Here is a 288,358-nt window from a genome sequence, read left to right on the forward strand (position 1 = left end):
CTTTGGTTTTTGTGCCTCGTCAGTAATGAGATACTCAGAGTACGTTTATAATAGCTAACCCATGGTCTTATTGGTATAATAGGTCTAAAAAAAAAGGTAATCCTTAGCATTGTATGGAGTTTTACCATAAACACACTTCTATTCCCTGACATTCTATTCCTTGACATTTTTTCTACTTTTGCAAAATACATTTTCTTTTGTGCAACTTCGTTTTCAGTCCTCCTTTGTAAAGCGAGTGGGAATAACAATGACATCACTCTAAGCATACACAAAAAATAATATTCAAATCGTGTGTGTGAAATAAGAGAACAATAATCCAGAACAAACAGGGACTTTGAGGAGACCTCGCCCAGACAGGTGTGTCTGCTGAGGCGATGAAGGACTGCATTATCCGGGTTCCGTTGTTACCTCCAACACTGCTTTTCTTTTTTTTTTTGCATTTTATCTAAGGCAGCTCATTATATGCTGGTGGAGTGTCTGTACAGTTTCCTGTTTGAGAACTGTAACAAGCAAGCCAGCTGTAACTATCAAGCAGAGGAATGGGCAGATATCTAAACTGTTCAGCTGATATCCATATCTTTGTGTGGATTCTATTCGTTGCACTCGGAGCTGGCCGGGCAGAGGATCATTTGCACCCCTTTGACAAGTACATCATCATCCGCCTGTAACCTTAGCTTGGAGAGACGATGCAGGCTTTGTTCTCCGCCAGGCTCACTTGGGGATGTTTGGCAGTGTGCTGATAGATATGATTATCCTTAATGTCAGTGCATAACACCATCCCTGATAACAGATTCTCTCAGTAGAATCCACCCTGCTTATCTCGCTGCTATGTTGTTAGGCTGTGGCTGCCTTTCAGTGTGGGGAGATGCAATGCAGGCATTTTTTTTTTTTTTTTTTTTGCAGGCTTTTGAGATTTGGTTCAGTGTTTAATTTAAAATTTTATTATTTTTTTTATGAATGCATTTTTTTCCTTTGAAGCAACAAGTCTGAATTATTTAGGCTTTGATGACATCTGCAATGAGACTGATACAAAAAATATCTTATTTCAAAGCAAGATGGACAGGAAATTCAGTGTGTAAAAACACACAATTATATTGTCCCTTGCACAAAGCTACCCTAATAAGTCTGCAGTTTACTGACCAATAACGATCGCAGCAGTTAATTTATCAGGTGATGAAGTTACAGAGTTTCAAAACTCATCCTATAACCTGTGTGCTACTTATGAAGAAAGAATATTTCTGCCTGATTAAATTGCATTTTTATTTGCTGTGCTGATAGTGAGCATTCAAGAGTGTCAATGCTTTTTGTTCTACATCCCAGTCAAAACTCTTTCCCCACTTTGACACATTCCCTTTTTGTTTTGCTTATATATTTCCTTGGAAGCTGATTAAAGATTTCTTTAGTTTGCAGCTGTGTTAGCAGGAGGTAGTAGACAACCTCACCTGACACTTGTTATGTGGTGGATGGGGTGGGTGTTGACATTGTAGTGGTGGTAAAGGGGACAAGGGGGAAGCCTGAGGGTGAGCAGAGGATCCTGTTCAGCTCCACTCAGCAGCCCAGTGATGAGCCTGCAGGAGGGGACTGTGTCTACAGATTAGAGCCAGGAGATGAGACAGGGGCCTGGAAGGGGTTGAGGGGTGGGGTGGTGGGGTGGTGCAGACCTGGGAATGCCAGCTGCCAGACAGTTCACCATGTGCAACACATGTCTCTCAGCACCTACTGTTCCACTATGCAAAGCCCCCTTCACCATTAAGATGACAGAACAGTTCATATCCTGTGCCGGGATGATAGATATGTCATATCTCTGAAAACCCTGTTTGTCTTCCACAGGTGTATGAGCTCTTTTTTTCTCCCAGCAGACAGCGCACATGGCACCTTTCGACACTCTTTCCCCGATAGTGATTTGGCATGCAGACAGTATCAAAGGGGAGATCTTTCCCATGCAATTATGGCAGAAAATAAAGGTGATGAGGTGTGTCGCACAAAAGAAAGCAAAGGATCAAAAGGGCTGGAATGAAAGCTGATTACAATAAAGAGAGAAGCTTCCACCCACTGAATGCCATGATGTGAGTTGGTAAATAAGCAAAAAATGAGATGAAATGCTTTTATCTGTTTATGATCTGATGACTTAAATAAGCAACACTGTGCAGTAGTTTATAAAACATACATATATAAACCATAACACTTCAAATGAATATAGAAATTTAGAAAATTATCAACAGGGGCTGCAGCTAACAACTATTTTCACTTGATCTTCCATACACCTGCAAAACTAATTACCTTCTCAGCTTGGTTAGTGCTAATTAGCAAATGTTAGCACTAAACGAAGGTGGTCAACAGGTGGTGAACATTACCTGCTACACATCAGCACTGTAGCATTGTGATTGGTAGTTGTTAGCTTGCTAACTTTAGCAAAAGCAAAAGTACTTGTGCACCTAAGTACAGCCTCTCAGAGCTGCTAGTGTGGGTGTAGACTCTTAATCTCTTTACTTGATAAATGAAAAATGATTAATTATCAGAAAAGTTGTAGATTTGTTTTCTGAATATTTTAGCAATCATAACAAGAAGTATCTCTCTCTCTTGAGTACTGTATGCTGAAAGAGAAAACATAACTCAACATCAAGAAACCTAAGTTTGCTGACAGCATTAAAGTCAGGGAGACAAATTACACTAATTTGTTGCATTTTGTGAACAAGACATGACTCTAACTAGAACAGCTATTTTGTTGTGGCTATTTGTGAACACTGACGAAATGGATGGAATCTGAAGCGATGGCGGGTAATTTTTCCAAGCTGTCAGAAATAGTGGGTAATTGGTAATGAGTGGCCTCTCACAAAGCCGATTCTGTATTTTCCTTTTTTTTTTTATTGCTAATAATGCATGATTGTTCTCTGTAATCTGCAGCACCATTTCTCTTTCATCTCAACGATGAGATAAAAAAAAAAAGGAGATTTGCTGGTCAGGCAGCCCCATGCCATGCTTAGACGGCTCAACTCTCTCAAAGGGATTTATCCACTGTTGTTATGACTAATACTCTGTGGATTACAAGTTAGCGAGAGGTCACCTATCGCTTCTATTTCCTAAAAGCGAGACCCAAAAATTTACTACATGTCAAAGTGATGAATGACAGGGTGTAGTCTGCATGCTACTCCAGATAATTTGCCAAAGTCTGACTTGAAAGCTTCCTCCTTTGAACTGAACTCAGACTTGTCACTTTCTCTAATTTAGAGTCGAAATCTGCAGCTGCTGAAATAATGAATTAGGTTGATGGACAGAATTATAACAGGCTGGCTACCCGGCCATCCAGTGACACCCCGCTGCTCCCAAACGCTGCCAGTGATTTAGTACCTCACCCAGGCAAGATGAGGGGAATTGAATTTATTCACAGGAAGGTGGTGGCTAGCACTGACTCATAGCCTTTATGCAGTGGAGCATATCCTAATTCATCAACAAGCATGTCCTCCCTAAAAGGGCAAAGGAAGTTTATAGACAGCAAATAATTACTTATTTATGAGTCAAGACTCAGAGATCCTATACCCCTGTTAGGTTGTAACAAACCCAAAAAAGATAAATAATTTGAGTCCATGCTGCATTATAGTCAATCTTGTATATGATTTATATCTAAATTAGCTGTTTTTAAGGATTTATAAATTCTCACATTGGTGTCACGGTGGAGTTTCTGGCCTCTAGTAACCTGCTCAGCCCCCCTTAAGTCCTTAAAGGGTTGATAGGTTTTGGACTGATGCTTAGCAACAGCATTCCTGTGCCTTAAGTAGCAGTAAGCCCCTCACTGCACCCTTTGATGTGGCTGTCAAGGCAGATTTATTTCCTCTTAACACATTGTCTTCTTGTCCACACACATAAAGGGATGAAAGAGAGTGATGTTTACACTTTTTTTAAGTTGTAATTAAATTGTGTTGCTCATGATTTTTCAGGTGATGTGAGACATACATATTGGTGGATCATAGGGGGAGGTCTGACAAAGCAGCTTAATTTGATTTTACCAGCTGGCATTTGAAATCTGATGTCAGACTCTTTTAAGGCCAACGTGGTGTCTGCTGTTCATGATGACCACAGAAACTGAATTATAGGCAATGTTTATTTTTTTCTCCAAAATTAACCATAGAAAAAAATATATATATTCACTTTCAGTCACTGCTGGCTCAGCATTGTGCAGACTTTTTGCTTTCAGCAGAACACTCGGCTGTAAAGTCCTGTGATGTTAATAATAACTGCATGTTAATAACTGTGCGTATCATGTCACCTCAAAATCTGCGAGTTTACTGGTGTCCTCAGTTCTGTATTTACCATAACTTTCAGATTACTCACTGGCTACCTGCTAGCTAACACATGTCTTTAGTAGAACCCCAGTACAATGCTACTAATATCTCTCACTGTGTGTAATGCTTCTTGTAAAGCAACACTTGATGTCTCCTTGGCCTACCTCCATGCTGCTCATCTCCAGCTAGCTCTGACTCTGTGTGTTCTCATTGCTCTCACATGGGAATCGGGCAGCTGCAGAAGTGCTTGTTCTTTGTGTTTTGTCAGACAGCCCACTCTGTCCTCGGCCACATGTCTGTGAAAGAGATGTCCGATCTTGGCAAAGCCCCAGGAGTTTCCCTGAAGGGACAAGATAGAATCAAACTACCGTCCTCGTGTTTGACCGTGGGCTAAAAGTGAGTCATGCCAGTTTCAATATATATATTGAAACTGGCTCTACTTCCTACTTCCGACCCCCCATAAGAAGAATACTTCCAAAGTCAATTACAGTTTGCCTTTTCCATTTCTTTTGACCTTTTAGGGTCAATTAGATCCCAGACCTCTTGCAAACAAACTAAACAAACTATGAGTAAAATTCCAGTAACAGAAATCAAAATAGCCTTACTTGGGATTTGGGAGCTGTGTAAAAAGTACTGTCAACAACTATCACAGCAATTTAAGAAGACAAACTGTGTGATCCTTTCTCATAAAAATACATGTTTGAGGGTGTTATCATCATCCTGACAACAATCATGAATTAATCCCCTTCATAATTTCAACAAAGAATTTTTTCCACAATTTATTTGATGTTGTTTCAACCGTATTTTGTGTTCTCTGAAGTGACATTACTGGTTTGAGGGACTTCTCGGGGGGAAATCCTGAATGATTCAGAGGGCCTGCTGGATAGGGGCCTTGAGACATGCCAGACACAGATATTTATTGAGTCAGAGCTGTTGCTGAGCCTGTGGCCCTTACTATCAGCTTATTAATCTGCGTTAACGAGTCCTACAGTACATGTCTAAACAAAACACGTGTCTAGTGTTTCGTGCATCCTCATTTTTTTCTACCTCTGAATCATAGTTTGTGGTTCAGGTCATCAGATACAGTTTGTCATTCACATTGTCTACTCCTGCTCCCAGGAGACATTTCAAGTTTTAAACACCATCACATATTTTACTGACAGGCAATCTTTTCCCAAATCCAACGCCTTGATATATCACTGTGAGAACTTCTCTTTCTGCAGAAAAATGGTTTCTTCATTTTCTCTGATAATAACTTTGATTGCTGAGTTGAGAAAGTTGAGCCTGGCCTGCAGAATTTCAGTGAAATGTGACGATGTGCTTCATGCATGAGAAATGTGAGAAATGCATCTTTTTATTATGATGTGAAGAAAGCAAAATAAAGGCAAGGCTGAGGGATAATACTAAAGTAACAGCTCAGACAACTGACAAGAAACAAGTGACATTTCATTGTTTCTTGCTTCAAGGTACCGCGTGGAGTTTTCTTGGAAACAAACACTACTTATGTTTACATCTAGTGCTTCTCAGCAGAACGCATTGATTCCTGTGTTGAATGCATTTCTGTGTTCAGACAGCTTTTTTGAAAATAAACCTGCATGGTTTACATCCGTATTTGCGAGCTGGCAGTCTTTTTCTTATCTACATTTTGTTTGTACATCACTACATTTCATTGGTGCTTTCTTTTTTTTACCATTACCAACTGTCCATCCGTGCAATAGGTTGAAGCCCTTAGCAGAAATGTGTAGCATGTCAACTACAGTCACATGTTTATAAATGTACATTTGTGTTTGTAGAGCACAAGATACAAAAAAGGACTTTGGCAACCACTTGTCTAATAGTTTAATAATAAATATCTTAAACTTGCTGTAACTGATACTTTGGATTCTTTGGCCACAGTTGCCTATTTTTATACATCCAGCAGACATGGAGCAAAGTGGGTTATTTGGAGTCATTTGTCTGACCACCTGACCAATGTGACTCCAATATTCAATTCAATTTTACTCTGTTGTTGATCTCCACCAAGTCCCGAGGGAAATATTTGGCTCTTCTATGGCCAAGTGCTCCATTGTGATCACCAGCTAGGCGCTAACTTTGTCTGTCTGATACTGGGCAGGTAGCATCGTAGAGGGTTTTTAAATGCTGATGCTACTGAAACAATACAAAAATGCCATGAAGAGCTGAGGCAGGAGTCAGGTGATGAGTCCCTGTGCATTTGTTACTATGGACAACCCCTTTCATATACACAAAGTCGTATGATCCATTTTTAATATAAATATATGGATTTTCATAGGTTTAATATTAGTAATATACTCAGTAATACTGCTTAGTACATTACTAAAGTACAGTAATAAGCCCTGCATTGCAAAGTCAAGAAAATAGAATTAGTGAATCTTTCCTCATTCAGATTTTGTTTATGTTTTTCACTGAAATTCTTTCACGTTTGCCAGTTCTTATACAGTAGCTTCATTCTAAAAAACTGTTTCCTGTGGCTCCACCCACTGAGGTTTCACTCTGCAGAGAGTACAGCTCTGGCTCTGAGAAATGTTTGTTTAGCTAAATCTTCAATCTGTGATGATTCACTGCTTAATCTCCAAAGGCAGCAGCAGAAGACCGTCTTGTATCTTTCAGTATGATGTTTTGGTAAACAACATGCCGCAGCTCAGCAGGACTGTCTTCACAGTGGGGCTTCGTTGTAGACCTCAACATAATCAAAGCTCTTGTTTGGAGATGTGAACGCCTAGTTTTCAGTTTGGACATCCCCGGTAATTTCTCACCACTAACAAAGCTGCCTGCTGCCTTCTGTTCTGAGTGGAGCCTGAGATTTAGATCTAAAGGCCTTATTTGAAAGTGCTGGTCATGCATGCAAACAAGGGGGTGCTATGAAACCATGCCCTTTGTCTGACACACAATAGCATTTCAGCCACTGGGGAACAGCTTGGATCTCCATAGAACTGGCATTACTTTCATGTCAAGTGACACTGAAGGCAATAGAGTGACCAACTTCTCAAAAAGCCTCCACACATTCAGCTCTTAGGCTCTCCCTTTCTCTCCTCTGGTCTTTCAGAATTGCTGTATTGGGACATTATTTCATACGCTTTTAAAGTGGTGCCAAGCTATTCTCACAGCAGTAGCTTTGATCAAGACTATGATTTGTAGAGTATATGCTAACGGCTAGGACTTGACTGGTAGAGCTCACCCTGGTAGATGGCTACAGTGATCACATGTCTTTAACACAAGGCAAACAAAAGGAGAACATTGTTTTATCTCCTGTATATTTACATGACAAAGCTCCAGGACCTAAGAAACTACTGCCTTTATGCTTTTACTTTTATAACAAATACGGTACATTAATAACATTATAGCATGCCTTAAGGAAAGCAATTTGTTCTGACACATCAGCCAAAACATGTTGGTTTTATTGTTTTGGTATTATAACCATGACTTAGACTTCTCATCGTTCCCATACAGGAGAGTATTCAATTCAATTCAATCTTGCTCCACACTCAGAAAAGCAATAATAAGACTGCAAATGACTATTATTTATTAATCTGTTCATTACTATTTCTATTAATCCACTGTTGTTTTCATGTGGCCTTCCTGGCCAAATGTTAAAAGGCTCTTATAAATAAAATAAAACTGTAAAACTTTTCACTGTCCACAATTGAAAACATTCCATAATCAAACATCGGATTATGGAGCTTTTGATTAGTTTTCAATGTTTTAGTAAGGAAAAGGGTTTTTTTCCTCAATATTTTCCTATATGAACAGTGCCTCCACCTAATCAGTGATCTGCTGCTGAGGAGGAACACAGGAAACATTACAAAGACAGAAACAGACAAACAGAAAAGACAGACAGGGGAAAAAAAATCCAGAAAAAAACTCAACTGTGGGGTTTGTGGTGGGAGGGGTCATGTTGTTTGATCAGCAGACAAGGGGGAGGTTGCAAAGCCCTTGATGCTGATAGTGGGCAGCGGTTTAAACCCCTGGAGTGATTGACACTTCTGCCACTCCGCTGTGGGCCGAGTTGGGTTGGGGGGGTTACACACAGAGAGGCCTGTTCCTGGCTTTACATTTGCATCCTTTGCCCATGGGTGGTTGTGTTAATAATGTGGCAACTGGGAAGATTAATTGTGGACAAGCAGCAGGATTACGAGGGTCTTTGTGGGAGCAAAGGGAGCACTGGGTGGGAAAGGCCTGTGATCTGTGAGGCTGAGAGGAAATTAGTCAGGGCAGACTGGAGCTGCCTTTTAACAGCGTACCTAAGGAAATGAAAGCCTTGTGCAAAGAGGATATTGAAATAAGTAGCCAGAAAATTGTTGACATTCTTGAGAGGCCTGTATCGTTAATATTCATTGTGTTAATGTGAACGCGCAAAGGAGCAAAAACACTGTGAAGAGTAAAAATATTCCTTTAGTCCACTTAAGGACTTACTAAAAAAGACACTGCACTAACTGAGTCAAACATGTTATATGTATTTTCTTAGATTAGAAAATACAATGTGGCTCCTCTCTACAAAATTGGTCTCAGTCTCTGTCTAGTAGCCAATTAAGAAAAATAGCAACACAACAAAGGAGGCTTCAGTCCCCTACAGCTGTGTCTCCTTTACTATTGAAGAAAGAAGTGAAGGAGCAGGGCAGGAGTCTCATGCCACCTGTTGGATTATCCACACATAGCAGCACAAACTTCAGACTTGCTTCCTGACCCTCTACTGACCTTTTCCTCACCACAGTTTGTAAAAACAAAAAAAAAACATGATTTAATTTATGCTAATTTAATGCTGTGGGTGCAATATTACATAATCGACAGTCCAAAGAGAGTTTCTTATCTAATAGCTTTTAAGGGGCCCAAAGTATTTTAGCAGTATCAAGATAACTGTGTGCTGTTTGAGAAGCACAGTTCCTGTAATGGTGAACAGCACGGCCTCAGCTTCAAAGAGCCTTAAACGTCAATTTTCACACACAAGAGAATTCTCACTTTGTACCTTGCTTGCCTTCATCGATGTTTGGCTGCTATGCTCGTGGCTTTCCCATCAGTAATCATTTAAAAAAAAAAATAGGTAAGCATCTGGACATTTAGGGCTCTTAATTAAAATACTGGTGTTCTTCCAGTGTAAGAGAAATCATGAAAAATGGCCTGTCATGGCGAGTTTCTAAAACCAGATGACAAAGCTGGACAACTGGGTGTGGAGGGTTTCCAAACAGAACCGCTAGGCTTAATAGTTGTTAATTAAATTTAATTGTTCAAAGCAAAATTGTGATGCTCAAAAGGCACGGCTTAAACGCTCAGTAATTTATCAGTAATTTAAAGGCAGATTGCTATTGCGTCCTTACTCTTGATTAATTTCAGACATATCGACCAATCTCAAGTGAGGAAAATGATCTACAGCTTAATTTCTTTCACTCCTGCTGCACTCATTTGGGGAAACAGCTTACACCGAAACAATTGTGCCATTTATTAACAATATGCTTGGCGGAGGGCCATGCAAATTCAAGATGTGCTGTTGCAATGTAAGCTAGTCCACCTATGAGCATTACCAGACTTCCAGCATCACTCGCCAGTATCTGGAAAGATATACAGTCGCAAATGTGTGTGTGACATGATGTGCTTTGAAATAAATTCCTAGTCCGCCGAGCCTTTGTGATTTGCGGTCTCAGAGCAGAGCATCTGAGATGTAGTCTTGTATTTCAAGTATGTTTTTAGTTGTGCCAAGATGTTGCAGCACTCATTATTTTCCTCGGATTTCTGAAGCACCATCGTTTATCAAGGAGATTTATTGGCAGATGGACCACCAGATGTTTTGAGTATCTTTTGCAGAAAAAGAGAGAGCATGTTTGAAAAGTTCGAAATGTCTACAGCACTGTTGTGCTGCATTTTTATTTTTTAAGGAGAAACATGTGCAGTAGATTAGATCCAAATACACATTGTGTTACTCAGATACTTTGGGCTAATTAAGCTAAATCCAAAAACTTCAGTTGATGTTCCACACGTCTGGTCTCCAGTGTTCATGAGAGTTTACATTCTCCATGCTTTCTGTCAAGAAAAGCTGAGCTGCTTTCTTTAAAACAAAGCAAAAATGAAAACATTTCCTTTTTGTTTTACAGGGTCATTTCACCCAAATTATAAAAACAAACTCTGCTGTTTTGATTTCTTCTGTCCCCCACCATAAGGAGACAAGTGGCCTTTCTTGGAGACTGTCCTCCCAAAAAGAACGACAGCATCAGTAGATTCAGAAATGAATCACTTACTAAGTGACATTGCCCTATGGCAGCCGTACTAATTTTGCGACCAAAAGAAGTCAGGTGACCTTATTAGGGACAAAGTCCTCATAGGGACAAGGTTAAGGTGGATGGATGAGTCGACAAAACATTGGACTGTAACTCAAGAGACCACTGGTTGTTTCATGTTTCCTATTGACAGTCAACTACAAGTGGATATTGTACTGCAAGATCGTACAATTTTCCACAAAACAAATACATTGTCAGTTAAAATTTTTCTGATACATTCAACAACATTTTTCCAACTTTCCAAATACATTAATTAACAACATTTCCTAATTAAATTAATGGAAAATGGCTGAATACCACAGGGGATTAGAAAGAAATACAATTATTTTCATAGTGTATCTTTTGACATTTTGCTGAGAGAGGGTAATCAACCGAGTCATGGGGGTTACAGCTTACTGACTGCTAACATCATACATTATGCAAATGTAGCTCCTCAAATTAACCTTAAAGTCAGCTCTTTGAAATGATCATAATTTTTTCCATTTCAGTACATTTCCATTAGGGCACACATGACAGCTATTTAAGAAGCGAGAAGTTAAATAGTGCTGTTACCACAGTAATAGGCTTGAGACTAGTTGTAAAAATAGTCATTCATGGGAATAAGTGAATGCATATTATATTAATAGACCTCTGAAGTGATGAATCACTTCAAATGAGTTGGGAAAACTGTCTTAGTGCTTTTTACTATTACATTAAAGTTAACATCTGACCCCTGGGTCTGCTCACAAATCGCAGCTACTTGATGTAGCACTGACCACGACCTCAGTGATGAGATTATAAAGCTACTGGACGGAAACTAGAAGAGAACAGATGTACAATATCACTTGACTTAGTTTTTTTTTTTTTTTGCCTGTTACTCTGTGAGGTTGATTAGATTTTTCAGTGACTGATTCAAGTTTGAGCGAGAATAATGCATCACTGTTTGAAGGAGGCAGCGCAGGGATTTAGTCATTTAAGAAGGAAAACAGAAACAGTTGTTTGTGTCTGGCGATACTGAAATAACCTTGGGAGTGGAGATAAGAAGCCACAGGGCCACTTTTGTTGTCACTAACAAAATGTGACATTTGGGTATTAGAGCTGTTTCAAGTCAGCGTACATAAGAAATTTGTGTTTGAACAACTGGCTCTTTCCATCTCATGCCTCGTGATCAAGCAGGAACAGGTTTGGCCCGGTGCTTATAGTGGATGTATCCATAAATTATCATCGGAGAGCTTGCTGCTGTTATTGTACAGCTTCACCCTCTTCGCATTGAGTTTCAGCTCATGTTCCACTCCTCTCTCCCCTCATATCTCAGCTGCGACTTTGTCATGCAGCCAAGCACGTAATATGCTCTGAGCTCTGTATCATGTCCAATTATAATTAGCTTTGTCAGGCCTGAGCCCTACAACCCTCATGCAGATAATATGATAATATGTCTTCATAACCAAGTGACCTTACATGTGCAATATTTCTCTCCTTCTTAAGATTGCGTGTCAATAAAGTAATGGAGTCTGGGAGGCAGTGGCAGGGGAAGATTTAGATGATTGGGCTCTCAGGTGCAGTGATGTATAACCGTTATTATTCTACCTGTCTGAGTTGTATACACAGCTGGGTGCAGCATGGCGGTGGCCAGGGAGAGAACCGGGCTTTCAAGTGAGGCCTTTGTTAATAAGCCTTTAATCCTTTGTTAAAGCCTGCCACTGAGGGACACTTTCTCATTTTCACTCTGCACATAGAGATTTTGAGTTGAAATAAAGAGTTGTACTATGAGAGCACTGCAGTGCCATGGATGTTAGATTAATAATATTAATCCCACATATTATTTTGGATGTCAATATGTGTGATATCTGCTGCAGAAAAGTGAGTTTTTACTCAATCAAGTAGTCGATCAACTGAAAATTATTGGACAGTGTCTGATTCCCTGAGCAGCCACAGAGTTTTTAATGTCATACTGGTGAGCGTGTCTTTGTCACGAGTAATTTGCGCTGAGGATTTGGCTCAGCTCATGGGCATAGACGTGTGCAGCCATGCAAATGTGTTGCTCTTCAGGTTGTAGCAGAGGTCAGCTTAAACACCAAACACATTGACATATATGTAATAGCTGTGAGATTCCCATGCACTGTTGCATCTCGCCCTGGTGTTCTCACCCCGTGGTTGATAGAAACAATTGGACAAGAGAGGCTCTTTTGGAGAAAGACGGCAGTGAATTCCTGACAGGCCGAGGTTTCACTAACACTGACGCAACGTAATGAGGGAGCCAGAGGTGAGGCCCATCTCAGCACGTCTGTGTGGATTTCCCTGAGTGATTGATGTGTTCCAGTCAAATGAAGCGGTGGGCTGAGTGATATGACACTTGTCTCGCTGTGACACACGTGTTCGCGGCTAACGCTTATTGGTGTTGATGGGCCCCACTCCACTCAGCCAGCCAGGCACAGTTATTTTGATCCCTTGTTCTTTTATTTCTGTCCCCCCTCTTCCCTGTTTTCTGTCTCCTTGCCACATCAAATCAGAGTTTAGAGATGGAGGCAGGACCCTCAGGTACTAGCTTATTAAGCATCAGGAGCTGAGACAAGATGAAAGTAATAATGGGGACCAGACAGCCGGGTGGGCACCTTACATCTCAGGTAGGAAGTGACATTTGGGATTTTTCTGGTGAAAGGAACTCATGGCAGAGCTTATATGGCTTCAAAATGCATAAGTGCCTCTGTTGTCAAATAGAAGTTAGTCCTCTTTTTTTTTTTTTTTTTTTTTAAACAGTAATGGGTTTTAGTATATTTGGCTACAGAAACTTAACATGCTGCATATATATGCATATATGCAATTCTTTGTCCAAAAGCCTCAGCTTTACTTTCTGTTCTGTTCTAACAAAATTAAATTAAGATGGTGACAATGCTAAACATTATACCTGCCTAACAACAACATGCTGTCATTGTCATTCTGAGGATGTTAGGATGCTGAAGTTAGCATTTAGCTCAAAGCATCGCTGTGCCTTAGTACACTCTTATAGAGCTGCTAGAGATGGAGACTCTTAGTCTTGTGACTTTCTAAATGACTTGATGTCTGTTGAGGAAATGGCTGTCAATCCATTTTTTTGTAGTTTAATTCATCAACTGACTGATCATTTCACTCTTCTTTAAAATGACAACTAGTATCAGTTTTACATGAATGCAATCCACTATAGTCACGTTGATAACTTTCAGATCTTTATAATGGTTCCTAATGCTTCGACAAGTTAAACATCCAATAAACGTTACCATCCAATAGAGCTTTATCAGTTAATTGATTTATTGTATAAATCTGTACAAGAACTGGTGTGGAAACGAGTTTAAAGGTATCTTTCCAGGCTGTTATCTTGCTGTCGGCACTCAAAACATTTCCCACATCAGATGCCCTTTCTTTCATTTCAGCACTCATGAATCAGGCGCTGATACACTCTTATGGTCTAATGACTAATAATTGGATTAAAGTGATTCCAGATTGATCACTGCCTAATTCTAAAATTGCTCTTCCTTTAGTGAGAGCTGCTGTGTAAAGTCTGGGAACCTTCAAGTCTTTTTTTTATTTTGCTTTAAATGCCTGGTAGATGTGGGCGACAGTTCCAGTGGTCACAAGATGGTCGCCATCAAACACTATCCGCTTCTGGTCTCTGTGACAGCTCTCATTATTGGAGGCCACCGAATAGTTACCAACTGATAAAAGCATATCACACTGCGGAGGAAATTGAATTCTGGAGGACATAAATTCAGACTGGGAGAGATCATAGTCAGAAGCTAATTTAAGGAAGATTAAATTAATTTCAATGACATCCATTCTATCTTGACGAAGTCAGTACATAACATAATGTAGCTCTGTTGCCTTGAGATAAGAGGATAGTCATTTTAGACTGGGCACAGCAGTAGCTGAGGATCAAGCCCTAATCCCATTGCAGCAACCTTTTTTTACAGAACATCATGGAGGATACAGAGTGTCTGACAACCATTATTCAGTAAGGGGATTTTAAAAGTCTTTCAGTTTAGTGTGATAATTTAATTGACTGCTGACCCAAAGCCTCAGGACACAACTTGCCTTCATACTGAGCCAGCTCAGTTTTCATGTTCACAGTCATATTTCTTATTTTCTATTTAGTCTCATATCCAAACTAGATAGCAATTTATTATTTTTCAAGAACTCGAGTCATGATATCTCTCTAGCTGCCACGTTAACTGTTCATTGCATTATTTTCACCTCCTCTTTTGTAATGAAAGAGAATATACATGAGTTGTGAGACACAGCCCATATTAGCCTCTGTTCCACCCGTTTTCTTTCTGTTTTTCTAAAACAAACAAACAAAAAGAAGTTTTCTTCCCATATTCTAAGATGAATTGGCTTCCACTATAGCCATTGCCATTTAAAGATGAAGCCTTTGTGAATCTAACAAACATAAACAACAATTTTTAATGCTTTATTCACAGACAAAGAAAAGTACACAATCTGTTGAGCTAGTGACATTTAACCCATGACTGTCCAGGGCTTATGGGAAATGGTGTTCTGGCTGCCATCCCTATCGAGACATGTAGAATGAACCACATAACATGTTGTTGAGTAAGGTTTTGTTCTAAGGCTGAATTTGTAGTTATTTGTGTTGTCAGTAGGATTTTTAATGTTTCTGGACTTCGGTTTCCCAGCTTTGGTTTTCTTTAAAGTTTCGTGTTACTGAACAGTTCTTTGTGGGCTCATCACTATTAGCAGCTCCTTTGACATTGCATGAAATAATTTGTTCAATGTCAGCATATGTAGTAGTTGAACTTTACTATGATACTGAGGGAAATGTGCAAAAGATTATCTTTATGCTGAAGAAATTGTTATCGCAAAACCTCAAACATAATCTTTCCCATTCTGGTACTGAATTTTGTTTACAATACAAAATCTATACAACGTCACTGTTTGCAGCATCTAGTTTGCCTTCATCCCTCCACTGTGCGAGTCCTTGTGGTTGAGCTGTCTAAATGGCTAATGAATCACAGATGAACATAGACACAAATTAATCTCCCAGAAGTCCCTGGGTAATATGGCAGCCATTTAAAACTTTAATCAATAATCCTGAAGTTGAAAGCGTGCAGGCGCTGCACTTGTTTGGTCACAATAAACAGAAAGCAGACTGCAGCCTCCTTTAAATTATGGTGACAAGCACAGTCACGCTAAATCACTGGAAGTGAAAAATAAATGTCTGCATAACTTTATCAGCTGTGCCTTCGTGTTTCCTTTGGGAGCGGAAGGATATCAGCAAAAACACTAGTGGAAATGAATGATTTATGATCTAAACTAACACTCCAGTCCGCTCATATTGGTTGTTTTCGGTAATCTATGATGAAATATGTACTGTATATAAATATTGAGGCCAAAGTAACATTTCATTAAGTTTTACATGACTTAGTGACATCTAAATGTCAGTTTGCATTTTAAATTGTCTTGACATATTCTACTGTATGTAAACACTGTTTATTCAACTTGAATGAATTCGCCACCATTATGTAACCGCAATAGTTCCATTATATTTTCGTTAATCAAAACTGTGAACAAATTGTTTCATTATTCAAACAATTTTATGGAGAAATTACGTATTTCAACTGAGTAAAAAATAGTGTTTACTATAAAATAAACTAAAAATCTATGAAAATGCAATTTATCATTGTAGAGGGTAAAATATCCCAAACAAATGAAATCTGCAAACTGTTATAACCATTGCTGATTGTTCTGTTTCGCTCGGTGAAAGAGAAGAGCCAACAGAGATAGCAGATCGGTAGCTTCAATACAAAGTGTCACATCCTTTGGCAGTTTCATCCTTTGGCACAATAATGATCCTGAAAGGCTAAAAGCTCATTGCAGTGAAAAAAACATTTATTAAATTCACTGTGAGTTCTTCCTCCTGACACATTGGCAGGGCTTGTTCAAGTATCTTTGTTGTTTCTTCCATGAGGTAATGGATAATACATCTTCTGTGTATGACTTTATTATGTGCCACATTTCATAATCAGGGTTTTATTACAGTGTAAGATTACTACATGCACAAAAGGCAAACTGTTTTTATTTACTCTGGTGTAGCATCATACTGCATGCAGACACACACATATATATATGTATATAGTCCCCGAATTGCTTCCATTCCTTCAAGCTAATACCATTTCAATTGCCTGCAGACACCAATGAATGTCAGACAAGTGTGCTCTTTTCTTCTCTTATACTGACACAATAGCATTTTATTAACCTCCTCCTCATCTTCTTGTTCTCATGAATTTGGCCATGATCCTCCTCTCCACCTCAGAAAGATGATGTGTGGATGCAGGATTTGCATTTCCCTCATCTGTCTCTTCCTCCCACTATCCCTTTCCTGCTCTCCATCTTTCAGAACTGTAACCTACAGTCGCCAGCTGTGCAGGGAGCCCCAGAGTGTATTTACAGCGAACTGCACTTTATCACACACAGCCGCACAGCTGCCAACTTTACTCGTTCCGTACTCCAGCCTCTTTGCCTCTGGCCATGTTTTTTCTTTTTTTCTTTGCTGGTGAGATCCTGCACCACTGCTGCATTCTTCTTTCTCCCCAGCTGCTGCCCTGCTGGAGAAGGTGGGGTGAACTGTTAATGGCCTGTAGAGTACAAACAGCGGTGCCCACCACTGCCACTGGGCAGGCTTACAGCACACCTCCCGGTAAAAACACAAAACTAAAACAAACGCCACCATTCAGAGTTTTGCGGGGTAAATAAATCATGTTGTGCAGGGTTTAACAGTGCTCTTTTTGTCTTCTAACTTTCTGCAAAAGCAATGATGCATCAATTGTTGCTGCTTCTCTCTGCTGGCCTCTTGTTGATATTTGGATACAGAATTAAAATATCTCCCCTATGTTTGGCCTGGCAACAGCATAAATCTGTCCAGAGACTGCAGGGGGTCTGGTGATGAGCTGCCTCCTTCCCTGCCGACCTCTTGTCCCCAGGCGGACAGAGTGGAATTCATTCCCCCCTCTCTCTTATAGTCCCCAGTGTCCTCACAGCCTATCAGGACAGAGAGATCTCCACCCCCTCCCCCCTCTTAACATATCAGGGGCCGTACATCTTCCACTGGCGCAGAGCTTTATGCAAGGTGACAGCTCCTCACACTTCAGTGTTCGGATCACCTCAAGTATCTCAGATATCGGAAAAAATGAGCACACTTCCCACCGCGGTGACCAAATGTAGATTGACTGAGGGTATCCGCAGGCCGCGGCGCCCCTATCCTCCTGTCCTGACAGAACAGGCCTGCTGGTAACTCTCTACATAAGAGAGAGCAGAGTCTGGAGACACATCAGAGGGGAAAGCTGGCTGCAGACAGAAGGGGGGGTGGTGGTGGTGGTGGAGAGGAGTGAACACTTTGAAGCCATTGGAGGTGATGTCAAGTTTGCTTAGACTCAAGGATGGTGTTTGAATATGCTGGCCACTAATATGGCACCAGTATCTCTGTCCTCATCTCTGTTTTCTGTCACTATGTACAATCTGGGCTCGTCTCCTCGGCTCCTGACAATGTCCTTTCACATCATGTTATTGCACACTCTGAGCTGCAGTCAGCAAGCCGTCACTCAGCTTCTTTGTCTGAAAGTCAGGCCCATTTTTGCAGTTAATGCACTCGCTGCCTGTATAAAAGTGACTGGAATACGTTTTCTGCTTTCCCGTCAGGAAATCATTGGCAGCGTAACTGGAATATCACTCACCGCTCAGCTTATTTACACCAGGATGTAGCTACGTTCTCCACAGTCTGACAAGTGGTATTTTTTGCGCACAGATTTAAGACAAGGGCCTAACCTGCTGCTCAGGAGGTCTCTTATGAGAATCCAGTCCCCATTTTTTTCAAATATCTATAATGTATATGTCAGCGCTATACATCCATATAATTTTCCTGCCCTTGGCAAAAACGCACTCCTCCACCAATTTTTCCTTAGCATGTAAATATATTTTCATTCCCGCTGGGTTTGTTGTTTTTGGTGTGTTGGTGTAAGGTCAGCTCACCCTGAAACCTTGCTGGAGAGAAACCTAAAAATAACAAAGCAGTTTAGATTTCCTCCAATTGCAAAGTTTATGTTAAAGTCACGGCTCAGCAGTATACTCTGCTCAGCCAGTGATCCCTTTAAAGAGTGCTCAGTCTGCCTGTCTAGACATTGTCTCGAGGCATAACCATATTCTGAAGGTCAGACTTGAAAAATTGTTCATATCCTGTCTTTTTGAAATGTTTTTTTTTTTTGTTCATTTATAGCAGTTTGACAGAGAGATGTATTTATTTAAAAAAAAAATTTCAATTTAAAACAGATTAGTTTTTGCTCATAAAGAGTGCCATCATCATACTGTACAATGCATGTATCACATCAAAAGCAAAACAGGACAAAAGCCATGGTTTAGCAGAAAGGTCAGACCATTTTTGAGTTTATTCAGCTGGTTGTTCGCAGAGGATAAAATCAGCCATCACTTTATGGCCACAGAGCAATCAGACACAGCCCTCCAGTGTCTTCAGCTGACTCTTCTGCCCCTGTCAAGTCCTCCTTCAATCTGGAAGTCTGAGCAGTCGCGTGGAGGTTGACATGATTGCCTTTAAGCAGCCCCTCTTAGCCAGTGACACACAGCTGCAGCCAGGCACCTCTTCTGACAGTAAGAGCACCATGATGGATTGCCTTGCCAAAACTGCTGATCAAAGGAGGTCGAAGTTCAGATGTGTGTCTGGCTGCACTAGGCATGTGCAATCACCAGAGATGGCTTTTCCTGTCCAAACACCCGAGCGTAAGGCTGAATTTTAGATTTTGCTGATAGCTGCCTGATTGAGCTGCACAGTAATAATGTCATCAATTATTGGGAATTTATCAGACGTAAGCTTTTAATGCTTTCTCTCTCTCTCTCTCTCTCTCTCTCTCTCTCTATATATATATATATATATATATATATATATATATATATATATATATATGTGTGTGTGTGTGTGTGTGTGTGTGTCAAGAATATTTGAATTTATTGATCCAGACAGTTCAACTGAGCCTCAGAACCATAATAAAATACAAACTTCCTACTGGCCAGTATTGCAGCACATACTGCTTACTCTTTGACCAGTATTCATACACACATTAATACACATAAAATGCCATCTTTGGGCTGCAGAAGCGTTGTGCTGAAAAGAGCAGACATTTAAACGTTTCTGACATGTGTCGTACTACCATTGAGACACTGCCACTGATGTAGGTGGAGCTGACAGCATCCCAGCCATTGAAGATGGCTCTGGGACATACCAAGTTTGGTATGTGTCAGCTCTCATTGTTGTCAGGATACATCATAAGTGAAGTCGGAATATGTAAACAGCCTCATTAAAAAGGGAATATATATGAAGCGTTTTGGAGGAGTGATGGGAAAATGTTTTATAAGTTTGCCCTCGCTCTCCTGACATCTACAACAATACAAAGGATACTGTAGAAAAAAATAGAAAATATTCTCCAATATGCATGAGTCATGTAAAGCAGACTGTATTTACTCCTGATATATTTGATTGACAGAGTTAGCTGGGTTATGCTAGAAAAGAACTGGTTCCTGTGATGTGTTGTCCAAGCATGTAGGAAGGCAAAAATGTTTATTGTTGTTCCAAATGGTCACACTCAAAGGCAGAGTAAAAAGCCTGTCACAATATCGGTGAGATTTGGGGATAATGGTGCACATTTTCAGCCACTTTCTCCCGGAAGGTATTCGTGATGTTGCTCTCAGTTGCTCGTTCGGAAAGTGCCAGAAATAGCTGTGTAACAAAAAAAAAAAAAAAAAAAAAAAAAAAAAGACAGGTAGAGAGAAAAGATCAATCCCTGGCTCCCTTCTTACGTCAGCACAGCTGGTCAGTCACTGCCTGAAGTAGGTGTGAATGTCGGACTTGGAAAGTTAGAGAAATTGTTGGACACAGCCCCCCCCCCCCCCCCCCCACTCAAATCTGATGTGGGACAGTTATGGGTGGAGCTGTTCAAGCATCCAACAAGCATTTCTGATGAAGCATGCTGGTGCCTTAACTATAAATAAGTGCAGATACAAGTGTGTCTGAATGATCAACAGATAATACACTTAATAAGAGCAATTTCACAATTTGGGTCTTGATTCGGGAGGAAATGAAGCAGAGTGAAGCTTCCCTATCTAAAGATCCTGGATTGAGTGGGAGACTTTTGCAGTTGAGGTGACTAAAGAGTCTTATTTTTGGGCCAGACTCACATTAGTGACATTTATCACTGAGAGGGAAGATGGTATAATTAGCTTGTCACTCTACTTTAGGCTGAGCTGGTGCTCTTTGTGAAGAAGAATGGACTGCAAGCCCATAGAGCTGACAGCCAGTCGATACTGTGGCAATTAATGTCATAAATAATTCTAAAGCCAATTATATTAAAATGGACCTCACCCTCTAAAACAGCACTTTATTTCCTATCATTTTATGATGTGTTCGATATCAAACAGCAGGAGCAGATTTTCCTCTTTATTTCTACATATGGCCGGCATATGGCGAAGTCATAATGTGAGACATAAAAATCAGAAGGGCCATGCAGTAGATTTATTTGTTGATTTAGTTTGCTTTTGACTTATGAATGTCTTCCTTATTGCTGAAGCATCACCCGCGATAAAAAGCAAATACAAAGTGTAAAACCACTTTTAATCAAAATTATACTGCCTCCATGTTGCTGGCTGTATAAAATGGCTACAGCTCATAAAGAATGTGAGTAATTTAATGGCAGTAGTGGTTAAATATATCAAATGCTCCTTCTGGCCTTGGGAGGGTCAAGCCCAGTGTGATATATAGAGAAGACTGTGATGGCTGAAGGTCGTGTCAGCTTCTTCTGCATAATGCATGAATCCTGTAACTCTCTCTGACTCCAATCTTCTGAACCTGAACCTTGGGATGAAAATTTTACTAAGTAAATCAGCGAGCATGCTGGCATTTCTATTAACCTCCAGTGTGGCGCTGACACACAACGTGAATCACAGTAAATAATATCTTGCAAATTGTAAATCATGTTTACAACTTAGGCTGAGAAGTGATGTTATGGGATAGTGCCATCTGTTTGCTGTTTGTTGCTGCTAATTTCTTCGCACAGAGGCAAAAGAGAAGGTGTTTTGAATACAGGGAAAATCAGATTGCTGATGTTGAATTATATTTACTTTAAGCATTTATTTCTTAAAACAACCAACAAAAATTCAAAACTTTTGCCTTTGACACCTGCCGATGGTATTTTATTTCATGCTATATTAAGGCAGATATATTCTATGATTACACAGGTTAGATTTAGTTTTTGATGATTGGTATTTCCCACTTCAAACATGAAAATAGCCAAGAGCTTTGATTTATGCGTGCATGGAGTGAAACAAAAGAAAAGGAAATGTTGACCTTTACAGGGAACATAAAGGGTCAGTGCGGCAACTGTGCCTTACAGGCAAATTGCCTCCCAGTGCCAGTGATCTATCCATACAACAGGGATGAAATTCTTATCTTTTCATGTGTGTGTGTGTTTGTGTCTTTTTTTGTTGTCGTTTATTTTGTTTTGTTTTATGTTTTGGTTTCTAGAAATGTGGGAACGCACCGTGTTTCTCTGTAGTGACAGAAATGTTAACAGTAAAGTTTTCCTCAATTTTAATCACATTCAGAGAAATATTCAAGTGATGGTGCCGAGAATCTTTGTTTTAAACACTGTGTGCAAGTCTACCAGCTCTCCTGCCCTTTATTTCTGTATCAAAGGCTAATGCAAAATGTATATGGCCCTTGGCACAAAGGATGGTGGTGCAGCTCGGTACAGGAAGATCTGTGTGCTAAAAGCTTGAAACATCTGTGTAAACACATGGCCTTCTTCCAACCATGTAGACAATGTTCTCATAGCCTTAAGATAGATGTCCAAGGCAATATACCTTGCCCTGGGGCCATGCTGGAATGGCTTTGAACATCTGAAAAACCTTGAGCTTCAAGCAATATCCACTTTCAATATTCCAGCTTGATGGTATAGAAGAATTCAACCTATGGCTTTTATTTGACTCTTTGTTGTTCTAAGCATTTGGATCAATCTTACCACTATTGAGTGGAAAGGTGTTTTTGAAATAAAAATACAGAAGTTTTAATGATGCAGTTATATCTTATGTTTTGGGTTTTTTTTTGTTTTTTTGCCAGATTATTTTCAAATTTAAAGGATTTTTATATAATAGGGTTTGGAAAAGCAGGGCAAACAGAACAAAAAAGAGAGGGCCTTCTGCCTTTGTTGTTGTTCTTTAATTCTGTTAATAGCCCAAGGTAAAGATTTATCTGCTCTTGTCAATTTACCTCAGCCTCAATATAAAGCACCAAGGTCACTTTTTCCTTGCCTGGCCCACAGGATTAAATTGTCATGTCCCTCTAATAGGCAGCACAGGGAATCATTAGTCCAGCTCAGCTGCCTGACTGATAGGCATTTCAGTCCAATCATGGGAGTGTGCCGCCACAGGCCAGCCAGTATTGACACTGTGTCAGGACTGAGAGGGGACGCCTTAATCAGCCAGGACACTCTCAACATTGATTTGACAAGCTGCCGTAATGACCCCCTTGTTTTGGTAAAGGATCACTGTTTATCCAGACTGGCATTGATGCACTTGGAGTGTTGTATTGTCATGGAAACTATTATCACCAGCCAAGTCTGTGCAGCTGGACAAGAGTTGTCTTTAAAGGGGGACCATGGGTTTTGTGTGTATGTGTGTGTGCATGTGTATTTTACTCTTTTTACTTACTCGTACAGACTCTGTCTTTTCTAGATTAATGGCTATGTTCTATTTTCTATGGGGACTTAATGCTGATGTTTCAGTAGTGAGGGATAAGGTATCTAATGTGACAGCTAGTGAAAGACAGTGAAGGCAGAGGAGTCTGCTTTGCTTTATTGTTTTGCATGTTTCGTGGGTTCTCCTTGAAATTGAAGACCTGTGATGAGACCCTCTCCCTTTCCAATCAGGACCCCAGTGCTGTGTGTCTGGCTAGCTAGTCAACACTTAAGGTCATTATGATTAGTTTGACCAAGACGTCAGCTAGGCCAGTGGTTTCCAGTCTTTTTTGTTGAACATGATCCCACAGCCTTTAGACTGGCCTAAAGGCTCTTCATCATACCCCTTCAATAGATTGGAAAGGCTTTCATGGAACTTTACCGCAGGAGAATCGCTGCTGCTGTGCTAAATCTCTTGTAGTTTCAGAAGCTGGTGTTGCAGCTGTTTATCCATCGCCTCTGGTTATCTGGTTCAAGTTGATAGCTTGCTAACTAGTTTCTGTGCACTCTCAATCGCAGGACTTGGTGTTAAAGCATTACAATTGACTCTGACGATGGGGAACTGGAGGGTCACTGGTTATTATGACTACAATTTTACTGAAGATTATCATATCAGATTTTAATTCTATTTATCCTATTTTCCTCACAAACACAGATATGTGGGTATGTATTTGTTTTACTGTATGTAATCATAGTTTTTTTCCCCCAGTTTCTGACACCAACCATATCTCCCACTTATTGAAAAGAACAGACACATGTCAACAAACTATTGGCAGAATGGCCACAAATGCACCACCGCTACCTGCAGTAACATTAAAAGAAAATCCAACCTTAACACTAATAGCATCGCTTCAGCTAATTGTAAAGGAGCTATACACTGTTTGTTTGCATCTGGTTTCACTTGGTAACTGCTACAAATGCGTAACAGGGCAAAAGAAGCTACTTTAGGATGTTTATCTGGTTCAACGTTAGTGCTAGCGATAAGTACTTTGAAATAATAAGTGAACACTCTGAAGTTGATATAGGAGGTATTTTTCTTGCTCTTCTGTTTCTGCCCATATTGTGTGAATCCAGTATTAGCAATATCTTATACCCCACACCCCAACTCCATAAGTACCCTCTGGGGTACAATGTCCCTCTGTTTGGAATCTGTATATCCCTGCTTAATTATTGAGACAACTGCCATCGTAATTTGACAGAGCACATTTCTAATTACGCTCTTTAAATCACAGCGTATTTAAGTCCATGAAAGCTTTACAGCTTTCCTTACAGCTAATATATACTGTAATCAGTGTTTTGGGTTTTTTTTTTGGTTTGTTTTTGGTGCTACATGTGTATGTTAAGAAGAGGTGACACTGTGGCTGGCAGGAGGATCAGGGAAATGAGCGGCCTCTCTGCGAGGTGTTAGACTATAAATATTATTGGCATGCTGACAATCTCCCACAGAGCCATGGTGTGTAAAATCGTTAACAAGCAACATGATGGACCCTCTCCATCCCCAAGGTGAGAATGTGGAGGGTGTTTTTATCAGCCATTATCCTGAGGGTGCAACGAGGTGTCCCATGTCACATGATATGTGTGGTTATCAGAAAGTGCCTTGTATCATCATCACAGAAGAAGACTTCATACAGTATATAGTCCCTCTCTGATAAACAAATGTGTAAATTGTGGCCTAGAGCTTCTGTATTATTGTTTTCTGTGTGCCGTGTGTCCATTCAGCAACAGTAACTTCCTAGATAAGTCTCAGAAAATAGAAGACATAACATACTGTAGAACACAATACATCAGCTTTTAATTTGTGAAAATACAAAATGAAATCATGTACAATTTATGTACAAGCCTATTTGTACAAGACAATAAACTGTATTTATTATTGGGTATAATGACATAATGTCAGAAATATCAACTTAGCACTGTCATTGTATCCACAAGTCAGTGTGCTAAAAAAAAAATGCACAAAATAATACAAACTAGACTGCAATGCCGAATGTCTCTCAACCCAACAGGTACTGGCAAACAAGAATATCTGTCAAACAAGAACACACTAGAAAGAAATATTTTACATTAAGCTTTACAGATTTCTTTGAGGAGTACATCAAAATGAACTGCTATCAGGCTCTGCTATTGATGATGGATCATTCAAAAATAGTTTTAAGACTTTTCAAATTATTTACTACAGTTCTGTTTAATCTCCAGGGAATTACAGCCTCATAGTAAGAAATTCAAAGACTAGTTTTTTTAAGAATGGTCTCCAAGCTGGCAAGATGGAAAACAAAGAGGAAAGTACATTTCTCAGTCTCACAGCAAAGTTAAATTTTGCTTAAATCCAGCTAAACTAGAAGCCTCTTTTCGCAGCAGTGGGTCTTCTGGAGTCCTCCGTTGGCTTCAGCACTGCCTGGCACATTACTGGCACTGAGGGGATGGATGGCTTGGATGTTCTCTGTGCCAGTAAAAATGTCACAACCTTTCTCTTTTTACATCCAACATGAATCCTCAGCTATACAGTGACGCAACCTCAGTAGATTAAGGATTTTATGGATTTCTTGTGTTTTTATTATTATATTTATTAATATATATTTTTTTTAAACTTTTCTTCTCCTTCATTGATTCTGAAGTAAAGTGACAACAGTGCCAATATAGCTATGATTTATTATTCAGATAAGATTAATAACCATTCTTAGCTCTGTATTCTGGCCTCATGTGCTCACTAACTGAAACAAATCATTGATGCTTTATCACGTGTATAAATTGTTTGTTTTATGGATATTTCAGATATGTAATTGATCACCAAGATGGTTTACCAACAGAACAAATTCAGAACATATAAATAACCAAAAGCACTTTTTATGATAGAGCTGTTTTTTTTAAAGCATGAACATGTCTGATTATGGCATTAAGATTGGTCATGGAGTACATACAAGCGCTTAATGGCCTCCAAGACAATCCTGTGTCAGGCAGTGCTTACAGCCAAAGGAGGACTTAAAGATGCCCACTTCATGCGATATGTGGCTTTCATATTCAGTTCACCTACAGACTTATAATATGGCGCCATGCTATGTCATAGTATTTGACTTTGCTGTCTATGGTGTCTTAAATAAATGAATAACTGTCACTGTATTAGAAACTGTGCAAGATTTTTGGTTATATGATAATATTGCCAACAAAACAGCTCCATCATATTTGGCTATTAACATTAAAAAAAGAAAAGAAAAAACACTGTCCCTAACGTTTTACCCCTGTAGCAACTTTCTTTTTCTTAAAAGCTTTACTCAGTAAGATTTAGGGGATTTTGGACATTGCAACCAAACGGTGACATGAAAACATTTATAACAATTGACTCAAAAAGGCAAGATAAGACAAATATAAATGAATAGAGATAAGGCTGGAGCCAAATGCCATTTACACATGGACACTGGCCATCGTAACTGTCACAAATGTTGTGAATTAGCTCCAAATGGCAAAGGAATCACTGAGAGTCAGTCACTAGCAATGCCATTGTGGTGGGATCGCAGCTGGATGTAAAATACACATTTTAACATACTGTACAGAATAACTCTGCAACACTGGGTAAAGTAAATGCAGTAGTAGTAGTTGTTCATTGACAGCTAAAAAGGCAACTTTTACAATTGCAAAATTGGATCCAGTAATATCTCCCTCTTTTAATAGTAGTAGTCATTTTTACATTGGTTGTTTCCTTCAAGTGACCCACATTCCCCAAAATGGAACAAAAAAGTCATGGAGTCTGGTCACCACTACAGATTAGCTGTGCAAACTAATAGTTGAGTGACTGCGATACTTGACTATGATTGTCCTTATGTATATTTCATGTATGACTGCTTGTACAATAAGATTTCTGCAGCAGTGGATGAGGAAAGCAGTTTGTGTTCATCTCATCTAATGTCAACTGATGATTTATGTTTGCAGATGAGAAGATGTCCCGAATCCCAGTCTGACACCTACATGACAAGTCCTCTGGTAGTCCAAACGTCCAGGTGTCAGCGTGGATCCATAGCTCAGCACTCGTCTTCTGCTTCTCTGATGGGTGGAATCAAGCTGCTTGTGGATTTACATTGACTGACTTGGTTGACGGCGAGAGTATTCACAGGCTTGATCTGTATGGTCCTCAGGTGGGTATTCTCTGGTTCATCTGTAAACCATGTCTTTTCTGAGAAAGAGCCAAAATCAAATAGAGACAAAGAGGAGGGACATCAGACAGTTAATGCTACATGGACGTTAATTCAGTTTTGTTGTGTTTTGTTTTCAGTTGTGTTTTAAGTGCACACAGAACATTGGGAGGACAAGAAATTGTCGTGTCAATTGATAGTGTGTAAGAAATTCTGACATGATGAAATCAAGATCCAAGTTGAACTTTAAATAGCAGGTACATATCACTCAGTGTCCCATTGTCCCAGTTTTCACCTCTGTCATGTCACTCGTCAAAAGGTTTCTCATATATACCATACTGCCATTGAAGCATGCTGTTTTGTTGGGTCATCAGTCATGCAAGTCACCACTTAAACAAAATCTGTTCTCATACTTCACTGTAATAAATTAGAAGTTAATACTTTTAATTTAACAATTCATACATAAGGTTTTTTAAAAATCTTTTTGAGGGGCTTCAGGCTTTTGGCTTGATGCAACTTTCTTTTCTTATTGAAAGAAATTGATAGTCTGGCATAGTATATCAGTGGTGATTCATCCACTTGGCAATGTCTGTGGTCATGCATTTTCATCAACATGACTCAAGGCTGTGTTGCTATAGCACATTAACACATATGCCAGTAGCTACATGTTGCCAATAATAAAACATCAAACATGACTTCTGACAGAATAAAGTGAAGTAGCATCAAACCAGTCAGTTGCAACCACACAGTCAAACCTACAGTGAGAAGTATTGCACAGGTCATAACCATGCGCTCCTGATGCAGTCATTTGGAAACACCATACTACTTGGCTTTCATTCAGAGGGCAAAATGTCAGCAAGGACATGACCGTGTTCAATGCATTATTTAACATCATGCATAATCATTCACTTCCATACCTTGGCCCACTCTATTCATCCTTGTTGCACTTTGGAAAAAGAAAGTAGTACACTAAATGTAAGCTAAATGGGAAACACTGATATGACCATTAATAACAGAAACAGCACAGCATGATGATCAGAGGCATAAAAACAGCAGATGCTCTCATTACACATGGATGTAGAGTAGGTTAAACAGAAGGGTGCGACCAAATAACAACAAAAAATAAAGAAAAACAGAATATGGATCATGTCAGAAAATCTTTAAGTGCCATTACTATGCATCTAGCCAATGTAGCATGTGTGAAGCAGCCAGACTGTATCCATGCCTATTGCCAAAACAGCTGGGGGGATGATGTTGTCCATGTTTCAGATGTAATTCAGAACCCAATGAGCAGCATGCAGCTAACATTACAAAATGTGTTGTATAATGTACTTTGGTATCAGCACAAAACAAGAGCTCTCAGCAACTTCATGTCGAACATAAATGTAGTTCTCTAAAATATGCAATGTAAATGAGTTTGTGCAGCTGAACATGTTTTTTTTAGCACAGATTACTAACCATAGAAAGCTTGTAGTGTTCATTCAGCAGCTGTGAAAATGTGCTCATTCATTTTTGTGAATGAACAATCTATATTTAAGTGTGAATATTTTCTCATAGAAAGAGTAGTATATTAGAAAGTAATTGGAGAACGCATACCTCTGCCAGTTCTGCAAAATCCTCTAAATGTGCTAATAACAGAACATCTTTAGATCTTTGTAAACTGAAATACACACAATGACAGACAGTAATGCTTAGTAACTCAAACCTACATCCTGTCTGGGAATACTATATATGAAGGGTGGATTAGAAGTGCCCTGAGATTCTGGATACACTGAATATTGTTAAGGTGTCTTGGACACACCTTTTCAGTGTCCCATGGCACACTTGGATTGTGCCTGTGGACTGGCAGATGGCGGGGATGGTTCTCCTTTTAGAGTAAGAGGCCCTGACAGTGTGCTCCAGTTACTGTGGTATCACATGATGGATTCCATCCTGGTCATGAAACAATAGAGAAGCTCTTTACATTCGCAGAAGTACGGGAGTGGCCATGGGATCTTGCTTATCTGGTCTGCATGTATTGTGTGAACTTGTGAAGGTTTATGACTGTTTCCCTTGTAGTGGTATGTGAATGTACTGCATGAGGAGCATTATTTGTTTTTGTTGTCCTCATGGAAATAATTTATAGGTGCAGCTGAGAAGTTTAGGGAATCCAATTTGTCTGAATCTCTGCCTTTCTGCAGATGATGTAGTTCTGTTTGCTTTACTGACCCATGACCTTCAGCAAACACCGGGGTAGTTTGTGGCAGTTACTTGATGTCAAAAACAATCTAATTACTAGTAGCCAAACATTCACTAAAATGCCTTGAAAAAGAGTTTAACAAATATAAAATAACACTGAGATGTGATATTCACATGGAAAGACAGTATAATTATAATGGTGGTGTAACTTTATTAATAACTGTAACATTTTCTGCTTGCAAATATCTTGTCATAATACTTCATGGAGGCAAATAACATTTAATAAGTGAAAGTATAGCATTTGAATGTTAATGGAAATCAAAAGGCATTAAGAGGACATGATGTTCAGTATTTCAAAGACATGACAAAATATGAACTTTTAAGACATGTCATTTAAAGTGCAGTTCAAGTACAAGAAGGTTCAGCTTTAATTTAAACCAAAGAAACATGTTCCAACAAAGCAAAACTTGGAATGCTGTAAGGTGGAAAGACCTGGTGACCATCATCACAGAAGTGAGAGCTGTTAACACAACAAAGTACAGTATAAGGAAAAGTAAAACATTTGAAATGTTTGCCCGATTCCTACTCTGTTCTATTATATATTGTTGTGGGCCATGTCACACATAAAAAAATATGCTTTCTTTTGCTTTTAGGGCCCTTCCTTCCTTCAGTCAAGATGGCATCATCTCAAACTGGAAGAGTTCTAATCACTTGTTGAAGTTGGCCCTTTGTGTGCAGGTAAGAGGACTACAGTGAATTCAACAATGAAAATTTAAATGACGATGATGGGGAAGACAGTGAAATAGGTGAACCTTACGTTTTTAGAGTAAAGTCTATAAAACCAGGATCAAAACAAGGGCAGAAATCAAAAATGTGTCCTAAAATGAAAATCAAGAAAAATTCTGTTAAATCATGAGCAACATTACCCCTGTACTCAAGAATAACAGAATTATTCACAACCCCCAAAAGTCTACTGTAATTCTTGGCATAAAAATTTTAAAAGAATCGAAAATTCACAACCACAGGAACAACAAATTGATGGAAAGAAACTCCAAGAAAAACCTCAGTGCATGGAGGCCCCCAGGAAAGACAGAAGCCCTTTGTGGTTGGTTACTTTGCCCTATGCCACTGGATGGTCTTGCTCAAGGAGTAACTGTTCTGTACTGCATGATGTTATTCAATGCAAACTAAGACATAAAAGTAACACATACATACACATTCAGACAAGCATACACACATCACCAGCCAGACATGTTACAGTCTGTCTGGACCTTGCAAAAGGACAGACAGGACAACACTGTTGGCAGGCACTGTTTACGGATATAGAAAGTCAGAGAGCTTTAGAGGGGCACATACTTTTGTTTGTCTCGTGAGTCCCTGCTTTTGGTGCGGTTGGTGCGGTTGGTGGTCGGGATAGAGTGGACAGAGGAGCTCTTTTTGCTGGAGGAATGGGACGAATGGGAAGAGTGGGAGAGGCTCGTTCGAGACTGGCCAGCGTTGTGGTCAAACTGCATCAGGCAGAATATCAGGTCTGAGGGCACCAGCTCAAACGCATATGGTGGATTGGTTATGACATACCTAGAGGAGAGAGGGAACAGATGGGAGCCCAGTTCTAAATTTAGAGTAGGTAGAAGTGATTTTTTTTGACATAGACTTATTTTATGGATCCCAGTTCTGAGCATGTAAATTCAAGGACTCACCGTTTGGTACATTGGCTTTGTGTGTGTGTTATATGTGCATCTCGTAACCGATAGATACCGAAGCACAACATGTTGTATGTTTTCAGGGCTTTACAAAACAGGTCACCATAACAACCACCATCCTGCAAGACAGAGACAAAAGTGCAGTTCACAGTGTGTAATTTAACAAATCCAACACTCACGTATATGTTAAAAATATTAAAAATAAATCATAATAATTATTTACTTGGACTAAATATAGCTCCAGCATTAAAAATTAGTCCTGAACTTATCAGTGTTTATCTGCTGCAGGTGATGATGGTGATGGAAGATTTCTGTTATGAGCAAATTCTCCACCAAAACTGCAAAATTTCGCAGTGCAGTTAATTAAATGCAGTGGAATCAGTGCAATCAGTGTATTCACTCACAGGGACCTTTCAGGGAATAATGTAGAGCTGGGGAGTAGAGAAAGCTTCCTTTGGTTGGCTGTGTTGCACCATTCAGCTTTATTTAATCCTCCTCTGACTGAGTATTAACTGCTCCTCAAGAGCATGTTTTTTAGGTAGTTATAAGTGGTTTTGAATAAGTTGTGTTAACGTATTTTCCTGTTAGCAACTGAGCTAATGAGCTACAATATGCAAGATAGCTTGGCTTAGTTTTTTGCCTCTTCAGTGGCCATTTATTGAAAAAAATGATCCTGAGAACAAAATGCCGGGGAGAAGTAACCCTTCACCTAACATTGTGTAGCACGCCCTTTTGAGGCAATCAATACAAGCTCTATGTGTAGCTCTAAATGAGACTTCAACACTTCTCAACTGATAGTCTGGCCCTGTGTTCTTGAGCAAACTGCTCCAGTTCTCTGAGGTTTGATGGACGCTTTCGTCCAACTGTGAGATTCTGCTTTTTTGATGTTCAGTTGGATTAAGATCAGGATTCATAGAAGGCCACTTCAGAACTGTCCAATGTTTTCTTTTCATCAATTCTTCTGTGCCTTTAGATGCATGTTTTGGGTCATTATCCAGCTGGAGGAGCCATTGCCTCGATAATCTTCTGATTTCATTGTGCCCTGCATAGATTCAAGGCACCCTGTGCCTGCCAGAAGCAACAAAGCAACCCCATTACATGTTTTGGCCTTCTCCGTGTTTTACTGTATGGATGATCTTCTTTTCTTTGAAAGCTTAATTTTTTCTTCTGTGAACAAAGAGCTGATGTGACTTATCAAAAAGCTCTAGATTTGTTTCATCTGTCTGAAGGATATTCTCTCAGAAGCACTGTGGCTTGTCAACATGCATTTCAGCAAACGCCGGTTGGGCTTTTTAATGTTTCTCTTCCAAAAGCTGTGTTTTCCTGGGTCTTCTTCTGACTGTAAGACCATGATACCCATGAGACTAACAGACAGACAACAGGCTGCTTGAAATATCACTGCAATCACCACTTCTAAGTGCCAATAATATGGTCCAGGCCATTTTAGAAAATCTTTGTAGAATAAGCAAGAATTCACAGCTTCTTTGTTTTGTTCTTTGGCAAATCAAAAGCATGCACAGGTATGCATGATAAACAAGCTTATTTTGTTTTTTTATGTCTTAAATTGGATGACATTATAAATGGCTGCAGGCTACTTTCACTTGAAACTGAAAGTCTTTGCAGGTCATTAATGAAATGTAATATTTTTGTTTTTGTTCACTAGATGTACTTATCTGGTGATGACTGAACTGGATTACAACTCTGAATTTCATTGTCATAGAACTCACCTACTGTTGGGCATAAAATCCCTGCTACTTATCTGAACTCTGAATCACAGCCGTCCCTGTTAGTCTGAAGCCTTTCACTAAAGTCAGATCCCACAATACAAGCAGACAAAGATGTGCTTAGCCCTTAGGTGACAAGATGAGTTACTTACCCCAAGATCAGCAAAGGGCCCGTCGTACAAGGCCAGCTGTGCCACACGACACCTGTCCCTATTCGCCAGGGTCTGTGGTGTGCTGTAGCCACCCCGTAATGCATTCTCCTCTGCCAGAAGCCCCTCCAGCTCCGGGGTCGCCCCGCCTGTTACCAGCGTCCGGATCAAGGTGAGGATATTATCATTGAAGTATGTCTGAAGGAATGAAGGTAGAGGGGGAGTAAATCCTTAGGCAAATGCCACCAAAGTCATAACTGAAGCTTCTCAAAGTGCCAGTCAGGCAACTCTTCTCTGTCACGTCACAATGCTCTATACACTGAGCAAAACGACAGGAGAATCTAATTACTGCAGGTTACTCTCACTACCATTGGGAGAGACACAGGAAGTCAGTGTACACATTCGTGCTTACTATACCATTACATTTTGAGGCCTTACTAAAGTAGGACTTTTTTTGGCCGATTTTGACGCCTTACTATACTAAGACCATTTTTATGACATTTTGAGGCCAAAAAAAAATCGGACTTTTTTTGGCCAATTTTGACGACTTACTATACTATGACCACTTTTATGACATTTTGAGACCCAAAAAAAATCGGACTTTGATGCCTTACTATACTATGATGTTTTTTATGACATTTTTAGGTCAAAAAAAATTTAGACTTTTTTTGGCCGATTTTGACGCCTTACTATACTATGACGTTTTTTATGACATTTTGAGGTAAAAAATTTTTTTGACTTTTTTTGGCCAATTTTGACGCCTTACTATACTATGAAGTTTTTTATAACAAAAAAAAGTCCAAGAAAAATTTTGACTTTTTTTGGCCGATTTTGACGCCTTACTATACTATGACGTTTTTTATGACATTTTGAGGTCAAAAAAAATTTTGACTTTTTTTGCCCGATTTTGACGCCTTACTATACTATGATGTTTTTTATGACATTTTGAGGCCAAAAAAAATTTTGACTTTTTTTGGCCGATTTTGACGCCTTACTATACTATGACGTTTTTTATGACTTTTGGAGGTCAAAAAAATTTTTGACTTTTTTTGCCCGAAAAAAACGCCATACTATACTATGACGTTTTTTATGACTTTTGGAGGTCAAAAAAATTTTTGACTTTTTTTGTCCGATTTTGACGCCTTACTATACTATGACGTTTTTTATGACTTTTTGAGGTCGAAAAAAATTTTGACTTTTTTTGCCCGAAAAAAACGCCATACTATACTATGACGTTTTTTATGACTTTTTGAGGTCGAAAAAAATTTTGACTTTTTTTGCCCGAAAAAAACGCCATACTATACTATGACGTTTTTTATGACATTTTGAGGTCGAAAAATTTTTTGACTTTTTTTGCCCGAAAAAAACGCCTTACTATACTATGACGTTTTTTATGACATTTTGAGGTAGAAAAAATTTTTGACTTTTTTTGCCCGAAAAAAACGCCATACTATACTATGACGTTTTTTATGACATTTTGAGGCCGAAAAAAATTGTGACTTTTTTTGCCCGAAAAAAACGCCTTACTATACTGTGACGTTTTTTATGACATTTTGAGGTCGAAAAAGTTTTTGACTTTTTTTGCCCGAAAAAAACGCCTTGCTATACTGTGACGTTTTTTCTGACGTTTTGAGGTCGAAAATTTTTTTGACTTTTTTTGCCCGAAAAAAACGCCTTACTATACTATGACGTTTTTTATGACATTTTGAGGTAAAAAAAAATTTTGACTTTTTTTGCCCGATTTTGACGCCTTACTATACTATGATGTTTTTTATGACATTTTGAGGCCGAAAAAAAATTTGACTTTTTTTGGCCGATTTTGACGCCTTACTATACTATGACGTTTTTTCTGACATTTTAAGGTCGAAAAATTTTTTGACTTTTTTTGTCCGATTTTGACGTCTTACTATACTATGACGTTTTTTATGACATTTTGAGGTCGAAAAATTTTGTGACTTTTTTTGCCCGAAAAAAACGCCATACTATACTATGACGTTTTTTATGACATTTTGAGGTCGAAAAAATTTTTGACTTTTTTTGCCCGAAAAAAACGCCATATTATACTATGACGTTTTTTATGACTTTTGGAGGTCGAAAAAATTTTTGACTTTTTTTGGCCGATTTTGACGCCTTACTATACTATGACGTTTTTTTTTAGGACTTTTGGAGGTCGAAAAAATTTTTGACTTTTTTTGCCCGAAAAAAACGCCATACTATACTATGACGTTTTTTATGACTTTTGGAGGTCAAAAAAATTTTTGACTTTTTTTGTCCGATTTTGACGCCTTACTATACTATGACGTTTTTTATGACATTTTGAGGTAGAAAAATTTTTTGACTTTTTTTGCCCGAAAAAAACGCCTTACTATACTATGACGTTTTTTATGACATTTTGAGGTCGAAAAAATTTTTGATTTTTTTTGCCCGAAAAAAACGCCATACTATACTATGATGTTTTTTATGACTTTTGGAGGTCGAAAAAATTTTTGACTTTTTTTGCCCGAAAAAAACGCCTTACTATACTATGACGTTTTTTATGACTTTTGGAGGTCAAAAAAATTTTTGACTTTTTTTGTCCGATTTTGATGCCTTACTATACTATGACGTTTTTTATGACATTTTGAGGTCGAAAAATTTTGTGACTTTTTTTGCCCCAAAAAAACGCCATACTATACTATGACGTTTTTTATGACTTTTGGAGGTCAAAAAAATTTTTGACTTTTTTTGTCCGATTTTGATGCCTTACTATACTATGACGTTTTTTATGACATTTTGAGGTCGAAAATTTTTTTGACTTTTTTTGCCCAAAAAAAACGCAATACTATACTATGACGTTTTTTATTACTTTTGGAGGTCGAAAAATTTTGACTTTTTTTGTCCGATTTTGTCGCCTTACTATACTATGACCTTTTTTATGACTTTTGGAGGTCAAAAAAAATTTTGACTTTTTTTATCCGATTTTGATGCCTTACTATACTATGACGTTTTTTATGACATTTTGAGGTCGAAAAATTTTTTGACTTTTTTTGCCCAAAAAAAAAGCCATACTATACTATGACGTTTTTTTATGACTTTTGGAGGTCGAAAAAATTTTTGACTTTTTTTGCCCGAAAAAAACGCCTTACTATACTATGACGTTTTTTATGACATTTTGAGGTCGAAAAATGTTTTGACTTTTTTTGCCCAAAAAAAACGCCTTACTATACTATGACGTTTTTTATGACATTTTGAGGTCGAAAAATTTTTTGACTTTTTTTGTCCGATTTTGACGCCTTACTATACTATGACGTTTTTTATGACATTTTGAGGTCGAAAAATTTTTTGACTTTTTTTGCCCAAAAAAAACGCCATACTATACTATGACGTTTTTTATGACTTTTGGAGGTCAAAAAAAATTTTGACTTTTTTTGTCCGATTTTGATGTCTTACTATACTATGACGTTTTTTATGACATTTTGAGGTCGAAAATTTTTTTGACTTTTTTTGCCCAAAAAAAACGCCATACTATACTATGACGTTTTTTATGACATTTTGAGGTCGGAAAATTTTTTGACTTTTTTTGCCCGAAAAAAACGGCATACTATACTATGACGTTTTTTATGACATTTTGAGGTCGAAAAATTTTGTGACTTTTTTTGCCCGAAAAAAATGCCATACTATACTATGACGTTTTTTATGACTTTTGGAGGTCGAAAAAATTTTTGACTTTTTTTGCCCGAAAAAAACGCCTTACTATACTATGACGTTTTTTATGACTTTTTGAAGACGAAAATTTTTTTGACTTTTTTTGCCCGAAAAAAACGCCATACTATACTATGACGTTTTTTTATGACATTTTGAGGTCGAAAAATTTTTTGACTTTTTTTGTCCGATTTTGACGCCTTACTATACTATGACGTTTTTTATGACATTTTGAGGTCGAAAAAATTTTTGACTTTTTTTGCCCGAAAAAAACGCCATACTATACTATGACGTTTTTTATGACATTTTGAGGTCGAAAAAATTTTGACTTTTTTTGTCCGATTTTGACGCCTTACTATACTATGACGTTTTTTATGACATTTTGAGGTCGAAAAAATTTTTGACTTTTTTTGTCCGATTTTGACGCCTTACTATACTATGACGTTTTTTATGACTTTTGGAGGTCGAAAAAAATTTTGACTTTTTTTGTCCGATTTTGATGCCTTACTATACTATGACGTTTTTTATGACATTTTGAGGTCGAAAAATTTTTTGACTTTTTTTGCCCAAAAAAAACGCCATACTATACTATGACGTTTTTTATGACTTTTTGAGGTCGAAAAATTTTTTGACTTTTTTTGTCCGATTTTGACGCCTTACTATACTATGACGTTTTTTATGACTTTTGGAGGTCAAAAAAAATTTTGACATTTTTTGTCCGATTTTGATGCCTTACTATACTATGATGTTTTTTATGACATTTTGAGGTCGAAAAAATTTTTGACTTTTTTTGCCCGAAAAAAACGCCTTACTATACTATGACGTTTTTTATGACTTTTGGAGGTCAAAAAAAATTTTGACTTTTTTTGTCCGATTTTGATGCCTTACTATACTGACGTTTTTTATGACATTTTGAGGTCGAAAATTTTTTGACTTTTTTTGCCCGAAAAAAACGCCATACTATACTATGACGTTTTTTATGACATTTTGAGGTCGAAAAATTTTTTGACTTTTTTTGCCCAAAAAAAACGCCATACTATACTATGACGTTTTTTATGACATTTTGAGGTCGAAAAAATTTTTGACTTTTTTTGCCCGAAAAAAACGCCATACTATACTATGACGTTTTTTATGACTTTTGGAGGTCGAAAAATTTTTTGACTTTTTTTGCCCAAAAAAAACGCCATACTATACTATGACGTTTTTTATGACTTTTTGAGGTCGAAAAATTTTTTGACTTTTTTTGTCCGATTTTGAAGTCTTACTATACTGACGTTTTTTATGACATTTTGAGGTCGAAAATTTTTTGACTTTTTTTGCCCGAAAAAAACGCCATACTATACTATGACGTTTTTTATGACATTTTGAGGTCGAAAAATTTTTTGACTTTTTTTGCCCAAAAAAAACGGCATACTATACTATGACGTTTTTTATGACATTTTGAGGTCGAAAAAATTTTTGACTTTTTTTGTCCGATTTTGACGCCTTACTATACTATGATGTTTTTTATGACATTTTGAGGTCGAAAAAATTTTTGACTTTTTTTGCCTGAAAAAAACGCCATACTATACTATGACGTTTTTTATGACATTTTGAGGTCGAAAAATTTTTTGACTTTTTTTGTCCGATTTTGACGCCTTACTATACTATGACGTTTTTTATGACTTTTGGAGGTCAAAAAAAATTTTGACATTTTTTGTCCGATTTTGATGCCTTACTATACTATGATGTTTTTTATGACATTTTGAGGTCGAAAAAATTTTTGACTTTTTTTGCCCGAAAAAAACGCCTTACTATACTATGACGTTTTTTATGACTTTTGGAGGTCAAAAAAAATTTTGACTTTTTTTGTCCGATTTTGATGCCTTACTATACTGACGTTTTTTATGACATTTTGAGGTCGAAAATTTTTTGACTTTTTTTGCCCGAAAAAAACGCCATACTATACTATGATGTTTTTTATGACATTTTGAGGTCGAAAAATTTTTTGACTTTTTTTGCCCAAAAAAAACGCCATACTATACTATGACGTTTTTTATGACTTTTGGAGGTCGAAAAATTTTTTGACTTTTTTTGCCCGAAAAAAACGCCATACTATACTATGACGTTTTTTATGACATTTTGAGGTCGGAAAATTTTTTGACTTTTTTTGCCCGAAAAAAACGGCATACTATACTATGACGTTTTTTATGACATTTTGAGGTCGAAAAATTTTGTGACTTTTTTTGCCCGAAAAAAACGCCATACTATACTATGACGTTTTTTATGACTTTTGGAGTTCGAAAAAAATTTTGACTTTTTTTGTCCGATTTTGACGTCTTACTATACTATGACGTTTTTTATGACATTTTGAGGTCGAAAAATTTTTTGACTTTTTTTGTCCGATTTTGACGCCTTACTATACTATGACGTTTTTTATGACTTTTGGAGGTCAAAAAAAATTTTGACTTTTTTTGTCCGATTTTGATGTCTTACTATACTATGACGTTTTTTATGACATTTTGAGGTCGAAAAATTTTTTGACTTTTTTTGTCCGATTTTGACGCCTTACTATACTATGACGTTTTTTATGACATTTTGAGGTCGAAAAAATTTTTGACTTTTTTTGCCCGAAAAAAACGCCATACTATACTATGACGTTTTTTATGACATTTTGAGGTCGAAAATTTTTTTGACTTTTTTTGCCCGAAAAAAACGCCATACTATACTATGACGTTTTTTATGACATTTTGAGGTCGAAAAATTTTGTGACTTTTTTTGCCCGAAAAAAACGCCATACTATACTATGACGTTTTTTATGACATTTTGAGGTCGAAAAATTTTGTGACTTTTTTTGCCCGAAAAAAACGCCATACTATACTATGACGTTTTTTATGACTTTTGGAGGTCGGAAAAATTTTTGACTTTTTTTGTCCGATTTTGACGCCTTACTATACTATGACGTTTTTTATGACTTTTGGAGTTCGAAAAAAATTTTGACTTTTTTTGTCCGATTTTGACGTCTTACTATACTATGACGTTTTTTATGACATTTTGAGGTCGAAAAATTTTTTGACTTTTTTTGTCCGATTTTGACGCCTTACTATACTATGACGTTTTTTATGACTTTTGGAGGTCAAAAAAAATTTTGACTTTTTTTGTCCGATTTTGATGTCTTACTATACTATGACGTTTTTTATGACATTTTGAGGTCGAAAAATTTTTTGACTTTTTTTGTCCGATTTTGACGTCTTACTATACTATGACGTTTTTTATGACTTTTGGAGGTCGAAAAATTTTTTGACTTTTTTTGCCCGAAAAAAACGCCATACTATACTATGACGTTTTTTATGACGTTTTGAGGTCGAAAAAATTTTTGACTTTTTTTGCCCGATTTTGACGCCTTACTATACTATGACGTTTTTTATGACTTTTGGAGGTCGAAAAAAATTTTGACTTTTTTTGTCCGATTTTGACGCCTTACTGTACTATGACGTTTTTTATGACTTTTGGAGGTCGAAAAATTTTTTGACTTTTTTTGCCCAAAAAAAACGCCATACTATACTATGACGTTTTTTATGACGTTTTGAGGTCGAAAAAATTTTTGACTTTTTTTGTCCGATTTTGACGCCTTACTATACTATGATGTTTTTTATGACATTTTGAGGTCGAAAAAATTTTTGACTTTTTTTGCCCGAAAAAAACGCCTTACTATACTATGACGTTTTTTATGACTTTTGGAGGTCAAAAAAAATTTTGACTTTTTTTGTCCGATTTTGACGCCTTACTATACTATGACGTTTTTTATGACATTTTGAGGTCGAAAAAATTTTTGACTTTTTTTTGTCCGATTTTGACGCCTTACTATACTATGACGTTTTTTATGACATTTTGAGGTCGAAAAATTTTTTGACTTTTTTTGCCCGAAAAAAACGCCATACTATACTATGACGTTTTTTATGACTTTTGGAGGTCGAAAAAATTTTTGACTTTTTTTGCCCAAAAAAAACGCCATACTATACTATGACGTTTTTTATGACATTTTGAGGTCGAAAATTTTTTTGACTTTTTTTGCCCGAAAAAAACACCATACTATACTATGACGTTTTTTATGACATTTTGAGGTCGAAAAAATTTTTGACTTTTTTTTGTCCGATTTTGACGCCTTACTATACTATGACGTTTTTTATGACATTTTGAGGTCGAAAAAATTTTTGACTTTTTTTGCCCGAAAAAAACGCCATACTATACTATGATGTTTTTTATGACTTTTGGAGGTCAAAAAAAATTTTGACTTTTTTTGTCCGATTTTGACGCCTTACTATACTATGATGTTTTTTATGACATTTTGAGGTCGAAAAAATTTTTGACTTTTTTTGCCTGAAAAAAACGCCATACTATACTATGACGTTTTTTATGACATTTTGAGGTCGAAAAAATTTTTGACTTTTTTTGTCCGATTTTGACGTCTTACTGTACTATGACGTTTTTTATGACTTTTGGAGGTCGAAAAATTTTTTGACTTTTTTTGCCCAAAAAAAACGCCATACTATACTATGACGTTTTTTATGACGTTTTGAGGTCGAAAAAATTTTTGACTTTTTTTGTCCGATTTTGACGCCTTACTATACTATGATGTTTTTTATGACATTTTGAGGTCGAAAAAATTTTTGACTTTTTTTGCCCGAAAAAAACGCCTTACTATACTATGACGTTTTTTATGACTTTTGGAGGTCAAAAAAAATTTTGACTTTTTTTGTCCGATTTTGACGCCTTACTATACTATGATGTTTTTTATGACATTTTGAGGTCGAAAAAATTTTTGACTTTTTTTGCCTGAAAAAAACGCCATACTATACTATGACGTTTTTTATGACATTTTGAGGTCGAAAAAATTTTTGACTTTTTTTGTCCGATTTTGACGCCTTACTATACTATGACGTTTTTTATGACTTTTGGAGGTCGAAAAAAATTTTGACTTTTTTTGTCCGATTTTGACGCCTTACTGTACTATGACGTTTTTTATGACTTTTGGAGGTCGAAAAATTTTTTGACTTTTTTTGCCCAAAAAAAACGCCATACTATACTATGACGTTTTTTATGACTTTTTGAGGTCGAAAAATTTTTTGACTTTTTTTGCCCAAAAAAAACGCCATACTATACTATGACGTTTTTTATGACATTTTGAGGTCGAAAAAATTTTTGACTTTTTTTGCCCGAAAAAAACGCCATACTATACTATGATGTTTTTTATGACTTTTGGAGGTCGAAAAAATTTTTGACTTTTTTTGCCCGAATAAAACGCCTTACTATACTATGACGTTTTTTATGACTTTTGGAGGTCAAAAAAAATTTTGACTTTTTTTGCCCGAAAAAAACGCCATACTATACTATGACGTTTTTTATGAGTTTTGGAGGTCGAAAAAATTTTTGACTTTTTTTGCCCAAAAAAAACGCCATACTATACTATGACGTTTTTTATGACATTTTGAGGTCGAAAATTTTTTTGACTTTTTTTGCCCAAAAAAAACGCCATACTATACTATGACGTTTTTTATGACTTTTGGAGGTCGAAAAAATTTTTGACTTTTTTTGCCCAAAAAAAACGCCATACTATACTATGACGTTTTTTATGACTTTTGGAGGTCGAAAAATTTTTTGACTTTTTTTGCCCGAAAAAAACGCCATACTATACTATGACGTTTTTTATGACTTTTGGAGGTCGAAAAATTTTTTGACTTTTTTTGTCCGATTTTGACGTCTTACTATACTATGACGTTTTTTATGACTTTTGGAGGTCGAAAAATTTTTTGACTTTTTTTGCCCGAAAAAAACGCCATACTATACTATGACGTTTTTTATGACGTTTTGAGGTCGAAAAAATTTTTGACTTTTTTTGTCCGATTTTGACGCCTTACTATACTATGATGTTTTTTATGACATTTTGAGGTCGAAAAAATTTTTGACTTTTTTTGCCCGAAAAAAACGCCTTACTATACTATGACGTTTTTTATGACTTTTGGAGGTCAAAAAAAATTTTGACTTTTTTTGTCCGATTTTGACGCCTTACTATACTATGATGTTTTTTATGACATTTTGAGGTCGAAAAAATTTTTGACTTTTTTTTGCCCGAAAAAAACGCCATACTATACTATGACGTTTTTTATGACATTTTGAGGTCGAAAAAATTTTTGACTTTTTTTGTCCGATTTTGACGCCTTACTATACTATGACGTTTTTTATGACTTTTGGAGGTCGAAAAAAATTTTGACTTTTTTTGTCCGATTTTGACGCCTTACTGTACTATGACGTTTTTTATGACTTTTGGAGGTCGAAAAATTTTTTGACTTTTTTTGCCCAAAAAAAACGCCATACTATACTATGACGTTTTTTATGACTTTTTGAGGTCGAAAAATTTTTTGACTTTTTTTGCCCAAAAAAAACGCCATACTATACTATGACGTTTTTTATGACATTTTGAGGTCGAAAAAATTTTTGACTTTTTTTGCCCGAAAAAAACGCCATACTATACTATGATGTTTTTTATGACTTTTGGAGGTCGAAAAAATTTTTGACTTTTTTTGCCCGAATAAAACGCCTTACTATACTATGACGTTTTTTATGACTTTTGGAGGTCAAAAAAAATTTTGACTTTTTTTGCCCGAAAAAAACGCCATACTATACTATGACGTTTTTTATGAGTTTTGGAGGTCGAAAAAATTTTTGACTTTTTTTGCCCAAAAAAAACGCCATACTATACTATGACGTTTTTTATGACATTTTGAGGTCGAAAATTTTTTTGACTTTTTTTGCCCAAAAAAAACGCCATACTATACTATGACGTTTTTTATGACTTTTGGAGGTCGAAAAAATTTTTGACTTTTTTTGCCCAAAAAAAACGCCATACTATACTATGACGTTTTTTATGACTTTTGGAGGTCGAAAAATTTTTTGACTTTTTTTGCCCGAAAAAAACGCCATACTATACTATGACGTTTTTTATGACTTTTGGAGGTCGAAAAATTTTTTGACTTTTTTTGTCCGATTTTGACGTCTTACTATACTATGACGTTTTTTATGACTTTTGGAGGTCGAAAAATTTTTTGACTTTTTTTGCCCGAAAAAAACGCCATACTATACTATGACGTTTTTTATGACGTTTTGAGGTCGAAAAAATTTTTGACTTTTTTTGTCCGATTTTGACGCCTTACTATACTATGATGTTTTTTATGACATTTTGAGGTCGAAAAAATTTTTGACTTTTTTTGTCCGATTTTGACGCCTTACTATACTATGACGTTTTTTATGACTTTTGGAGGTCGAAAAAAATTTTGACTTTTTTTGTCCGATTTTGACGCCTTACTGTACTATGACGTTTTTTATGACTTTTGGAGGTCGAAAAATTTTTTGACTTTTTTTGCCCAAAAAAAACGCCATACTATACTATGACGTTTTTTATGACATTTTGAGGTCGAAAAAATTTTTGACTTTTTTTGTCCGATTTTGACGCCTTACTATACTATGACGTTTTTTATGACATTTTGAGGTCGAAAAATTTTTTGACTTTTTTTGTCCGATTTTGACGTCTTACTATACTATGACGTTTTTTATGACTTTTGGAGGTCGAAAAATTTTTTGACTTTTTTTGCCCAAAAAAAACGCCATACTATACTATGACGTTTTTTATGACGTTTTGAGGTCGAAAAAATTTTTGACTTTTTTTGTCCGATTTTGACGCCTTACTATACTATGATGTTTTTTATGACATTTTGAGGTCGAAAAAATTTTTGACTTTTTTTGCCCGAAAAAAACGCCTTACTATACTATGACGTTTTTTATGACTTTTGGAGGTCGAAAAATTTTTTGACTTTTTTTGTCCGATTTTGACGTCTTACTATACTATGACGTTTTTTATGACTTTTGGAGGTCGAAAAATTTTTTGACTTTTTTTGCCCAAAAAAAACGCCATACTATACTATGACGTTTTTTATGACGTTTTGAGGTCGAAAAAATTTTTGACTTTTTTTGTCCGATTTTGACGCCTTACTATACTATGATGTTTTTTATGACATTTTGAGGTCGAAAAAATTTTTGACTTTTTTTGCCCGAAAAAAACGCCTTACTATACTATGACGTTTTTTATGACTTTTGGAGGTCAAAAAAAATTTTGACTTTTTTTGTCCGATTTTGACGCCTTACTATACTATGATGTTTTTTATGACATTTTGAGGTCGAAAAAATTTTTGACTTTTTTTGCCCGAAAAAAACGCCATACTATACTATGACGTTTTTTATGACATTTTGAGGTCGAAAAAATTTTTGACTTTTTTTGTCCGATTTTGACGCCTTACTATACTATGACGTTTTTTATGACTTTTGGAGGTCGAAAAAAATTTTGACTTTTTTTGTCCGATTTTGACGCCTTACTGTACTATGACGTTTTTTATGACTTTTGGAGGTCGAAAAATTTTTTGACATTTTTTGCCCAAAAAAAACGCCATACTATACTATGACGTTTTTTATGACTTTTTGAGGTCGAAAAATTTTTTGACTTTTTTTGCCCAAAAAAAACGCCATACTATACTATGACGTTTTTTATGACATTTTGAGGTCGAAAAAATTTTTGACTTTTTTTGCCCGAAAAAAACGCCATACTATACTATGATGTTTTTTATGACTTTTGGAGGTCGAAAAAATTTTTGACTTTTTTTGCCCAAAAAAAACGCCATACTATACTATGACGTTTTTTATGACATTTTGAGGTCGAAAATTTTTTTGACTTTTTTTGCCCAAAAAAAACGCCATACTATACTATGACGTTTTTTATGACTTTTGGAGGTCGAAAAAATTTTTGACTTTTTTTGCCCAAAAAAAAACGCCATACTATACTATGACGTTTTTTATGACTTTTGGAGGTCGAAAAATTTTTTGACTTTTTTTGCCCAAAAAAAACGCCATACTATACTATGACGTTTTTTATGACTTTTGGAGGTCGAAAAATTTTTTGACTTTTTTTGCCCAAAAAAAACGCCATACTATACTATGACGTTTTTTATGACTTTTGGAGTTCGAAAAAAATTTTGACTTTTTTTGTCCGATTTTGACGTCTTACTATACTATGACGTTTTTTATGACATTTTGAGGTCGAAAAATTTTTTGACTTTTTTTGTCCGATTTTGACGCCTTACTATACTATGACGTTTTTTATGACTTTTGGAGGTCAAAAAAAATTTTGACTTTTTTTGTCCGATTTTGATGTCTTACTATACTATGACGTTTTTTATGACATTTTGAGGTCGAAAAATTTTTTGACTTTTTTTGTCCGATTTTGACGCCTTACTATACTATGACGTTTTTTATGACATTTTGAGGTCGAAAAAATTTTTGACTTTTTTTGCCCGAAAAAAACGCCATACTATACTATGACGTTTTTTATGACATTTTGAGGTCGAAAATTTTTTTGACTTTTTTTGCCCGAAAAAAACGCCATACTATACTATGACGTTTTTTATGACATTTTGAGGTCGAAAAATTTTGTGACTTTTTTTGCCCGAAAAAAACGCCATACTATACTATGACGTTTTTTATGACATTTTGAGGTCGAAAAATTTTGTGACTTTTTTTGCCCGAAAAAAACGCCATACTATACTATGACGTTTTTTATGACTTTTGGAGGTCGGAAAAATTTTTGACTTTTTTTGTCCGATTTTGACGCCTTACTATACTATGACGTTTTTTATGACTTTTGGAGTTCGAAAAAAATTTTGACTTTTTTTGTCCGATTTTGACGTCTTACTATACTATGACGTTTTTTATGACATTTTGAGGTCGAAAAATTTTTTGACTTTTTTTGTCCGATTTTGACGCCTTACTATACTATGACGTTTTTTATGACTTTTGGAGGTCAAAAAAAATTTTGACTTTTTTTGTCCGATTTTGATGTCTTACTATACTATGACGTTTTTTATGACATTTTGAGGTCGAAAAATTTTTTGACTTTTTTTGTCCGATTTTGACGTCTTACTATACTATGACGTTTTTTATGACTTTTGGAGGTCGAAAAATTTTTTGACTTTTTTTGTCCGATTTTGACGCCTTACTATACTATGACGTTTTTTATGACTTTTGGAGGTCAAAAAAAATTTTGACTTTTTTTGTCCGATTTTGATGTCTTACTATACTATGACGTTTTTTATGACATTTTGAGGTCGAAAAATTTTTTGACTTTTTTTGTCCGATTTTGACGTCTTACTATACTATGACGTTTTTTATGACTTTTGGAGGTCGAAAAATTTTTTGACTTTTTTTGCCCAAAAAAAACGCCATACTATACTATGACGTTTTTTATGACTTTTTGAGGTCGAAAAATTTTTTGACTTTTTTTGCCCCAAAAAAACGCCATACTATACTATGACGTTTTTTATGACTTTTTGAGGTCGAAAAAATTTTTGACTTTTTTTGCCCGAAAAAAACGCCATACTATACTATGATGTTTTTTATGACTTTTGGAGGTCGAAAAAATTTTTGACTTTTTTTGCCCGAAAAAAAACGCCTTACTATACTATGACGTTTTTTATGACTTTTGGAGGTCGAAAAATTTTTTGACTTTTTTTGCCCGAAAAAAACGCCATACTATACTATGACGTTTTTTATGACGTTTTGAGGTCGAAAAAATTTTTGACTTTTTTTGCCCGATTTTGACGCCTTACTATACTATGACGTTTTTTATGACTTTTGGAGGTCGAAAAAAATTTTGACTTTTTTTGTCCGATTTTGACGCCTTACTGTACTATGACGTTTTTTATGACTTTTGGAGGTCGAAAAATTTTTTGACTTTTTTTGCCCAAAAAAAACGCCATACTATACTATGACGTTTTTTATGACTTTTTGAGGTCGAAAAATTTTTTGACTTTTTTTGCCCAAAAAAAACGCCATACTATACTATGACGTTTTTTATGACATTTTGAGGTAGAAAAAATTTTTGACTTTTTTTGCCCGAAAAAAACGCCATACTATAATATGATGTTTTTTATGACTTTTGGAGGTCGAAAAAATTTTTGACTTTTTTTGCCCAAAAAAAAACGCCATACTATACTATGACGTTTTTTATGACATTTTGAGGTCGAAAATTTTTTTGACTTTTTTTGCCCAAAAAAAACGCCATACTATACTATGACGTTTTTTATGACTTTTGGAGGTCGAAAAAATTTTTGACTTTTTTTGCCCAAAAAAAAACGCCATACTATACTATGACGTTTTTTATGACTTTTGGAGGTCGAAAAATTTTTTGACTTTTTTTGCCCAAAAAAAACGCCATACTATACTATGACGTTTTTTATGACTTTTGGAGGTCGAAAAATTTTTTGACTTTTTTTGCCCAAAAAAAAACGCCATACTATACTACGACGTTTTTTATGACGTTTTGAGGTCGAAAAAATTTTTGACTTTTTTTGTCCGATTTTGACGCCTTACTATACTATGATGTTTTTTATGACATTTTGAGGTCGAAAAAATTTTTGACTTTTTTTGCCCGAAAAAAACGCCTTACTATACTATGACGTTTTTTATGACTTTTGGAGGTCAAAAAAATTTTTGACTTTTTTTGTCCGATTTTGACGCCTTACTATACTATGACGTTTTTTATGACATTTTGAGGTCGAAAAAATTTTTGACTTTTTTTTGTCCGATTTTGACGCCTTACTATACTATGACGTTTTTTATGACATTTTGAGGTCGAAAAATTTTTTGACTTTTTTTGCCCGAAAAAAACGCCATACTATACTATGACGTTTTTTATGACTTTTGGAGGTCGAAAAAATTTTTGACTTTTTTTGCCCAAAAAAAACGCCATACTATACTATGACGTTTTTTATGACATTTTGAGGTCGAAAATTTTTTTGACTTTTTTTGCCCGAAAAAAACACCATACTATACTATGACGTTTTTTATGACATTTTGAGGTCGAAAAAATTTTTGACTTTTTTTTGTCCGATTTTGACGCCTTACTATACTATGACGTTTTTTATGACATTTTGAGGTCGAAAAAATTTTTGACTTTTTTTGCCCGAAAAAAACGCCATACTATACTATGATGTTTTTTATGACTTTTGGAGGTCAAAAAAAATTTTGACTTTTTTTGTCCGATTTTGACGCCTTACTATACTATGATGTTTTTTATGACATTTTGAGGTCGAAAAAATTTTTGACTTTTTTTGCCTGAAAAAAACGCCATACTATACTATGACGTTTTTTATGACATTTTGAGGTCGAAAAAATTTTTGACTTTTTTTGTCCGATTTTGACGTCTTACTGTACTATGACGTTTTTTATGACTTTTGGAGGTCGAAAAATTTTTTGACTTTTTTTGCCCAAAAAAAACGCCATACTATACTATGACGTTTTTTATGACGTTTTGAGGTCGAAAAAATTTTTGACTTTTTTTGTCCGATTTTGACGCCTTACTATACTATGATGTTTTTTATGACATTTTGAGGTCGAAAAAATTTTTGACTTTTTTTGCCCGAAAAAAACGCCTTACTATACTATGACGTTTTTTATGACTTTTGGAGGTCAAAAAAAATTTTGACTTTTTTTGTCCGATTTTGACGCCTTACTATACTATGATGTTTTTTATGACATTTTGAGGTCGAAAAAATTTTTGACTTTTTTTGCCTGAAAAAAACGCCATACTATACTATGACGTTTTTTATGACATTTTGAGGTCGAAAAATTTTTTGACTTTTTTTGTCCGATTTTGACGCCTTACTATACTATGACGTTTTTTATGACTTTTGGAGGTCGAAAAAAATTTTGACTTTTTTTGTCCGATTTTGACGCCTTACTGTACTATGACGTTTTTTATGACTTTTGGAGGTCGAAAAATTTTTTGACTTTTTTTGCCCAAAAAAAACGCCATACTATACTATGACGTTTTTTATGACTTTTTGAGGTCGAAAAATTTTTTGACTTTTTTTGCCCAAAAAAAACGCCATACTATACTATGACGTTTTTTATGACATTTTGAGGTCGAAAAAATTTTTGACTTTTTTTGCCCGAAAAAAACGCCATACTATACTATGATGTTTTTTATGACTTTTGGAGGTCGAAAAAATTTTTGACTTTTTTTGCCCGAATAAAACGCCTTACTATACTATGACGTTTTTTATGACTTTTGGAGGTCAAAAAAAATTTTGACTTTTTTTGCCCGAAAAAAACGCCATACTATACTATGACGTTTTTTATGAGTTTTGGAGGTCGAAAAAATTTTTGACTTTTTTTGCCCAAAAAAAACGCCATACTATACTATGACGTTTTTTATGACATTTTGAGGTCGAAAATTTTTTTGACTTTTTTTGCCCAAAAAAAACGCCATACTATACTATGACGTTTTTTATGACTTTTGGAGGTCGAAAAAATTTTTGACTTTTTTTGCCCAAAAAAAACGCCATACTATACTATGACGTTTTTTTATGACTTTTGGAGGTCGAAAAATTTTTTGACTTTTTTTGCCCGAAAAAAACGCCATACTATACTATGACGTTTTTTATGACTTTTGGAGGTCGAAAAATTTTTTGACTTTTTTTGTCCGATTTTGACGTCTTACTATACTATGACGTTTTTTATGACTTTTGGAGGTCGAAAAATTTTTTGACTTTTTTTGCCCGAAAAAAACGCCATACTATACTATGACGTTTTTTATGACGTTTTGAGGTCGAAAAAATTTTTGACTTTTTTTGTCCGATTTTGACGCCTTACTATACTATGATGTTTTTTATGACATTTTGAGGTCGAAAAAATTTTTGACTTTTTTTGCCCGAAAAAAACGCCTTACTATACTATGACGTTTTTTATGACTTTTGGAGGTCAAAAAAAATTTTGACTTTTTTTGTCCGATTTTGACGCCTTACTATACTATGATGTTTTTTATGACATTTTGAGGTCGAAAAAATTTTTGACTTTTTTTGCCCGAAAAAAACGCCATACTATACTATGACGTTTTTTATGACTTTTGGAGGTCGAAAAATTTTTTGACTTTTTTTGTCCGATTTTGACGTCTTACTATACTATGACGTTTTTTATGACGTTTTGAGGTCGAAAAAATTTTTGACTTTTTTTGTCCGATTTTGACGCCTTACTATACTATGATGTTTTTTATGACATTTTGAGGTCGAAAAAATTTTTGACTTTTTTTGCCCGAAAAAAACGCCTTACTATACTATGACGTTTTTTATGACTTTTGGAGGTCAAAAAAAATTTTGACTTTTTTTGTCCGATTTTGACGCCTTACTATACTATGATGTTTTTTATGACATTTTGAGGTCGAAAAAATTTTTGACTTTTTTTGCCCGAAAAAAACGCCATACTATACTATGACGTTTTTTATGAGTTTTGGAGGTCGAAAAAATTTTTGACTTTTTTTGCCCAAAAAAAACGCCATACTATACTATGACGTTTTTTATGACATTTTGAGGTCGAAAATTTTTTTGACTTTTTTTGCCCAAAAAAAACGCCATACTATACTATGACGTTTTTTATGACTTTTTGAGGTCGAAAAATTTTTTGACTTTTTTTGCCCAAAAAAAACGCCATACTATACTATGACGTTTTTTATGACATTTTGAGGTCGAAAATTTTTTTGACTTTTTTTGCCCGAAAAAAACGCCATACTATACTATGACGTTTTTTATGACATTTTGAGGTCGAAAAAATTTTTGACTTTTTTTGCCCGAAAAAAACGCCATACTATACTATGATGTTTTTTATGACTTTTGGAGGTCGAAAAAATTTTTGACTTTTTTTGTCCGATTTTGAAGCCTTACTATACTATGACGTTTTTTATGACATTTTGAGGTCGAAAAATTTTGTGACTTTTTTTGCCCGAAAAAAACGCCATACTATACTATGACGTTTTTTATGACCTTTGGAGGTCAAAAAAAATTTTGACTTTTTTTGTCCGATTTTGAAGCCATACTATACTATGACGTTTTTTATGACATTTTGAGGTCGAAAAAATTTTTGACTTTTTTTGCCCGAAAAAAACGCCATACTATACTATGATGTTTTTTATGACTTTTGGAGGTCGAAAAAATTTTTGACTTTTTTTGCCCAAAAAAAACGCCATACTATACTATGACGTTTTTTATGACATTTTGAGGTCGAAAATTTTTTTGACTTTTTTTGCCCAAAAAAAACGCCATACTATACTATGACGTTTTTTATGACTTTTGGAGGTCGAAAAAATTTTTGACTTTTTTTGCCCAAAAAAAACGCCATACTATACTATGACGTTTTTTATGACTTTTGGAGGTCGAAAAATTTTTTGACTTTTTTTGCCCAAAAAAAACACCATACTATACTATGACGTTTTTCATGACTTTTGGAGGTCGAAAAATTTTTTGACTTTTTTTGCCCAAAAAAAACGCCATACTATACTATGACGTTTTTTATGACGTTTTGAGGTCGAAAAAATTTTTGACTTTTTTTGTCCGATTTTGACGCCTTACTATACTATGATGTTTTTTATGACATTTTGAGGTCGAAAAAATTTTTGACTTTTTTTGCCCGAAAAAAACGCCTTACTATACTATGACGTTTTTTATGACTTTTGGAGGTCGAAAAAAATTTTGACTTTTTTTGTCCGATTTTGACGCCTTACTATACTATGATGTTTTTTATGACATTTTGAGGTCGAAAAAATTTTTGACTTTTTTTGCCCGAAAAAAACGCCTTACTATACTATGACGTTTTTTATGACTTTTGGAGGTCAAAAAAAATTTTGACTTTTTTTGTCCGATTTTGACGCCTTACTATACTATGATGTTTTTTATGACATTTTGAGGTCGAAAAAATTTTTGACTTTTTTTGCCCGAAAAAAACGCCATACTATACTATGACGTTTTTTATGACATTTTGAGGTCGAAAAAATTTTTGACTTTTTTTGTCCGATTTTGACGCCTTACTATACTATGACGTTTTTTATGACTTTTGGAGGTCGAAAAAAATTTTGACTTTTTTTGTCCGATTTTGACGCCTTACTGTACTATGACGTTTTTTATGACTTTTGGAGGTCGAAAAATTTTTTGACTTTTTTTGCCCAAAAAAAACGCCATACTATACTATGACGTTTTTTATGACTTTTTGAGGTCGAAAAATTTTTTGACTTTTTTTGCCCAAAAAAAACGCCATACTATACTATGACGTTTTTTATGACATTTTGAGGTCGAAAAAATTTTTGACTTTTTTTGCCCGAAAAAAACGCCATACTATACTATGATGTTTTTTATGACTTTTGGAGGTCGAAAAAATTTTTGACTTTTTTTGCCCAAAAAACAACGCCATACTATACTATGACGTTTTTTATGACATTTTGAGGTCGAAAATTTTTTTGACTTTTTTTGCCCAAAAAAAACGCCATACTATACTATGACGTTTTTTATGACTTTTGGAGGTCGAAAAATTTTTTGACTTTTTTTGCCCAAAAAAAACGCCATACTATACTATGACGTTTTTCATGACTTTTGGAGGTCGAAAAATTTTTTGACTTTTTTTGCCCAAAAAAAACGCCATACTATACTATGACGTTTTTTATGACGTTTTGAGGTCGAAAAAATTTTTGACTTTTTTTGTCCGATTTTGACGCCTTACTATACTATGATGTTTTTTATGACATTTTGAGGTCGAAAAAATTTTTGACTTTTTTTGCCCGAAAAAAACGCCTTACTATACTATGACGTTTTTTATGACTTTTGGAGGTCAAAAAAAATTTTGACTTTTTTTGTCCGATTTTGACGCCTTACTATACTATGATGTTTTTTATGACATTTTGAGGTCGAAAAAATTTTTGACTTTTTTTGCCCGAAAAAAACGCCTTACTATACTATGACATTTTTTATGACATTTTGAGATTGAAAAAATTTTTGACTTTTTTTTGTCCGATTTTGACGCCTTACTATACTATGACGTTTTTTATGACATTTTGAGGTCGAAAAATTTTTTGACTTTTTTTGCCCGAAAAAAACGCTATACTATACTATGACGTTTTTTATGACTTTTGGAGGTCGAAAAAATTTTTGACTTTTTTTGCCCAAAAAAAACGCCATACTATACTATGACGTTTTTTATGACTTTTTGAGGTCGAAAAATTTTTTGACTTTTTTTGTCCGATTTTGACGCCTTACTATACTATGACGTTTTTTATGACATTTTGAGGTCGAAAAATTTTGTGACTTTTTTTGCCCGAAAAAAACGCCATACTATACTATGACGTTTTTTATGACATTTTGAGGTCGAAAAATTTTTTGACTTTTTTTGCCCGAAAAAAACGCCATACTATACTATGACGTTTTTTATGACTTTTGGAGGTCGAAAAAATTTTTGACTTTTTTTGCCCGAAAAAAACGCCTTACTATACTATGACGTTTTTTATGACTTTTGGAGGTCAAAAAAAATTTTGACTTTTTTTGTCCGATTTTGATGCCTTACTATACTATGACGTTTTTTATGACATTTTGAGGTCGAAAAATTTTTTGACTTTTTTTGCCCAAAAAAAACGCCATACTATACTATGACGTTTTTTATGACTTTTGGAGGTCGAAAAAATTTTTGACTTTTTTGCCCGAAAAAAACGCCTTACTATACTATGACGTTTTTTATGACTTTTTGAGGTCGAAAAATTTTGTGACTTTTTTTGTCCGATTTTGACGCCTTACTATACTATGACATTTTTTATGACTTTTGGAGGTCGAAAAAATTTTTGACTTTTTTTGTCCGATTTTGACGCCTTAATATACTATGACGTTTTTTATGACATTTTGAGGTCGAAAAATTTTTTGACTTTTTTTGCCCGAAAAAAACGCCATACTATACTATGACGTTTTTTATGACTTTTTGAGGTCGAAAAATTTTTTGACTTTTTTTGTCCGATTTTGACGCCTTACTATACTATGACGTTTTTTATGACATTTTGAGGTCGAAAAATTTTGTGACTTTTTTTGCCCGAAAAAAACGCCATACTATACTATGACGTTTTTTATGACATTTTGAGGTCGAAAAATTTTTTGACTTTTTTTGCCCGAAAAAAACGCCATACTATACTATGACGTTTTTTATGACTTTTGGAGGTCGAAAAAATTTTTGACTTTTTTTGCCCGAAAAAAACGCCTTACTATACTATGACGTTTTTTATGACTTTTGGAGGTCAAAAAAATTTTTGACTTTTTTTGTCCGATTTTGACGCCTTACTATACTGTGACGTTTTTTATGACATTTTGAGGTCGAAAAATTTTTTGACTTTTTTTGCCCAAAAAAAACGCCATACTATACTATGACGTTTTTTATGACATTTTGAGGTCGAAAAATTTTGTGACTTTTTTTGCCCGAAAAAAACGCCATACTATACTATGACGTTTTTTATGACATTTTGAAGACGAAAATTTTTTTGACTTTTTTTGCCCGAAAAAAACGCCATACTATACTACGACGTTTTTTTATGACATTTGGAGGTCAAAAAAAAATTTGACTTTTTTTGTCCGATTTTGATGCCTTACTATACTATGACGTTTTTTATGACATTTTGAGGTCGAAAAATTTTTTGACTTTTTTTGCCCAAAAAAAGCCATACTATACTATGACGTTTTTTATGACTTTTGGAGGTCGAAAAAATGTTTGACTTTTTTGCCCGAAAAAAAGGCCTTACTATACTATGACGTTTTTTATGACTTTTTGAGGTCGAAAAATTTTGGGACTTTTTTTGTCCAATTTTGACGCCTTACTATACTATGACATTTTTTATGACTTTTGGAGGTCGAAAAAATTTTTGACTTTTTTTGTCCGATTTTGACGCCTTACTATACTATGACGTTTTTTATGACATTTTGAGGTCGAAAAATTTTTTGACTTTTTTTGCCCGAAAAAAACGCCATACTATACTATGACGTTTTTTATGACATTTTGAGGTCGAAAAAATTTTTGACTTTTTTTGTCCGATTTTGACGCCTTACTATACTATGACGTTTTTTATGACTTTTTGAGGTCGAAAAAATTTTTGACTTTTTTTGCCCGAAAAAAAACGCCTTACTATACTATGACGTTTTTTATGACATTTTGAAGACGAAAATTTTTTTGACTTTTTTTGCCCGAAAAAAACGCCATACTATACTATGACGTTTTTTTATGACATTTTGAGGTCGAAAAAATTTTTGACTTTTTTTGTCCGATTTTGACGCCTTACTATACTATGATGTTTTTTATGACATTTTGAGGTCGAAAAAATTTTTGACTTTTTTTGTCCGATTTTGATGCCTTACTATACTATGACGTTTTTTATGACATTTTGAGGTCGAAAAATTTTTTGACTTTTTTTGCCCAAAAAAAACACCATACTATACTATGACGTTTTTTATGACTTTTTGAGGTCGAAAAAAATTTTGACTTTTTTTTGTCCGATTTTGACGTCTTACTATACTGACGTTTTTTATGACATTTTGAGGTCGAAAATTTTTTGACTTTTTTTGCCCGAAAAAAACGCCATACTATACTATGACGTTTTTTATGACATTTTGAGGTCGAAAAATTTTGTGACTTTTTTTGCCCGAAAAAAACGCCATACTATACTATGACGTTTTTTATGACATTTTGAGGTCGAAAAATTTTTGACTTTTTTTGCCCAAAAAAAACTCCATACTATACTATGACGTTTTTTATGACTTTTGGAGATCGAAAAATTTTTTGACTTTTTTTGCCCGAAAAAAAAACGCCTTACTATACTATGACGTTTTTATGACATTTTGAAGACGAAATTTTTTTTGACTTTTTTTGCCCGAAAAAAACGCCATACTATACTATGACGTTTTTTATGACATTTTGAGGTCAAATTTGTTTGACTTTTTTTGCCCGAAAAAAACGCCATACTATACTATGGCGTTTTTTATGACTTTTGGAGGTCGAAAAAAATTTTTGACTTTTTTTGTCCGATTTTGAAGCCTTACTATACTATGACGTTTTTTATGACATTTTGAGGTCGAAAAATTTTGTGACTTTTTTTGCCCAAAAAAAACGCCATACTATACTATGACGTTTTTTATGACTTTTGGAGGTCAAAAAAAAATTTGACTTTTTTTGTCCGATTTTGATGCCTTACTATACTATGACGTTTTTTATGACATTTTGAGGTCGAAAATTTTTTTGACTTTTTTTGCCCAAAAAAAACGCCATACTATACTATGACGTTTTTTATGACTTTTGGAGGTCGAAAAAATGTTTGACTTTTTTGCCCGAAAAAAACGCCTTACTATACTATGACGTTTTTTATGACTTTTTGAGGTCGAAAAATTTTGTGACTTTTTTTGTCCGATTTTGACGCCTTACTATACTATGACATTTTTTATGACTTTTGGAGGTCGAAAAAATTTTTGACTTTTTTTGTCCGATTTTGACGCCTTACTATACTATGACGTTTTTTATGACATTTTGAGGTCGAAAAATTTTTTGACTTTTTTTGCCCGAAAAAAACGCCATACTATACTATGACGTTTTTTATGACATTTTGAGGTTGAAAAATTTTTTGACTTTTTTTGCCCGAAAAAAACGCCATACTATACTATGACGTTTTTTATGACATTTTGAGGTCGAAAAAATTTTTGACTTTTTTTGTCCGATTTTGACGCCTTACTATACTATGACGTTTTTTATGACATTTTGAGGTCGAAAAAATTTTTGACTTTTTTTGCCCGAAAAAAACGCCATACTATACTATGACGTTTTTTATGACTTTTTGAGGTCGAAAAATTTTTTGACTTTTTTTGTCCGATTTTGATGCCTTACTATACTATGACGTTTTTTATGACATTTTGAGGTCGAAAAATTTTGTGACTTTTTTTGCCCGAAAAAAACGCCATACTATACTATGACGTTTTTTATGACATTTTGAGGTCGAAAATTTTTTTGACTTTTTTTGCCCGAAAAAAACGCCATACTATACTATGACGTTTTTTATGACTTTTGGAGGTCGAAAAAATTTTTGACTTTTTTTGCCCGAAAAAAACGCCTTACTATACTATGACGTTTTTTATGACTTTTGGAGGTCAAAAAAAATTTTGACTTTTTTTGTCCGATTTTGACGCCTTACTATACTGTGACGTTTTTTATGACATTTTGAGTTCGAAAAATTTTTTGACTTTTTTTGCCCAAAAAAAACGCCATACTATACTATGACGTTTTTTATGACATTTTGAGGTCGAAAAATTTTGTGACTTTTTTTGCCCAAAAAAAACGCCATACTATACTATGACGTTTTTTATGACTTTTGGAGGTCAAAAAAAAATTTGACTTTTTTTGTCCGATTTTGATGCCTTACTATACTATGACGTTTTTTATGACATTTTGAGGTCGAAAAATTTTTTGACTTTTTTTGCCCGAAAAAAACGCCATACTATACTATGACGTTTTTTATGACTTTTGGAGGTCGGAAAAATATTTGACTTTTTTGCCCGAAAAAAACGCCTTACTATACTATGACGTTTTTTATGACTTTTTGAGGTCGAAAAATTTTGGGACTTTTTTTGTCCAATTTTGACGCCTTACTATACTATGACATTTTTTATGACTTTTGGAGGTCGAAAAAATTTTTGACTTTTTTTGTCCGATTTTGACGCCTTACTATACTATGACGTTTTTTATGACATTTTGAGGTCGAAAAATTTTTTGACTTTTTTTGCCCGAAAAAAACGCCATACTATACTATGACGTTTTTTATGACATTTTGAGGTCGAAAAAATTTTTGACTTTTTTTGTCCGATTTTGACGCCTTACTATACTATGACGTTTTTTATGACATTTTGAGGTCGAAAAAATTTTTGACTTTTTTTGCCCGAAAAAAACGCCATACTATACTATGACGTTTTTTATGACTTTTTGAGGTCGAAAAATTTTTTGACTTTTTTTGTCCGATTTTGATGCCTTACTATACTGACGTTTTTTATGACATTTTGAGGTCGAAAAATTTTGTGACTTTTTTTGCCCGAAAAAAACGCCATACTATACTATGACGTTTTTTATGACATTTTGAGGTCGAAAAATTTTGTGACTTTTTTTGCCCGAAAAAAACGCCATACTATACTATGACGTTTTTTATGACTTTTGGAGGTCGAAAAAATTTTTGACTTTTTTTGCCCGAAAAAAACGCCTTACTATACTATGACGTTTTTTATGACTTTTGGAGGTCAAAAAAAATTTTGACGTTTTTTGTCCGATTTTGACGCCTTACTATACTGTGACGTTTTTTATGACATTTTGAGGTCGAAAAATTTTTTGACTTTTTTTGCCCAAAAAAGACGCCATACTATACTATGACGTTTTTTATGACATTTTGAGGTCGAAAAATTTTGTGACTTTTTTTGCCCGAAAAAAACGCCATACTATACTATGACGTTTTTTATGACATTTTGAGGTCGAAAAATTTTTGACTTTTTTTGCCCAAAAAAAACTCCATACTATACTATGACGTTTTTTATGACTTTTGGAGATCGAAAAATTTTTTGACTTTTTTTGCCCGAAAAAAAAACGCCTTACTATACTATGACGTTTTTATGACATTTTGAAGACGAAATTTTTTTTGACTTTTTTTGCCCGAAAAAAACGCCATACTATACTATGACGTTTTTTATGACATTTTGAGGTCAAATTTGTTTGACTTTTTTTGCCCGAAAAAAACGCCATACTATACTATGACGTTTTTTATGACATTTTGAGGTCGAAAAATTTTGTGACTTTTTTTTCCCAAAAAAAACGCCATACTATACTATGACGTTTTTTATGACATTTTGAGGTCGAAAAATTTTTTGACTTTTTTTGCCCGAAAAAAACGCCATACTATACTATGACGTTTTTTATGACATTTTGAGGTCGAAAAATTTTTTGACTTTTTTTGCCCGAAAAAAACGCCATACTATACTATGACGTTTTTTATGACATTTTGAGGTCGAAAAAATTTTTGACTTTTTTTGCCCGAAAAAAACGCCATACTATACTATGACGTTTTTTTATGACTTTTTGAGGTCGAAAAAAATTTTGACTTTTTTTGTCCGATTTTCACGCCTTACTATACTATGACGTTTTTTATGACATTTTGAGGTCGAAAAAATTTTTGACTTTTTTTGCCCGAAAAAAACGCCTTACTATACTATGACGTTTTTTATGACATTTTGAGGTCGAAAAATTTTTTGACTTTTTTTTTGCCCGAAAAAAACGCCATACTATACTATGACGTTTTTTATGACATTTTGAGGTCGAAAAAATTTTTGACTTTTTTTGTCCGATTTTTACGCCTTACTATGACGTTTTTTTATGACTTTTGGAGGTCAAAAAAAAATTTGACTTTTTTTGTCCGATTTTGAGGCCTTACTATACTATGACGTTTTTTATGACATTTTGAGGTCGAAAAATTTTTTGACTTTTTTTGCCCAAAAAAAAACGCCATACTATACTATGACGTTTTTTATGACTTTTGGAGGTCGAAAAAATGTTTGACTTTTTTGCCCGAAAAAAACGCCTTACTATACTATGACGTTTTTTATGACATTTTGAAGACGAAAATTTTTTTGACTTTTTTTGCCCGAAAAAAAACGCCATACTATACTATGACGTTTTTTATGACTTTTTGAGGTCGAAAAATTTTGTGACTTTTTTTGTCCGATTTTGACGCCTTACTATACTATGACGTTTTTTATGACTTTTGGAGGTCGAAAAATTTTTTGACTTTTTTTGTCCGATTTTGACGCCTTACTATACTATGACGTTTTTTATGACATTTTGAGGTCGAAAAATTTTTTGACTTTTTTTGCCCAAAAAAAACGCCATACTATACTATGACGTTTTTTATGACATTTTGAGGTCGAAAAATTTTGTGACTTTTTTTGCCCGAAAAAAACGCCATACTATACTATGACGTTTTTTATGACATTTTGAGGTCGAAAATTTTTTTGACTTTTTTTGCCCGAAAAAAACGCCATACTATACTATGACGTTTTTTATGACATTTTGAGGTCGGAAAATTTTTTGACTTTTTTTGCCCGAAAAAAACGGCATACTATACTATGACGTTTTTTATGACATTTTGAGGTCGAAAAATTTTGTGACTTTTTTTGCCCGAAAAAAACGCCATACTATACTATGACGTTTTTTATGACATTTTGAGGTCGAAAAAATTTTTGACTTTTTTTGTCCAAAAAAAACGCCATACTATACTATGACGTTTTTTATGACATTTTGAGGTCGAAAAAATTTTTGACTTTTTTTGTCCGATTTTGACGCCTTACTATACTATGACGTTTTTTATGACATTTTGAGGTCGAAAAAATTTTTGACTTTTTTTGCCCGAAAAAAACGCCATACTATACTATGACGTTTTTTATGACATTTTGAGGTCGAAAAAATTTTTGACTTTTTTTGCCCGAAAAAAACGCCTTACTATACTATGACGTTTTTTATGACATTTTGAGGTCGAAAAATTTTTTGACTTTTTTTTTGCCCGAAAAAAACGCCATACTATACTATGACGTTTTTTATGACATTTTGAGGTCGAAAAAATTTTTGACTTTTTTTGACCGATTTTTCCGCCTTACTATGACGTTTTTTTATGACTTTTGGAGGTCAAAAAAAATTTTGACTTTTTTTGTCCGATTTTGATGCCTTACTATACTATGACGTTTTTTATGACATTTTGAGGTCGAAAAATTTTTTGACTTTTTTTGCCCAAAAAAAACGCCATACTATACTATGACGTTTTTTATGACTTTTGGAGGTCGAAAAAATGTTTGACTTTTTTGCCCGAAAAAAACGCCTTACTATACTATGACGTTTTTTATGACATTTTGAAGACGAAAATTTTTTTGACTTTTTTTGCCCGAAAAAAAAACGCCATACTATACTATGACGTTTTTTATGACTTTTTGAGGTCGAAAAATTTTGTGACTTTTTTTGTCCGATTTTGACGCCTTACTATACTATGACATTTTTTATGACTTTTGGAGGTCGAAAAAATTTTTGACTTTTTTTGCCCGAAAAAAACGGCATACTATACTATGACGTTTTTTATGACATTTTGAGGTCGAAAAAATTTTTGACTTTTTTTGTCCGATTTTGACGCCTTACTATACTATGACGTTTTTTATGACATTTTGAAGACGAAAATTTTTTTGACTTTTTTTTCCCGAAAAAAACGGCATACTATACTATGACGTTTTTTTATGACATTTTGAGGTCGAAAAAATTTTTGACTTTTTTTGTCCGATTTTGACGCCTTACTATACTATGACGTTTTTTATGACTTTTGGAGGCCAAAAAATTTTTTGACTTTTTTTGTCCGATTTTGATGCCTTACTATACTATGACGTTTTTTATGACATTTTGAGGTCGAAAAAATTTTTGACTTTTTTTGTCCGATTTTGACGCCTTACTATACTATGACGTTTTTTATGACTTTTGGAGGCCAAAAAATTTTTTGACTTTTTTTGTCCGATTTTGATGCCTTACTATACTATGACGTTTTTTATGACATTTTGAGGTCGAAAAATTTTTGACTTTTTTTGCCCGAAAAAAACGCCATACTATACTATGACGTTTTTTATGACATTTTGAAGACGAAAATTTTTTTGACTTTTTTTGCCCGAAAAAACGCCTTACTATACTATGACGTTTTTTATGACATTTTGAGGTCAAAAAAAATTTTGACTTTTTTTGTCCGATTTTGATGCCTTACTATACTATGACGTTTTTTATGACATTTTGAGGTCGAAAAATTTTTTGACTTTTTTTGTCCGATTTTGACGTCTTACTATACTATGACGTTTTTTATGACATTTTGAGGTCGAAAAATTTTTTGACTTTTTTTGTCCGATTTTGACGTCTTACTATACTATGACGTTTTTTATGACATTTTGAGGTCGAAAAATTTTTTGACTTTTTTTGCCCGAAAAAAACGCCATACTATACTATGACGTTTTTAATGACCTTTTGAGATCGAAAATTTTTTTGACTTTTTTTGCCCGAAAAAAACGCCATACTATACTATGACGTTTTTTATGACATTTTGAGGTCGAAATATTTTTTGACTTTTTTTGCCCGAAAAAAACGCCATACTATACTATGACGTTTTTTATGACTTTTGGAGATCGAAAAATTTTTTGACTTTTTTTGCCCGAAAAAAAAACGCCTTACTATACTATGACGTTTTTATGACATTTTGAAGACGAAATTTTTTTTGACTTTTTTTGCCCGAAAAAAACGCCATACTATACTATGACGTTTTTTATGACATTTTGAGGTCAAATTTGTTTGACTTTTTTTGCCCGCAAAAAACGCCATACTATACTATGGCGTTTTTTATGACTTTTGGAGGTCGAAAAAAATTTTGACTTTTTTTGCCCGAAAAAAACGCCTTACTATACTATGATGTTTTTTATGACTTTTGGAGGTCGAAAAAATTTTTGAATTTTTTTGCCCGAAAAAAACGCCATACTATACTATGACGTTTTTTATGACTTTTTGAGGTCGAAAAAAATGTTGACATTTTTTGTCCAATTTTGATGCCTTACTATACTATGACGTTTTTTATGACTTTTGGAGGTCAAAAAAAATTTAGACTTTTTTTGTCCGAAAAAAACGCCTTACTATACTATGACGTTTTTTATGACATTTTAAGGCCGAAAATTTTTTTGACTTTTTTTGTCCGATTTTGACGCCTTACTATACTATGACGTTTTTTTATGACTTTTGGAGGTCAAAAAAATTTTTGACTTTTTTTGGCCGATTTTGACGCCTTACTATACTATGACGTTTTTTATGACATTTTGAGGTCAAAAAAAATTTTGACTTTTTTTGACCGATTTTGACGCCTTACTATTCTATGACGTTTTTTATGACAAAAAAAGTCAAAAAAATTTTTTGACTTTTTTTGGCCGATTTTGACGCCTTACTATACTATGACGTTTTTTATGACATTTTGAGGTCAAAAAAAATTCTGACTTTTTTTGGCCGATTTTGACGCCTTACTATACTATGACCTTTTTTATTACATTTTGTGGCCATACTAAAGTATGACTTTTTTTTAACAAGGGCAAATGTCTTTTCTCTGCACTGCAGTGTCTTTTCTCCCCCTGCTTTCACAGCACAGTGACAACTCCCTTGACTGCTGACAGCACTATTGACTAAGATGATGGATGAGGGCTGTCCATTAGGTAGCATTACCTTTGTCTACACAGGAGCGCACTTGAAGGCAGCTTTGTTCTAACCTCACTAAAACTGAAAGGCAGACAAATGAAGCCATCATACCTAGTACAAGTTCCAGTCTTGTCATTTATTGTGTTAACAGGAGCAGAGTGCGCCTAAATTTTTTGGGGGGCCCAAAGGTATTGTGCTATACGCCCTGATATCAAAACACAAGATATCTTGGCATATTTCAGATCGCTAACAGATACAATATGTGGCTGCACAAAAACCTCTATCATTATCACTTTATATCTACTGAACTGTCTGTAAGTTAAATTGATTCTGACTTACAGCACTCATTAAGGAATCCAGCACACTGACTGCGAAGGCTGTCCCACAGGCAAAAGGCTGAGTGAGGTATAACTCCGTGTCTGGGTCATCATCATCATCTTGGTCCAGAAACTGAACATTTGAGTCATTCACTATGGGAATAAAACATACATTTCATTAGTTATTTAAATTCTGCTTGTTTGTTTTCTCCACACTAAACCCAGATCTCATGGATTTATTTGTGGTTTGAAAAAGCATGGATCGTGTGCTTAAGCATACATCAGGCAAATACTTGATTGATGTGAAGAGGAGGACACAAAAGTACAGTGGTTGTGCACAGCAGTGAGTAGCTGCAGATATGGACTGTATTAGGAATCGGTGTTTGGCAAATTCTCCTTAATATATTAGTTCTGAATTTGGACAAAATTGTAGTTTCTTTCAATTGAGTGAAATAAAACCATGTCTGGTATTTGTATTTGGCCTTATGGCCAACTTGCCTCCACCACATTCCATATCCAGGCCATTCATGCACAATCATGACAACATGCATATTGTCGAAGCTCCTGGCCTTGATTCAAAGTCCTCCTAAGGTCAATATCAGTAACACCAATATGCCATTGTTTGTCTTGTAAATTCAAGACAGAACTTCCAATTACTTGTAGTTGCATGTCAAAACAAATGAAAGTATCTCATTGCCCCAGAACCTTCTTTGAAGATGTCTTTGAGCACAAAAACACATGCAGTAGCTGGAAGAAAGTAATGATGTAAAATTTAGTTGGAGAACTGCTACTTCTGTGAGGACAGAAATAAATGTCAGTCATATCGACAGGGCTGAGATGAAAGAAGGGCCAGAGAATGTGATCTGACAGAAGATGCTATGAAAACAGCCACAAGGACTTCTGAGGGATCAAAGGCCTTGTAATTCTTAGAAAAATAAGAAGGAAAAATTTTGCTTTGAGATAAGGGGCCAAAACAAGACAGGCAATTTCAACCAGAACCAAGGGTAAAATGTGCTCAAAGTGATGCTATGGGAATGGACTGAGCCTCTTGTGCAGCGAGAGAAATCAAAAGAAAGCTGATATGGAGGCAGCAGCAGTTACAACACTGCAGAACAGGACAGAGGCACTTCTTACCCAGCTCAGTTATCATTTGTATGCTGGTCCCACTGCTTTTATCCTGACTGAATGAAATCACAGGCAGTTTTTTGCCTGGCTTTGCTAATGGTGCTAGACAAGTGTTGAGGAAAAACAGTTACTGGAGAACGTCAACGGGGGACAAAGAAAAACATAAAAACTCAACTTTTAGTATGGTTAATCAAGCGTTGACAGGCTATAATTGCAGAAATTGTGTTTTCACATCTGTTTACAGCTACTTAACTGAAAAAACATGCAGTACAACAACAGCAGAGCTAGTTTATCAATCATATGACACAGATATACAGCATCAAGCATACCTAGTTCTGTTATGATGGGAATATTTGCTCCAGTTGTGACAGAAGTCTGCCTAACTAATCCATGGACTGGGCTGTTTTCAGGAGAAGATCTATCCATCCCTGGTGGTGTGAAGCCTAAATGGACACACACATAACATAAAGCACATGTTAATGCAATATTCAATACTTCATCAGAGGCTACAAACAGGCATATCAGCAGAACTAATACACTGGGACTATTTCATCCATTCCAAGCCACTGCTAAAGCATAAAGTTGCTGAGTGCGATGTTACCGTATTTTTGACAAGGGCCGATATTAGTCTATATATAATAGATGTGACATACTACTCAATTTGTTTGCCTTAGACTGTGTGTGCATGGAGATGGAAACCTTTTATACACACACACACACACACACACAAAGAAAAGCATGTACAGTATGGAGCCATGAAATAGAAAATAAGTGACGCAAGATTGAATTCAGATTGACTTGACATTCCTTGCTTTCCTCAGACTGACAAGTAAGCACATTAAATCAGTGATGCTGTATGTATTATACATAGGCCATGTGTTGACATCCATCACTTACTGCTGACTAAGGAAAAAATTTGAGGTCATACATGTATTAGAGGAATAATGAAATTGGCATTGGATTTTTTTTCTTTTTCTTCTCAGGTCAAAAGGTTTCTAAAAGCATTTCTCTCAGTGCCAAAGAATGACCATTACTAAAGGCCATCTCAAGCTGATTGCTTCAGTTGCTGGTTTGAAAGCTGTAATGTGCCCTATTAATAAATTATACACATTAAATATTATTTTTTTCCAAAGCAATCCCAGATATTGAAAAATAAAAATGCATGTGCCAGGTGAGGCTGTTGTGCAAGTGCTGTGCTTGTTGCCACCAATTAGGTTTGTGAAGAAAGCCGTTGTTACAGTAACCTGAGGAATAGTCAGTAGGGTTTACTGTCAAATGCAGTGACACCAGGTCAGCCAGGCAGCACCCAGTGAGGGATATTCTCTGTGCCAGGGCCCTGTCCCTTACAGGCAGTGCAGTGAACTATGATAGGGCACTCCTTACCTTGGGAATTAGCCTGCAAGACCCCAATGCTGTCGTCAAAAAGCATGGATTTGATGTTGAGTGACGCCAAGATGCATTCTTTGTCCTGCAGTGATGCATCGTCAATATTGTTCTGATTGGCTGACAGAATGACACACATGTCGCAGAGGTTGATGTTGACAGCCCTCAGATCTGCCCGACTCAACGGTGTGCCCTTTGAGAGGAAGTGAAGGAGAGAATTTGTTATCTCACCTATGTAGTTGCAGTTCTTATCTTTGAGACTTATTTCAGCCCCTTCTCCTACAAAATATATTTGTATACTACCAGTGATTTGCTTTGCCAGATATGTTCTGGAAGACATTTCACTGCTGCCTTTTTACTTCATTACTTCATTGGCAAAGTCCGGAGGTCTGACATTCTTACACTGATCAAAAGTCATATAAAGTTATACAGAGAACAAAGCACTGAACTTTTAAACCATAGATTATCGGTCTTCATAGGTTGCGTCCTGCATGTTTTTAGATTTAGACTATTGAACTGATTAAGTAAAGATTGTGGTTTTGATTAAATATTGAAATATTGATTAAATATTAAATATTGATTGAAATATTGTCCTGTCTAGTGCTGCAAGTCAGCACTGAAAAAAAAAATCTTAAATCACATCTGGATCCTACCAAGGCCAAAGCATCCCACAGGTGAGATGCTTTTAGTCTTACTGACTAAAACCATGTTCTTCCCCAGATCTTAACCAAGTGCTTTGAGTTGCTTAAACTTAACCATGAAAATGTTAGTCATGTCAGAGAAAATACACGAAATATGTTGACAATGAACATATTCAAGATACATTCAAGAGCAGTGAATAGTTTGCAGATACAATCAATTTAAATATTTCCTCATTATATTATGTTTCCTACAAAACATATTTCTTAATGCAGAAGAGTTGCATTTTAACAAAGTCTCATTTTGTCAAACCTGTTGCAGAACTATAGATAAATATTTGAAATTAGTGATTTTGCTTTACTCACTGGCAGAATAGAAACTTTTGGAAAGTTGTGCAGAGTCTCCCACTCTCGCTTCAGATACTCCAGGGAGCCAACAAACACGATGTGCTTCAGCTCATGGTAGTGAAAGTTGCTTGCTCTTAGGGGCATGACAAAGTTTCGGAGACCAATCAACGCCGATTTCACATCTCCAAAAATGCACACGACCACGTGACCACTCAGAACAGTCATGGCCGCCTCACTGCGAGTCTGAGAAGGAAAAGAAGAACAAGGGATAAAAACAAAGATGTTTATGACTGAAATGTTGCATGGACTGGCTTTTTAAACTAATGTTAATGTGCTCTTCTCTGTTGCTTGCTTGACCAGTAAAATATATCATGCAGTTTATGACTGCAGTGGACTATGAAAGTAATTTGAAAAATGGCATATGTATTAGTACAAGACATGTTCTATGTACTGGGCCCCCATATACCAAATGACAAGTCAAACACCTCATTAGAGTGTTTAAGTGCCCTGTCAACCTCTGATGGTGCTTTGTGACATGGCACATCTGTCACAGAGGAGAAGAGTGTCAGGGAAAAATGACGTGTGCAGCGTAAAAGAGAAGAACCCACCAAGATGACCTTCTCGATGTCTTTGGACGGGCACCAGTGAAACATCCCCGTGGAGTCGTATTTCTTTACATTCTCGTCCATGCTCTCAATCTGCTCGTTCCCGGGGATGAGGAGTGGGTCATGTCTAATCAAACAAAAGACAGGAGGGGGAAATGAAAGAACGTCACAAGACACTGTAAGTGTGGATTAAATTACCTAGTTCTTGGCATTTGATTAAAAAAGCTAAAATATAGAACGATAAACCTGAGAATACTGTTTGCAGGCAGACAAATTATAATATTAAGAGAAGCTTTTTTTATACAGTACCATTCAAGACAAAATTGTAGAGGTGATTTGTGTGCAAGATCACAAGTGACAACAATGAGGTGCAAAAATGAAGTTGGGATAAATACATTGAAAAAGATAAATACATTTTTAAATGTTAAAAACATTCATTAATAGGCCATCCAAATATTTACGGATCTCTATTTAAAAAAAAAAAAACAAAAAGCAGCTTTTTCTCCTTTTTCCTCTCTGTGCTCATTCCTGTCAGAGGCCATCTGCAGAAATGCCAACAACACTGTCATGTCATCAAGCAGAGTGACATCAGCAGCGGCAGCCAGGCGGAAGGAGATGGCAGCAACACACTGCGCTGACTGGCGTGAGCACAGAGATGCAATTACGCCCCCTTACTGCATACAGCTTCCGACGTTGTGTGCTGCACTGTAAAAGCTTTAACAGACCACACTTTAAATATTTCAGCAATTTGCCCAATCATATTTGCTTTCCAAAGTGAAGCGTATTAATTTTTAAACAGAGCATCAGAACTACATAAACTAATTTCACTGAGCGCAGTGGTGAGCTTCATCCAACCCAACACTGACCACTAAAGAGGTCTCCAGACATGAGTATCTGCGGTTGGATCATGCTTGTTCTGGTCAAGGTGATATGATTCCTTGACAGAGCTCCTATGGATATATTATAACTGTGTGCCCAAAAACATGATCTGACTTTCCAGCCCTCCTCAAAAATATAAAAAATATATTAATATTTGTTTAAATAAGTCCTTGGTCGCTTACAGGAATAAAACACACATATACTGCACAAAAACAAACACACACACACACACATTTACACTTTCAGGCAACTGGGGCTGAGCAATATAGCTACAATCTAAATCACAATATAAAATCACATTGATGTCTTATCTATGTAGTGAACTTTAATCTACTAGAATCATTAATTTAGACAACAGAATTTAGCAAAACGATAACAAAACACATTGTCAATACATGATAATATTCAGTTACTGCCTGATTTTAAGGTTTCCAACGTACCTAACCTGCATGTCATTTAACTGTTGGAAAACCAACACAGACAAATGGGAAACATAAAAGTCGGAACCACCACAACCAGCCAATGCGGTCGATGACGACCGGCCACAGTGGTAACTACAGAGCCGTGTGCTGCCCAGCACAATTCCCCTTGCACTAAATCAACATTGTCAGATTCAGATCGCAGTTGAAGATGTTATCTTCCGAAAACACAGACAGCAGCCTTCTGTCTCTGTCTAAAACCTTTTAAATACTTCAGGTCTTCTTCCCATAAGAAGAGCATCGCTTTAATCCGTGTGAGTACTTTAAAAGAATGCTACCTTAAGTAACACGTTAAGTATGCATGAAAGTGTCAGCTGAAACTACCATCCCTCAGGCTGCAAGAGACTGAAGCCAAAAAAGCCTGCCTTTGGGCTTACATACCCCTAGGCAAGACCTGGATGTCCTTTCAAGAATGGAAGTAGTTAGAGAAGGAAATGTCTTCTCTGCCACTTTCTACCTCTCAGACTCCAAACTGTCAAAGCAATTTTAATTTGAAAGGACACAGTTTGTGTAAATTACAGTCTGTGGTTGAAGGTATATATATATATATATATATATATATATATATATATATATATATATTTTTTTTTTTTTATGTACAAAACCTGAGAACACATGTACAGTGCAGTGGGATTAAATATCACCTAGTAAAGTCTAACACACTGAAACTCCATGTCTTTTCTCTTTATTACTACAACTAACTAAATTTTCATTATCGATTAGTTTGTAGATTATCTGTGCGATTAATCGGTTATACTACAATTATTCATCTATAAAATGTCAGAAAGTAGCAAAACTTGCCCATTACAATTTTCCAGACGTCAATAATGTCTTCAGATTTCATCTGACCAGCAGAACTAAACATATTCCATTTAGAATATTAAACACAATAAACCAGCCAACCAAACACATTTTATAAGCCTGATTAATTCCCTGTCAATAAACTAATCTATAAATGCAGCCTGCTTGTCCACGACAATCATCTTCCATAACTTCTGATTCTGTATCATCAGCCTCTGCTGGAGTCTGAAATTTTCCACTTCTAATAAGACTGAAAGCATTTAGTGGTTTTACACCTCGGCTAAATATTTCATCAGAAGTCGAATGTTTCACCACTCACTCAGTGGAGCCGCTGTCACTTCAGTTTGTCCTTGTGGAGATGACTGGTGAGGCAGAGCTCTGCCAGGATAGCTATCGCTCACTGTCAGCCTTGACGGCCTGTCACTATCCTGCACTGCCAATTGCCTCAGCAGTGCTGTAGCAGACATGACATGTATGTCACCGCACGGTCCGATGTGACCAAACTCCTTGTGACATCCCACAATTAGATGTGTCTTATGACCCATCAAGGAGCCTGTGGAAATGGTGTTAATTTCAGTGAGGTCGTCATTGCTAAGTTCCAGACAGGATGTGTTAGTTTGCTGATACATCTGGAAACAGAAACAGGACACAGTTCTGCTTCCACAGTCGATCGCTCTCCTCTTTTGCGAGGTTTGTTTCAATACACAGAGCAGAGGCGCCCTGGTGAGTGGCATTTCAGTAAGCACACTTCTAAACATTCAAAATGATCAGCACCATAATTCCACTACTTCAGTCGTAAGATGACACGTTTGACTAGACTTCACATGCCACGACCACAAAACATAAGGCCAGGTGTCTTCTAGAGGAGCGTAATGACAGCCGAGAGAGACATAAAGTCAACGCCAGACATGCATATTATGTAGATTTTCTATTTCAGCATCACTGCACTGGCTTACTGTAACGCAAGCAGCGAGGGCAGGCAAAGTCTTTGAAAATCCTTTCCTTCATGCAAACTGACAAAGGCTTGATCTTCAAAACCCACAGCCAATCTGTTGATCATTACTTATTTACAAAGGCCTTGAGGCCGCAGGTCCTGTAAAAACATATTTGATATAGTATACACCCAGATGTTTTTTTCTCCGCTTGTTGCAATGAAGTATCCCTTAGGCTACTGCAGCGAATCCCTCTCCAGTGTGTAGGCAGAAGACACGCTGGATGAAATAACACATCCACCTGTATTGTTCCATGTATTAGCATGGCAAGTAGATGGATTGATTTGGTGGATGGATATTTAGCTGATGGCTATAGCATTGGAAAAGCCTGGTTTTGATTCCCAAGAGTCTGGAAATCACCTGGAGCAATTCAACTTTGACACCACTTTGAACCAAATCAAACAAGGGCAAACGCCCACCTGAAAAAACAAAGGACATAGATCAAAGGAAAATATTATGCGTATAAACACTCCTCTTAGATATAATACAAAGTCATTTTTATAACTACTGTACATCGTTGGTCTGTGTTGTATCTCATAGTATCAAATTTGTGGATCTAATTTCTAAGTGCCAAATAAATACCAGCCAAATTAACAATGGGAAAATAAAGTCATCTGTCATCTTTTAATTTAATGTCATCTCTACAATTCCACTTTGTATACGACAGGCTACAGGACTTCCCTGTTGCCTGCCTTCTTTATAACATGGCACTTAATGACAATGACTATTACTATGATCATCCTTCTAATGGCCTCTTGTTGAATAACAGTGTTATCTCCAGTCTAAATCAATAAGCCCAGGTTTAATTTTACAGGACAAGATAAAAGCAAGGTAGCATTTGAATTCGCCTTTCATTGTGATGATACATATCATCTGTGGCCTTACGTGCTGAAAAGAACTCAGAGGGATCCGACAATAGATGAATAGCCTTGGGCTATCTATCCTTTAGAGCCTCTCTAACTGCCTGGCGCTGTCATTAGTGCCAGGCCTGTTTAAGAGCTGTAGTCTGTGGGTGTCACATGAAACCTTGTGGCGCAGAGCCCTTCTGCAAGTCTGACATGTTTTCCATGAAAACAGGGGCACAGATGTTTTCCATAATGTATACTGTAGATATTGACCAATATGGACTTTTGAGCCTCAATATTTGCGAGTTTTGAAAATCTGAAAAAAGACATAATATAGTATTTGTTTTTTTTTTAATATAAACACATAAAAAAAAACATCCATTTTCGAAAACAGACCTTAAATTTGCATTAGTCAATATTTTTATTTTAACAGTGGCTCAGCTGATTAGGCACAGTGTGAAAGGTCGAGCCCACAGTGAAGTATCACCTGTGTCAGTTACCCTCAACTTTTAGCATTTTTAGTGTCTTTGAACTCATTGTTTTGGTTTTATAGCTTGTAACTTCGGCTCGCTTTACTCTTATCAACCTGATTTCAAGCCACAGCAGGCAGCTTTTGCAGCTAACAAATTACTGTAGGTTACCTGCACAGTACCAAATGGCAGACAAAGTTAGTGGCTAGCTCGTGAACACAGTGAAGCATTTAGCTGCTGAAGTGTGTTGTGAATGTACATAAACAAAAAAAAATTAAATATACAGTTTATAAACTAAACACAAAGCAGGCATATGATCTGTGATATCCTACCTCATTATCTTGGGTGAGGAGTTCGGAGAGTTCCTCATGCCTCCATTACGTTGCTTTTTTTTGGGCGATAATGCCGACTGCTGGTCCTCTTCAACTGCAACAAAACGCAGCGGTATGAGGGAGGAAATTATCAGAGGACATGCAAACGCCACATGTCAATAACAGCAAAAGGACAACACAGCACAATCTGAGGTCAGTGAATTCAAAGAGATAATACGGTTACAGAGAGACAGAGTGGAAAGTGAGGTTGGGTGAACAAGATGGAGAGGACAGGACATTTTAACTTGTGTGCAACGCAAAACAGTCCAATGTTTGCATGACGATGACAGGATACATTAGCACATCATTTGCACTGTTGTGTATGAAGATGCAAACATGCAACTGTGCCATCATCGACCATCATGCCAATTACTAATATAGAAATATAGAAATTTTATGATTCAGATAATTTAGTACCACAGTTACCTCAAAGGGGGTTAGGATACTTTCAAATCCCTTGTTAGAACAAATTTCCTTAGACTTAGACTTGAATAGCTTTTCTGTTGGCCATGCTAATCACGCACAATCTCATTTAATTAAGGTAATAACCTTTAAATATCAAGCATCCAACAACATAAATAAGGCTCCTTTTGTGCCAGTACTGAATCCTGTCTGGATTGCTGGTCTTTCTTCATCTTGGGAGTGACGCCCTTGGCTCATATAATTAGGTTGGTCGTTGTGCCAGAGTGATTTATGTACAGCTGAGATGCCCCTTGGACATTGTCTTTATCACCACACAAAACTGCACTGAGCCCCTCATAGGGAACGAATTACAAGTTTTACCCTCGAGTAAAGTAATCAGGCAAATATTTTCACAAGCTAATATCAGAGTCGAGGAAAACAACTCTGCTCTGTGGCCGTCGCTGGTAAAATAAACACATGCAGAAAGGAAAGTGTTTTTGCTAATCACATTTTAACAGCCATTATTTAAAGTGTGAATAGCTTGGTGCAATCTTTAGATGACCGTCAAGCTGTCAACCTTTTTTTTTTCTTTGTTTTGTTTTGTTTTTTTGTTTTTAATTAAACAACAAAAATAAAAGAGCTCTCATTAAAATAAATTAATGGTCTCAAAGATCATGTTCCTCTGCAGATGAACGCAGGATTTCAAGCATTGCTAACATGTCTCAGAGTGACACCATAATGGAAAATGTTGAAGTACAGGGGGGCTTCTAGCGGAGAGGGAAGCTCCAATACACTGGCCCTTCACATCTTGCTCAGCCTGTTCAATATTTAATGTTTCACAGCTGACAGCTGCACACACTCGGTCATTAGTAAGGAATGCTACACATGCAACCACTTCAGCCTGGCAAGCACATGCTTTGGTTGTGCTGTTGTTGAGTACAGGCCTGCCAAACACGCCTGGAGGGGGGAGGGGTGTGGTTGCCCTTACACTGCCTGTGACTGAGAGTGGCATTATTGGAGTGACTGGGGTGGTATCTGTATTTCACCGGCAGGCTACGTGCCCGCTGGAGCTGCCTGGCCTCCTCTGCCACCCTTGGTTGCTGGCCCACCTGGCCCAGGTCCCTGGAGCCCATGAAGCTCAGTCTCAGAGCGGAGGGCTTGGTGGAGGGCAACAGGCTTCCCTTGCGGTTGTTTACCAATGGGACCGACACAGCAGCGACTCCGCTACGGGGCCCCCTACCGACCTCAGCTGAGTTGTGGTTCAGTTTGGCTGACTTGTATTGATAAGTTGATGACTGGATTAGGGGGCCATCGTTTGCTGCTAAATGAAGAGGAGTCAAAATCAGCAGCTGTACTATTCAAGTTATTGGGTTATTGCCTTTTTTTTTTTAAGGATCATTACACCCAAATCTGCAGCCCCTGGTGGCATCTAGCCATGTTGAGAGCTTTGGTTTTATGTGCTGAGGTTTTAAGACGGTCGTCTGACATTTCTGCCTCCATCCCACTATGATGGAGGTGAATTAAATTTCATTTGTGGTGCTCCCAATACTGAAACATTACACTCGAGAAACTCTGAAGAAATAGTCCCTGTGAAAACTGTTCAGAGATCATCTAGATTAACTAGGACATGTTGCTGTTAATTCTTTTTAAATCAGGTTTTTCTATGCTGTGAGCATCAACTGTATTAGGTGGAGGCAGAAATCTTAGCGACAGATATTTCAAAACATGAGTGCATAAAACTGAAACAATCTGCATGTCTAGATACCACAAGGGGGAAGTAAGAAAATTCTTGCTTTGTGATTTGGGTGAACTGACCCTTTAATTCTTCACGTTAATCACAAGACAGGATTTGATTTAAACTGACTTCAATAAGACCTGCAGTGTGTATGTTAATAAAACATCTTGTGACTTTTATCATAATTAAAGCACAATCACTGGTTTTGGGGGGTAATTCTTTCTGGCACAAGAATGCTAATAGCTGAATAATTGAAAAACCTCATTTTTATTAAACACCACTTAACCACTTGGTATGGCCACCAATGAAATGTTGGATTTGACATTTAATTTTATATTTATAATAAACATTAATTAATAAACATGCTTTCAGGTGTTCCAGCTATTGTTATGCCATAAGAACAAGGAGGTGACAATGTGAATTAACAACCACTAGCTGCTGTATGCGGTTTATGCCTGATGAGGGAGGAATGAATTCAGTATCCACTTGACTATTTGAAATATGAAAGCTTACAGCTCCACTGGTGTTATAATGGAGGTAAAACTGATAACATGATAAAAATAGACAAAAGGAGGCAGAAGAACATGGTCCCCTTACTCCAAAAAATGGCTGGGAGCTAAAACTGGAGAATAGAGATGATTATTTCAACAGTCAGCTGTCTAGCAGATTATCCTTCTTGCTGCAGACCTCCACTGTTCATCTGCCCCATGTCAAACATGCACAGCGCTTCTCCAGGACAACACCATTGTGGCACATTTGCTGCTTATCACAGATCCTGTTAAAGTGGATGGCCCAAAAGGTTCACACTCCTCTAATGGCTGGACGAGAACTAAGAAAATATTAGACTCACTTTTAAGTGTTACAACTGTCTGTTCATTAAAAGTAAATCCCTGTTATAAATCTTACATATATTTTCTTTTATATACACATTTTTACTTTAAACGTTTTAGTGTTTAGTGTACATTGATTTAATTCATCCACTCTCACAGTGAAGCAGTAGCACCATCTACTGCCGAGCTATAACTGACACCCAGCACAAACCACACAGAAACAATTTCCTAATGCTTTGCATATAAAATATAATGATGGAGGATGATAGACTGGACAGAGCGATGAGCAGCAAACAGTGAAATACAGCAGGTTAGAGATAGTTCAAGTGATGATAACTGAGAATGGACAAGTGGAGGGGTTAGAAACAAATTACAGAAGAGAGAATGGAAATCAAAACTTACTTGATTTGATATATCCATTATAGCTATTTTTAGCTGAGAAAAATGCAAAGACAGATGAGAGGTTACAGGGAAGAACAGGTTGCAATGAACGCAAATTATAAATGACATCTGGGAATTGAAGGCTGAGATATTTCTCTATAAGGCACTTTAAAAAAACATAGAGCTGTGCCCTGAAGACAACATGGACAAAGCAATGAGAAATAAAACACAGGTCAGTTAGGAATATGATTTTCAGTAATGTGGTCAGTAAGCTTAAACAGTGGATCATTGTCAGTGTTTGTAGATGGTCATCTGCTGAGTAAGAAGAGTCACATTTGAGGCGTTTAAGTAAACACTGATGTAGTGTTTTGTAAGGCAAAATATGTCTGGATTCCTAAGTTAAAACTAAATTTGGTAAAAATTTAAGTTAAGTTAGTTTTCTACATCAAAGTTTAGGAATAACTTTACAACAAATTATTATTTTCATCAGTGATAAATCTGTTGGTTATTTTCTTAATTCATTAATTGTTTGGTTTATAAAATGTCAGAAACCAATGAAAAATGCTTGTTACAGTTTCCTAAATCCTAAGTTGGTGTCTTTAAATAGCTTGTTTGTCAATCATCTGTTAAAAACCCCAAAAGGATTTATTTAGTATTAAAAGACAAATAAATACAGCAAATTGTCACAACTGAGAAGGCAGAGCAAGGGAATGTTTGATCTTTTTGCTTTAAAAATGACTTTAAAACAATAAATTATCAAACTGATGAATGCATTAATGTTACATATCACTGCTGGTTTAGCAGGATGACTCTATTTCGGCATAAAGCTGGTCCTCACTACAGCCCACACTGAAATATAGACATTAAAATGCGGTTTAACCATAAAAATTTAAACCAAATTTAGCCTGGTTTTAACCTGGATGTTTTGATATAAAAATCACCAGTGCTCACTCAGTGGTTCTTCCATTAACATTTAGTCAGGAGTGATGCATTTAACAAGACTTATAATTTATGACAATACTGTATGTGTTCTTGTTCTTGAGTGTATAGTATTGTGTCTATTTTTTCTCTTCTTTCCCAAAAGCTGTTTCCCACTCCTCTGCACTGCCTGACACAACCTGCACGGAAGTTTGTGTGAGTCACTTTTTGGAGCCGTGAGTCCCACACATGCTCATTAGTACCTTATTTCAACCCCTTCCTTACAATAAAGGTCATGCATTGAGCTTAAGGCAGGACAGTGACAGCAATGTTCAAACAGGGACCTTGCTGGTCCTGGCATCTGTCGCCTGCAATCGGAGGGCGCGAACAGAGTCACCGGACTAACAGGCTAGCATCTGTCCCACAACGCAAGAGGAGGAGAGGGGTGGGGGCACTCGGCTGCCTGGTGGTTAGGAACTGTCAGGCTGAGTTTCATGACAACCGGTAGCACTCCAAAAATGAAAATGCAAACATAATTTCCATGTCAGGCCGTATAAGGCCTCGCTCTGCGCATCTCCTGCACTGTGTCGACAGCAACTCCGGAGCTCTGCTCGAGCTTAGCTAGTCGGGCGATGCTCGCAGCACACAACCCTGGAAGACATGTTGAGGGGTGGAAACGCCCAGAGATGTTCAACTATACACAGCATGGTCTTTGATCAAGAGACATTTGCTAAAACTGTATGACAGACTACAATGTTTCCAGCAAATTGTATTAACACTCTGCAAACTCAGACACATTCTTCATGCCTTCTGCAATAAATCAGTACAACTTAACATGCCCTCTGGGGAATCACACTTGAATTAAGAATTCATATGCAGCCCAATTCAGTTCAGCACAATTCAGTCAATTCCAATACAATCCAGCACTGCTTTATTGTCTATTCCTCTTGCAATCCAATCCGATCCAGCTATGTTCCACTGTATTCTGTTAATCTTATTGCACAATTCAATCCATATCATAAGACTAAAAACTCGCAAAGCAAGAAACTGCAACCCAGAGCTTCTCCGGTGGCAATGAGCAGGACACTGGCATGTGTGCTGAATATGTTTTGGAGATTTTACCCCCAGTGTTTGTTCAAGCTTTTGATCTTAATTGAATAAAAATAATACATTAACCTCAATACGCAAAGCTATCCCCTCAGGTGCTTTTTTTTTTTTTTTTTAATTAATTGTCAGTGGCGTTTACACATACAAATAAATCAAATCCTATCCTGTTCACCCATTTCTGGAGGGTATGGTAGTGAAACATTTTGATTACATGGATGTTATTTGGGTTATTCTTGAAAAGATGAAGTTACCCTCACCAGTGACATCATTATAGCATTTATACACTAATCTGAGGAAATGCGTGAAAATTCTCCACCAGGATTCCCGAGTTTGAGTGTCCATCAAGAGATTTGTGGTGGGGCTACGCAGCTGTGCATTTTTTTTTTATGGCTTCAGCTTTAATTGTTAATAAATATGTTGGTGAGGTCACTGGAGGGGGAAGCACATCATTTTCAGGGGATTATTAGTTTTCACACTCTGCAAAAACTTTGCATTAGTGATTGTTGACCCAATTTAAACTACAGGTCAGTTTGAATTCACATTCTCTGACAAAGCACCAGCAAAACAGTAAACCAGCATGCTTCACAACAGCTACAAATCACCTCCAAAAGTAAGAACACGAGGGGAACAGCACCATCTGACTGAAAATCATAAAGCTACAACACTAAAGCAACATCTATATCCATGACAGTGACGACACAGCTGCTAGGGCTAGACAGCACACAAGCTAAAGACACACTGCACAGTTAACACAGTGCATGTTACAAACACTGAAGAGCACATGTCATGGCGACAACTTACAGGCACGTAAAGTGGCTGAGCAATCATTAACAGAGACAGCAGAGAGTGGGATGTCGCGTTGAGGGGAGTCCGTGTTACAACGCACATTAACCGGCATGCAAGAGCAGTCTCGCTCTGAGCGGTCGCAATCAAAACAACATGCCAGTCTCATTTTCTTGTAGGCGGGCGTCTTGGCTACAGTCATGGGTTCAGACGAGAGGAGAGGAAGAGCAGGTTAATGTTGAGGGTCGTTCTGGAGGAAGAGTAGACAAAGGCAAGACAGGGCACAGAGGAAGGCTGCTGCTGGGATGCACAACACTTTGTCTTGACAGCGTGCAAATCTTAGATTGAATTTTGGGGGGAAATAACATGAGGGCCTAAGGTCATGTGGTTTTGGAGGTACAAATATGGCATGAGTGGGGGGGCATACATTTCTTCACTCGCAAAAGAACAATAATTTGAACATGAATAATGGGCATCATTTGGGCATGTGTTATATTTCATACCATGACTCTTATTTGTCCTGGTTCCTTGTTCTGGGTATTGAAACTCAATAAAAGGTCAAAGTAAATGTGACAGAGTCTCACATAAAACAGTTTTCTGGGCTTCTAGATAAATTGGTAAGTGGTTCCAGAAAGGACAAAAACAAAAACAAGTGAAAACACTTGTGCGAAACTGTATAAAGTCCATAAATTCATTTGACAACCTCAAGTAACACATCCTGCACAACTTTGCTATTTGTTCCAAAACATCCTTGATATCAGATGTGCTGAGAGAAACTGTGCAGTCGAGTCAGTGAATTATATCATTTTGAGCTACGAGTAACATGATTTATTCCTTTTATCAAAACAGTTATAATGAAAAATGTTCCTCATCTCTCATCCTGGTGACTTTCCAGCTGTGCTCCTCTTGCAGGGATGATGTGTTTGTCAAGAGACTGTGGGGACACCTGGCGGTGATCTGGAGAATTACTAACTCAAGCAGGCATGAACCAAACTTTGAGGATGCTGCCATAAATCATTTTTAGCATTTTCCAAATAAAAGAATAAATGGGTTCAGTAGGTCATGTTAATCCTTTTGTCTCTCTGGGTCCAAAATTTCCCAAAACTGTCACTGCTGCTCATTTTTGTTGAACGTTTTCTTCAATTTGAAAGCACCGTGCACGTGACAACGGGGAGGGATCCAGGCAGCATCAACCATCGTACATGCAACATTTACAGTACAGTCAAACATTTGCTTCAATCAAGGGTAGCAGGCTGTGCTTTCAGCGGGGAAATGAATCCACGTTACTCACAATATATCACTATAAAGTGAATTTTTAAGAAAAGTGTGCCAAGTTCCCAAGCAGCAGGAAAAGAATACACATGTTAAGATTCAGTGTTAGCTGTAACGGTTAAGACAAGTCAAACTGTAGGAAACTGGAGTGAAAGAACAACAAAGTGGCACATGATGTTTTTAACGTTTAGAAACACATGATCCATCCGGGTACCTGTGGTGTTAACAGTCTCTGTGAATGCCTGTTAACATCACAAAATTATCAATGAACTGTAACAGCACATATAGCTATTATACAAAAGAAAACAGAGCAAACAACCACACAAGCAAACAGACAAAGTGCACATTTAGACTGAATTCACAGTTAACCTGCTTGATTTCTCACTTTTCTGTGTATAATAAATGGGAATTACATGGAAAAGAGAATGTGCTATAAACCCTATCCACTATTCACTAATTACTGTCCATTAGATGTAGTGGAATAAAGAAATAAAGAATCAGTTCACCCAAATCCAAAAAAAACAAAACAAAACTATTTGCATGAATAGATAAAATTGTTAAGCTGTGTTTTGTTATTTGGGCGAACTGACCCTTTAATAAGGGCAGGTATTCATGTCATACAGAGGCTGAAACATGTGGTTTCATGAGGGAAACTTAAACTGCACCTGTTTGTTTTGGCTGCGAAAATAAATCCAGTGACCTGTCTTCACGCACAAGTTACAGAGTTTCATGAGGTGAATAATTAATGCAGGAGCTAAATGATTTGGACATGTGGCTACGTAGGTCATGTAAATACACCATCACACCGCTACACATATGCTCTCTCAGTGCTGTTTCACTTCAGTCTGTGAAGGAATGTTAATGAAGTCAAACAAACTTAGAGGATGTATTTACATGTAGTCACTTACATTTCTTGCATCCACATTTCTTTATCCTTTTGGGATCAGTTATGTCATCATGGCAGGCTTTACAGTAAAACAACGCCCTACAGAAGAAAAACAAGAATCCCATGTAACAAGACTCTACATGAGTAAGCAGACGATGTCTCAGATCCTGATATAAAGTTTTTACACACATTTTATCTTCCCTATGTCTGCAACAAGTTTTGGAATGTAACTAAGTACATTTATTTAAGTACAGCACTGAGGTCTAAGTACACGTTTGAAGTACTTATTCTTTACTAGATTTTATGCTACATTATATTTACATAATGTATTGTACTTTGTACTTTGTACTTACACACTTATTTGACAGATTAAACTGCCTGACAGAGCTTTCATCAGAGTTTGGACTTTACTTTCAGACACTCTTTAATCTCAGGTCCCATTCGTTACCTCTTTACTTCTTTGGCATCGCTGGCAATGAAGAAGCCCAAGGTCCCCTCCTGCATTTTCACGTGGTTCCCAGGGTTTATCAGGGTGCTGCGAAGATTTATAGACCAAAGATGTCAGAGCGGAAAGTTATATCACAGAATTTGCAAGGCTTTGCACTTATCACTGGCACTGGCACACGCTGGCAGGATTAGTTTTCGCAACTCATTTGGCAGACTAGCCTCTGTTTATTAAATTAAGTTGATGAAAACAGAGAGGAACGACATTTCAAATGGTATAAAATGAGCCTAAGTGCATTTTGTTTAAAAAAAACGCTAAAACAAAACTTCAGCTGTGTTTAAAGAAACCAACTGCCACCTCCTCCAGTAATTAGTCAGGATGTTATCAGAAAGCATTGTGATGTCTGTGAACAAACCAATTTAGACACTAATTTAGCACATTTTGTAAAGCGCCTTGTGTTTGTAGTCAAACAGAGAAGCTGATTCAAAGTAGCTTCATCATTGAAAGCAAATACTGACAGCAAACACACCTGCGCATTAAAGTTTTTGCATCTATGAATTTTAATGACTCCCAGCAATCCACTGTGAGCATATCCACTTACCTGCTTTCCCTTTGATCAGACTTGTACTCTATAGCTATCAGTAGCAGCTTTAGCTTCACATAGCAGAGTCTGTAATAGAGAACAAAATTATAATTAGACCTCATGCATGCTAAACGTTTGTAATTTTCAGAAAATCATCTTAGGTTTGTGTCTTAGCAGCTGTTTTTCCTGTTCCCTTTTTTTTCTTAAGTCAAAATAAATGAAAAAATAAGAGAGCCTTTTCTCAAGTTAACAAAGAGCGTAACGAAATAATCATCACATGATCTTGTGATAAATAAAATGTTATTTTATCTTTATACTCTAAGACCTCCACACTGCTGTTTGCATATCTTCACCCTCCTAGTTATGACTCTTCATTTAAAAAGATGAAGTTACTGAACAGACCAATGCTAAATGCCTCAAAGCTTAAATTTCTTGAATCCAGGAAAAAAAAATGGGTAGAGGAAAGGTTAACAAAGCTGTAAGCCACACAGGACAACCTTTAATTTAACAAAGTCGATGTTTCAGTGTACTTACTCGCAAATTACAGGAAAGGACAAGCCCACAAAGGCACTGGACAGGTACTCAGTGTACATCTCATTAGCTACTCCCTCTAGGTAATACTTCTGCCACGTGTCCTCCTCAATCTATGACAAAGATTGAAAGACAAAAGACACACAAGCTTGTACCATTACAAAAATACTGGAAACAAAATAATTCAGGTTTTTTTTTTTTTTTTTTACAAGTTCATCCCCACCCACTCACCAGATGCTGTATATGGGCCTCATCTGGGATAATCATTATTATGTATTCAGACTATTTTTATGGCCAACTTTACTTCTGAACTTAATCCAGTGAGCACAGATGGATGAATCTTAGCTGTGGCTACCTTGATGAAGGACCTCATGGAGAAAAGGTTGGCCAGCATGGTGGAGAGGCCCTGAGCCAGGCAGCTCTGGGCGATGAAGCCGAGCTTCAGCTCCGCAAGGCAAATGGCATCATCCCCCTCCTTCCAGTTCCAGCTTGGGATGTTCAAAAGGTGGGCCTACGGAAAGAAAAAACACAAAACATAAAGTTATACAGTTGATTTACAGAATTGCAAACTGTAAACACTTATTCAGTTGTTTTTTTTAATCTTTCAAACCTAAATTAAATGCTAAAATAGAGCAAGAACAAACATGCAATTAATGATCCTTGCAGATGATGACGCCAATAAAAATAATATACCAACCTTATTGTGGTACTGCAACATTTGAGTGATTATTCTGATCTTTGGATGGTAGTTCTTGATAGATATAACCCTGACGCAGGACAAAAGGGACAAAATAATCTGAGAACACTTCATTCATAAACATTAAAACACCTCCAACAACTCCCAAAAAAGGCATTTTCAAACGGCACAGTTTACAGTTCAACAGCTGACTTTTAGATTTAAGAAGTTTTAAACCATAAGTTGTCTCTTTTAATGGAGGAAAACTGTTTGCTATAACTGATTCATGTTCTCTCTCTCTTGGCTCTTGATAATTTTCCAAAAGGGAAAGTGAGCACCAGGAGTTTGTTCACGCTGAGAGTCTGTCTGCTTGCTGTGAGAGCCAGCTCCGACACGCTCGCTTACACTCTTGATTTGAGTCCTGGCCAGGATCTGATATCAAACACTGGCATCACTTTCTGAGGTATGAGCATTTGGTAACACTTTATGTATCTCAGCCTATTGTATCTGGATTTACAAACACCTGTCAGAACCCCATGAGAACATGCTGTTGAAGAGTTTATCGAACAGAATTATTTTTGCTAACACGACTGAAAATAATTGGCCACAGAGTTCAAAAACAAACCAAACGAAGAAACTAAAAAACAAGAGAAAGACATAAATCTTGGATAATCTGCTTTTGTTTACCTCATGATGTTAGATGCGTCCTCAGCGTCAGGGTCAGCGCAGTATTTGTTGGCTAAGATCAGACAGGCATCAGCTGATTCAATCTAAAAATAAAACCACATCCAGAAAACACACTGAAATTAACCAAATCAAATCTCTGCAGTGTTATATGTGTATACACTTTAAAGACACCAAAAGAAGGAGAAGAAGTGTTATCTGCCATTTACCTTGACTCTGGCCAGGTCGTGTGGGTTTAGGACAGACCCTTGGTAAAACTCCACCTGGGTGAAGTGGCGCTTGAACAAGGCTTCCAGCTCAAGATTAGGGGAAATACTGACAAGAAAAAGAGAGAAACACTATTCCTAATCTACTGAAGAGATGATTATTTTATCTTGAGCAATTAAATTTGCTGTTTTTTAGGCTCACAAGTTTAAAAAAAGAGGTTTGTTTTGTACTTACTTATGGAGAAAAACAATTTCTACATTGACATCATCCCTGTCCTTGTGTAGGAAGTCTTTTAGAAAGTTGGACACACTCTCAAGTGTTATATGACCACAGACCACGATGTGCCTACAAAACGAGGTGCAGAACAAAGTCAACAACAAAACACACACAAACACAAAACGTTGTTTCATCTTCGTTTTTGTCCTGGAATCAAAAGGTAAATCTGAGATGAGAGGGGGTGCGATGGGGATGAGAGGTAATCAGTACTGATGTATACAGGTGATTGATTTGAGATCTGTGTGGGAAAAATAATTAAAACTATGTTACAGGAGAGATGTTTGATGTTCCTGTCGTGACGAGTGAGGACCGAATGAATAGGTCAGAGAGCACTGTGGATTTCAGCATCAGATTATAAAGGATCAGAGTTTACTTAGATGGAGATTATGAAATCAGCACACGGTGTATTTCCATTTCCACATATCACAGATCCTTTATGTAATGAACCCAGTTTAGACTTATTCCTATTTGTCTTTATTACATCTTTATTTTTAACTATTTAGAAAATAATTTCAGATGTTTACTCAGGTAAACATTTTGTCTGGAGGAGCTGCAATAGCAGGAAATCTGCACTGTACAGCAGTGCTTCTTCATGGCTTTAATCTACAACACATGCATCAGAATCATTGTTATGTTGCACAATTTGTTCTGCTAATTTGCAAAGAAACAGTTAAGAGAATGAAGTAATGACAACAAGTAAAGACATCAAGAAGAAGACAAAGGGAAATAGAAGAATAATGATGCTAATAATTTGATCCAAAGCTAAAATAGACATTAAAAATAATTATGCTTTAATATTTAACTGAGGGCAGTTGAAGGTAAAATTACATAGGGATCAAAATGGCATCCAGAGATTTTCTACATCTCTCAAAACTGTCCACTGTTGGTGAAATGTAGCTACAATATTAGCTGTTAGAACTGTACACAAGCTGGCCATTGGCATCAGCTCCTGCGTCTCATATAAATAAACAAGACTTGATAAATGTTCAATTCATCAAAAATCAGAAAAAAATAGACAAAATAATAAAATATAAAACCTTACAAAAGACGATACACAAAAATGACTTTAAATAGTGAGTTTTCTACAAAACTGAACAAAAGAAGCAAAGATTTGGTTTAAGAACATTTCCCAAACCAAGTCTGACTTCTTCACAACTAAGTGAACGACTGCAGGTAACAAAAGCATGCTACAAAAAGCCGTACTTTGTTTAGAGGCATCCCGATTCTCACTATCTCTAGAAACAGCTGCAGAGATTGAGACACAAGTTCACATGTCACGGACACGTGAATATGTTTAAGAAATTGTTTGTTAGTTTGTATTAGTTTTAAATTTTGGAAAATACACTTATTTGCTTTCTTGCCGTGAAGATCAGTGTCACTCTCATGTCTGTAACATTAAGTGTGGAGCTGGAGCCAGACAGCAATTAGCTTAGCAGAGATAAACAGCTGCCCAAAAACAAATGTAAAAAAATTTCAAGTTGTAGTTTTATGATAAGTTACACACAAAGCCAAGCTAAGAGTCCCCTGGCTCTAGCTCTATATTTAACACTCAGACAAACTGTTCTTTTTGGCAAGAAAGTGAATAAATGTATTTCCCAAAGTGTCAAACTCTTCCTTTAGACTCAAGATTTTATTTAGTCCTGAGGGTGTAGGTCAGACTGAAGATAAAGGCCAGGAATGTTTATAAGCAAAGCGTGGAAAATAGACAAGCATAGCAGAGCAAAGAAAAAAAAAAGTTTTTCCAGCACAGAAAAACTGAAAATTCAGAAGTATCAACATGAAGCAAGCAATGACAAACAGGACTGGATGTATGAGTTTGGTCATTTCTTCGACACTGAACTGGGGTAAGTTTGAGTTTATTATTTTGTCATGGTTTTAGTGCTGTCTACAAGGCTCTTTCTTTTAATATAATTATATCATGTACATTATTTTATTTTGAATTACTCACTGATATGAATATACATGTATACTAATATAAACTATTATTAATTGTTACCCTTTGAGAAAACATATGCACACAAGCTCATTCAATTCTGTGTCCTCGGTGTGTGTTTTGATTCATAAGGAGTTAAATCATAACTGTGTATATTTTTCCTGGATTCTGTTAAATCAGAGATAGAGTAACTACATACAGCACTGATCTGAGTTATTCCTTACATGCACTTTATTTTATGTTATTTATGCAGTTTTTTTTTGATACAGAAATGTAAGTGTAGACAGGTGTGAAGGGAGATTGGTGAAAAAAATAAGACAGTGTGAATGAGTCTGAATACTTGAATTACAAACACAAAATAGACACAGATATATGTTGACAATAAGAAGCCTAAGACTCCACAGAACATGTAGGATTTTCTCTCAGTGGGTCATGGTAAGATAAAGACTGTGATACACTTGGGGTGAGGTGACTGTTCCTGTCCTTTTCATACTAGAATAAATGTTTTTCGTGTGTGTTTATTTAACCAGGATTTTTCTGTGCCCATTAGTTATGTCCTACAGTAACCCCACACTTTACCCTCATGTGGAGAAGAGGTGGCACTTTCTAATTTTAGTCCTTTGCTCTTGGAGCGTATGCACAGCAGCTCACTGGAAAGATCTTGCAAGTTGAGCTTCAATACTGATCAAAATAACCACTGTTATAAATCAGTGCTCCAGGTAGAAAACTGGATGAATAAATAAAACCCCATTTTTGATTCTATTTGTGGTCTACATTTTTTTCTCGCAATAGCCATTCAGTGTATTTACATTCTGTATTTACCTTCCTATTCATTGAGGGACAGAGACTGCCATTCCCACCCTGGGTTTAATTTCTCTGCCAACACGTACTCTACCTACAAAGTGTGTTTGTTTGGTTGCACTGTGAACAGATACACCATGATTGGCTTTTCTCCTGTGCTAGAGAAAGATCATTATTCCATTGGAGCTTCTTATTTATGTCAGTCTTGTTATTTATTTATTTATTTATTTATTTTCCCCCACAGTTTATATCCCAGAGAGAGAATCCAACATGTGTCATCTCTAAGCATGACAGTAGAACATTTATATGACTACACTGCAAAAACATGTCTTATCAGATCATTTTTGTCTTTGCTCTCAAAGTCATATTTACTTAAAACAAATGAAAAAATCTGACAGTTTAAAATTCACTTTTTTTACAAGATGCTGACAATGGTTTCAAATGGCAAAATGTTTGAAACAAATGAATTCTTATTAAAAAAGAGGTCAAAATAATCAAAATGCACTCAGATTTTCTTTCATTTGTTTTACATAAATAAGACTTTCAGCACTTAGTAATAGACAAAAATCACTTGCTGAGATGGGGATTTTTTGCAGTGTGTAAGCAAACATTGATTCGCGATGAGCAGCGATGACAGTTTGCACACATATAAAAGCAGCAGCAATACAATAACACATACAATAGTCTACACATTAATCATGGCCAAGTTCTTCAGTCACAGTGTGACTTTAGTGCTAATTGAGATCATTACATCTCAAATGACAGTTTCATGACGTCTATTTAAGCAAAAAAAAAAATCAGAGTATGTCACCTCTTTACGAGAGGGCCACTTGAGTCACACAAAACCACACCATTAAAAGTTTGCTGTTTTTTCATTTGTTTGACTTACTTTCTGCCTCTGGTTGAGTTATAACTCCCGCCATATTTCTTCCGATTAAGGATGAGAGCAGCAATTTCTGGCACGTAGCGAGCAAACATGGCCTACATGCATGAAAAAGAAAAAGAAAAATGCATGCAGAGAAGGTTCTACTGCGGTGGAGGCAGTAGAGCCTCCTTGAATACTTACTTTCTCCCATTAACCGCACTATAGGAACCACCATATTTCTTGCGGTTTCCTATTAACTCTATGATTTCAGGGACGTAGCTCGCAAACATGGCCTAAGGAGAAGATAGAAGACAGAAGAAGAGACTAAAAAAAAGATAGGCAAAGAAGAGCAGGTCCTCTATTTTTGCTTTAAAGAAATCCGTAAAGTGTGAAAGAGGAACACTAGCGTTAATATTAATATTTATTTGTTAACAGGAAAAAAGAAGAAGAAAATAAGAAGGTTTAAATTTATTCAGATTAGTCATTATCGACTAAATGTAAATATTGAAAAAAAAAGAGAAAATGAAAAAGGAAATTATAAGGTCAATATTTACGGATACTGGAAGAAAAGCAGAGTAAAGGAGAAAAATGACAGCTGATGAGTGGTATGTCAATCTGTGACGGAAAATAAATGATAAGAATCAAGAAAAAGCCTTATGTGCCATGTTTTGCCCAACAAACACACGTCAGGTTGATTTAGATAGCACAGCTGAATGGACGGCAAACATTCACACTATCTGCTGCTTGCAGCAACAACTATTTCCGTGTTGTTTGCTTGTTTATTAACAAAAGGTGTAAGTATCCTGCTTTGGTTCATTTATAGGCTGTTACATCAGAGCTGCAATAACCATAAAGAAAATAAACTGCAAGAAAAAGCTTTAAGGTGTATTGCAAATCCTTTTGCAGTTGATCTGTAATAATAAAACATTATAACATGTTTTATGAGGGGATCTTAAACCCCAAACAGCAGTTTCCCTCTTTAAATCTCTTTAGGTTGGAAAAAAATCTCCTTTACTCTAAACTGTCTGACAGTATCATATATATATACTGTTTATCATGCTGTATGATGGTTACTATGAGTGATTTCTCCTACAATCAAAGTTCCTGGAGTTTGACTTAGTGCTGACTATTTAAAGCCTCTTTGCTGTTCTTTTGCCTTAAGTTATTCATTGGAGTCTGAAATTTTATAGATTACAAATTTATTTTGATCATCAAAAAGACTGTGAATGACATTCTTGCTTTCCAAAGAGATATAAAACAAAATGTCACTTTTATCTTCAGCTCTTTTACCATATTATAATATGTCACCATGTTGTTTAATCCACCTCTGAATAATACTTTATGATCCGGATAACAGTGTCCTCTAAATGATCTTTGGCTACTTTCTTTATCAGGTAACTTGGGTCTGTGGAAAATCCCGGAAAGGATGTTTTCCGTGAGCGGAATTTATTTCATAATCATCTTATCATTCTATAAAATGTTTATTCCTCAAAATGCCTTTAAATATCAGTGCAGAAAGTGAGATGCATTAATGTTGCTAAGTCCATAAAACCGGGCTATAATAAATCATCCTTGTATCACTGTGTTTGTTGGAATAGAGGGAGGGGAGGCAGGAGGGTGGAGCCACCTGAAACCGCAGTACTTTATAGTTAATAACAGGTGCAAAAACTCTCAGATCTTCTACATGTCATTTGAAATGAATATGTAACAAAACAAATCTTCAGCATTGTACCTGAATAAATGCTGCATTGTTGTGGACAACTCATACAGTACATGACATGCAACATTCTCTGGTGAAGTGGTGAGCCACAAAAACACCTCAGTGTAAACAACAGGTGAAGGGTGTCCTGAGTTGAGTTGACAGCGTCCCAGCGTTTGTTAACACCTGGCAGAGTGTGATGATTGGTTGCATGGAGGATTTAAAGCAGGAATAAGTAATGAGAGGGATTTTTACCAAACCACCAAGGATGAAGAAGACCATAAACAGGCGGCCCAGAGTGGTTTTTGCATAAACGTCTCCATAGCCAACCGTGGACATAGTAACCATGAGTAAGTAGACACATTCCCAGTAGGAAAGTGCCTGGGAATTTTGGAAGTTTTCCCAAGGATCCCCTGAGTTTTCCACCTGGAACAGAGATTGAGATTTATACAGCCACAAAAACAGGCAAGTACAGTACATACTATCACTGAGCAACTATTTGCCATCATCATCAGCATGGGTTCACATTAACTTACCAAATGAATGAAGCCTGCTGCAGTGAGCCATGTGCTTATGAAGATTGAGCACAGGTTCACCAGCTTTATAGAGTTGCTTTAAAAAAAAAAAGAAGAGGAAGAAAAACCAGACAACAATGTGTGAGTTATTAGTCACTGCATTAATATCAGAAAAATACACAGTCCAAGATGTCAAAACAAGATTCAACAGAAACACAGTAACATGCAACACAAAACAGTGAAGTCCCTTAAAACTGCTGCATCTACTTTGATTGACATTTGTTTCTTATTTTTATAGTTCATGCTTTGCTTGTATTGGTGTGGTTAGTCATAAAAAGACGTAGTAACATGTCGTTCTATTTAAACATGCACTTTCACAAAATTTGCAGCACTTGAATTTCCACCATTAATCTTTCTCATTACATGACAAAAGATAACACATGCATTTTGTGAGCAAAGGTTTTCTTCCCTATGAATGTAATATGTGTGAGGTTCTTTAAATATTACAGTTTAAGTCTTATTGTGGAACATGTTCTGACTTTACCTTCATCTGAGTGAACAAGCGGGGAGATTATTCTAAAGCATTTTGTTGAGCTATAAGCTTTTCCTGACATGACATCTGCGTAAAAAGATTTAATTCTAAGCAGCGAGGAGACAAACTTCTGTTTGACAAGGGTTGCTCCACATGCACTATTTCACATTACAAACAGCCACACTGACAAAAACAGAGATAAAATATCTAAACACTTACCTTGTCTTTAGTATATTCAAAAACTGTAAAATTTCTGAGAACTGTATCAACCTTAAGGCCCTTAAAAACCTCAAGCCTGTGAGAAAAAAAAAACATCATAAAGAAATTACCACACATGATCAATAAAAATTCATACATCAACAGCATTCGACTGTGGTTTTGACGAGAACACCGTACCTTTCATACTTTCATCCATATTAATCAGCTTCATCGGATTCATATTGATGAAAAAAAAAATAAACGCCAACTGATCAAGCGGTACTAAGCACTTACTGTGTCATAAAAGGGACATTTTGGAATATGTGGGGAAAAAAAGAAAAAGAAAAAAAGCTTTACATCCCATGTATCTCTTCATCAACTCATAACACTCTGTTTTAATCTCAGGAACCTCGCAATGCACCGGCATCTACCTGATACAAGTTCCATTCCTGCTGGATAAAACTCTGAACGCGGAAGAGATGAAGACCTGGATTAGAGTAAATACAGGTGGACGCTGTCACACCAAATTGAACGAGTAAACAGACGTGACGTCAAATCCTAAATTTGAGAGTATTTATTGGAAGAGAAAAAAAATGGAGCCTGCTGCCAAGAGTTCAAGGACAGCATAACACAGACAAAATCAGCCTTGACAGTACGAGCCTGAGCTCCTGTACATGATTATTAACTAACTATATCACACCATCATTTAAGATACGTATATGTTTATTCACAGCCTGATTATAACCAGTTTCTGCCACTTCTGTCCAAACAGCTCAGACAATCAAAACATAAATCATCATCGCCTACAAAAGCATCAGACGAAGCAAAATAACACATATTTTGTTGTTCGTGCTTCATCATTTGGATGCATTGCAGTAAACTACCTGCTAAAAGGAAACTCCCACCTGAGTTTAAAACCCAAATGATTCATAGATCCAGCTCATTCTACAAAAAAAAGAAAGAAAAAAAAAGCAGTATCCACTGCAGTGTCGGCGCTGCATAAACAATTAAAAGCCACCTCAGCCAAGTAAGAGCGATGAAGTCAAATCCATCTCCACATGCATTAGTCGGGCAGACAAATTTCCATGCTGGAATAGATTTGTGTGAATGCCAAATGACACAAATCAAAGATGTTACAGGCACTCATTCAGCTTAAATATATATATATATTAATAAATAATCTTTTATAAAATGACGTGGACTGCGGTGTGCCTCGCCAAAGCTCATTTTTCATTTCAAGTGAACATTTGCCAGATGGGGAGCATAATACAGAGCAAATCCTGAATCTGAACCTGCTCCAGCTGACACACACAGACAGTCCAAAGAATTCTGGACATGCCAGCATTCAGCTTTAGTGGAGATTTCCCTCGTTTTCACGTTCCTGCAGGTCTTACCCCAGTAGGAGATTACATGGAAGCATGCACCGAAGCTGTAGCAGAAGCTGTCCTGGTCCTCTTTGTCGCCGACCGGCCCGTGGCCCATCCTGACCCTGTAGCCCTTCTGGAAGAGCTCCCCGGTCGATTTCTTGCGCCTTCTTGTATTTGACACTGTCTGAGAGTGTGTGCCTCCATCAGGCCCCCTGTACACTAACATCTTGGTGGGAATCATGACTGGAAATCACTTGCAAAACCTTCCAATGTTTCACTATTCTGCATCCACCTTGTCACATCTCGTGTAGAAAAACTGTGATACTCCTCCAAAAACAAACCAAAAAAAAGGCAAAAACCAATCAGGTGCTTTCATGATATTTGCACCCAACAGGTTGGCAGCATCAGAAATAGCTCTCAGACCTTCATGGTATCCTCATGGCGATCAGGCGCGTTCAGCTTAAAGCAAACCCTTTTCCCATCAGGATATTAGAGTGTAAGCTCCTTTAGGATTCATCCAGGGAAAGGAAGAGGCCAGACAGCGAGTTTGTCCATCAGCTGGCTTCACAATGTAACCCACATCTCATCCCTATAACCCCGCTATTGCTCTTGGCAAAGCAAATTTCACTCTCTAATCTTAGACAAGAAAAAAAAACAGTGTGTATCTTCGTCTCACGTTTATTGCAGAATACAAGTCATGTGAACGACCAGCAAGGCTGTGTATGGAAAAATGAAAAGCTTTGGCAATCATTGTGTTTTTCTGTGGATTTAGTGATTCTACAATAATCCTTAAATTAATCACAGCTGATGTAATAACTGCTATTGTAGTTGACGTTAAAAGGAAATGCGCAGCATGAAAAATGTCACTGCAAAGAGAAAAAAAATGCAGCAGCTGACTGAGCTTAAGTCTACAAAGCCCATGCCGTCTGAAAAGTGAATTACAATTTAAGATATGTGTCACTTCTGTTGTCAGCAAAACCCAAAGGTTTCAATTTAAAATGAAACACTGTCAACTATTTCCTGTCAAATGTCTGCAGACCGTTGGAAGTGAATCCAAGTAAGTGTTTCAATTGAATATTTTTATTTTATATTCAATATTTCTTTGCTTCACTTTTAAGGAAATGTCAGAAATCAACAACTGTCTCCAAACTCAACTCAGCACACTAAACACAAGTAACTGTCTCAGAGATTACATCACTCATTTCAGTAAAATTCCCACAAAATTATAGACCTCAATTAAACCTTAATAAAACAAACACAATTCTATTAACCACCCTGCGACCCTCACACCTTTGGGTGTCCTGACACCCAAGTTAGGAACCAGTACTTCAGAGGATTTGCTTTTGAGGACATCTTGTTTCCGTGTACAGTTTAATACTAAAAGCCTCTTTCTGTTTTACTCTGGAGGAAAAAGCTGCAACATGTGCTCGCTGCCAACACATGAACATCTTATCTGGAAGAGTAATGCTCTGTTTGTCTCACAATATTTGATGGAGATGCACTGGATTATTTTCAGTGTCAGAGATAAATGCGCTGCTTAGGTGGCTGCTTGTATTTCACACCTGCAGCAGGTCAGAATTAGAACTAAATTCAGGCGTTGCAATAAAAACTGTTGTGGTGTTGATTAGTCGCTGTGTGTGTGTTTCTGCATGAAGACATTTTCAAAACAACATCCAAAATGTGTGTCCTGCTCACACCTGCACGCTTTGTCATGCATCAGTGAGAGTGTTAAGTTTGATAGAATATCAGCACACACTGTGTGTGTATTTGTGTCAAAATGTTCAGACAGGAGGACTGGCAGATTGGCAGATTTGGCCGATTGGCCGGGTGCCCTGTGAAATATGGAGTGTTGATCAGAGGAGGGAGTTCAACAGCTGCGAGCAGACGCTTCTGAGCTTGTTATGACCTCATCACCTGTTTAACCTCAGTTTAACTAACCATTAAAATCAGTCGCTAATCCATCACCACCAACTGGTGACCATACTGACTGAGATTATGTCTGTCAGAGAAGATGCTCCACAGGAATTTGCTCTAAAAACCACAGAAAGTCTCTGAATACATTTTTTTTTTTACCTTTGATGTTTTATTTCAATAACTCTGTAATTACTCTGTAAGTTTGGACACAAAGGGATCTTTTTATCTTTTTCACAAAATACATTCTGTACCTGTCCCTGGAAGTCATCAGAGTGCAACAGTGGTCCAACATGAACAATGTCCGGACCCTGAAACTGAAGCAGCTAAATGGAATTCAGCCGTTACTAATTTTATTACAAAAACCTGTCGTAGTACACAATTCATTTTAATATGAAAATGATTTAAACCAATATTCAGTCAATCTATGTGCATGAAAACCTGTATATGTGCTGTGCTCTTTCAGTATCAGGTGTGCGACAGGAAGCGTAATGTGTTTTCTGTGATATACAGCAAGAAGAAGAAGAACTCCCCAGTTAAAACGAGCAGTGAGAGCCAAGCATGACTGAGCAGATAACAAAAAGAGCAACACATACACCTACACAAACACCAACACCAACAACAGAACGGTAAAAGTAACAACAGAATCACATTACTGCAAGAGCAAGAGCAAGAAAATATTAAACAAACCCAGATGTGGTGAGATGGAGATGAAGTTGAAAATAAATGACTCATTTTTAAAACAGCCACTCAAAACAACCATGGAAACGAAATGACCAAGGAGCAAGAATAATAAATGAAAATGCAACTAAAGATAAAGTGATATGATGTTAAACAAATACTCAGACTAACTCAAATACCAGCTATGCTCTCGCATGTCCACTAGATGGCACCAGCAACCACCACGTCCTTCTGCTTTCATTTTTTTTTTTTCACACCACAAGTCATGCAACTGTAGTTATCAAGCTGTCATACTGACTCTAAAGTAGAGGGTGTTCATTGCTGAAAGAGGTTTGTTCCTCAGCTGACAGGAGAAGAAAAAGCAGCTATAAAAACGTGTAATGCAGCAAAGAAAAAAATGATCCCCTTTAATCCTCTAATTCCCCACAGACCTCTCCGAGTGATGAGCTTCACACATTTAGCAGATTGACTTCTATTCTAGCGCTCAAGCTCCCAACAAAGCCTATTACCTTTTTTTTTTATCCATTTGTGTAGTTTTCAATCAGAGCGTGATTTCATTTGAGTGTTACTGCAGGTGTGCTGGAGTGCCCCCTAGAGAGGTGAAGGGCATATGAAAGACATCTGCAGCACAATGTCCACTGCTCACAACACATGGCCTAAGACACGAAAGTCCACCGGAAAATACATTTCCATTTAAACCAGCTTTTAAAAATGCCAGTTTAACAGGCACGCCCTTGGCAGTCATACAATATTTGATAGTGCTGTCATGCAAACGAGCATCAGTTTGAGGAGTAAAGCTCATAAAGATTTTGAGTCACCATGCTTCAGTTTCAGTTTTCATGCTGTGCTGTAGCAGAGATTTTAATCTCCTCAGTAACAGTGAGCATCATTCGAACTTTTCATGCATGACATGCAAGGTCCCAACATAAACTTCATTTCATGACAGCATTATCAAACTTATATGGCTAATATATTAGGTGTGCCCACGTAAACGACCGCAAAATACCAACAAGTTCCCTTTTTGAAGCTTCAGTGACGTGCTGAGATTATCTGGCGAGTTCACCGACAACACTTACACACAGTAAATCCACTGGGTGGCACCAGAGGCTGCTGGGAAATACAAACTCAAGGGATCCACTGTAAAATGCTTGGTCCACTAATCGACCTGTGTGAGCAATGTGAGCATCCTTACCGAGCCAGCTCCTGTTCAGGTACACCGACACAAACACGGGAGGAACCGTGAAGAAGTCCACCACTGAGTTCACCTCCAGCCAAAACCACAGCTTGTCATTGGCAGCAATAAACTGTACAAATTAAGGATTGAAGATGAGATTGGTAGAATTCAGTTTCAGATAGGAGTGCACATCGACAACTTCAGCTTTACTTACACGGAGGCCGAAGTAGAGCAGGAAAAACACGTTGAATGCCATGTCAATCTGCAACGTGAAGTCTTTGTAGAAGTTCTGACAGGACTCGATAGGACTATTAGACAGAGACAGAAACAAAGTATGTTAATGTCCAAGGGCAAGAACTGACAGTAGGAGTGAAGAAAGGTTTGGTAAAAATGGATATAAAACAACAGTATTTCACGCACAATAAAGCGTAAAAGATGCATTCTTCTTTTCCTGAAAATGCATTTTTAAGATTCCCAAAAGAAGAGGAACAGAAGTATTAAATAAAGTGCAATAGTTGATATTTTCCAATGTTTTTTTCTGTTGAGAAACAACATGCATTTATTGTCCCACAAGCAATAACTTGTCGAGATACCTGATTAACCCTTAAATAACTGCAAAACAGTCTGCTGTATTCCGAAGTGCAGAATTACATAATGAAAAAGATGCTGTTTTCCTTCAAGGCCTGCATTTCCCATCTCATAGACAACATTTCACTTAAATATTAACATGATGGAAATGCAGAGCCAAAGCAGTAGTTTAAGGGTTAAATGCATGCAGGGTTCACGTCCTCTTTAATGAAATCAGGCAGCCAAAGCAAATGCTAGCAATGTAGTGAAGTCTCACCCTCAAAAAGCTTGTATCTGGCAGTAAGAATTCAAATAAAGAGAAATAATTAACCATGTAAATGTGAGTGTAATAGGTTAGTATGAAAGTCATGACCTGGAAGGAAAAAAAAAAAAATCTCCTCTCAAAATATAGTTCACACCTGAAATGAAAACATAGGTTTACTGTACATTCAAAACTCATCAAAGTGCTGCAGAAAACAGTTAGTTATGTTAGTGTAAGCTGTGATGTGAAATATTATGTTGTATTAATAAATCATCTGCACGAATAAAAACACAACACACGATCTTCATGATGGAAACAGTGATTGGTTAATTGCGTTAGTGCTGAAACAATTAGTGGATTCATCAATTAGTTGTTTGACATAAAATGAAAGTGCAGCAATTTCGACGTTTGATTAATTGTTTATGCTGTTTATTAAACTAAAACATTTGGTTCAATATAATGTGAGAATCTACTGTTTTTCTTCTGGTTTTGTCACTACAGGATTTTTGGAATTTGTGATTTTGTTTTACTGTTTTTTGATCTATTTAAAAAAAAGTGAATTAATTAAACAAATAAATAAATAATCTAAAGATGAACTGATAATGAAAATATTCCTTATTTTCAGCCCTAAAACAGTGGTTCCTTTGCAAGGGGTCAGGACTGTGGATGGAAAACATCCTCATTAACTGGATAGGAAAGAAGACATAAAAAATATTTCTCACACAAATTATTTTTTCATCATTTGTGTTGCTGGACTACATTTTGACTTAACTATAATGTTAGCTTTTTTTTTCCCTTGTGAATAACTGGATCATTTGACCTTTTCCGTGAGATAATAAGGTCACAAGTTAAAAAGGTTTGGGACCCACTGCTGTAAAGCTTAGCTTATTGTAAATCATGCAGATTTTTATTCCTTATGTACAGTCCCTACTTCTCTGCAGCATGTTAGCGCCAGCAACGTCACTGTCACATAGTTTGTTTTCATGCTTCTGTGTTAGTTCTCTACCTGCAGGATCTCTACACTCACATTCACAAGCTTCACTAATGCACACCACACCACTCAGCAGTTACAATCTCCCCCGTGCTGTTTAATACCACTCGGATTAAAGCAAATTGCTTTTGTTATGTAAAAAAAAAAAAAAAAAAAATCTAATATACTGCCTTTGATAAAATACTGTCCTCATGAAGTTCATAAGGTGACATTAAAATACCTCGGGGATTATTTTGAAGCGATCTGATGCACAGCACACTCGGCTGATCTTCTGGCTGATGGTCAAGAGGTCGGTGCTGTGATGAGGCACACAGCTTCACACAACCATCACATCTCATCCTGAGTATAATCAAGGCAGTATTTATATAAGACCTCACCAGCAGGCGGTATATTACTCCAGCAAGGCTGCATTATTTTAACCTTGAAGTGTAAACTGGACTTGCTGTTCTACTGCATCTGGATGTATCGAAAGATAATCAACTTTCTACAAAAAGTGGTCCGATAATGGGTTTTTGAGCTTTATAACAACAAGCTCTGGAGTGTATCTGTTCCCCGGTGAACACACTGAGCAGAAGTTCCCTTCATTAAATTGTTAAATTCAGCTTTTTTGCATCTATGTTGTTTTGTTTTTCTCAAAATAAACAACAACAAAAAAATCAAACCAATCTTCTTTTTGGCACCTCTAAAAATAGTCCTTCCATGTTCTGGATAGTTGTGCCCTCATTCAAGGTAATGACACGTCAGCCCAGCAAATCCCTGTCATAGCAGGGTGACAGACCATATCGCAGAGGCAGACCTGCAGCACTAAATAATTCCAGTACACCTTGTTTGCTACAGGTCTAAGGCTGTTATGGATCATAAACCCTCCATGTCCACAGTCCACAGTAGCTGAATCCACTTCGGATGAAAAATCACTTTAACTGGGTATGGTACAGAACTCTGTATAACATGAGTTCATGCTCTTAGTATTTTTGATACCTTAATTTGAGGAATATTATATCAACAAAAGAGTTCTACAGAGTTTTGAAGCCTCTTATAGCTCATGGCTTTCTCTACAAACTCACTATAACATTATGACTTAAGCTCAGTGCTTTTTGAAACCATTTCCAGATACAGCAGACACATGTTTACAGTTAAAAAAAAGGTTCTTTTAAATTCAATGTGAGCTCCCTGCCCAGCAGTAAAAGGCAGACACACATAGTTAGTGGTTGCTAGTGAAGGAAGTGTAGCATCTGGGTGGGAAACACAGCTAAAAGTAGTGTGAATATTAGACTTACATTCACCAGATGGACAGAAACGTGACTCTGAATGAATGATAATGTTGTTCTCCTTCATGCGGCATGTGTAAACAGGCAACTGTTTGCCTACATGTAAGCCATGCCAGTTTTATAAGGTGATAACAGGTCAATGTTTTCTTCACAGATTGCTGTGCTGCCCCCAAGTGGCAAAAGTCATTTAATGTTGGTTTAAACTGGGTAATTTGAGAATTTTGACCAAGATACCTGTTGAATGGGAAATTCCACAATGTAATAATTATTTTCTCATTGATTTGTCATGAAGAAACTATGTATGACACTATCCGCGATAAGTTAACTTTAAGACAAAACTTTAAGAAGCGCAAGATCTACTTTAACACTGATGAAACAAAGAACAGTGTGGCACTCTTCACGTTCATCTTGACTTACAAATTATATGGAACTACATGAAAGCATGGGGTGTAAAGTAAAACACAACTAAAGCAAATGTAAGTGGGTCTGCTGTGTTGGTGTCTTTCTCTGTGTCGCCTCCAGCCAGGTCAGCCTGTCCATCATATAACAGCCTCCCCAGCCCCACAGGACTAATTACAGGAAGGGCTGTATCTGTTACACTCTGCTGCCACTTAGAAGCATGCAAGAGAGCAGCTAACTGGCTGCTCTTTGGCTTTAAGTACTGGGCTTGTTGGGTTGACAGGTAATGAAAAAATACTGTCTGAATAATAAAAAGACCTGGAAAAGGCTGAATGAAAACTGGGACAAAGAGCTTGTGGGACGGATATGAAAATAAGTCACTGAACAGGTGCTGCAGCATCATTACTCATTGTGTATTTAACAATGCTCGTTCTTATGCGTGAAAAGGTTAAAGAGACAGGTCAAAGGTCATCCTTCATCAGGTGAAAAGGTATCGGGCGCTGCTACAAGCAAGTTCTGAGAACAGGAGGCCACAGATGGCATTGGTAAGGATGTAACTCTACCTGAGCTTATCCAGATAATGAAATGAGATCATGCTCACAAACCACATCAGAGCAAGCCAAGACCTCAGCTGTATGCGGTCTTATGAAATAACAAATGCTTGCCTCCAGGACCATGAGCCAGATTACATGAGTTTACAGCCCATTTTCTCATCTCTGCTTTAACATTACTCCCAGCGGGGACTCCGTTTGGGCTTGATAAAAGCTTTTATCCTGGTGTATTTTGCCCTACATCTTAATGGCACATCCTGTCCAAACACCACCAGGCTGCAGTAACAGTACACTGTCGCACATGGAGCTAAAAGGGTCTTCCGCTTCCTCTAGTTTGATGAGTGATGGTGATTGTTTTGTGCAGGAACCTTGGTCTTTCCTGCCTGTTTGAGAGTCTGATCCTTTCATTACAGAGATTAAGCAAATTTCATCTGTGAGTAAGCCCAGAGCAGTTTACCTGGAAAGGGATTGGATAAAAACAGCCAGCATGTTAGTGTTTTCAAATAGCATATATACTGCAGTGTACAGAGCACAAAGCACTCAATGTTATTAAGGCACAGCTATGGTGTATAGACTAAATGAGGATTTATGAAAGTGTACTGTAGGCTGACTGAATGGCAGAGGTTTTTGAGGCTAATCTAACTCATAAATGTCTGAAATATATGCAGTTTTTAAATGAATCATTATAATCTGAAAAAGAAAACGTTATTTTATTAGGGATTTTGACTGCAATAAGGCTTTTTAATAAAGCTACTGTAAGTTTTGAGCAAAAGGACTCAGAAGACAAGGACAGCAGGGTTTGAGACATTTCTCATTTTCATCCATCCATCTTCAAACCTGTTGTGGATGGTTCCGTTGTTATGAGGCTACATTCCTGTGATGGCAGTGTTAAAAATTTACACAGCCACATTTCAAGCTTGAGAGCCACGCAGGATAAAACAGGGTTAATCGTGATCTATAAGCCAGAGTAGCATCAGTAGTGAAATATAATTATTTGATTATTATTTGAGTTAAAAAAAAATAAACAAATACTTACTCAGAGGAATCTATGAAGTATATTACAAGGGCTCCAATGCTGAGAGCAAATACAAGAACCACCTGTGAAAAAGAAAAAAAAGGACAATTTTACTACATTTTATTTGATACTTCAAAAACTGGTGAGAGCTGGACAGTAGATGTTCACTCCTCAGATGCTCTGCACTCTGTCCTAATATTCGAAACTATTTGTGGGATGTGGAGGAGTTTACAGGAACAAATTTTCAAAACCAAGTCAATGTGCTTTACAGAACATAAAATAAGAAAATGGATCAAGGTGAAATAATGTAAAATGTTTGCAGATGACATTACAAGCAATAATTCAATAACTGCACAGAGAAACACAGAATGACAAATAAAAAAAAAGATTCTTTGAAACGATTAGCCAACTAATCCATTAGTCAGTTGGCAGATAATTTATGCAACTATTTTGATAATCCAATAATCCTTTTCCTTTTGAAGTAAAACCTCCAGTTCTAGTTCCAGCTTCTCCAATGTGAGGTGCTGCTGCTTTTCTCTGAATTGTAAAATTGCAAATTGAATATCTTTGGGTTTTGGACTGATGGTCACACAAAAAAAATACATTTGAAGAGGTGACCTCATTTATAGACTAACAATTAACTGACAAAACAATCCACAGATAAACTGATAATGAGAATAAATGTTAGTTGCAGCTCTAGATCTTTTGTTCTATAACTGATAAAGGTTTTCTCACAGGCAGCTAATGTTTAATGCCTATTAATGAGCATTGATACAGAGACCTTGATACATCTCGTCAGCATGTTATAATTGTGTTATACAAACCAAAAAGAAAGACTCACAGTTTTGAACAGCAGTGTCACAAATAGACTCATCAGTTACTGTATATTTGACAGTGTAAATAAATACACAAGAGCTCAGCTCTTCATGTAAATTGGCAGCGGAAGAGTGGGCGAGGTGACAGAATGCTTTCACAGACACAAACAAGGAAGGATACAGCTGAATCTGAAGCTTCGGTGGACACAGCGGAGCAGCATGATAATAAAAACCAGGGCATCACTTTTACTCTGTCACTCTGCCTTTCTGCAGCGGGAGGAGACGCTGCTGAATAAACCGAACCCTGGAGTAAGCTGATCGACTTTCAGAGCACACTGGGAGGCAGGGTGCGGGGTAATAAACATGAGATCCAGGGTTGTTAGTGAACAAAGCAAGAGTCGTCAGGTGACAGCTCTGACACTGATAGACCTCAGGTGAATCTTAATCACTGTCCCTAATGCCACAGGAAATCAGACTTAACTGTAAACGGTTAAATGGGGGATCAACACAGCAACAATCGGCATATCTGGAAATTTAAAGGACAAACAGAGCTCGAGGTGACCGCTCCTTCATTTCAGTCAATGTTACATGCAGGAAACAACCTGTGCTCTCACCTGACACGACGCTACTGTCACTGAGAATCACACAGTAAAACTCAAAAGCGACTGCTGTCACGTCACATTTGTCAACCCAGAGAAGAACGCTGAAGATTATCAGAAATGGAGGACAGAGGACAAAATCTCTGTTACCTAACGAGAGCGTACTTTTTACAAAGCGGGCTAAAAAGCAACTAAGCCACAACACAGTTCATGAGTTTATACGTTTCGCATTTTGTAATGCAGCTGTTACAAAACAAGTTTTCTCCCATTTGGGTTACAAAAGACCTAGATTTTTAATTCTTTAAACATAATGTTAATTGTTGTACAGTATCATTGATATTTAAAAGTCAACAAGCACAGCATCTCATTAATACCACTGCAAAATGACTGTCCTGATTTTCTCTTTTAAAAGCCAGTGCTAATGTAGACGAGGGCTTGACCCAGAGAGACATTGATGCGAACAGAAAGCGTTCTACCAGACAGCAGAACAAATGTTTTACATCCTGAAATTCACTACCGGGTTATCTGCGACCCTACCTGGCTTTCATCTATTTAGAAATGACACAATGGCTATCCTGAACAAGAAACCAATGGTCATCCATAATGAATGAGCTCAGCCTAATTCATTTCCATGATGTGAAATTGTATTGTCAGCCTGCAACCACTGATGGCTCTGTGATGACAAAAAGCACCTGCATGCATTTTTAATCGACCCTTCCTCTTTGAAAGCCAGGAAATCTCTTTATGCCTCTGACCATCCCAGTTTAGAAACTGGAAACAATGTTGGTGCAACCCTAGAAATGCTAATGCCGCCGGCAGAGGAAGATTCAGTCATGGTAGTAAATACAACACGCTAGCTGTAACAAAGAGGGGGCACTCATGACTGGGTCTGTCAACGAGGTGACAGCATACAGGGCCAGTGCTCATCATTCATCTCAGTCACAGGATAATGATGCATCACATCTGTATCTTCAGCCACCTTCAGTCATTTGCCGGCAGATGGCTCACACCCACGGTGGGGTGGGATGTGGGGTGGATGGGGTGATGATGACCGAAAGATCTGCCAAGACATACTCCAAGACCAATTTGCATTTATTTTTACCAACACACTTTTCACTTAAAGTTGACGCCAATTACAAGGTAGGAGGGAAATCACATCGCAATAAAAGAAAATGTCACATATTTTCTAAAATCTCTAGTCCCATTTGAAAGAAGAAGAGTCAAGTCTCAAGTAATCTGAAACAAGTCCAGGTTACATTTCAAGCCTGACCTCAAACTTGACATTTCACAGAAAATTCCAACTCCAGCTGAGAAATGTTGAAAACAGTGAGCTAAAACTGACTCATATGTGTATATATATAAAAAAAAAACCCAATTAAACTTCTTCTAGGTCCACTTTGACAAGAGATCATAATGTCACCAATGATCCTGTCTAGGATGTGCAGTATATCATGGCTCTGCAGAGAGCACTAGCAGGTCTCGAACATTCAGAAGTCAACCTGTAAACATCAGAGAACCCACTCATGCTCCTCTACTCTTCCTAGAGTGTGACTCATCGTTGTTGAGTGTGAATAACCAGAGAAAGAAACAGGAACTTTGCCTGGGCAGAAAAATACCTTCTACTGTCGGGAGCGAGTTCACCCTCACTGATATTTCAGATAAACATTTTTTTTTGTAGTTGGGGAAAGAGACTAATTGACATATAGCAGCAAACTAGATAGTAACAAAATGGGAACAAAGGATGTTTCTAACACAAAAATACAGAACTAAAGATGCTGCTGAGAATTTTAAAAAATGCAATACTGGTAAAAGGAAAAAAATAAAGACAATCAATAGTAGAATTTTAGTTTAGCAAATATCATCACTAGTGTGTTAAAAATACGAAGTTAAGCTAATAGTACTATAGTGTTTCAGTAAAAAAAAAGAATCAGGGTTCATTGAGATTCAGTTATGGTAGAAATATGTTTTCTGCAGTGGGGGGCTGTGCTACTCTGTGAGCTGCTACAGTATCTAAAACAGGATTCAAAAGAACCAGGGGTCAGTTTGTTCCATATTCCCTTAAAGCCTGCGGTCACCGTGGGATCAAAGCTCTCAACAGTGGGATGCCAGAGATTTGTGAGTGCAGTCAACTGATCGTCTTTGTTAAGGTAAACGTGTCCAGTCTGAGATCCATTTTCCTGTGTGTCACATCCAATTCAGGCATCTCTCACTTTAAGCGTGTGCAACTCAAAAGTTCACAAGAGCATAAGTCCCTGACCTGGTCTTTCTCTAACCCTCAGCGGATTCCCCAGGAACACACAGTGCGGCTTTCCAAAATAAAACGACTTAAGGACTATCCTGGTGAATTCCAGCCAGCCCATCTGTCTGCCCTCTTCAGATGCTACACTGATTAATAAGACACCTTGCACATTATGACAGAGGAAAAAATATAGAACTACACAGTAGAGAAAAAATGTGCCATCCTTAAGCTGAATAGAGCAATTACAGATTGTGATCTGTGATATGAATTGCAACACAAGTGAATATCCATTTTTCCTCTTGAGATTTTGTTTCTTCAGAACTTGAGAACAGGTTTTTGTTTTTTGTTTTTTTTTTTAAAGAGTAATCATAATCAGAGTAATCATTAATTCTTTGTATTTTTTTGTTATTCTTTAGATTGGCTGTGAAACAAAAGCTACAAATGACCCTATAAATTAACATTACCACAAAATAATTGAATTACATGTATTTAGATTTGATGTTGGTGTGCCTCTATTAGATTTAGAGCAGCTGTAAATGTTTGTGTTATGGACCTTGAATTGTAGGAGACACCTTGGTCATCATTGCTGTCCTCACTAACTACACTTTGTTTACAGGGCTATTGCACAGTTTATCCTTCGCCCAGGGTGATAACAGCATATTAGCATGTTTACAACAACAGCCGTAAAGGTGATGGACTGCAGCCCTGAAAAACACACAGACACTGAATGAACATTTGAGACATGTACAGTGTCGTTACTGCTGAACTCCAAGTCCTTTTCTGCTGACAAGACATGTGACAGGGCATCTTGGATGCAACGTCAGCCCCACGATCTCAAGATGCTGCTATTTTTGTTTCACAGTTTAGGACAGAAACACTGGTTGCAAAATGATAGATGATGATACCCATTGACCTCATTATGACCTTTTGATGGTCCTCAGTCCACACAGAGCATTTGGCACACATGGGTCTACACAATTATGGCTAAAATAATAATCCTGATTATACTGCTCAATGTGAGTCGATGATTGTCAATCAGAATTACTAGTCTTTGCTGATTAGGGAAAACAATTATTTAATGGTGTTTTGTGTATCAGCCTTGTGGCTATTTTGAACTACGGCAGCGCAATCTTAAAGCTACAGTAATCAATGGATCAAATAATCTATTATAATAAAGTGCTGGCAAAGAGTAACCATTTCTCTCAGAAGTTTTTAGATGGCAAACGGAAGTAAAGAAGGAAGTAAAAAGGGAACTAAATAAACTAAAATAGGAAGTGAAACAGTGAAAAAGGAAGGAAGTGGATGAAGAATTTAAGATGAAAGCAATGAACGAAGTAAAAAAGGAACTAAAGCCAATAAAGTGGTATCAACAAAGATATACTCAAAGAGGATTATTTATCTGTCTGTGACAGACATAAAAAGAATAATATCTTAAAGGCAAAATCTCTGCTCCAAATGTAAACATCAGGGTCGCCCACCATCAAAAATTAAAAACACAAGACTAGAGACCTGTTATCACTCGCAAACTGACTGACAGATCTTTTAATATATGACAGACACTCGAGGACAGCTAAATCCAAGTTATAAATTATTTCTGATGCTGATAAAGTCAAGCTCAGTCCTATCCGTAAACACACACAAAAAAAGCCCCATGCATACTTATAACCTGCTAAAAAAAAAAAAAAAACTTTTCATCAATAAGTCAACTTTTCAATTATACATGCAAAAATGTTCAATTATACATGGAAATATAGGATCTACCTGTAAATTCTGTGGTTAAAAAATGACAAACTGAGCCTTTAAGAGACAGCTGTGTCCCTGTTCAGCTCCAACCTGTATTCACTGCCTGTGTCTGCATGTGCCCCATGCTTGTGGTGACAGGCAAAAACACAACATGCATGCTAATGGGGTCTTGGATGGTGCTCCTGAAGCCTGGCACCCTCCTCAAGCATGATCTTAATATAACCTTCCCAGCATGTGTTTTATAAACAGTCTACAGCCTCATCTGCCTGAACCAGAAATTATGATTGAACGGCTTAAATCAGTGGAAAGGTGCTTTTCTGTGTTCTGTGCCACTCTGATGTTTTTGACAAGGTCACAGGCAGGAAGGACAAACACACATTCACAGTTTAAAGGTCAAAACCAAAATATCTCAAAAGGATCTTAAAAGCATCACTACTTAACCATTAATGGCACAGGACTTAATTCTGATAATCACTTTTTTTTTTCCCATAATCACTGTGTTGTGCTATATTCACCAATACATATAATTCATTTTCTTTCTTTTTTTTTTTTTTTTTTTTTTTTTTTTTTACAGATTTTCATTAAAAAAATCCCAGATTTTAAGAGTTACTTCTTTAAAGCTTCTCACAGAGAGAAATGCCCATGACATAAACAAAATCATAAAGTTTCACGCAAAACATCAATGGAGTTTAAAGCTGCACTAATCAATATTTGCATATATGAAAATTACACTTACATTGCTAGATGTGAGCCAAGGATCAGAATTATTATTCTTGTATTACTAGGTTAAACAGTTAGGTTATTGGGTTGTGTATCAGCATAGAGCCTTTGGTTTTATGGCACACAACTTTACGGCTTTGGTTTGCATTCACCTCTCATCAACCCTGTTTTTAGCTGCAGCAGGCAGCTGTTTTCTGCAGACAGTGGAAGCTTCGTGTAGAGTGCTGTATTGAGATATATGTACGCATCAGATCTAATTGAAAACCTAAATCTCAGCTTGGCAGAAAATGTGACATTACTCATCATCAGACAAGATAACAATCAGATTGCATAATGGGCTGCAGTCACTGACGACAGCAGCAGCAGAAGGATGATAAATATTACACAATCCCCAGACGTGTGTGGTGTTAGAAATTAGCTCATCCTGTGTCATTCTGATCATGCCCAAGCTGCTTTGACAATCTAGTGATTCACGGCTGAGGCAAAACTGAAGGACACGGAGCCGATTGGGTTCAACGTGTCAACCTGCTAGCTGCCGGATCAGTGACCCTGCCAGAGTTATTTCTCCACCCTCCGGACTGGTTTATCAAGGACATTTGACTGATCAGCAGCAGCAGAACAACTGAATGACTGTGCTGAAACATGGAACTAAGCCTAAAACATGAAGACATTAGGTTAATGTTTCCTTTTCTTAAATTTCGTTTTAAGTATCGAGTACCATTTTATGAAAAAACTCTTTTTTTTCCAGGTTTTTATGATTTACAGATAAATGAACAATAAGAATAAACAAATCAAACTGGAGATTATACTGTAGATCAGCTTTCCCTCCAGGAACAAACCACAAAGAAACCACAAACTCCAGTGGATGGTTCTCTCTCACATTAAACCAAACTAATCTAACATCACTTAGAGAGTAATGTAACACCTACTGGAAAATCTTCTCACCACAGTACTGGTGTGCAGTGAAGGTATCTTGAGTCATCTGAAACAGACCCTGACAGTTAGACTCTGCCTTTCAGCCTGGTGTAATTTTATTCTCTAAAAAACACAAGAGGAAGGGATAAAAGAAAAAGAGGGGGGCATATGCCAGAGAAAATATTACTTCCTTTAATTATGTTTGTGAATCAAATATGTGCAAGTGCAAATTTCTGAGTAGATTACTTTGTACCAAGAAAGCTGTATATGGGCTGTTTACCTGGCAGCTGAGAAGATAAAATCATTATCACTGTGATAACTTTCCAGAGTTATAAAATCCTCCCACGTGATTATCATTACAAACCTCTTTGTAGCGTTTAGGCATCTGATAATGCATTAAATTGACGTGTTACTATTGTTGAGGAATAATCATGATCTAATTTTTGGAATTACAGTTCGCATAACGTTTTTGGGGAACAGTAAACAATAAGTATAATGGTGCTATGGATTCAGTTACTTAGCATCTTGAGCCTATTTGTTTACATTTTGTCACCATTAAAAGTATGATAAATTAGCTATTAGCAGTCTCTGTTTGCACTGTACCCATGGAAATAAAGAAAGCTATCACTACTGGATTATCTGATACTGAAGAAAACTTAAAAACATAATGATTCCTGGGCAAGTTCTATAGTTCTAAAGGAGCGTCTTTTTTTTTTTAATTTCCAAGAGAATTTATGAATATTTATTCACAATGGACATCAGAAACAGTTACAACCTAATAAAGTCCAAGTCACAATGAATGTTCACGTCTGTGCTCAGACTGAGTTATGACTCCAAGAAGGAATAAGTTGCTGACACAAAACGCGGCAATCAAGGCCTAAAGGTTTTAAAGGATTTTTATTAGCTTCCATGGGCCGTGTGTCACACCAACTGCAGCAGTTCCAGTTACTGCCTATGTTGATGAGCGGCCCCAGATCAACAGACGAAACTACAATAACTAACTTCCCATGGGTTTTATAACACTGACAAGCACCAGTCTCTCTCACCTCATGCGCTGTCTTTGTTCCACAGCTTTCCTTTCACACCCCGCCTGCGAGGGCGTGCTCACAGTTTGGAATCCCATATAGACATTAATCTAATTAATTCAGCATTGAAGTTTACATTGCTTACATTGAAACCGGGGAGATACTAGAGGACAACATACAGTATGAATAGAATAGTACAGACCCGGTGGGTGTCTGGAGCAGCTGAATGTAATATTCAGCCGCCACAATGACTGGATCATTCAGAACATTTCCCTGGATGAGTACAGACAATGTGCAAGCAGTATAGTATCCTAAGTAGTCCTTCATCAGAAGCTTTTCTTTTGTGTCTGTGACTTTCACACTCAAGAGTATAGCCGGTGGGTTTAAGGGATTTCTCTCTCGTCTTGTCAATAAAAGCAGATTATTCCTTTGTCTTGCCGGCTTCCCGTGGAGCTGCATGCAGCTGCTTCCACATCATTAGGGATCACTATCAGCATTACAGCATTTCCAGGGGGACAGATCTGCTATTCGGTGGTAACGTCATAATTCCCAAATGTGGTTGCATTTGCCTCTACAGGGAACCAACACTGGAATTTAGCACAGCTACTAGACTACTACAGCAGTGAAAATGTATGTATACATAGCACATAACTTGTACGTTCATTTAACATGAGTTTAATGTGTCTTTCTTACCTAAAATTGGAAATGAATGTCTCATCTGACATTTAAGAGACCTTTACTAATAAAAGCCTTTGGCCCACAGCCATATCACAGCAATATTTTGATTGGATTTATTCATAAATCTACAAAACACATTCAATCCAAAGGTTACCATGCTAGATGTTTGAAACCAAGATGAAACATAATTCAATTATAAAAACATAATTCAATTATAAATAAAACAACTCTTGGATCTTTGGTGGCCTCTCACAGGAAATTCTGAGTTGTAGACTAATTGCAAACCATCTCACCCTTTGAGGGAACGGAGAGACCAGAGAGTCCAAAATGGAGGAATCTGAATGAGAGACAGTGGCCAAACAGCCTTCCTCTTTTCCTCTTCATGAACAGAATTACCCACTGCAACACTGCATGACCTGGAGGTTGTCACTTAGCTTCCAGCTCCACCTACATGTATTTCACAAGACCTTCAAATTATGCATTTTCATTTCCTACCGTTACCAGGCACTAACCCAGAAATAATTACCCATATCGAAATGCTACAAACCAACAACAACTCTAGGAACATGTCATCTTGCACCCGAGACACCTATTAAGTCCTTGTCAACTTGATATTTAATGGAAGGCTGTTTCACAGTAGGGCCCCAGTATAAAACAGGCTAGACTATTTACACACGCTCTCCTTGGTGTTACAACAATCCTCGCAGGACCTTACACCTATAAAACAAGAAGGGATGTTTGTCAGTGCAGTCAAAAACAACCTATAGGAGCCCTGATTTACCGTCCCCCTTGGCACAGATGAAAACACACCACAGCTACTCAGGTGATGTTAAGTAAAAAAAAAAAAAAACATTGTTCACTTGACTCCATCACATTACCACACACTACAAAAACAGCTGAATCTAAAAATATGTGCAACATGTTTGTGTGTTCAGATCTGTCAGTCATGACTTAAAGAAGGAGAACAAATTTTGATGAAAATTGCACTAATAAAAGAACCTTATTTTGCCTATATGAGCTGTGTGACGGAACTGATAAACAGGCCACATTAGCAGGTCAAACTACACAAATTAACTTCCTGGGTTGTGTGTTTTTTTTTTTGTGTTTTTTTTTTTGTTTTTTTTGTTTTGTTTTGTTTTTTTTTTGCTTGATATATGGTGTTAGTTTGAGTAAAAAAAAAAAAAAAAAAACACTGATGTACTCTATGGTGCTGATGTACTTTAAGGTGTAATTAAAGTCATTTCTTTTACAGGAATTTTGAATAAATTTAAGCCAAGCTAATATTACAAGGTTGAGCAACAAAGTTAAGTAATACTTATTTTTATTTTTAAAAGTATGTTACTTGTTATTATATTCTTTAACGCACATCGTCAGAGTCAGTGTCGATGACATTATAATTATTAACACCGTTCTAGCAAACAGTCTGTGGTGTTGAAAACAGCAGGTCAAAAATAACCGGTGAACTTTCCCAACAGCTGCTGTCCAAATTACAGTATGTGGCAGCTTGATGCACATTGATTTATGATTTAGTATAAATAATACCTTCTCTGGATGTGCCACGTATTCATCAAGACTGCAATTGTGAGAAATCTGGAATAAAATCAGTCATATATTTTTCTTTGTCCATGTAAAAAACATAATTCCTTTCCTGGTGCAGTGAACGCCACAGAGGAAAATGGCTGTTGTTGTCAGCAAGAAGTAGGATACTCCTGAGAATTGAGGTTTGCCTGGAGAAGAGCCTGCAGGGTGTCTACAGCCACTCACACTTCCTGATTCACTCTGTAACCCAACATCAACACAGCTCGCTCTAATCTGCGCTGCTCAGTGAACCCAGCGTGGAGTAACGGGCTCCTGCAGGTTTATACTGGGAATCAAAAAAAATGAAGGAAAAAATAAAGAAAATTCACTTTGAACATGTAGGAAGAAAAAAGGAACAGGCTCAGAGGTTTATGAGTGCATGATTAGATAAAACCAAATTATATTTAGAAAGCTATGCTCATCAGCCAGGTCTAATGAGTAAAGAACATGACTGCTGTGCTGATAAAGCATGTGTTGTTAATCCTTAACAATACATTTCTATGCACACGACAGTGGCAGCAAGGGAAAGACAGAAAAGTGGAGTAAGTCCATGAAAGCAGTGAGTCATAGAGTTCTGCTGAGGAGGCCTGACTAGTGTTGAAGGTATAATGGCTGATAAATGGAACCATTTCAGCAGGACACTCTGATCACCTTTAAACAGTTTATACAATGTTAAATCTCTGGTGAGCAACCACTTTCTGTTTGGATGAAAAATTCATGACACCGACCCAATTATTGTACAAATAAGGGCATGCGTACGTTTTGGAGTCTCAAAACAAAATATCTATCTCAACACCATGAAAGGTTACAAGAAGGTATCCTGAGTCCATTTGACTTTTACAAACAAGGCCACTAACTGAGTAACTTGAGCAAATTACTTCAACCAGTGGGTTATTCTCTACTTCCTATTTGAAAATGTCCTTTAGACATTTAGAGGCCATGACATTTTTTCAGTTCATCAGGGGCACAATATTTTGCATCAAGAGAAGTTTTCAGTTTTGGGTCATATTTACTAAGACCGAGAAGGCCTCTGTGGGAAACAAAAGCTAAAAGTGTGAAAAACAATTGGTTGCTATAATATTAATGAGCAGGTTGCTCATTAATATTATAGTGATAGTAGTGTTTAGTGGTAGGCTTTTGTTTTATCAGTAAAGGTTAAAACAATTACATGCTTCAAGCTTTAAGTCAGTAGCTTGGCGTCTAACCATTAGCCATATTGCAGAGATATTAAAGCACTTAGAAACAGGATCCTTCCCTAAAGCCTTGGCAGCCCCACAAAAGTGCACAGTTTGTGTTTCATGTTGTATAGGTTGCACTGTAACTACCCGCGGCTTGAAACCTGATCTTCTGTTTGTTTGACACTGGTCACTGTATATAGTGAGCGATCTGATCTATGAGCACTGACGACGTAAACAATGCTGCTATCCTTAAACATTTTCGGTCAGGCCAGATGGAACATCTCTCAGTGTCATGTTGTTCACTTGACTTGAAGGTCTATTTGGGATTCTCCACGCTTTTAATAACCTTTCCTTTAGCAGGATTGATCCAGAAATCTACTCCCCCTCGACCAAACCAGTCTGTTATAAATAAGAGACTTAAACTTATTCCTTATTCTACTACAGTTCGAGCCATTATTCCGATATTAAAATTCCCACAATCAAAACATGCAGTGTCGAACCCCAAATCCCAGAGTGGCTTAGCCATGATTTAAGCCATCCTGGAAGCAGCCCAGTCGCTCTCACAGTGAGGCATAAAGAGCTTAGGATGGGAGGGGATGGAAGTGTCTTCCCCCAGCCTCTCTCTGGGTCTGTCTCAGCTGAAATATGAGTTTGTGATTCACTAGCTATCTGAGTGTTGAAAACAAGAGAAAGCAGCTGACAAAAAAAAAAGATATTTATGTTTTTAAAAAAAATAACTTCTCTGATGTCTATCGATGTGCGAGAAAAAATCTTGTTGAAAGAGTCTGATTGGAGAACAAGTGGTGACTCACCTCTCTGGCAGTTCTTCAGAGAGAGGAGCGGTTCTCACTGAGAAAGAGAAACTGTGCCCTGCACTAACAATGGAAATGGAAATTCCCATCATGTGTTAAAATGTAAATCATGTTCTGTATCTGGGACGGTGGACCTACAGTGCAGCCGCATGTATTTTTAAGGATTGAGGGGATGTAGGATGCATGAGATGTAAACTCAGAGGCAGGAACATCAACAGTAGTCTGTGGCATAGAACGGTTCTGATATATTAATGCATATGACTGGATTCATATTCTGCAGTTGGAGACAATTTGATTGCAATTACGCCCACAGAGCGAGAGCTGAACTTAAAGTGAACTCTCAAAGTTATAACCCGTCATGTGAGCAGTTTGCAACAACATCTATTAACCTCCAAATATTCATTTTCTCTAAGTGGCCGTGTTAATTAATTAAAACGGAACTTGCCAAGGAAAAGCCTGTTTGATGTAAAGTGCCAGCTGCAAAAATCAAGACTTACCTCATTTACACCTCCTTTATGCCTGGCTTGTGAGAGGAAAGGAAAGGTTGTGATGAATTTTGAAGACTATGTGAACTCTAATACCGCAGCGGTTGCTGGGTCATTGTGCAGCTAATGATTTTTAATGAAATCTGGCGGGCCAAATTCGTGATGGCTGTGAAGTTCTTATCATAACACTGCTCATGAATTGGATTTTGGGGACAGGAATAATGTTATCGCAACCCTCCTCACCACTGTTTTTCCCTGCTCTCTGACTGTCTGAATGTGATGCTAGTCTACCAAACTAATTATACTACGTTGAGAGTTTGTGCCAAATGAGATCCTGCTGAAAATGTGGCGGCCAAGAGAAGTTTCAAATTAGAAACACCCCCCCTCCTTCCCGCAGTGGTGGCAATTATCACACCTGATACTTGCTTGTGTTCAAAACTAATGGTATGATTGCTGCAAGAATTTGGCCCCACGAGCACAGACTTAAGCATCATGCAACTCTCAATCTGTAGACTCTGCAGGCACAGATGGCCACAGGTCAAGACAACCTCAAATAAATGTGTCAAAGCAACACTCAGATTTGTCTGTGTGCTGCACCGAGGGCAAATATTAATGATGTTATAAATCTAGACAGACTCCAGACGCTCCAGACAGCGAACCAGTGAACAAGACCGCTTCATCCTTTGCATTGAAACTACAAGACCTGAATGAATTCAGCTTCAGACGCTCCATGCATACTGTATATATGAGATTAGTTTAGCTATTGCATTTCTTGTACAGGTTACTTTCATCTGCATCCCAACTTCACTATTCTAACATTCTCACAATGATGCTAAACACAAGAGTTGAAAGAATATACATTTTGGCATGATGATACGGTGCAAGATGAAAAGTTAATCACTGAAGTCACTGTAGTGGCAGATTTTTAAGAGTCAATTAGTCACTTTGTTTTGACTGGGGAACACAAAAGCAACAAAATAACTTCAGTCTCACATGGCATTGTTTCCCTCTGGAAGGCCCTGACAAAACAGGCCTGGCAGCTGCTGCCACCCGAAAATAGCGGCAGACTTAAAGGCGGGCAGGGAGCCATGTGACGCTGTTCACTCTGTTGCACTGGGCGCGGTGAAAGTCACACACGATCCCGCTGGCACTGGAATCCACAGGTGGCAAACACCCTCTCGTCTTTGCCACAAGGCCACAGGCGAGTTGGTAGAATATCCGTTACATATAACAACATTGACGCCCTAATCTGAAGCCAAGTGTCAACTGGGAATGTCAAGAAAAGGGCATCTACAGTAAATGCTGTCTGAATCCTTTCATGTTGAGCTGAATACTGTGGAAAATGCGTTAACAAAGCAGCACTAAGCTGAATTCTCAGTCATGTAAAGGGTAAGTGCTCCCATCACTTGTGAATGGCACTTCGTACATTTTCTGCTGCTGCAGCGCCGCGATTGCCTCCGAGAGAAGAGAGCAAGTCCCCACAAAAGTGTTGACTCTTTCTACCCTTTCGCTTTTTTCACTCTCATCAGACAAAAAGCTTTTCCATGTAGTGGTACAATTGGCGTTGCTCACCAAGCCTCTCTCAAGGGAGGAGGAGGTGAGTTTGTCCGCCTGATGAAAATGCCCTTCTGGCCCACCTATAATTTCGTTCAGAGCTTTTTTTTCCCCCTGCAGCTGCTCCCAGGTGACATCAAATCTAGACCACAGCGGTCAAGACAGAAGACGATTCCTTCACCCGGTCATCCAATAGGACTTCCTCCTCATGTTGTCTCCGGTAATCCTAGACAACTCTGAATCTGCAGCACTTGTTGTTTGACAGCTCATGATGAACTCAAAGTGAATTCTTTTGGACACTGTCTAACCTATAAATCTTTGGGATGGGAAAAAAAAACGTCATCATAGCCTCCTTCTCCTCCAGGTAAAAAATTCCAAGTCATTTTAAATAGCATAAAACTCATTTCATAAAAATAGTTCCTCAAACATATATGGCACTATCTGCTTGCTAAATGGTATCATTTCCAAGTAGCCTAGCTTATCCTGCCTGTAACAATGTATGGCCTGCAAAGACATGCAATGACTACATCAGAATCACTTAAATAAAGGGAGTGAACATCGAGCAAAAACAGTGTAGAGTTTAACCAGCAATGTTAAACAATCGCAGACAATTCATCCAAGTCTGACTTTAATCCCACTGACTCTGTTCGACTTGTGACTGAAATTGGGGTTAGGGGGAAAAGACTGCAAAATGAATAGTGCCAGAGGGCAGTTCTGTGTTTCCATTAATAGAAAACCTTTCTTTGGCCAGAATAATAGGTTTGCGACATCCCAAGCCGCCCCCCCCCCCCCCCCCCCCACCCACCCACCCACCCATGGACCTCTAGAACCAAGCTAAATGTCACTCAGCAGGGTCCCATCATTTAAGAGAAATCACATTTTCCCCAGAATACACTAACCTCAGACTTGCTCTGTCACCCTCTCCCCATGTTACAGGTTCTTGAGCATTACATTCTCAGGAAACAGGAAATAAGACGCATTACAGGAGACCTGGTGGAGTTTTTTTTTGGCACAGGTACGAGCTGCAGCCACCTGTTCAGCCCCCAAAGCGAGTTTTGTTTGTTTTGGTGAGAGCAAACAGTAAAGTGATGACATTTTTGATGAATAGGGAGGGTGGTCTTGTATGATGCAAAAGTGACTGGGGGGAGGGGAAATGCAATAATGCATAAACTGACAGATGGGATCCTTCTGTGTCCCCAATCTGGGGGGCAACCATGTCCTTACATGCAGCATGCTGCTGACCTGGAATTAGAAAAGTAAACACGAGGCCTCACCTTCTCTGTTTCATTTGAGTGCACGAAGAGTAGAGAGCTGATCTCCAGCAGATAAACCTTTACAGACTGAAAGGTCATCAGGAAGTGTCCTCCCTGCTAATCAAATAGCCCTAAAGGCAAGGTTTGATCTTTTACAATCTGCTGAGATGTGAGGCCAGCCGGGCAAATGAACATCAGCCCTCTGGGCTTTCCACGGGGCAGCCTGCACCTGTTTATCACTCAACATCCACCGTCAGAGGTAAACATACAGCTCAGTGTGCAGCTAGGACCACTGTGCAGCATGTCATATTTAGCTGAAATGTGTCATGCTGCAATTGTTGAGGCTGATACTCCTAATTTTAGTTTGAAATTACAGATTATAAGATGTGCGGGAAATTAATTTTGTGTAATGTGAAAAAAAAAGACTCTTCAGCTCAGAGAAGATCTCATAAGTCAGAGGTCTGAGGTTTGTATCTTGTACTAAAAACATTAACCAGCTTCTAACCTTTGTACCCTGCGTTTATAGAGCCAACTAAAGAGAAAGATTCAACAGAAATGTATGACTTATGGGTTTACATTTTGAGATTTGTCATCACATGGAAGGTTTTTTAAGGTTCAAGTGGTGATACCGCACATTATTTTAAAAGCAACTTAAAAACTTGTTTTCTTGATTTTACAACTTTATATTTTGTTATTTGTTGTGTTTGGTTTATTGCCTCTTTGTCTTTTCTACCTCCTGCAAAGCACTTTGTAACCAGTGCTTTGAACAGAAAAGAGCTGTATAAGTAATTGACTGTAGAGACATCAACAAATGCGGTTGACCAAGATCCATAAACCTACATCAAAATTGCAAAACACTGCAGGCTTTCTGCAGCTGAGCCTCCTCTTTGCATAATCCCTGTCTCTATTGTCTTTAAGGGTTAAGATTTATTCTCTCCCTGTCTTCATCAACATCTCTGCTTAATAATTTAAGAAGGATTGATTTGGTACAATTAATTACAGGACATTCATTTCACTTGTAGCACATGCGACTCCCTGGGTACAGAGAAGTAGCGTTAAAAACCAGTCGATCCACCCTCCACTGGCCTTTATTAATGAACACAACAAATGTAAAACGGGTAAAGAATGATATCCAGAGTGAAATGCTTTCACATTATTTCGAGAGCAAATAGGCTTCTTACAAAACTATGTTTTCAAAGAAAAAACAACATGGGTGAGGATGTGGGAATAGCAGTTCACCCTTACTTAAACACGGACAGATAGATGTATTAAAAAAAACACACACACTATTATACACATACACACACACACAGAACCACACCCAGCCTTTCATTTAAGCCATTGCATGCTCTTACTAGCCTGTAAAATTCCCTCTCAGCTGGCCTGGAAATAGGCTTTAATGTGCCCCCTAAACAGGCTGACATAGAAAACACACATCTGCCGTGTTTAGGTAAGCTGTAGTTGCCATGGTTACAGACGAGCACTCGCTAAACAGTTGTGTGTCAGGCCATCATTGAGACAGAGCACTTGAGCTGCAAACACACACACACACGTAAATGAGTTGAGGTGAGCGTTGGTGGTTCAAAGTGAAAAACAAGGAAATGCAGGATGGCAGTCGAGCTGATGTCACGCTTCTGTTAGCAATATGTTGCTGTCACCATTAAGCGTCTGTGCTAAGGACGAACTAATAGAAGATGCCGAGGGGACGACCTGAGTTCAGCCTGAGTCATCAGAGTTTCATATGACATTAGGAGGAAGATGAAGAAAATGTGCTGTTTTTTGCCCAAAATCGAGAGCAAAAAAAGTGTTTTATTCCACTCCTGGTATTAATTAGCTCTTTGCAGAAGCTTACGGCTAGACACATCATCTCCAAACAACAACAAATGCTTCACTTGACTGGGTTTTAAATGACTACATCCACCAGGAGAAGGAAAATGATTATACAAACATGGCTTTTTTTAAGCACATGACTAAACACTTGACACAAAGAGTTTATCACAGTCAGAGACCAGAAATTATTATAAATAAATCATAATTGTTTACAACAGCTACACATAAATCTAAAAGTAGAGATCTAAATGAAGACTTCTATCTTCTTATCTTTCCAACATGGTCAGTAGATCTTTTTGTCCAGTTGTCCCACAAACATGAAGTAACTGGCTCATTAATATTCCACATCAAACCATAAATACTGGAGTGTGGCTGCCTACCCAGCATTCTTGATTAACAGCCCCCACATGATGAGCCAACTGGAAATGCTGCACCACATTTAGGGGGCTGGCTGAAAGTGGGATCAAGCCCCGAGCACTGCGGCAAGCCTTGGCATGGTGCTCCCGCTCATGCCATTTCATTTTATCACTCCTCACTCTTACTACTTCCATTGCCAAGCATTTATAACCAAATCAGGTTACAGCAGGTTACAAAAAAATAAGAGACTGTTTAGGATCTCATGCATTCTTTTAATCCTGCCGTACAATATAAAGATGATAACGTGGTCAAAGAGGCCTGTGATCTCCACGTGACAATGTCAACAGACACACCAGGCGCCATGGCAACCACTTCAGTTGACCAAATGCAATTGGTAAATTGCACATGTCCCTCCGTCCCTTCTGGATCTGTTTCTCTCTGCTGTCTGAGGGCATTATGGGGTACATGACCTTAATACACTCTTTAAATCTCTCCTCTTTGTTGGCCTGACTTTGTTTTGATGTGTTTGCCCCCCTGTCTGAGAGATAAGCTTGCAAGATAAGCACTTCAAAACGGTATATTTATGTTTCTGACAAGCAGAAATAAATTCAAAGAACATTCAGGCGTGCCCGATTTGTGGCTTGTCAGATGCAAGCTCCTCCTGAGCAAGGTTTCTGGCTTGTCCTATAATAACAAATATTTTTCACAAGGCGCCCTCGCAGAAAAATATACTATGAGGGAGTCCAACCCGAGTGCTGAGCTGTCATGAGGAAGTTTGGGGATGATCGTGATCAGCTGTCACGCTCCATCTCACTGATGTTTTAACCAACGGCCTGCAACATGTAAAGTAGCTCTAGATGTCAATCAAAGATTAAACAAAGGATGATAACTGAGTGTGAACTCACCAGTACTCTTCCTGTCAGTGTCTGAGCGGATATCATGACTCCGGCCCAGTCTTTGACCGAGGTCATCCAGCCCACCTCGCTGGCCGCCGCGTCGTCCTTGTCGGCACGTTTGATGCCATCGCCTGTGGTGATCCGATGGACCTCCTAATAGAAACGAAGATGGACAAGGTAACATAATGAAAAATCTCACACTTGACCAGAGCTAATGATCCATATAGAAACTCACTCCAAGTATAACAAGGAAATGTCAGTTTTAACATTATTTTTGATTGTTGCTATACTAGTCTCAACAGGTCAAGCTGCATGGTAGTATTAGAAGATGTGAGGAGAAGTTAACATGCTCTTGAGGACTACTGGGTGTGTTCAAAAATTCTCTTGATAAATATATTCATAATTAACATGAACATTTGCATATAAACATAAAGGAGCATCATGTACAGAAATCCAAACTTAACAGAAAATATTACCTGGGTTTTGTGATTAGCAGCTGTGCTAAAACACACGAGCAACTGTCAAATACCACAAAATCACCACTTCAAGAACCCAAATGGATCATTCTTAATATAGTGACCAGGCTCAAGGCTTTCAAAATAAACCCACGCACATGCATGCACACATGCGTACAGTAAACATGGCCTACAGAGTGAGAGCAGCAAAGAGACTCCAGGACTGTATCCATGGCAGCCACTGAGCTCCTGGTGTTTCTGCTCCACTGAGTGAGTGGGCTGCCTGCCTGCCTGTCTGTCTCTCTGCCCGTCTGCCTGTCTGTCTGTCTGCTGGGACTGGAATGATTCAGAAAGCAGGAAATCGAGACAGGATGCAGAGGTTAGCCATGCTCCCCAATGAAACACCCCAGAGCCTCGAGGCTAACATGGCTTGGACTCTTTACCCTGTGACATCCTACTTCCCCTCTACCTTAATGGTGTCACACATCATTCGCTCTGAAGCCTTTTTCCTACAGCTCTGCTCATCATGTGGAATTAGTTTATGCAGTTTACATAGTTGAAGGGGGAAAAAAATAACTGCTCACTGTTTATATGGTTTCCATTAAGCTAAGTGCCATGTGTACACTGTTGCAGCGGTCCATTTTGTTCTGGTGCTTACACCCAAGATCTCAGCATGCCACATTCTCCAGATGTAGGATGGACTATTGTGTGTCCCAGCGACAGGGTAGCCAGCTTCAAAGAACTCCTGGTATGCAGCTATGCAACATGTGTTGTGCTTCCACTCCACCATAAATCTTTGTAAAGCTGGAGGGGGTGCAGCACTATTGAAGTAAGTGAATGAATGAATAATTATGGTCTGCAACACACTGCTAAGGGCTACACAGTTGTGATTAGATGACAAGAGCATCTGTTTGCCCGCAGTCTTGTTTAGGGAGAAGGGACATGGAAAATAATTGAAATCCTTTAATTTACTTAAAGGAGAAGCCTGGCTATATTCTGTATTTTTGTTAATGTCAACACATTCCTGAAAAACTGTCACTGTCGTTTTACTAACAAATGTTATTCTGACAGGAGTAAATAGTCTATTTGTTATGGAATATTTTCAGATGCAGATTATGCTTATACCAGCAGATATTTAAGGCATCGAGTCAGTGGATAAGCGATCGACTCAAAATAAACTACAGTTCCCATGTTCATCAAAAATATTTCTCACTGTAAACGAATCCTATGAAAAAGACCAAAACTTTTAATAAGTATAGCCAGAAGTCTGACATAACTGATTCCTCTGTGTTATCAGTGAGCCACATTCCTAAGGCTGTAGATACATGAGCGAAAAACAAATTGTATTAATTACTACAAATAGTATCTGACAAATGAATTACTTATATCTATATGAGCAACACTTACTAAAAACTAGAGTGCCCAGCTGTTTTAGGAAATGACTGAGCCTTTTAAAGAAATTAAACTTCACATATTTGTGATGCATTTGTAAAGATTTATGTCTGCAGTAGAAACCAGTGGGTTTGTGCCTGAGAGCGACAAACAGGGTAAAAACTAAGAGTGTGAGATAAATAGTAAAAGGTGCAATATTTTCAGAAACACAGGCACAGATAAATGAGAAAATAGATTTAGTCAAATTCTACAGCACATTACTTGGGTCTTTCTACTTATTTTACACCTTTTTAAAGAGAAATGGCTTTTGCCAACCCACACAGCAAAGATTTCAACCACCATTATTATTACTAAATAGCTGGCTGCACAAAGAAATTCAATCATGTTCAGAGCCATTAGTCAGAGACAAGCAGACCACCAGCAGACCATGTTACACTTCCTACAGCCTGTCCAGAGCCCTGCAGCACTAACCTCATAACACTATAATAACATGTCCAGTTCACTTAGTAGCTCACGCAGCCAACAAGATACAGGAATGGAAAATTCTGTGAAACTGCGATGTAGAAATGAGAGGCAACAGGTATGAGCTGTTTTCAAGCAGACAGTGGGTTTTCCATTATTTAGCTGAGACTTACACTCAGTGCAGTTTTAGTTCAGGTAGAGTGAAACGTGTTTTGATGTAATAAAATGGGCAAACAGACTCCTCTGCAGCAGTCACTGTACACTGTGAACCAAAACCACAGACCTTCGAAGGTTACATGATTTATTTTGAAAAAAAAAAAAATCTTATCAGACTGGCCTTGAAACACAGCTTCTGGGGGAATTTAAGTCAAATCTAAATTCTGAATCCCCTTAAGGGGATCAGGGTGTGTGGATCAGACTGTGGGTTAGAGACTGAAAGGGAAAAGAACATGCTGTTTGCCTCATCAGACAGCAGCCTGTTCAATAGGGTGTTTCACTGTTAAGGAACATAAAGCTAAACTGGTAGTAATGGATGATAACGCCGCGTCTTCCCCATCATCTGGGGAGTTGTTTGCCTATATGAATTTTGCATGATAAAGGTCTGAGGACTGAAAGGTCGTCAGTAAACTAAAAGTGATGGACTTTGTGCACAATTCATTTTCTTTTGAAAACACTTTCACAAACACTTCCAAAATTCATGTGAATGGTTCTGCCCTGTCTTTTTGACCGACACAACTCTATGAAACATTGGACCTGATGTATTTATGCCAGTTCACTTCCGTGTGAAGTGACGCAGGCTGTGTTGGGGGAAGTGATAGCCTTTAAGCAGTCTTAATTGGCATCACGCTGTTGGCATCCCTCAGCACTTTAATGACCAAATCTAATATGATGATATTTTTTAATGCCAGTAAAGGCAGAGTTCAAAGAATAATGATCTGTGATTCATGATATGCCCCTACCCAGTTATTATTATTATTATTTTTTTGACAGTTGATTTCATCTTACGGTCACATACAGGAAGATACCTTCAATGTGAGGAGGGTTAAACAATCCTCCACTGGATTTGATTTTAATGAAAAAATTAAAATAGATAAGATACATTTTTAATAGGCACAGACACCAGAAAAGTACATGTAGTCATTAAAGCCACTAAGGCAGCACATGTCCTCTTTGTCATTTTGATCAATAGTCTAAGCCTCCAAATTTAGGTTTGACTATCCTGCCTAAATCTAGTCCTCCTGACACCATGGGTCATTGATCAACACCGTAAGCCTATTCTCACGACCCACCATGATCATTTCTCAAAGGGAGAGTACATTAAGCTAGAATAGAACATGTGGCTCGTGACACAATTTCTTCAAAAGTGAATAAATAATTTAAAAATATATTAATATTAATCACATTAATAATGGATCTCCATTCTCAGAGGAGGAAAAACTTCCTGAAATATCTGACTCTCATCACTGATCTACAGCCCCTAAGCTGTTTGAAGAAAGTCTGGGTCTGTATCACATATGACGCTCAGCCTCACATCTTTCCCATCAATGAATCACTCAATGAATGAACACAATTATTTGGTTAATATCTACATGAATGTATACACATCAGAGGTGTGAGGACATGAATGTTAAGTGGGATCAGAAGCTAAAGTTGGACTCTAGTAGTTAGTTAGTTAATGAATGACTCACCTGTTGATAAACATCATCACAAACTGTTTAAAAAAAACTTAATAATAATAATAATAATAATACATTTTATTTATAGGCGCCTTTCTTGACACTCAAGGTCACCTTACATTATAAAAACATACACAATAAGAAAACAGTAAAAAACAAAAGAGACAGTACAGTTTAAAATAGACAATAGACAATGCAGTTGTGGTCAGGGAGAGTAAGCTAATCTGAACAGATGAGTTTTGAGTTTAGATTTGAAATGTGGAAGTGAATCAGTGTTACGGAGGTCAGGTGGGAGAGAGTTCCAGAGCTGGGGGGCAGAGCGACTGAATGCTCTGCTCCCCATGGTAACAAGGCGGGCAGAGGGGACAGTGAGATGGATGGAGGAAGAGGATCTGAGGGTGCGGACAGGTGTGGCAGCATGGAGGAGATCGGAGAGATATGGAGGGGCGAGGTTGTGGATGGCTTTAAAAGTGAGGAGAAGTATTTTGTAGTTAATGCGGTATGTGATGGGGAGCCAGTGGAGTTGTTGCAAAATGGGTGTAATGTGTTGGATGGAGGGGGTGCGTGTGATGATACGGGCAGCAGAGTTTTGAACCAGTTGCAGTTTATGGAGGGTTTTATGAGGGAGGCCAAATAGAAGACTGTTACAGTAATCTAGACAGGAGGTAACTAGGCTGTGAACCAGAATGGCAGTGGAATGAGGAGTCAGAGAAGGACGGAGACGATTGATATTACGAAGGTGGAAGTAGGCAGACCGGGTGACATTATTGATGTGGGAGGTGAATGAGAGGGTGCTGTCGAGGATGACACCCAGACTTTTTACCTGGGGAGAGGGGGAGACGAAGGAGTTATCGATGGGAATGGAGAAGTTATGGAGTTTGCTCAGGGTGTGTTTTGTGCCTATTAGAAGAAGTTCTGTTTTGTTACTGTTTAATTTGAGGAAGTTTGAGGTGAACCAGGATTTTATTTCAAGGAGGCAATTGGTAAGGGAGGAGGGAGGAAGTGTAATGTTGGGTTTAGTTGAAAGGTAGAGCTGGGTGTCATCCGCGTAGCAATGAAAATGAATGCAATGTTTACGGAAGATGTGACCAAGAGGGAGAAGGTAGATGATGAACAGCAGGGGCCCCAGGACAGAGCCCTGGGGCACGCCTGTAGTGACTGGGACTGAGTGAGAGGTGAATGATTTTAGCTGAATGAACTGAGTGCGGCCTGAGAGGTATGAATGGAACCAGTTGAGGGGTGTGTTTGTGATGCCAATGGAGGAGAGTCTGTCCAGAAGGATGTTGTGTGAGATTGTGTCGAAGGCCGCACTCAGATCAAGAAGGAGGAGAATGGATAGTGAACCAGAGTCAGCAGCCAGGAGGAGGTCATTGGTGATTTTGAGAAGTGCAGTTTCAGTACTATGGAGGGGGCGGAAACCAGACTGGAATTGTTCATATAAATTATTGCAGGATAAATGTGTATGGAGTTGAGTAGCAACTGTTTTTTCAAGAATTTTCGAGATGAAGGGAAGATTTGAAATGGGACGAAAGTTATTGAAATTGTTGGGATCTGAACCAGGTTTCTTGAGTATTGGAGTTATAGCGGCTGTTTTAAGGGAAGAGGGAACAATTCCAGTGGTAAGTGAAGAGTGAAACTTAAAAGTTTATGCATCAGTAAAACAATGAAATGTGGCTGTGAAAATGAGTGAAAATGGCAGATTAAAGACTATTTGCACAAGTTGGGACCGTTTCTTTGTTTCCTCTAATTGAGATACTGTACATACGTAAAACTAAAACACTTTCTACCACACCTGTCTTACAATGGCATCAAGTGCATCTTTTGTCTTTCTGACTGAGAAAAAGCAGCAGGCTCTGGCACTGTTGAGATGTTTAACATTTGTGTTAATCTGAGACCTGTTGGATCCCAGATGGTGCAATGACAGCCAAGCTGCAACATGCTGCTTATATTATGCAATGTGAGCAGCTAACACTTGCCTAACTAATCACACCGCCAATTAAACAGACACTACAAGGGATATATATGTTTTCTTTACAACAAGACCGACAAACTACATTACAGAAAATGTAGAGAAAGGACTGAGGGTCTAGATATTAAAGACCTGATGCTGCCTTCAAGAGCTTCTTCTTCTTCTGACTTCATACTGAAGTACAACAGGTCATGTGTTCAAGCACTCCCGGTTACACATAAAATGAAATGGACACTAACTAAATCAGGCTCTTGTATTTTACTATAAAATCCTGCAGCCGAGAGCAAATTTTCATTTCAGAATCAGAGAACAAAAATAGTTAATTTTTAAAATAATTTATGATAGCTGATGTAGTTGATGTTGTGCTGCATTAATATTCACTCTGCTTGACTTGCCGGCATTGTGTGTGTGTTTCTGTGTGCGTGTCCCTGTGCATGTCTGCGTGAAAGAGACAACAGCAAAGTGCCACTCAGCTATTTCGACTTTCTGACTCGTACATCATGAGCATTCGTCTGATAATTACAATATTTCAGATGGCACTTAAAAGCACCATAAGAGTGACTCTCCATCTGAGTCCTCAAATCACCCCCAAACCCACACCCACCCTGTGCACCTGACACATCTAAGGACTCTGAGTCACTGCCAGAAGACGCACAAGGCACCATGGCTGCTCTGATTTTTATTTTTTAAAGGTTATCTGAAAAGGCAGGTTTTTAGATAACCTTTAGAAAATAAAAATCATCCAAACAACAGATCCAACAGATATTAATGTGTTTTTTAACAATTAAAACTCTTCCTGTGAGCTGGTGTGTGAACAGATAATAAATGACAATTATTACAATTCGTCCTGTAATAACCATGAATGTTTGTACCAAAGTTCATGGCCACTGGTTGCTCAGTCAGAATCGGGCGACTGAACACTGCCACCAGTAATTACTACCTGCATGTGAGGGCCCTCTTTCAACGTATTGAAGAGACAACATATCAGTTTAATGACACATCCAGTCCACTGTTGGATATGTGGTGTCTCAAACTTCCGGCAGCTGAACATAGATTAAACAAACAAATAAACAACAAAAAAATACCCCTGCACATTACAAGTCTGAAACCTGACTGAGAAGCTGCCACAGCGACTCATCTCCCCATTGTGAGTACAGTGCCATTTACAATGAACACAATTTCTTTCTTCCTCCCAGACAGATAATAGCTGTCATTCATCAGAACCTCACAAACGACGAGCTTCATCGATTGCCATCAGACTGGGAAGGCAGAACCACAGAGATGGAGGCTCAGTCTCAGAGACATGAGAGCTGTCAGAACAGAACGGGGCAGCGAACGCCCCGCAGAGGGGAAAAACAAACTGAAAATCAGAAAAGGAGGAAACTGATTATCATCTCCCATCTATGAACAATGCACTGAAAGCTCCATGTTTGGGTTGCTAATGACATGCACAGACTGGGAGGGGGTGGGGAGGTGTTCCTCCAACACAACCTGCCACATCTCACAGCCTCGACAACTGCATAACAGAGAGAGATTTACTCTTATAATGAAATCCTTTGCTTGCTAGTTGCTTAGCAACAAAAACACTGATTCATATGGCACATACCGTATGCGCCTGACACTGCATTTCTGACACTTTGGAGGAAGGTTGATTCTTGGATGAGAGAAAGAGGTGTGAGAAGAAGACAGGGCAGGAGTTACGAAATCAATGCCAGGAGAGCAAAAGGAGGAGAGGGGAAGATTGGAAGTGAAAGGATGACCCGTCCCTGGCTGACTCCCACAGAGTAGCACAACAGGTTGGTGGAGCTCACCAGCTTCACTTGGCAAAATCTGAACAAAAACACAAAACTTGACATCTCTCCGGTATTCACACATGAACAGTGTTCGACTGTGGACTGATCTTATTTTTCACAGATGCATTTCTTTTCCATTTCTACAAACCTATAAATAAAACTCAGATGCAAGCTGACGGATTGTTTTAGACACTGCAACTAGAGCTGAGATGCTTAAGCTGATCTTTTAAGTCATTTATCAAGAAAAAATATTCCATTTTGATGATTCCTGCTTCTCAAATGTGTAGATTTGCTGCTTTTCTTCATTTTATATAATTACAACCTGAATGTATCTGAGCTTTGAATTGTCGGTCAGAAAAAACAAGCAAAATTCAGACATGGCCTTGGGCTCTGGGAACTTGCTATATTTTATCAGCAGATAATAAGCTAATGAAGTAATCGTTAGTTGCAGCCCTAATTGTAACCAGCAACGACCAAAGCATGGAAATGATACAGACGTCTGTCTTCAAAAGGTCAGCACCACCCCGCACTCAGCCTTTGCCATTTCTTCTCTTCCACCCTGTCTGTCTGAGAGACGACTGCACATACATTAGGTAAAAAGATAAACCGCTCCATCTCTGTAACCTTTATCAGCTAGTCCATCTTTGTCCTACAGAACATGAGGAAGGGCACAAACTTTATCTTTTTTCACAGTTCAGAAACCTAAAACAAAGCCTGATCGACGCTCAGTACAGCAGAAAATCTGCATGATTATTTTTTTCCCCCCTAATGCGGGACTGCACGCGGCCTCGGGCAGACGGTGTCGTAACAATTGTAAAGCAGAAAATCTAGTGGCAGTCTGCCTTAAATGTTATGAAAATTATTTCTGGGGATTACACTGTGGCATGAGTGTTAACCTCCACACAGACACTCAGATACACACCACTGGTGAGAGAATTAGATCTCCCAACAATGTCTGACCCATGTAGCAGCAGCAGCTGACGGGCTCTGTGTGTCCTGAACAGGGGGAAAACTATTCCTGACTTTTGGAAATGAGTCAAACAAATGGTGCCATGCGCTTCACTGGAGGCTTTCAAGCAGCAAATACTGATGACCTCAGACTATGTTGATGGGAACATAAATTATGAAAAAATATGCTAAGGATGAGATTTTTTGGACAACTGCTAGGCAACCAGTTTCTCAAGTTACATTTGACATTAGTCTTAGAGCCAGAATTTCAGTTTTTCAGCTTTTGTAGCTTTTAAATCCTCCAGTGGATTTCATCTGCATCTGTGTCCTAAAATATTAAAGGGTGGTGACACCCAAAATACCAAAAAATAAAATAATATTGCCCCCTTCCTGCCCTATTCAACATGCAACATCTCATTCCACAAGGTGTACCTGTTACTCTGATTAATCCGCAGAACACACCGTGAACTATTTTCATATGGACTCATTCTTCAACAGAAAATAGTTCCAATACCAAATGTTCATATGGAGGTCTGTGGATTACCCAGAGTAACCCGCGCATTAATTCTGGAAAGACAAGTTGCCACAGATGTAGGTGTATTTTTCACTGTTTTCCAAAATTATTAAAAATGACTTTTTTTTTGGTAAATATCATGTTAAAATATGGAAGGAAAAGCAGTCAGCCTACAGGAACAAGTACACCTCCCCAAACACACTATCCTTCACCTGTATCTAGTCCAAGATTAAAATAATTTTAGTAAAATGGCATCTCATTGTTACTGTATGTGACATTAAGCCAAGAGTAGCGGAGTTCATTATTCAGAGTCACGCGCCGTGTTCTCTGTCGATGGGGCCGTAACGCAGATTTAATTACGAGCCCATTTCATAAATCAAACTGACTGGACACGTTGTTGTCACGCACCGGGTGCTATACAAAAAGTCGATGATAAATAAGTCATTTCATTGAGGAGTGGTGGTTTGTGGAACGACCCGACATACCTTCTTTTTGGCGTTACAGTGGCAGCACACAGTCCACAGGTATTTGAGAGTTCTCCACAGGAGGATTATGAAGAGACCCCCAAAGAAAGTGACCATTGAGGAGGCGAGGAAAGCCCACCACATCCGCTGACCGTTACTGTCACAGGGCACATCTGGTGAAAACGGGATGATCACATTCATCTTGGATATGTGGATGGACGGGTCCGGGTTGAATTTCTCCCTGTTTTTCGGCATAATCGGCTCGTGGTCACCTGCCAGCCCCCAAAAAACAATCAACTCAACTGGGATTCAGGCGCTTTGGGGAGCTCCAGCCAGCGCCCCCTGATGCCCTAGCGGCTCAGCCATGTTGAGTCAACCACCTTCCGCTCCTCTGCCTTCTCATCTGGCTTCACTAAGCAAGGACGTAAAAGTTGAGTCGGCAGCAGACACACGCACAATAATAAAAACTTCCTTTGAAATCGAGATATCAGTCGTGCGTCTCACGATGCGCGTTCATGGCTGCGACTGCGCATCGTCCGTTTGATCTGTGCGTTATAAAAAAGAAAAAGAAAAATCACATTTTCTTGCAAACTCCTCAAAAACTCCTCACGATTTCACTGACAGCCCCGATGGACGAAACAGAGGAAGTGTTATTATTACAGTGAAGAGGCGATGCTGTCCTCGCCGGTCGATGGATGCACTCACTCCTCCACCTAGTTTAACAGCGCAGCTTTCAGCAGGTCCGCTACTTGAGCTCCGCAAAGCACACTGTTGAATGCGCTCCTCACGTTAAAGGTCGCATGCTATCGATCTTCTTTGAGGAGATGTCGTTTGAAAATATATATTAAAAAAAAAAAAAAGAATCAAAACGACGGTTTCACGTGTTGACGAGCGGTTTCGGTAATTCTCGCGCTCCGGGCTCCGGCGCTGCCGCCTGTCACATCCATTAGTTGGAAGATGGCATCTCAGATTTACAGGTAGCGGGGGAGGAGCCATCGATAGCAGACGTCGATGCTTATAAGGATGTTTTGGTTATTTATAGTGACCGCTTCGTCAATTTTTGATGATTGTAACTTTGTGGTCACCGCCGTCTTACTTTGAAGCTACAGATCCACGGAGACGCTTTCCATTTTGATAACGAATGACATCCATATAGTGAAATTAAAACCAGTTTTCAAACAGGGACTTTAAATGGCGAGATACCTATTCTTTTTCTCCTCATATTGGTGTCAAAAAATTAGTCTGTTTTTACATGTTACAGGCTAAAATATGTTTTCTGTATCCTCTAAATTCTGACATTTATACTTAAGTCGACAACTAATTAAAAAAAAGGCATGTCAACTTTTATTCTTAAACGATTCATTACAGTATAAACTTTTTTTTAATAACGCGTCTGTATGTATGAAGGTTTTATAAGAACTAATGCTCCTAAAAATCAGCATCTCAACTATATTTCAGCTCATACACTTATCAAAAGCATCAGAGTTGTTGATCACTGTGGGACAGACAACGTGAAATGATAGCGAGCCCATGCACAGAAGTATTTTTCTACAAAAGGCAGCTGTCAGAATGTGGTATGAAAAGTGAAGAAAGGACATCTTACCATTTCTCACCTCCAGCGGTGGTTTGCTCCACATAGTGGACAAAAAGCGCATTGATCGTTGAGGTCCAACTTGTGGCATCAACCTATTTGAGAATTATTTTGCAGTAACAGCTCAAAAGATGAGGAAATTACTCAACTAAACACAACCTACATTTCAAAAGAAAAAAAAAAGGCACAGACATCATGTATTCCATTAACTGTACTCGTGTTTTTAATATTTTGTAGAAATATTAACCTTCATTAGGCAAAAACCTGACCTAAAGCGTTTCATCCAACTTGATGATGAAATGTTGACGTGATCTACTGAAAGTCCAAGGTGCATGTAAATGTATTGACAGCCAACCATGAACCAGAAATAAAATATCCCTTCTTAAAGAAAAATCCACTTGACAAAGAGGAACAGCATTGGCAATACCAGTAGAACAGACAAACCAGACAAACTGTGGTGAAACTAACATACCTGCAGTATGATTTATCATAGGAGTTGTTGTGTTAATAGATCCAAAAATGTATAGTGATTAAATATTTTTTTAGCTTGGCACAATATTATCTTTGAGTATTGAAATGATGTCAACAGAGAGAAAAATGGCAGCATCAGACAATAAAAGAGAACAGAAGACTGCGACACAATGTGTAGGAAGCAGATTTGCCCCAATTTCTCTTCTATAAATAAGAACATTAAATGGAAAATATCCTCCCTCCTACTAGACAACTACATTTGTATACCAAAGGTTCATAACCAACATCTTTGATTTGATTAGATAAATTAAATGGCAGGAAAATACGTATAAATATAGAGAAGGGAACACAGTGCTCCATTCTATCTTCATTTTAAGAATAAAGTCTTCAGTTTGCATCTATGCAGACTTCTTGTGGTCCGACATATTCATGGGACAAAGTGGGATTAAAGGAGTGCTACTAGACATAAGGGAAAATAAAACATTCAAGTATTAAATACTAGTGTAAACAAATCTATCTGCAGTACAGTACATAACTACTGTAGTGGGAATATTACATAATTATCAGTGCTGATATTGGCATATGTGGAAAAAGTATTGGAGTTAACCATGATGTCTGTTAGATGTACCGATTCACTGCGTGCCCCATAATAAAAAATAATCCTCTAATGTATCAGAGTGACATGAGGTGAGAGGTGAAATTTCTATGGTGCTCCCTCTGGAATCCACAGTACTTTACTCTGTTCCTGCTCCACGATGGTCATGATCTGAGTGCAAATGTAGGAGACGCTGCCTCCTTGGACAACGCCTGAAACACAGTGGGGGGTGGGGAGGAATATTTACACGGGGAGTGTTAAGCATGTCTGAAGATTTGGCTTACATGAAGTTTTACTTCATGTATATAAACATCTAGAGCTGCTGCTAGTGACTGTTAATTGATTGATAGCCATTAAACAAAATGTTATTAAATAATGATTTTCATTATCTATTAGTCCTCTGATCATTTCAAAACCCTGCGCCTGCATTACCCACAATGTCACTCAACTGCAGACAGATTCGTGTGTGTTATGCTTATAGAGGTAAATACTGCCTCTAGCTGCTAGCCTCAAGCACAAATGAAGACTGGGCTACTGAGGTCTGGTAAGCTGACTTCTTTCTAACCCCACACCCACAGATTTTTTTTTTTTCAAACTTGCAGCTTTCAGACTCAGCCAATGCTGACCCAACTGACATCACCGGAGGCAGTTGACCAGACTTGACGCAACTCGATCCAGAGTCACAAAAGGCTTTTTTCACATATGCAGTAGTACTCCCCGAGACCAGTGAACAGATTTTAATGTGTGAAATTCTCAGAGTTCTCCTTTAATCGTTAAGCCTGCAAAATGCGACCTCTTCATTAGGCGTATATTGTCTGACCTACAGTCAAAAAGGCAAAGATGTTCAATTCACATTAATATAAAACCAAGGAAAGCATCAAAAGTCGTTTCAGTGCTATAAACAACATTAACATTCTCATGGACAAACAGGACTGTGCAGCCAAAATATTTGCAGATAAACAGTACTACAGGGGTGTGATCAGCCTCATTTCATGGCGTCCACCACCCAACACTCAGATTTATAACTGCTGATAATTATAGTTCACATCGTCGTGGCTTGTGTGCAGAAGTTGGCCAGCCACCTCTCCCTGTTAGAAGGGATCAGTGGCGCTATGTGTTCATTTCCATGCCCTTCCCCATAAATCGCCTCCTTTTATAGAGTCATTAATCACCTGGACAGCTGGGTGTCTCAGACTGGTTGCTGCTCCAGATACCAAAACTTTAACTCTGATTTGTTAGAGACCACAGAGATACTGTGCTCCAAAAACCTCAGATGACCTGTGGGCTGTTAAGAGACTCACTGGATAAACCATATTAATATAAAGATTATATTTGCTACCATGACTTATTCCAAGAGTTTTTTCTGGATGGTTTTTGTAGATTATTTTTGTATTTTGGTTTCCTTTTTGGTTAAAATGGACCCTCACTATGTAGCACAACCCCTACAGTGCAAAACTCTGCACTGATAGAAATCACTTGGTGTAATCAATGGGATTTGAGCTGACTCTTTAGGGTGAACAGTTTTGTCTTTGTTTTTATTTACAATGCGGACGTGTTTAATTTTTACTCTCTGGACTCACAAGGTCCAGACAGAAATATCAGCATATCATTGAAGTTTTTTGTATGTCCAGCAGGACCAAAAGATAGTTTTTCTTTTTTTATGAAAATTTCTGACTACCACAAAATTCTATTTATTACCATTAGCTGTGTACAAAGCTGCTTCTGCAAGGTCAAGATAATTGTTGCTATTATGTAATCCTTGTGTCCATTCTAGCATTTGTGCATCAGAGATAAAATAAGTCATTTCCACTAACCTGTGAAGAAGCGGCTGTACTCCTGCTCTATTTTCTGTGCCGCCTCAAACTGCTCCTTGGAATGTTTCTGTGAGAGTTTATCCCGCAGGTACAAAGGGTCCTTCTGTTCTCTGATGAGACAACATCAGCACCTGTCAGCATCCTAGAAAATCTCACTTCACAGTTTACACAGTTTGACACCTCTACATATTTTTTTTAGGATTTACTTCTTGAGATCAGATAATATTATACTAAATGCTCACACATTAAAATAGTTACCAAGTATTGCTTTAATAACTCAGCTAACATTGTGCTTGTGGTACATGTTTGCCAGCTGGATTTCAACATGTCTTCCTAAAATTCTAATCACGGTATGAATAAAACCTACTGTGATGACTCATTATTTTAAGACTGCAAATAAATTTGGAATTTCTATTAATAATAACTAGACGGAAAGGTCTCCTTTTTACTAATACCTGAAAATTCAAAATGCATACTGAAGCAAAACCCTATAAATTCATTTACAAAAACATCTCACTGGGCTGTAACATTGCCCACAACAGACCAGAACAGCCAGAGACTATCCCAGAAGAAATGTTTAATATATATGGTACAGCACAATCCCTGAACCCTCTAACGTACTACCTACAACAGGTCTAACAGACAAACAACTTCATAGCTTCAGTGAAATCTCTCTTCTTTAAAGCCTTCCAGCCCAGTGGTTTACTCCATATCTGCGCACAGTCTAAAGGGGAGGCCATGTGTCTTCATTCTTCACCCACTGGGAGCCTCTGACCTAACCTAGAATCACACTGCCATGTCTCCCTGGCACTCTGTATGCAGTCAACATTTTGGTCTGATGATGCCTCCCACAGGACAAAAACCAATGAAAAAGCTTCAGCTTCCGTCAATCGCTGCAGCAGGCAGGCAGTGGGAGGTGTGTTTGTGTGTATGTGGCAGCTGTAGCGGATGGGGGCACAGAGTGTTTTAGCCACCCACGCCATGAAGTGGAGCCACAGGCCCTGCGAGCTCTCCCTGGACAGCTGGCACTCAGCTGATGACAGCGAAGGCTTAGCAGGAATCAATCTCCACCATGTTTGCCTGCTGCACCGCTTCATAGATTTGTAGGCGTGGGTGTGTACGAGAAAGCCTGTTTCTGCCAGACCTGTGTGTGTCTCTATTTGAGTGTGTGTGTGTGTGTGTACATGTGTGTAAAGTACCACGCTGAGGGTACAGCAGATTTAATCTTGCCATGTGATTACAAATGAAAAAGCAGAGGGATCTTTGAGATATCACAATCATCCTATCAAAATCTCAACAGGTGGTGGGAGAGGGCAGGCTGTGGTTTCTGAACTAATGACACTGATCAAATCAGGCTGATCAATTAGTTTTAGTTGTGTCTGCAGGATGAATATGATTATGGAAGCAGCAAGAAATCTGCATGTGTCAATTTCCTGAGTGTCTGCCTCAACAGAGAGAAAATTAAGAGAGAGTAATTGAGATTTATATTTCCTGGAAAGAGATCTAGCATCAAAACAGATGAGAGCTTTTTTGGGGGGGGGGGGGGGGGGGGGGGGGGGTATGTGCAGCTGAGTCACTCTAACATCCATTTTCTCAACCAAAACATTGTCCTGATTAGGAAAAAAATGCAAAGACACCATTTATGCCAAATAACATTCTACATTTGTTTGACTGTAAAATATATGCTACATAGACTTCACTGTATGCTGGTGGCTTAGTCGTGTAAATGATCTATATTTTGATATTACTTTCTGTAAAATCATATTTTCTAAACAACCATTTTTTTTAAAAGATATGGGATTACTCACTTTATCTGCTTGGCATTTTTGTAGCGAATGAATATGACGATTGGATAGATGTGAACACTGTGAAGACGTTCGATGGCGTGAGGGGCAATGTCAAGTAAACAGTGACAGTCCTACGAGAGAAAATGACAGTAAAAGACTACATGAGAAATGGAGGATGGTTCAAAGCAGCAAGTTGCAAAAAAAATATACCAAATAAGTAACATTGATTTTTCATATTTCCTGATTTAGATACATAGCTGACTCAGCTACCTGGCAGCCAATTCTGAAAAATCATCCAAAATGTTGCCTGATTCAGTACCTACCCAGTTAGTTAGTTTACATTTGATTAACGTTGATCCTTAAATGGGTTTCAGCCAATCATGACACACCAACTTTAACCCTTTCACAGACTAATATGGCATCTTTGTACTGATGCACATATGTGGTTTTTAATACAGTGACTTCTACGCCTAGATTGACTCACCTCCAGTTTTCAGTCAAAGGTTGTAAAGATGCTGGGGCACTGCTTGGCAGTTATAATACTCAACAAAGACAAATTACTATCAGTGTTCAGGTTCACAGATGCCACTGTGACAGCTCTGGTATGGAGCATAACCCACGCTGAGATGAATTTACCTTCTCTGTTATTTCTTTTATTGAGGCAACAGTTGTCACATCAAAATGGCCGCTCCTCCGTTTGTAGTCGATGAACACACAGTCCTTCACTCCTCGCTCTATTGCCTGCTGAGAGGCCTTCATAATCTCTGGAAGTAAAATATATATATATATATTTTTTTATATAGTGTTATTCACACTGGTTTAGTTCCCTCTACTTGTTACAGGACAACACTTTTAGTCAGACTTTCTACAGTGACACAAACCTGACGGACACAATCCTTCTTCAATAAATAAACTCTAATTACAGACTCGTTATGTGTACAGAAGCTCACCAGGCAGACAACGACAGAATTTGGAAGGAGCTTCCTTCACCAACATGTCCTTACTGGCCTCCACTAACGGACCCAAGATCAGCACTGCTCTGGGGGATGAGCACTCCACCTTCTGGACCCTCTGGTACATCAGGTTTACTCCATCTGAGCAGAACATACAGAAACACAATACATTCAAACACATGTTATCATGCATATTAAGATTCTTTTCATTTTCTTACTAGACATATTTCATTGTTGTGGATAAAAAATAAAAAAATTCAAACTTTGCTCATCTTTGAGTTTACCCTCCTACAAATATTTCTTCCTTTTACTAACTTTCTTAAATTTTGAAAGCAGGATACTATGGCAATTAAATAAACAATCTGAATAATTTGTCCCAAACTCTCCATTCATTGCTCTCCATTCTTGTTAACTCATTGCATTATATTTTGCTTGTGCATTTCTTACCTTCTGCGATGGGTAAAGAATCTGTGCTTATGGCATCCAGAGCCATCAGATCCTTCCCATCCTTGGATCCGCTGCGTTTGTGCTTCAGCCTCCGACGGAAGAAGGACCTCCGTGCAGCAGCAGAAAGAGTCTTGTTGGTGCCGTTATCATCTTTCATATCGGCCATGCTGTGTCTCCTGTAGAACTCCTGGTCCACCCTTAAGGAGATATATAAGCATGTTCACATAAACTGCAATCACACTCTTGTTCTTTTACAGATAAGCTTGATGAATGCTGGAAGTGCTCATTCAGATTTATGGAGATAACGAGAATGGTGATTAAATAACCTCTAGTATGCAAAAGTAAACTATAGACAAGACTTACATGTATTTACTTGGTATCTGTCCTTTCTCCAGCTTCTGTGCGTTCTCATCAAGTTGCCAGGCCATCCAGTAGCCAAAATTGCCATTTGGCAGCGTATCTTCAACATAAAGGATGTCGTCTTTCTTAAAGCTTAGTTCCTGCTCTACTTCAGCAACCCTCTCATAAAGTGCTCTGACAACAGATAAACAAAGAAGCAGTAATGAGAAGATTGAGAGACAAATTCACAGACAGCAACAGACTATATTAAGAGATTATACTAAAGACACAAATTACCAAAACATGATAAGATAATTCATTTAAGCCTGTTTTTAAGCCTAATATTACCAAACATCAAGTTACTGTGGTTATGGTTATGATCAGGTCTAATACTGTAACTGATTTGTGTACTTCCTTGGTTGAATGTTATAAAACCAAATGTGCACCAACAATGGCTAAAGCTGAAACTTTGTCTCTGGTTTGGATTGTTTGATACAGTAAATATTTAGGGTACCTTATAAAAAATCCATCTCCGGGGGACTCTCTGATCGCAGAGAGGTTGTCCACACAGTTCTGGACCTTGAATGTGATTGTTTCAGCTGGTTTCAACATTTCCAGGTAAGCTTCTTCTTTAGTTTTGTTCTTCATGCTTACACCATTGTACTGTTAGAAGACATCAGTTACACAAAGGTGTTTTTCAGTCAAAAACATAAAACAATGCACAAAAAACAAGAGTTAGTTATGCCTTTATAATGCTATCAAATCTGCGAAAACGGAGCACCTCTTGAACTGAATATGTAACCGCTTTTGTTCATTCACACAGAGGATATTATTCCTACATTATGTCCAATCATGTGTTCATCAACTGCCCAAATAATCTGTATTGTATACATCACATTCTTAGTGGATTAAAGTGATTGATAAACACTGCAGGTACCTCCAGTAGCAAGTCTCCAGGAAGCAGGCCATCAGGACTCTTAGCAGGGCTGTCCTCGTCCAGACTCTCCACAAAGATGCCGTAAAGGTTTCCTCCGCAGATCTGAACTCCCAGCTCCACCTGGATCCTCTTCAGCCGCACTAGTCGAGGCTCTGCCGCCCTGCACGAGCTTGAACCAGGAAGCCTAAAGAAAAACCTCACAGTCAGGTTTTGAATTTCACCATAGACTCCACCATGTTGTCTATGCAATGCAAAATGGTCACAAAATAATCATCATGATACAAAATATGAAAAGCCCCTGGAAATAAAAATACCAATATGACTTCACAGTTCTACCTGAAGGAGTTGTGAGGGCTGGTGGCAGGAGTGGTCTGTTTGGACGGTGGCGTCATGGTGCCCTCATCCTGCTCACTCAGGGTATCAGCAACAGAGTGATTGTCTGGGGTGGTGGCTCCGCTGCCTTGGGGTGTTGGTTGGTTGCTGATGGACTCCATCCGAGAACTGAGGAGAGCAGAAGAGGTGTGGCGTTGTGTTGTTTTGAATATTTATTCTTTGTTTACTGTTTGCATTTGCTAATCTCAGTCACATAATCCACTCATTCTGCCTGAGGATAGTTTCGGCAGTGCAGCATGTGATCTGTTTGGTTGTGTACTCATAAGGTGTAGTTTTCTGTGTACGCAGTGTTTGGTGTTCATGCATTAACTGTATGTAGCAGGACTATTCAAATTAATTTTCTCACATTATACTGGAAACAAATACCAATAGGACTGCATCACCAAATTTCTTTGGTTCGTAAAAGGTTCAAACTATCTAAAATTCATAACCCTTGTCTGTGTAAGTCAGTGTTGTCGTGTTCTTTCCTCCTCTCCTTCTTACCCTGAACGGGAGTGGTTGCCCAGCTGGAACATGTGAGGATTATACTGAGCCAGAATGGTGACAGTGTCACATTGCTGCCCGATCACCAGCCGCGCCTGCTGCTCGTTGGCATTGCGAAGGTTGATTCCATTAAACTGGAAACAGCAGTGATTCATGAGACACACAAAGAAATGATCTACCACAGTTAGACATTTAGTTGAGGCGTCGTGGCTGCTGTACCTCAAGGAGCTGGTCTCCGTACGTTAAACGAGCTTGGTGTGCGATGCTGCCTGCTGTCACTTTGGACACAAACACTCCGCCGTTCTCTCCACTGACGATGGAGATCCCCAGTGGCTCAGCTCCTTTCTGTACTGTCACATTGCGTGGCTCCTCCAAGTATGGCCTTCAGGGGAAAAAGAGGAACATTTTGTACAACTGTGATGTGCTGACATCTGTGGGAAACAATGAAGACTGTTGGCAGGATGCAACATGCAATTCTATAAACTTGTTGCCTGCATTCTGCTGTTTCAGCTCAGTGCAGCTCCCTGTACAGTGATTTACTTATAAAGATTCATTTAAATCAAAGATGCATTGCTAGCCATTACAAAAGATCTCAACAAGATATGGGACTTGTGGAGGGCATGCCAAGTGCGTTTCAGAATGCAACTCAGCATCATGCCATAATACAAAATTCAGCAGCATTCTGAATAAATAACAAGCAGACAAAAGACAATGACTTAAAGGGACAGGCATCCATTAGTCTTTATTATTAGGGCTATTAAACTTTCAAACAAATCCAGGATCACTGCAGCTAAGCAAGGCTAGAATATAACATTTTCATTTGCATATTTTAGACAGAAGCTCTTGAGATCCGTGCTCTAACAATCTCGCGGTGCATAAACTGCACATGCTACAAGCAGCACAGGACAAACCTCAAGCTTCTTAAAGAGAAGAACTTGGGCTTAACTGCCAGTGGAAGTCTGACAGAGGAAGTGTTATAAGAGACAGATCTGAGAAAAAAAAATGAAGAGAGGAAAGAGAGAGTGTGATCACCCAAACCAGGAGAGAAAGAGTTCAGGTTATAATGAACAGCAGCAGAGAGGAAAGAGATGTGGACAAAATGATAGATGGTAAGTCTGTGTTGTAACGGTATGAGATGGAAGCTCGGCTTTGTTTACTGCTTTACAAGCGCTTAATCACAATGAACCAGGCAGAAGCACAGACAAATGGTGGAAAACAAGTCATGTACTGCTGAATGATGGCAGTATAACAACCCAGACGAGGGGCTGGCCTACCCATCCTTCCTCCTGTCACCAACTGGAGCAGGGCTGACTGATATCCTGGGCTGGGTGGAAATGGAGCTCTGTGATTGGCTACTGGTGAAAGACGATGTTTCCAGGTTGACAGGGGACATTGGAGGTGTCGGGCTGCTACACTCCGAATGTGAGAGTGAGCCTAGAGAGGCAAGAAAGAAAGGTATGAACTCAGACATGCTGTTTACTGCTGCAATGCTCACTGTCAGACGATGGAGCTGCCAAACACAACTGTACCTCTGTCAGATCCAGTGGAGCGTGGATAACGAGTCGGAGGGATCTTAATACGCTCTGCCCTAAACTGTAAAGTACTCAAAGAGCCTAAAGAAAACAAACAAAGGAACTTTGTTAGAGGGTCAGTTCACCCAAATTAAAAACAAAAAAAAAAACTTTTTCTCACTTAAGTCTGTGAAGGTGCTTAGCGAAAGTGGTGGGCAGCTTTTCCATTGTGACACACTGTTCTGATTAATTACGACAGAGCAAATGTTTAATGTGGTCAGTTACTCACTGTCATCACCTCAGCTGAGTCAGACAGATTGTGTTGCATCTTGTTGCTTGGTCAATTTAAATGATAGAGGTCAACACACTGATTAAATATGTGGCCTTTGCTGTGTGATATACAGTAATACTGCTGACCTTTTCAAACTATTCGTGTGGTCAATTAGAAGAAAGAGGAAAAACATGTTTTTGTAATTTAGGTAAACAGACCCTTAAACCATGAGAAAATGCAGCAGATTCTTTACAGCACATTTTATGCGTTATGATTTGCCTAAAACTAGGACTCCATACAAACCCAGTCTGGCGCTGGAGGGCAGGGAGTTGGTGGTGTGAGGTGGCTGGCTGCAGCTCGTCTCAGTCGATTCTCCAGCGCGCTTGTGGCTGAGGTCCAGGCTTAGGCGACCTTGATGTTGGGGGCTAAAAGTGGAGGAAAAGGCCTCAGTAAGTCCCTGGGCAGTCAATTATTCAAGATTTGCTACATGCCATCTGTTCATGAGATCTAGGACAGGGTAAACACTGTTGTTTCGTCTGACTAACAATCAAAAACCCCCAAATATTCCATTTAATATAATATTAAACAGAAAATGTTATGTGCTTTTGATTGGGAAAAACCATCAGCTGTCAAAATTGTTATTTATTCATCAACAAGTTGTTTGAACACTCAACAATACGGGCTGAAAGTGAATAAGTAATTTGTTGATTGCTCACAGGAGGAGCTGGACTAACTCTCCACTGGATATAGGGGGCTTTTTCACAGAGAACATTTTGACATGCCACAGGAGGAAAAGCACAGAGGTAAAAAAAAAAAAAAAAAGATGAAAATTAAAGATGGCTGAATTTCATTTAGCTGCTTCAGTTACACGGTCCTGTTATTGTGCATGCTGGCTCACTGCCATACTGTCATGGCTTACTGAGGCACTTGAATAGAAGAGAATTAATTCTATTATTATGTAAATCATATTAGAAACACCTGTGCTTTTCCTCCTATGACAAGTCAAAATGTCTGCTGTTAAAAAGACCTATTAGTGTGATGAGCAGACTGACAGGTGTAAACACCTTGTGTGTGAATGTGGGTGGACTCCCGAGCTGGGAGCTGGAGGACAGTTGTTGCTCTGGATCTCATGGCTCCAGGCCGTGTAAACCGGGTTCCTCATTACAGCCGTCACAGCAGGACATGGGGCTAAACCTCGCTGTGCTGGGTCTGGAAAATCACAAAGGACAAGAAAAAAAAAAAAGAAAAGATCAGATCAAACTCTCAGTTGTGGTAAAAACAAACTGTACAAATGCATATAATTATGAAATATAAATAAATTATGGCAATCACAAGTGCATCTTCCAGTTCCCAAGCAGGAAGATGAAAGAGTATAGAGACTCTTAACATCCTTTGATCCACGAATGTTGTGTTCAGATGGTGGTGGAAAACACCTTGGCTCATTGGTTACTTATTCAGATGACTTACGTGCTGCAATGCTGCCGTAGCTGGGAGGTGCAAAGGGCATGCTGTACCGATTAGTTCTCATAGGAGAAAAGCGCAATAAGTCCATCGGCTCTGGGGAGTGCTCGTCATTAGAGAAACTCTGTACCTGCACAAAGCAATCAAACAGCTAATAAGTTTAGGGCTGCAACTGTCAATTGTTCTCCTAATGATTTTTTAAATTAATCAGATGATTAATTGAGGTCAGGAAACAGTAACACTCCCATCACTAGTTCCAATACTCAAAAGTGCCTTTAAATTACTGGTTTTATTCAACTAACAGTCAAATCCTCACAGAAATCATCCTGTTTGGCATTTCTGTCTGCTGGTGATTCCATTTGCTGATCAAATAAAATCAGTAAATCAGCCAACTGTTTCACCACTGAATAAGATCTACCAGGGATTCAGAAAGGGAAGACAGAAGCATGCGGTTTACTGGAGACATGCATGTGTCAAAATGGATGCCAGATCACATAAGGCCTGTGTCTCAGTTACCTGCATGGGAACTGGGATGTGCAATGGAGTCACATTTCTCCGCAGTGCTGGTGCTGATTTGGGGCGGTACCTCCTCTTTTCGCGCTCCTCTGCCCTGCGTCGACTCCCCTCCTCCTCAGCAGGCTTCTTAGCGGCGCTCTTGGTCTCTCCTGGAGGAGCATCGGTGTAATAGAGCTGGTTCCCTGTCTCTCCCTCGTCCTGTGGGCTTTTAGCTTGAGCTGGGGAGGCCGGGGGAGTGCCAGTGGTGATGGTAGAGTCTGATGCTGAGCTGTTCTGCTGCCGATGTTTGAACCTGAACGAATCGCTTCTGGCGGGCGGGGTGGGTGGGGTCTGAGCTGATTCAGATATTGAGCTCTGTGGCGAGTGCTTGGGCAACTGGGAGACAGACATGTAGTCCAACTTCGGGGGGACCTCAGGTCTCCTGAAAGTGTTCACGTCAAAGATGGATTTCCTCTGTTTTGGTTTTTTGTAGATGGACAGCTGGGCGCACTCAGGAATCGAAGCTCCCACTATTACTTTGGGCCACGTGCCTCCGCTTGGCTTGGCTGGTGAGCCCTGCACTCGGTCCACAGCTGGCTGAGGTGAGCTGCAGTCAGAGAGCACAGGGGTGAAGGTGAAGGGACGATGGTGGAGCTCCTGCCTCCTGTAGCAGAAGTCCGGGTGGGGTTCGGAGGGAGTGTGCGAGGTGGAAAGGGAGCGGGAGTGTAGAGAGCTGTTGGAAAAGGGCTTGTGGTGGGAATGGGCACTACTGCTGCTGCTGTCCAGAGAGTCACCTGTGTCCTTACACACCTCCTCCCCTCTGCCACCCAAGTCACAGCTGCAAATGTCTGTTTGTGTGGAGCAGTTATGCTTGGAGCAGTTGTGCTTGGAGTTCCTGCAGTTCCTAGAGTGGACCTCACAGGACTGGAGCCGAGAGATCTTCTCCGAGTCTTTCAAACCATCAAATAAACTCTGACCAGAACAGCTCTGTGGGAGGAACTGTCGAGGAAGAGAGGGAAGTAAATAAATGAAAACTTATTTTACTTTACTTATTTTAGAAATATTAAGAAATTAAAGAATAAAGTGAACATCTCTGCAAACAAAACCTCAGTGACTCACAGTGGGAAGTGAGACTGATGCTCCAACCCAGTGTGTGAGATATTCACCATGCAAAAAGCTAAAGATAATCCTTATACTAAAAGTTCCCAGTAGACTTTTGTCCAGTAAGATATGTTTTATTTTTAAACATAATTTGTAGCTGTTATATGAAACTTTGTTGTTGGTGAGTATTATACACAAAAAGAGTAATTGACTTTACAATTTTCAGTGTCACAGAGTTTGTTGAAGATTTACAACTGCTTACGAATATTACCTTCATGAGGGAGATGCTGAGAGAATCGCGACAGTTCCTCAGAAGAGACTCACATTCAGAGAGTGGCTTGTTGTCAAGAGCGATTCCATTGATCTGGAGCGCAAGTAAAAGAAAATCCCAGAAATTACAACTCACTTCCTAGGACAACATGACAAATATACTGGACATATCCATGGACATTACTGCACTGCAGTGGTGGAGGGGCTGTGATGGTGGCAACACAGTTTCATACACATCTAAGAAAACAAAATAGTAACATTTTTTGAAAGTCGTAGTTTAACTGTCATTCTTTAAGAAAAACCTTGGTCACTGAACACTAACTACCAAGACAGCAATCTGTGTATTAGCGTAAAGTGCAGAATTGGGACACAGGTTGTACTGGGTTGGTTAAAAACAACATGTTTGTGGTCAGTAGAGGGCACTAGAGGCCATTGTCAATGCCCAGTATCTTTCTCATGTTTTTGAATGCGAATAATCACTTTCCATATAACTTAACCAGGTTTTTGGGCAGCATACTCACAGCTAACAGTCTGTCCCCAACAGTAAGAGCACAGTCTCTAGCAGCTGGACTGCCTGGAGCCAAAGTGGCAACAAACACTCCGCTTTCAAGGCCTATGCCGCAATCTGCAGGGTAAGAAAGAGAAAATATATTTGTTGGTTATCCAAAATAATGAGCAAATATACAGTTTAACAACTGTCAATTTGACTTATTATTTTGCAGTAAGTATACTCATCACTATTTTCTTGCTTATAGCAGGGATTTTAATGGTAAAGTTTATTTCTTAATTGGAGCTTGAAGCTGACCTTTCTGTCCAGTCAGGTTTATCTGGATCGGAGTGACAATCCGTCCTCCTAGTGACTTCCTTCTGCGAACCACCATATTGATCACCCCCTCTCCGCTCAGCACCGCTTTGATCACCTGCTTCCTGTCCTTATTGGTCAGGTCCACATCATTAATTTTCAGCAACCAATCGTTCACCCTGCGAAGAGAGAACAGGGGGATGATTTGATGAATCAAGCTCTCAAAAAGAAAATAATGACACAAAATACAAAGCAGGACTAGATTTCAAACCTTAATGTTTCTTGAGTACTGACCAAAATGTGTAAAAGCAACGGTTCAAATGACACCCTGTGATGATAAAATTTGATGGTGGCAAAGCAGTAAGACATTTACCTTAATCTTCCTTCAGCAATACTTCCTTTATCCACCTTACTGACAAATATGCCACAGTCTCCAGGTAAATAGGGATCATTTACCCCTTCAGCGATATCAAACCCAAGTGCTTTCAAATCCATATCCTGAAAAAAAAAGAAACATATTAACACTATAATGGTTTCGCTGCACATTGAGTATTTGATTAATTTAAAGGTAATATAAAATATGCCAGGGAAAATGTTAAGATTACAATGTTTCTTACTCTGTGCTTCTCAAATTCAACAACTTCCGTCTCCCACTCCATTGAGTCCGTGTCGATGGCTGAATCGTGTGAACTGTGAGCCATCAGCTGACGAAACCTTGCTTCGTCTTCTAACTGGTCCTCCATCTTTTCTCTGCAGGAAACATAAAGTCTGGGGTTCTTAAATAAAGTATAGTCACCTTTAGGAGTTCTCTGAACTTTATTTAGTCAGTGAGATAATTTCTCCACTGGGTGGCACCAAAGATATGACATCTACACCCTGGATCCCCAAACAAGAGGACCACAGACTCTTACACATGGGGAACTTAAAGGATAACATTCAACTTTAAAACCTAAATTTAGAGCAGATGGCATAAGTCTGGCAAGTACATAAAAAAAGCGTTAAGGAATGACTCACTTTAGTTCTTTGAGTTCCCGTGCAGCGTCGTTCTTCTGCTTCCTCATGTCATCCAGATTCCTCAGAGCATCTGCCAGATCACTGACAGCTCTGTCCCTCTCTCGCCTCAGGTTGTCACATAGCGTGCTGATAAACAAATTTTCGTAAGGAAGCGCACAAAAGGCAAACAGTTCTATTTTAGGTGAAGTGTCTCTCCACTATCATGTAATGTTAATATAACATATTTCCAAATAACAAACACAGATATCTTTTGAACCAAGCCCTTACCGTATGCTCTCCCTCTCTGCCACTATCTTGTCCCTCTCCTGAAAGGCCCAGTCCCGTCGACACTTGGCTACCTCAGCCTCCTGCAGGGCCTCCTTCAGCTCCTGAGAGATGGCCTCGTACTGCTTCCTCAGCATCTCGATCTCCTTGTTGGCTCGTTCCATGTCCATAGTGGCAGAGTCTTGTTTCTGGAGGGGGTGAAGGGTATGATAAAATGACTGGAGTACACACAGAATGTAAGCAGATAAGTGCTTTAGTCTAATATGGTCCTTGATTGTGTGATAGACACAGTTTGAAGGATTAAGATCAATTTCATCATTTATGAGCCATTTTCCCGGCAACAAATATTTTTTCTCCCACACATTTACGAGACACTTGCAGCTGTGTTCATTCCAACAGCATTTCCTAAGAAGAGGTCCTGATGCACAAGCTCTGGCAAAAATCGCACATACTTGTGTGAACCTAGCTCAACTTTTGCATCAACACACTGTAACATCATCCAGCAACGTCTGCCAATCAAATACATGGAAACACACATATTACTGGTAGAGAACTTTGTAACCTGAATGGTGTAATTCTTCTTTTAACCTTGCAATTGCCATCCACGGTAACATTGCAGCAATGAACTCTTGCAGCTGTGCAGTGTTTCAGTGTGTGTTAAGTCTTCAAACCCATTGACTTTATTTTTAAGTTTCTTCTCCGGACATCCACCCCAGTGATGTCCCTTACATTTTTTTTATGCAATCTGAAGGGTTTACTAGATGCCTTTAAGGAAAAAGGATCTGCATTTAGCACATGGTGAGCTTAGAGAAATCAACATTTTTCAAAAGAAGACCCAAGGGACATTTTTCATCATGTTTAACCATAAAAACCTAAAATAAATTGCTGTAAACTAAAAACGCAACTTCCTCCCATGATGTCTTGTAAAGGTAGTTTGAAGCGTAACGGTCATAGATTGGATTAGGTGGTGTGGTTTGAAGTGGGTCAGATATAGTATAATGAATGTACGTCTCACAGAAAGTCTGCTTTTGTATCTGTAGCACATGCTCTCTCTCTGTCTCTCTCTTTAAATAACTATACAACAGGGAGACTGTCAAGTGCTGCGAGACCATTAATTAAGTCCATAGCTAAGTTAATTCCATTAGACTTTACTGTGCTGTTGTTTGGGTTAATTATCCATTTTTGATACTGCAGTCTTCTTGTGCACTTCAAACTCAGGGAGAACCTTTTCACTGTAATTGCTGGTAATCTCCTAATGCAGGAATCTCAGGATTTTCATTGCAATTAATCTGACAATCACACTAAAGCATAGTGTAATGTGTGATACACACATCTCGCAACAAAATCAATGTGTGGAAACCCGCCATCTGCTGAAAAAAACATTTACTACTACTATATGAGATGGGATGAAGGGATTATTGTCAGTGGAATAAATCAATCCCTCCATTCGTAATGATAAATCTCCCATCTGTCTGGCTACCTGTCTGGCCTGGTAATACTCCCGCAGCAGCTGGTCCCTCTGGATGATGGCCTCTGTCCTCTCCTTGCGGGCCACGTCCCTCTCCTCACGCACCGTCTCGATGTCCTTGCAGGCCTGGCTCAGCTCTTTCTGGGCCTCGGCCTTGTCCTTCACCTCGTGGCAGTATTTCTCCAGCAGCTCGTTCTTTTCACAGATGGCCCGGTCCCTGTCCACCAGTGCCGATGCCAACTCCTTCACATCCCAAAAACATTAACAGTGATAGAGATTAAAAGCAAATACTCATAACTTCCTGAATTTCACATTCCAAAGTGATACATAATAAGTGTTTGTTATTCATTTCGATGAGAATTTCAATGTCTAGAGGATTTTTATTTTTTCATTTTTTATATGATTTTATTTTTCATTGTCTCTTCTACTAATCTGCTACTTTGGCCTGTTTTTCATGCCGGTGCAATGCTGTAATTTTCAAGGCTCTGACCGAAATAAGTCTAACTCTTCTCCCACTTCTCCAAATAAAACGATGAGCCTAATTTAATTTGCATTATGAGACTAAGAGGCCCTTGTTTCAGCTGTTACCTGTCGGAGAGCCTCAAGCTCCTCGTTGGCCACCCGTCTCTCGGAGGAAGTGTTCTTCAGCTTGGCCTCTGCCATCTCCAGCCCGGTCTGAAGCCTGTCAACTTCTTTAATCACTTGGTCCCGCTCGCTCATGATCAGACGGTACTCGCTGATCACAGAGTCCCGCTCCTCCTTGTATTTCTCACAGTCCTTCACCGCCTTGAGCTGTTGGGTCTTGAGCCGTGTCGCCTCTGACTGCAGCCGCTCCATCTCTCGCTGCAGCTCCTTGTTCTGGGCTGCAGCCTTGGACAGTTCCTGCTGCGTGCTGTCAAACCTATTTGACAAATTGAGAGCGCTTTTACTGCTTTTTCTAAATTTTTACACTTTGCAGACTAATATTTTCTGTTGTGCAAAAACAAAACATGACTAGTAAGAACAGAGGCAGGCAAGAACCAAGCTTTAAGTCTCAGAGTCATAAAAGAAAAAAAGGTTAAAATGGGAAAGCATCTGCCCATCTGCAAAGCTTCATCTGCCTTGGATTAAGAATGTTTTAAGTACTGCGCAGATTTGACCTTGGCATCCAACTCAAGTACTGAGTTTGTAGCAAAGTTTGCTGTTAATCCTTCCACTTTTTACAGCTGCCGAGTGTGTGCGTCTGTGCAGCTTTTAGAGCCACTGATTCTGTGTGTCCATGCTATTCCCAGCTTTACCTTCTTAAAGACGAGGAGTACTGCTGCTGATAGTGGATGGCAGCGTCTCTCTGTTTCAGTAGCATGTCCAGCTGTTTCTGCAGACGGTGGTTCTCCTCCTCTGCCTGGTCCAGACGACTCAGGTCTTCATTGTGACTGGCCGTCTTTTCATTGTAGCGCTTCCTCAGAGCCTCATAGTCACCCTTCAAGGCCTCCAGCTTGTCCACAGCTGTGTCATACAGCTTGTTGAGGACATCAGATGACCCCTCTCTCATCACCTGGAAATGACATTATTCAGGTGTCTTACTGAATTAGACAGGCAGAGTGACACACCTCGTTTGGTGGTGCATTTACCTAAGCAGAATGAGGATGCTGCAAAACAATGCAACGGACTGTTTCAGTATATGGCACAGAAAAGTAACTTCATCTCTTAAGTAATCAATTAAGGCATAGGCACTCCACTGTGTGCTGAGGTAGCAGGCCAGAGCAAGACTTAAAGCCAGATTCTGCAGAGAGAAGAGCTTTAGTTTAATGGGGAAAATATACAAAAATAGTCAAAAAACCAGTGCTTTTGTTTTCAGAAAGGTTAGACTGTCTGCAACTCTTAGTGCCATGGAAAAAGATTAAAATATAAGAGCATTGTAAAACTGATTGTAAAAACTTGCAAGATTCCCTTGAAAAAGTGGGCCTTGGTCCACGTCCAATCAGACCCAGTGCAGTTTGTTTCCATTGTGAACAGTATCTTACCCCCCTCTGTCTATACCTACGTTTCCTTTCGTGTTTCTATCTGTTATTATTTAGAACATATGAGATCAATTTGCAGTCTTGACTAATAATCCTCACAATTAACGACATTTCTTTGTGAACAAGACGCCTGTCAGCTGATACGACTTCATATAAAAAAAAAAAATTAAAAAAAACAACAACAAAAGGACACATCTCACACAAGAGAAAGTACAGTATGTTGTATGTCACTGGCATCTAACAACTACATAACTAAGTTTGGCCTCGGCCTTTGGCCTGACATCACAGAGCTAATTTGACTGTAGTTTGACAGTAGTTTACCCAATGATGACACAAACTCTGGAGACAATGAGGCATCTCTTGTTGCTATCAAAGAGCCATGTAAGACATTCCCAATGGTTCAAGTCAAGTCAATTTTATGGTTATGTAAGGTATTGCTAACATGTAATGATCTGACCTTGTGACTGAAGTGAGGCTGAATATATGTCAGACAGAGTAACAGTAAAAGACATAGGTTAAGTCATTTGTCTAATGTGAAAGCATGTTTTGATCGATGGGAGACATGGAAGGACCCATCATCTGACCCCATTTCTCTCAATGATGTCGTCCTCTTGGACGTAATGGTCACCGAGAGAGAAATAAATTGATTTCTCTCTCAAATGTCAAGATCCAAATGATTGCATCTCAAGGGCAATCAAAAGTGGACATGAGTGTCCTAGTACTACAGCATGCGGAGACAGTATGCACCTGTTTGTGTTTGTGAATGCATCTGTGTTGGTGCATGAGCATAAATACAGATGGGACTGCCAGTTGCACAGGTACCTGCTGGTGCAGCATCCTCATATCAGCCACCTCTCTCTGATCGTCGTCATGCAGTCTCCTCAGCTCCTCGCAGGCTTGCTTTACGTGGTTATGTTCCCTGACCAGCTGGATGTTGTCCTGTCTCACAGCCTCCAGCTCATCTTTCAGCTGGGTGTGCTCGCTCGCCAGACGGCTGTGCAGTGTACTGAGGAGATACCACCACAAGTACCATCAGACCGCGGGCGCTGCCAGCCATGATTACAATCAGCATTATAGCACTTGTAGCTAGGCAAAAACATAACTATACCTTATGTGATACAGAACAACAAATGCTCAACTGATGATTATTTCCATTTTCATGTAATATAGATAATAATGTAATGTCCTGATCAATTGTTTACTCTACAGGACTCAAACCAAACATATAAATAGAAAATTAAACACAGGCCACAACCATAGACAAGTTTAAGCTCACTCTGGGTTTCTCTTTGTAGTCTGAAGATTCTTAATAGCTTTCTTGCTCCGTTCTACATGGTAATATTTCAAGTACTGTCTCAATGTTAAACTCAAGGTCTTTCTTCATACCATTTCAGAGATGCTAATTACTATTATTCCAATATTTACAGTAAAAACAGACTCTTATGTAATCCTGCTTATCTGTACATGAATCACTAAGGGGACAAATAAAATCCTCCATGATTACTGACGACTAATGCCTCCCCATCTGTTAAGTGACTTATTGATCCAAGTACAATTCATCGGTCAGACATGACTGTGATTTTCCATTCACAGAGGATGGTGTTTAGTGTCAATGAATAAGTGCAGAGGCAGACAGAACAGTAATAAATAAAGACTTTCTGTGATGTGCAAACAGAGCCCAGTATGAGAGGCTTAAACATGGCAATAATCCTTCATCTGTCTGTTTGCAGTGGGGCCAGATGTTAGTTGCCTACACTTTGGAGACAGTATGGCATCATTAAATCACACAAATGGAACAGCCTCCCCTTCACGTCAACTCGACGCAGCTTATATCACGGGACAACAAATGCTCTGTTCATAGTATTATCCTCATGGCACAGATGCCGTGCCACGAACACAGGGTTCAGATGATGATTGCAGAGCATGCTTTGGCATGAACTCTTCAAGACCGGCATTACTTATCGAAAAGTAACTCAGTTTCTAGTCACAACCTTTGGTCTGAAAAGACGACTCTGGATATATTCTGCTAAGAAGACAATAAAAACTTTTTTTTAAACAATCACAAAGATTAAATTAAATTGACGAAAGGATGCAAGGATTTTTTCATGGCTTAACTCATCAGCTTTTGGACTGGTATAAAGGCTTCATCCCTATTACTCTCACAAAAATAAAATCTGTTCTATGCAATCTGCTGTGAATATGTCAGAGGAGGAACTGAAATACCAGCTAAAACCCTGCAGGCTGAGCACAAATGTATACCACACAAATGCGCCGGCTGCTAAAAAATTTACAAAAGGCCCTGTAGTAGGCTTTCCACTCACTGGTAGAAATCTGCTTTCTTCACAGCCTCCTCGCACCTCTTCAGGGTGGTGCTGTGCTGGTTCTGCAGGGACTGCAGGTCTGCCATCGCCTTCATACACTGAAGCTTCAGACGCTCATAATCATGACCTGCTTTTGAGTTTGGTCTGTTTCACAGAGAGTGAAGAAGGGAGACAAAAATGCATCAACACTGAGTTTTAAGATGCCAGACGGGAGGATGACATAAGTATGATCGAGATAAACATCATACAAACTTTGTGCTCATGAGAGCACGAGGGAACACAGGTGCCATTAAAATTGTATGCTTACCCCTTGTTTTACAGAGTTGAGCATATTTTAAAGCAATGTTGCGTCACCTAAAACCTTAGCTCACTTGTATTTTTGCTGCTTTTAAAAGCGGAACAAGGCAAAGTTTATTTAATATTCACTGAGTGCAGGTTCACATAGGATCACTGCACCTTTCGGTAAATGTTTGTTTTGGAAAACAGGCAGGTAGGCGCATGAGATCAGAACAGTACCTGCAGTCATCAAAGGTGGTTCCAGGCGAAGAGAGAGCGAGACGTTTGCGCAGTTCGTCCCTCTCGCGGGTCACATGTCTGAGCTGGAACAGAACCGTCTCCATCTTCTCGTTTACCTGGTGGCTGTCCATGTGGGCGGGCGGAGGGGAGGAGGCTTGGGCAGGCGTACCTGTGTGAGTCAGCATGTCACTGGTGGCATGGGCTGTTCACAAAGCTTAAATGATGGGGGTGCTAGTGTAGCTCCATCAATTTCTTTAAAACAGCTTATTGGATCAAAGTGTATAGCTAGTGTGTGTTTTCACTAAACTCGAATTCATGTGCTTTACTTACAAGGTTCATTAGTCTCAGAGTGAACTATACTGGTCTAAATATTAACCAGTCATAAGCAAGATCTCTCTGTTGCAGCTACAGGACCAAAAATCTACTCATTCATTTACAGTAAGTTACTAGAACCTCCACCACCTCTATTATCTTACTGTATCATTTTTAATCATCGCTTACAACTTTGATGCTAAAATGCATTTAATAATCTACCTTATTGTTTTACTCATTCACCTTAGTGCTTGTGAATATATCACTAAGAAATCCCCCCAAATCAAAGTTTCCCTTTCAGTGGCACGAACCAGTCAATTCCTCTCTTTCTCTGAGAATGACTAAATGAAACAGGTCTGTGTGTGTGTGGGTAGAGGGTTTCTAAATCCTTCTCACATCTGTGTAATCACTTGCATGTGCTCTGAGTGTAAACATGCAGCAACCAGTGAATGACTATTATTTGTAAAACTGTGGTTGGTTCCTTAGAACATGCTCATTGTGTTTTTTTTCCTGGAAGAAGTTTTCTTATGACATTTCTACACCTCACGCCTGAACACCACCATGAGCGCTACACTCACCTAAGCTGCTGAGAGAGCTGCTACTTTCCGAGTCAGACGGCATGGTGGACAAGACGCTGTAAGTGGACCCTGCGAGGCGAACAAAAACATAAAAGTCAGCTCAGAGTGTACTCGACCATGTCTGCATTATAGTTAGATGATTATCTCCAGCATTGTATGGTACATCAAGGCTCTGCAGCTTGGGTTACATTCAGGGGCCTTTACTGAAAAAAGGCCAGCTGGGGGCATAATAAGGTGGGACTTTCCCCAACTTGGGATGACGGGCCTGTGGGCTGACAGCAGAGTGTGGCTAATTATCAGTTGGGCAGGGAGCTTGAATACTGACTAGCCAGGGCCCCAAAGAGGCTGCAGCCTCAGAGCTTCTCCTTTTATCTCCTCTGACAACATCACACAGCCCCCCCTGTGAAAGCCCCGTCTTTTATAGCCTACAGTGATTCATAATTAACTGTACAGAAAGGAAGCCTCAGTACAACACTGTAAGCATTATGGAGAAGAAGATGGTGTTATTTGAAAAACCAATGGAAAAGTAATTTTTGAAGAGAATCTAAAATGCCTGCAACTAACAACTGTTTCCATCCTTGGTAAAATTGTTGATTATTTTTCCAGTTAAGCGATAAAGCCACTACGTGTAGAATTTTTATGTCTTACAGCATCAGTGAAAAACTGGGGGACAGATTATGCTTACAGAAGAGTTACAGAAATTGCCACACTTAGCCGGACACTGGAAAGGTGTGCAAGAGGGTTTATGAAGTTATCCGACAAGCACTTCTGATGGAACATACTCACTCTTTAAGGATCGTAATGGGCATTTCTGCCTGCCACAGTGTGGTTTGTGTTACTACTAGTGGGAGCCAAAAGCGGAAACAGAGCTAGACCCACTGTGCCAAAAAAAAGCTGATTCTTGCAAATACATCAGCATATACAGTATGGCAGCCAGTAAGTAACACAAAACTGGAGCTCAGAAATTCCACAGATCTTGAAGTCTTGATCAAACAGCCAGGAGTGCACATTTACTGAGATCTAACTTGGCCGTGGGATGATCAGCTTATAGTTCAGTTAAATCAGCAACTTCCAGCCCCTGATGTAAAGTCTTGCGCTCAACCCAGAGCAGGAGCATGACAAACGGTTCTATTTACCCACGTCCCAGTACTCTAAATCAATCCCTTGCTGGCTGAGTTCCCACTAGCTAAAGGAGACTATGAGTTTGATTAAGACTGGAAGGAGCCCAGCTAACATGGCTCACCCCTCTTTTTCCCAGCAAAGAACTGAAAGAAAACAAAAGACTGATGTGCCTCAGGAACCGTGGCATCCCATGGATCAAGCTCTCTTTGTTCTCGCTCTAGCTTAAGTTTCCCATGACTCTGTTTGAGCAGAGAGTGTCTCAATGGGCAAGGTTCACTGTGTCATAGCTCACTCACTTTTCTGCTTCGTGAAAGTCATGTGACCTGGACCTTGCTGTGGTCTGACCCTCACCACTCAAGTATCTCATTTAGTTTGATTTCTTTGCTACAGTCAGAGCCACTCAGTGCCCTTTGGATGTTTTCTAATTTACTGAAAACGTTCATGAGAACAAGATGGAAAGGGGGGAAACTGCTGTCTTTTGTTGGAGAGTTTAGTCTGCGGTGGAACACTACTTCTTTCAGAGCTGGAAACAGGAGCAGCGACACTGAGTTCTGATATTGTCTAAAATCACATCTGATCATACATGCACATATTATACCAGGACATATATGAATGAAAGTCAGATCCTTAAGCTTAAATTCAATTTTGTTGTCATAATAATGATATGGCTCAAGGGATGGCGATTGTCGGTTGTTAGGTTGGTCAGTCCACCACTCTGGTCCAGACTTAAAGATGCTTGAGGGAGATTTCTTGGAAACTAACAAAAGTTATGTGAACATTTGCAAAGCCAGTTTTTCTGAGTATTTTAAATCCTGTGTTGTTTGCATCCATATTTACTTGCTAGGAGACTCCTTCTTCCCTGCCTTTGCTGGTGCATTGCTGTATATCTTGGTGTGTTACCATCACCTCTAGACCTGGAGAAAACTACACAGGGAACCTTGAAATATCACAACAACTACTGGGTTTATTGAAGTTTAGTACATTTATGGTCCCCGGGCGATAAAACAAGTGCTACCAATGCTGTTAATATATGTGGTTCTGTCTTGGCAACTGGTGAATGGATTACCATACACTTTGATGTAGACATACAGTACACTGAGTTTGTGAAATCTGGTGATCCTCTGACTATTCAACCAACCCCATGTCAAAATTTCAATTTGTCCAGTACTCTGGTTTATCTAACAGTAACAATTAGCATTACAACATCACAGAGCTACTTGTGTGGCTGCAGACTCTTAGTCTTGTTTTCTTGTTGGAAATCTTCCATTATATAAAGTCTAATGCAGCTCAATAATGACTATGAAAAAGCTAAAAAAAACTAGCTATTACCATGGATAATTGTCCACTTGAAATAATGGTGGATACTCTAAATTTCTCTCCCCCTAATAAAGAAAACCAGAGAAATCAAACAATTTACTCTCTTACTACCCAACGCCAAGTCTTATTCTGCAGTGGCAACTCATCAGCCACGATACACACCCTTTTGATATGCTGCTGTCACTTTATTGTTCTTCAAGAAAGGGAAAGAACAATCTGTAAACAAAAAGGTCTCTACTGTCAAGCCCTGAAGCTACAGTTACATAAACACTAAAGAAGGGCTTTCTTAGCTTTCTTAATTAAAAAAAAAAAAAAAAAAAAAGCAAATAAAGGCAAATAAAGATATATACACCTTTTTAAGTACTGTATTAGCATGAATCACATGCACATCACAGCAAAATTCTTGCATCTCAGTGATCAATAAGCTACATTTAGCATCTCTTAGCATCTCTGCTGTTGACATTTGATTTGAGAGTACTTGTTGGGGGGTTAACCAGGGAAGCGCTCATTTGTTAACATTGTTTTGGTTCTATAGGTGATCTAGCTCTTTGTGTGAGTGACTGGTGAGTAAAAGGTCAGGCTGCTGACAGTGCATATTATTTAAACCCATAGCTTGTAACAAGCTATGGTTTTCCTGGGGAAAGGCCCTTCTTTTGGCGGTGCAGTGGAGGAACCTGTCCGCCCAGTAGCAAAAAGCGGCTCAGCCCATTTGTGTCCCGTGTGACTACCAACAAGGAGCTGCAGACTACACCAAACTACTAACACCAGCCCGTGTTCATGTACAAACCTCTTCAGCAGAAGAAACAGTGAGCATTCGGTATCAGTACTCAGTTTTAGACTCATTGCACGATTGTGAAATGCAGCGCAAAAACGAAAAAGATTGGAAAAACTGACTCACTCTGCAGCTTCAGGTCTCTTATAAATAATGAGGATAGAATAAATGCATAATTAACACCTCACCATTCAGTTCACTGAGTATGACACGATAGCTGAGAGTGAACAAAGTAACTACCAATGCTAATAGTGCTTTTGAAATGCAAAGGTGCAGTAGAGGTGCTGACTAAGGACCGTGAAGGAGTGTGCATGCATTACTGCTGCTGAACATTATGTTTATATGCTATGTATGAATTGAGGACTTAGTGCTCAAAGTGACATTTGGACTTTTTGGGACATAAATCATGACCAGATCAGCTTATACTGAATCTTATGCCAAATTTATGAGCACCATATTCTTGTGGCTTTAGAATTCAGCTGTGAAGAGAATGGAGAAAAACATATTTCGAGGTACTCATAAGTGAGAGGGAAATGGAGGAGTATTTTTGTGAGCACATAGGATAAAAATAACCGGATATCACCCTGAATGAACTCCAGAGAAGAGTAAAGACATCCCAGAACGATTAGACAGGAGGCTGAGATATGTGCCACCTTATCACTGTAACATCTACGAGCAGCTGTTTGTTCGTATGTCAAGAAACAAAATAGCTGGCATAATGTAGATTAGATGAGACTGACTGTAAATTTAGTGTCTTTGGGTTTTTGACTATTGGTTGGACAAAACCATCGATATGAAGACATCACCACATAGACTGAACCAAGACAATTATTTGAGAAAGTAATTTGCAGGTGAATCAATAATGAAAATAATCATTAGCTGAAGATCTACTAGAGATTTTAAGAAATTACTTTGGGGCTTTGGGATTTGTGGTGGACATTTTCAATACTACATGGCATTTTAAGGACCAATCAGTTTTGAATTAATAAAAAAAAAAGTATTTTACAGATTAACAGATGGTGAAAATAATTGTTAGTTGCAGTTTGTTCTGTACCAAGACACGAATGAAACCGACATCTTTCATTCTCTCCTTTGTATCCCCTACACATCACTGCACCCACTGTGTACATTAACACACATTTAATTCTTCACTTAGTTCACTCATTTCACTTTGACAGTGGATTATTGATTCACACACACACACACACACACACACACACACACACTTCAGGCAGCCCTGCTTGTCACTACATTGATTGTTTCTGTCTTTTTAGGTCCATTAAATACTTTCACAAAAGGCTAGCAGGCTGTGCTTTTAGTGACAGGGCAGAGGAAACAAGCACAGCAGTGTGAGTGTAAATAAGCATCAGGTCCCATGATTGTGCAGCCCTCTCCCTGTCTCTCTTTATACTTGCCCAAAGGAAAAGTCATGCCCTTCATCAAGTTGTCATATGGTCAATACTCCTAATGTTAGTTAGATCATGCTCAGAGCAGGATCGAAAACAAGCTGGATCATAACCAAGAACCTCTGAAAACACTACACACCAATTTAATAAAGCTACAGATGTCTCCACGCTAATCTACTTTTATACATGTTATTTTTGGCGATTGCAATAAGTCACAGTTAAAAACTGTTAATTAAGATCAATGAATTAACCTTCTAATTGCTTCTCACCAGTCGTGTGATCCACTGGTCCAATGCCATTCAGCAGCACTGAGTGCAGGTGAGGGTGCGTCTTCTCCAGAGCCGTGCAAAACTCTGCGAAATGGTCTCTGTCCTTACTCGTGAGTATCTTCAGGAGGAGGTCCACTTTTTCCGAGTTGGAGGAGCAGTTGTGCCCCAGCTCGTAGCGTTCAGACTGGGTGAGGGTCCCGCAGTGAGCCAAAACATCCGCAACTCGGTCCGCATCTGTTATCGACTCCACCAAGTTCTGGTAACATTTCTCCAACAACTCTAAATGCTTGGGCTCCATCTCTTCCCCGTCTCCGTTTCGCTCCCCTCCTTCGCTTTAACCAAACCAGCTTCGGGACAAATCCAGCTTCTTAATCTTTCCGGTGGTCAACTTCGCTTCGGACTACTGTCGCGACTCCCCGAAACTATCCCGCACGGCCCGGTTAGGACGGTTTTCAACCCGAACTGTAGGATACACAAGAAGTAGCCATGTTTGCTGCCCAAGGCTGTTGCCTGCACGGAGATGACAACACATTTTCCCAACCACCGCTCCGTCCTTCCCGAAAAAAACAAAAAAAACAAAACAAAAACAGACGCCGCTGCCTCTTTAAGCTCCGCTGTGCGTACGCTACGAAGACATTGTCGTCCTAAAATCAAGTTCTCTCGACATTTTGAAAAGTGTAAAAACTCTTCAGGAGCCCTCTCCGTGAGACTACAAACTCCGCCATGTCTCACCGTCCAAGCAGCTGTAGCCCTCTGCCAATCACATTTCCGTGCTATGGACATTTAAGGTAAAAGTAGGCGGGGCTTCGTTTTTTAGACGCACCTGGCTCCCCGCCGTTTTAACTTCCTTTAAGAGAAACTTAATATTCGATGCTAAAATACACAAAAAAATACACAAAAATTTAAGATATAAAAGCCTACTTCCAAAACATTTTGTTATTCAGTTAGTTCAGTCAGTGGTGGCTTATGAAACTGCATTTCAAGTATTTAAGTCTTGCATTGTCACTAAAGTTTAAAAAAAAAAAAAAAAAAAAAAAAAGCGTTATTAGCAAAATTGACTCATGCAGTAAAATGGGAGGTTTAATCTGTAGGGCATCGTATTTAACGAGATCATCACGTTTTTTGGGAGAAATTTGAATCTGTGAATAGTAACGAAAGCTGTCAAATATATGTATATGGAGTAAAAAGTACATAATTTCCCTGTGGACTGTCGTGGAGAAGAGGTATAAAGCAGTATGGAATGGAAATAATCAAAGTACGTCAGATTTGTACTTAAGTGCAGTACTAAATGTTCACCACTGTGTTCAGTGGTGTGTTTGCAAAGATATACTTTCTTTTTTCAGTGCTAGCCCCCACAACAGTGTAAATATTACAGCTGTGTAAATATTACAACACTGGAAATCATGCATATATTGATTTGTGTTTTGTTTCCCAAAGCTTGATCTGTACAGTGAATCCAGCTATTGCATTAATGCATTGTGCACTTCTAAATAGGTTATAGATTAATTCTGAGGCAATTCTAATGGCTTTTATGTCAAACCTGAGCTCTTTTTAGAGCAGACTGTATACCTCCAGATAGTATAGTTGCCAGTTTCCTCATCTGGATTGTCCCCTGACACATCTGCCCCGCTCTGTGAGCTTTCTTCTGCTCCACATAATCCATCAGATCTCAAAGGAGGCAAACATCACATAATGCTGAAATCCTTAAGACACAAATGATCTAAAAGCAGACAATGAAATCATGTTCTTATCTGTAGCCTCAATACAGACACAACTGAACTAGAGATATGTTGAATGTGGAAATCTACTTTGAGCTTGTTTACCACAATCGCTGACAGTGCTCTATATTATTAAGGGGCATCATAGTATTGGTTTATGAGGACTGTGACTCTCATCTGGAGCTTGCTGGACAGGGTCACAGGGCCTGGCTTTAAAGCTTAATAAAGTACACAGTGCGCCTATACATTTACCCACTTAAGTTTAAAACAAGTTTAACAATGTAAGTGATTACATAACAACTGCACTAATTTCTTTTCCCTGAAGGGAAAATCCATCTGGAGATCACCAGGAAAACTAGTTGGAATGTATAGGAATTATGTAAATTCTAGATTGAAATGGGGGCTGTTACAACCTTAAGATTTCAAACTCAGGCTGTTTTGCAGTGATTTAAAGAATAATATGCTGTCTTCTGGCAGTGTGCTGCTCTTCTTCAAAGTCTCTTTAGCTGGATGTATGCAGACGGCACACACAAATAAAAAGAACAGGTTAAACAGGTTTTATTCTCTTATTTTGTCAAATAACAGAGGATGAACCTCAAACTGTGCAGGTTGCAGCTCTGCAGGCGGGCTAGTGATATCTGCTGCTACATCTCATTATGTGTTGTTGATCTAATCCTCGGGTTTGTAATTTGCTCATATGCACTCATGAAGTTTAAAGCAGGATTATGTCCCTGGCAACCAAATGTCACTTAACCTCACATTCCTTATTGGATGGCTGGAGAAAATCCACTGCAAATCAACATTTTGGTCAATACTTACTTGTACTGATTGTCTATAAGACAGTATTAATATTAGATGGGGACGTGAATTAAGGTAAAACACTGACTAATCTCAGTAGATTTAGTGAATTGGACTTTTTCATTCATATTATGTATAATCTGTCAATGAAATCTATCTATCTATCTAAAACATGGAATCTGAAAAGTCTCACAAAAGAAACATACCACTATTTGATTTCACTTTCTGGTATGACAAGGTTTAAGAGATTTTATCACTCAATCACTCAAAATTCAAATCAAAGTCCTTTAAATTGTCATTTGAGAGAAGGAGAGAACGCTCCAGGGGTGTGATGGGAAGTGTGAGGGCCAAGAGCTAATGAAAGGCTGACCTTCACAGCTCCCATCTCCCACTAGTACTGATGACGCGGGCAGATACTATTGATTGACATAACTCTCATCCGCACATGTGTCTGGCATCTCCAAAAAGCCAGTGTAACCTTGTGTGTGTATTTAAGTGTGATCAAATCCCAGAAAGGGTGCAGCATCCTGCTATCAAGTCCACGTGTTAATAATTAAAGCACTTTGTCTAGAAATCAGGAACAGGGAAGTGTTCTGTTTTGTCTCTAAAAGTAAAAGCAAGCCAAATGGGAGGCCTACCCCCTCCATTTCCTTTTGACCTATATATTTCAGGAGGTATCACGGCAAACAGTCTGCACTAGAGAGAAAATACACAAATACCAACATCAAATATTCATCCCCCTTTGTCCCCTGGCTGGTGAGAGCTTTTCATTTGGAGTGCATTTGAGTAATAGTGAAGTGAAAAAGGGGTACAATAAGTGAGGCTCAGTAAAGTCATTTGTCTCCCCATCACAGTCCCTCTGAGGCTCCACTTTGAGGCCAGTGAGCACAACAGAAAGAAGACTTTAGGACATCCGTGTCTCCAATATGGACACTATTTATAGCCTTGAGAAAAGCTCTCTGTGCCATATCACTCGAATTGCAATGCAAACCTGAACATTTCTCCCCACAGATTATACAGCAAAGCACACGCACAGAGACATTACTTACGTAAGCCACATTACTCGCACCTTTTAACAGAACATACAGCTCGTGATGCTGAGGGTCGGGGGGTTGGTTGTGAGGGGGGGGGGGGTTGTAATACAGACCAAGGTGGTGAAAATGAGACTGGCTTTGAAATGCAAATTGCTCATTGTGTGCTGCCTCAGAGCAGAAAATCCACAGGCAATGTTTCATGCAAAACACATGATCCCAGGTCACGAAAAATAATATGCCAAAATGTTTTTATTGAAATGAGTAGTGGTTGTTTGTAAATCTCTGGAGACACTGGAACTATCAAATAAAATGTTAGAAAACTAAAAAGACATCCATTCAGTTTTAATCATCATGTTATAAGGATAATTGCAAAAGTGGTGTTAGTGCAATAGATATTCCATTTCATGCCAAACTCCAAGTCAGCAGGCAAACAATCACATAGGCATAAGAAATGGCACTTGATGTGAGCCAAGAGCCCTCTACTGGCTGTATAACATACACACCAGTAAAGGACACTATGAAAGCAAATGTAAACAAAATATTGAAAACTAAACAATTTAAGGATTACATTTCTGCAAGTATAATTACATATTGTGAGACAGTTGCCCAGCGAAACACTGACTAACTGAACAACACAGCAGCCCCGACAAAAGGCACAAAGTGATCTGTCTTTAGGCTTTGGCTTGTCAACATTCAGTGATAGGCAACACTGTCTGTAAATGTTGCACAATGATTGAAAAGTTTTGCATTTACAAGAACAAAACAGAGGAGCTTTGTAAAACTGATATAAAGAATATAAACTGAAAAGCTAATTTGCATAGACTTTCAAGCAGAAGTAAAACTCTGGTTAGTTGGCATGGATATTTAAAAGATGGAGGAGACGCCCTTTACAGATCTTTATTTCTTACTTCAAAAATTACCTAATTGTGACCTGTTAAACAGGCATCAAATGATTGTATCTATGCTGTATGAGATTCAGTTATGTTCAGTTTGCTAAAACAGTCTCAAGCAGCTTTGTATTTTCTTCTACACAGTTGAAATGCTTGGAAGTGAGGTAAACTTTTCCTCAGTAACACTGAAATGTTTATAAAGTACAGTTTTTCATGATTCCTTGTATATGTACTTTAAAGATTAGAAAATTGAATCACTTGCCTTGCTCTGAATTTGCTGTTCATCCAAATGAGGTTTTATTTTATTATAATTACAAATTGAAAAGTACTTTAAGTTCAGCAGTTTGTTGGACTACTCTATAATTTAGTTTACACAATAATATAGTGTAGACACCATTTTCAGACATCTACTTTTTGCTTTAGGCCTCCACCTTCTATCCAATAATGATAAACATTCTACTGTGTCCATAAAAGTTTTCATCTTAATATATGTTTACTATTTGGCGATCATACAGTGGCAAAAAAAGGAAAAAGAAAAATCAATAATCTAGGAAGAGAATACAAAACTAATGTTGATTTACTGTTGTTATAGGAAAACTAACATTAACTGCATGCATCAGAGGTGATATAAGGTCCTATGACACTGGTTCAGTGTGGACATATATATAGGTTATCTTCTTTTCTCTTTAGTCATTACCCCCACACAGCTTCAACAGCAGCTTCTTGTAATCCCCAGAGGTATCACCCTGAGAAACACACAACAATTTATGACATATGGATGGAAAAAGAAGTTACTAATTGCAATTGTAACAACAATGTGATTGGCTGAACTTACTGAGATGTGGGTGTACAGGGATTTTCCATAGGTCTTCACATACTCCTGTCTGATGTCCAACATATCAATCTCGGAGCGGGACACCATGATACGGATGAGGGTTCTGTCCTTGGTCCCTGCACCCTGTCAGTCCATCAACATATGACACTTCATTGTCTGCTCCAGTAAAGTCTTCTCCTCTGTTGCTTCACGATAACATCAGAGCAGGAAACAACTGGTATGAAATAAAATGTGATGATTAAAGAAACAGTTACCTGCATGGCCTTGTGGAGCCTCTCAGCGAAGTAGGCAGGGGTGTTCTTGATGCATTTCACTAGAAAAAAGGAGAAGACTGATGTGAGTCACTGGATAAAAAATGATCATGTCTTTTATGAATATGCAAAATCACGTCAATTCTCCAAATGATAAAGGAAAAGACAAGATAAAGGGACTGAGTCAAAAAGATGACTGCTTGAGGCTGACAGCATTAGACACTATGTTTAATGCAGCCCAACAATAACTACATTACATAAGGAGAGATAACTATATTTTAATTAATTTGTTTTAGGTTATTGCTTCTGCCGAAATCTCAGTCTGATTAACTGTTAATATGTGGTGGTTTTCTAAACATTTTCTATTTTTAAACTGACACATTTAGAGGACTGTGCAGGCTTTAGTATTCCAATCCATCATTTGCTTTTGATCAATCATTGAGTTTTAAAAAGGTATTTAGGTCAAACAGCAGCCTGTTTGCATCTGCTAGATATTTTTAGTCCTTCCAGGAAAGCCTTGCAAAATAAACATCTTGACAAATGACTTCAATATATACTTAAAGCTTCAACATGTTTTTGGAAAGCCAAGTCAGTTTGGCTGAGCCACGGAAAAAAGACTCAAAGAACATACCCACAGCCACCATGCCGTCCTCCACATTGCCAGACATTTCCCTGCAGATACTCTTCTCAAGGTCTCTCCCACACATCTGCTGGTACTCCTGGAAGACTAATAGAGACAAGAATCACATGCAAGATAGTTATAATCATAATATTTTAAAACGTAAAAACACATGGACCAAAATGTCAACATGTGCAGCTACAACACTGTGGGGAAAAAACAGAAGTTCTATTAGGAAATTCAAAAAAGGAAGAAAAATAATCTTGTGAAAGTATAACAATGTTAAAATAACACACCTGCCCGAAGGTGAGGCTTGCTGCGAGCACAGAGGATGGCATTAAACTGAGACTCATCAGTTCCCACTTTATTTTCTCCAGCAGCATACAGTTTCTGTTGCACATAAACACACACACACATTAAAAAGAGGAACATGATCAGACCTGCTAAATACTTTTCAAAAATGTTACAATGCTGAATCAACTCTAGACCAGTACCTGAGCATCCTGTTTGGCCAGAGAGATGTCAACAGTCTCCCTTTCATCACGATTTCCCTAGATAGAGGAAGACACGCAGTGTTCACTAAATACGTTACGTGGGTGGAGTATATTGGCAGAGTCAAAGCTTGTTGGCATGAGTTAAAATGTGTTTTGTGAGCACTCGTTCAGGTGTAAATCAGGTGTAAAACATGAAGCCGGTACCTGACAGAGAGAAACCAGGAGTCTGCGGAAGTGACCAGAGGTGTCGCTGCTGATGGCGTCCTCCAGGCTCTTTCCGTACTCTGAAAGGAAGGTGCGGCTTTTTAGGAAAATACACTCATTTACGCATCATTTGCATTTTATTTAGTCATCACTTTGCACAATCCATTATCCAGGTTTAAATAAAAGGCAAAACAAAACATTTTGACATGCTTTAAGCTTCTATCGCTAACTAATAATTTATATAATTACATTATTTTCATTCTTTTTCAGACCTTTTCAGAATATTAAGTAACAAAGCTAAAATTGTTTAAATGATTTCAAAATATATAGGATGGAATAAGATAATATACTACAGTTCTAAATGGTCATGTGCAAAGCCTATGGCAACAACCTAAATGAGGACCTTCAATTTCAAGATTACTGTCGCATTCAAACATTATTCTCTCATGCTGCGAGGGCTGATAGACTGGGTACAGGGCTCACATAATTTATTACAAAAATCTGAATCAAAAGTAAAAGTGTCAACATCAGAACGCACCCCCTTTGTAGATTTTGCTGATTTCATGAATCTCTGCATTGGAGCGTGATGAAAGAATCTCAATCAGACAGGCTTCATCAGTTCCTGCACCCTGAAATAATGTAGAAAAGCCAGAGTAAGAAATTTAGAGAATCACCTAATTCATAGAGTAAAAATGGACATAAGGCATTAGCTTGCATATAAGAGTTTTTTTTTGCTTTCATTTTCCTATTACAAAATGAGTCACACAATGTGCAATGCGGTTTGGACTACAAAACCACATATGAAGCATCTGCAGAGACAATAACTGAAGCTGCCAACCTTTATAGCCTCTCTGAGTTCAGCAGCGTCAAAGTGCGCAGGGCTCATCATCATAGCAAGAACCAGTTTCTCAAAGTTTCCAGTGAGCTCAGACTTAAGATCATGGATTAAATCCTAAAATGGAAAAATACAAAACATGAGAGCAAGGTCATGTGGGGGGCAGGAAAAGCAATTTCAACTGTAAAATTCAAACAGTACAAATGAAAGTTAAATCAAATAAATATCAGACAGCATACCTTCCCATAAGTAGTTTTGTAGGCAGTCACCATTGGAACCCTCTGCTTGTTGCTACGACTTCCCAGAAGTTCAATAATGGCGTTCTCATCAGTGCCTATTCAAGATGGGTTTTTTTTTAGAAGTAATTTGGTGTAAAAAGGGTAACGAGCCATTAAACTGCTCATTAATTTCGAATGACAATACATCTGATGGGTTTAGCATACTCAAATGCCATTTACTTACCAAAACCTTTCATAGCCTTTCGAAGAACTTCAACATCCCTCAGTGGATCAGCCCCTGGAAAGTCTTTAATAGATCCCCTGTACCCTTTCTATAAATTACAAAAAAAACAAGCACAAGAAATAAAAACATTAGAAAATAAAATACCACAGATAGTTACAAAGGTGTTTTTAGCTGTATGTGCATTGGAACATAGTTTCAGAGAAGTCCTAGAATGAAGACAAATGCATCTTACAGAAACAGCAGGTGCCTGAGGGTTGGACGGAACTCCACTTCCATATCCAGGCGTTGAGGGGTTAGTTGAGGGGGCAGCAGGGTAATTTGGCATGGGCTGGCCTGGGGCAGGGCCTCCTGGGTATCCCTGCGGAGCTCCTCCTGGCTGCAAACAGATAACAGCTCTAAGTGCTAAGCACATGGTGACAAACTTCCTATGGAGCAAATAAAGTTCAAGTAGGGCTGGCGAAGATAAGGCGATTTAAACAAACAAGAGATTTAGCTTAAGTCAGTCCATATGTCATTAGTGACGCAGTACCAAAGACACAAAGAGTGAGATAAGATTTTATGTACCGTGCCATAACCACCTGGTGCTGCACCCCAGCCTCCACCTGCAAAGAAAATATTGACATTTTTTTAAACAAATTATATATATTTTGGCTGTGTTTATTAATACTTTAGGTGGGGGTGCCTGTAAATCACAGTCACCTGCTGGAGGCATGGAAGGATGGCCTCCTGCTCCAGGCTGTGGTGGGTATCCTCCTGCCTGAGGAGGGAAGCCTCCAGCTGGGGCAGGGTAGCCACCTGCCTGGGGAGGGTAGCCCCCTGCTGCTGGAGGGTAACCGCCTGCTTGGGGTGGGTATCCGCCTGCCTGTGGGGGGTAGCCTCCTGCTGCCGGAGGGTAGCCTCCTGCTGCCGGTGGGTAGCCTCCTGCTGCCGGTGGGTAGCCGCCTGCTGCCGGTGGGTAGCCGCCTGCTGCCGGTGGGTATCCGCCTGCTTGTGGTGGATATGCTCCTGGCTGAGGTGGGTAACCCCCTGCCTGTGGTGGGTATCCACCAGACTGAGGAGGGTATCCTGGGTAGCTCATTTTCAGAACCTGAAGTGAAGTTATGGCTTGTTACTGTGATGCACATTTAAACGCCTTAAAATCCCCTTCCTCCAGAGGTATTTCTTTTCAGTGGTCCGGGAGCTGTCAGGGTGGACTTTGCTATACTGAATGTTGATGGCAAAACATAAGACTGGCAACTACCACGTGTACAACATTCATTCAGACTGCAAACAAACGGTGGCTGTTGTTGTCTCACACTAAGGCTTTCCTTCATTTGTGTTTGCTTTATCACCATGGTTCTACAGATGTAACACAAACAGAAAAACATGCTAAAGGGGACTTTAAGTTGTTGATTTAGTTGTTGGAGCAGTTTCGGGCCACTGTGTACAACTAATATTTTTGTTTTGTCATGACTTTATTTGCTTTATTTCAGGTTTATAATGTTTAAACAAGCTAAAAACACTAAACTAGGAGCTGCAAAAATGCTATTAACTTTCTTTAAAAAAAAACTTATCTATTATTAGTATGGAATTTTCAAACAGTCTCCTAAAAATAACACAAACTGACACCCAACCCCTCAACCTGCTTCCTTCATGCTCTATTCATTTGGTTCATCCTTATAAAATGGCCAATGCTAAATCCACGTTTTCGATTTTATATGAAGTCCCAGACAGACAAAATGAGACTGTTCAATCGCATTACAACATGAGAAACTCACCACTACTATTTCGAGTGTGCTCTTTGTTTTTTATTTGAGTTTAAGTTTTCCTTCCCCTTTCACAGAACTACCAGAGAAAACACTGCATAATGCAAGCAGACAGGTGTCCCCCGAATCTTCCCAGTTACACATTAGACCACCCAAAAATTTTTTTAAAGAGCCTTTTAATGACATCCCATTCACCTGAAGAGTTGTTATTGGAATTACACAACTGTTAAGGTGCCACTGTCATCCCATAACTCAGCAAAACACTCATTACAGCTGCAGGTCTGTCAGTAGTAATGACTGATCATCCGGCGAACTGTAAATTTACTTTGCTTACATGCAAACAAGAAACCAGGTCTGGTGTGAAACCAGTTTGTCCTCACAGTGAAAATGCAACTATTTTTTTTTTACAAATAGTCCACTGTTTGGCTGTAATATCACAAGCATTTACAGCCAAACAAAGACAATTTGGCTGTTAAAATCTCACTTATTGAGTTTAGTATAGGTAAGAAATTTGATTTAATTATTCTAAATTCAAAGATGCACCACTGGGTAACTTAAGCAGACCTTAACAGACTGCGTTAAGACTGCTTGAAGGGCGTTTGAATGTTGACACTCCCTTGCTGCTTTCCAGCTTTTTTTCTTTAGTCCCTTGAAAGCACTGGTGAGGCTTTCAAGTGTTATCGGAAATGCCATCATTTGCATTTACATTTACGACCCAAAGATGGAGTAAATGTGAGCGAGAAGGTCCAGATTCACTGCTAACCAACGGCGTCCTGCTGCTGTTACGCTGGTCGTTATTTTTACTTTATGACACCAATTTAAAAGAAAACGCGACTATGTGCACATTCACACATCTTGCTTTAGACTTTTACGATTTTACAAAGCAGCACAGGAAAGAAGCGGAATCTGACCGATATCCGCAGGCCTGCGGTTTGCCAACTCGCTAACTAGTTATAAAGCTAAAATCTCACAATACTTATTTCACACAGTAACCTATAAAATAGTAAGGCGTATATAAAGTCATATACTGTGATGCTTAATGTGCCATTTAGCTCCTACGTCTTCTTTGACGTCCAAAGAGCTTGTACTGGCCCTGCCGTCTGCCGACGTTACATAATACTGTCGGACGAAGTTACTGTTCAGCGTTTAGCATCCAGTCAAAACACACAGCGGGAGAGAAAAGAGAGCATGTCAGATAGATAAAGATACAACTACTGTTATTAGTAAGTGTTTAAAACGGGAAAAGACCCACGGTTGGTGCTGTTGCGGTACCGTTAAACTGCTGAACAGCGGCTCTGTCTGTTTAATTAGGCGAGGCTAATCTCCTGTTCATCAAACTACTTTAATTAACTGCGTCGGCTCGTCTAACGCAGTGCAGGGTTTAATACGCCAGCATTTGTACGGTCCAAATGATAAAAAGAAAATTAAGCAACTTACCAGACAGATACGAAGTCAAATCCAGGAAGAGACGAGCAGAGAGGTGCAGCCTGGACGGTGGGTGGGTCCTGAGCATTGTCTCCGCCTTGCAGCAACAACCTTTGCTCAGTTGTTGTCCACAGAGGACAGAGGGCTGATGTTGACTCAGCGGGCTGCGATGTCTCGTTGCGCCCACAGGGGACATTGGAAAATATTTCTGTAAGTCATTAAATTAATTTACATAGTAAAATAACCAGCCGTGCAAGAAGCGCGCGAATGTGTACAGTGCGCGCGCGTGTCTTTGATGTCCCTTCTTTGTCACTTAATCAAAGTGACGTCACAACTTAGGCTATAAATAGATTTTAAAACCAGCATTTAGCCACTCGAAGAGTGACACCAAGACAAGAAACAAGAACAACAAAAGAAAAGCAGACACTCAAGACCACAGTCAAAACCACAATCGAGGCCACAATGTCAGAACCGACACAAACTCCATGGCCGGTGATCACACCAGACGAGCTTCGGCCTCTGGTTAAGAAATATGTCGAGCAATTTGATCAAAATGAGCGCGACATGATAGCGTTAGGGTTACAAAAAGAGCACTCACTGGTTGTCATTGCTGAAATGATAACTGATTTGGTGAACACCTGTGTCAAATCTTTAATGACGAAACCCATGGCATGGTCTAAAGAAGGCTTTGTCAGAGTTTCTCCAGAAGATGTTGAAGGGGCATTGAAGGACTCACATCTGGCAGACTCCCTCAATGTAATTTTTGCTGATGCTCTTGACATCCCACATACACAGTGTGAGAGGCCTGAAGAACTGGCAAAGCTTATTGTGATGGAAGTGTCACATCAAGTGAACTTTCTTGTCGACCTTGTATGTAAAACCCAGTATTTACCACTAGAGCCCAGATGTTTTGTCAGCAGCCGCATGGAGATACCAAACCTCCATAAACTGGTGAATGAAGCTTTCAAATATCTGAACAGATGTTTTGGTAGGCTCAGCTTCCATTGTCTGGGAACGCACTGTGACTTAACCAGTATGAAGTTACACAGCTTCAGTAAGAAGTCTGAGCTCACTGAAGCTGTGTATGATATTCTCTTGAAATGGTCCCGTGGGATATTAGGCATGGCCCACATACCCATCAAACTCCCCAAATCCCATGTATTAATTATACCTTCCCGACGATATGCCCAACGTTGCCTATTGACCCTCACTGAACTAGATGCCTATCATGCTGCAGTGCACATCAGTCACATCATTCAGGACGAGTTAGATCATTTGTCCTCTGGCAGTGAGAAAAATGTCTCAATATCTTCAAGATGTTGTGTTAATACGCTGTTACTTATTGACAGGTTGCAAAGCTTTTTCTTGGAACTTTCCAAACCTACAAAAGACCCCACCACTGCCAGAATGAAAGAACGCTTTATCAGTTTTGTCCAAGAGCAATTTGACAAAATGATAGCAAAGCTGGAGAGTTCATTTTCTAAAAACGAATCAGAGTTCCTGGTGAGATTCAAACATGGTTCAGTGACACCTGTACATACACCTGAGATTGCCACTCAGAAAACAGGTACACCATTGATCACTCGGACAAAATTGATGAGCTCAGTTACTTCTGGCATCATCAAATCTGAGTTCGATGACTTGTTTGACACACTGCTCAAACTGAAACATACCAGCGAAACTCTGGAAAAAATTCAATTAAAGCGCAAGCTCACACAGTTTCAACACAGACTCGCCAAGGACATTTATGATCATTTGATGGTTACTGAGACATATCAGATGCCCCTGGTTCAGCCGAGCAAACGTCTCTCTGACTCTGTCATCTCAACATATGTGAGGAAGGTGGATGCCAATGAGCCACACCTTTCTCCTCAAGTTATGTATGCCATGACAGAGGATGCAGTGGCAAAGTTCCTGAAGCTGGGGTTACTCTGGTTGGAATGGGAGCCATCAATAACAGCAAGTCACAGTGAGGAAGTGTGTGGTGCGCTAGATGACATCATAAACATGCTCGCCACACCAGAAGAAAACACCACGAGGCCAGAGTCCCCTGAAGCCAGCCCCAGTCAGACGTCAGTACACTCATGTGGTGCATCACTTCATGATGAAGCTTCACACAGTGAAAGCTCCAGCAGTCTTGCGATCACAGCAGTGGGTACTTCAGGTGACAAAACTCCTGAAATATTCTCTGAGCCTAGCCCAGTCCCCTCCCAAAATCCAGTGTCAATCGAGCAACAGCAAAATAAGGGATCCTCTGCTCCATCAGAGGACATGACCTATGCCCTTATCACTGCTCTTATCCTGGGGATTCATATCAAATCAGTGGGGAAAGGCAAAAGGTTTCTTCAGACAGTAGATTTAAATAACATCATCAAGCAACTGTCAGACAAGGTACTGGACGAGATTAACATCAGTGACTGTAAGGTCAGAAAAATCATGAAGAACATGAAGAAAATTAACAAGGTTCTGATGAAAGACCTTGAAACGGAGTTTGGCTCTCTAGAGAAACTACTAGAGGCTGCAATGGCATCAAAAGACACATCTTTTGAAGATGCTGTTGTAAAGTATCTAAAACTCCATCTGAGTACCTACCTTGACCAAAATAAGTCCCTAGCTGCCAGGTTCTTCTCAGCTTTAACAAAACCCTTCCGGAACCGCATCAAGCCCCACTGTGAAGAATAATTACCCCTCCGTTAGCCCCAACCCTAAAACCATGTCTTATGCTTCAAATTGGCATTTAAAGACATGAACCCCCCGCCCCAAACACACCCCATACCCCAACACTCCCTCCCCCATTACTGTGGGTTTACTCCGGGTGCTCCGGTTTCCCCACCCCCCCACCCCCCCAAAAATAAATAAAAATAATAATAATAAAAAAAAAATCATAATTTACTTATGTTTTCTTTCCTTTAAACTCAGGTTTATTGTGATTAAAAGTGTAATGTATTAGGATTAATACACTGATTCCTTTCTAACAATTATTTATTTATCTCAGATGTGAGCACTTTAGGAAATGTTGTCTTCACCGTACGGAATCCATGAACGTCATGTTAAAAAAAAAAAAGGACCTTTTCCTTATCATACTTGTAATTCTAGGACTAACTGATAGCTGATAGGATCTGATAGTAACAGGTACAATTTCAGCAGTAAAAACTCGAGATAAACCGATTATCGGTGCCGATATTTGGCATTTTGACAAAATCCAGTAACAGGTTTTAGTCTTTCTCTGACCTTTTTAATCCAAGTTCCACCATTGTTACCGGCGGTCCAAACACTGAAGGAGTCCCCTTCCGAGAGGAAAACTGGCTAACCACGGGGAGCCTGTGTTACGAGGGCATAGCACTGATGAAGCAGACCTGCACCTATCTGCTTCTACCTATGAAGTCCTCAGAAATATTAATGGTGTTTCCAAGATTTTTAGATATCATTTAATGGCCAAGTACATTCGTTTGCCAAACAAAAAGCTGCTACCAAAACATCATTTTATGGTGCAGTACCCCACATGTATTCTTAAAATTGGACCACTTTTTGCATAGCTGCTGCATGCACTATGAAGCAAAGCACAGTTTCTTTAATAAACAATTCAAAATCTTACAAAATGTCACTAAAACATTGGTAAAGAAACACCAAGGTCAAATAACATACAGTTGCCAGACGTTTGACCCCAACAGAGTGAAGAGTGGTCCAGGTAAACATGTTGTCTTTAAATTTGACCAAATGTTATCTTTTCTTTAGAGTAAAATTTAATTCAATTTGAGTAGAATTTACTCTGATAAATTTACTGTGCTCTGATAAATGTATTTCTTCAAACAACAGACTAGTTAATTAAGAACAACTCACTTGTGGACTTAATAGAACACGCTGCATGATAAAAGCAATGTGTGCTGTGGAAACCAGAGGAATTGTGTTAAAGCCCTGTACACAGTGTTTTCTTCAGTTTGTGTGATTAGACCTCTGCTCAGTTTGAGGTGGGACTGATGTGATATGTGTACATACCCACACATTCCCGGTAAGAGGTGAAAACACCACAAATTATTCCTTCAGATGTTGGGTAAAGAGACCAAAGTCCTGGTTCAGGGACCAGTATTGTGGCTGGAACAGACTGCTAAATGGCTCCCTAGCGCCCCTCACTGCCTGCACAGAGGAGGTAAAGCTGGTCAAGGAGAGCAGCCTACGTGTGAATGTATGCATCTCAATCAGTTTCATGAGGTACTCACCTGGAATGGTTTTCCAACAGTCTTGAAGGAGTTCCCAGAGGTGCTGAGCACTTGTTGGCTGTTTTGCCTTCACTCTGTGGTCCAACTCATCCCAAACCATCTCAGTTGGGTTTAGGTCAGGTGGCTGTGGAGGCCAGGTCATTTGATGCAGCACTCCATCACTCTCCTTCTTGGTCAAACAGCTCTCACATAGCTTGGAGGTGTGTTTGGGGTCATTGTCCTGTTGAAAAAAAAATGATGGTCCAACTGAGCGCAAATCAGATGGGATGGCATGTCGCTGCAGAATGCTGTGGTAGCCATGCTGGTTAAGTGTGCCTTGAATTTTGAATAAATCACCAACAGTGTCACCAGCAAAGCACCCCCACACCATCACACCTCCTCCCCCATGCTTCACAGTCGGAGCCACACATGGAGAAACCATCCGCTCGCCTTTTCTGCGTCTCACAAAGACACAGCAGGTGGAACCAAAAAGCTCAGATTTGGATTCATTAGAGCAAAGTACAGATTTCCACTGGTGTCAATTTCTTGGCTTTCTTGGCCCAAACAATTCTTTTTCTTGTTGTTCTTCCTCATTAGTGTTTTTTTTTTTTGCTGCTGCAAAAGGACCATGAAGGCCTGATTCACGCAGTCTCCTCTGAACACTTGATGTTGAGATGTGTCTGCTACTTGAACTCTGTGAAGCATTTAATCTCTAATCTGAGGTGCTACTTTGAAGAATCTAAAATATATAAAATATAACATATTCTGGTTGGTTTAACACCTTTTTGTTAACTACATAATTCCATATGTGTTCCTTCTTAGTTTTGATGTCTTCAGTATGAATCTACAATGTAGAAAGTAATAAAAATGAAGAAAACCACTGAATGAAAAGGTGTGTCCAAACTCCTGACTGGTACTGTGTGTCTGTCTGTCTCACATCATACCATACCATAAGTACAGCATATACCACATTGTATTTTGACATCTTCAACCCTCAACCTCCACTATCAGGTACACAGAGTTTTGTTGAAAAAGAGCACAAGTGCACTTTTGTATTTTATTTTACTTTATTTTACGGTAATTTATTTTTCTTTCTTTATTCTTAGTTCGTTCCTTATTCTAGTTTATTGTAGCTTATTGTTTTTTTCTTCGCCTTTAACTTCTGTGAGCTTCCGAGCCCTTGCAAGAAGTTTCGTTCATTATACGTACTTGGGACGTAAAGTAAATGACAATAAAGTTCTCTGAATCCTCATCTGTGCGCCGGCCGCGATCTGGCTGAACGTCCTCACATCCATCTGGAACAGATAGCTCGCCTGGCAAATATTGATAGCACCTTCCAGAGTCAACTCCGTTTCTCTCATTAGTCTTTCTCTAACCATTTTAATCCTCCACGTCGATAACTACATCATTAACTTGGCATCTTCATTCTTTCACGTTCCTGCCACGCCACCTATCTCTTTGACTGTATCCTACCACCCGGCGTTCGTACCAGAACTTAAATGTCTACTGGCATGATAACAAACCATTATTGCCACCCTGTAGTCTAATGCGTGATACCACCTGTTCATTGTAATTCCTGAGCGTCATGAGCGCGCAGACTGTGCGGGCTTCCAATAAGCTCCGGATATGAATAAAAGATGTATTTCAGTGACAGTCTCGTTGATGTTGACCTGACAGCCTTGGCTGTCACGTTTGATCTAATCTGTCCAAGACTTGCAGCGCGATTGTGCGCGCGAATGTGTACAGTGTGCACGTGTGTGTCTTTGATGATGCCTTATCCAAAGTGACGTCACCAGCTATAAATCGATGGTAAAACCTGCATTCAGCCACTCAAAGAGTGACATCAAGACCAAAGAAAAGCAGGCAACTGTCAAAGGCTAGAAGTCCACACTCAAGAACACTCAAGACCACACTCAAAACCACAATCGAGGCCACAATGTCAAAACTGGCACAAACTCCATGGCCGATGATCACACCAGACGAGCTTCGGCCTGTGGTTAAGAAATATGTCGAGCAATTTGATCAAAATGAGCGCGACATAATAGCTTTAGGGTTACAACGAATGCACTCACTGGTTGTCATTGCTGAAATGATAACTGATTTGGTGAACACCTGTGTCAGATCTTTACTGACAAAACCCACGGCATGGTCTAAAGAAGGCTTTGTCAGAGTTTCTCCAGAAGATGTTGCAGGGGCATTGAAGGACTCACATCTGGCAGACTCCCTCAATGTAAGTTTTGCTGATGCTCTTGACATCCCACATACACAGTGTGAGAGGCCTGAAGAACTGGCAAAGCTTATTGTGATGGAAGTGTCACATCAAGTGAACTTTCTTGTCGACCTTGTATGTAAAACCCAGCATTTACCACTAGAGCCCAGATGTTTTGTCAGCAGCCGCGTGGAGATACCAAACCTCCATAAAATGGTGAATGAAGCTTTCAAATATCTGAACGGATGTTTTGGTAGGCTCAGCTTCCATTGTCTGGGAACGCACTGTGACTTAACCAGTATGGAGTTACACAGCTTCAGTAAGACGTTTAAGCTCACTGAAGCTGTGTATGATATTCTCTTGAAATGGTCCCATGGGATATTAGACATGGCAGAGGAGGGTGGAACTACCCACATACCCATCACACTCCCCAAACCCTATGTATTTATTATACCTTCCCGACGATCTGCCCAACATTGCCTATCGACCACTGAACTAGATGCCTATCATACTGCAGTGCACATCAGTCACATCATTCAGGAGGAGTTATATCATTTGCCCTCTGGCAGTGAGAAAAATGTCTTAACGTCTTCAAGACGTTGTGTTAATACGCTGTTACTTATTGACAGGTTGCAAAGCTTTTTCTTGGAACTTTCCAAACCTACAAAAGACCCCACCACTGCCAGACAGAAAGAACGTTTTATCAGGTTTGTCCAAGAGCAATTTGACAAAATGATAGCAAAGCTGGAGAGTTCATTTTCTAAAAACGAATCAGAGTTCCTGGTGAGTTTCAAACAGGATTCAGGGTTACCTGTACATACACCTGAGATTGCCACTCAGAAAACAGGTACACCATTGATCACTCGGACAAAACTGATGAGCTCAGTTACTTCTGGCATCATCAAATCTGAGTTTGATGACTTGTTTGACACACTGCTCAAACTGAAACATACCAGCGAAATTCTGGAAAAAATTCAATTAAAGCGCAAGCTCACACAGTTTCAACACAGACTCGCCAAGGACATTTATGATCATTTGATGGTTACTGAGACATATCAGATGCCCCTGGTTCAAGCGAACAGACGTCTCTCTGACTCCGTCATCTCAACATATGTGAGGAAGGTGGATGCCAATGAGCGACACCTTTCTCCTGAAGTTATGTATGCCATGACAGAGGATGCAGTGGCAAAGTTCCTGAAGTTGGGGTTTCTCTGGTTGGAATGGGAGCCATCAATAACAGCAAGTCACAGTGAGGAAGTGTGTGGTGCGCTAGATGACATCATAAACATGCTCGCCACACCAGAAGAAAACACCACGAGGCCAGAGTCCCCTGAAGCCAGCCACAGTCAGACTTCAGTACACTCATGTTGGGCATCACTTCATGATGAAGCTTCACACAGTGAAAGCTCCAGCAGTCATGTGATCACAGCAGTGGGTACTTCAGGTGACAAAACTCCTGAAATATTCTCTGAGCCTAGCCCAGTCCCCTCCCAAAATCCAGTGTCAATCGAGCAACAGCAAAATAAGGGATCCTCTGCTCAATCAGAGGACATGACCTATGCCCTCATCACTGCTCTTATCCTGGGGATTCATATCAAATCAGTGGGGAAAAGCAAAAGGTTTCTTCAGACAGTAGATTTAAATAACATCATCAAGCAACTGTCAGACAAGGTACTGGATGAGATTAACATCAGTGACTGTAAGGTCAGAAAAATCATGAAGAACATGAAGAAAATTAACAAGGTTCTGATGAAAGACCTTGAAACGGAGTTTGGCTCTCTAGAGAAACTACTAGAGGCTGCAATGGCATCAAAAGACACATCTTTTGAAGATGCTGTTGTAAAGTATCTAAAACTCCATCTGAGTACCTACCTTGACCGAAAGAAGTCCCTAGCTGCCAGGTTCTTCTCAGCTTTAACAAAACCCTTCCGGAGACGCATCAAGCCCCACTGTGAAGAATAATTACCCCTCCGTTAGCCCCAACCCTAAAACCATGTCTTATGCTTCAAATTGGCATTTAAAGACATGAACCCCCCGCCCCAAACACACCCCATACCCCAACACTCCCTCCCCCATTACTGTGGGTTTACTCCGGGTGCTCCGGTTTCCCCACCCCCCAAAACATAAATAAAAATAATTAAAAAATTATTTTTCTTAATTTACTTATGTTTTCTTTCCTTTAAACTCAGGTTTATTGTGATTAAAAGTGTAATGTATTAGGATTAATATACTGATTCCTTTCTAACAATTCTTTATCTCAGATGTGAGCACTTTAGGAAATGTTGTCTTCAGTGTACGGAACCCATGAACATTATGTTTAAAAAAAAAAGGACCTTTTCCTTATCATACTTGTAATTCTAGGACTAACTGATAGCTGATAGGATCTGATAGTAACAGGTACAATTTCAGCAGTAAAAACTCGAGATAAACCGATTATCGGCGCCGATATTTGGCATTTTGACAACAAATCCAGTAACAGGTTTTAGTCTTTCTCTGACCTTTTTAATCCAAGTTCCACCATTGTTACCAGCGGTCCAAACACTGAAGGAGGAAAACTGGCTAACCACGGGGAGCCTGTGTTGCGAGGGCATAGCACTGATGAAGCAGACCTGCACCTACCTGCATCTACCTATGAAGTCCTCAGAAATATTAATGGTGTTTCCAAGATTTTTACATATCACTTAATGGCCAAGTACATTAGTTTGCCAAACAAAAAGCTGCTACCAAAACATCATTTTATGGTGCAGTACCCCACATGTATTCTTAAAATTGGACCACTTTTTGCAAAGCTGCTGCATGCGCTATGAAGCAAAGCACAGTTTCTTTAATAAACAATTCAAAATCTTACAAAATGTCACTGAAACATTGGTAAAGAAACACCAAAGTCAAATAACATACAGTTGCCAGACGTTTGACCCCAACAGAGTGAAGAGTGGTCCAGGTAAACATGTTGTCTTTAAATTTGATGGAGTGGAGCTGTGAGATAGCTGAGACTCCCCAGGAACCGACTGACACTGTGGTTTTAGATGTTAGGTGGGCCAAACATCACCATGGAAAAATGTATCGTGCAGGTTTAGTTGTTTGTCTCAAAGTCCATTGTGAGAGGTCAGTTCTTCCTCTAAATCCACCATGTTGCTATTAAAGATGAACAGTTACTGTTGGTTACTTTTGCACTACAAAACAATATGTCTTGATGAGCATTTTAATGTATTCAAAACTGAGTCCACAACAGACTGACCTCATGTAGTTGATGTCACAGAGCTTTTTTTCTTACAAAGCATTTGATCTACAGATGTCAAATAGTTGTGATGATTCAAGTTTGTTGTCCCATGATGTTTGCTGTGATTTAAAAACTCTGAAACAGTAAGCTCTTTAGTGGAGGAAATAAAACTCCATATTGGGGGAAATCTGAGTCTATATTGAGGAAAATGCCACATATAGTAAATTATCATCATGTACTGTTAAACACTAAACAGAGTAGAAAGAACTGAAAAATTAACTCTGCAGTAACTTTTACTCTGTTTTGACAAATGTTATCTTTTCTTTAGAGTAAAATTTAATTCAATTTGAGTAGAATTTACTCTGATAAATTTAGGAATTGTGTTCAAGCCCTGTACACAGTGTTTTCTTCAGTTTGTGTGATTAGACCTCTGCTCAGTTTGAGGTGGAACTGATGTGACATGTGTACATACCCACACATTCCCGGTAAGAGGTGAAAACACCACAAATTCTTCCTTCAGATGTTGGGTAAAGAGACCAAAGTCTGGTTAAACATAAAAAAAAGTCCTGGTTCAGGGACCAGTATTGTGACTGGAACAGACTGCTAAATGGCTCCCTAGCGCCCCTCACTGCCTGCACAGAGGAGGTAAAACTGGTCAAGGAGAGCAGCCTACGTGTGAATGTATGCATCTCAATCAGTTTCATGCGGTACTCACCTGGAATGGTTTTCCAACAGTCTTGAAGGAGTTCCCAGAGGTGCTGAGCACTTGTTGGCTGTTTTGCCTTCACTCTGTGGTCCAACTCATCCCAAACCATCTGAACTGGGTTTAGGTCAAGTGGTTGTGGAGGCCAGGTCATTTGATGCAGCACTCCATCACTCTTCTTCTTGGTCAAACAGCTCTCACATAGCTTGGAGGTGTGTTTGGGGTCATTGTCCTGTTGAAAAACAAATGATTTCTTGGCCCAAACAATTCTTTTTCTTGTTGTTCTTCCTCATTAGTGTTTTTTTTTTTTTTGCTGCTGCAAAAGGACCATGAAGGCCTGATTCACGCAGTCTCCTCTGAACACTTGATGTTGAGATGTGTCTGCTACTTGAACTCTGTGAAGCATTTAATCTCTAATCTGAGGTGCTACTTTGAAGAATCTAAAATATATAAAATATAACATATTCTGGTTGGTTTAACACTTTTTTGTTGACTACATAATTTCATATGTGTTCCTTCTTAGTTTTTCTTCAGTATGAATCTACAATGTAGAAAGTAATAAAAATAAAGAAAACCACTGAATGAAAAGGTGTGTCCAAACTCCTGACTGGTACTGTATGTGTGTGTGTGTGTGTGTGTGTGTGTGTGTGTCTGTCTATCTATCTATCTCACACCATACCATAAGTACAGCATATACCACATTGTATTTTGACATCTTCAACCCTCAACCTACACTATCAGGAACACAGAGTTTTGTTGAAAAAGAGCACATTTGCACTTTTGTATTTTATTTTACGGTAATTTATTTTTCTTTCTTTATTCTTAGTTCGTTCCTTATTCTAGTTTATTGTACCTTATTGTTTTTTTCTTTGGTGTGCACACAAAGTCTGTGCAGTGTGCACTCATTGTACTCAGTCTCTTAATGACAGCTGAGGCTGTCAGATTTTCTAATCTTACGTGTGCATCCTCTCAATACATGTTCACTTGGAGTGTGTGTGCCTGTACCTGTGGGAGGCGTTTAGTCTCGTCTTGGCTTATGCTGCATCTTGAAGCGTTTTCAGCTGAACATGCCTCCGTCCGTCCGCTGCGCGATCCTCATCTGTGCGCCGGCCGCGATCTGGCTGAACGTCCTCACATCCACCTGGAACAGATAGCTCGCCTGGCAAATATTGATAGCACCTTCCAGAGTCAACTCCGTTTCTCTCATTAGTCTTTCTCTAACCATTTTAATCCTCCACGTCGATAACTACATCATTAACTACTTCATTCTTTCACGTTCCTGCCACGCCACCTATCGCATTGACTGTATCCTACCACCCGGCGTTCGTACCAGAACTTAAATGTCTACTGGCATGATAACAAACCATTATTGCCACCCTGTAGTCTAATGCGTGATACCACCTGTTCATTGTAACTCCTGAGCGTCATGAGCGCGCAGACTGTGCGGGCTTCCAATAAGCTCCGGATATGAATAAAAGATGTATTTCAGTGACAGTCTCGTTGATGTTGACCTGACAGCCTTGGCTGTCACGTTTGATCTAATCTGTCCAAGACTTGCAGCGCGATTGTGCGCGGGAATGTGTACAGTGTGCACGTGTGTGTCTTTGATGATTCCTTATCCAAAGTGACGTCACCAGCTATAAATAGATGGTAAAACCTGTATTCAGCCACTCAAAGAGTGACATCAAGACCAAAGAAAAGCAGGCAACTGTCAAAGGCTAGAAGTCCACACTCAAGAACACTCAAGACCACACTCAAAACCACAATCGAGGCCACAATGTCAAAACTGGCGCAAACTCCATGGCCGATGATCACACCAGACGAGCTTCGGCCTGTGGTTAAGAAATATGTCGAGCAATTTGATCAAAATGAGCGCGACATGATAGCGTTAGGTTTACAAAAAGAGCACTCACTAGTTGTCATTGCTGAAATGATAACTGATTTGGTGCACACCTGTGTCAGATCTTTACTGACAAAACCCACGGCATGGTCTAAAGAAGGCTTTGTCAGAGTTTCTCCAGAAGATGTTGAAGGGGCATTGAAGGACTCACATCTGGCAGACTCCCTCAATGTAAGTTTTGCTGATGCTCTTGACATCCCACATACACAGTGTGAGAGGCCTGAAGAACTGGCAAAGCTTATTGTGATGGACGTGTCACATAAAGTGAACTTTTTTGTCGACCTTGTATCTACAACCCCGCATTTACCACTAGAGCCCAGATGTTTTGTCAGCAGCCGCGTGGAGATACCAAACCTCCATAAAATGGTGAATGAAGCTTTCAAATATCTGAACAGATGTTTTGGTAGGCTCAGCTTCCATTGTCTGGGAACGCACTGTGACTTAACCAGTATGGAGTTACACAGCTTCAGTAAGAAGTCTGATCTCATTGAAGCTGTGTATGATATTCTATTGAAATGGTCCCGTGGGATATTAGACATGGCAGAGGAGGGTGAAACTACCCACATACCCGTCACACTCCCCAAACCCTATGTATTAATTATACCTTCCCGACGATCTGCCCAACGTTGCCTATCGACCCTCACTGAACTAGATACCTATCATACTGCTTTGCACATCAGTCACATCATTCAGGAGGAGTTACATCATTTGTCCTCTGGCAGTGAGAAAAATGTCTTAATATCTTCAAGATGTTGTGTTAATATGCTGTTAATTATTGACAGGTTGCAAAGCTTTTTCTTGGAACTTTCCAAACCTATAAAAGCCCCCACCACTGCCAGACAGAAAGAACGTTTTATCAGGTTTGTCCAAGAGCAATTTGACAAAATGATAGCAAAGCTGGAGAGTTCATTTTCTAAAAACGAATCAGAGTTCCTGGTGAGTTTCAAACAGGATTCAGGGTCACCTGTACATACACCTGAGATTGCCACTCAGAAAACAGGTACACCATTGATCACTCAGACAAAACTGATGAGCTCAGTTACTTCTGGCATCATCAAATCTGAGTTTGATGACTTGTTTGACACACTGCTCAAACTGAAACATACCAGCGAAATGCTGGAAAAAGATAATTTAAAGCACAAGCTCCAACAGTTTCCACAGAGACTCGCCAAGAACATATATGATCATATGATGGTTACTGAGACATATCAGATGCCCCTGGTTCAAGCGAACAGACGTCTCTCTGACTCCGTCATCTCAGCATATGTGAGGAAGGTGGATGCCAATGAGCCACACCTTTCTCCTCAAGTTATGTATGCCATGACAGAGGATGCAGTGGCAAAGTTCCTGAAGCTGGGGTTTCTCTGGATGGAATGGGAGCCATCAATAACAGCAAGTCACAGTGAGGAAGTGTGTGGTGCGCTAGGTGACATCATAAACATGCTCACCACACCAGAAGAAAACACCACGAGGCCAGAGTCCCCTGAAGCCAGCCACAGTCAGACTTCAGTACACTCATGTTGTGTATCACTTCATGATGAAGCTTCACACAGTGAAAGCTCCAGCAGTCTTGCGATCACAGCAGTGGGTACTTCAGGTGACAAAACTCCTGAAATATTCTCTGAGCCTAGCCCAGTCCCCTCCCAAAATCCAGTGTCAATCGAGCAACAGCAAAATAAGGGATCCTCTGCTCAATCAGAGGACATGACCTATGCCCTCATCACTGCTCTTATCCTGGGGATTCATATCAAATCAGTGGGGAAAGGCAAAAGGTTTCTTCAGACAGTAGATTTAAATAACATCATCAAGCAACTGTCAAACAAGGTACTGGACGAGATTAACATCAGTGACTGTAAGGTCAGAAAAATCATGAAGAACATGAAGAAAATTAACAAGGTTCTGATGAAAGACCTTGAAACGGAGTTTGGCTCTCTAGAGAAACTACTAGAGGCTGCAATGGCATCAAAAGACACATCTTTTGAACATGCTGTTGTAAAGTATCTAAAACTCCATCTGAGTACCTACCTTGACCGAAAGAAGTCCCTAGCTGCCAGGTTCTTCTCAGCTTTAACAAAACCCTTCCGGAGCCGCATCAAGCCCCACTGTGAAGAATAATTACCCCTCCGTTAGCCCCAACCCTAAAACCATGTCTTATGCTTCAAATTGGCATTTAAAGACATGAACCCCCCGCCCCAAACACACCCCATACCCCAACACTCCCTCCCCCATTACTGTGGGTTTACTCCGGGTGCTCCGGTTCCCCGCCCACCCAAAAAAAAATAAAAATAATTTCAAAAATTTTTTTCTTACTTATGTTGTCTTTCCTTTAAACTCAGGTTTATTGTGATTAAAAGTGTAATGTATTAGGATTAATATACTGATTCCCTAACAATTATTTATTTATCTCAGATGTGAGCACTTTAGGAAATGTTGTCTTCAGTGTACGGAACCCATGAACGTCATGTTAAAAAAAAAAAAAGGACCTTTTCCTTATCATACTTGTAATTCTAGGACTAACTGATAGCTGATAGGATCTGATAGGAACAGGTACAATTTCAGCTGTAAAAACTAGAGATAAACCGATTATCAGCGCCGATATTTGGCATTTTGACAACAAATCCAGTAACAGGTTTTAGTCTTTCTCTAACCTTTTTAATTCAAGTTCCACCATTGTTACCGGCGGTCCAAACAATGAAGGAGGAAAACTGGCTAACCACGGGGAGCCTGTGTTGCGAGGGCATAGCACTGATGAAGCAGACCTGCACCTACCTGCATCTACCTATGAAGTCCTCAGAAATATTAATGGCGTTTCCAAGATTTTTAGATATCATTTAATGGCCAAGTACATTCGTTTGCCAAACAAAAAGCTGCTACCAAAACATCATTTTATGGTGCAGTACCCCACATGTATTCTTAAAATTGGACCACTTTTTGCAAAGCTGCTGCATGCACCATGAAGCAAAGCACAGTTTCTTTAATAAACAATTCAAAATCTTACAAAATGTCACTAAAACATTGGTAAAGAAACACCAAAGTAAAATAACATACAGTTGCCAGACGTTTGACCCCAACAGAGTGAAGAGTGGTCCAGGTAAACATGTTGTCTTTAAATTTGATGGAGTGGAGCTGTGAGATAGCTGAGACTCCCCAGGAACCAACTGACACTGTGGTTTTAGATGTTAGGTGGGCCAAACATCGCCATGGAAAAATGTATCGTGCAGGTTTAGTTGTTTGTCTCAAAGTCCATTGTGAGAGGTCAGTTCTTCCTCTAAATCCACCATGTTGCTATTAAAGATAAACAGTTACTGTTGGTTACTTTTGCACTACTGTGTGTTTATTTAATTTTATTTTACGGTAATTTATTTTACCTTCTTTATTCTTAGTTTGCTCCTTATTCTAGTTTATTGTACCTTATTGTTTTTTTCTTTGCCTTCTGTGAGCTTCCGAGCACTTGCAAGAAGTTTCGTTCATTATACGTACTTGGGACGTAAAGTAAATGACAATAAAGTTCTCTGAATCTGAATCTAAGTGGTCAAAGTCAGTCTCCCTTTGTCTTTAGGATCCCCTGACTGGTGCCATAAACACTGTCAGCCTGTCTGCCCATCTTTCTCACTCTCCATCATCCTCAGCCCTCATCCCTCTTCTATCAGAGACTGAAGATACACACTTTTCGTTGTAATGTCTTGCGAAGTTTGCTGATGGCAAGAGATGAACAGAGGAAGAAAGGTGAGAAAGGGAAAGAGATGTATTTTGAGAGCAGAGCCAGAGGGTGAAATGAGTCACCCCACCCTCCTAAATGCACTGGGCTCAATGGGGTCTCCCACAGCCTGCAGACAAACACACTCATCCGTTCACCCTCTCCCATACACTGTCCATATTCTCTTACTCTGCCCCACACTCCAATTTTCATCCACACGGGGGTGCACACACTGAAATGCAGAAGTGCTGCACTCAACCTGCCAACTACACAAAGTAACCCGCCTCCCCAAAGAATCGTCATGCACAGTCATTTTCAGCCAAATTAAACCATCAATAGTCTAATCCTTGTGGAGAATGTTTGACTGTAAGTTACATAAAACACACACACAGGCAAAATCATCCTTTTGTTATTCTCTACAAATCTATGCTCTAATCTATGCTCAAAACAAATATAATGAATTCTGAAAGTTAATTCTGGCATCTCTAATACCAGAGGTTTAATGTCCACTGGCATGATAACAAACCATTACTGCCACCCTGTAGTCTAATGTGTAATACCACCTGAGCATTGCAGTCCTCTCTTCTTTAAAGTAAAAACTGCAAAACTGAACAGTGAATCACAGACGTGAGTTCTCTTAACTATTCCACTCTCTGTTCAGCATGATGCTGTAACACGTGCATTTTCAAAATACGTCTTGTATGAACTAACCAGTAGATCTGCTTAAAACCGTATCCAAACACTGGTGTGCTCACAAAGTCTGTGTGTGCACTCATTGTACTCAGTTACTTGGAGTGTGTGTGTACCTGTGGGAGGTGTTTAGTCTCGTATTGGCTTATGCTGCGTCCCGCAGCGTTAGCAGCTCAACATGCCATTGTCCGTCCGCTGTGATGCACTTGTCCAAAGTGACGTTACAACCGAAGCTATGTATTACGGTGGCCGAGAAAGGCCACCCGAATGCAAACAAAAGCAAAAGTCGCAACACAAATGCAAAGCCACAATACAAATGTAAAAGCCGCAACACAAATGTAAAAGCCTCGGAATGGAAGTTGTTACTTTCTGGCTACGAAGTGGAAGAACCGCGGTCAAGCCAGCCGTCTCTCCTTTTTGCGAAGTCAGGCCAGCGGCTCCAACATTTCAAGTGCTCCCGTGTTACAGACTTTACGGTAAATAGACGGATGCGGTTGAGAAAGTCAGCGCTAGGATGATACAGCGTGGGCCAACTTCCGGTTTTCAAAATAAAAATGTGGGTTATTGAAAGGCAATAAAGAGACGTGTCAGTGTGATCCTGTACTGGTTTTGCAGGACCATATATATAGTACTATACTGACCGGAGATACACCTCTTTTTATTACTTTTTAACATTTCTCTTATTTTTAATTTTTTAATGTAAATAAAAGCATTTGAGCTCAATAGCTTTCAGGTCATGTGACCTAATGACTCAAAATCAGTGCAGGATCACAGTACTCCACTGGCTGGTTGAGCTACACCTCTTTTTATTACTTTTTAACACTCCTGATCATCAATTTTTGATATATACCATCATATTTTTCAATAGCCTCTATGTCATGTGACAATGATTCAAAAGCAGAGGTCTACATATAATTGTCTCTCTTTTCTCCTCCATTATAACTCCTCCTTTTAGTTGATAATGTTCTACAATGCGGGTTCCTCTCAGATATACCAGCTGCAGCAGCTGAGCATGTATAGAAAACGTACGCAGAAAGATGCAGGCTCATGTGGGACTTCCTATTGGCTGTGACGCAACCCAGAGTCCTGGCCGGAGCGCCGCTTCAAGCTCCAAACGGGCATTCAGGCTTTTGCGCTTAATGCTTCCACTGCGCCCTCCCTAAGAGACTGTAGTCCTGTTATTGGGTTCCTCCAGGGCGCCCCAGGTGAACACAAGGATCACACCCATCCAGCCGGAGCAGGGGGATGACTGAAAGAAGTTGGGTAATCCAGAAAATCCGGCGGTTCTGACGGTGCTGTTCCAAGAGGCACAGTCCTCCAACAACAATATGATGTCCGCTATAGAGACTGGTGCCCCTGTGTACCAACCTGCACAGCTGCTCAACTGGGTCTATATGTCTTTACAAGACACCCAGACCAGCGCGTTTGATGCGTTCAAAGCCGAATCGGACACCTCTCTCCAGGACGTGAACAACTCCAAGCGCAGCGCAGCAGATCTGAGCTCCAACTATCTCAACAACTTCTTCCATCTGAGGAGCGAGGTAGAATTCATATGATGTTACGGGCTTAGAGTAACGACTAACGCTCTGCATGGCAGTTTGGTACTTTATGATATTCATGCTTTGTTGAAACTAACTTTATATTGAAAAAAATCTCTCTCCTAGGGTGTCCATGGATATTATACCCACATATTTCACTCTAGGTTATTTTTGTAGCCCACACAGTAAACCTCACCTGCATACCTTCATTGGGTTGCACTCTGGTGAGTGGGTAGTATATGAATATGCGTTTTGTATCCTGGTATAGTGCCTGAGTGTGTTCAGACTGTTCTGGTGTCAGTGTGCAGCTGGTGGAGGAATGGCAGGTCGAGAAAGACCTCTCACATGGTTTTAAAAATGTGAGGGTTCACCCTGGCTGGCTTCTGCTTGGTCAGATATATATCCAGGCCTGACTCAGTGGGACTTGGTGTTGCTTAATTTAATACTGACCCGTTCAAGAAATGCTGGCAGATGGAATGAGAACATTAAAAAAGTGGGTTTTTTTGTTTTCGTATTAGGATCAAAATTCTCTGGTTAGTGTATTTTAACCTGTAAAAACATGCAACAGATATGCAGTGGTTTGATGCCTCATGCAGAACATCACCCACTGCCATGTACAAGTGCATCTGATCACAAATCTCTTTCTGTGACTCCTTCAGAGTAAACAGCCAGTGTCTGCATGCTGTTCTTCACGTTTGCCCTGCGGTGCCATAGCACCCGTCTCCTCCAGAGACACAATGATGCTGATTGTGTTGTGCCAATAGGACCATTTGGAAGAATGCACGACAAAGGCATTTTGTTCTGACGAGGAAATGGACACTATTGGCGCACAGAGTAAATGCAGTAAAGGCAGCACATCTGCAGAAATGAAATAATGTCGGCTTCTGTCAGAGACACAAACAGGCGAATCAATCAGGATGATGGACTGACATGCCGACTGAAATCCTCTTTCATTGTAGGGTCACAACAATGTTCTTCTGTGTCTTTGTGAAATGAGAGATACTTTTTTGTGTAAAGCTAAAAAAATACAGTCCATAAATCAATTGGTGGATCAATGGGAAATTAATCGGCAATATTTCTAATAATCTTTGAAGTCATTTATCAGACAAAAACACCATGTTTGCTTTGTGATGGTCATATTTTACTGTTATAGACTACTTAACCAATTAGGGATTCATCAACAGATTACTGAAATGGATGAGAATGAAAATAAATGTTAGCTGCAGCCCTGCTTTAGTGTTTTAAGGCATCTACCATATATTTCAGTCTTTTCATTCACACAGGTCCACTGCCAGTGATTTATCATCTTGGTCTATGTTTTTCTCTGACAGGCCTTGAACAACAATATCTACAAGAGTTCTTCGCCCTACGAGTCCCTCAACAATATCGTGGACAGCCTCAGCTCTCTGGCGGACCATTTCTCAGACCTCTCCCTGTCCCCCGAGACACGTAAACCCAGCAAAAGGCCACCGCCCAACTACCTGTGCCACCTTTGCTTCAACAAAGGACACTACATCAAAGACTGCCCTCAGGTGAGCCAGTCTTGGATGCTTTCCCTCAGTCAGGTGCAGATCCATGGAGGCAGCTGAAACAGCTGTGCAGTGTGGTGACCATTTAGCTATATATCAAATGCATCAACATGTTCTGAAGAACATATGAAGTGCTGTCTGAAAAAGAGAAATTCATAAAATGAATACGGTGACATTTGATCTTATTTGAGCTAAACCTCGAATCACATCCAGATGCTTCATCAGAGCTTTAGACCTATATTCACCGCCTTTTTTTTAATGGTATTAAAACAATAAATTCCAGGTTAGAATATTATGTTTATATTCTTTTTTTCCAGTGTAAAATAGACTCCTCAGCACATATTTGAGTTAGATGTACCACCACAGGTTGGTAATGAGCAGCAGATGCCAGATTGGATCTCGGAGCTGGCCTTAATGAAAGATGATAGGTTCCTCTGTGGAACTAGGCACGACCTCTACTCCAAACACGAAAGAAATATTACTGCTGCATTATGTGCAGCTGCGGTTCCCCATTGATCATGTTCAGAGGGAAATGCCTGACATTTGTTAGGTGTAATGGAAATAATCAAATAACTAATGGACAGGGTGTATCCGAGAAGCAAGGTAGCAAAAAGTAAAAATTCAAATAGCTAGTAAACTTTTACTGGTCTGTTATACAGAGAAGCCTATAAAGTGTAATTACTACCTTTTGTTGGGAGGATTCTGTGAACAGGTACATCACTCCCTGTAAAACATTTTTTACTTGTTGGTTTTACACTTTGATTTTTGTTCAGATTAAACAAATAAGATATATCATGTTAACAAGACACCTTTAGAAGAGTTGACAGGGGATTTTGTTTCCTCTGGATACAGCCAGGTTAGCTTTTTCCCTGTTTTCTTTATGCTAAGCTAAGTTAACCAACAGCTGGCTCCAGCTATCCGACATATTTACTGTACAGACCTGAGAGTGATATCAATCTTTTCACCTAACTCAAAGCAAGAAAAAAAACCCTATGTTTCCCAAAATATTTCTTCTGTGAAAGCTCATCACCTCGACAACCACGAGCACAGAGGAGATTGGTGCAGCTGAGCAGAGACAAAAGCGGTGGAGCAATGTGTGGAATGCAGAGAAAATAATTTGCAGTCGGCTTATAACTCTTAACATTCACATTTCACATCTGTACACACCTGGCAATCACTGCAAAAGGCAGGTGTGATTGTCAGTTCATCAGCTTCAGAAATATAGCTGATAGGTTTGGACTGGAGGAGCAGCATGGACAAGAATCAAAGAATCAAAGCTCAGTAAGATGAGAGAAGAAGCAGGAAGTTGGTCTGAGGGGCCTTTAACAGTCTCTCTCTCTGGGTGGACTGGGGCCCACGTCAACTCTAAAAGTCTGCTTCTTTGATAAAGAAACACATGGCACCTCAGTGGAAGCCTTAGGTGATGAAAAACAATGAAAGACGAAGAGACAAGACTGCAAGCCATGCATTGGGGCTGCTTAAACGTATAAGATATAGCCTACCATCCTTGCCGTGCTTGGCATGTTAGTGATAGACATCCTGTTGACAGCATAGTGGAGAGTTGGGTTACTTGCTTCACCCGGAGGTTAAAACGTCAAAGGATTACTCAGAGATATTTACGATTCTTCTTTGCAGCCACGCCCCTCAAAATGTGCAAAAATCTGGAAACCATTTCTGTCGGCTTGGCTCTCGGCTGCTCTTGCTCTGCTTTAGAAAGATGATGTCAGATTTTATCATGTGTTGCTAATATTTCAGACCCAAAGCAATGATTACAGAGCTGTCGTCATGACAAAAGGCCTCTTCAGTTGATGCCGAGCTGAATGTTCTTCTGAAGCTGTAACTAATGAACAAACTGCTTTTTGTTCTTGTTGGCTGGAATCTGAGGCATTTTTAGCTCTAGACAATTAAAATATACACTTTTGGTACGCCATTGATATCTTACTGTATGTTGGGTTGCAGAAAAATTACTATATTTCTAACTAAAAATAGAAAATAATCTGTCCTCTATACCATTTTGATTAAAAAAAAAACTACTAGTACTTTGAATTTCAGCCAAATGACCAAAATATGCTAGTTTAACACCTTTCATTCCTTAACCTAACATTTTAATGACCCCTTGCCAATTAAGTAGCTGATCCAGGTTACTGTAAAGAGAATATACAAGTGACAGGGTGCTGACAGTAAATGGGTCTATGGTGGGAAGGGCCTGGGCTAAATAAGGAGAGTATTGTTTCTCCAGAGGGGCTGTGGAACCAAAGGTCAGGAAGTCAGGCTGTATTGTTCACTCAGCTCTGCTTGGCTACAGTCAGCTCTGTCTCTCTCCGTCCGTCTGCCAGTATGTGCAGAGAAGCAGCTATGGGACACTCATTTAAAGGGCCAGTGAGCAGCTGCCCAGAGATGTCTGCATCCAGAACTTGTTTTTGGAAACAGTGGATAGCACAGGAAATGGGTGTATGTCTTTACAGTCACAGTTTAATCATGTTTGAATGGAGGGGAAAAAGCCTGCTTTGATAATTACTATGGGCAGTGGAACATTTGATAGATGCAAGGCTTTCAGAGTGAATTCCCTGATTTATGTTTGTCCTTTGAAAGCTGAAAAGTTGCTTAAGTCCTAACCAGCATTTCATTCCATGATTCATTGTCCTTAACTGTTTTTTGTAAAAATATAATGTATAATTAAAGGAAAACTTAAACATTTTACCAAGAAGTAGTCTGACACATAACCCCTCTACAGTTATGATTTGTTGTTTTTATGCCTTTTTAGTATAAATTAAACAGTCAAGATACACAGCGTTAACTAGTGAGTTTCCTGGTTGCAGCTTCATTTTTAACAGACTGATATAAAAGTGGCATCAATCCTTTCATCGAAACCATGGCAGTGGAGCAAAATAAGCGTATTTACCAAACTTCAACACTACTCTTCAGAGACAAGGTGACTAACCTTATTCCAGCAATAGGAAAAGCTCTTGAATGTGTCACCATGAAGAAAAAAAACACAACTGAGTAACTGAATGAAAGAATAACATGCAACAAAAATACAATGTAGGTTTTGTAAACTGACTCCAAGTACAGTCAGGGAGGAAACTCCTATCAATCAGCACTGAGTTGACCAATTTTTCACAAAAGTTCACCCTGATATCACCAAATAGTGAAATTCTATTTTTTTAAATAAATGTCTCAAAAAGGTATTGACTAGGGATGGCATGTGATCAATGTTTTTACTGATGTTTGATCTCGTAGTTTAGAATGTTTCTGCTGATGTCTCAGTTCAAATAGTGATAACGTTGTCAGTGTTTTTTTAGGACTAGACGCTGTACTTCTGTCCAGGTGGAGCTGCACAGTTCACAGCTGAACGTGTAGCTGGTGAATATCAAGCAGCACTGTCTGATTACTGTTGCTCTGGTCCTTTTGTTTTCACTGCTGATAAACGTCTTATCTGTCCTCAGTTTGCTGTCTGTTGCTTTTGGCTGGATCATCTGCCAAGGAGGACGAGCAAGATAGAGGAAACCCTGGAATGTGGGGTAGATAGACTCCCTCTGATAAACAGTGGCAGTCATCTGCTCAAAGTTAATGAACATATAGCAGAAGAATGCTGCAGAGTTTTTCTGTGGTGGCATGTTTTCAAGAGAAATACTGGTCTTAGATGACAGTTTTTCCCGTTTCGAGGACACGTGAGGGGAAGGAAAGGGAAACGAGCTGGAACTGTTTCCCTCTGTGTGGCTTTAAATGTAATTGTAATTACCTTTGTACCTACGAAAATAGTGTTCTCCCTTGAGGTTCATTATTGACCTTGGAAACAGCAGCTGAAAAAACAGTCTCATCTCAAGGACCAGTTTCTAGCTCTTCTGGAGCTTTTTATCATATTACATGATCTTCATCAGCAGATTGAGTTTGCTCAGTTGTCTTGGAATTGTAGATATTTTTCTGAGATCTCACCTATGTGTACAGTATATCCACTGCGTCATTTCCTAAGGCACTATAACAAATTTTGGAATTATAAGAAGTAAATTTTGGTAGAATTACATAAAAGTTTAGGATTTATGGGTGCCACAACAAATTTTTCAGCTTTTGGGTGCCAAACAAAGTGTAGGATTTAAGGGGTAATCATGAGTCACCACTGGTTAGGGTAAGGGTTAAGGATAAGGTAAAGCTCTGGTTAAGGTAAAGGGAAACAGAATCTACTCCTGAGCCTTGGAATCTAAAGTTAATGCCTCACTTCCCTCACATGCATGCTCATTCACTTTTTTTCTGCCATTCTCCATCCATCCACCAGATGCCCTCAGTCTTCATCGGTCCAAATCACCTGACTCCCACACTCACCTGCTCAGCTGTTCCTCATTCCCCAGTCATCACCTGAGCTCTCATACCAGGCATTTGCTTCCTTCCAGATTGTCTAAATTGTTTATGCCCCAGGCTTGTCAAAACACTCTTGCCATCCTGTCTGTAACATCTTCTTGTTTCCTCTTCGAGTTGCTTGTGTTTACCCTCCATTCTGCGCTCCGCACCTGTATTGAGACATGAGGAGTAAAAAGGTAGTACATTCATTATTACATGCTGTGGACTGCTGTTATGGCTACTGTACATCAACTAGAGAAATGTTTGACTGCCACTTCAAAATCTAACTGCAGAAATTTAGGTTCTTGTGTTTCCCTTGTTAAGACTGTGACACCAGTAAGAGGTATAAAAGCACATGATTCAATTATTCCTACAGTGCAACACTGACTGGCACCAATTATTGGACATGACAATGAGATTAAACTCACTGTTGGCTTGTTAGTGATCTCCTGGGGAACATGAGAACAACAACAACTCGTCACCCCCAAGTTTAGTCCTCACACAAGTGTCAGAAGAGTTTGCTTTCTTGAATCTCACTCAGCTGTATTTTGAACTAAAGCTGGGAATATTTTGAACTAAAGCTGGGAATATTTTTCTGTTGTGTTTCTTGTTTGCCTGCCAGCCCGCCTGCCCCTGTCATTCACTCGCGGTGAAACGTAAAGCCAGTTTACAGCTGTACATGTCATCAACTTGACCACAGCCAGGACTGGGACTCCTGTGAAAGCAACACTGTGTGTGAATTAGATGCTGAGAAACATGATGTCTGTGAATTTGTGTGTGGGCATAATTCTGCTGGTTTAATGGCTCTACATGATCTGAACAATGGGCTTGATGGAAGACAATCTGGAGAGCCATCTAGGAAAATAGAAAAACTATCATCTGCTCTTTGGCTTTCAGCTGTTTGTATCTAATCACGTTTATTTTGGAGGTAGGGAAAGTTAATCCATTCAGTTTTTCAGATGTGCCAGATTTACAGAAAGACTTTGTGGAAGGATTATAGCTTCATGTTGTTAAAGGAATCATCTGAAATCTCAGTGTTTCTATAAGTGGAGCATTTGGCCCCAATAAATTCTGGAAAAGAGGAAGCCCCATTGTGTAAAACAGGACATAAACTTGCTTCCATTGGCCAGGGAGCTTCTCATATCTTGTTTCCTTGAGTCACAGCTCTGGGGTTTGTGTTTATCAGCGTGGTTAAGCTGGTAGAGAAGCTTCATGTGCATTTTAACCTATGTTTAAATGCAGAGGAATACTTAGGAATGCTGAGTTCAGCACCAATGACACAGTGAGAGCAGCTGTGCACGAACAAATATTTAAAGAGAGCAGTGTTTTTTTTTATGTGTTAGCACCAGAGTGTTAATGAAAGAAAATTACATGTTCATTACACAGATACAGATTTTCTTAATATTTTTTGACTACACTTGCTGTTTACTTAATCAAAGTTGCTAGATTTCCTGAATATGTTCACTTATACTTGTTCTTGACTTCACACGAAATTATCTAAATTTACTAATCCATTGTTATTAGCCTTATTTCTCCATTTCATTTGAAGTCTATCATCAGGACATTTGTTTCAAACATAAAGTCACCATACCATAGTCAAATGTTTGGCATCTTTGCACGATAAATGACATGAGCAAATCACTGATCATTGTAGCCAGTTAAATTAATCATCTCACCTCTTTTTGGATGCAGTAATAACTGTCTACAATAAATAAACCTACCTAGAATACTCTCTTTTTTGAGACCTATTGCAGTGGATTTGAGTGCAGGCATTACTGTGTTGTTTTGCTTTGGTAACAGCTGGGCTTCTCCCTGATGCTGTGGGGGTCTGATACAAATTAAACTCAGCAATGTAGAAAGAGCACTGTGGGTTTGTTAGTGTGGAGTAATTGACCACATGGTATCCAGTGGGTTTGGTGTTGCTGTGTTCTCCAGGCTGAATGTCTCAAGGGAGTATGGAAGTGGGGAAGAGAGTAAATGAGGGCGAGAGAAAGGAAAAGGTGCTTGGGGGGTGGTGGGGGGGGGGGGGGGGTTGTCCATTGTTTATCCTGATGGATTCCAGATGATGGCAGAGGGAGGCAGCCAACCTCCCAGGCCTCTCTCACCAGGCTACAAGGATCTGGGGCAGGCTTATCTGTTGCAGCCTAAAAATCTGGCTTTACATCGGCCCATGCACTGTGGAGCTGATTTAAGTTACACAACTTAAATTATGGCTTTTGGTTGGGGTGTGTTGTAATGCACATAAGAAACGAATAAAAAACTATTTGTCTTAAAACTAAACAGTTTCTCACACATGTTGTCAGATCTGCGATCAAATGTGAAGAATCTGTTTTGGGAGAAAATGGAACTGACCAAGTCTTATGTTATGTCTTCATGTTTTTAGCTATGATAATGAAATATTTCAACAATTTTGTCAGAATGTCATTCTAATGACTCTGGAGATCCCAGGACTTTTTTTTTCAATCAAACTTTCCTGCTTTCCATTCGAATGTTGATGCACAGTCAGGTCAAAAGTGTGATTTTCATCTGTCGTTCCGTCAGCGTGGCATCTTTGATGGGACCAGTGGAAACATTGGAGTGCACCATGCCCTTTGCTGCCCTGTGGGCTCCAGACTTTAGGTAGAGTTTGTTTTGCTTGTTCTGCAGATTGAAAGCTGTTTCCTCCTTCAGGAAGATGATGCTCTGCCCGCTCTCTCTGTAGGAGCTTGAGAAATGGTGCTGCCATCAAAAGTGACCTCCCACAGTGCCTCATGGTGGCTAAATGATGCAAACACAAGCCTCAGAATGCTTCACAGTGGTCTTAACAGTTAGAGACTTGGCTGTTGGAACATGTTTTTTAAACAGATGTAGCCCTGGAAATGAATAAAATGATCTGTTAGAAGTTTTGAACCTGACATATGTTCCTGCTGTGAAATCAAAACAAGATTTGATGTGAACTCCACTGGTGGTGCCGACTCCGTCTCAATTTTGACTTGCCCTACTTTTTAGCTGAGGTGCTTTTAATTTAAACCAGTCTTGTCGAGATGATTTCTTTGTGATGGGTTTTGGATTTTGTCATGTTATACAAGTGCAGAGTTCATCTGGGTTTTATTTCCTCCCTGCTAAGATCTTTGTGTCCTGATTGGTGGGTTGGGGCCAGCTGAGAGGGATGACTGATAGCCTGAGGTATTTGTCCTATAGCAGGGAGGCCTCTCCCATTGGTCCCCCCACAGACTGGGGCCTCCTTTATGGTCCCTTGGGAACACAGCTGGAGGGAGGGAGTTCAGTTTTAATGGGAAAGCTAAGACTCCTTCTTTTCTTTCCAACAAATAAATTACACAGAAAAATTACAATATATTCCAACTTCCTTGGAATAAACCATTAGAGCATTAAAACCTTTCCATTTTTCTCTATAGTACAAAGAGTCTTCTTAATTTCTACACCATCCTTCTACACCTAAAGTTTAGATAAGATAAGAAGTTCTTTGAAATGTGTGGCTCGCTCTTCCGGGACTGTAAAGATTAATTAAGCATCAAAGCAAATTATATTTTTTCCGACTTGTATTGACAGAAACGATAAATAATAATTTCATTCCTGAGACAAAACTACTCCATAAACCCAACTCTCTTGACCACCAACAGGGCTGCTATCACTTCCCGTCCTAATCACGCAGAGCTTAGAATTGGCTGTCGTCCAAAGAAACCAAATAGGTCAGTCTGTCTCCAGCTAAAGGTGTTGAGAGGCAAAAGCCAAAATGTTTGCAAAGCTGTTGAGGTTTACACTTTGACAAATATGTCGTATTTAAGCATTTCAGTAAAGAAGTGAGCTGAAAGTGGGTTGCATATAATGTCAGTAATGTAAAAATATTTTTTTGCTATAAATTTCTGTTCAGGCTCGACCCAAAGGTGAAGGCCTGACCCCGTATCAAGGAAAGAAGAGGTGTTTCGGTGAATATAAATGCCCTAAATGCAAGAGGAAGTGGATGAGCGGGAACTCCTGGGCCAACATGGGACAAGAATGTATCAAGTGCCATATCAATGTTTACCCTCATAAGCAGGTAACAGTATAACCGAATAACAGATAGAAGGCATCACTAAACCAGGATGGCTGCTTGGGGCCCCTCAGCTACGAGAGAGCCCCCAGATCAAGTCCTGTTCAGACTCAAAAAGTTTTGAAAGGGCCCTTCTAACTGTTTGCAGCTAACCTATTCTGTGACTACATTCTGTTACAGTATATTTCCTTGCAGTTTGACCCTTAAGGCCCATAGTTGCTTTATGCTTTCTCTATGGCCCAAACTAACATGTTTAACTGTGGAAATCAAATCCTGTGTAACTGTAGAGCCGACGTACTATTGTAGATAAAATGTTTTATATGTGCAAAAATACCTGAACTTGAATTTAAATATACCCTTAAGATTTTATTAAACAAAACATCATGTGTATCTTGTGTGTGACTGTGGAATATAAGCTTCTCTACAGGTCACTAAAACCTTTACAGTCCCAGAAACAATACTGAGGACAAAACCTGTGATGCTGTAGACTAATTCTTTGGTTTTATTTCATTTTATTTGGTGTTCCAGCGACCTCTGGAGAAACCGGACGGGTTGGATGTGTCGGACCAGAGCAAGGAGCACCCACAACACCTGTGTGAAAAATGCAAAGTCCTTGGCTACTACTGCCGCCGTATGCAATAACACGCTCTGTTCGACTTCCTTAATTTTATCCAATATGAAGGAAGTGATTCATTTTATCCAAAATGAAGGAAGACTAAAAATACACGGTAATAACTTTACCATACTGCAATGCATCTAACGGTTTATTTTCATGAAACATTCTCTCTGAGACTGTGACTCTTAGTGTAAGAGGCTCATTGTAGTGGAAATTTTCTACAGTATCTCTCACTGGAGACGAGTACTTTGCATTTGCTGGGTGCTTGCAAGTCACTCAGCTATCATTATGTGAATATTCATTTAAAGTCTTAACTATGAACCAAGAATCTTACCAACTGTGAATCAAGAAACTTTAGCTCTGCATCTGTCTTCACTCATGTCCAACATGTTGGGAACAAAACTCATGAGTGAAGTTTCCAGATGAAGATTTTCTTTTACGTGTTTGTATATTCCAGAAATAACTTAAATGATTTTTTTCTGTATAAAATATGCAACAAGTCTTTACTAAGAAGGATATGCAGTATTAATGTTTATCTGCATTATTATCTGTATTATTAGTACTGGAGGGTACATAATTTTTGAATATATTTTTAAGCCATTACTGTTTTGTTGATTATTACACTTTGTGAAGGAAAATATTAGCCAACTAACATTTATTCTTTATATGCTATGTGCCTACAATTATTTGTGAAAATACCTTGTGGATAGTTTGTTATTCTTAAGTTGGTAAACATGGTTAACATAGTAGAGACATTTGATTTCCTGACAACTAGGATAAATTACAGCACACTTATATTTTGGCACCCAGTGCTAAGAGACTCACCAAAGTGCTTTAAAAAAAAAAAAAAGGGTCATAGGTTGTAATGTCACTTATTTAACACGAGACAAAAAAGGAATAAAAATCTGAATGTACCAAAGATCAGACAGGATTAAGTGGAAGGTAGTATGCCCATGTTGTCTTAGAGGGTTTTTGTATTTCAGTGAAATTGTGGTGGTAAATAATTATATGCAGAAGAAATACCCTATGATTTTCAGCTGTTTACATGCCATTTAATGTGCCTTGGTTTGAGTAACCCATGAGATGGATCTCTTAAAATGATTTTTATTAAAATGTATTTAAACATGTTCTGCACTGTGTTCGTGTTTCCTCCACTGCTCAGCAAAATTGGCTTTGTCTCTAATAACAATAGATGTACATCAGATCATAGTTTTTCATTCATCCATGTCGCAGTATGGATCTGGGACCTGTGAAAGTCCACAAGGCTGTATATATACACAACTAATACATCACACTCTTTTCAACATTAACTAATCCAGATGTTACACAGTTTTATCTTCCCACAACATTAAAAAAAACAGAATCTGGATCTTGCTAAGTATTTTTTGTGCATCTGGGAAAATGGACTTATCAGATTTGGCTTCATTACCTTCTTAAATACCAGCACTGGCAGAACTCACAGTACGCTCTGATACAAAATGGCTCGACCCCCAAAAAGAAGCATTTCCCTGCACGGAACTAATTACATCTGACATTGCAGACCTTAATTCTTCTTGACAGACCTCAGCAGAATAAATACTTAAGTGGAATAAGATCATTAGTCAGCTCAAGCTGATGAGGAAAGCAGAAGGGCGAGAGGAAAAAAAATGACCAAAAAAAAAAAACTGATCTCACCCTGCAGCTGGTGATGAAAAACACTCACCTTCAACCAATAAATGGGCACACCTTTACCTCAAACATTATTTCAGCCAGTTGTTTAAGTGCAAAACTTTTCCTTTGGGGATTTTTCTAATGCTCTGACATCTACGTTCCTGTAGTATAAAAACAGATGCTAAGAACAAGCTCATATATTTAGAAAAAAACTTTTTATTTTTTTTGCAAATAAACACCCTTTTCCAAACCTGTTAAATTGAATATGAATGCATTAATTTCTCTCTTTCAAATAGAACATTTTATAGCATGACATAGTTAAGTGCGTTAGTTGTCACTGAATTCAAGTACTAACAAAAAAAAAAAAAAAAAAACTGAGACTGGCTCTCAGATTTTCTATTGTCAGCAAAGAGAGGTAGCACTTCGCACCATGACTGAAGAAAGAGCCTCTTTCACTCTCACATTGAAATTACAGCAGGAGATGAGACTAGGACCGTGTCCACTGCTCACATGAAGTCTACTTGAGCTCTCCACAGTCTGTGATAGTGATCCTCTTGGAGGTTCGCCCAGACCGTGAACCGAAAGACTCCACTTTCTTGACCACATCCATTCCCTCCTTCACACTGCCAAAGACAACATGCTTGCCATCCAGCCTGAATGAAGAAAGACGAAGTTTATTATCACTGCCCCAGACAGTGAGACGATCCATGATGCACCCAGCTGGGTTTGACTTGTGGCTTTCTGTTGGGTGATGCCACTTTTTATGAAATGATTGTGCTATTTTAGGCTGTTTATAAATCTTCACACTTTTCTGCTCTCTTGCCAAAACATAAGAATTCATTGCTTTCAGCAAGAATTTTATTCTCAGCAGGGTGGAACACACAACACTCTGAAACAGCATTTCAGCATTAACTGGACTCGACTCATCCATATTTAAAAAATCTAAAATAAGCAAGCATTCCAAAAGTAGCAGGTTTCTAAAGCCAGCAACTGCATGGGATCTCTGGGCCATTACAGATTATTATTTTTACTCATAGTTTATTATTTTTACTAAATTATTTCTTACTTTCTTCAAGAGTGAGGAGCCTCTGACACACACAGGTACTTGCTGATACCTGAACTTCAAAGCCCCTGGTGGTGGATTGTAGTGCTTTTGTGATGGGATCAGAGCTGTACACCGCTGCCACCACCACCAAGTTACTTTGTTTCGTCACAATTAAAATCACAGGAACTCCTCCTGTTTATTGTCCTTCAAAAGGCTTAGTTATGTCGTTTTGTTTATGATTTTTATTTTGTTTTCCACCAATCACCAGAAATAACAGCATTCATATGATATCTACCAATGCTTTTAAATTCATAAGGGATATTTTGGAGGGTTAAAACCCTTGAATGTGAGCAAAAAGTTGTTTGGTGAAACGGATATTGTGTGAAAAAGGAGAATAATTATCACATTACAAAATATGTTTTCCAGACAGCCCATAAACAGAGCTTTGTAAAAATAACTTTAAATGAAAGCCAGCAACAGGCATAAATTCAATCCAAGTACAAGAACAACCACATTACATTTTCATTAGCCTCTGGAGTGTAGTGTTTGTCAGTACATACCATTCTGTTTTAGTGGTGCAGATGAAGAACTGGGATCCGTTGGTGTTGGGTCCAGCATTGGCCATGGACAAGATCCCTACAATGCAACAAATTCGCATTCAGTTGGGTCAAAATAACAAAACATAAATGTAGAGAGTGTTTTCACACAGGCTTTACAGAACAGAATGACTTTAACATGCATTAAATCACAAGACACAAATTTATTCAACAGATCAATTTGATGCAAGGATCAATTACGTACATTCAAAAAAAGCACAGTCAATCATTATGGTCAATGTAAGGAATCATCTATCATATTCATTATTGGCCTGTTATTTAAACACTATTTTCACAATGCTGCCACCTGGTGGTGAAAATGAGTGAGAAGAATCATGTCATAAGAGAGAGCAGTTTGGAATATTTCAATCTAAAAATAAGCAACAATAATGTAATAATAAGGCAGCGATGAATTACGTCACCAAAACATCAAATTCTTAATAATGCATTCCTTCCATGTTTTTATTTTTGCCTCAGGACAATAAGTGTTCACCAGCCTGGTTTCAAACCCTGCACTGTGAAGAGGAACAACTGAAAACTACCAGCTATTATAATTATTCCCTTAAAATTCCCAGACCTTCAAGGACAACTGATCAAATTCCCAGGTTCTCCACGTCTGGGAACGCCTCTGAAAAATTCAGCTTTTCCTGAAAATCCATGAACAGTGGAAACCCTGGAATAATCAGACCAGGCAGCGTCCTCATCGTCAGTGTACACAGAGACAGTGGGATATGGAGTAATTACCAGGTCCAGTGTGCTTCAGTTTGAAGTTCTCATCGGGGAACTTCCATCCATAGATAGACTTCCCTCCAGTTCCATTGTGGTTTGTGAAATCTCCCCCCTGAAAACACAAAACACGTCACTGTAATTACACTAAAACAGCACGCCGGACAATTAAAGGACACAAAAAGGGAGAGAGAGAAGCCTACCTGGCACATGAAGTTAGGTATCACCCGGTGGAAAATTGATCCCTTGTAACCAAAACCATGTTCCCCAGTGCACAGCGCCCTGAAGTTTTCTATGAAAGAGAGCTTGAGTCAGACTCTGCCTCTGACAATCCACATAGGTCTGTGAACACTCAGTGAGTTTTGGGAGGTGTCCCAAGCAAAAAATGGATATTTCAGTTTACAGCTGCCTCCCTCTTAAGTAGTCATCTACTTACTCATTTGGGCGTTATATTTTTGTGATGCTTGTGTCATTTTTAAAGCAAAAATGTCAAGCATTTCTGCTCCCAGCTTCTCAAAATTTACTGCTTTCCCCCATCTTGACATTACAGTAAATTCAATTAGGACTGAGAGGGCCACTCCAAAAGCTTCTGCTTGTGTTTTTTTGAAGTAGCTCATGGTGGATTTGAGCGTTGCTTTGGATAACTGTCCTGCTGTAGAAGCCAGACTCTTCTCATTCTCTGCCTTGACTGACTGCATAACATCTACATCCCCAAGGCAGAATACTTCCACTCCAGTGCTTCACAATTGGCAAAAGGCAGGCTACTAAGTACTGACTTGGTATGGCGCCCAAACTTTTGCACATGCCATTAATGCAATTACTTTTTTCATCCTGTTTTTTAAGTTAATAACAGAAAAAGTAACAGGACTTACTATTACACTCTCTTCACTTCGAAAACCAAGCACATAAGTTTGCCAAGCTCATACTCTTACATAATTCTTGATTTAAGATTAAGGTTCCTTAGGCCCTGATACGATCAGCCTCTGGTTCTAACTTGTAACCGTCTGGTGGTGTTTGATATGGAGGCGTTTGAAAATAATTGCTTACCTGCGGTTTTAGGCACAACTTCGGAGTTGAGCTGCAAAAAGAGAAAAGAGACCTGCTGTCACATGTGAAGAGGAAAACTCACTCAACGACTGCATGTAAACGTTATCAAAAGGAAGCGGGACACGTTCTAGAGGAGCAGCAGCTAAAGGAAAATATTAACAGAATATTTTTATTCTCTCACCTCAAAGGTTACTCTGCCCAGAGGTTCGTTGTCTGCAGCAATGTCAAAGTAAACCGTCGGGTTGCTGTTAGCAACTGCTGGGCCGCTGCTGTACATACGCGCGGCGGTAAACGCCAGAGAACATAACTTTATCCTGTTTGATAAAATTAACATTTTTCAAAGCTAACGCGGCTCAGTTGTTCGGCTCAGGTCAGGAAGGCGCTGAAAGTCACGCTTACATATGGGAGACGAGGAAGTTTTTCTTACACAACCGGAAGCACACGTTCTCCGAGGTTGTCAAAATCTCGCGAGATTACACTTGATCTGTGTTATAATTTGGGGTTTCTTTTTCTACCTCTAGGGAGGTCCAAAGATGTGAGCTGAAGACTCTGCCTCACAAATAAATGTCCATTAACCCGCCTAGAAAACATCACAGGAAAAAAAGACGATTCAAAACTGAGTCATAACTTGTAGTTTTTTTTTTTGTTTTTTTTTTAAGAATATCTGTGAATCATGCTTTTAATGCCACAGCCTTTCTGAGTATTGCTGCTGACCGCATGCATGCCCGTATGGGCAAAATTTAACAGCCTCTACATCCAGGACGATAACGCACCATGTCACAAAGCAAAAGTCGTCTCTTACTGGTTTCATGAACACAACAATGAGTTCAGTGTCCTTCAGTGGCCTTCCCAGTCACCAGATCTGAATCCAATAAAGCATCTTTGGGACGTGGTTGAACGGGAGACTGGCAGCACGAATGCGCAGCAGTCTGCAGTATGAAAAACACAAAACATGTATAAAAACCTTCCATTTCTGTTGCTTTCTAAGTGTACAAGTCATCTATTTTCTAACTGATCTTTTCCATTTATTTTCTCTTGTCCTCAGTGACCGATGGCATGGCAACCTCTCAACTCCTCAGTGTAATTCCTAAGAGTAGGTTTAAATTCCTTTACTCTGTTGTGTTAATTAATGTGAGCTCATATCTTTTCCTCATAAGGCCAAGCTGACCTTAAGCTATGTTAATCAAAATGTGGTTGAAATTTGATACCCATAATTTACACCTTCTGCTTGGATAAACAGCCTGTGGGAGTTAGCCAGGTCTCGTTGTCACACTATGATGCAAGTGAACAAAAGAAAAGACCACAGTAGGTATCGTCTGAATACATATTTATTAGATAAATATTAGGTTGTCACATCATCTAACTACATACAGTTCTGCAAGACTAAAAATCACAATTAGTTCCTTTATTTTCTGACCAGTTTAGAATATGAAATGATTGTACATACAATGTACAAACATAGAGACAATGGCCACATTGCATGAATCACCTTAGATTGTATCATTTTTCCAACTGTTCATGATATCAAAAATTGTACAAACTATGGATTTGGTTACAATCTTCTGGACCCGTCCCTCCCGCTGCCTTTCTCCTACCCCGCCAAGCAATTTTCTTTGTAACCTTGTTTTTTTGTTTCCTTTTTTTTTTAGCACCTCAGAGTATGCAGGTGACAGACTAGAACACTTAGGCTAAATATTACATGTAAAACATAGCTGTCCCAGTTCCCCTAACAAAAGAGGTGAAAGTATATTACAGAGGGGGAACAAAATGCTGAGATACCCACAGACACTAACTAACAAGTTTCATTTTCCATATTCAGCCACTTCCAGTAGAGGGGTTGCAAGCTTTTTATTATTCTGAAGAAACAATGCACATTCCCAGGGAAAATGAATACATTTCTGTTCACATGTCTCTATAGTCATTTACATATATACAGGCATTCTTGGGACGTTTGATCTAGCCTTGCCCTCAGGATCCTTTCCAGGCCAGAGTGATGAACGTGCCCTTCCTCTCTGTATTTTTTAGTTTTTATTTTCCTTATTTTTGAAACAACTTCCCCCAGAAAATGGCCCTTTATTGTGATTGTGCAACTACAGATTTGGGGTGCTGCCTAATACACCAAATTGGATCACTAGAAAATAAGAACAAAATATGAAATGATAATGAATTCCATGGGATTTATCAAAAGTTTCAATTCAGATAGTAAAAAAGTAAAGTGTAATGGTGAACTGTTGAAAGACTTTTGATTTGATGTCTGCTTGTGACTTAAATATGAAACATGTCAGTGTGCTGAATAGGAACAAATAATATTTCTTAAATGACGTTTAAAATAATGCTTACACAAAACCAGGGTGGTTAAATCAGCACAATGCTACAGTTGAAAGAAATTGGATTTCTAGCCTTACAGATTAATAAGAAAACCAGTACAAAATAATTTACCAAAAACAAAAGGGGATAAAAATGTATATGGTCTCGTGCTTTCAAAAAAGCCACATTTTCTATAACAAAAATATAAACAATATCATGATTTTCTTTAAAATATGGTTGTGATATATCTTTAAAATACCACTGTGTATTGACAATTAGCAACAATTATGATATTCACATAGCTCACTAATTACACTGAAAGCCAGCTGATGCCACATATTTTTAAACCATTACTGTTCAGTATCACTGATAAAATGTTAACAGAAATTCAGGAGTAGACAACATTGATCATTTTCAATCAAATACATCTGACCGTGAAGGAAAAATATTGCTTCAAACCAAGCTTGGCATCGGAAAACTGAAATGACGCTACGCAATCACCTTGAGCCGATGCAGGGAAGGAGACCACAGAAAAATGGGACACCTGTTTAAAAACGACAGATGCGAGACAGAGCGCGCTGGGAGGAAAGTGACTAGAAAGCACGATGACCTGCAGGATATAGCTTATGAGACGTTTGCACTGGCCTCCTCACAATGAGGAGGACAGCCGTCATATGCTGGTTACAAACAAAGTCAGTGGTCAGATGGGAGTTTGGGAGCATATGTGGTTACGTTGGACGACTAATGATCAAAGGACAAACATTATCAAGATGATACAAAAATATTCACAATGATATTTACAGTAAAATAGCATTTCTTAAAAAATAATACATTTGCATACTGAACAGCACTCTTCTCAAAAAGTGAAATTGAAAACAAAATGTGGCAAAAGGTCTGCACCAATACTGCTTTAAAAACCACTTCTTGAACAGTAGTGATGGATAAACTGTATCTGTCCTCCCCTATATCTTTGAAATCAATATTACCTCCCATCACACCAATAGAAACACACACACTCAGACACCCATACACGCACCCACACACACATTTGCAGTCTTACACAGGACCAAGCAAACACAAACATCTCCATTCTCATCCCTCTAACTTTGGTGATGTTGAGCAGTTTCCCAAAAGATTCATGGATAGTTTAATTATGCAGCAACAAAAAAAAAAAGAAAAACAAACAAAAAACATAATACAGTATATCCAGCAAATACATGATAAATGTATTGCTGATATCAGCATTATCCCTTCAGTGTTAGTGTTAAATAAATCATTACTAAATCTGACAGAAATCAAAAACAAACGTACAAACGAACAGCAACTGATAAAAACCACACTATCTTTTTTTTTCACCACTTGGAACAGCACTAGACAAGGGCTTGGCACACATGCACTTTGTAGACTACTTAAACAGCACATCATTTAACAGGGAAAGAGATGCAACTTTGCAAAAATGCTAACACGAGCGACACTGGGGCTCATGCAGAGCAGATGGCATGGAAGGAGTAGTAGCGGGAAGCAATAAATGCAGCAGGATCGTCACAGGAACCCCAACCTCACATATTGTACCATTCATTTCCATTAAAATCAGTCCTCTGTATAAGAGGATGATAACTATACAATATGTAAAAGAACGTGTATGCTATTCTCCATATGTGATATAAACTTTTTTTTGTTTTAGTGGGGCCAAAATCTTCTGCATTCCAGCTGTTAACCCATAGAGGACTGAAAAGCAGGGATATCTCTTTTTGACAAAAATATGTATGTATCACAATTGTAGACAAAGTGGAAGCCGATTGTTCCCCAAAAATTTTTTTAAATGTTGGCAGAAAAATTAAAAAAAAAAACACTTTGTCAAGGACAGACATACACCGATCCAACTGATCTTTTTTCTTTTGTAAAGACAGATAATTCTTTTTTTGCATTGCCAAAATCTCTTGTGCTTTTAAATGATGTGTAGTGGACAAAACAGTGCGACTAACCAGACCAGTCGGGGAATGGAGCTGTGACACCAGGAAGCTGTGGCCTCTCAGATTGGAATAACAATATGGACATAACGCACACTGGCCAGATAGCGCAGGTTTTTTTCAGTTATTTTTCACTTTTTTTTTTTTTTTTTTTTTACAGTTAATTCCTTTTTCTTTTTAAAAGGAAACAAAACATGAATAAAAAATGCTACAACACGTTTCTAATGTGCACACATACACCTGTGTGTGGCGTAAAAAAAATCAACTGAGTATAGCTGCACAGTTCAAAAGTATCGCCACGGGGTGAGCATCCCGCTGTGTCTTTGAGTTTTAACCTCTTTCAGTCAATCTGCGCTGGCGAATGAAAACTGTACAAGAGGAAGAAGAGAAAGGGAGTGCATCTTTGTGTTTATCAAGTACTGAGCGACCGCCCAGGGTTCTCAGGTAAACTGCAGGCAGTCAGAAAAGTTTATGTGTGTCTGAATCGCCTCAGTTGTTTTCGAAGAGTGATAGAAGGTCATCGTTGCTATTGCTGGGAAGGTCTGGGGGATCCAGGTACGACAACAGCTCATCTGGGTTAGCAAGTTCTGGAAGAAGCTGTAAAGAAGAAGGAATGATGGCATTTGTTTAGGCATTCATGTGAACACAGGTTACAAAAGATTGGCTTTCAAAATATCTGCTGTATGTCAGGACTCACGTCTAAAGATGGCTCGGGCATGTCCGACCCTGCTTGGCTGTCCAAACTGCTGGAGGGGTTGAAGGCCAGGTCGCTGTGGGGATGGTTGTTGGGGCCAGGCTGCTGCTGCTGCTGCTGCTGTTGCTGAGGAGGTGGAACTTGTCGCGAGGGCTGCGGAGGCCCGCTGTGGTGTAGCTGCTGCCCTGATTGGCTCCCAGGGTGTGGAGACGCATGTAAGCTCTGCTGCAATGGACCATGCGATTGGTCATTGCCGGCAGAGTGAGGTATCTGTAGACAGAGCGGGAAAATATATTAAGACCAGGGCTGTCTACAAGAAAATGAGCAAGAACAGTTCCCATAATGTCAAAATACATGTTTCATTTTCCTTCTCTTGTGATCATACTGGATAAAAACACATGTGCAGTAGACTGGAAAATATAAGGATAAAGAAAAAAAGTAGAACTCACTGAGTCAGGCATGTTGTGGGAGAGTGGCTTATCTTGGGTCATCATGCTGCTAGGCATATCAGGTGGGTGAGACAGCTGGGGGCCATGCATGAAATCATTCATCGACGTACCACCAGGGGTGCCATGAGGGAAGTCAAAGTTCCCGTGCCCCTGGTAACTGTTACCTAGCACACAAAATAAAATAAAAAAAAAACATTAAATACATGTGTACATTTCTTACACTTAAACTTCCTGCAGAATTCATAGGTTTTTGTAGAATGACTGCCCATGACTTTATCTACAAATCTATTCAGAGATTTGTATGATTGAACAGTTTACTACCTTGGTTGCCGTATTCGCTGTTGTTGCCCCCTTGTTGAGAAGGTAAGGATGGGTACGGTGACGGTCCCGGGCCAAGCTGAGCTATCATGTCCATCACATTGGGCATGATCATCTGGCTGGGACTCATTGTCTTAAACCTCTTGGCCAGTGGCCCATCTGGATCCTCCTTGATGTGGATGTCAGATTTGATAGCCACCGGCCGCCAACTACACGTCGGGTCAATGGTCACCTCCTCAAATTCAGAGCTGGTGAAATACAGATGGAATCAAATGGTTAAGATACACAGAAGTTAAGAGTAATATTATACGCGTTACAAATTTGTTTCTTGTCTCAACTTACTTTTGAATGGCGTTCAAGATTCCCCACATGTACTGATCCACTTCGAGTCCTTCTAACAAAGCTGTTTTACTGAGGAGACAAGAGAGACTGGGATTAAAATGATGACAGAGACAATTATGTGGCTTACAGTCAAATACTATAAACAGGGCAAATATTACTAGGTATCTAAACAGGATAAACCTACTTGCATACAGGACATCGCCATGTTCCCCGCTCACAGTTCAGTTGTAAATATGATTCCAAATCAAAACACTGCAAGAACAGACAAGAGAGAAAACAGTCATGCTTTTTTTCCTGTGAACTATTTTAAAATTCTGATGCCTTCTCCCTGAAGGCATCAGTTTGTTGACTCCCAGTGTGTTTATTTTTCCCTTTGGTGTTTACCTGAACGTGTTTGCAGTCATGGCCTCTCGCTGGAAGCTGTATTCGCCGGAAGGTGATTGGACATTTGAGGGAAACCTTGATGGCCGTCTGCTCCACGCCATCTTCTCCGTTGAGCGTGGCATTGCCAGATGACGCTGCTACGCTGCTGAAGTTCCTCTTAACTTCAAAGCAGAAGGAGAGAAATATTGTGTCTAAGCAAGGACTCTGACAATGACGGGGATTTCAGGGAGTAAAATGTGACAGTGTTCTTGTGTGAATACCTTTGGTGATGCAGTGCTCTGCAGGCAGAAGCCTCTTCTTCAGTAAGCCCTGGAGGACAGAGCGAACCGAGGGCCTGTGGACCAGCTGCAGCACAAACAAGTGCGACTGCGGGAAGAAACATCACTATCACTATCGCAAACATCCTCCCATGTTGTTTTAGTTTGTTGCCTTCTTTACTGCTTCAACATGAAAATCCAGAAGAAATCTGACAGAACAAGTTCTTATTTTGTTCAAAGTGACTTTTATTTATCTGGTAACTACGTTTTATGTCAGTATTTGTATAAACCTCTTTATATTAGTTCTGGAGATTTGTGTACTCACACAACAGCAGGCAGTGACTGTGATCTGGATTGTGTTCCTTCCCGGCTGGCATACGTGTTTCAAGTGCAGGGGTTTGTGGGAGGTCTTATTGTCGCCTCTCTCGATGGTGAGCGGCGTGGCGTTGACGCTGACTTGGACCGATGCCGGCCAGTTGGTGTTCATCTGACGGTCCTCGTGATGATAGCACTTGAACTGCAGCTCCAGGTCCGATCTGCACAGACAAGGAAAGAAAAGTGTACTGAAGCACATAAAGGAAAAAGAGCAGCAATCCATTTCTACAAATCATTTAAACTGATTCTGATGTAAAAGTTTTATTTGTCTGAGTTTGTGGCAGTTGGTCATACGTGATTCCACGTGTGTACAGACAAACTTTATTAATACAGATTCTGTTAGAGTATATGTAATAATAAGAGAAACAGCTCCTTAGGCTGTTCATTCTTTAGCATTTGATGTATGCCGTACAGGGTGTTAGGAGGCTAAATTTAGGATGATGCGACCTCTCTTGATTTGGCACCAAAAGGAATCCTTATATCAGGACTCTTGATAAGCTGCAGATATGAGAGTGATTTTTGCTGGAGAGGGGAGTAAACGGAATTACAATAAAATCACAAAATCAGAAAATGAATGCATGAATGACCTTCTCCAAGTTAGCTGGGAAAACAGTAGTTTGATTTTTTTTGGATAATTCTTGTCTGCAGACAGCATGACTGCACAACCTTTTCAATCTGCTTGACAAAGGTTAAGCTGAATGGAAGAATACCCACTGGTTCTTGACTGCAGGATTCTTATGTGAAGCTAAATTCCCTTTTGACTGAGTGTCAAATGATCAGAGAGAAGAAACAGAGAAAACTCCTGGAACTTAGGTCTTTCATGTAGGCTGTTAGAACAGTAAGGTTCACAGCTGGGCTTTAAACTGAAGTACAGCACACAAACTGATTTCACTTTAACCACAGCTTCAGTGCATGGGGCCTTACCTCCACATGAGCGTCTGGTGTACAGAGGGCCGTAAGTGGAAGACGTGGTTGCTGACAGCGAGGTTGTGCTCTAGCCTAAAAGGCTCTAGGACTACACCATCCCGCACTGGAAATGTCAGGCGCAGCTCTTCGTTGTGGCTGGCTATATGGGTGGAGAAAAGTGCCAGTGAGACAGTTGCAAACTTTTAAAGGAGTAAACTCTTGGATATTTACCAGTTACTGACCTGGGGGTGGAGGGAGAGCAGTGATATTTGGTTTGATGTCAGGAGGGAAGGGTGGCTTCACATCCTGGTTTGGCGACAAGTATGGAGGGATGTTACTTCCTGGGGTCATTGGAGGAGTGGGGTTGCCTGGCACTGGAGAATGAGGGTAGTTACCCACTGGTCTGGGTGGCTATAATGAAGACACTCAAATTAGTACATCATAATTCATAGGACTGCAAACAACACAGCCAGAGCATGATAACATGATCAAAAAAAGACACAAAAATGGACTTACCCCATTCATATTACCCTGGCTGTACTGATATCCACTTCCAGAGAAGTTATTTGTTTGGCCATTAAAAGGTGGCTCTTGCTGTAATTCCATAAAACATGTTCAGAAATTATTTTCTTCTCCACATTAATCACAATTATTTGCACCAAACTGGTGCCTACATCTTGCTAAAATGGCAAATAATCCTAAATGGTGATATAACAATCATACTGCACCTTATAGTACTGGCCCATGGCACCGCTGGGTGGTGGGTATTGGCCCTGCAGCTGCTGTCCCGGCATCCTCTGGCTGGGGTAGTTGGGGGAAGGCAGTGGCCTTGAGGCGTTGGGTGTGGGGTACTGCCCCTGCTGGTTAGGGAACTGGTTGTTTGGTCCATACTGCTGTCCACCATAGTTTGGCTGTGCATGCAAACATACATACAAACATATTCGACATACAGCAAAGGAGATAAATCTTGAAAGTGAAAGTGATGAATTCATATCCACTCACCTCCCCTGGGTACGGTCTTTTTATGCCCTGCATACCCATGCTCTGAGGCCGGGGTCCGGCATAACCTTGCTGGGGCATCCTTTGGCCGTGTGCCCCGAAAGGCCCCATGCCTTGACCCCTAGGCTGGTTCATTCCCATGGGTGGCCCGCTCATGTTGGATGCATTCATGCCTGTGCCCATGTTCCCTGGGAGGGAAGGAGGGCCGCGGGGTCCTGGCTGGTTCATGAACTGGCTGTTGTACGCCTGGTTTGGTCCCATCTGGAAAGAGGAACTCATCTGGAAGACAAAACGGGTTAAGTCAACCATCTCTGCGGCAAAGACAAAAATCCTCTGACTAACAAAACACAAAAATGTTCTAACCTCTGAAAACAAATATGTGCTTGGTAGCTTTTGCTATAGTGAAATGTGCTATTTTGGCTCAGAGACTACTTCAGCTTATTATTCACCCTGAAGTTTGATTTAGCCTTGTTCAACAATAAGCTTTAATACACTCTCTCAGCTCCCTGTTATTAATGAAAGGATAGTACTGAAAGACAGTGATTGAAAAATAGACTCCCAAATAAAGAAATAATTGCAAAAATATGCAGTTATTTCTTTCATGAACTGAGATGCTATCTCACAGGTCCTACCGGTCCATATTGGTTCATGTCCTTGTTCTGGGTTTCCTGCAGGGCAGCTACAGTTGCTGTGGCAGTGGCAGTTGCGGTGGCAGCAGCAGCAGCAACTGCAGCGGCAGCAGCAGCAGCGGCTGGCTGGGTGAAGTCCGAAGGAGGACGGGAGTGTGGTGGGATGCCCATTCCACCAGGTCCAGCATTAGGCCCTCCTGGATAGCTATGGTAAGGAGCAACAGTATGAATAACTTCTTTTGAAGTTGTTTTAAATATTGCAATAACCAATACTAATCCACTGTCCACTTACTTGCCACCAAAGCCTCCTCCTCCGGGGTAGTTGGGTCGTCCATACATGCCCTGCTGCATGTAGCCCTGGTTGGAGTTGCCTTTGTTGGGAAACTGCTGCTGAGGACCAGGGAACTGAGGCGAGTTCATCCCTGGATTGTTACCAGACATGCCCGAGCCCATAGAGTTACCGCCAGGGTTCATGGGATTGTTGTTGTTGGCCATGGGATTCCCCAACACCTGTCGGGCATAGATAAACATAGACATAAACATAAACATGAGGAACAGTAAATACTGACTGCATTATGATGATGTTCAAAACAACTCAGGACACAGGTCTGTGTGTGATGTTTTCTCACTGGAGAAACAGTGAACTAAGAAACTGCATTTTTAAAGTTGTTATTAATAGAATTAAAAGGTGGAAAATTCCACAAATTGCTTTGCAGCATACACAGAGGACATCATGGTGGTGGATATCAAATTACACTTCAGAGATACTTAGTATAAACCACATCTATCAGTGTATGCATTAGGATGTGAGCTACATCAATTTTTCCATTACCTAACAATAACACAATCTGGAAAAAATAAGATATGAAAACCACTTTTGAAGCCCCATTTTGAACTGTCTCCTGATGAGAAACCCTCTACATCAGATGCGATCCACTCAGATGCACTTTTACTCCCTCAGACAGGTAAAAGATCTCACCTGGCTCTGTGAGGTGTTGGTCACACCCCAGACGGTCGTCACCACAGACAACGAACCTGGAGGCTGATTGGCGTTCTGCTGCCAGGGAACTGAGTCGTAGGGAAAAGACCCATCTCTGCAGGGGATGGACAAAAACGCATCATGAAGGCAAAACAAAATGTGCCTTGTGTCACTGCACAAATATTTGCACAGTACAGTCGTAGTAAGTATATTTACATTTGCTGAATGATATGGAAAGGCAAAGGTTTTTATTATTTGGATTATAAAATAAACGCACGTTCTTCGTCCTGTGTTGTAATTATTAACTACATGTACTAGGGGGTGGGCGGTACTGTTTGTCCCCACTGACTGTGCTACAAGCAGTTAGTCTGGCAGTTTGTCTGGCCACTGATCCATAAGGAACACTGGGCTTCATGTGGAGAGGAAGGGCTTTCCCCAAGGGCCTGGTCTGTCTGTTCACACACCCAACACACACGCAAACACACCTCGCACACATGCCAAAAAGCGCAGCCGTGTGAACACTGACCCGTGTGAGAGGCTGGGCTTCATGGAGCTCATTGGTGGCTGCATGGGCACTTTTCCCGGAGGCTCGTTCTGCCTGTTCTTCTGGTGACGGAGAAGGAGGAGGCGTCCCAGCTCCTCACACCAAGAGGACAGAAGAGCTGGAAAGAGAGCAGAGGAAGAGTGTGTCAGTGCCGTCGCACTCCTGTGAGAAATAACTGCAGAGGTAACAGCCCTTCACTGCAAGCGCTGCAAAAACCTGCAAAAACCGATTATGTGAAAGCGGGAGGGAGGTGAAACAACTTAGGAACAGAAGCTTCTGAGCAAAACTGGACATAAAATAGAAAAGCAATGACCTGACTGACAGGACAGTGCATAAAATCATTGTGCAAAAGATCTTGTGACAAGTTGGAGAGTCCTGTGCTGTAAAAGGTACCTCCAAAACAGAAAAAGTGTACAATATGTCAGTCCTCTTAACAAAGCAACATCCTATGGGCCAAAATAAGACGTTTCTTGAAACTTAAATTAAATTTAAAAATTTTAAAATGTAAGGACCTTCACTGAAATTATCTGCTAAATAAAAGTAAGACTGTACTCCAAATGTCTAAAATTGTTAATTTTTTAGTTAGGCAGTTAACTAGATGAAATATTTAAGAGATGTTTATTTATTTATTTATTTTACTTTAGACAAAAGCTTTTAGTTTATTTATGGGCTGGTTTATGTTTCTTGGACTTAAAGAATTTAAATTAAGCTTTTTCACATAGGAGCAGGATTGCAGAGGTTAAATGTGTTACCTATATCCATGCTAGCAGCAAGATACATATTGAACAGATTCACTACTGTTTACTGGAAAATGATGTGAAGATTTTTTTGTGGGGAGATGAATGCATACGGTGAAGTGAGAGACTTAACCTTCACATATGAATCAAACAGAATAAAAGAACAGAAAACGCATTTCCTTCTACTCTTTTGTGCCTCTTATACACATTGAGTGACTCTTGTTCTTGTTCTTTCTTTCTTTTTTCATAGTTATTTATTAGAAAGTCTTATTCTCTGTTTCCCTGTGTTTCAAACCTGATGGCAGGAACCAGTCATCTCAAACTATTCATAGTTACTCAATATCCAAAAGTATGTCCGTCCATCCTGTAAAGGCACTTTTCATCCATCAAAAGCCTCTCTGTCCATTTTCTTTGGTGGACTAACTTGTAATGCACTGAAAAAAATGACAACTAAACCAATAAGCAGGAGTTTGAACATGGAAAATACAAAACATAGGGAAAAGCCTGTAAAATATGTTGCCACAGATTAATTTGCTGGGTAAAAGCAGCTCACAATTCAACATTTTGACATACAAAGAAACTTTATACTACATATAAGTCAAAAATTAAAAAGCTTAATCTTTGACAAAATATGGTTTTGCAGTATTTCACACACAAAAGAAAATCCCTGTTACAGTAAGAAAACAAAAGGAGGCATCTTTATGCAGCAATGTAAAACACCAGCGTCAATCCAGCATGCCACTGCTGCTGTTGGCCACTAGGGTTCACTCTGGGCCTGCAGATGGTCTCTAGCCCTTCCCTTCTTTCCACCTTCCTACCTACCGCTCGGTTAGGTAGCTACCACAGAGTGCATTTGATCGAATCATATGCTTTTCATCTGCAGTGTATGTTTTTGTACTGTGCCAACTACAAAAGACTCACTTTCCCTTTTTCCTCTCCCTCTCGCTTCCCCTGCCTCCCTCTAGCCGCTCTCTGCGGCGTCAGAGGAGAAAGGGAATGTGGATTCAATCAAAGAGCAGGGCAGCCACCTCCTCTTATGATTCACAGCACTTCTAGGCTGAGTGAGGAGCGAGGGAGGGGCAGGGTGGGGGAACAGAGAGCTTGGTGATTTCAGCTGCGGTTCGCGCAAAAAGCCACGTCAATATGACAGCAGACAGTGCAGGATGTCCTCGCAGGCAGATCCACCCTGCTGCCACATGCAAAGACGGGCCGCCACAGCACATGTTACACAGGGATGGAGAGAGTGAAAGTGAGATCGGAGGAGAAAGACAGAGTGATAAAAAAAAGGTTGAGTGAGTCAGTGAGAGAGGAGACATCAGGCTAATGGGGCTGATGGGAGGAAGGAACAAACAAAAGCTTCTGACTCCCATCACAAACATGGCAACCCAGAGATTTGACCACACATGAGTGCTTGCAAACAGAGCACAAGCCTACTGACAGACACACACACATACACACACAGACACACACTTAAGGAAAGATACCACGGTGACTTATATTAACACAAACTCACACACAGAGGTAACATAAATAGGACACGAGATGTCCTCTGAGTGCACCTGATTGCTGAGGACAAAACAGGATTTCAGCATCAGTACACAAACACACACCTTCTCTTCTCAGAGCATCGCGCCCCAAAAGGCACCTCCTCTCCTTTCATTTGAACACTGAGCACACCAGCCTCGCTCTGTGTAAAGATGAGGGCTGGAATACAAAAGACATGTACAGATGGTGCCAGCAGTCTCCCTGCCTCCCCCCTCTCCTCCCCCTCCCCTCCCTCCCACTCCTTTAAAAGCAGCATGGGGCTCAGGCGCAGAGGCAGCTGGGTTTTTCCTCCTTTCCTCATGCCCCCCCCCCCCCCCCCCCCCCCCTTCCTCCTTTCTCCCTCCTCTTCTTGGCAAGGCAGGTGCCAGGAGACAGGCTGTGCTGTTCCTCCAGAGGATTGATCTGACTTTACCGTGGCGGTGCTTTGGCTGACAGAAAAGGCCTCTCAGGTACTCTTCTCCTAAAAACATTACACTTGCAGGTAGAGGCGCAGATTTGTAGTTCAGTTTTAACTAAATGCAACTGGGTCCAAGCGCGGCTAATAGGTTTATGAGTTTCACATATTAGAATGTCCTGCAGTGTTTTAACAGCCCCCTCCCTCTCCCAGACCCCCTTCTGATGGAGAGAGTTTTGAATTCAAGGACCTGGCGACCAGCCAGCATGTTACAGCTCAATTAGGTCCCATTATTCTCTTCCAACAAGGGGTAACTTGCACTTCTTCTATGTTGATAAACATGTCTCCAGAATTTATCTCCCAACTGTGGCACAGAGAGGCCGTCTGGCTATGGGGACGATATCCTCGTTTCACGCTGAGGCCGACATCAACAGCCTCGGGACAAAAACAACAACAGTGATGAGCCGAGCAGAGAAATGACAATACATATCTGAGAGAAGGAATGAAAAAAGAGAGAAGAAAAGAGAGGGAAGCACCAGCGCTGTCACGTAAAGAGGAATTATTCTGCCCCACCATTAGATAAAGGGCTTATCACCACACAAAATTACCACCTCCACTGAGTGCCAACCTGTTTAAAGGAGAAGCGCTCTGTCATTGACTCAGAGGATAAACTTCAGGTTTCAGACAGGAGGAGGAACAGCCAACCCTTTACTCCTCACAGTCTTTCCCTCCTCCTCCTTCACCCAAATGTCTCTCAGGACAGTGTGGATGATGAACACAAAAGGATTACTGTTTCTCTTCTCCTGTCCTCCCACAGACGGCCCTTCAATAGACTCATCTGTTTCCCTCCCTGAGAAGAGCCAAAACTGGAGATAATCGTCTCAGGTGTAGCTCTTCCAAATCACAATGACTTCTCTGGACTGAATCAAACTGCCGTTTGGTGCTACAGAGCATCTTTCTGCCTTGTTTACATTGCTCTCCCTGGCGGCGATTGGTCTCTGTCTTCCATAAGGAGAGGAGCCTATTCTGTTTGCCTTGCAGATAGTCCCTAGGGCCCGGCCAAGTCTGAGCCGTATTGATATTCTGGTGCTCAGCTGCATTGCCTTATGGTCAGCCACGGCAAAGGGCGGTAAATGCATCTGTTGGGACTGGATGGGTGGTTCAGTATATGGGCCTGCAGCTTCCAGCTTCATGACAAATGACACGGACGGCATCCCTGACAGTTGTTCAATGCTCTTTCCAATGATAATGCTCACCGGCCCCACCTTTCACTGCACATACAGACAGGAGGCAGACAGATAAACTGGGCTGATTAAATACCTTGATTCTGTCTTTTTTTCCCCTCCCAAAATAAAAAGTCTGCAACGAACATATTTTCTCACTTATCTGTAATGGTCTTTAGTGATTTTGGTTTGCCCGTTTTTGAGATATCTGTGTCAGGGAAATCAGCTTGTCCTCAAATATAACGGAATAGAATTTTCATTGTGCTGCTCAAAATTTGATTTATTTAAGTAAAAGAAATCTTCAGGCATGTGTCTTTCCAGAAACAATCTCCTTTTTAGTCTAAACAGTTTTGCGGAACAGTTTTCACTCTCTCTCCACCAACAGAGGTGGTTATATAGTTGTGTAATGCGGGATTTACATATACCTATGTGCATTGGTTCTGCAGCGACATGTCAGGGCTATAGTGGCTATGCATATGTACCGCGTGGGGACCGTAAGAGCTGTCATCTCCACTGCAAACCTTCTGCCCACTATGAAGCAAGGCAGACTTTCCCACCATCGCTCCGATCACAAAGTAACTGAAAGAATGTAAACACAGTTACTGTGGAGAATATAGGCTAGTTAACAATATATCTGTCTGCGGTTGAGGTGGTGATAAATCAAAAATGGATGTTCTAGGTATCTACGCTGAGACTCGTGTTATTCCCTTGTGCTGACTATAAATCCATCCTACCAAAGGAATAGTCCCTATAAAAACTGACAGTGTGTTTTGTGTATGAACCAAAGTAAGAGAGGCACTGTTTCAAGAAAGACATCTTTATTTTTCAATACTTTGAGCACAAAAAATAAAATTCCATTCCCCTCCTTTGTGTTGTGGTGGAGGCAGAAATCAAATAAATGTTGTTGTTTTTTTGTGTAGCTTGGGTGAGCTGACACTTTAAAACAGATGTACAGCAAATGCAACCTAACCATGATGAATAGTGACTAGGTGCCGTGAGAACAACCTGTGGGCATGGATAACCTTAAAAACACGACATGAATGGCTGCCATGAAAAAAATAGTCACTCCTCCAAAATATTTTCCTCTTCTCTTCGTCTTTTTCCTTTTCTCCCTCTCTCTTTCCCTCCCTTTACTGGCAGGGGACTGCAGGGGAGGCAGCAGGTAAGGCAGATGCCAAGAGCTCTTATGATCCCCATCCCTCCCCCTGCCCCCTTTTCCCTCTCTTTCTCTCTCCCTCCCTCCCTCCCCTCTCTGCTCTGTATCTAATAGACACCTGCTCCCTTGTCAACTGTGGACTCCCACCTGGCATCGTCCCACATGGCTTGGTCACTAACGTCCACACAAACATACAGTACACATCCTGTCATCACATCACACTCACATTATCAGCAGTACTTCCTCACTTATTCCCATGTGAACTGTAACAACAAAGTCCAATTTCTGCTGTAAAGCTGTCAGAGAGAATCATGTCCCCCAAACTGCTTGTTTGAAGACATTTAGCCAGAAGGGCTGAAAGGAGAACAAAGACCATGAGCAAACTAACAAGAACGGCTCTAGTGGGTTGCACTCTTTAGTTTCTGAGGGAGTGCTATTCACATTCTGTCCCCCACAACTCCCTCCTCTCTCTCCCTCTCTCTCTCTCTGTCCAGAAAGGTTTGAATGGACACAAGCCTCCTGCAGGCCAAAGTCAATTAAAATAAGAGAGAGTCTTGGGAGCCCTAGTATCCCTAGTTACTGAAAACACCTAAGAGGCCATGCAAAACAGCCACGTTTAGTTTTAGCCAAAGAATTTCCCACTTATGCAGGCCTCCTGGAACTGTAAAACACTGGGATTTACCTCATAATATGATATAAAGCCATATGAATAACTGGTTGCTATGACATTGTTTACAAAGGCCCAGCCGGTGCCAAACTATCTTGTATAAACTACTGGCTGGATTGTAAATCATCTCCCACTCTGCCTCGCGGCTCTCAGACACAGTCACCACAGAGCCATGGATGCCCACCTGGCAGCCATCAAACCTCTCTTTGTCCTCACACAGATGCCACAAATTATTCATCGATGCCAATTTGAGAGTGAAATGGAAGCGAGTCGTCCATCATGCAGTCTTTCTCACCAAAGAGGAGTAGTTATAACAGGTTAAGGACCTGCCAGCCTATGACAGGCCAGAACTGTGCTACTTGCTTATCAAATAGAGGGATAATTAAGTTGAAACTCACAGGTGTACCGCCTTAAACACATGGTACACATTTTACCTCGCTGGTCACCCTCTCAGCTCGCCAACACCTTTGGCATGGCAGCAAGTGCAAACTGGATGTTGTAAAACGAAGTCTGTAAACTGACTTCATTAGCTCAGTTACTAAGATTTTAAAGTTGGGTGAGTCATTTCGTGACATATTTCAGGGTGAGTGATGTTTCCAGAAAGCTGATGAAGTGGGAGGGATGCGTGAGGTGGGAACATGTGAATGTCATGGCTGCCATGTGGCATCAACATCTGACATATTTCCCCTGCTGTCCTGTGAATATATGCAGTTAAGCAGCTAAGTCATTGAGTGAAATTCATTTTAAGCTGAAAGACAAAAAAAAAAAAGAAAGTGAGTATTTAGCAGTGGAAAAGCGGCTACAAATTGTGGATTGAAAGCATTAGCGTTAACAGTTATAAAACAGCCTGTCTATCTAGGCCAGACAACTGCCTCCTGTCTCCACCTCATCTTTGTCTGCTGCTTTTTTTCCTTGCATTATTTCCTCTGCTGCTCTCTCTCTGGGAAGTCAGTGATGTTGGAGTCTTGTCAATGAGTACTTAGGCCCGTTGCCTCATGGGGAGCCAGACTTGCTGGCTAGGTTTTATGGCCCATTTCAGAGCTGCCCCAGCTTAAATACAGCCTCCTGCTGGCCACATGGCCGCAATGTCGTGCCATGTCCATCCAGCAAGGAGAAGGGGGGGTTGGACGGGTGCCAAAAAGGTTTTACTGAGGCCACAAGCATATGTGTCCATGTGGAGGCAAGCGGCACAAGGAGAAAACGAAAATGCTACGGATTTGGTGTTTCTGGGTTGCTTTTTTGACACTCTGCCTTCTTTGTTGCAAAATCAAAAACATCCAAACACTGAATTACTGAGGGACAGAAAAGCTGTCCCTCATCCCTCTTAACTTCCCACTTCTGCTGTCATAATAACTTCAGTATTAAAATATCCAGCTACCCACTTTGTGATGCAAATTTCTATGTATATATGCATAAAAATGCTGGATTTCTAAATAAAAATCAGAAATGTCACAGATAAGACATTTATCCTCAAATAAAACCTGTGCTCCCAAATTCGAGATAAAGACAATACTGCATATCTTTAAGAAAATCCACTTGGCACAAACTGAATACCCGACTGGAACAAGATACAATATATGCCACAATCTCTAGATGATCAGATAGTCAGATCTCATCTCTCTGACTGTCATTTCTTGGTCATGGTTACCCGTGAACCAACCTTCGCCTAAGCAGGCCAGTGTTTTAAAAGATAATCTCTCTTGGCACATGCAACAAATCTGTTCATTCAAAACAGGGCATGCCATTCAGTGTCCCTGTAAAGTATGAAGGTGGAAATCTATAGTATTTCATCCCCCGGTGAGAATTAATTCCTTGTGCATTTAAGCCAAACATCTCCCCCAACCGAAATCCAATCTTCAATCTGTTGCTGTATGTTGCTCCCTGCTACAGTAAGCTGATTGGCAGCAAAACTCCTTCCAAACCTACATCTTCATGTCTTAATTCAAGAGCTGAAATCTGGCAACACTCTGTGAAAGGTTCTGAGGTCAATGTTTCCATACATCAGTGGTTTTTGCATATTTACAAAAAAAACATCATCACACCTTTTCACAAACCATGCTGATTTTTGATGTATTTTTCCTACCAGGTCAGGCAACCATTCATTTTTATACTTTTTTCCTTGTTTTATTGTTTTATTCAACCTTTTCTTAAGGCACTGATCTGCACCAAATGAGTGGAAACCAATGGAAATATATATAAAAATAATCCATACATGTTTTGCAGTTAAGCTGAAATATGCAAAAACACAGGTATAGGCTTTTAAGGAGGAGGAATCACATTTACTGATTAATACGGAATAAAGGAGAGTCTTCTACCTTGTACAAGATAAATCAGTACAAAAACTCTGAATTCAGATTGTCTAAGCAATGACCCTTTCACCAGACCACGCTGAGGTTCCTGAGACTCTGCCAACTGCCCTGTGAGGCAAACTGCACCAGCACAGAGTGTGTTTTTAACCACACACTTCTGCAACCAGATTATCAGATGAGCAGACCTGCAAAGAAGCGGCTTATGGGAGCCAGACTGTTTCCCCAAGCAACAGGCTGCTATTAATGAAGGCCCAGCCTTAAGCCCTTGTCTACAATGATACTAATTAGGCACAGAGCAGATGTGCCCAGACTAGTGCCCACCTCAGGGTGCTGGGCAGGGCCGGTAGTGTCATGGCGGCATACGCTGGTGGCTGATTCACCTGTGACCTTTTCACAGTGGGCCTGGCGTCAAAGCCTCCCTTTAGAAGTACAGTAGAAGCAGACACTGGAGGAGCCTGGGTCGGGTCCTGGCACCCCTCTAGGCTCATTAGAGTCATCCATATGTGCAACAGATCAGGATTTGAATAAAAAGGCTTCCTCATGATAAACACTCAGGCTAAATCAAACCAATGAAACCCAAGCTTTATTCACTTCTTTGAGAAAGCTGAGATCATTCTTATACTGAACATTTCTGTGCATGTATGTATAAGTATGCATGGCCTTAGGCAGATTTCATAAAACAATATACATTTTGCAGATAATGTGTATGTTTTCATTTTCACATAGTCCAATCAGTGATTTAAATTTGATTTATATTAATCTCCTCATCATTTTAAATGTCTTGTATACTGTATTTAATGTATTTCAAAAGTTTTTTTAAAAGAACATTTATTTTATTTTATGCGTTATTATTCTCAGTGAAGTTGCTGGTGTTTTATCCATATTCAAATAACATAAAAATCTACACTATAATATCCACATATCATTTCATATTCCAAATTTTTGTTTTGCCATTCTATATAAAATGGCTATGTTTTGAGTCTGGTACCAATACTTGCATTTGTTTACTGTGAATAACAAGCAATTTGCTATATTCTCAACTATGCTTGTTGTCCCAGTTTCCTTACAGCGATCATTAAAGTTTCATCACATTATTCTGACTCTGACGCAAGCTTTGTTCACAACTCTTACTCTAACTGCTGTTTCACAGAAATGAAAAAGTGGGGGTGGGATTAACATGCAAATCACCAAGAGGAACAAGGTATAAACTTAGCAGCCGAGAACATCAGAGTGAATCATGACCGCAGGCAGGATGATAAAAACAACATGTGACATGCTTCTTACTATAAAACTCAAACAGACGACACGACAGCAGCCATGTAGCTTCTCTAAATGACCAACCAAAAAGCACATCTGATGTCATTCCACGTACAGTATGTCGACACTGTTCAATGTGAGGACATAATGTAAGGACTGTGATGAGGATGGTCGGTTGGATTCAGCCAATGTTTATGAGTTTCCTGTGCAGCACTTCAACACACAGAAAGTACCTGAGTCAGACTGACACCTCCTGCAGCAGCTGGTTTCTGTAGGGTTCAAATTTTACATTTTACTGTACTTTACAGACATTTCTAAGATATTCAGTGAATGACAACAGATATTTAATAAGAAGTTGACCCCAAACAAACCTATGATGTGACTGGACCTAAAAAGAAGAGCAGAGAATGACTGCACATACTATACTTGAAATAAACAACACTATGGATGTAATGGAACTGGAATAAGAAAAAAAAACTTTCACTGTTTTACTGTGTCATGGTGCAAAGGGGGTGAGTGGGTTGTGGCTTGTGCCTTATGCCCATGAAAGAGGAATAAATTGGTGACATTTGTATCTCTGCTGTTCACCTATAGAGTTTGATAAAGGTCACAGATCACTTAATGCCTCTTTAGTGTGCTGCTTTAACATCATCCAGTACTGTCACTGGTAATCACTTGAAAGCGTCTCACCCTGATATTTTGGTGACAAATTTGTACGATCTTTACTTTCACCGCATATCACCGGATTTTTTTTACTCTAACTTCCAGGGAAGCAGGCTTTTTGAGGTTCATTAAAAGTAGCATTATTCATGGTTCACTGATGCTGTCCCTGACCACCCCATTAATTATGAAGTGTCTACTATCCAGTGCCTGTATTACTTTTGTAGCTTTTACACTACGTATACAAAGACTGTCTGTACTTACAATCACAATTTACATTCTGATCTTTGCAGGATTTCAGTAGCAAATGTGATTAAAATCCAATTTTGGATTTGATTGGATGATTACAATATCACAAGAGCCGTAAACAAACAGTATGCTGTAATTACTGGATAATTGGCTGGACATTCTTTCATTAAAGCCACAGGAAAAGAGCCTGCATGTTCTGCAGGTACACAAATGGGATCAACTGCTCCTGCATGCAGACTGCTGTTATTTTGACTTGGAACTTTATAGAGAAACTTCAAAGAAAAAGGTCGATGCAATTTCACAACTCCGTGAAAACACAAAACAAAAAAACTCCAATACAGAGAACAAGAGATTCATTGAAGATGACAAAACAACAGTAATGAATAGTTGGAACTGTAGACTATTGTACAGCAAGCCAGACAGCTCTTTACCAACACCGCCTGTTGCAAAACCCCTCGTGTCTTTGCATGTTGGGAACTGTCCCACAGACACATTTTAGGGGAAAAAAATCATTGAGTAATTGCCCAAAGCAGGACTTTACTGTACAGCAAAACAAAACCCTTCTTAGTGGAGAGAAAGCAAAGCTAATAAAGGAGCCAACATGCCAAATATAATTCTCAAGTGAGGTCAGTAGGAGAAATAATTACACCAGATGACTTTCTGTCTTAACAAAAACTCATTTATTAAAGGAAAATTCCACCCAAAACCCATCTTTTGCCTGGAGGCACCTCTCTGGTCTGTGTGGTCAGGATGGTCTGCCAATGGGTGCTCAGGTGCTGGTGGAGGTTTTAGGTGAGAAAGGACAGCGGAAGTAGTTTACTTAGCTGTGAGGAGCAGAAACACTTCTGACAAATGTCTAAAATGTCTGTTCATCAGGTTCATTCAGCTTAAGACATGACTGGAACATGAGAAACACTGAATCACTGAACTGAAACCAGTGAATTCCTACATAGGGGGGAAATCTGTGCACGTCTCTGCAGTGTCCCTGGCTGGTTGTGCTGTGTGGCACCAAGAGGAGTGGGTGTGATAAACTGCCAAGAGTCTCGCGGAAAACGCCGCCTCAAGTAGGTCAGCGCGACTCAGAGAGATAATCAAGGCCATTTTGACCCTTTCTGTGTGAGCTGTAAGTGGGTCAAATGCAGCAGTCAGCTGTTGCAACTCTATCACGCGGGGCGCTGCGAGGCACTCGTCATACTGTCAAACCCCATTCCGTTAGCTTAAGACGTGGCAGGTTGCCCGCCTGCACCCACCAATGCAGGAATCAACCATCTATCTATCAAACATGAAGTCCCTCTCAGCAGCAGCAGCAGCAGTAGCAGCAGATTCACCTTCTCGCTTGTCACTGAATACGCCCCCTGCACACAACCCTGCTTAACTGTTGTCTCCTCCTTTTGACAGTTCACAGCTTCGCAGCTCTGTCCTATTCACAGTGGCACAGACTCCCCTGCCCCCCCCCCCCCCCCCCCAACCCCCTAAAATGCCACCCGCATTTCAACCAGACTAACTCCAGCAATGTCCCTGCTTATTGCTCACTCTTCACTTCACAGGAAAAAAAAGGGGGGACTCATGTGTCTAGAAACACTTTTGAGCATGAATCTGCAACAGCAGAACAAAGGCGATACAGGGCAGCCTTAATCTCTGCACTACTAAAGCCAGCAGCTATTTTAAAGCTCTTTCTCTGTGTCTCTCTGTCCCTCCCACCTTCCTCTCTTCTCTAACATTCTTCCTCTCCCTCCCCTCCCTTCCTCTTCCCCCTTGTTTCCCTCGGTGTCTCAGGGCAGCAGCTTCTCTCCGTTTTCCTCTCCTCTCTCCCTGCATGTCCAGTGACTGACTGCACAATACACATCAATTATTCATGGCTGCTCTCTCCGTTTCGCAGGCAAAACCAATCACAGATGGAGTCATTGCTAATGGGCTCCTGCTGTACTTGCCACCGGCTTCTTTGCACTCAAGCAACAAATACCCCAGAGACAATGAGAGGGAAAACAGGGATAAGCAGGGAAAAAAAGGAAACTTCACACAGCACCAACAGCCATGAGGAGATGAGGAGGATACACGTTTGTGGTCAGAGAAGAAGAAAGGTACGTATTGTCACAGATAATTTAGCAAAATTAGGAGCCGGCTTCTGCAGCAGTAAAGGGTTAAAGACAGAGAGGAGGGGGAGAGAGGGGGGAGACACAGAGAGAGAGAGAGAGAGAGAGAGAGAGAGAGAGAGAGAGAGAGAGAGAAAGAAAGATGGGGTGAGAGGACAGGCAGAGAGGGAGAGAGAGAGAGAACCAAATGCTTATCTCCTCACCTCGGATGTATGCAGCTGTTATTGATGTATCTTCTTTTTCTGTCTAGTGATCCATTGCTTGCTCTCCCAATACACACATCACACAGAAGCAGCCACAGCCACTTCGCCAGAAGGGAGAGAGGGAGGGGAGGGAGGGGAGGGGAGGAGGGGAGGGAGGAGAGGAGAGGGAAAAAAAAAATGCAGGCAGCTCACATTTCAAACTTGCAAAGGGGGGTGGTGCCTAATGTGCTAGACAGCCTGTATCTTGGCCTGGGTCCAGAGCAACGAGTAAAAGAAGCCTCAATCAATTCATTTAAAGCAACATTTGTTATGTTATGCACCGCAAGTCCTGTAGAAAAGTGGCGATAGAAACGGTTCAGGTGGGTACATTAAGCAGTAATTTCAGCCCCCAAACCTTGTCTTTGCATACAGTCGACTTAATCCATCAAACTAGTCATTGTAATTAAGGGGCATGGAGGACGAGGAGGAGGAGGAGGAGGGAGGAGGGAGGAGGAGGCTGGGTATTGTGGCTTCCTGATGCGCAGAGGGTTGGAATCAGAGAGGGAGGGGCCAATTAGACCACATTTGTCTATCAGCACACATGAGCCCGACTAAGCTTTTGGATAAATAATTACACACCTATAAAACATGTAAACTGTGGGTAGACACACCACCTGAGGCAGTCTGGAGCATCTATTGTCATCTGCAAATAAAAATACTTGCACTCACCAGCAGTGAGTCAATTCAGCCGTTAAATTAGTGCAACTCATCTGTGGCTAAAATACAATAATAAGCATCTAATTAGAGGCATAAGGTACAATGTAAATTCATTTGAATATACACACATCTGATTTTTTGCGCAGTAAATTGTCGAAGCATATGTAGCGGCTGGAGATGCCACCAATCATCTCCTGCTGCCACAGACATAATAAGTGCCACAACTAAGGGAGGAAGGACAGACAAGCAGAACAGCTCTTATCTCTGGTCTCTCCTGTCTGTATTTGCTCTCCTGGTATTTACTATCAGCTGAGTGCACAGTGGGTGACTTACAGCCCTGCACCCCTACTGCAAGTTAACACATCAATCATGGCTGGCTGGTAGACTTCACACATCATCTGGTGTAAAACAGAGGAAAAAAAAAAGTATAGATTTATAGATGCTGTGACACTCATATCTTTCTAAGAATCAGGTGCACATACCTCCACATAGTAAGCCTTTAACCAGCTAAACTCCGGAGCATAAAGTGATGGATCCAGCTTTAGAAACTCATGTTTAGGTAGTTCCGTTTTTTTTTTTTTTTTTACCAAGTGTATTGCAGTGAACTTGAAAAATATTTATCTAAAATTATTTTAAAATGTTTAGAGAAAGTTAAGGGAGAAATTTTGAGTTCAAGAGGTGGAGGTATAGAACTACTGTGATTACAGAGTATGAGTTGGGTATAGAGCTCCCTCCGAGAAGATTTAGATTCAACAAGACTAAATACAGAGTTATAAGTTTATACAGTAGATGGAGTCAGGAAACTCACTCACACGCTCAGTTGTTGGAGCAAAATAATAGCAGACACCACCTGAGGAACCATGGCTCATCACCACATGAAGTATGCTTCCAGTTCTGTCTTAAATCTGCATTTTAATCTGATTAACTATACTTGTTTATTTCTTAAATACAATCTTCAGTTTAATCCAACTACTGCTGACAGTCACACGAGGTTTAGGCCACCAACAATGTTTTTAGATTCTGTGTTATTCTCTATTTAGGAAAAACCACAGCTAAACTATATGTTGAAGTACACCAAGAGAGGAGACAAAACATTTTGGTGTGGAAAGCTCTGGGAAGAGAAATTACAGCCCTGCAGGCCTGTGTGTGTGCGTGTGTGTGTGTGTGTATCCGGTCTCTGCATTGTGTATCAAATCTGAGACCTTTCCACAGCTCAGAGGCAACATGTCTGACCTCCACATCTTGAGCACCACTTCACTGGAAGCTGCTGTATGATCAGCTCTACAGACGACAATTTAGAGGAAACGTACATCATATTTGCATTCTAGCATAGTAAAGAATTCAACTACTTCAGGACAATATATAAAACACAACATCCGTACACAACATCCCCTCTTACTCACACTTGTGCATCTACATGCTTGAACTAGCTAGAAAACTAGAGAAACCACCCTCTGAAATCTCATCATTAAACTCCCACTGTCAGAAGAACCAAAGAAAATGAAACAAAGCACAAAAGCTCTGTGGCTTAAATATTTTCATCACACTGACACCGTTAACTGCAACCCACATTGTCTACGGATCAAACTTGAAAATGGTCCTGCGTGTGTAAAACGAGTGTAGAGACAACCCTGGTTGACAGAGCGAGAGCTGATGCCCAACTAATTATGTGCTGAATAGCTGGTTTACCAGGCATTTGTTACATGAGAGAATGAACGACTCGAGGAGCTGAAAAACCTAGACCGGCACCCCCCCTTTTATAAGTTGGTGCCTCCTTTCACTCTTTAGAGCTGAGGAATTCCAAGAGCCCGCTGGAGCGCAAACAATTGGGAATGTGCCACTCTGACCCTCTTGGAAGAAAAATCGTGATTAAGCGTTTTGTCGACGCTCTCAAACCAGACTGAACCATTACAGACATGCAGGAGGGGTGTGACACTGATGAAATAGGCCTAAAAGGGCTTGTAATGTATCCTGCGATGGAGAGAGAGAGAAGGGGGAGGCCCTGATGAGTTTATCCACGCCGAGCGAGTGATCTCCCTGCTTTGATGTCACCACAGCTCTAGGTGCGTGGCTTTGCCCCGCAGTAAGACAGTCCAAGTAATCACAGATTAATAGAGCAGGCTAATCTCATTCACAAAGAGGTCACTACTAGCAGACAGACGCCCCTCCCCCAGTTCTGCCTGAGCATTGTGGGCTGCTTGCAAAAAGGCAAAAGGACTACAACTGGCCAATCCCCCTGAGTACATTGATTAAAGAGATCAGTGGCACAATTCACTAAATCACACTGTGTGTAGTTTTCCATGTCCAATCTGCTGGAGGGGCATTTAATATACAACAAATATCATTAAAACCTCTAAACTGCTTGCTTTGCTGAAATTCTACTGATAAAATCAATAGGACATAATAATGACATGTTCCTGTAATGGGTGAGAGGATACCTATTTCTGGTATCATTAGGATCAAGGTCTATTTCTTTGGGTTTTGCCCTCATAAGTTTTTTTCTCACAAAATTAACAAACTAATGCCTTAAACTGTTGGAAGCATTTCATGATGAATCAATTTGTCAAAGCTACAACCTGTTTCGGCTGTAAGTTGACTGTGAACATTGATTTCCTTCTGCTGAAATCAGCTCTGCCCTCCCCTCAGCACAATTTCCCCCTCAATTTTCTCCCATGTTCAGGAGAGGAATTTAGATGACATAACAGAAACGTAATAGCTCCACCACGCTGTGTGTCAGAGCCAAGACAAGTTAGGCCTGGTTAAAATGGGACACTAAATCTGATTTACTTATTAGCATTCACCCATTGACCTGATGTCCTCTGTGGCAGGCAGCCCTGCTCACAACCACCAGAGATCCCCCGTGTTTTCCTTACTTTAAACCAAGACTTTCAGAGCAGATTACAAGATGCATGACGTGACTGAGAGGGTCAGTGGTTATGAGAGTAAGATTTGGTTCCAAATGTTCCCTGGACACTTTTTTTTTTTTTTGCTTTGAAAACTCCCAGGGTTTGGCCTGCACAAGAACCTCTGTTAGCAGAGATAAGGAACAAATATAAGGAACAGTTTCTTTCTGTCTTTATCCAGAATAATAAAAAGCCTGTGACTATCAGACTGTATTTATAACAAAGCTGAGAGTCTGAAAAGGACTTTCAGCTCGGAGCAGAAACATCAGCTTGAATCACATTCAGGAAAACCGAGATTTGGCTAAACGAGTTACCATTAAAATAACATTATGCAGAGGACGCTGTATTCAATTAAACATGGAATTCAGCTCATACGATGTCCTCTCTGCACAGACCTAATCTGGCTTCTCAGTTCTGTTTTTGGCTCTGTCAGGCTTTCAAAAGTCTCCTCAGTGAACGGTAGACACTGACTCGTCTGTCTCTGGCGTTGGATGGCTGACCTGCTGCCGCCATACTGGCCCCATCATGTGACCCACTCCCTACCCTGTCGCTCGGCAACGGCCCCGCTGGATGTCGTGGAGCGGGTCCTGCCCCTGGGGCCCTGTGGGAGTGTCGTTTAAGAGCCATCTCCCTTGGCTGCCAGAGAGGGCTTTCTCACCGCCTTAACAATCTCCTCAACTGGGGCCTCCACTCTAAAGAGCTTCTGGGAGCTTAGGAGGAGAATGTCTCTGCAGTGGTTTCCATTGACTTTATTACTCTCTTTACAGGCCTCTCTTCTCAAAATATTTATGCATATACAGGTACATAATTGTCCATGAAATGCACTTTGGGATGCTGCCTAGACTCGAGTACTTGCAGCTTTCCAAATGACTACTGTTGCAGGAAATTATTCAGACAGAGAATCAATTGGCAATCTTATCTAAGCCCATAAAGTAGGGCCTGAGATTTGATTTAGGATTAAGTAGAATTAGAACATTTGGCGGTGTAAGTTAATTGCAGGCAGAGAATGATTCCCCTCCTGCAGCTGACACAAGAGTGACATTGCATGATTTGAAGCCTCATATAACCACATATAAAAAACATGAACTCCATAAATCATAAAAGCCAAACACTCGTGAAAATTCAAACAATATGTGGCTCTGACTTTCATGTCCTAGGTGACTTAAGACGGCTCAGCTGAGAGGCCGAGCGTACAGAAGCAACTGTGCAACCCCGTTTTCCTCGTAACCCAAGACAGGTGGAAACCACAAATCAAAAACTGTAGAAGAGCACAAAATATTCCTGTTATCTTCCGAGCTGCTGACAGCCTATACATCTTCATTCCCATCGTGCTTCAGCATGCTTTTTCGCCAGCTTGATAACAACATTTAGCAGCCTACATCTGTCCCAATAATCTATCACTGCACCAAGATGAGGGAAATGTATGAAAACAGGAACTCATCATCACTGATACAGTGTTTAGTTTGTTTTTTTTTTTGTCATGTGTGACAAATGGAATATTCTGCTGTGTGCACTTTGTCTAAAACTTTGGAGAAAAAATATAGATGTAGTTTTCCATTTTGTAACCAAGTTTAGAGGTGAGACGTGACATGAGGAAAAGAAAGTTTAAGCAGATATCAGAAGGTAAGGCTTTGTTTTCAGTGAGGCTGAAAGAGAAAAAGGTATTTTGCACTGCTATTTTTGTTGAAACCCATGAAAGAAGAGAGATGATTGGACTGTTTATCATTCAGACAGCAATCAAATAATGGCAGACCGTCATTTGTCTTTTTTAATCTTTGCAAAGAACTAATAAAAAATCAATTTAAAAATGAGGAATTCAAACATGCCAGTGACCATTTGGCATACTTGAAATGCTGTCCAAAACAGTTAGGTGTACTTCTATGCAGTATCAGGATCTTCTACGGTCAAGTAGCCATGGGTGGGTTTCGTGAAAAGCTGCCAAAAATGCAGACAGGAACTTTGAGCCCGGACAGGCCAGCATGGCCAGATGGCCTGAGACGGTGGTTGAGAAAACTCTGGTCTTACCTGCTGATTTTGGAGTGAACTTGTCCCTGTTGGCAGCGCACACGGCCAGGAGCCGATAGCCCAGGTCCAAGTCGAAGCCCTGCTGCGCTGCTACGCGGCTGACCACCTGAACATAACGACAGCGTGCGGCACTCAGTGAGGACAGTGTCAGATATTCTACTCTTAGAATAAAGAATTTTTAAGATAGATATGTTATTTATTTGAGCACATACCTGACATCATAGAAAGACGACATACAGTATAAGTCAATAATAAAGACGAGGCTGATTAATGCATTGTACAATAAGGACATACTTGCAGGAAATGGTGCTTTTAGGATTTGTGGCCAACTGAAGAGTTCATTTTATTGCCAACTAACAGAAAATCCTTCAGTCTTTTTAGCAAAGGTTTTGGAGGTTTTATTAACTCAGCTGGTTTCTTTATTCTAGAAAGAAAAAGGTCACAAATATGCCAATTCAATTAACAGCTAAATAACAGTAGTGACAATGTGAAAGTGTTCACCTGTTCCAAGGTTGCACAATTTAAATGTATTACTTTATTTCCAGAACAAAAAAAATACACTTATAAATTTACACCTGCATTTATCATTGCAAACAAATAGCCAGAACCAGGAGAACTGGTCACCCCAGTTCTTAAATATTTATTCTGACGACTAGTTGCCTACAAAATAGATTTTTAAGTGCTGCTGCTAGTGAGTAAATCACTTATAAACATACAAATGAACAAAATACATTTCTGACCTCCTCGAAGACAGACTGTAAACCCCCGTGGGGTTCTTAGGTCTTTAGGAACTAGTCAGCTGGTAGAACCTCGAGTCAGAAAAAACAGCTTTCAGCTACGATGCTGTACACAGATGGAACCAGCTCCCTGATAATGTTAGATGTGCCCCTACGCTAACAACTTTCAAATCAAAAAACTCTGCTGTTTTCTTCTGCTTTTGATTGATTGGTTTCTCTACTGTGCTTTTATTTCCTTTGCTGCAACTAGGGCAACTTACAAGTTATTAGTGTACTGTAACTGCACTGTAATTGTATTTCTGCTCCACTATTATTTTTTGTCTATTTGCATTTCATTTTCATTTAATGTATCTTATTAAGTTTTATCTATTTTTTATATCTCATTTTATTCTGTCTTAATTGATTTTATTCTGGTTTTTATTGCTTATTTTTTAAATGTTCTTCTTACTATCTTAAGCACTCTCTCTGTGTTTGAAATTTGCTATATTAATAAAACTACCTTGCCTTCAAATACATATAATGACAGATATAGTGCAGATGGTTTTTGTTTGTTTTGTTTTTTTAATCCCATTTCATTAAAATTTGTGATCTAGTTTTTGAGATAACATGCTAACTAATGAGCAATTATAAAAAAGAAGACAAATAAACAGGAACTGATACATAATCTCCTTGGCCAAAGTGATAATTTTGTTCTGAAATGGGTCTTAAATTCTAATTTTTAAAGACATATAATTGCATATATAGATTATTTAACAAAAACACATTGAACACAGACCCATTCTAGTGGTTAAATTTATCAGATGGCTGAAGATTTTGTCTTGACATTTTTCCTGATTCTGTTACATAAGAGCGAAGCTTGGCAGGACCAAAGATCCATTTGAACTTAAAGGATAAAGCCGCAGCAAGTTTATCAGTTCCATATGAGTCGGTGGACAGCAAGATGAGAGGAAAATGTGGCCTCTAGTGCATCCATGCCCACTGGGAGGAAACATTAAGAGAAACATCCACATGCCATAAGAGGTGATGTAAATCACCATTATGTGGCGCAGGTTGCTTTGATTTACCATCACCATTATCAAAGAGACCCGCTCAAATCATTTAGACCTTCAGGACATACTGAGGCTTGTGTGCATCAACGGGCCACACTAGAGGCAGATTCTTCTCCCTGTCTGGCTTTTCATAGCTGCGATCCTGCTGTCACACTCCGAAGTTCAAGACAAGCCCTGAGGTAGTACAGCTGAACACTGCTGCCTGCACCATATCATTATCTTGTGTAAGTATAGTCTTGACGTGACACCAAAACAGAGTATGTATATCTGGCCTTTATTTATAGGAATTCCCATTAAGAGGAAGATATACGAGTATAGGCTGCCTAATTAGAATCTAAACTCGTGAGGGACATTTTGCTAAATGGTAATTCTAGTGTAAGAAGTTACAACAAGTAGTTCTAATTTCAGGACTTAAATTGTACACAGCCAGTGGAGTTGTGGTGGACTGTCTACCATAAGCGAAACATGTGCCTTTACTCTCAACATTTTATTTATCTGACAAATCCAATCATCTGAAACTACTTTGCAAAGCTTTAAAGCTCACCAGTAAATTGTTAGTAAAGGGTTCATTTTTCAGTAAGTTGTAAAAAATCAAATCCAAAAACACACAAAAATCTACACAAGCTATTTTTACTTACTCCATTAACAGACTGTTTTGTTTGGTACTATAGCAAATTTCTCTTGATGACAGAATATTTTGTTTTAGTTTTAGTTAGTTTTGTTTTTTTTTTGCAGTGTAGCCACCTGTCTGATCACCAAATGCCAGCGCTGAGGCAGCACTGAGACACAAACATGCAGGCAACAGGGTGAAGTGTTTACCATTACAGTCTGAGACTGGGTAATTTCACAATCACATTAGATTCTCTGTGCTCCCCCCCAGTGTGGTTCACGCTAAGGTCTATACAACCCATAAACTAAAAGGAAAAGCCTTGTGATTTTCACGGCAGGAAACAAATTGAATTGGCAAAATGGAGGAAAAGTCACCTGCTGTTGCACATTAAAGCAGTAACACAAACAATCACTCGAATGGAGGGATGTGTCGCTGCGGTTTCACTGAGGTGCTCAAGTGCAAATCTCTCGGGTTCCTTTGCCCCTGCTTGCTCACCGGGGTTACAAATCGCACCCAACAGAAGCTATATGTATCTCTTATCTACTGCTGGAGGGAATATGGAAATGGGCATGTTAAATATGGCCCAAGGTGACAGGTGAATGACACATCTGCAGTCCATCCATTGTTCTGCTGACTGTCTGCTCTGTCTCTTGGCCCAAAATTTGTAGGTAATGGAGAATAATTCCTCCATTTAGTACCTCTCCTGTCTGCATTGGCAGAGAATAATTCTGAAGGGGTTTTCATTTGAGGAATACCCCTTTCAAAATCTATGAATAAATCTATCAAATGCTCACCCCCTGTAGGTTTGAAAAGTAGCTCATCAGAGCAGTTTGTAGTTTGCTCCTTTGTGGCAGGCGGAGGCTGCAGTCAGCCTGGATTCAAAACAGTTACAATGGATTCCCATGGCAAAGAAGACTAAAAACCCCCAAACAAAAAAAAAAAAAAACCCCACTGTCGTCCATAAACATTTCAGAACAGTGACGTGTCTGTCTGTCTGCCTGGCATGTTCCAAACACTGTTCCCCAAAATATGGCTAAATAAACAGTAGCCAGTTGGTCAAGGATAAGAAACGTAAACAGCTACCCAAGCTAGAAACAAACAGAATCTAAGTATTAAGCCATTTTTGGTTAAAAAAAAAAAGGGCGCTGGGAAAAGGATTTGGAGCCGACTACTGAATTAAGAATGGTTTGAGAAGTTGGCACGGACATTTTGATGCTGTTTTGAATGCAAGCTGACAGCTGCTACAAACTTTTCAGGGCCACCTTTCAACCCTACAGGGGGTTAGTGTTTGATGCACAAGAAGAGGTTTCTGCTGGGGTATTCCTTTGAATATACACTGAACTTGACAGTGTAAAGGATTTAAATATTTACCTCTTTTGACAGTTTGGCGCAACGTTCTACACAAACAGCTCTGCCCTCTATGTCTGATTAAATCTAGTCAAAATATGCAAACCCTCTTGCAAATTACTCTGACACACGTTTCCATTTTGGCCAAAATCTTTTCTTTGTTTACAGTATACATCTCAAAACAGTCTTTTTTCAAATGTCATGGGATACTAATTATTCAATTAATCAAAAGCCCCTAGTCATTTAAGTGGGGGAATTAAGGGCTTTGAAACTATATTTCCTTATTAGCGCTGATTGCTTTGTGGTTTGAGGACGTTATTGCACTCGTCCCTTTTCTGTTCCAGTGTGCCGATTTCATGAGCCACTGCACCAGCTGTAACTGAAGTCACTAAAAGTTGAATAAATCTCAGTAGTTTCTACAGGCTGAAATGCTTTTTATTTTCCTGTGACCTCAGTGAAGATCAGGCAGCTAAACATTAGTTCCGTGGTATCCCTGAGGGGGTTGTGGAAAGAGCCACTGCAGCAGTTGTTTTAGCGGTCCTGTCATTGTCCTTGAACCTTTGAGTATGAGACTGCAGAGGGGGGTCGTGACTGGCAACTTACCGTTAGGCATCCCATCAGGCTTTGCTCGAAGGGACGCTGGAAGGCTCGGGGGTCGCCACACCAGTCCAGCAGCTCGGTCGCTGCTGTTTGGAAATTTGCTGGATTTTGTAAGTGCTGGAGGGAAAACAAAGGGGAAAGAATTTAGGAATATGAGTTAAGAAACATTCAAAGGGCACAAGGAAATGGAATAGAGATATTCTGAGATATATATTAAATTATCCTCTTATTTATTTCTTTTTTGATGGTGGATTAGCAAAATAACAGAAAATGAGAAGGTGCTGGATAATTGGGTTGGGTTTTATTCTATCATAAAACCAAACCAATCCTCCATACAAGCAGAATGTATGCATACGTGCATAATAAAAAAACTATAAAGATGCTCCCAAACAACTCAAAATATTTAATTACATATGGGTTGTAGATTAAAAAAAAACTCTGTCAAATAAAAACATATTAAACACTAGTACTAATACCAATACCGCATAAACTACAGTTTAAATATTAAATATGTTCTCTAGTCTTTCAATTTCCTTTAATAAAAAGTTTTACACCTGCTTTTAAAAACCAAATCTGAATATCAGACTTCTAAATCGACACTGAAAGGATGTAGGGCCAAAAGACACGGAGGACTACTTGCTTAGTTTTGCTGCCTCCCTGAATTCAATGAGATGGAAAACAGTGGACAGTGAATGGACAGTGATAGAGAAAATCAATTGTCACCAACATGAGGGCCACAACAATAACATGATGAATAATTAAAAGCACTCAGAGCACTTTTATGACCACATTTCCCAAATTTTGTTTATGACTTTTTAGATTACTTATGTTGTATGCTTAAAGTATTAATGCTCTGGGCTGAAGGGGTATGTCCCCATTAGACTCATGCCTCCACCTCACTCTCCCCAGGTTTGTGTAGCACTGCCTTGCCACTGAGTGCAATAAATCTCCTTGTGCGGCTGCATGAATAGCCGAGGAAGCCCTTATTTCACCAGCCGGCCCTGAGCTGTGCTGTGACTTTATCTGACAACAGGCTCCTTGACCTACAGGCACCCCTTTATGGCATTCATTCCCCAACTGGAGCCAGCAGCCCACTCACTAACCCTGTTGTCTGTCTTGCTGTGAAGCAGCACAGAAAACTGAAAAATGGACCTCTCTGGATCGCCACATTGGACTCACTGTTGGTCATTGATCTTCCCTAAAAGCTTTCAAACCTCAATATGAATCATTTTATACATACAAGAGCAGACCCACCACCACCACTCTGCAGTAATCTGTTGCCTTTGGAGAGATTATGCACACAAGCCTCTGTAGTGCACTTGTACAAACCAGGCACAAATGGACTCCCACTCCACGGCATCAAAGGTAAATAGAGAGGTTTGTCAGTTTAAAGTGAATGGCTGCCTTCTTAACACATCTGTGTGCTTTGATTTCACTGTCAGGGAATAAAGGAGAAGAGGAAGTGACAGCTTTACAGTCACTGCCTTGCAGTGCTTTTTTCATATTTGCTCTTTAGGGGGCAGCAGAGGTCAGGATTTGGTATGGCAGCTTTCATTTCAATTTACAAAGCCAGCGTTTGACAAGGGCCGGATGAAACCAGTCTTGTTTATTTTATGCTCTGTCCGAGACTGTTCCCCACTCGCCCCGACGTGTCTTTGTTGAGGGAGACTAGGATGAGACGTGGTGGGGTTGGTGAGAATGTAAATTCTGCTGGTGGATAAAGTCTCCAGGAGAAACACACACATCCACAGATGCTAAATTTAGATGAGTCTGGAAACTAGACAACACATGCAATCAGCGCACCCAGGATGGAAAGGGGGAGGAAAAGGGGAAGGAGGGAGAATATATAGAGGGGACAACACAACCACTTGGGCTTGAAGTGATTACTGTTCTTTGCACTCAGAACAATTGGTCCCACCAGTGTGGCTGTCACAGGGAGAGCTTGGCACTGCCACGCCACAGATGTTCCCCCCTTCTCTGGCCAAAACCCACCAATCAAACCTAAACTAGTGGCCAAGAGACCCCTCACTCCCCCCTATCCTCGTCCCCTGGGTGAGAATGATCCTCCAACATTTACACTCCAGTTAAAGCTCGGCCCAGTTCAAGGGAAACAAAGAGGGACAGGACTTGCAGTGTCCTGAGAATACAGCTATCTTCAGATACAATCATCCTCTGTAGTCACGTCTGGAAACAACTTGATCTGCACATCTGCAGCTAAACTGAATGTGACAGCACACGCGATCTGGCAAAGACTCTCTTTCCTTTCAGAATCACAGCTTTTGGTTTTGCTGCTGTTGTTCTACATACAGTGACACCCCAGAGCACTGAAAACATATTAATGGACACAATTAACCCTGGAAAGAACACAGTGGCAGACAAAAACAGCTCCATAGCCAGTGCAGCAGTACAGAGAGTGGTGTCTTGCAGTTTATCTTGAAATATTGACACTTACAGTCTGAGGATGTGCTCCTGCAGTGAAAGGAGAGTTCATAGTTTCCGCCAAACCCCTGTACGTATCAGTGAGCGGAGAGTCTGACAGCTAACTGGCTTCCCCACAGTGAGAGGAAAAATACTGTCTCTGAAATAGATACCAGCAGCATCACGGAACCCATCTTCCCCAAAGTGTTCACTACGGTGCAATTCTATGACGCCAGAGGAAAACAAACTGCCACTGAGAAACTATGTGTCGGGAGTGAAATCAGATAACTGTTTTTATGCACCGCTTTTTTAAGCATCTTCGTTTGTTTGGAGGTTAAACAAGTGAACATTTATTTTACTGCACCACTTTTAAAAGTTGCAGATACTGTATGTTCCCCCGGGGCATTTAGCACCACCTGCAGTGGTGTTCCTGGAGCCTAAGATAAGATCATTGATTTATTTGTTTTGATTAACAGTCCAAAATCCAAAGATGCTCAAATTACAATGATATAAAACAGCTTTAACAACGCAAATGCTCATATTCATACATATCAATTATAAAAATTGTTGTTGAGAAATACATTTCTGTTTGTTCATAATCGATTTATCAATTAATCATTTCTCCCTAAAATAGCAGAATTAACTTTAGAAGCTGAAATTAAAACAAATATTCTCTTCAAGAATAACCTGCTTTTTTTTTTTTTTTTTACATTAGTGTCACATAATTCAGAACTAAACAACACATCCGATGGACTTTTAGTAAGTATCAAATTTGTGTACTGGGGTGAAAAAATTACCATGACCATTTCATAGTTTATGAAGAGTTTGGTTAAGTTATTGTTCAAAAATCACATTATTACAATTTCACAACAAGATAGTAATTTAAAAATTACCACCGTAATGATTTCTGATTTACCTTTCAACCCGTGATTCAATCAGGCAGACGGATTCCAATTTCCTCCACTTTATCATCGCGCTCAGCAGTAATTTATCATTTGAGCAACAAAATCAATTTGTTCCCCTGTCCGCTGCACTGGCTGGGAGTATTCAGACAGACATGTCACATCTCCCAGAAAACGACAACACAATGGAGGAGCCTTCATTTATATTCCTGCTTCATGTCCATACTGCCTTTGAGATGCCAAATTTCAGCATGTGCACACTTTCAATTAAAGCAAACAGCTGGATTGGTTTACAATATTTTCTTAATTATTTTAATGGCTTAGATATTGGACAATGGGGAGCAGGGGGAGAAGATAGTGAGTTAATTGTTCTGATCTCCCCTGATGATCATCTTTGTGTGCGGGGAGGAGAATAGACGGCCGGCTGAATGGGCTCACTGCTAGTCTAATTGGCAGGACATAAATGGTATTTATTATGCGGGTCTTCCAAACCCTGATTGTCTGCGGCACAAAGCTGCCTCTATTAGCAGGGTGCTGGCTCTTACTGGTAGGTTTGAAATGACCCGGCGCTTAACCATTTATTAGATGGACTGGAGGCCTCCTTGTATGCCATGGATCTCTCTAATTGGCATGTTTACCCATGTGCTGCTCCCCCGGCCGCTAACACTGGAACATGTTTGTTTAAATTTTTGCCTCGCAGGGTTAATGCAGTTAACCCCATGAAATTTCAATTATTTAAACTTTTGTATTTCTTTTCCTGTTCTGAGAACTTCCATTAATATAACCCATCAGCTATCAGCAATACAGTGCATTCATAGAATCCAATTTCACCTCCCATATAAGTAAAGAAGGAGTGGATATTGAATATTTAATATCCTGCTGTGAAGGAGGTAACCAGAATGAAGACAGGGAGTGTTTACCTCTCTCTACCTTATTACTTAAGAACATCAAAGTCTGTCTCTGCACATAGAGGCTTCCCTCTGTTTGCTCCCTAAACACTCACCCTGTCTCTCTTTTGGCCTCACCTTGTCTCTTTCTCAGTAATAGCTGGGAACTCCCTGCCGAGGGTAAAACAATTTGCCACGTCCACACTTGCGTATAAGTGCGAGCCCCATACACTTTCCCAAAGGCCTTCTGATGTACTTTTCAGGAGGTGGACCTCAGCACGGAGCCCAGAAACAAAACGGCCGTCAGTTAAGAGAAGAGATCAAAGGGAGAGCCCTGTAGCCCGGGGTTACGCAAGTATGTCTGTTTAATTCTGCCAGAGATTCGTCCCGCAGTAAATGGTGGTGAAAGGGGAACAAAAGGACTCACTGGGAGTCAGCAGTGGTGGAGGGAGAAAGAAGGGTGATGAAGGGGGAGGGAGGGGAGCCTCCACTCTTTGACCCCAGTCAGAAACCTGAGTCACACCACAGGCCTGATAATGGGACCAAACAGATTAGTCAAACAGGAAGACTTAGATGCATTCTGGCCACGATAGCGAGCGTGTGCACATGTGTGTACAAGCACAAACTTGGAAAAGGAAGTACAGATTGTTATTTTCCCTGTTCCTTCTTTCAACAGCAAACAAATGAACAAATTGCACTGGTGAAAACTATGTATCCCTGAAATGTTGTTTCAACTACTAAAACCTGTTTTATCTTGAAGGATGGTCAGGTTTTTGTGTTTGTTTCTTTCTTTTTTTTTTTTTTTTTAGGTGAGACAGTAACCCACTGAAGATCATTATGCTGCCACCGCTGGTGCTCCTGCTGCTGCTGTTGTTTCTATAGTATTTCAAAGGCTCCATCTCCACCCCAGCATCCACCTGTAAGATCTGTGTATATGTTCTCCCTGGGGGCAGGTTATTATTGTCACTCCACACTCCCTGCTGTGCAGAGTTTCCTTGCGGGGAGTGACGAGGTCAGAGCCTTGACGACAAACATCAGCATTGTATGTAATCTATGTTTACATAACAAAACATCTCACGGCTGACCTGAAAATAAAGGCAGTAATACTAAAGCGTTTTTTTACACCGCTCAGCTTCAATTACGTAGCAAAGTAAAAGTATTTTTATTAATAGATTGGTACATTGTGCTGTAGCTGCTCCGGGTGAGTCTGACTAATGCACTGTACTTTTCGGCAGATTAAACTACATGAATGCATCATATTGTTGCTCTGAAGGGAAATTTTGTACTGTACGTCCAGTCTTGGGGATTTTCCAGTTCTCAGACCAACTGAACGATGACAATACATCACTACTGTTTATGTGAAATCCAGTTTATCCACATCATTTTGAATATAAAATCTGAATGTGCAAAGTAACTCTGCATACATCAGAATTAATGTAATGGAGGAACATTTGAAATATATTAATGGAGCGAGGAACACTTTTTTACTTCCTATTTCTGTACATATGTAACAGTGGCAAGCCCTCACCCAGTAAATCAGACAACTGATTGACAAATGGTGAAACCAAAGCGCTCTGTCTCACCTGTTTGATACACTGCAGACGGTCATTGGTCTGCTGTATGTGTCTGTCCATCGAAGGAATAGAGTTCATGTTGATTGTCCCTCTTTGGCCTCTACCTGCCAGCCATTAAACTGGAGCGTTCTGTAACAGAAACAGAGACATGTGTTAAAGCTCGCCTCTTCCCAGGGAAGCTGCCAATCCCATCACCACCAGGATATTGCAGTTTAGCGTGTCTGTTCGTGTATGTGTGCGTCTGTGTGTGTGTGTGGTGATGTGAGCTGAGCAGGGAGATATTGATTTGGCAGGTGACAAGCACCTCAGAGAGCCCAAAGGATGACATTTCTCTCAGCTCCTTTGACACCCTTAACAAGCCCTGGCGGTTGCCCTGAACGCTGCCACACACCTTCGGAGAGGACACACTGGACAACTTAGGGAAGATGTCTGACCATGTTTAAAGCACCTCAGGGTGAAAATGAACAGCGATGAAGGGACACACACACACACACACATTGCGCAGAGCCTCACAGTCTGCCAGCATTACCTAAGAAAACTCCATCCTGGCCTGTGAGAACATTAACTTGGCATGTGGTTCTGTGTTTACATTACTTAGCCATTATATAATCTTTGGTTAACAATTATCTGTACCCTGGGCCCAGACATGCTCTACATTTCATTTCTTCCCCCCTCCTCCCACTGCTCTACAGCAACATAAGAGTTCCTCTAACAAAACCCCTTACAGCACACTATTGATTTTGGAGCAGCAGCTTATGGAAAACCTCTTTCTCTCTCTCTCTCTCTTTTTTTTTTTCCAGAGGAATAATTCTTCATGGAAGGCAAACAATGGGGCCGTGGTCTGACATGCTACATAACATTATCACAAGTTAAAAAGTATTACAAGCTACATTAAAGGTTATCAATTTTGCCCATGGGGGTCTGATTTAATGTTGCATTCAACGTCAAATAAATATCAAACTCTGGGTGTCTGCTATAACTCATAGTGACTTGCAGCTTCAAGCGTAGGGGTAAGTGAATTAATAAGCACACATATGTGTGGTGCTTTGAAACGTACCCCTCCATCTTCACCCATCTTCTCCCCACCTCACTCCCCCTCTATCTCAACCTGTCTCTATCTTTCCTTCTTGCTACTGCAGGGGCATCTCCTCCTGCGGTGCATCATCTCTCTCTCAAACACTCGCCCCCATCAGTCAGACCCCTCCCACCCCCACGCCATCTTTCTCCATTACCATCACGCAGTGAGAAATTTCTCTGCACAAAGTACCGGTGAGATGAGGGAGGGAGGGAGAGGAAAAGAGAGAGAGAGCAGGCAGCATGCTGCACCACACTGATAATACTCACTTAGGGGTCTCTAGCTGGATTTAACGGCAGGGCCAGTAATCTACTCCACTAGACAGCTAAAGAGCTTTTATGCTACCTATTGGAGCTGCTCATGCCTGTACTTGAGAGGAGAGAAGGGCACAGTAGTGCATTCCTCTCCATAAATTAGAAAGCTCATAAAAAAAGAGACATCAGAGGAGTTTTTCCACTCTGACTCTCTCTGCCGATGAAAAGCACTTGTTTGTTGATGTTTTTTAAAACCTCACACAGGCAAACTTCTGAAACTTAAGAGGGGGTCTGACCTTGTGAGCTGATCACCTTTGTGACTTGGAAGAATCTGGGGGAGCTAATTATTTTTAAATTTTATGAACTGGTAGGTTGAAGATCAATCAACCTGATTAAACACATTCCTTCACAAATAAGAAATAAACTGTTTTCAAGAGAAAAGATAAAGTGAAAAAAAAAAATTTAATAAATTATTGTAAAATATATCACACCACCAGCGCAAGCACAGAAACAAAAACTGTGGTTTCTCAGTATTTTCAGTGTAGACATCCTGAGTGTCACACAATAGCAAAAGCCTCACCCTAAGCAATAATATATGTCCATGCACTGACTTTTTATACATGCCTCTGGAGTCTGCTGTTATAACACTCACCCCAGTCCCTTCTCTGTGCCAGCTGATACTGAGCTGATCCTTGGCGAGGGCGGCCCTGTACCATTGTGCCCCTCAGCCACCAGCAGGTGTCTCCCTGGCCCTTCAAAGGCCTGGCTAGTGGCACAAAGAAGGCGGAGCGGTGTTGCTTTAAGCCTTTACAAGCTCTACAAATCCTCAGCTGCTGCTTCCTAACAGGGCCCACTCAGCCCGGCACTGCCTGTCTGACCTTGTGGTTATTGATGAGCGAGTCGACCTGCTCTCTCCGTCTCTCTTCCCTCCTGCCCTTCCATTCGCTCTCTCTCCCTCTTTTCTCTCTCGATGTCATTTCTCTTACCTCCAACAGCGAGTTAAAATAAGGGGAAAAAAAGAGAGGCTGGGCTGCCGTTCACCTCCCCTGCTTTTTTCTGTTAAACACACATCGTAACAATACTTCTGACCCCCGCACACTGTCTACATACTTACTTTTTCTTCCCAAGATAATTTTTAAAAAGTATGAGATGACATAGTTGGGGAGTAATTTAATTTTCAGATATTCACTTGTTCTAATTAAACACTAGTCCTTTGTTATATCTATAATGACTAACAAGAGCCAAATTAAAGATTAAACCCGCGATGCTGTGGAGATATGACAACAGATGCAATTATGAGCCTGCCCCTATTTACTTGCTCTTTTTTATCTTACAGATGTTATCATTTATTATTTTCTCTGCGCCATTACCTTATGTCAGCTTATTTGCCTTGATTCAGCTAGTTACCCCAGAAATCCTGCTGCACGCTTTTGAGTGTGTGAGCGTAAATCGGTGCAGAAACATGCGTTACTTGAGCTTAATTTACTGCAAATTGCACGGCAGGCGTTACACAACAAGTTGAGGGCTGTGGATTCCTGCACAACAAAAGACACATTGGGGGGTGGAGGAGGGAGGGGAGGAGGGAGACCCGCTTTCCTTCCCTATTCAAGGGGGAGCTAAAATATATGTATTGAGTGGGAGCTGTAATAAAACGAAACGGGTGAGGAGATGCAGGCTGGGAACAAATATGAAAGGCAGTGGAGTATGGCGGCAAGGCGATGGAGCACCACCGGAGGATTGGATGAAATTATCTCTTTATAATCAGGGGGCTTCTGCATGGCTGCCTCCTCCATTGCCCAGTGACAGATGAGGCCTACCTCTTCAAATGGGCTTTTCACAGTGCTATCAGCCCACCTCTAGGGTAAAACAATGTTTTTCTTCCCCGCTGTACCACCACTTTAAAAGCTTTGTTTCCACACGGCACCCCGCAGAGGACAGGACCGTCTCCCGTCAGGCAGGGTCCATGTTTGTCTCATTACGTGATCATGTTACATAAGTGTACCTTGAAAAGGGCTACAGATTTAATTTTGATGACAAAATAGTGCCATGGCATGGACTGGAAGATGGCGATGCTAAATAACATTGAATGAAGACACTAAAGCAGCGCATTATCTCCAGTAAATAAAAGGGATTGCTTTTTGAACTGTCACAATTGCACAGTTTGGAATATAAACATTATTTCAGACACCCTAAACCCAGCCCTGCATCTTCAAAGAGAGCGTCTAGCCTGTTAATGTAACATAGACGAGTTGTGTGCCTCTGCTCTGCAGGATAAAAACAGTCTGAGGGGGAGAAGAGTAGACAATGATTAGCTTTATCCCACCATCACAGCAGAACAAATGGATCATGAACCCTCGCTGCTTTACACAGTCTCTCAGCTGAGCTGTCAAGGCGCAGGGAAGTGGTAAACAGATTTAATTTATTCATATAAATGGCTCGTGAACCAAAACAGTCAGGCTACTCTGGGGCCAAGCACAGTGTCGTTTAAAGATATTTTCAGTTTATTACAACTTGGCTCTTATTTTTGTAGTGTTGGCCATAGGTTATGATAACATTGTGCTCACCAAGGTAACTGCTAAGATCTGGCAACACAATGACAACGTTACAACAAAGTCCAGCGGGGCAAGAAATGATGATGCTGCCAAAACCTATGAATTATTGGCTAAGTTTAAAGATCGCTTCCCGACATGTTTTAAGACATACAACATAAAAATATTCTCACTCTGCAAAAAGTTCAATCCCTTCTTTAAATAAAAAAAGATACCTACTCTGTGAAAACTCAAATATTTTTAATTTGAAAAGTTTTAAGGTGTTGTCTTCTTTACTGAAGATTTGAACTGGAAATTTTAAGTTTGATTTGAACCGGAGATTTTAAGTTTTCATATGACACACTGTATAAACTGAACATTGCAACAATGGAATCACAAGAAAATCACGGATATTATGCTTGTGTTAAAATCAGATTTCAGGTGAGCACAGAGAAACTTTCCCCCTTAGGCAGATAAATGTTGAAACAGCCTTCAAGTGTCAAACTCAGTGAAAGTCAAATATCCAAGTGAAGCAACAGTAAGCTAAACACATTTCTGAGCAGAGGGGGACTTTGAATAAATCAAACCTAAGCATTACAGGAGACACATGTAGCACTGAATAAAGACATTTCCTGCCTCAAGCGGGACTCGGTCGAAGCATCCATGGACGCACACAGGCGGGGAGTTGGAGGGTGGCGGCAGGATTTGAAAGACAGCAAGCCGCGCTGGCCACCATCCCGACCACACACACAGAGACACACAGATCTTCTCACCTTCCCTTGAGTGCTGCACCGGCATCATGATACCATAACAACACCCTCAGTCACTCCTAATGTGCTTTACAACAACACTACAGGCAGGGTGTTACACCTCCACAGAGCTGTGTGAAACATCCCCCTCAACCAACACACACACACACACCTCACTAATCGAAAGCTGAACGTACTGCTGACACTATTAAAACGGAACAAGGTGGCCTGAGCGGAGAAATCAGCATCACTCTTGCACCTTGTGAGGACTCAACAAGATGCGCTGCTCAAGGTGACGGTGTCCCCGCGTGTCATCTATTGTAGGTGAATTAGGCAATAAAAGACTAATCTGCGCCATCATTGACTAGGGCTCGGCTGTTTGCAGCACTTGCTTAGGGGCGATAAAGATGAGGGAGGAGGAGGAGGGAGGGAGGGAGGAGGAGAGGGGTGGGGGGGGAGGAAGCATCTCTTTACCCTCAGGATTTTAATGAGCTTTGATTCCAAGATATGTCTTGTTTTCTTCCGACTGTCGGCTGAGGCCGGCGTGAAAGCTCCCCTTTAATTATCTCAGCATTGTAGAGACGCCGTTTACTTGCACTGAGGGAGGGGTGTTTAGTTTGGAGAGGGCAGCTCTAGGACTCCAGGTGTCTGCCTGGTTCTCTGCCTGGTAAGTGGCCAGACAGGCAGCGAGGACAAAGCTGTGTTTGTTCGACAGAGGAGGAAAAGCAGAGAGGATGGAAATGTGTACGAATCGGCACCGCTTCCATTGTTGCTTTACAGAATGTGCCATAATCCCCGGCAGGCTCCATCCAGAGCTGGCACGGAGGATAATATGAGCTGCCTCCTGCCTGTCCCACCTCCCTGCTCTACCTCCCCTCCCCTCAGCCCTTCTCCATCACCTCCTCCTCCCTTCCCCCATTTTTCTGCTGCACACACATATGGACACACACAGCCACTGAAGTACGTACACACACACATACACACTCACACCTCCCCACATGGCTCCTTAACAGGCTTGGGAATGGATTTCTTTTATTTAATGTGGTTTGGTCTGCAGCTCCAGTGGCAGCCGTGAGCGAGGGCGGGCTTGCAGTTGTGACACTCACTCAGTCACACACACACACACACACACACACACACACACACACACACACACACACACACACACACACACACACACACAAACACACATACACACTCAATCCAAGGAGCCCTGCTGTGTTGGTCGCTGTTCACTGATCTCTCCCTCTTCCCCTCTGTCTTTCTCCATCTCCCATTCTCCCTGTAACTCCCTCCACTCCTCTCTCTCTGTCTCTCTCTCTCACGCAGACCCACATTCACTCCCTCCCTCCCTCCTCCCCTTTCTGCCCTCTCACTTTTTTTTTTTTCATGACAGCTCACATAAGCAACCCTCCTGGATTCCTACGGGAGCCCCACGTTCAGTACACAGAGATTGTTCAGCCATCAGGCACATCTGCAGCGTGATTAGAAAAGCAAAGGGAGCATGGTGGTGGGGGCAAGAGGGTGGGGTAGTTGCAGAGGCCCCCCACCACCACTGCTGCTGCTACACCCCCCCCCGCTCCCCCAACAGAAGAAGAAGAAGAAGAAAACAGAGGGTCGGGGATCATTGAGGGGCCTATGCAATATCTCCTCTCTAACCAAGTGTAACGTTTCACCAAGTCTCAGAGGCCGATCGCCGACTGTGATAAAAAAAAAAAAAAGTTAAAAAAAAAAAAAGAAAGAAAAAGGACAAAGGCAGATTGTGGCCAGTCTCTCTTCGCAACCAAGCCCCCACCCACCCTCCAACTCGCCTTGCTCCTAGGGCAAGAAAAAGGAGAGGAGCTCATCCAAGCCACACGCAATCATGAGGAGCATCATAGTGGTTTCCCCTTCTCCTGTTTGCCCTCTACCACCTCCTCCAAACAGCTACTCTTTTAATTTCCTTCCACCCTTACGCTAATAGCAGGGGAGGAGGGGTAGTGAGGGGGGGGGTCAATTCCCCTGGGGTGCTGGAGGCAGCGCAGATGAGCCACATGAGTGCGTGCCGCCTCCAACGAGCCCCACCACATTCACAGCAGCGTGGAGCTAACAGCTAGCCTGCTAGCCTCACGTTTTCTGTGCCTGCCTGTGGTGCTCCATCAGCCTCACTGCTAGCTGCCATGCTCCCCTCTCTCCTCCGCAATCCTCCAGGAATTTTGGAGGCATGTGATGATGATGATGAAACCAGTGAGCCAAAGTGTAAACCTGCAGCTATTGTTGCGATATGATGTGAATTCGCGCTCAATATCTCACAAAGAAAGCCGTCACCACTACCACTCAGCGCCCCGAAACACTTTGTCTTAAAAATTGCCTTTGATTGTGAGCACAGAGGAAAAGTCAAAGAGGCATTTTATTTCCATTTCGGTGAGTGATATTGTTGCTGTGTAGGTGCCGACAGTGCTTCAGACAACTTGTGAGTGTTATTCTTTTTTCCCCCTTCTCCTTCTATGCTTTTTTTTTCCATGCCAGTCTCCTGGTTTATTATGCATTCAGCTCATGTGTCCCTCCTGTGAGTGGCTGTTCATTTTCCACATACCACGCTTAATCCGGCCAGCTAAAACTTTGAAATAGCGGGAGCCGCAGACGCAGCCGCTACCCAGGAGGAGCCATTATGAGGTCTGGGAGAGAGAGACTGATAGCGCTGGGGGGAGGAGTGACAGGCGAGCTGCAAGATACATGGGAAGGAATTCAAAGAAGGCTGAGAGCAGAACACGAGGGTGTGCATGTTTGTGTGTTCACTACCTTGCAAGTGTGTACGGTGTGCAGGCAGTGGTGATAAGGGGGTAGTTGTGTGTGTTTGTTGGCTTGTGTGTGTATTTGATGGGGTTATTGGTGTGGCCAGGGGGATGGAGGTCCTCTGTCTCTGCATTGTGCCAGTGACCTTTGGCCTTTTGTGACTTTGAGTGAATGGGAGGAGAGAGTGAGAGCGAGAGACTTTAAATAGTGCATGAGCTCAACCTGCCCAGACACTGATGGACAGCAGCAACATGAGCCTGTGAAGAAAGACCCTCAAACTGCCAGACCTCATGATGGCCCCACTAACATCTCCATTTTAAAATTTAATGAGCAGAGATACTATATATAATGGTTACTGTTATTATCTATTAATCTATCTATTTTTGTTTTCATCAATCCATTATTTTTTGGTCAGCATGTCAGTATGTAATTTAGTTAATTTTACATTATCCTTTTGACCTCATTTGTATTGTTGTTAACCTGATTACAGTGTTCATATTTTAAATATTTCATAATAAGTTATAATCTGCAGACTATGCTCTGACACAGTCTTTCTCTTGCAAATAAAAAAAAGTTGAATTTATAAGTAATAAAATACACCATTGCTAAATTGAATACACTCAGCCGTTTTGCAGCTACATACGGAGTTAGTCTGGTATGACCGGTAGTTTACGGTAGCTAATATTAGCTAATATTTCACTTGTTTGAGCTGCATAATGGACATTATAATCAGTTGGCTGACTTTATTACTCGTCTTTAACTATTACTGCTAAACAATGTTTTATTATTTACTATTATCATTTAATATTCACTAGTGGCCACAGAGGCCAATGTTCGGCAAAAGCTGTACCGTCTCTTTTTAAATGAATGATTGATAACAAGAATTTAGAATTTTCACTCTTTGATTAACTTTCTCGTGTTTTGTGTTCAAACTTTCAGGCACCTGTGTCGTCTGAAAATCATCCTCCATCACTCCACACATTAGGATCATCTAACTGGCGTGACTCGTGAAGCTATATTTTTTTCATATCAGCAGAGTGTTTGATAACCTTACTGAGCAGACTGATCCTGTGTTAACAGCTTGCTAGTATCTGCAGCCATTGGTCCCTCCAGGGAGAAGCCTCTCATTCCACAAATGTGCTCAATTAAAAAGAGCAGAGTGCTTAGAGAGGGGCAGCGAGGGGCCATTCCCTGCGCCTGTTTGATCTGGATTTCCTAATTGGTCAATGACAACACATTACCAGACAGGCGGACGCTTGATCTGCAGAGAGGAGGCTTTTGACTGTGGCAGTTCTGCCTCTGTTCCGTCCCCTTCCCCTGTACACCACCGCCATCCTACAAACCGCTCCATGACCAAGCAGTGTGTGTCTGTGTCCAAGCGTGTCTGTATGTAAAGGAGGGGTGGGAGTCTGCTGTGTGGGAGGGGGGCTGATTTAGAGGTTAGGCAGAACAGGCTGCCGTAAATCTCTGTCACAAATCTTCCTTATGGAGCTGTGGGGGGGGGGGGGGGGGGGGGGGGCATGAAATGAATCCCATGCAACAGACAGATCCACCTCCACCTCCTCTCCTCAGCCTCTGCTCGGGCCGACACCGCACCACTTGCACTCTCATTTGCCAGAGATTGTGGGCTGCCATGTTTTGATTGCCTTTGTGTAAATGAATCGGGAAGCTTCTCATCTCACATGTGGCTGTGAAGAATGCCGATGTCTCGGGAGTAAGAGGAGATTCTCCAGGGGAGTAGACTTAGCACAGTCCTCAATCAAACACTGCAGACATTTATTCAATATTTTTTGTGCACATCTTTCCTTCTTAGTGGAGGCAACCTGAAGCCTTTCATTCAATGTGTATTATTTCACCCATCCTAGTGTGTGGCCCTCTTTGTTAAGACACTAAGGCGGAAAAAAAAAAACTAAAGGAAAGGCAAAGAACATGGAAGTAGTCTCAGTGATGCGGATCACATGTTTGTAGAACAGTATGTCTCATTTTATATAATCTTACAGGGAGCTAAAAATAGCATCAAATGAATATTTAATGCTAGGACAGAGGAGGCTGTTTGTAGGCGTTATGTAATTCAACTTATGTTGTTAAATGATGCAATAGCAACCCCACCCTTTCACACATGCACACACAAACATCACATACAGATAATCTCTTTCATACAATAAAAAATAAGTTAAAAAAAAATCTTGCACATACTTTCCACTGATCATTGTAATGTGAGGGGTTGCTTATTTAAAACATTATGTCGTCAAATGCTGCTTTAAACCTATTCCAGCATCCAAACTCTCCATAACTACAGAAAATGTAAGCTAAAGACGTTTCTTTAGACATGTTGTTAGATCTAATAATTAATTTCACTTTAGAAGTGATTCAGTTTATTCAGTTTATAAAATGAAACTGAAATTGATCAAAAGACATTCAATAAGCAGCAAATCCTCACATTTGAGAAGCTGCAACCAGCATGTGTAGCATTTCTTCTTGACAGATGACAGTTAATGAATATTACACGAATTTTCAATAAGTCGATAAATCGTTTCAGCACCAGTTCAAGTTACTTTTGAAGAGAGAGGACTTTTCTACCTATTATGCCATGCTGAGTATAATATTCGTATCTAACCCATCTGTAGCTGTTGGCAAACAACACAGCTCCACATCATCCATCAGGGAAGTTGAGGTAGCTTGACAGGTAAATATAAACAATGCTGCCTGCAGTAGCATTTCTAGAAGTGTACACACACACACACACAAACAGCTGAAGACAAACACACAGACAGACAGACAGACAGACAGAGAGAGCAAGACACTGAAGGAGAGAAAGAGAGACGCACTGGATCAGAAAGGAGGAGGAAATACATGCTGCAAGAAGTGGAAAAAGTGGAAAAATTCTGTATCCTCCTCTTTCAGCCTCCGAAAACTGCTGAACCATCAGCAATTACAGGCTGGCTGGGTCATGAATCTCTCTCTGCAGTGGTCTGTTCACTCTCTACTCGGTGATACTGCAGAGGTGTGCGGCCTTAGTCACCTGGCCGGCAACTAACGCCTATACAAAATAAATAAATAAATTAATTTAAAAAACTGCGTGAAGCCAGAGCTGCTGCTGCTGATGCTGCTGCTGCGTGCGTTACCTCCGACTATTATTAAGGTTCTGTGCAAATCAAATTGACACTTTGCATCTCCTTTTCCATGACTGCAAAGTTTACACTGTCAGGGGTGAGCTGATATGCAAAGCAGTTGCTTTTACAGATGCACAGGTGAGCCTGATCCATGAGCAGCAGACCAAACAGGCTGTCACGGTGATACAGTGCAAGCAGCCATGGGACAAAGGTGAGGTGGAGGGGGGGTGGTACATGCACACACATCAGGACACTAGTAGAAAGTGCTGAACATATAATTAGCTAATCCAGTAGAAAGCACAGATAGGCAGTCACTTAATTAAAATGATTAATTAAGGGCAATAAAAAAAAAAACTTCTTCTTCCAAAACTGCTGTCTATAATTACAAGCGACTCCCTCTTCTCTGTGGCAGAGGGCTTCAATATGTGCGTGCGTAAGTACGTTTGCATGTGAATGTGTTTGTGTGTGCGCACGTGATTGGTGTATCTCAATGAGAGGGAGGGAGAGAAGTCAGTTTCTGTGGCTCATTCAGCGTTAGGATCCTCGGCTAATGAGATTAGTCAATAATGGATTGAAAGCAAGCAGGCTCCCCTCCCCGACACAATGGCCAGAGAGGCTGCCCTGTCAGCGACACATCCTCCACCGGTCAATATGCGCACAAACACACACCAACACACTCACACTTAGAAACACATCCAAACAACAGGGGCCACCTTCTTAACATACAAATTGTGTTATAATATTGAGCGGCGCTTGTTTGAGACAGTGCTACGTGCCTTGCAGACTGCAGACAATTCCCTGGGATTTAAATTCAAATTGGCAGTATATCTACTCTTGATCTACAGAAAAATGGATATTGTGGATGTCATGCCAGGCCCTCGAAAGCCCTAGATCTCTTTCATCACATGAATGAATGAGTGTCTGAGCCCAGGAAGGACAAACAAGTCTTGAGAGTTGAAAACTCTTCTCTTCTCAGATAAACAAAGACATGAAACGGACTTGAAGGCCAACTTCAGCACAAACAGAGCTCTTTTCACACGTGTGAACAACCTGTTCGCAAGGGTAAAATAAACCTTGCACAAATAGGATGCAGTGAAGCCCCACTGGTATGCACAACCTTGATGCATTTGCAACAGTGAGACTTCCACAAAAAGGAGCTTTAAGGCCCCAGCAAACACCAAAACTCAACTGCTTGCTTGTATTTATTTTGACGATCAGGAACCTGCTGTTGCATCTATTCAAATTTGCTCTAAATGACACCTACCAGTCCATAAGCACGGGTATAATTTTCACTCAAGTCTTTTACAGTTTTAGTGTGATTTACTCACTAAAATCTCTCTAAACAACATCCTCTTACTGTCCTGCTGGCATAATCCAGATGACAGAGTGGCTGTGTTAACAGAAAGGCTGATCGACTCAAACTTTGTTACCATTCGCTTGTACAATAAGCTTATACAGTCTGTCCTTTGAATTGCAGAATACCTGCAGACACTACTCAGGGCTGAAAAATGAATGCATTTAAAAAAAAAAAAATTTAATCTAGATTCTAATCCACAGGTGATGTATGTGTGTGTTATCAAAATTTCTCTATATTAGTATTAGCATTAGGTCTCTATCAATGAAAGTAAATACAATAAGTAGCAAGAATGAATAAGACTGATGCATTAGAGTAATTTGCATACAATTTCTGCCATTATTATGGAAAGCATGATAACCTGTTTCAGCATAAAGTGTATTTTTCTAGGATGATGTAAATGTATATAAATTCAGAAAATAGTATTATTATTATTATTATTATTATTATTATTATTATTATTATTATTATTATTATTATTAAATCATTATTATTATTATTAAATGGTAGATATGAACCAAACCCATGGGTCTACAGATGCCTGTATCAGATCCCATTCTACCCCACTAACACCCAGATCTCCTGCATGGTACTGAGGTATGTTGGTGTTCCTGTCAGGCAGCCTCCCTGGCTGGGGTTAGCACCATGCTACCAAAGGTCAACCCCTGGTAATTTGTTTTACCGCTGCCCCATCACCGTCCAAACACAGGCCGTCGTATCAGGTAAACCAATTATTATCTGACATGAATCGGAGAGCAGAGAGGTCCCACACGACTACTTCTTCTATTATTAGCGATGTGTCTCTTTCTCTAAGCAAAAAGGCACCTTGTCCCTGATTCCCAGCGTGTCTTCGTTGCTGCTTATCAGCTGCCAAGTGACTCATTTACCTGCAATGTGCAATTCTGTGTGGGATTTAAAGGTAATTTAACCTACATTCAGACAAGAAAATGAATTAAGCGCTGCCGTTTCTCTCTCTCATTTTGCCGCCCTCTTTCTGTCTCAAAAGCATAAACAGCAGTCAGAAAGGCGAGCTTTCTCCTGCTTAGTATTCAGCTGTAATCCTCCTGGGTGGACACCATGCTGTGTAGACAATCTGCATTTTGATTGGTGTACACTGGAAGTTTCCGCATGGCTCTTTAAAAGCAGATGCAATGGAAAACAACATAGAATAACCATTTAGAAATGTATTTCCACGAATATTTAGTAGACTCTGCTGCAGAATAGCAAATAAGTTGGTGAGATTTATCTTGTTTAATTAACCAGAGCCAGCACTGACATGAGGGTATGATGTGAAACTGATCATTTGTTGCGCTGCGACTGTGTTGGCCAACATGGAAATGCCAGCGATATACTATAACCCTCTCAGAGAGCCATTTGTACAATCTCACCATTAGGAGCCACTTTGTTCCTGTAGCCCCTCTGGCCTCAAACCAGGCTTCAGCCTCCGATGGCTGTAACCATGGCAACTGCCTTCATTCAACACTTGCAAATAATGAAGACAATGTGTTTTCCATTTAGATGAGCTTTTTTTAGTGCAAGAAGATATGGAGAGTCCATCCTGACTGTTTCATTAAGGGGGCTTAATAACATGATTCCTTCTGCTGGATGCACTGTACAAGCTGAATCACAGATTAAATTGGTCTGGTGGGACACGAGTCAATACCAATGTTCACGATTCAATATTATGTTCAACAACTAAACTTGGAAAAGTTATTTTTCTTCCCGGCCTCAGTGGACTTGAGCGTTGCAGGGAGAAACATCAAAAAATGGAGAACTGCCTCGGGCAAAGAATTTTGCATCTAGATCACAAAGCAAAACAAAAAGTACAAGAAAGGCAGGCAAATGGAAAGTAGAAGTCCTCCAATACCATGTTCACACAACCTGGATTTGGCCATGGTACCTATCAGTAATGATAACATGGTTCTCATTAGTGTAGTTGTGTTTTGTGCGGTGAGCGTCACTGCTGACATTTCTGGTGTGTTCACTTCTGCTTTTACACCCAAATACAGTGTTTTATGCCTGATCTCGTTTGTTTTTTTTTTTGCCCTGTCAAACTCTTGCATTTTCCCAGATCTCAGCAATTATACTAAGTATAATGTTATCATAACCGAAAGAAATAATAACCAAAACTATGAAAATGACACAAGTTGTGATAAACAGGAACTGTTCTTTAACTATTATTAAGGTATTAGGTGCAAACAAGTCAAATCCCACCAAAGAATAAAGTGCATGTTTGTATATCTGGGCATATGTGAAAGCATGTGTAACACACACACACACACACACACACACACACACACACACACACACACACACACACACACACACACACACACACACACACACACACACAGAGAGAGAGAGAATGGAAAGAATGGAAAGAACTCCAGGGGCAGGAGTCTCCTTTCCACTGTTTATAGGGAAAACTCCCTGCAAACAGAGCCAGCTTTCCAGGCCAAAATTAATTCAAGAGTTTTACAAATCACTAGACAGGAAACATGGCCTTGTTCTCCACTTCCACTTCTTTTCTTTTGCAGCCCAGTAAACATTCTTTTGATTTGTTGTGTTGTTCGCTCGCAAACAAAAACACACAAAGCAGATAGTTACTCTAATTCCTTGATGACAAGAGTTTATCTTACAGAGTGGAGTGCATTTCACAGAGTGGAGCTTGTTGCCTTGTGTGTTGTCTGTGTTAACACAAAACTCTGTAAAGACTATTGACTGGAGGAGCTGCTGTCAATAGAATTCCTATGATTTCTATTCTTGCTGTTGTCAAGTTTTGTGAACCTACAGTCTGGGGACTCTGTTCTCCCGCTTCCCTGACAACACAACAGTAACCTTTATAAAAAAAATAAAAAAAAAACATACAGAAAAAAATAACAAGGACACGACAATACCACTTCAGAGTAGATTTGTTGCTACAACAAACAATGCGGTGAGCTCTGGTGCTCATGTGCACAGGGGCCACAGTGCACCGTGATTGATATACAAGAGATAAAACACTGTTTGACTCCTGAATCCGGCTCCAATCACACGCTCTCCGTGACGCACTCACCGCACGCTATCTCTGCCACACACGGCCCGCGCTGCTGATAAGAAGGGCTGAACCAGTCATATCTACCACTTCTGGAAGAGTTTCTTCTTGAATAAATAAACTACTTCTAAAAAATCTACGTTGACAGCGCTGAGGCGCTTTGTGGATTTCAGAAGCATAAGCGGCACAAGTGTCAACATGAAGGAGACTGACAGCAATGCAGATTCAGACAAAATCAAAGTCGTTGAGTCCTTGATAGTCCTGAAATGATCAGTCGATTAATCAGTTATATATATATATATATATCATACACAGAAAATTAATCAACGACAGCTTTTCAAATTTAAGAACTTCCAGCTTTTTTCTGTTTTATATTACTGCAAAATTAAAATCTTTGAGTGTTGGACAGTTGGTGAGATAACAAGCAATTTGAAGACATTTCCTTGGGCTTTTGAAGCCACTTACATGCGTTTTCACTGTTAACCAACATGTTATACACCTATTACTGATCAATTAATACAAATAGATTGATAGGTAATGAAAATAATCCAAACCCAGTCCTTCCCGAAATGCACAGAGAAATGTAGAAACCACTTCAGCCTGTAGCTGATCATTACCTGCTGATTGTAAAGCAGCACAAGGAGTTTTTATGGAAAGCTTGCATGATTGGTACACTTCAGCTCAATACACCGCATGCATTTTTAATGAGACAATCCTTCATGGTAGAGGGAGATTGCTGGCATGACTGATGATGTATTATATCTCAACTGGGTATTTGAGAAATCTTTTATGTGAGTCCTTTTTATCTTTTGAAGTGATCACAAATAATGATATTGAATTAGGCTTTAGCCATTTGTGGTCCCAAGGCATTAAAGAAATCTCTTAAGAAATCATCTGTCCCCATGACGGACTCTGGATTGTTGGACACATTTAAGTGCAGTCTCTATTTTAGCTCCCTGCAGAGATGTAAGTCAGCCATTTGTCACCTTGTAGTAGCACTGAACGCATCTTTACATGGTCATATCCAACACAGAGGCTTGGCTAATGCTTGTTATTGGCTCTCAATGTCACAGCTTCGCACACATTCACGCAGGTCTACACACTAAAGGCACAAACACTGCTGAAGCACTTTAGAGAGTGTGACACAAGAGGACACTATGTAACTAAAGGTTAAAGAAAACACAACAAAAATGAAGACTGCAGGAGAATTTTGATTAATGTTAGACCTCACACACTCAGAGGTACACACACACACACATATTCCCAAACCACCACTGGAGAGGGGTGGAGGCTGCAGCGGGCCTCTAAGAGACCACCAGGTGTGACCTATTCATTATTTACCAACAGAGGCAGGCTAGCAGCATCTGCACGCTGTGCACAGCCCTTCCTTTGTAGGAGAGATGTGTCGGGATCAGATGAGAGAGGGCACCTTTGTGGATAGACATCTTTGTTCACACCCTGCCTGTCTGTCGCCCTTTACTGCTCCTCACCCACGCAAACAGACAAAATGCATCTCTATTTTTTTTTTTTTTTTCAGTCTGGAAAAGAGGTTTCCACTTGTCCAGAACAGAGTTGGACAGTAGCATGTTACAGTGATGTGAACAAATAGTTAAATATATACAAATATTAATGAATATTAAGTTTCTAATTAAGTGAAGACTATACCAGAGACATTATCACCTTATGAAGCTGATATAGTGAACGTGTTAGCAAACCTATCTACACGTCCAACAGTTATGGAGCAGCATTAGTAATGTTCTCTCTCTCTTTTAGCTTCGTTCTGGTCTCCAACAACTCCTGAAAAAAATATTTGGCTTATTAGTTGCTAAATGCTCTGCTATGTTCACCAGCTAGTTACTAACTGTGTCTGACTTCTGCTTGGTTTTGGGCAGGTGGAATTTAGAGGGTTTATCAGAGACAATAATAATGATGTTTTGCTGAGAACAGCTGCCTGCAAGGACATAAACACGTTTGATGAGAATTTTGAGGGTGAAGCACAACAGTAAAGTTTTGAAACACAGCTGAGGGGAACAGAACCTGGAGATAACTCTCTGTCAGTTTGTCACTACGAGCAACACCTCTCACAGTCCATGCAGTCATTTTCTAACTTTTAGATAAAAATATTAATTGGTGCAGCTTTAAAAGACAAGGAAAAAAACATCGTACAAGCCAGGGGTGAAGAGAAGCTTGAGCTGAGTTATATCCTATAGGTAAGACCATGACCATTTTGCATGATCATGTAAATGAGCTTATAAACGCCCACAGGTGTATGAATGACATCTTGCACCACTTCAGAGCATAGTGGGAGCTCAGCAAAGGTCACTGCCTGTGAGGATGGAGTGAATTACAGCAGACGGCCGAGGATATAAAATGTTGGCAGATGGGAAATAAGTCTGATGTCAATAAGAAAAGCGAACAGCGAGGATCACTTCATATCACTCATTTCTTATGTAAACTCTGGACCACCACACTTAAGATAAAAGCCCTTAAGTGGACTTAAACAGGCCACCTCCCTATGAATGATCTAATCTATCTTGTGTGTACTCTATTCTATTCTATTTTCTTTTATCTTCAATATGACCACAACACTAGTGGAGATAAATTGCCCTTCCATGGACAGCTTGGCAGAGGTTCACACACATCAAGGGTCATTAAGGCAGCTGACAAAAGCCTTTTTTTAAATGAATTTGTGTATGAGAGTTCAACCTCTTCTGGGAGAGACATTGTGTGTGTGTGTATGTGTGATGAGTTGTAGTGTGTGAAGGAGCCTGGTTTCATTTCTTCTTGTAACACCCTAATGGCTTTATTGTTTCATTCTTATCCAGCCTCCAGAAGCTATTACCATATAAACACCTGTGTTATCAAAGCACCACAAACAGTTTCCTGGATAATTTAACAAAGATGCGAATGTTGATTCGGTATTAGGTGTTGTGACTTAGGTGTGTGTCTGTGTGTGTGTGTGTGTGTGTGTGTGTGTGCATATTCTGAGATATCTATTTTCTCAGTGTGTGTTTGTCTGTGTGTGTATATGTTGAGATATCTATTTTCTGTGTGGGTGTTTGTCTCTGAGTGCATTTTGTGGAGTCTGTGTGGGTGGGTGTGTGTGTGTGTAGAGCTTAAACTTGATGGAACCTGGCTACAGCTGGCCACTTTTCAGCTCCAATTGTAGAGGAAAATTTGCCTGAGTTACCTTAAAAGGAGGCTGTTTTGGTGAAGAGGGGACACACTGAATGTTCTGCATTACCATCATGCTCCATGCAATCTGTATCAAAACCCCGGGTGAGGCAAACAAATAGGGAACACTTGCATAACGTAGGAGCCTGATGTTACCCTGCAGAACTGGACCTCTCTAATCTTTTTTTTTTCTCTCTGGTCCTCCCTCTTTCTGTCTTTGACTCTCCCTCTGCCCACCCCCCTCCCTCACAGTCACAGGGGCTGGATTGTTCTGCTGAGGCTTGGCAGAGGCCGCGGATGGGAAAAGTGCAGGGGAGGCAGCTAACACTTCCTGCCTCCCTGAATCAGAGAGTTAACCTTCACCGAGGGCACAATGGCTTCTCGTTAGTGAAACCACCCCACATGCAGGCAGCCTGTCACCAGCCATGTTCCTGTTCGCTGACCCCTTTTTGTGTTTCTCTGTCCTCTCCCGGACTTCACGTCCAACCAGGGCAGCACCTCAGATGTACACAATGGAGGTTAATATGCTGTACAGTATGTTTACAGAAATCCATTTTTATCCACATTTCAGGACATGTGGTCAGAACACATACTGTCAAAATACAGATTTAAGGGCATAAATGCATATTTAGTGAAAAGATGGTCCTTTATCATCATGGATATCTTGAAGCTAAAGATCTTCAGTTGCACATTAAAGAACTGGTATTCTTTGTCGTTCTAGAAAGACAAAGAACTCCAACTGAGGTTGGAGGATTCAAAACAGAATTCAGAAGGAAAATATTAATCTGTATATTCACCCACATTCATTTGTATTTTACAAACTGATGATTAAGAGTGCTGTTTTTCATGAAATGGACAAATTCCAGAAATATTCTGGTGTCTTTAAGGGACCTAACTTTATCTCAAAAGCTTAAAAATAATGGTAAGATGGACTTGGAGGCTACAATTACATGTGCTAGTATTAGTCATTTAAAAATTACTAATTTAAAGTAACTTATATTAGTAATTTATGGGTTTTGTTGTAGACAGGAGGATCTGAAATTCAGATTATTCGTGTTCTACGATTTTGTGACATTTGATAGATTGAATGCTCCATCAGCGAGTCAAGAAAATAATATCATCATCATCATCATGAGCAGACACACGACTACAGCAAGAGACAACCTTAAACAAGCTAGGATGGACACACACTCCACTGTACATTCCCCAGAATGGCAAAGGGACACACGTAAACCTCACAGTACTATCACTGCAAAACACAGCATGACATCATCCACCCGCCACTATCAAGAGGTGGATTCATGCTTGTGAATGCAATGGAGATAAGGAGTTTAAAAGAGATTACAGGGAACAAAGCTGAATTTGCCAAAAAGAGTCACTAAAATCAATGGAAAAGATGGAATACAATGGTAGTAAATGGTTTCTCACTTGTTTTCCTCTCATTTTCACTGGAAAAAAAAAAAAACAAGCATAAAGAAAGCTAGCCTAGGAGAAAATAAAGCATTGATTTTGCGCACTGCCCTCTCTACGGCAGAGGACTCCGATCAATAGGCTCAAGTAATACTCTGCACAAGTTTAATGCTTGAGCTGTACAGAGGCAGACAAGTGCTTTGTCTGGAAATTATTCCCTTTTTAATTGCACCAGCACAGCTGTTTGAAAGCAAAACAAAAGCAACTAGATCTGTTTAAAGAAACAGAGCCACAGACGAGGATGACGAAAGCTCTGGGCTTGTTGGAGGGAAGGGATCGTTGCGGGCAGATCATGCTGTGGTCAAGGGTTTATCTAAATCAATGGAGGAAGTTACACGTGTTGGCCACTTTGTTGGATCATCAGAAAAGGAAAGTGAGCGAGAGAGAGGAAGTAGGTCAGGCCGTCAGGAGAAAGGGTCATATTGCTAACCAGCAGCCGACCAGAGAGATGACCTCCAGCTGAGGTTGTGACCTTTGACACAGAGCACTACCAAGGCTGAAGAAATAGATAGAGCCACTCTCCATGAACCAAGACTGAGCCAAGATAAGCATCGGATTCATTGAAGCTGTGACTGAAAACTATACTCTGAAGGCTGTACAGGTGATACAATGCCTTTTGAAACAGTGAAAGCAGACATAGGAAATCTGTGAATAACTCTGCTAATAAGGCAACGACTGGGCTTGTGGGGAATCCGAGAAACCAAAAAACTGTCCCTACTCTTCACCCTGCAAAAATTTCATTTCCTGACTGCTCGTGTTTTCCGTTTAAGGTGCCTCCAATGTCAGAGAGAAAAACTCCCGCGCCACCTGTAAAACGTTAAAAAGCATTGACCCAAAGATTTGAACACTCATTAAACGTTTTAAAGTGGAGAATTCTCTGAGATCCCCTCTCTCAGATGTTTCCCTCTGTGTCGACCAAATGGTATATCAAGTTCAGGAAATTAGCCAGTTCCTGTTGGGGGAAGAGAAAGAGAGCTGAGAGAGGCCAGCGTCAATGCAGCTCAGTTTTTACTACAAAGCTTCTCAGGCCTCTGTTACATCCCGAAGCCAAAATCACACAGACTCATAGCTCATCTGTGCTTATATGTTAGCTCAGGAAACCACTTTACTGTGTGTTCATTAAAATTCTGGTAAAAAACAAACATATCCAGCTGCCTGCTTGAATGCAGCATGGTAAATTCCATCTCAGACAAGTGAACACAGAGACAGAACAGTGGCTAGGCATCTCAACACCTTACAAACACAGAGGTTTCCTCAGGTTAGTTCTGTGCAAATAATATGGCCATTAGGTCATTTAATATCCTCTGGATAAATTGCTGTGGACCCCTGAGACATGATTGCTGTCCACACATCAGGAACCAATCAAAGGTCTCTCCTGGTTGTGGCAAAGACTCTGTCAGGCTTGAAGCAGCAACATGTCCCCAGGGAAATAGAGAAAGGCCAAATAATCAAAGACACTCTGCCACTTCCTGCCCTTTATCAGTCCAGAGCATCTCAGCAAGCCCAGTTCTGGACTGTGATGAGGTTAAGATGCTTTCCTCACTTTAACCGAATTAAACACGAGCAAGATTAGGCTGCGGACGACAGTATAAGTTGAACCCCTGCGTGGTCGGATGACTGACAGCACCACCACCGCCACCATCGCCACCAGAATGGGTCTGGCATGTCACACAACTGTGATCCCTGTTGCAGTCACAACCCAGACACACACACACACACACACACACTGTGGTTGCAGCATAGGTTGAAACCCTAACCCTGCTGTTTCCATTGCACTCTTCAAACAGACAACTGGCCCTGCAGCATGTGGTGCAAAAAGCTTTCTCATGCATGAATAAGCAAGCACGCACACAAAGACACAAAAACAAGTTAATGTGAGAAAATGTAAGTTGTTTACAGAATTTTCCACGGTAAATCCTCTCAAAGTCAGGGTACTGAGGGTAGAAAACCAGCCAACCGGGCTCCAGCTTGGCTTGAATCTGCACAGTGTCTAATCAAACTCTGTTGACCGGCAGGCGTCGAGGCAGACTCTTGCATGCTGCAACTGAAATTAGGTTAGAAGAAGTCATTTGTCTTTTGTGGAGGGAAAGCAAGGAAAAAAAACGGAGGCTAAAGAGGCCAGATTGAGCAGGAAGGCTGTAAAGGGGAAGGAGTTCATGCAGACTAACATCTGTGATATTTCTTCACTTCATACTCGTTCTCCCATCCCCCTTGCTTTGGGTGTGCCAAATGCTAAGGTGGGGCTTACAAAAACAGCAAAGAGCGAGGGTATTTTTTTGGTTAGCGTTGTTCATGCTGCTGCCACCAATGTCCATGTGCCCCCAACCCCCAAGTTTTTGGAGATGAAACTTTTCTTGGAACATAAACAACATTAGTTAGAGAATGGGGAGGTGCTAAAATGCCAAAAGCTGAACAGCAGTGACAGTTTGGCTAAAACAGGTTTTCCTGTTGGTTCATTACCAAATTAACAGACATGCAAATTAGAAAGTTGGCTTAGCCCACTGCTCAGATACTTTGAAAAGTCAGTAGTAGCAAAGTTTTCCATTGATTTATTAAAGAAGCAAATTTCAGTTTCATGATCAGCAAAGTATGAAAATTAGATTCTTGGATCTTGGCACAGGGGGTAAACTACACACACATACACTACAACAGTAAAACAGTAATTGATAATTCCAGGCCATGATGTGAAGAAGAGACTCTTCTCAGATCCTATTGTTTTAGTATTTCCCACCTGGTAGGTAAATGTGTCAGTTTTCTGTGCACGTGCCTTTGTCTGGCCTTCTCAAGAGAAACCAGAAAAACATGCTATTTTTAAAATCACTAAAAACTGCTATCAAAAAGGAAGAGACGGAGGGTTATTGGCGATAATTGCTTATAGATAACCTGTAATTTCACTGCCATGCTGTTGCTGGGCTGTTTATAAAATAGCTCATTAAGGGAGCTAAGAGGCTAACTAGCGTAGTGTGCTAACAGCTCATCCCTCTCTGGTGGGGGAAAGCCTCACTTCCCCGCATTGGTTCATTATCTCAGCCTCCTTCCAGGTACAGCACAACCACAAGCTGCCTCAGCTTGCTTGAGCAGATACTTACAGCTTGTTGGGCTTGCCCCACTTCACCTCAGATACATTACACACACAAGCACATACACACACACACACACACACACAAGGGTAAGCACAAAGCATCTCTATGCTCCTATCGAATCACTTGTTAATAGGCGTTTTCTAAGGTGTACAAAGATTTTTGTGACCTTTTAAACACTAAAATGAAACATGAAACCAATTTGTCAATATAAAAATGAAAACAGTTGTATTCCTCTCTAATGCAGCAGTTGTACATGGCAGGGCTGATTTTCCACATCAGCAAACTGCTGCATTTTTGAGTCTTCTAATATTATATTTATTATAAACATTTCATTTAAATGTAAATTATAATATAACAAATTAGTGAAAATGCCCACCCTAACTTCAAGCCTGAGGTGGTGTCTTCAGTGTTTTATTTTGTCCCAAAAAACAGTCAAACACTAAAACATTCAATTTAAAACTAACCAATGCTTTGCACTTTAGCTTGATAGATGACTTAAACGATTATTTAATTTCTAATAGTTTGATTATTATTAGTTCCCAAAGAGACCCTCTTCTTTAGACTGTTTCTGGATGTGGCCCCCACAGCCCCCTTCTTCTATAACCAGACAGGGACTGCACTGGTCTGCTGAAAAACACTTTACCGTTGCTGCCACCTTGTTCTCGGGTCTGGAAACATTGTTTGTCTGCTGGCTCAGATGGTGCCTCCTGTCTCCAAGATGAGACCACCCCTCCTTTCCCTCCCTCTCAGCCCTTGTGCCCCCTCCCCCTCCACAGTTGGGCCCACCCCACAGGGGGGTTGAATTTAATAAAGGCTCCCTCAGCCACATGCTAAAAAGGTATGCAAATGTGCAGGTCCTTCTGTTTTCTGATGTTTTTCCCCCCATCCAACTGACTGCTCTTCTCTCCAAGCCAAAGCCAAACACAGAGGGAGGGAGAGAGAGAGAGAGGGTGTGAGAGAGTTTGGGTGTTTGTTTTTCAGAGGAATGGATTATTTTGTTAGGACTGCTCTTGGGTATTTGATCTGAAAAGCTATTACGATGATTGCGATTAGAATTAATTACATTATGAGCTACAGGAACGGTGAAAGAGGTACTTGACGTGCTTCCTTGTGGAAAAAGGAATCATAAACGCACACGCATCCAATAATTCCTCGAGAGCAGCAAGAGGAAATTAATAGTGCTACAAAATTGGCAACCTCAAGGCCATTGCTAATAAATAAAATAATAAAAATTAAACACCCTTACATATATGTGCTGTAAAAACCAAAACAGTATTGACTTCTCTGGCCTTCTGCAGCAGCTCCTCCTCCACCCACATATCAGTGATCCCTATCTAATATAAAGGGCCCAGGCCTTGCATGGCTACCATGATGACCCGTGTTCATGAGGAGGTGAGAGCTGATCATTTTGTTCCGATGTAGTGAGCCGTGACAGGCAGCAGTGCGGGAAGGAGGGCGGGAGGAGGAGGGGGAAAGGGAGGAGAGGAAGGCCACAGAGGGACCCACCAGAAGCAGCAGCGAGCCAGGCCAGACTGAGGGGACCAGCCTTTCCTGCTGCTTCCTTCCCGTGCTCTTGGCCAGCTGAGCAATCAGGTCACCTCTCTTTCCAGTGTCGCTTCTGGTCAATTGTTCTCCTCCCTCTCTCTCTCTTTTCTCTTTTTCTCTTTCTCTCCCTCCTCTCCTCCCAGTGCCACAGCCTGCAGCTGTTGCGGCTGATGTCATTTTTCGATAGGATTTTGACTGTGCCTGCTTGTTGGTTGCTGCCTCTAAACAAATGCTAACATGGCGAGGGCTCATTTAAAACCCTGGCGAACATGGGGATGTTTCATACGGGACGCACGGGGGGGAGGACGAGCGACTGCAGCGCTGCTCTCATGCAAACTGGAGATGATATGCAAACTCAGATTTGTTCTTTTGAGTCCTTCCTGGTATCATTATGAAAAGACGCTCCCTTAATTAAGCAGCAACACAAGAACAAGATTTCCATTCATCCTAGCACACTCACAGTGTTTATTCTCGACCCAGACTAGCCAAGACTAAGGAAGAGAACAGGAAGCACATAAACATGCCCTTCTGACCTCCTACAACCACCATTCAGAGAGTACAACTAGTTCTTCAAGCTAAATATCAGCTCATACTGTAAGCAGAGCTGAACCTATACCGAGTCACATTTACAAAACAATATCAAAACTTCAACCTGAGGGCGTTTCAGGAAAATCCACTGCAGAAACTAATACAGTGCTTGCTTCAAGCTATGAAGAGAGACAGAGAGAGGGAGTTGTGATGATGCTAGCTGACAGTTAATTCCCAGCTTTGAGCACAAGATTTACTCCAACATGGTCATGAAGAAAACTCCCTTTTTAAACGTGTTCCAAGAGAGTTAGCTGGAGACTTTATGTCAGAGACAGATTAGATCACGTCTTGGCTTGTTCAAAAACCACGAATATTTACATTATTGGTTCAAATGGCATCTGAATGAGCACATCAAACCCCCATCAAGGACAGAACAGGGCATGCCTGCAGATTTGGCGCATTCTAGTTCCTATAAAGAGAGATGAACATGATATTCAGAGTCTTGTTTTTTTTTTTCTTCCAGAGGTAGTGTATCTTAAAATGAGCAATCTCACAAGATTGAACAGATTCTAGAAACAGCAATCTGTTGAAAGTGTGAAAGAGATAAATAAAGTCTGTATATACGAGTAGCAATGAGACACAACTGTTGTCCTGACCTTGAAATAACTGCCACTTATGAAAAGCTGTTTTGGTATGAGAGACACCGATTATAGCCCATTTCTAGGCCAGCACATAATCAGTGTCCAAGTTCCAAATCAATGACCTACTTTCAGGCACACACACATATCTACTGCACATACGCTGGGAGGCAAACTCTCTTTTAACAGCTTAATGCGGAGAAAGACGGAAATCAAATCGAGCCGACACTTTGTTTTGATCTGAAAATGTATCCAAGTGTAGATATTTAGAAGCACAAATGAGGGCAGCACGATTTCATAACAGCAGGCAGAGCAGCGGAGGCCCTCCACAGAGCTGCTTGTGTTATTTTGACACTGGCTGGCAGTGAGGGGGGCACTGGGGTCATGAACGTCAGTGCTTTACTAGCGAGAGTAGATCAGATCTGACCTGGATAAAGTGGAGAAACAGTCGGTGCTGACTTCCACAGCCTCCCGCGCGGTGAGGAAATGTGAGCGGCGGCTTGGTTGGTGAGGTCAGGACTGCACAGAGAGCAGTCCCGGCATGCTGCCTCTTAATGCAGGGTGGGCTATTTACAGAAACACCCCACCGCCACCTCTCCTGCTCCCCCCAACTCGCCTCTACAACCCCCTCAAGCAGGTCCACCACCACACAGCTCCATGTACCATGCATTCATGCAGACAGATGGAGAGAGACTTTTCACATCATGCAGCTCTGTCCTCTCTAACTGTGGAAACTTCTGACTTTATTTTTTAAATGAGATGTTATCTGACCCGTGGGTATAAACATTCAAGATGAGAGAGAGAAGACAGAGAGGCTAAATGTGCTGTCCATACATACACATGCTGCTGTCGCGTGGAACCGCCCCAGACAGGCTGCAGGCTGATGACAAAGACAGACCAGCAGACATGATTTAATGAATGGAGGATACTGGAGTACATGCGCCTTCATTTCCTGATGTGAGGCTTCCCTATTTTGAAGGGTCAGTTCACCCAGTTAAGAAAAAAAACACACACACACATTTTCTCACTTCACATTTCTGTATGCATATTGAAAACATTTTTGGTTTCTTTAATCATCAGTCATTAATTCCATCATCCTTGAAGAAAAACTTTCCTTACGCATCTCCAACAGAAGTAATGGGGGACAAATCGAAATTCGAAATCCTTTTTTCATGCTAAAATGTATTCCACAGTTCAGCTGAAGCTACTATGAGGCTTCAGGAGTCTAAGTTAGACAAATCAAGTGACTATCTTCCAAAATTACAGTCTTTTTAGTTCAGTGTCCCTCCCTTTGTGTAAAAAAAAAACAAAAAACCTGCAACTTTGGAATGTATTCACTTGATTTCTCTTACTCACACTGCTGAAGCCCGATATTAACTTAATCAATGAAACACAACCAGAAAAATATTGTATTTTTTATTCCACAAATTCTTCCCTCTTGTCAAAACCTGGCGCCTACATCACCCAACTCAGCCACAGAGAATTTGGTCGGAGATCCGAATGTGTCGCGCTTGAAACGCGACACATGTAGCCTCAAACTGCTGGAAGGAATTATTAAGTGATCCCTTTACAGTCAGAATGGACAATGAGAATAATTACAGCAACTAGTGACTCCTGAAATATTTATGTGGACATGTGAGTATTGTTTTAACTTTTAAAAAAATGTGAATTTATCCTTTAACAGCCATGCAGATCATTTTGGTTTTATCTGCCGAGGTTTTGATATATCCCTCTTGGAAATTTTGGCTACCACAAACCTCATTGTAAATTGTTTTCATTGGAGCTATTTTCTGGAGAAGAAATAGTCCCCCTAAGTGCTGACAGTGTGTCAGCGAATTATCCTGAGTAACCCTGACATTGTTTCTGGAAGGATATATCTATTTTTTTTCAGTGCTATCCACACCAAAAATTAAATTGTAGTTGTAAATTGGAGCTGGAGGAAGATATCTCTAAGCAGCCTGGTCTCACTAAATGGCCTATGAATAACACGCCAATTTCTTTAAGTTATTTTACATTACAACTACCCCTTTTTTTTCCCTTTTTGCTTCTTAACCCTAACCTTGAACAAATAGGTGTAAAATGACATGCAGGTTATATGAAGTTAAATGACCCTCAAAAAGCATAAAATGTGTAGAAATGACATGGGAAATGTCCACAAGTGTACGAACCATACCTTTAAAAACAATTCCATGTCACTTTTTCAGAAAGATATGACAGACATTAGATGAATTCTGCAAGCTGAATAAAAACATTCACGTAATTGCAGTTATGTGCTATGTACCTTGGCCTGCTGAACCATCAAGAAGAAGCCCAGGGCTGTTAGATATTTTGACGCAATCCTCCATCTCTGTGTACAGCCTGAGCTTGCCGTTTCTCTGGGGAGCATTGATCCAGCATAATGACTTTTGTGGAAAGTGCTCCTTCCACAATGGACAACCTTGTCTCGTGTCATACTTGTTATCAGGTTTAGAAAACACAGGAGCAGAATATGAACATGCCAGTGAGTAGCATAATCCTTCTCCTTTTCTCCTACAAGGTACATCAGGCTTTGTCACTGGATCAGGGTAAAAACCCATTATACTGCAATAGTATATAAACAAATCAATTTTTCATGTTCATGCATGGTTTCACAAAACTATTCCTCCAACCCAGAGAAACAGGCACGAAATAAGTTTGGCGGTGTGTGGCTGCTAATGCACTGAATGAGTGGAACCGGCTGAGAAAGTGATGGTGAAATCAGTTTTTTATCAATGAAAAGGCAGACAGAGTCAACTATTCACCGAGGCTTTATCATTGGAGACTAAATGAATGACTTCCTTTCTCTGTGCTTTGCAGGTCTCCAGCGAGGTTAAATGGGTATATCCTGCTGACCCCGTTCCCCAGTTCAACCATAAACATGAGCTGCTTAGGTTCTCTCACTGCAGAGGAGCAAGTGGTCAAAGTAAAGGTTGAAAAGGGAGGAAAGAAAACGCAAGATACCGAGGCTGTGTTTTCCAGAATTTGGTCCAAATTATTAGAAAAGGTAAAGCAAGCAACTGAAATTTTTGGTGGGAAATTTCAAAAAGGAAACTCAGTAGAGAAATAATCTGGAAGCAAGACAACAGCACCAAGAGCCACTGTCCTGCCCAGGGCATTGTAGTCTGACAAAGACCTCAAAGCTGTGTTTCTGGTGAAAAAGCAGAACAAATGGGGATTACAATATTTGAGGAAATAGAGTCTTTCAGTTGACCTACATCTCCCACAGAGACTCAAAATTATAATCCCAGCATACATGTTCAGCTATTGAATTTTTAGATTCTGTATCAACACCATGAAATTGTGTTAGATGGCAACTAAATGGGTAAAAAAGGAGATTAGTGGCAAGAGATGCTGACAGCCCTTAATGCATCTGGAGGTTGAAATGTGGGCTGAGAGCTCATGATTTCAGTTCATTTAATTTTATTCCAACTTGACAGCCTCAGATCCCAACAACTGCGTTTACAGTATGTTTATTAACACCTTCTATAGACTACTACAGAAAGCTAAAACACATAGAGGAATCCACTTAAGGCTGTGAGCTTAAAAAAAAGCCTGAGACACATTAAATCATTCTCTACCATTTAGCAGCAGCCTCTGAGGTTTTGATTAGAGTATTCATTGAACCCTGCACTTTAACACTCCGAATCAATTAGATGAACCAGTGTGCACACACACACACACACACACACACAAACATTTCAACTGGTTAAACTGAGCAATGATTGAAAGCATTGCCATCCTCTGGCAAGGCCCAGCACAATAATCATACTCACTCACAAGCAACACATTAATGGTTTTAGTAATGGTGATGTAAATGTGAAAAATACGCTTTTTTGTGATCTGAAAGCAGAAGAAGTGAAGCTTTCTCTCCTGGATGTACAGTTTGTATTAGTGTTTGGAGTGCAGCTCGCTGTAAATAGATTTCTTGATGAGTATGAGCAGATTAAAAAGGAGAAGTGCAACATAAAGTCGCACTTCCTTCTGTCTTTCGTTTCTATTCTAAGCCAGGAGTAACCACAAGTTGGAAGCAGAATCAAACAGTTATTCTACTCACAACTGCAACAGTGAATAATTTAGGGAGTCTTATTTTGGGGGGAAAAAAAGATAGATAGGCAAGCTCAAAATGAACAATTAACCATCATTACAGGCTACATAGCTTGAGATTAAATTCTCCCTTTTTAAATAATGGTAGCAATAACAGCAAGTTACAAACTAATCGTTTTATACTGACTAGTTTTAGCTTGCTTCTGCCCTGTAGAGCTCTGCTATACAAATAAAAGCTATCAGTACATTATTACTGTTGACTGTTTCAATAGAACCTCCAGTGTGTGCATGAGTGTGTGACAGAGCGAGAGAAAGAAAGGCAGAGCGGGAGAGAGCGTGTACGTACTGTATGTTTACGAAGCCTCAGGAAATACCAGGACAGACACGCTGACTCTCCAGCACTTCAGGCCCATGTGACTGGAAACACACAGGCCAGATTGTTTGCATGTTTGCTCGGGGGCCGAGATAAGACCATTTGGTTAGAGAGAAATATCAAAGCAGAACTGAACATCTGAATCTGGCCTGCCACTGGAGGTGTGGTCCAGTTTTGCTGCTTATCTATCGTTGAACTTTTGTTTTTGAGTTATCAGCCATCCTGTTAATTTGCATGATGACTCTTGCGTTCGTGTCCCCGTAGCGTTCTAGTGCGACTAGCCTCCATTGGCTTCCTGCTCTCATTACATTAGCATAATGCAGATGCAACCAGAGTCAGTAACCTTGCTGTTGCTCAGCACTATTTACAGAAAATACACACGAAAGCTGTGAGAGCTGCAGCACTTGACAGTTTTTCTTTACTAACCCACTTTCCTTGCTACACGCCTCTTATATCAATTCATCCATGTATCTGTTTACATACACTGCTTCTATAATTATTCAAAGAAACGAAAGCGAAACATATTTGGCCCAAATATTTACCACTTGATGTAAAACACATGAATGTGAAGCCTGACTTATGAAAAGATGTTAGACTGAACTGACATTGGATTTGCATATCTGACACCAGCGTTTTCAGCTTTAAGTCTAAAACTGAGTATTACTATGAACATGTCCACATAATTGAGTCCACTGACTCAAGTTTTAGCTCTTGAACTTCAACTAATTTTCTGCACTGATTGGTGTGTGTGAATAAGAACTATGGCAAGAAGGGACTGAAACTCTTGTTGCATTTGATCATGGAACAGACACAAATAAAAGAACCAATTTAAACGATGTAGTTGAAGTTTTTATCAGCTGAGTGACCATAGTGTTAAAGTCGCCATCCATGAACAAAAAAGATAAAGAGGACATAAAGGGGGTTTTCCCTTTTCGTAACTAACACCAAAACATTTCCAACTCATCAAAGTGCTGTCCCGTCTTGTAAAAGGTCAGTGGAAAACCAACCACCGATCATTATAAAACTTGGCCTTCTACCAGAGCTGTAGAAACTAAACAGTGGTGGCAGAGATGTAAATATTATGAGGAAAGGCTCTAATCTCTTACCTCTTCATTTCCTCATTTAGTAAATATTTAAGCAAATCTCATTACCATAGGTTTATGCATATCGGTTTGAAACAAAATGTTCCAGATTACACAGAATTAGAAACAAGGTAAGCACAAAGATGTGTAAGATCCCAGGTGAGCAAAAAGAAAAAAAAACATCTGGGTACTGCCATGAAATGCTCTCACCCATCATTCCCTTTCTGTTTGTACCTGGCACGCAGCAGTCTGTCTGGATGGACTTTTGTGCATTTTCTGCACAAAAGCACATCACTGCTAATCTCTCACAAAGACGTCATTATAAATGTCATTAAATACGGTGTCCAGCAAAAGGTACGAGCAGCCAGTCTGAATAATTAATTCCTCCTGTTCGTGCTGCGGGGGGCTCTTCTGATCAGAGCTCAACCTGGTAACACGCTCTGTTATGATTGGCTAAAGCAAGGTCAGTGTCTTAAGAGACCTCGCTCTAATATCCAGCAGCAATTAGTGGCTGTGGTGCGGGTGTTGCACATGTTATTATGTGATAGGGGAGCAAGAGTGGCCACCGGTAGAGATTTAATGTCGTGTTTCTGCATGCTGTTGCCAAGCAAAACGGTTTACTGGAGAGCAAAGCGCGAAGACAACTGGTCACTGGTGATCACATGGCTAAATAATAAACAATTTCAAAAGCTTCCTTTTAAAATGTAATTTCTCTGAACATGGCCTGACACAATTGGCTGTTTTTGCTGGAAAGCCAAGGAGGGATGGTGAGTGGATCTTACAGGTTTAAGGAGGAAACTGTATGGAACGGGGTAATGGGGGTGCAATGGGGTGCATGTCAAGTGAAAAGACACTGCTAGCGACTGACTGGCTGTCCACATCCTCCCCAGGACAACAGTGTGAGTTAGCAGTGACAGGGAACTGACCGTTCCCACTGGAATAAAAAGGGTGGTGGCGGGGGACAACAATGTAGATACATACACAGCCATAAGAAAAGACCACTGTCTCCATCAAAACGCAGAGGCAATAAAAGGAGTCAAACAGAAAGCTCCAGTAAAATGGCTCAGAGATGGACACTGAACAAGCTTGGCGTCTACTCCCTATGAGTCAATCCATTGTGAGGCACATAACACACAAGTCAAGTTCCCAGTGAATCAGAGCAGTCAGCTGCCATCCACCACCTCAAGGCACAGGGCCAGTCTAGCACAGGACCGCAGACATGTGACCAGCTGCCTCACACAACCACCGTTACTGTACCGCGTCTTACCAGGACAGAGACATTGACAGTGAGCTCTCAGATAGGTTTCTCTCATGGATTAACTTCAAAACATGTTTGAACAAGTTCTCTCAGTTTATTCAGCTCAGATGGATAATATACTACTATGACATATTAGGAACAGAGGTAGCAGGTGTTTGTAAATCTATAGATGACTACGACTTGTGATTTACAGCTCGCTGTCAGGAGGGTGCAGTGACATCAATACTGCAGCAGGAGCTTGTCTGAGGCCTAGCTGAGGACACCAAAATAACGCTCTACTTCTACTCCCCCCCTTCCACTGACAGTGATACACAACACTACACGTGCAGCTGTCTAAATATTACTTCTCCCTTCTTCTCCTCTTCATCTTGCCATTCCTCTGCTCCTCTCTCGCCTTTTCTGTCCCTGCGCAAGCTTGCAGTCGCCGAGCAGGGTGAGTTTAGGAGGAACAACTGTTCAACCGGCGCAGCTGGGGATGTCCACATTTGGTGCACCGTTGTCATGTTAAAAGTCCGAGGCAGAGCGACGGAGGGCTGGGAATAACTCATCTTCTGCTGTCCAGCACTGAACTATATCCAGCAGCACACCTGTGGTCCCAATTATCTTGTAGCTAACCACAATTTGATTATTCCAAATGTAAATAATATTCTCTGCAAGGCTCTGCAGCAGGCAGTGCATTTTTGTGGGTACAAGTCATCACTAAATCACTGTATGCAATTAGGCTTTTAATGCAGTTTATATAAGAAGCCAGACTAAAGCTAATCTCATAAAAGGACAAACAGAGCCATTAAAAGTCCTCTGCTCTTTACTTCATTACTGGCTCAGCTTGCTCTCCTTATGCAAAGAGTCCCCAGGTGCATGAATGTTTCATGGCCACCCTGCTGCCTGCTTCCCTCTGCTCAGATTCAGCTTTTCTCCCTCCTCCCTGAGGAAGCTCAAACTCCGCTGTCAATTGCACTCACTTACACTCTGCTACCGTCATCATCAGCCATTAATGGTGGGGGGGGAGGCAGCACATAAGACAGCTGTTTTGCCTTGATGACTCAATCATCCCCTTCAGTGGGATTAGCATCAGTATCATCATCCTCATCATCGCCTTTGATCCCAAAAATTGCTAAACAAGTCTGAAATTGATGACTATCAGCCTGTCTGCCATGAATTCCTGAGCGTTCAAACCGATCTGACTTCATTGTATATCGCTCAATCATGCTACAGAGCTTAAGGAGATAAATTTGTTCTATCCAACATATTTTATATCAAGCCTTTGAAAAAAAACCAAAAGAACAAATTATTAATTTCACAGTTTGTCAAGGTGACAAAGTTCTGTAAATGCTGAATGCTAAATATCTGTTTTTCTTTTCTCCATGGCTAAATATCTAAGAGCTGTGGATCAATTTCAGATCCTTTAACTGATGTAAAAATACTCAAGTATAATTAAATGTGTGATATGCAAAAGTTAATTAAAAGTATTTGTATTTGCAGCGAGTCGTGGTGGAGCTAACTTTAAAGGAATTGAGGAATACACTTATTTGCTTTCTTCCCAAGAATCAGACGAGAAGACTGGTACAACTCTCATATCAGTGTGTTCGATATGAAGCTGGAGCTGGATGAACTTCAGCAACAGCAAGTGGGATCTGGGCTTATATTTGTCTCCTGCTGTAAATACATCTCCAAACTGGGCCACTTGAATGGCAGTCAGATCAGCTGATGTGCTAATTCAAGGCCCTGTGGCGCTGCCACTATCATCATTTCATTAGCTTTACACAGACACATTATAGATAGAATATTTAAAAGAAGCCGAGTGGAGTTGAGACAAGCTCATCGGGTCTTGGTCGTGGTTTACAACAAGAATGTATCAACCTAATGAGACCACAGGAACTGCTTTCAGTGACAAAGAGAAATGCAATAATATGGCAGCATTAGGCAGAAGAAAGGCCCGTTAATGCGGTCATATTTCCAGAAGCAGCATCGAGGTAGACCATTCACAAGCCAACAGCATCTCAATGCCAAGTGTTCTTATAACATATTACGCCACGCCATTAATTAATCTGTTGGCTTGTGAAGCGTAGCTTATTCAGGCTATTCATCATGAACAGGAAATTGACAAGTTATCCGTGGATGGCATGTCAAAGGGATATCAGCTTTAATTTTGCATCAAAGGAAGCAAGCACTACTCCATTTGTTCAATACCGCTCGTTTTATTTGTAGTGTCTTTGTTTGAGTGGAGCCGGGCAGATAGCTCATAGAGAGACACATGAGATGTGAAGGAGGCTTGGAGATTCAACAGGGTCACAGGACAGTGGGGAAGTTCATCTCTGAGCCAAGTGTTGCTTAATGGCTTCCTCCTGCTGTATGTCAACTCAGACCATCAGTATGAGCTGCAGAAAACATCTGTCCTGAGTACACAGACACTTTGTACCACCACAGTCTCCCTGTCAATCAAACATGTTTTGGCATGTCACTGACTATTACCAGCGGTTGCGATTGCTTCTGAAGACGTGCGCCTGCACTGGCTCGGGTGCGTGAGCGTGTGCATCTACATTTGTATGTGTCTATGGGAAAAAGGGGATGACGCCACATCTATTTTTAGTTCAGTACACTGAGTTCTGCCTCTGTGTTATGCTGCTCTGTTCCTAGGACAGGCGACCGGGTCATCAGCAGCAGTAGAGAGCACCGGGATAGCTCCGGCTCTGCTCCCTGACCCCGGCCATCCAGCTCCTACATCAGTGGGAGAGACTTACAAGGTTCGTGGGCGGCAGTTAGGGGAGGCTATCTGCAAAAAAGAGGCACTTTCTTGACGGATGCCATGTTCATCCACCTCTTTCCCTCTTCGGTGACTAATGGGCTGATAATTCAGCTGTCACCCTGGCACGTTATCTCGCACTTTCTCATGGGAGGAATACCACCCCGGATCATCTCCGCCACAGTCTCAGCCCTGAATAAGATGTGGCCAAGAAAGCTAGTTTACAACTAAATGTATTGTAAAGAAAATAAGTTGGGTTCAACCCAGAAAGATAAGGACGTGGATGGAGAGGTTTTGAGACGGCAACCTGACTCAAGTGCTTTCTTGTCATGCCCAGTTAGCCGCTCAGTAGTGTACAGGAAAATATCTATACACTCATCTGATACACATCAGTGATGGACCTTGCGCTTGCTGACACAAAAGCTTCAAGGGTAAAATCCTTGGATACTTCTTCACCGTTGCGATATCATCAATATGTGTTGTTCTATTCATTCCACAAGGTTGTGTAATTATTATGGAGTTAAGTAATTTCCTGCATTTCAAAGAATGAGATTTGACACTCTCACAGACTGAATTTGATCTTGTTACATCCAGCTGCTGATAATAAGCAGAGTAAGAATTCTTTGGAGAACTCATACTATAACAGCAACACACCTTGTGGCTGCACAGCACTTTAATTACTGAAGCTACTGTTTGTGTAGGAACAAAATTTTCAGTCTAGTAAAATGACCTTTCTCTTAGATTCTTGGGGAATTAAAATAGTGATGTACTGCACTGAAAAGAGCTCACGGTTGGCACTGATGATTTAGGTAACAATAAGACAAATCTATCACTCTCCATGGTAGCTGCCCTGAAAATATCCTGGTATCATGGCACATCATGTGCTGTAAGTTTGGCCAGTTATCTACAGGAATAAAATGCACAGAGAGAAAACAAAATTGCCCAGAATTCAAGGTGAAGCATCTTGCCAATGGTTGATTTCCGCTGATTTTTATCTCAACTCAACTCGGCTTAACATGATCTGGCATGCAAGAACCACAAATGCAAAAATGAAACTTAAATTCCATGAATTAATTTATGACATTCTTAAAGAAAGCATGTAGTTTACATACTGTATATCTTTTATCTGACTGGGATCAAATAAACATGGATGGGTTAAACAGTACGTTTTCCTATTTTCTACCATATTTTGACTTTGTCCCCTAAACAATTATTGTTACAGATTACAGATCTTCTTTTTCCTTTCCAGGCCGTTTTATCTTCCACTAACTAACAAAGTTAGAGTTAGCATGTCTGTAATTTCTGTCTTTGTAAACACTTTACAAAGTTTGATTCCTGTTGAAACTGTATGTAAAGACTACATGCTGAATGATGTCCTAGGTGTTTAGTCTGCACCACAAGCTCACCAAAGTACTTCCTAAGAACTAAGAAGAAGGTTAGCACAACAGAGTGCTCACATACCTGATCACAAAACTCATCTTACATCCTCTGTTCAAATATAATATGCTTCTGGTTTCTTTCCCTTTAAGCAGCTGCTTCAGGAAACACCCCATGTATAGACACTACAACAGTCTCATCACGCTTATCAGTTTAACAGCTTGTCATTCAGACCTCTGGGTGTTTGGGTTGAATGATAAACTCTCACTGCTCTGCCATGTCCTTGTTTAATTAAGTACTTCCACTTGACTCAACACCGGTCAGTTGAACAAGGGAGCTGTGATTGTGCCCGGGTGTGAAGCTGCTACAAAACATGGCTGTGGTCTATTTTATCAAAATGTCTCTCTGTTATTATATTCAACACAGATCTCTTCAGAATAAGAGTTCACGCCAGCAAGTGATAATAATCCTTCTAATAGGATTGGATATTTTGAAACCTGAAGTTAAGTGGCAGGCTCTGCTCTCTTTGTTTGTCTGCACAGGGGAGGTGGACATGTGTGCAGAGCCAGGCCCTCTATCCTTCCTGTTCAGTTACAAGAGGCCTCACACTTATCAGTTCCAGATCTCACAAGAACAGAGAGAAAGAGAGACCACTGACAGGAAGGGGATTTTTTTTTTCTCCCCCCCCCCCTTTTTCCTTTAGCGAGGTTAACAGAATGTCTGCACCCCTCACATTTCACAGAGGAAAGCAATTATTCATTAGGGCTTACACTGGTGCTACAGAGACAAAGACCAACACGGCAACCTTTAGACATCAACCCAAAGTAATAAAACTAAAAACTGTTCAGTGCTTAAAGAACTAGTCGATTAATGAATTAGTTAATTGACAGAAAATACCACATCAACAATTCTGATAATCACTGAAATCATTTGTCCAGCAAAATGTTCAGCCTCTCCAGTGTGAACATTCGCTTTTTCTCTCTCTGTTTTAAAAGCACTGTTAATTGAATATGTCTCTTGATTTTGGACTGCTGCTGCTGTCCCCTTGTGCTTTACAAACCCATGATGGGCAGTTCTTACTATTTTCTGATGTTTTATAGACTAAACAAAGCCTAAAAAGAAGAAAATAATCAGTTGTCACAACACTACACCAATTTAATTTCTAGAAACTGTATTTGGCTATCAACCTTAGAGGTTACACTTCTCTATTTGAGACTGTTGCCATTTCCTTTGACTGCAGCCTTTCCATCAAACCCAGCTATATTTTCCCCCCACAAAGGCAACCCTACATCGACAGTAAGAAGGAAAAAATCTGTCATTGAGTGTGTGTGTGTGTGTGAGAGAGAGAGAGAGAGAGAGAGAGAGAGAGAGAGAGAGAGAGAGAACTGACTGTGAAGCACTCATGTCATGTCCCTGTTCATGTCACATTCCCCTCGTTTCACTTGCTCTCACTGTCTACCTCGCCTGACATTTCCACAATAATCACTTTGGTTTATCCCACTCAGCTGTGTGGCGGGCAGATGTTTGTCAGGGCACCATATTCCTCAGCATTCACACTGCTCTAATCAAGATTAACCACCCTTATCTACCCAGCGTGTGCGCGTGGATACTGGATGTCCCAATTCCTAATCCATGAAGCCATAGCTGTATTGTATAATACAGTGGATGAACCAATTACATTCCCTTTCCACGACACAATTCTCCCTTTTTATGGAATGTACACTGAGCTACATATTGCATAAGGATGAACTACTGGCTTGCTGGTGAAGCGGAGAGTCATGACCTTCTGTACACGTGTGTGTGCATATTAGTCAGACTACATATGGACTTGGATGCGGTCAAAAAACAGACGCAACATCTCAGCACTTTGTTACTCAGAGCCCCCCAGGAGCTCCTGATGAAATCAACATGCTCCGCGAGGTGAGCCGACCCTGGCCACACACAAACTGCTGCCATCACATGTTTACCAAAGACACTCGAGCGCAGTGGAGGACAGAGCATGTCCAAGCAAACAAAGTTGTGGTCTTTAAATCACATTAGTGACAGGGGAGGCTGATATCTGTTTCCAGTAACAAGCTTTGTTTGATTCCAGCTGTGACATAACATCTTTTCCAGAAATATTTCAGGCAAAGTGACATCTCAGTTAATTAGGAAGCGTCCTTACAGAGCCTGGGATGGAAAAAAAAAAAAAAAAGTCTATGCACACGGATAGCTAATTTCCGCTCTAAAATTATTTATTTATTGTGCACAAATAAGCCATTCCTGCTCTCATATTTACAGAACATTGAGGTAACTATATTGTTTCATCTTTGCGTTGTTGTGAAACAGACTACTCTCAGGGTTAGTTGGGTAACTAGCCTGCGAGTAGTCTGATTAGTGCAACAGCTCTTCTGTGCCGCTTACTCCCCCAGAGGCATTTTGTTCTCGGGATTGTACATCTAAAAAGGGCTATTGATGTTCTCCGAGCTAGCGAGCTTTCTAACTACCAGTAAGTAAGCTCATTAGCTTGGCTGCTAATGTAACAGTAAATTTTTTTTTACAACATAGTTCTTCCAAAAGATGCATTTGAATGATAAAATCCTGTCTCATAAGCATCTAAAAATCGTTTCTGTCGTGGAGCAGCTTATAGAGCGACAGAGGGGGTTTAAATAAAAGTGGAACAGAGCCAATAGACTATGATAGCTTCCTCTATTTTGGACTCTCCGACTCTCTGTTCGCAATATCAGAATGACTTGCTCTTGGTCAACAGCACAAGTTTAAAATGAATTAGATTTTGCTGCATGGTTTCTCAGAGTAACTGTGCCTTTACATAGCGACACACAGTGGTAAGTTGTCATTACCTAATAATATGAGAATGAAGCACTGAATTCACTATTTGTATGCACTGCAAAACCAAAACACAGCTGCTGGCCTTTCACTAACATTCTGGCTGTTCCTCAATACCTGAGTAAGCACAGCAACCTGTTAAGTTCCTGCTGCTGCAGAAACACTCATCTGAGAGCATCAATATCTAATTTGTGGGGCAGAATTTGAAACAAATTTTACCCCTCATATCTTCTGGGCTCTGTAGGTTCCATGAGATCCATATCAAGGAAAAAAAAAGAAAAAGAAAAAGACCCACCTATGTTGACTTCAATCCTTGATTCTTCACCACGAAAGACCCCCCCACCCATTCACACACCAGGAGGAGAAACACTCCAGCACCTCACGTCTTCTGCCCCTGAGAGAAATCAGAGAAGAAAAAGAAAATGCATCAATCACCGCTGCATTATCCACCAATCTCCAAACACTGAATTATTACATTTACATTTTTTCCCCTGGAAATCAAGCACACTCAATGATTTCGCTTCTCGCAGATTCCTTTGGGCTCTGAGTGGCTTCCATCTGCGCATTGCTGAACGTGATACACTTCTTCCCTGCACGGATAAGCTCCTTCACGCTCTCGTGCCCATGAAGGACAAATCAAAAGAGCAGCCGATACTTCACATGATCAGTATGGCATCATAAACACCCACCACAGAGTAAGTTCACTGTCATGGCACATTCACAATTCACTCGCGATTGACAGATAAGCCTATTAAGAGAGGCCTTCACCACAGTTTAGCACTTAGCCCGGCTGGCTTGTGTGGGTGCCCAGTGACATTCAGACCCTTCAAAGTGACCACTTTAGTCATTTATTTTGTTCAATAAGGTGTTAACGAATGTGTGACAAAGCATTAAATATAAGCCAGGTAAGGACTTCATACAAGAACCCGGACTGTATTAGAGCACTAAAATGTAAACAAATTTGAAATAAAGAGAAAATTTGATTTATCTTTCAGTTAACAATCATGTCTTATCTGTGTTTGCAAGACTTAATTTTCCCTAATGAATTAATCATTTTAATTAGTAGTATAATTACGAGCATAATAACCATAGGCTGGATTCTAGCATGTGTTATCCTTTTCATAAATAATGTGTGCTTCTGCTGTCATCTGAGAGAGAAAAAGCAAACCAAAAATTCTTTGACCACATACATTTATAACTACTTCAATACCTGAATGAATGAATGAACAAATTCATGTGTGGAGCCGACTTCTTTGTGTGGAGTCTGAGAATATCTGAGTGTTGTGACTTTATTTTAGTAATTCCATAAGATCTCAAATATAAAGAAAAACATCAGATTTGGATGTTGAAAGACATTATTCATGTCTTCATGAGAGGGTCAGTCCAATGTCAGCTAAATTAAAGTCCTAGACCCCTCGTTGAATGAAGGGTCTAGGTTAAGATAGCGTTTCTAGATAGTCATCTTTTAAGGTGGCAGGCCACTCAGCAGGTAAATAAGTATAAACAAACTATTGGCCTTTGTCCCTCTCCTCAACAAAATTTTTACTTTATCTCTTTTGTTGAGAGGGCATGACACTAATTTTCATGGAGTCAAAGAAAAAGTTGTAGGGCATCAGCGTGCTTTTTTTTCCCCTTCACTCCTCAAATGTTAGGACTATAGGAAATTTCAAGAAGCTGAATGAGGTGGTGGAAGCAAAGAAAGAATAAAAATGTCTTCAGGGTGTTAACTCTTGCTATGTGAATATATGTAAGGAGCATGTAAGTGTGTAACAAATGCAGCTTTTCCCACCCGTTCCTTTAGCACCCCTACCTTAAAGTCTACAGCTGTATCCTGTTGGAGTATCATTTTCATCAGGCGTCTGCTTAGTGACACACAGCATGCCAGCCATTTCTGTCCCCAACCAGAACTCCTCTGGCTTCTCCTGAGCTCATGCTTTGGTTGACAGGACAAGGCTAATGCTCCAAATATAAAAACTGTCTAACCACAAGGTGTATTTTCACATTCAGCAGGAGAAGGCAGTCCCTTGTGCCTTGCACTTTTTTAATCCTCTTTTTTTTTTTTTTTTATCATTGGAAGATTTTTCAGGCAGCATTTCTCCCCTGTTGGAAGTGCCGCTCTCTGAAAAGAGAAAGTGGAGGAGAGCTGGGGGCTCAATGGGTTGGGAGAGAGGAGGAGGAGGAGGGGTTGACGCTGGGTGCCTCCTTTTTAAAGCCAGATTCTCCCCAGATACCTCTGTGCTATTCATCAACAGCTTTTCCAGGGCTGTGAAAAATCAATGTGCTCTGCACTGCAAACAGTTCATAATGACGGGGGATGGAGGGAAAAAAGCTCAACTGCAACAGAATTGATTTGTTTAAGTACAATAACATGGCTCTGCAGCGCGGTGAGGAGGAGGCTCAAGCGCCCAGACAAAGACTGACTGGCAGTATGAAACCACAAGCAGTAATTGATAAACTGCTGGCAAAGTGCAAATCTGAAATACAGAAGCTTGTTATCTAATTAAAGGAGTTTTTCTCTGAATTACCACCTGACAGAGAAAAGTACACTTTGAGGCTTAACTGACAGAAAATCTTCTCTAAGAAAGATTAAACCCTAAATATAGGGTTTTACAAACTACAAAACATTTCTGTTATAAAATGATTTGAAAAATTACATTTTTCTCAACTGCATACAAGTTTATTCAAAGTAAAAAGCATTTATGATTCTTGTCAACATTGGTTTAAAAAAAATGCAGGAGAAAACTGAACTGCTAGTTTTGTCAGTATTTAATTTACAAAGATATAAAACAAAAAAGCAGCAAATCTTCACATTTGAGAAGCTGAATATTTGGCAATTTTGAGTTAAAACACACACAAAAAAAACATCCAATCCACATCATATTTACACACACATCTGTGTTCAACTCGTGCACACACGCACACGTTATTTGGGCTTTTGGCACGGAGTCACTACATCCCAAGCCAATTCAAAGCACATGCAGAGAGGGTTTGATGTTGCATAAAGCCAAGTCATCAGAATATTTAAAAGATGACACCAGGCTTGTCCTAGAAAAAAAAAAAAAATCACAAGGTGAGATTTTAAACCTCCTGATACTGCAAAAAACAGGATCCTGGAGTAAATTGTGTCGAGACAGGCCAGCACAATAAAACATTTCTCCCTGCCTCTTTTAAGCCGACCACAGAGGTGCATTTATCATTGTTATTATTCCTTCAGAGAGGCCCTCCCAGGTTTAATTGGATCCTCATGGAGTCAAAATTCCCACTGTCGCTGCAGCCACCGGAGCTGGACAGGTTCATTCCTCCCCAGTCAGCACCAGGTTTTACTGACTGCACGAAGAACAGTCTTCCTGTGCAAAGTGGTCACGAAACCCACTGGTGAATCAGATGGGTGGTGGGAGCTGGACGCCACCCGCTAAGCCCGGACAATGGCAGGAGAGAGGCACCTGGGGAGAAATTCTCACCTGGCTCTGCTTTCAACGCTGTGGGAAAAGCTCTTGAGAACCACAGGCTGTCCATCCACCCAGCCAGCTCTCAAGGGCTATTATTCCCAGTGGGCCACATTTGCATTTTAACTGGTAAATACAGTAGGTTTTGTATGTACATGGACATGAATCGTGTGAACAACTGCAACCGGAAAAGGATGAAAGAGGTTTTTTGGCCTCTGTGAGAAAATGGAAACAATCTGCTAAGGTATTAAAATAGCTAAGAAACATAAACATGCAATACTAGGAGCTGATGAATATGCTGTGTGAAATTAATAATGACAGGATGATACTTCCTCAAAAACTTGAAATGACCTCTAAAAAATTCTTGCACAGTCCCCCCCCCCCTCCCCCCCCCCCCTTTTTTTACCACATAGCTTTTGACAGATACTGTATGTAGCAATGATTAAAGGTCTAAAGACCAGTCAACAGAGAACTGTGTGAAAAGGAAGTTTTAATCGCACCATTATGTTCTTAGTAAATACCAGCTCTGAAACATTTGACCTTCCATTCACCTCCCTAAGTAGTGCTCCACTTCCACTTGGTGTTACCTTGGCACAGAAATCACAACTCCTCCTTCAGGGTGCTTCCTGTTGTTGATATGCTCAAGACATGCAAGATCAACCAAGATACGCATCTCTGCTTTTCAAAAGACACTGGAAGCCAAAGGAGGAACGGCGGAACAGCAAATGTAGGAATGACAATCTCATCGTTTGTAATGATTTTCAGCAGAGAAGAAGGTTTTCATTTTAAGAAGAGGAAAACAGGATTGTGTGGAAACACGCTGGTAATAATCTTGCCTCATAGCCAGTCTGTTTACGTGTATACTAATGTGTGTGATTACAGATAAATTAATTAAGGAGATACTCTGACTTCTGCAATCGTCGCATAATACTTTAACTGCATTATATTATCAAAATTAAGTCTAAAGGTGGATTACTCATTAATGTTTCAAATGACATGTATAGACTTAAGTAAGGCTGCAACTAATGTTTAATTTAACTATAGATTGATCTCTTAATTACTATTTCTATAATTCAGCAACAGTAAAATTCCATTAGAATACTGTCAAAACAGTAGTTATATGTAATGCAGATGTCTAAAAAACATTCACTATTCAATTACATTTTGCCTGGTTTTAACCTACATGTATTTTGACCTGCAAAGCACCAAATTGAGGCCACTGGTGGTGGGAGAAAATGAATTTTTGGGGCAAAAGCAAAATACTTTCCTGTAAGCCAATTATTAACCAAATCTTAGATTAGTGGGGAAGTCAGGTCTTTGCAAACCATCACAAAGCCTTTTATCAAGTATTATCCCAATCTAGAAATTTACAGAATTAAGGTTGTAATGCCTGCAAATACTGTACAGGCTGCACCGACTGACACTCAAATCCAGGTTAACAGAGGAGGGACTGAACATTTTCCCAACACACATGCGGCTTGTCTCAAAGGACATCCGTATGGAGTGATTACATTAGATGAAGTCACATGTTGTTGCGGGCCAAAGCCATAAATATGGAGTGTATCACTGAAGTGAATGAGAGCTCTGGTGATGATTACAGGTTTAGAGATAATGGTTTTTTAGCGTGATGCATTTAGAGAGCATGAGACACCAGCTCAGTTAGCTCCCCAATCTTCACTCTCTGCTGATTAACACAAATGCCGGCGCCTAGTTAAACACCGCTGCTGTAATTATGTGGAGCCTCACACACACACACACATAACCTATACAATACACACGGGCAAACACACTTGGTGCAAAGCAGTGCAGTGGTATACATGTTGTGTGCCACCAGATCAGCATCACAGCGACTACCAATTATGTGTCTTATTTATGCAAATGCAGGTAATTTACTTCCTGCTGTGCATTACTTCCCAATGTGTTTGCCCTCTAGCATCAGCTGTTTAAACTGTGTATCACCTGAACAAGTGGAACAATTGAATGAAGTGATCCCAGAAAGGTTTCTCTTTAAAAAGAGATCCATTTTAAAGGTTACGTTAAAGGTTTTTCTTACAACTTCGGTTTTGATTTCATGGGTTTGAGTGCCGTTTCTATCAGTTAGAGGCTTGGTAAGCTAGCTGGTGAGCTAACAGCCAACATGCAGCCACTCAGGGGCAGGCTCATGTGATTCAGTCATTACTCCAAACTTCTTTCTTTTTAGAATAGAATAGAATAGAATAGAATAGAATAGAATAGATCT

General features: G+C 39.8%; 6 protein-coding genes across 19 annotated transcripts in view; 1 reads left to right on the forward strand and 5 right to left on the reverse strand.

Moving 5' to 3' along the window:
- Positions 1-25,231: 25,231 nt before the first annotated feature.
- Positions 25,232-130,376, reverse strand: LOC121201435 (calcium-activated potassium channel subunit alpha-1-like). 7 transcript variants are annotated; one of them, XM_041067265.1, is made up of 31 exons: positions 130,143-130,376; positions 120,458-120,601; positions 101,793-101,854; positions 96,933-97,026; positions 96,737-96,848; positions 91,607-91,682; positions 90,877-90,952; positions 90,596-90,766; positions 88,843-88,934; positions 85,001-85,111; positions 84,769-84,874; positions 84,563-84,645; positions 83,897-83,966; positions 83,555-83,710; positions 83,203-83,312; positions 82,687-82,755; positions 82,089-82,175; positions 81,663-81,739; positions 76,696-76,728; positions 73,288-73,381; positions 68,493-68,616; positions 67,903-68,127; positions 66,899-67,091; positions 65,845-65,958; positions 65,525-65,617; positions 64,413-64,543; positions 33,204-33,398; positions 31,325-31,446; positions 30,981-31,202; positions 28,143-28,144; positions 25,232-27,487 (listed from the first exon to the last, which is right to left on the reverse strand). In XM_041067265.1, exons 1-31 carry the CDS (start codon positions 130,374-130,376, stop codon positions 27,336-27,338), a joined length of 3,630 nt encoding a protein of 1,209 aa, XP_040923199.1. In that variant the 3' UTR covers positions 25,232-27,335. The 7 variants fall into 7 exon arrangements, with proteins under 7 accessions (XP_040923199.1, XP_040923194.1, XP_040923200.1 ...); XM_041067260.1 differs by lacking the exon at positions 28,143-28,144; XM_041067266.1 differs by lacking the exons at positions 28,143-28,144; positions 65,525-65,617; positions 76,696-76,728 and adding an exon at positions 28,364-28,392.
- A 1,551-nt stretch (positions 130,377-131,927) lies between these two features.
- LOC121175379 (disks large homolog 5-like) lies at positions 131,928-159,925 on the reverse strand. 7 transcript variants are annotated; one of them, XM_041029138.1, is made up of 33 exons: positions 159,202-159,925; positions 154,316-154,384; positions 153,426-153,579; positions 152,910-153,053; positions 151,411-151,594; positions 149,866-150,122; positions 149,177-149,489; positions 148,601-148,831; positions 147,124-147,308; positions 146,857-146,982; positions 146,460-146,592; positions 146,216-146,340; positions 145,846-146,021; positions 145,562-145,665; positions 145,042-145,134; positions 143,691-144,668; positions 143,181-143,304; positions 142,778-142,922; positions 142,017-142,138; positions 141,461-141,544; positions 141,206-141,365; positions 140,151-140,313; positions 139,932-140,065; positions 139,392-139,556; positions 139,056-139,239; positions 138,633-138,781; positions 138,143-138,313; positions 137,780-137,976; positions 137,330-137,473; positions 137,016-137,143; positions 136,401-136,510; positions 134,593-134,702; positions 131,928-132,990 (listed from the first exon to the last, which is right to left on the reverse strand). In XM_041029138.1, exons 1-33 carry the CDS (start codon positions 159,497-159,499, stop codon positions 132,887-132,889), a joined length of 5,964 nt encoding a protein of 1,987 aa, XP_040885072.1. In that variant the 5' UTR covers positions 159,500-159,925; the 3' UTR covers positions 131,928-132,886. The 7 variants fall into 7 exon arrangements, with proteins under 7 accessions (XP_040885072.1, XP_040885071.1, XP_040885068.1 ...); XM_041029137.1 differs by having other exon boundaries at positions 142,766-142,922; XM_041029134.1 differs by having other exon boundaries at positions 142,766-142,922; positions 146,460-146,610.
- A 3,057-nt stretch (positions 159,926-162,982) lies between these two features.
- On the reverse strand, positions 162,983-170,667 carry anxa11b (annexin A11b). The gene is made up of 15 exons (XM_041067003.1): positions 170,524-170,667; positions 168,041-168,428; positions 167,906-167,943; positions 167,574-167,717; positions 167,342-167,429; positions 167,119-167,213; positions 166,883-166,996; positions 166,583-166,673; positions 166,045-166,124; positions 165,841-165,897; positions 165,643-165,736; positions 165,359-165,454; positions 164,731-164,789; positions 164,477-164,599; positions 162,983-164,387 (listed from the first exon to the last, which is right to left on the reverse strand). Exons 2-15 carry the CDS (start codon positions 168,417-168,419, stop codon positions 164,328-164,330), a joined length of 1,518 nt encoding a protein of 505 aa, XP_040922937.1. The 5' UTR covers positions 168,420-168,428; positions 170,524-170,667; the 3' UTR covers positions 162,983-164,327.
- Positions 170,668-188,219: 17,552 nt separating this feature from the next.
- LOC121200956 (zinc finger CCHC domain-containing protein 24-like) lies at positions 188,220-200,295 on the forward strand. Its single transcript, XM_041066470.1, has 4 exons — positions 188,220-188,667; positions 189,996-190,196; positions 198,400-198,564; positions 199,087-200,295. The coding sequence occupies exons 1-4, from the start codon at positions 188,455-188,457 to the stop codon at positions 199,198-199,200; spliced, it is 693 nt and encodes a 230-aa protein (XP_040922404.1). The 5' UTR covers positions 188,220-188,454; the 3' UTR covers positions 199,201-200,295.
- Positions 200,296-200,562: 267 nt separating this feature from the next.
- LOC121200957 (peptidyl-prolyl cis-trans isomerase A-like) lies at positions 200,563-204,666 on the reverse strand. The gene is made up of 6 exons (XM_041066472.1): positions 204,420-204,666; positions 204,239-204,269; positions 203,395-203,483; positions 203,210-203,306; positions 202,430-202,505; positions 200,563-201,477 (listed from the first exon to the last, which is right to left on the reverse strand). Exons 1-6 carry the CDS (start codon positions 204,570-204,572, stop codon positions 201,342-201,344), a joined length of 582 nt encoding a protein of 193 aa, XP_040922406.1. The 5' UTR covers positions 204,573-204,666; the 3' UTR covers positions 200,563-201,341.
- An 882-nt stretch (positions 204,667-205,548) lies between these two features.
- Positions 205,549-288,358, reverse strand: part of LOC121200955 (zinc finger MIZ domain-containing protein 1-like) — a 105,692-nt gene continuing 22,882 nt past the window's right edge. The window contains exons 2-23 of one of the 2 annotated variants that reach the window (XM_041066468.1): positions 282,969-283,067; positions 243,642-243,761; positions 237,855-237,968; positions 233,509-233,614; positions 215,374-215,509; positions 214,848-214,962; positions 214,161-214,378; positions 213,872-214,073; positions 213,243-213,518; positions 212,969-213,151; positions 212,757-212,834; positions 212,483-212,651; positions 212,259-212,400; positions 211,285-211,495; positions 210,963-211,068; positions 210,703-210,863; positions 210,503-210,570; positions 210,319-210,387; positions 209,980-210,224; positions 209,659-209,822; positions 209,213-209,479; positions 205,549-209,112 (exon numbers count right to left, since the gene is read on the reverse strand). In XM_041066468.1, the coding sequence (XP_040922402.1) occupies positions 209,005-209,112; positions 209,213-209,479; positions 209,659-209,822; positions 209,980-210,224; positions 210,319-210,387; positions 210,503-210,570; positions 210,703-210,863; positions 210,963-211,068; positions 211,285-211,495; positions 212,259-212,400; positions 212,483-212,651; positions 212,757-212,834; positions 212,969-213,151; positions 213,243-213,518; positions 213,872-214,073; positions 214,161-214,378; positions 214,848-214,962; positions 215,374-215,509; positions 233,509-233,614; positions 237,855-237,968; positions 243,642-243,710 (3,207 nt within the window). In that variant the 5' untranslated portion in view covers positions 243,711-243,761; positions 282,969-283,067 and the 3' untranslated portion in view covers positions 205,549-209,004. Of the gene's footprint in view, positions 209,113-209,212; positions 209,480-209,658; positions 209,823-209,979; positions 210,225-210,318; positions 210,388-210,502; positions 210,571-210,702; positions 210,864-210,962; positions 211,069-211,284; positions 211,496-212,258; positions 212,401-212,482; positions 212,652-212,756; positions 212,835-212,968; positions 213,152-213,242; positions 213,519-213,871; positions 214,074-214,160; positions 214,379-214,847; positions 214,963-215,373; positions 215,510-227,884; positions 227,961-233,508; positions 233,615-237,854; positions 237,969-243,641; positions 243,762-282,968; positions 283,068-288,358 lie in introns of those variants that run through there. The other variant, XM_041066469.1, reaches the window with a different exon arrangement.

Source organism: Toxotes jaculatrix, chromosome 21 (assembly GCF_017976425.1).
Source record: "Toxotes jaculatrix isolate fToxJac2 chromosome 21, fToxJac2.pri, whole genome shotgun sequence".
Classification (NCBI taxonomy): domain Eukaryota; kingdom Metazoa; phylum Chordata; class Actinopteri; family Toxotidae; genus Toxotes; species Toxotes jaculatrix.

Excerpts from the sequence above, each read along its gene's own strand:
- LOC121201435 (XM_041067265.1), bottom strand. The coding sequence starts at position 130,376 with ATGCCGAAAAACAGGGAGAAATTCAACCCGGACCCGTCCATCCACATA. Across the intron at positions 81,740-82,088 it reads GATGCCAAAGAAGTAAAGAG|GGCGTTGTTTTACTGTAAAG; the intron begins GTAACGAATGGG and ends TTTCTTCTGTAG. Across the intron at positions 64,544-65,524 it reads ACAAATGATAACTGAGCTGG|TGAATGACTCAAATGTTCAG; the intron begins GTAAGAAGTGCC and ends TTATTCCCATAG.
- LOC121175379 (XM_041029132.1), bottom strand. The coding sequence starts at position 159,499 with ATGGAGCCCAAGCATTTAGAGTTGTTGGAGAAATGTTACCAGAACTTG. Across the intron at positions 149,490-149,865 it reads TACTCCTCGTCTTTAAGAAG|GTTTGACAGCACGCAGCAGG; the intron begins GTAAAGCTGGGA and ends TTTGTCAAATAG. Across the intron at positions 144,669-145,041 it reads TCAGCATCTCCCTCATGAAG|TTCCTCCCACAGAGCTGTTC; the intron begins GTAATATTCGTA and ends CTTCCTCGACAG.
- LOC121200956 (XM_041066470.1), top strand. The coding sequence starts at position 188,455 with ATGATGTCCGCTATAGAGACTGGTGCCCCTGTGTACCAACCTGCACAG. Across the intron at positions 190,197-198,399 it reads ACATCAAAGACTGCCCTCAG|GCTCGACCCAAAGGTGAAGG; the intron begins GTGAGCCAGTCT and ends ATTTCTGTTCAG. Across the intron at positions 198,565-199,086 it reads ATGTTTACCCTCATAAGCAG|CGACCTCTGGAGAAACCGGA; the intron begins GTAACAGTATAA and ends TTGGTGTTCCAG.
- anxa11b (XM_041067003.1), bottom strand. The coding sequence starts at position 168,419 with ATGAGCTACCCAGGATACCCTCCTCAGTCTGGTGGATACCCACCACAG. Across the intron at positions 165,737-165,840 it reads TGGCCAAACAGGATGCTCAG|AAACTGTATGCTGCTGGAGA; the intron begins GTACTGGTCTAG and ends TATGTGCAACAG. Across the intron at positions 164,790-165,358 it reads GGACGGCATGGTGGCTGTGG|TGAAATGCATCAAGAACACC; the intron begins GTATGTTCTTTG and ends CCTTTTTTCTAG.
- LOC121200957 (XM_041066472.1), bottom strand. The coding sequence starts at position 204,572 with ATGTTAATTTTATCAAACAGGATAAAGTTATGTTCTCTGGCGTTTACC. Across the intron at positions 204,270-204,419 it reads TGGGCAGAGTAACCTTTGAG|CTCAACTCCGAAGTTGTGCC; the intron begins GTGAGAGAATAA and ends CTCTTTTTGCAG. Across the intron at positions 203,307-203,394 it reads TACCTAACTTCATGTGCCAG|GGGGGAGATTTCACAAACCA; the intron begins GTAGGCTTCTCT and ends TTGTGTTTTCAG.